General features: G+C 44.8%; 1 protein-coding gene across 1 annotated transcript; it reads right to left on the reverse strand.

The window, feature by feature from the left end:
- Positions 1-49,506: 49,506 nt before the first annotated feature.
- efnb1 (ephrin-B1) lies at positions 49,507-219,752 on the reverse strand. Its single transcript, XM_070882634.1, has 5 exons — positions 219,140-219,752; positions 119,373-119,650; positions 60,857-60,949; positions 56,668-56,799; positions 49,507-50,656 (listed from the first exon to the last, which is right to left on the reverse strand). Exons 1-5 carry the CDS (start codon positions 219,256-219,258, stop codon positions 50,271-50,273), a joined length of 1,008 nt encoding a protein of 335 aa, XP_070738735.1. The 5' UTR covers positions 219,259-219,752; the 3' UTR covers positions 49,507-50,270.
- Between the last annotated feature and the right edge of the window lie 68,606 nt (positions 219,753-288,358).

The following is a 288,358-nucleotide window of genomic DNA, read 5'->3' on the forward strand; positions in this document are numbered from 1 at the left end:
ACATCAGAAAATTCCAAGGAGCAAAAGTGCAGATCCATCTAATTCCGGGAGCGCGACCCATCCATCACAAGGCGAGAGCAGTACCGTACATGATGAGAGAAAGGGTAGAGATTGAACTAGACCGGCTGCAACGAGAGGGCACCATTTCCCTGATTGAGTTCAACGAGTGGGCCAGTCCTATCGTCCCAGTCCTCAAGGGAGACGGCACCGTCAGAATCTGTGGCAATTACAAAGTAACTATCAATTGTTTCTCCCTGCAGGATCAATACCCACTACCAAAGGCCGATGACCTCTTTGCAACGCTGGCGGGAGGAAAGACGTTCACGAAGCTGGATCTGACTCCAGCCTACATGACACATAACTGGAGGAATCATCGAAGGCCCTCACCTGCATCAACACGCACAAAGGTCTTTTTGTTTATAACAGATGCCCGTTTGAAATCCGATCGGCAGCGGCGATATTCCAGAGAAACATGGAAAGTTTACTGAAGTCGGTCCCGCACACCGTGGTCTTCCAGGACGACATCTTGGTCACAGGTCGGAACATAGTCGAGCATCTGCAGAACCTGGAGGAGGTTCTTAGTCGACTTAACTGCATGGGGTTCAGCTTAAAACGCTGGAAGTGCATTTTCCTGGCACCTGAAGTCGAGTTCCTGGGAAGGAGGATAGCGGCGGACGGCATTAGGCCCACCAGCGCGAAGACGGAGGCAATCAAGAATGCACCGAAGCCACAGAACGTGACTGAGCTGCGGTTGTTTCTGGGACTCCTGAATTACTTTGGTAACTCCTTACTGGGTCTCAGCATACAGTTAGAACCACTCCATGTCTTACTACGAAAAGGGGACGAATGGGTTTGGGGCCAAAGCCAAGAAAATGCCTTTGTAAAAGCGAGAAAATTGTTATGCTCAAACAAATTGCTTGTGTTGTATGATCCATGTAAGCGTTTGGTGCTAGCATGTGATGCGTCGTCATATGGCGTCAGGTGTGTATTGCACCAAGCTAATGATTTCGGGAAACTGCAACCGGTTGCTTATGCATCTAGGAGTCTGTCTAAGGCTGAGAGAGCCTACAGCATGATTGAAAAAGAAGCGTTAGTGTGTGTCTATGGGGTAAAGAAAATGCATCAATACCTGTTTGGGCTAAAATTCGAATTGGAAACTGATCATAAGCCACTTATATCACTGTTTTCCGAGAGTAAAGCAATAAATACCAATGCATCAGCCCTCATCCAGAGATGGGCGCTCACGTTGTCCGCATACAACTACGCCAGCCGCCACAGGCCAGGCACAGAAAACTGCGCCGATGCTCTCAGTAGGCTGCCATTGCCCACCATGTGGGTGGAAAAGGCGCAGCCCGTAGATCTAGCCATGGTTATGGAAGCATTTGAGAGTGAGTAATCACCTGTCATTGCCTGGCAGATCAAAACCTGGACAAGCCAGGACCCCTTATTATCTCTAGTCAAAAGCTGTGTGCTTCACAGGAGCTGGTCCAGTGTCCCAGTGGAAATGCAGGAAGAGATAAAGCCATTCCAGCGGCACAAAGATGAAATGTCTATACAGGCAGACTGCCTTCTGTGGGGCAATTGAGTAGTGGTCCCCAAGAAGGGCAGAGACACCTTCATCAATGACCTCCACAGTGCTCACCCAGGCATTGTAATGATGAAAGCGATAGCCAGATCCCACGTGTGGTGGTCCGGTATCGGTGCGGACTTAGAGTCCTGCGTTCACAGATGTAATACATGCTCGCAGTTAAGCAATGTACCCAGGGAGGCGCCGCTAAGTTTATGGTCTTGGCCCTCCAAACCGTGGTCTAGGGTATACTTCGACTATGCAGGCCCGTTCTTGGGTAAAATGTTCCTTGTGGTTGTAGACGCGTATTCCATGTGGATTGAATGCGAGATAATGCCGGCAAGCACGTTCACTGCCACTACTGAAAGCTTGCGGGCCATGTTTGCCACTCACGGGCTACCCGATATCCTGGTGAGCGACAACGGGCCATGTTTTACCAGTGCTGAGTTCAAAGAACTCATGACCCGTAACGGGATCAAACATGTCACATCTGCCCCGTTTAAACCAGCATCCAATGGTCAGGCAGAGAGAGCAGTGCAAACCATCAAGCAAGGTTTGAAGAGAGTAACTGAAGGCTCACTGCAGGCTCACCTATCCCAAGTCCTGCTTAGCTACTGCACGAGACCTCACTCACTCACTGGGATCGCACCTGCTGAACTGCTCATGAAAAGAGCACTTAAGACAAGGCTCTCGTTAGTTCACCCTGATTTACATGAACAGGTAGAGAGCAGGCGGCTTCAACAAAGTGCATACCATGAAAGCGCAAATGTGTCACGCGAGATTGAAATCAATGATCCTGTATTTGTACTAAATTATGGACAAGGTCCCAAGTGGCTTCCCGGCACTGTCATGGCCAAAGAGGGGAGCAGGGTATTTCAGGTCAAACTTTCAAATGGACTCATTCACCGGAAACACTTGGACCAAATCAAACTCAGATTCACGGACTATCCTGAGCAACCCACCTTGGATCCTACCTGTATTGTATGTAGGCACCTTTAGTAATGACTCCATGAGGCAGGGTATGGTGCTTAAACTCTGCAGACTTGCAGTTCTTTATTAGCAACTCCTGAGTGCCAACAACAAGCTGTGTTCTCCTTTTTATACTGGGTTACCTGCCGTGTGCAGGCAACCCCTGGATCTCCAGCAACAGCACCCTCTGGTGTACCGGTATGGTGTGTACAGTACAAGGGTACATTCAATATTGCATGACAGTGTTACAGACATCACACAGTGAACAGGCATGCCTACACAACAATACTCCCCCCTGAGCATTTTTCATATCCTAGTTGTCATGACCAGGGAAGATGATCAGTGGTGGGCTATGGGAGGTTGTGGTGAGGGTTGTGTGGTTGCCAGGTGTGACCCCTGTGCTTGAGGCTGGCCTCGTACGTTTCCCCTCCCTCACACACAAACCAGGTGGGTGTCACTGTTGTGGGATCCCTCGGGGAGGTAGCCACGGCAGCAGTGGGTGGTGTGTATACACTGTGATGTGGGTAGTTGTGGGGTGGTGGACAGGGCCACAAGACTGGGTGGGCTCCTTGTCCACCACTGGGGATGAGGGTCAGGTCATCCCAGGGTTTGCCAGGGAAGCTGGAGGGTATTGGTCGCATTCTTCTGGTATTGGCCCTGGTGGCCAGGAGCTGTAGGGCTGGTCTGGTGCAGGTTGCCGTTGGTGGTGGCTGGGCTGCCCATTGACCACTGTCCCTGTAGTGGGTCTGCTCCCACTGCATGTGTGTGTGTCCTGCAAGGAGCATCACATTCATTCCAAAGGTCCAGGCTACATGGTCAGTTGGCCTGCTGGACCTGGGGGTCTCCCACGGGGGGATTCCATTGGCATTAGCATGGTCCCTGTAGGACCCAATGTCCTTTGGCAGTGTCCTACCGGTATACATGACACCTTGGCTCTGATCACACATAGTCGAGCCTGCATTATACATTCTAGCACGTGCATCACTTTTGGGTGTCCTGGTTTCAACAGACATGGTTACATTAGGCATTTCACAATCTCTATCATTATTGTTAAGCATAATAAACTTGTTCTTAACCTTACTGACACCTGCTCATTAGTCACATTAGTTAAACCAGCATCACAATTCATGGTTACATTGCATACATATTCATACTTGCACCCTTTAATTGCATCTTTAGCTTTAAAGTCCATGTACTCAAATAGTTGGAACTTCTCCTTTAAATTTTTTTTGTTACCGGTCTCCTTTAAGGGAGCTTTCAAATCCGATTGGCCGCTCGATGTCACATGATGCTCCTCCATGTTGACTCGCATTTTGAATGCAGGTCTGCTGCTCACCAAGCAGCAGCCATTTTGTGGTGCTCCTTTCTTCCACGTTCTTGTGGTGCTGCAGCCATTTTGTGGTCTTGTTGCAGGCAGGCTGTGGTAGTGGTGGTCTTTTCTTCCACATGCTTGTGGTGCTGCAATCATTCTGTGGTCTTGCTGTAGGCAGGCTGTGGTGGTCTTTTCTTCCACAGCACCACTTCGCCTGATGTGGACCTGGTTCATCCAATTTCTGCCCAGCAGCGTGGGACCGTCGCCGGCTACAATCCACAGGGGATGTTTGTGCAACACACCGCCCTGGGAGACCTGGACGTCTACACTGCCAACAATTTGGATTTTACCTTTGGTGTAGGTGAGCAGCTTTGCGTGGACAGGAGACAGTTTTGGTCGAGTGGCAGGATTCATCCAAATTTTTTCAAAGGTCTTTGGGCTCATCACAGACTGGCTCGCCCCTATGTTGATCTCCATGGAGACTGGGACCCTGTCGATGTCCACTTCCATCATCCACGGAGAACTTCCGGTGGAGCAGGTAAAGATTCCATACTCCTCTCCCAGGGTTAGAGCAGCTACATCTTCATCTGTGTCGGAGCCCCGGTGATTAGCCAACTCGTCAGAGACACAGTGAGTACAGCCTTTTCTGCACATTCTCTGAAGGTGCCCTTTTTCTTTGCAGCCTTTGCATGCATAGTCTTTGTAGCGGCACTGGTGGGCCCTGTGGTTTCCTCCACAGCGCCAGCACGGGGCCATCCGGTTTGCCCCATGTGGCGGACTCAGGATTGCGGGACTCGGGGCAGCATTTCTGCCTTTAGAAGTATCTATGCAGTGCACTGCTCTCGCCAGTTTAGAGTCCTGGGTCAGTATTCGCCTGGAGTCGCTGGCCGAAACCATGTAGGCTTGGCTCACTTGAATTGCTTTCTGCAGGGTGACCGTGATGTCAGCCGAGAGCAATTTGTGTAGGAGGCCTTCGTGGCCGATTCCGATGACAAATATGTCCCTTAGTGCTTCATTAAGGTGGTCGCCAAACTCTCACGGTGCAGCTAGTCTTCTTAAATGTGCAGCATACTTGGCAATTTCTTGGCCCTCAGGTTGCCGGTAAGTGTAGAACCGGTGCCTGGCTGTGAGGATGTTTTCTTTCGGTTTTAGTTGTTCCTGTATGATTGTTACAAGTTCCTCATAGCTCTTGGTGGTTGTCTTTTCTGGGGCTAGTAAGTCCCTGACGAGACCGTAGATGGTGGGCCCACAACTGCTAAGTAGGATGGCCCTGCGTTTGTTCGTTAGTGTGGCCGGTGTATGTCCCCGTCCAGGTAATTGGCTATAAAGAAGTGTTCCAATCTTTCCACAAAAACGTCCCAATCCTCCCCCTCTGTAAATTGTTGAAAGTTGCTGAGGTTAGACATGTTAAGTGTGTAGTTTGTGATCCCGTATTCCCATCGCCAGTTGTAGTGTATGTAGGCACCTTTAGTCATGACTCCACAAGGCAGGGTATGGTGCTTTAACTGTGCAGACTTGCAGTCCTTTATTAGCAACTCGAGTGCCAACAACAAGCTGTGTGTTCCTTTTTATGCTGGGTTACCTGCCGTGTGCAGGCAAGCCCTGGATCTCCAGCAACAGCACCCTCTAGTGTACCGGTAAGGTGTGTACAGTACAAGGGTACATTCAATGTTGCATGACAGTGTTACAGACATCACACAGTAAACAGGCATGCATACACAACACTACCTTTTTTGATCCCCCAACATACACACCAGTTGCAACCGGCACCACAGTTGACCACGAAGCAGAACCCATCATCCACAGCAGCCCAGCAGGGCCCAACACACCAGGCAGCCCAGCAAGGACCAACAACATCAGCTTTCACACTGAGATGATCAACCAGGGCAAGAAGTTGCCCCAGATCGACTCACATTGTAAATAGTTTCACTATCGACTTTGGTGGGGAGTGTTGTTATGTATGTATACTTGTATTTACTCTATACAGCCACCAGAGGGCTCATCCCCTGGAGTCCCAAGGGATCCCATAATCCCTTGGGAACACAGGTATTTAAGGAGGCTTCACAGGTTGGAGAGGCACTCTGGAATAAAAGACCAAGGTCACACTTCACTTTACTTTGAGCTCACAGTGTTCAGTCTGAATCTTTCTCCATACACAACATTAGGCCCCTGCGAACCTGGGTATTAAACCTGCTGACTGCAATGGCAGTTTATAAAAGTGTATGTCAGTCAGCCATGCTGGGGCTGCTGATTCAAGTTCACGGCAAATCTGAGTAAATGTACAGGCTAAAATTTTTATTTATTTTCTTTTTGTTCTCTCATGCTTTTTAAGTCCAATTCTTTTGTCACTGTCTCTCAACCACTTGGGCCATATTTTCCTCAGTTCAAAAATTGGGAAAAACTCTCCTTTTGGGGGATAATTTGCCAGGTACCTAAAACATGCAGAAGGTGCAGTTTTGAAAGGAGGGATGTGAGAAGGAGGATTACACATGAGGGAGGATACCATCATCTTCTATGGTTTCAGCCCTGCCATTGGCCACAGCCTCAGCAATGGCCGCTCCAATGATGGCAAGCACTGACTCCTCCATGGGGGTAAGGACATGCAGCTGTGCCTGTCCCCGCCAATTAGGTCCTGCTGCCTGCAGTTGTGCGTCACCTCGTCCTGCAGGAAAGAGGGAAGTGTGTCAGTGAGTGCGGTTCAATGTGTTTGGGTAATGTGGCTGTCATAGTTGAATAACTAGCAGTGTGTGCAGGCTGTGAGATGTGGGTGTGAGGCTTGCAGCAGTGCACCGCGTGAGGGTGAGGTTAATCAATGAATGTTAGGTAGCAGGCTTGATAGAGATTGCTGGTAGGTGAGTGATGGGGGTGTCGTGCATTGAACAGCTGCTGAAGGTCGAAGTGCAGTTAGTGGGATATGGCATTTGAAGATACACTCACTGACCTTGACCACTTGTGTGAGGGCATTGAACCTTTTGAGGCACTACACCCAAGTCCTCAAGGCTTGACCCCTGGCATTGACCGCCACGGCTATCTGCTACCATTGCCTTCTGAAAGTTTGTCTGGAGAGCCTCCTGTGGACCCAGGGCATCTCTCCTCTTCTCCATCTCCTCCACCAAGGGCTCCAGTACAGCGTTGGAAGATCTTAGAGCCCGCTCTCTCTCCCCTGTTGTTCCATTATTCACTCTTTCCCAGGTCAGAATGTTTTCCACAATGACTTCCAGTACCTGCTCCAGATGCAGCTGGCTTTAAGTAATGCAGGCTAGCTTTATCTGATGCTAGCTTATCACAGTATTGGCCCCCTGCTGAGATGTGTAGCCACTCAACAGCACGGTTAACACTGGCAGCATGAAGTTGGCGTGCTGCCTGCATCGAAAGCAACTGGGCACGGGCTAATTGCGCAGCGCAATCCTCGCACCCGTTTGAGGGCTACTGAATTTAGCTCCCATTTTGTTTTAAAACACACCACTTAAACATTGCTCAACCTCAAATTCCTTTCCCAAACTGTGGCAATAGCATGATTCAGCAGGAAGTGGAAATCTTTTCAGCTCAGGGACAGGTTTAGGAAGATCCCTGGAGAACACCAAGTTGGATTTTAGCTAATTTTATGATTGGTGACGAAATTGCTCCGTGCCCGGATTGGAGGCAGTAACCTTCCAGGGCCGGGAACTTTAAGCGCCCGGCATGGAAGTCCCGCCCCCGCTGAATTAGGCTTTGCGTCCCTCAAAGGAAGTAGAGCGCAATCTCCGGCACTCCACATCCTTTTTTAGGGCGGGTCCCAGGGCGCTACTGGGGCAAAAGGTTCAGTGCTACGCGGATGCTCTGAGTAGCGCTGATGCGCTTCAATGCCCCTCCCCTTCGATTAAAAGGGGAGGGCCGCTGCACACTCTGCACGGCCTCGGATAGCCTCCACTGGGCCACCCAGGGCAGAGTGTGACCGGGCCTGCAGCTCGGCAATCAAGACGGAGTGTCGGGCTACATGGCTGAGCCAACCCGAGAGTTGGAAAGCAAAAAAAAGATGGCATCCTGGGGCTCTGGCGCCCTCCCCTTTAATCACTGCAGTAGCACCCTGCTGTCACTTTTAGCTAATAGGTAATTCAGCCTGGAATGGGGACTGCACCTGGGACCTTTCCAGTTTCTCTAGCTCAAATGTTTATTACGTTAATGAGCTGAGTCATTAGGAGAGACCTTGGTTAACTTTGTTGACCACCTTCGTAACCTTGAAAACTTCAACTCCAACCTGCTTTTACACCATTTATTCAACATCATTGATCTTTGCAAAGCTCATTTTATATTCTATTTGCTGCCTTAACTTTGTATTCCATCCACAAAGTTGGATTTCTAGAGTACCCCTTTATCTGATGAGAGATTCACGCCACAGGCGTCTTTCACTTTAAGGACTTCTCTGACCCTCTGGTTCAGTCAGCTTTTGGGTCTGTTCACTAGGTGACTCCCTAGGGTTAATCTTAGAAGTAAGTAAAAGCTTTGTAGGTAATGAGCAGATTTGGGAGTATTATCACACTGTATGCGCATTGTAAATGAAATGTGACTTTTTGCTGGATGCAAGAGCTGAAAGGCCATGATGATAACCTACACAACAACAGTCACTGCACTCTAGCTAAATAATTTATTCTGAAATTTTTCTGGCATTACCTAGATATATATATATATATATATATGCAAGATTGCTTCCTCTATTCCATTTTACAAAGATGGCTGACATTTGTGTCAATGACAGCTCCTGATATAAACAAGCTCCCAACTCTACAACTTTATGGTTTTCTGTTTGCAATTTTGCATGTCAAAAGACCATTGCCCCATCATTCTACCTTGTGCTGGTAAACCAAGCTGCACAATGATGACATTTTTAAGATACAAATCTCATTATGTCATTGTTAAAAAAACCTTTCTTTAAGTTTATTGGAATGTTCAAACGTCTTTAAGGAAAATCTAGTTTGTGGTGCAATTGGTGAGCCATTCACAACACAGCAACTTTCCCAGACAACTGCAGAAACCCGAGTTTTGGAGCTAACTGTTCTATTCTCGGCCTATGCTGAATTAACTGACTAGACAGGAGATTTGTGAAGAATTGACAATTATTATGAGAGAGACACTGGGGAGGTAGCAGTAGATTGAAAACAGGAATAGTGACCAAATTGAAAACAGGGCAATAAATCAGACATGGTCAACTTTAGAGCCATTAGTTTTACTTCAATCCTGTCTAAAATAATGAAATTGATTATCAGGTGTAAACTTGAAGACTATCTGTACAATAGTAACTTAGTGAACAGCAGTCATCTTATTTTTGTTAGGTAAGGGTATCAAAGGATATAGATCAAAGATGGGTGAATAAAGTTGAGGTACAAATGTGCCATGAACTAATTGAATGGTGGAGCAGGCTCGAGGGGCTGGATATTCCTATTGATTCAGAAGGGGAAGATCTTGCCTGACTCCTTTACTTCTTCGAGGAAGTGACATCCCAAGTGAACTGTGGTAAGCCAGACAACATGTTGTACCTATACATCTAGAAAGCATTTGACAAAGTTCCATGTGAAAGGTTATTAGTTAAGCTTACAGCTGTGGGGATTCATGGTAAATCTTGGGTATGGTTAAGAAATTGACAGGCGTAGAATTACATGTGGAGCGAGGGGGAATACTGATGGGACTGCCTCAGGGCTTGATGTTGGGATCACTACTGTTTTTAATTTACATCAATAACTTGGACTCAGAAACTCAATGCAAATTGGTTAAATTTGCAAATTATATTAAACTAGAAGGGTTAGTGGAATCACAGGAGGTAAATCAGAACTTACTGAATATGTAAGTGGGCAAATCAATGGCAAATGAGATTTAATATAGGCTGCACATAGGATAGAAAAAATGGGCAACATACATACTCCATGAATGGTGTTGAAATAGCTCAAGATGAAGTTGAAAGAATGCTAGGAGCCTTAGTGGACTCAAAGCTTACATTCAACCAAAATAGAGTAGTAATCAGCAAGGTCAATAGCATGTCGAACTACATAGCCAAAACTGTAGAATACAAGTCAGAGAAAGTCATGATCAAACTGTACAGTGCTCTGGTCAGACAATATCTTGAGTACTGTGTCCAGTTCTGGTCACTGAGAATCATTTTAGACATTCAACTGTTGGATGCAGAGCAGAGAAGAACCATAAGACTGATTCATAATATTAGAGTCTGAACGTTGTGTTTGCCAGCCTTAAAATATGGTGCCCTTATAGAGGTATAAGACTGGAAAAGGAAATTGTAAGGTAGGACAAGGAGCCAAACAAAATATCAATCGAGTAAAAGCCAAACAGAATATCTTCACACAAATAATCAATACAAAGGGCCCAAGTTTCCACATGATTCGCGCCTGATTTTTTAGGAGCAACTGGTGGAGAACGGACTATTTTAGAAAATCGCAATTCTCCACATTTTTTTTTCTGCAGTTCTAGTCAGGTAGAACAGTTCTAGTTTAGAACAGAATTTTTTCTTCAAAAGGAGGCGTGTCCGGCCACTGATGCCTGATTTGAAAGTTTCCACAGTGAAAATGTACTCCAAACTAAAGTAGAATGGAGCCAGTGAAGATTTTTGTAGAACTGAAAAAACCTGTTCTACACATTAAAAAATCAGGTGCAGGTTACAAATTAGGCGTCCAGAACGAGGTGGGGGGGGGGGGAGGGAACTCATTAAATTCTACAATCAATCCTTATTTATACTTCTACAAATATTACACAAATAAATCCAACCTGAATAAACATTTATAAGCCAAGAAAAGATTAAATAAACCATCTTCCTACCTGTGTGAAAGTGCTTCAGCCAGGGAGAATTCTGCAGCCGTTCGTGCCGCTGAGGGGGAGAGAGAGGGAGGGAGGGAGGGAGGGAGAGAGAGAGAGGGAGGGGGATGGAGAGAGAGAGAGAGAGAGAGAGAGAGAGAGAGAGAGAGAGGGAGGGGGGAGGGAGAGAGAGAGAGAGGGAGGGGGGAGGGAGAGAGAGAGGGAGGGGGGAGGGAGAGAGAGAGAGAGAGGGAGGGGGATGGAGAGAGAGAGAGAGAGAGAGAGGGGGGATGGAGAGAGAGAGAGAGAGAGAGAGAGAGGGAGGGAGAGGGGGAGGGAGAGAGAGAGAGAGAGAGGGGGGATGGAGAGAGAGAGAGAGAGAGAGAGAGGGAGGGAGAGGGGGGGAGGGAGAGAGAGGGAAGGGGGAGGGGACGTCAGGTTGGGGCGGGGGGGGGGGGGGAGTGGGTGTCGGGTCCAGGGGTGGGGGGAGCAGGTGTCTGGTCGGGAGTGGGGGGGTCTCGGGGCGGGGCGGCGGGGGGGGGGGGGCGTGAGTGTCGGGTCTCGGGGCGGGGTGGGAGCGGGTGTCGGGTCTCGGGTTGGGGCGGGGGGGGGGGCAAGTGTCGGGTCTGGTCGGGCGGGGAGCAGGAGCTGGCCGTGGGAGGAGCCTCATTCACGCAGCCCCAGTGAGGCCATTGGGCCAGGGCTAGGGGCTGCGTGCTTCGGGCCCCTCCCACACAGTTCGGCGCCTGGAGCTACTGCACTTGCGTGCCGACTGTAGCGCGCATGTGCAGAGGTCCCAGCCGGGACCTGGCTCCGCCCCCCCATAGCTCGTGCTGGCTGCGCCGAGGGCCACAGGACCTGTAAGTAGGTGGAGAATACCGAGGATTTTTTTTAGGCGTCGTTTTAGGCGCGAGAAACGGGCGCCCAGCTCGGAGGGGCGCCCGTTTTTTTTCTTGTGGAAACTTGGGCCCAAAGAGTGGACTGCCTGGATACAGTATTGGACGTAAAAACCCTGGTATTATGTAAAAAAAAACTAATTGGAAATGCTCCAATGGGTGGATTTTAGTCATTCTGGATGGATGAGCTGGGGGAAAAAAATCTTTTAAATACAGGTGTCCCACAAGAATCGATTTTGGGATCGTTGCTCGTTACTATTTTTATTAATGATCTGGATGTAGGTGTTGGGGGCACAATCTGCAAATTTGCAGATGATACTAAGATCTGTGTGAGTATTAGGACTGTAGATGAGGTTTGTCTGCCTCAGGCAGATCTTAACGTGTTGGGGTTGTGAAATATTTCCTTACAACATCACTAAGAAGCATACTACACAAGATGGCTCTATTACAGAAACTGTCATGACATGACTTTGCCACATGATCCTTTATTATTTACATCAGTAGTGGCAGTACATCAGTAATCCACTAGGGGGAGCTGTATTACACTTCCCCCTTCTTATTGAAGAATTAATCATAACAAATAATCATTATACATAACTTGCATGGTTATACACAACAAAAGATATGAACTTATTTTGCCATATTTACAAATTAAACTTAACCACTGTTTTTCTGATTCGAAGAGGATACCTTAAGCTCTCGAACAGAACTTTCCAAACTTGGCATCAAACTTAGACTCATTCTAGGATGGCCCCGAGTAGAATTTTTCTCCTCGGGCAACCCTTGATCTACATTTTGTCTCTCTACAACTTCAGACTGTTTGTCTGCCTGACTCGGACTCAGAATTAAATTCTGACATTCTCTTGGATTTGTTTCTGGTACATCTGATGTAGGATTTGCTACTGGTACTCTACTTGTAACAAGACTTTCTGACTCATCAGAAATAATTGAACCATTCCAACTTTCAACTCCTTCCACACCTGTAGGTAAAATACCAATGTGAACAAACCTAACCTTTCCATGATCAAACATCTTGACCAAATATGTGCGAGGGTCACATATCTTCACTATTCTTCCTGGTTACTACTTTAACCATTTATGGTGATGATTCTTCACTCTCGCCTTCTGATTCAATTTTACACCTCTCTCTTACGCTACCTCTGTCATAATTCTCTTTGTCTTAATTGTTTCTCTTCTGCTGACTATGCCAAATTTGACTTTTATAACGAGAACCTGGTACGTGGCTGTCATTTGAGAAATAACTCTGCTGGTGTTCTACCAGTAGTTGTATGAGGAGTATTACAATATGGAATTAGAAAATTTGCCAATTTGTGGTACAATGACAACTGTCGTTTCTTTGGATTTGGATCCAACATTTGCTTGATTAGGGCATGTTTTACAATTTGTACTGTGTGCTCTGCTGCACCATTTGAAGCAGGGTGGTACGGTAGAACTTTGGTATGTTTCTGCTTGTGAACTGTGAAAATTCTGCTGAACAAAATTGTGGTTCATTATCAGACACAATTTTTTCTGGGAGGCCAAATGAAGAAAACAAGCTTTGCAAATTGTCTAGTGTTTTACTTGTTATTTTCCACATCGCAAACACCTCTACCCACTTTGAATGACTATCAATCACAGTGAACAATTGTTGTCTTTGTAGCTCAGCAAAATCTATATGTAATCTTTGCCACACCCTGGGAGGCCATTTCCATGGTTGTAATAGTACTGATGGTGGTTTCTTGCTCACCAACTGACCTGTTGTACAATGACTAATGATGTACTCTATATCTTTATCTAAACATGGCCACCATAAGTAACTGCATGCAAAACTTTTGGTCAAGCACACTCTCAGGTGCTGGTCATGAAGATCTCCTAACAATTTGGACCTGAACTTATTTGGGATTACTACTCTTGCACCCCACATGATACAATCTTTATCCACTGATAATTCATTCCTACGAATGAAGTATGGATGAATTCTTTCTCTGATACCTGGTTTGGCCAGCCATTTGCTGTGTAATCATACACCTTTGACATAACTGGGTCATGTTTGGTTGCTCTACCAATCTGTTCAGCTGTGGCTGGCAGCTCATCAATGAATGAGAAATAGAACATTTCTTCTACCTTAGAGATAATGTTTTCAGTTTCTAGTCTTTTGAGTTCTTGCTCAACTTTCTCCTTGAGTGCATATGGTACGGGACGTGGCTTGCAGTAAACTGGTCTAGCATTCTTCTGCACTCTGACACTCGCCTTGAAGCATGGATCGGATTGCCTGTTTCGCAGAACACCTTCAGATATTACTTGATGATGCAATCTTTCGATGCCAATTTCATTTCCACCCGAAAATCTCATTCAAATCCAGTTTCAGTGATCGCAGTCTTGTAGCTAATGTGATATATTTCACTATGACGTCACTAAGAAGCACACTACAAAAGATGGTTAAGACAGAAATTATCATGTGACCTTGCCACATGATCCTTTATTATTTACATTCATAGTTGCAGTACATCAGTAGTCCACTAGGTGGAGCAGTAGTCTACTAGGAGGGAGCTCTATTACAGGGATATTGGGCTCTCGACTGGCAAATGATGCATAACTTACATGTGCAATGTTATGCATGTGGACGGGGCAAAAGCTCAACATTCATACATCCTTCAGGGAAAAGCGTGAAAGAACGTAAGAACATAAGAAATAGGGGCAGGAGTAGGCCATTTGGCCCCTCGAACCTGCTCCGCCATTCAATAAGATCATGGCTGATCTGGTCATGGGCTCAGCTCCACTTCCCTGCCCGCTCCCCATAACCCTTTACTCCCTTATCGCTCAAAAACCTGTCTATCTCCGCCTTAAATATATTCAATGACCCAGCCTCCACAGCTCTCTGGGGCAGAGAATTTCATAGATTAACAACCCTCAGAGAAGAAATTTCTCCTCATCTCAGTTTTAAATGGGCGGCCCCTTATTCGAAGACTAGGTCCCCTAGTTTTAGTTTCCCCTATGAATGGAAATATCCTCTCTGCATCCACCTGGTCAGGTCCCCTCATTATCTTATGTTTCAATAATCTCATTCTTTTGAACTCCAATGTGTATAGGCCCAACCTACTCAACCTGTCCTCATAAGTCAACCCCCTCATCTCCAGAATCAACCTAGTGAATCTTCTCTGAACAGCTTCCAATGCAAGTATATCTTTCCTTAAATATGGAAACCAAAACTGTATGCAGTACTCCAGGTGTGGCCTCACCAATAACCTTGCAGCAAGACTTCTCTGCTTTTATACTCTATCCCCCTTGCAATAAAGGCCAACATTCCCTTTGTCTTCCTGATTACTTGCTGTACCTGCATACTAACTTTGCGTTTCATGCACAAGGACACCCAGGTTCCTCTGTACTGCAGAACTTTACAATTTTTATCCATTTAAATAGTAATTTGCTTTTCTATTGCTTCTGCCAAAGTGGATAACCTCATATTTTCCCACATTATACTCCATCTGCCAAATTTTTGTCCACTTAATTAGCCTGTTTATATCTCTTTGCAGATTGTTTGTGTCCTCCTCACAATTTGCTTTCCCACCCATCTTTGTATCATCATCAGCAAACTTGCCTACATTACACTCGATCCCTTCATCCAAGTCATTAATATAGATTGTAAATAGTTGAGGACCCAACACTGATCCCTGCGGCATCCCACTAGTCACTGTTTGTCAATCGGAAAATGACCCATTTATCCCAACTCTCTGTTTTCTGTTAGTTAGCCAATCCTCTATCCATGCTAATATATTATCCCCAACCCCGTGAGCTTTTATCTTGTGCAGTAACCTTTTATGTGGCACCTTATCGAATGCCTTCTGGAAATCCAAATACACCACATCCACTGGTTTTCCCTTATCCACCTTGCTCGTTACATCCTCAAAAAATTCCAGAAAATGTGTCAAACATGACTTCCCTTTCATAAAACCATGCTGACTCTGCTTGATTGAATCATGCTTTTCCTAATGTCCCGCTACTGCTTCTTTAATAATGGACTCCTGCATTTTCCCAACGACAGATGTTAGGCTAACTGGTCTATAGTTTCCTGCTTTTTGTCTACCTCCTTTTTTAAAGAAGGTGGAGATAGAAAGAGATTTTGGCATTCTAGTGCATATATCTTTAAAGGTACATGAGCAACGGTGTGAAGCGATAGATAGAGCAAATAGGGTGTTGGGGTGTATCTATAGGACATTGCGTACAAGACGAGGGGTACTATTTTGTCCTTGTACAAGACCTTGGTCAGGCCCACTTGAAACACGGTGTCCAGTTTTGGCCTCTTCACATGGTGGATGATATTGAGGCCTTGGAAAGGCTGTAGAGGATAGCAACTAGACTAATTCCTAGTTTAAAGCATCTTATCAAGTTATCAAGATAGGCTAAAAGAGTTGGGACTCTACATTTTAGAGAAGCATAGACTTAGAGGTGATCTGATTGAGGTTTATAATATAATGAAGAGAATAGATTGTGTTCCAGTTGATAGTTTGTTAGGCTGAACCAAGGATCACAAATCTAATTTATAGAAAGTCAGATCTAGGTTGTACATCAGGAGGTGGTTATATCCCAGAGAATAGTGGACCTCTGGAACAGGCTGATTCACTAAAGTCCTTCAAGCGAGAGCTGGACCTGTTTTTGGCTTGGATGGGGATCATCTCTTACAGAAGATAGGTACTGCAGGGAATTCAGAGCCAGTGATCTCCTGGACTAGTTTCGATCACTTAGAAGGGTCGGAAAGGAATGTCCTGGATTTTTCCCCCCAAATTGGCCTGGGGTTATTTATTAATCTGTTTTTTGCCGCTCCCAGGAGATCACATGGTGGATAATATATATACAATGTATGTTGGGGAACATCTTCGTGAACACTATTTCTGGATACTGGATTTCCTTGAAAGCCATTGCAAGATAATCATTTTCAGAAGAGTGATGGATTCTCATATCTCATCCCTTTCACTGGAGAAATTAATCTGCTCAATTTTCTTATTTCAGAGCCCCCCCCCAATATCAATCAGTCTATTGCCTGAGATGACCAGTTGTGAGTTTCAAATTAAGCCACACAATAGAACTGATATCACTACATCATCGACGTCATGTACTCACTCACCTCAATGGCACTGTGGTTGATGCCAAAACTACACCTCACACTGAGACTGAATCAAGGTATCCTGTTATTTCCAATGGCAACACAAACTACCCCTCAGGTGGTCTATCTAACAACATAAGTCATAATGTTGTGATTTTTGGTGTTCATCAAGGTGAATAATATTATTGCTGAGTATGAAACATTTTGAGAACTCACTATTCCATCAGACATAGAAACATAGAAAATAGGTGCAGGAGTAGGCCATTCGGCCCTTCGAGCCTGCACCACCATTCAATAAGATCATGGCTGATCATGCAACTTCGGTACCCCACTCCTGCCTTTTCTCCATATCCCCGATCCCTTTAGCCGTAAAGGCCACATCAAACTTCCTTTTGAATATATCCAACGAACTGGGCTCAACAACTTTCTGTGGTAGAGAATTCCACAGGTTCACCACTCTCTGGGTGAAAAAGTTTCTCCTCATCTCGGTCCTATATGGCTTACCCCTTATCCTTAGATTGTGACCCCTGGTCTGGATTTCCCCAACATCGGGAACATTCTTCCTGCATCTAACCTGTCCAATCCTGTTAGAATTTTAAATGCTTCTATAAGATCCCCTCTCATTTTTCTAAATTCCAGTGAATATAAGCCTAGTCGACCCAGTCTTTCTTCATGTGTCAGTCCTGCCATCCCGGGAATCAGTCTGGTGAACCTTCGCTGTACTTCCTCAATAGCAAAAATGTCCTTCCTCAGATTAGGAGACCAAAACTGCATACAATACTCAAGGTGTGGTCTCACCAAGGCCCTGTACAACTGCAGCAAGACCTCCCTGCTCCTATACTCAAATCCTCTCACTATGAAGGCCAACATGCCATTTGCTTTCTTTACAACCTGCTGTACCTGCATGCCTACTTTCAATGACTGATGTACCATGACACCCAGGTCTCGTTGCACCTCCCCTTTTACTAATCTGCCACCATTCAGATAATAATCTGCCTTCCTGTTTTTGCCACCAAAGTGGATAACCTCACACTTATCCACATTATACTTCATTTGCCAGGCATTTCCCCACTCACCTAACCTGTCCAAGTCACCCAGCTTATTGCCATCTGCAAACTTGGAGATATTACATTCAATTCCTTCGTCTAAATCATTAACATATATTGTAAATAGTTTGGGTCACAGCACTGAACCTTGCGGTACCCCACTTGTCACTGCCTGCCATTCTGAAAAGGACCCTTTTATTTCCACTTTTTGCTTCCTGTCTGTCAACCAGTTCTCTATCCACGTCAGTACATTATTCCCAATCCGATGTGCTCTAATTTTGCACATTTATCTCTTGTGTGGGACCATGTCAAAAGCCTTTTGAAAGTCCAAATGCACCACATCCACTGGTTCTCCCTTATCCACTCTACTAGTTACATCCTCAAAAAATTCTAGAAGATTTGTCAAGCATGATTTCCCTTTCATAAATCCATGCTGATTTGGACCGATCCTGTCACTGCTTTCCAAATGCGCTGCTATTACATCTTTAATAATTGATTCCAGCACTTTCCCCACTACCGATGTCAGGCTAACCGGTCTATAATTCCCCATTTTCTCTCTCCCTCCTTTTTTAAAAAGTGGTGTTACATTAGCTACCCTCCAATCCATAGGAACTGATCCAGAGTTCATAGAATGTTGGAAAATGATCACCAATGCATCTACTATTTCTAGGGCCACTTCCTTAAGTACTCTGGGATGCAGACTATCAGGCCCTGGGGATTTATCAGCCTTCAATCCCATCAATTTCCCGAACACTATTTCCTGACTAATAAGAATTTCCCTCAGTTCCTCCTTCTCGTTAGACCCTCGGTCCCCTAGTATTTTCGGGAGGTTATTCGTGTCTTCCTTAGTGAAGACAGAACCAAAGTATTTTTTCAATTGGTCTGCCATTTCTTTGTTCCCCATTATGAATTCACCTGATTCTGACTGTAAGGGACCTACATTAGTCTTCACTAATGTTTTTCTCTTCACATATCTATGGAAGCTTTTGCAGTCAGTTTTTATGTTCCCTGCAAGCTTACTCTCATACTCTATTTTCCCCCTCCTTTTTAAATCCTTAGTCCTCCTCTGCTAATTCTAAATTTCTCCCAGTCCTCAGGTTTGCTGCTTTTTCTGGCCAATTTATATGCCTCTTCCTTGGATTTAACATTATCCCTAATTTCCCTTGTTAGCCACGGTTGAGCCACCTTCCCCATTTTATTTTTACACCAGACAGGGATGTACAATTGTTGTAGTTCATCCATGTGATCTTTAAGTGTCTGCCATTGCCTATCTACTGTCAACCCTTTAAATATCATTCGCCAGGCTATCCTAGCCAATTCATGTCTTATACCATCAAAGTTACCTTTCTTTAAGTTCAGCACCCTAGTCTCTGTATTAACTGTGTCACTCTCCATCTTAATGAAGAATTCTACCATATTATGGTCACTCTTCCCCAAGGTGTTTTGCACTCCTATCCACTGAGATTTGGGTGGGGACTTCCTAAGTGTATACATTATTGTCAGGATCGGAGCCCAGGTCCCAGAAACAAAAGAACAAAACTCCCATGGGCAGCACAGCGTGAGGCCCAGGCTATTTTAACTCCCGGACCTCATTTAAGCATTGCAGCACTGTCTCCCAGCTGAAACTGGCAGGACTGATATCAGGGACAGCGGGTAAGAGTGGAAAATCGGCAACAGAACCGTAGGACGCCGGGGACGCGAAACAGCTGTCCTTGGCATAACCTCAGCTTTTTTGTCAGCCAATGCCAGCGTGCAGAGGGAGAGGCAAGGCTGGTGCTGGGTAGGTGCAAAGGCTCCTTGCGGGGATTATGGGTGCACTCCCGGCCCACTAAGAGTTCTCAAAAAAGTCAGTTTATAAAACTTACCGTGGCCTCTTCTGGACAGTTGGCGCCTCCCGCCATGGTTCCGCTGGTGGATGCCACACGGTTTGTACCTCTCCCTGGCTCGATGTGACAAATCATATTGTGGCACCAATGATGTCGTCGAGCTGTGACTTTTTAAATTTGAAGTAGGCCTCTGCCTGCCTGTAGCGAGAGACTGGACCGATTTGAAAGTTGGCAAAGCTAAAATGCCGCCGATGGAAATGGAGCAACCTCAACTCGGCCTAATCTTAACCCCCGCCCCATTCTCACTGGGCAAGGGGGGCTAAAATCAAGGCTCTAAAGTCTGATGTATTAGGCCAATTAATCTCATTAAATTTTTTCCTTTTTGTGTGTACATAACATTTGGTAAAACCATCCAACCCAACCTAAAAATTGTTGAAATTAAGTGAGATTGCATAATTTCAGAAACTCCTCTCAGGATCTGGTTTTCAGCATCCGGCAGCTACAATATAATTCTAAATCAAAAGAGCCGAGCACTTACTGCACCTTGCAGACCTTAGCCATCATCCAATGCCTTTTATAGTTACATCAAAGTGAATCAGCTCCTTCAGATTTCCTCTTTATCACTTTCTCCCGAGCAGACATTAAGAATCAGGCAATATTTTAACACATGAAAAATCACGCCTTTTTCTCAATCGGCAACCTCCACACTCCAGCCCACATCCAGCTCTCGCACACTGACATAATTGTTTCCATATCAGGCAACTGCAGAGAATGCTTTGTGAAGCCCTCACAGTCTGGAAGAAACACTAACCACCTTTCACACTTTAAAAAAAAAAATTGTCACAGCATAGTAAAAAATAAATACATTTGAGCCAGAAGTGAGTAAGTTATTCCAAAGAACAACCTATTTGAAGCGATCAAGAATTGAGATTATTTTCTTTCTGTTTTTTTCGAGGTGAGCTAGCTGTCTGACACACACACATGATATCCATTACTCTGCTGCAGTTATTACAGGGTTCAGGTGCTGCCTGGTTGCTGGATTGCTACAATACTCACATTGTAGTAAGTGCGTACAGATACTCATAAAAATACAGAGAGAGGATCTCCAGGGTTTTGAATGCAATAATACACACTTAAGGGTTTATAGGTAATAAAAAAAAAGTCATTATGGACTCAAGAAGATGAATTTCCTTTTTCTGTCAGTTGTCTTGGCTTGTGTTTCAAATGAAACATCAAATTAGCACACTACCTTTCCAAAGCTGTCAGCTATCAAAGTGTTTTAAAGATTTTATTAACTCTTGAAAACTTTATATAATTTTAAAGCTATTTTTACTCTCCTCTCTTGCCTATATATGGTACCACATTCAAACAGCCATTCTTTAGTGCGAGCTAGACAGTGAGTGCTGGCAGGATATTGGATCATGGGAGCATCACATTCAAGTCTGATCCTGTCTTCACCTGAACTCCATACATGTGTACTTTCCAGTAGGGGTCTCATTGGTTCTCAATCAGGAATGGAAATCCTGGCTGATGTTTCCCTCCTCTCTAGCTCCGGGACTCTTGGTGAGCATGCTGATCCGCAGTTGAGATGGTAAGTTAACAGGCAAGTGACTGGTTCCTGAGCCTTAACAATGAAACCTGCCCAAACGTTCTCCCCTTCCTATAGCACAGCACATGACACCCCCACATGAATGAGATCAGTGTCTCTGCATGTGAGGATCCCAGGCATGGACCCCACTCTCTCTCTGTTCATGAGTCAGCACAGTTATGCTCCTATGAACTGTACACCCAACCATCAGGCTCAGAGCATTTTTTAATTTTCTTTCTAAATTGGCATTGTATTGAGTTGAATTGCCAGCTAATCTTGAGCAGAACACAGTCGCTCTGCCACAGACTATACATTTCATACTGTACAAGTCCCTGTGCAAGGAGCTCTGATCACAGCCACACCATCAGGTAGAGAGGCAGCCAAGCAGAATACAGAACGAGAAGAGCACCTTCCTTTCTAGGCAGGCACAATGGGGCCAAGTTTCAGCCTGAGTTGCTCCTGTTTTTTTGGAGCAACTGGTTTAGAATGGAGTATCTTAGAAATTGCAATTCTCGGCATTTAGTTTGCTCCAGTTCTAGTCAGTTAGAAGAGTTTCAGTTTGGAACAGATTTTTTTTTCCAAAAGGGGGCGTGTCTGGCTACTTACATCCGTTTTGAAAGTTTAGACAGTGAAAATTTACTCCAAACTAACTTAGAATGGAGTAAGTGTAGATTTTTGTACGCTCAGAAAAACCTTGCCTACACTTAGAAAATCAGGCGTAGATTACAAATCAGGCGTAGGGAATGGGGGTGGGGGGGGGTTTAAAAGGGAAGTTTACAAACATTAACCACTTCAGTTTTACAAATAAAGAGCTATCATCAATAATAACTGATAAATATATCAATAAATCAACCAATAAATCAATCAAAAACAATTAATAAAAAAATTTAAATCAATAAAACAAAACATTTTCTACTTACTGACTGCAGCACCGGGAGCCCTCCAACAGTGTGCTGGGACAATTCCCCCCCCCCCCCCAGTGTGTCTCTGTCAGTGTCTCTATCTCTCTGTCTGTCTGTGTGTGGGGGGGGAACGCGAGTCGGGGGGTGGGGGGGGTGGAGCAGGAGTCGGGTCGGGAGGAAGCAGGAGCTGGGCGTGGGAGGTGCTGTCTTATCCACGCAGCCCCAGTGAGGCCATTCGACCAGGGCTAGGGGCTGCGTGCTTCGGGCCCCTCCCACAGAGTTTTGGGCGCCTGGAGCTACTGCACATGTGTGCCCACTGTAGCGCGCATGCGCAGAGGTCCCGGCACTGTTTTCAGCGCAGGGACCTGGCTCTGCCTCCCACAGCTCGTGCTGCGCTGCACCCGGCTCCAGAGGACCTGCAGGGAGCCGGAGAATTGGTAAGTATTTTTTAGGCGCACTTTGTGGCGCGAAAAACGGGCGTCCAGGTCGGGGCTGCGCCGTTATAGGCGCGGCCCGAAACTTGGGCCCATTCTCTCTCTCTTGCCGCCCCGACCAAACAGGATTATTGCGGGGAGAGCTGTTGCCCACATGCCCTCTCACTCAACCAGCGACTGATAAATGGCACACAGTGGGAGAATGAAGTTTCCTGGAAAAAAAATTTGGTTTTAAATAGTTTAGCACTTTGTGCTTATTTTTGGAGCGGGGCTTTTGACCTGTTTTACATCAGTCATGTTTAAAATATAGCATGAGGGCCACTTGCGGCCTATCTTCTTTTCACCTGTGACCCTCAAGAAAGATACTGTTTCACGAGTCTCTGAGCCTCCATTTGCTGTCTCTCTGTCTGACTGTGAAGTGGTAACTGGAATTTAGTGTTGTTCACTCGCTTCTTTCTCCAAGAAAAAGTTTAATGTGATTGGTTCTCGTAATTTTTGCGGAGTGGTGCCTGGCCTCAAAGAGCCTATTAGAATGAATGAAATCAGAAGCTCACCGCATAGTGAATCACAAATGCAGGAAGATTGCACAGTCGTGAGAATAGATTTTAAGCACGATATTGCTCGAGACAAAGACTGAAGAAGTAACAGCCATGTACATTAAATTTTCTCGGACATATTTTGTGTAGAACTTTCAACTTGATCTCTTACCAGCACAAGGCCACAATGGAAGTGTTTCCCCCCAATTCCCCAGCCACTGCCCATCAGTGAAGTAGCTCAACCCAGCTTGTACTAAAGTTGAACATTGTAGAGACACTAATTATTACATGTCCATCAAAAATGAACATTGCTATGTGCTGCCAGTCGACAGCTTTGAACTCCCCCATAAGCTGCTATGTGTTAGGAGCTACCAGGCAAAAGCTGCAAAGAATTGTTGCATAAGGCCACTGATACGTCCTTACTATACAGTACAAATGTACACGAGGCCCATGCTTAAAAGGTCAGTCTGTGACCTGTCCTTTATTTCATAGCACTCAAGTGATGGAAGTGGGTGGAGCTTTTATATCTAAAGGTCTAGGTTAGGAGTGTCTCCCACAAGTTCACCACCTAGTGGTCAGTGTTCTCACAGTGTACAACTTAGGTCAGATTATACATGGGTTACAATGCTGGTTGAATACATGACATCACCTCCCCCACCAAAGTCTTATTGGGAATCACAGGTTGAGTCTCTCTGGTGGTTTACGCACCCTTGAAGAGCGCCTGAGTTGGGGCTCCGGTTGTTGGGCGCTGGCCTGAGTGTCTGCTGTTTGCGGTGCCTCAGGCCTGTCCGGACTGCCCACAGTGACTGGGCTCTCCTCCCTTTGGTACCTGTGTTCGGTTACCTGTGGTGGAGTGAACTCTACATCGTGTTCTTCCTCTGCTTCTTCTATGGGGTTGCTGAACCTCCTTTTTGTTTGATCCACATCTTTGCAGCAAATTTGTCCACTGGTAAGTTTAACTACCAGAATCCTATTTCCCTCTTTGGCAACCACAGTGCCTGCAAGCCATTTGGGCCCTGCAGCGTGGTTGAGAACAAAAACAGGGTAATTTACATCAATACATCGCGCCCTCGCATTCCTGTCATGGTAGTCATATTGTGACTGGCGCCTGCTCTCAACAATTTCTTTCATGGTGGGGTGTATAAGGGATAACCGGGTTTTGAGCGTCCTTTTCATTAGCAGCTCTGCGGGTGGAATCCCTGTGAGCGAGTGTGATCGGGATCTGTAGGCCAACAGAAGGCGTGATAAGCGGCATTGTAGGGAACCCCCTTGGATTCTGAGCATCCCCTGTTTGATTATCTGCACTGCTCGTTCTGCCTGGCCGTTTGAGGCCGGCTTGAACGGTGCCGTTCTAACATGGTTAATTCCATTGCCTGCCATGAAGTCCTGGAATTCAGTGCTTGTGAAGCACGGGCCATTGACTCTGACCAAGATGTCCGGTAGACCGTGGGCGGCGAACTTGCCCGTAGACCTTCTACCGTGGCAGAGGATGTGCTTGAATTTAAAATGTCACACTCGATCCATTTGGAGTAGGCGTCTACTACAACCAAAAACATTTTCCCCACGAAAGGACCTGCATAGTCCACATGGATGCGTGACCAAGGCTTGGCGGGCCATGGCCAGGGGCTAAGAGGGGCTTCCCTGGGCACACGTGTTGCACCTGCGAACACAAAGTTCCAGGTCTGCATCTATCCCTGGCCACTAAACGTGTGACCTGGCAATTGCTTTCATCATGACAATGCCCAGGTGCTCATTGTGGAGTTCTCTGATGAACACCTCTCTGCCCATCTGGGGCATGACTACGCGGTTTCCCCACAGTAGGCAATCGGCCTGAATCGAGAGTTCATCCTTGCGCCTGTGAAATGGTTTAAATTTCTCAGGGCATGCCCTGTACGTGGCTGCCCAGTCCCCATTCAGGACACATTTCTTGACTGGAGACAATAGCGGGTCTCTATTTGTCCAGACTTGAATCTGACGGGCCGTCACGGGTGAGCCTTCGCTTCTGAAAGCTTCAACAGCCATGACCATCTCAGCAGCATGCTCGGTAGCCCCCTCAGTGGTGGCTAGTGGGAGCCTGTTGAGTGCATCGGCGCAGTTTTCGGTGCCCGGTCTGTGCCGAATTGTGTAGTCATAGGCGGCTAACGTGAGTGCCCACCTCTGTATGCGGGCCGATGCGTTTGCATTTATGGCCTTGTTGTCGGCCAAAAGGGACATTAGTGGTTTGTGATCTGTCTCCAGCTCAAATTTCCTGCCAAACAGGTACTGGTGCATTTTCTTTACCGCATATACACCTGCGAGCGCCTCCTTTTCTACCATCCCGTAGCCCCTTTCTGCCTGGGACAGACTTCTGGAGGCATAAGCTACCGGCTGTAACTGACCCTTTGCATTGACATGCTGCAACACACACCCAACACCATAGGACGACGCATCGCACATTAACACAAATGTCTTACATGGGTCATATAGCGTTAACAGATTGTTGGAACATAACAAACTGCGTGCTCTATTAAAAGCCCTTTCCTGGCTGTCCCCCCAAACCCATTCGCGACCTTTGCGTAGGAGCACATGTGGCGGCTCGAGCAGCGTGCTCACTGGGAAGAAAGTTACCAAAATACTTCAGGAGCCCCAGGAATGAACACAGCTCCGTCGTGTTACGGGGTCTGGGTGCTCTCTGGATCGCTTCAGTCTTGGACGCAGTAGGGCTGATCCCGTCTGCTGCTACCCTCATCCCCAGGAATTCTACCTCTGGAGCTAGGAAGACGCACTTCACCTTTTTCAGTCGCAGCCCTACCCGGTCCAGTCTGCGTAGCACCTCCTCCAGGTTGTGGAGGTGTTCTTCAGTATCGTAACCTGTGATGAGGATGTCGTCCTGAAAAACCATCGTCCCTGGAATCGACTTGAGGCGGCTTTCCATATTTCGTTGGAAGATCACGGCGGCCGAGCAAATCCCGAACGGACATCTGTTGTACTCAAACAACCCCTTGTGTGTCGTGATGGTGGTCAGCTTCTTCGACTCACTCGCCAGCTCCTGGGTCATGTAAGCTGAGGTCAGATCCAATTTTGAAAATAGTTTGCCACCAGATAGTGTCGCAATGAGATCCTCCGCTCTTGGTAGCGGGTACTGGTCTTGGAGTGACAACCGATTGATGATGGCCTTGTAATCGCCACATATCCTGACCGACCCATCCACCTTGAGCACCGGCACAATCGGGCTCGCCCAGTCACTGAATTCGACTGGCGAGATGATGCCTTCCCTCAGCAGGCGGTCCAATTCGCCTTCTATCTTTTGCCGCATCACGTACGGCACTGTTCTGGCCTTGTGGTGTACTGGCCTTGCGTCCGGGTTTATGTGAATCACTACCTTGGCCCCCATGAAAGTGCCAATGCTGGGTTGAAATAATGAGTCAAATTTGTCCAGGATCTGTGAGCATGATATTCGCTCCACGGAGGAAATTGCATCGACATCGCCCCATTTCCAGTTCATGACAGCAAGCCAACTCCTTCCCAGTAATGCGGGACCATCCCCTGTGACAATCCAGAGTGGCAGTCTGTTCCCCGAATCTTTGTGGGTCACGACTACCGTGGCGCTGCCTAGCACCGGAATGATCTGCTTTGTGTAAGTCCGTAGCTGTGCGTCAATCGGCGATAATTTTGGCCTCCTGGCCTTGGACGCCCACAAGTTTTCGAACTGTTTGATACCCTTCAGGGACTGGCCCCCGTGTCTAGCTCCATTGATACTGGGATGCCATTGAGGAGCACTTTCATCATTATCGGTGGCGTCCTGGTGTATGAACTGTATACATGCTCCACATGAACTCGCTGAATTTCAGCTTCTAGCGATTTCCCCCAGCGTTCATTTCTGCAATTTCTGCAGATATTTTGCTCACCTCTGAAAACTCCGGCTGTGTGTGTGCCTCCACGCCTCCAGCATGAGCTGCTGTTTGAAACAAAAGGTCCCTTGCCAGTCGATCATCCCTGACTGCCCCTGTTATTGCCCTTGAGTGCGCCATTAACAGGTGTTGATGGCCCCATTACTGGCCGCATTGTCCCTTGCAATGGCGTGAATCGCCGTTCAGCTTGCCATTGTCTCTGTCGAACTCCCCCTCTGGGTTCGACTACATGTTGGGGCATGCCCGATTGCCCTTGTCTGCCTGGAGAACTGTGTGCTGCTTTAACAATGTTGAATCTCTGTCCCAACCATTCCTTAACACAGTACCTCTCGTATGTTCTGCTGGTGGCCATGCTTGCGTTGTTTAAATCCCAGTTTCTTGTCGCCATTGATACGTCCTTACTATACAGTATAAATGCACACGAGGCCCATGCTTGAGAGGTCAGTCTGTGACCTGTCCTTTATTTCATCGCGCTCAAGTGATGGAAGTGGGTGGAGCTTCCCCTTTTATATCTGAAGGTCTAGGTTAGGAGTGTCTCCCACAAGTTCACCACCTAGTGGTCAGTGTTCTCACAGTGTACAACTTGGGTCAGATTATACATGGGTTACAATGCTGGTTGAATACATGACAGCCACACTGCTGACCGCAGTAAGAAGAAGCCTATGAACAAATGCCAGGCAATTTCTTACTCGGAGCAAGGGGGAGAAAAACTCAAGATGAAAAATCAGCACAACTCACACCCCTGGAGCTCCTGACAGCTGGCTATTGGGGGACAAGAGCACGATTCCAGACTGACATCAAACCAGGTAATTTACCAACAAAATCTAGAACATTAAGGGGCAGAAATTGCACACCACCTGAAACTTGAAGAGTCCTGACTGCCCCAATGCACGGGGGCAGCCAAACCGGAGAAATTTAGCACTTTGTGCTTTTTTTTTGGAGTGGGGTGGAAGTGGTCTCATCATTGGGGCGGAAGTGGGGGCAGGGTGGATTAGCCGACGCTGTCAGTCATCAGTGCCGCGTTGATGACAAGCACTGACATGTCACAACGTCCCTGCCCATCAGTTAAGAACTCTGCAGTCACTTTAGTGGCAAACACTGGGCCAGCAAGGAGGGTTTCGGCTGGGCCAGCAGCCGGACACCCTTGAAGGTGTGCCAGGCTGCCTGTTGGCAGCCCGGCCGAACCCGCGGCCATAATTTCCGGCCCGACCTGGCAGTCGGTTGACAAAAAAACACATGGAGTCGCCGGCAGCGTCACCTCCCCTTTAAGGGCGGCCGCAAAAGCTGTTGGGGGCACCGACCAGCTGGGCTGCTCCCACGGGGCAATTCCAGGAAAGTGGCAATTTCCCACGGGGCAATTTCTGCAAGGGGTTGCCGCCGGTCAGTAAGGGGTCGGCGCATGCACGCTGCAGTGAGAAAACAGGGGGAATGGACCTCGACAATGCTCCAAACCTGAGGAAGGGCAATTTTTAAAAATGGCGGCCCCTTTTCACAGAGACTCAGCTGCCATTCCGCACCGACTCACGGCCATCGCTTTCAGGCACGCACGGACCTTATAGCAAGGGGCAGTTTCGGCGCCTAAGTATAAAGTGCAACAAATCTTAATATGCAAGCCATGAGGTCCACACAATATTTGCGGGTACTAGTAGAATGATCATTGAAACCATCTGTGCTATAACACTAAAGAAGATCTAGTTTGCAATTTTGGTCTCTTTACCTAAGGAAGGATATACCTGTCATAGAGGGAATGCAACAAAGGTTCACCAGATTGATTCCTGGGACAAGAGGGCTGTCCAATGAGAGGAGATCGAGTAGAATGGGCCTATACTCTCTGAAGAACGAGAAAAATAAGAGGTGATCTAATTGAAACATAAAATTCTTAATGGGCTTGACAAGGTAAATGCTGAGAGGATGAACCTAAGAACATAAGAACATACGAATTAGGAACAGGAGTAGGCCATCTAGCCCCTCAATCCTGCTCCACCATTCAATAAGATCATGGCTGATCTGGCCGTGGACTCAACTCCACTTACCCGCCCACTCCCCGTAAATCTTAATTCCCTTATTGGTTAAAAATCTATCTATCTGTGACGTGAATACATTCAATGAGCTAGCCTCAACTGCTTCCTTGGGCAGAGAATTCCACAGATTCACAACCCTCTGGGAGAAGAAATTCCTTCTCAACTCGGTTTTAAATTGGCTCCCCCGTATTTTGAGGCTGTGCCCCCTAGTTCTAGCCTTCCCTACCAGAGGAAACAACCTCTCTGCCTCTATCTTGTCTATCACTTTCATGATTTTAAATGTTTCTATAAGATCACCCCTCATCCTTCTGAACTCCAACGAGTAAAGACCCAGTCTACTCAATCTATCATCATAAGGTAACCCCCTCATCTCCGGAATCAGCCTAGTGAATTGTCTCTGTACCCCTCCAAAGCCAGTATATCCTTCCTTAAGTAAGGTGACCAAAACTGCGCACAGTACGCCAGGTGCGGCCTTACCAATACCCTATACAGTTGCAGCAGGACCTCCCTGCTTTTGTACTCCATCCCTCTCGCAATGAAGGCCAACATTCCATTCGCCTTCCTGATTACCTGCTGCATCTGCAAACTAACTTTTTGGGATTCATGCACAAAGACCCCCAAGGTCCCTCTGCACCTCAGCATGTTGTAATTTCTCCCCATTCAAATAATATTCCCTTTTACTGTTTTTTTTCCCCCAAGGTGGATGACCTCACACTTTCCGACATTGTATTCCATCTGCCAAACCTTAGCCCATTCGCTTAACCTATCCAAATCTCTTTGCAGCCTCTCTGTGTCCTCTACACAACCCGCTTTCCCACTAATCTTTGTGTCATCTGCAAATTTTGTTGCACTACACTCTGTCCCCTCTTCCAGGTCATCTATGTATATTGTAAACAGTTGTGGTCCCAGCACCGATCCCTGTGGCACACCACTAACCACCGATTTCCAACCTGAAAAGGACCCATTTATCCCGACTCTCTGCTTTCTGTTAGCCAGCCAATTCTCTATCCATGCTAATACATTTCCTCTGACTCCACGTACCTCTATCTTCTGCAGTAACCTTTTGTGTGGCACCTTATCGAATGCCTTTTGGAAATCTAAATACACCACATCCATCGGTACACCTCTATCTACCATGCTCGTTATATCCTCAAAGAATTCCAGTAAATTAGTTAAACATGATTTCCCCTTCATGAATCCATGCTGCGTCTGCTTGATTGCACTATTCCTATCTAGATGTCCCACTATTTCTTCCTTAATGATAGTTTCAAGCATTTTCCCCACTACAGATGTTAAACTAACCGGCCTATAGTTACCTGCCTTTTGTCTGCCCCCTTTTTTAAACAGAGGCGTTACATTAGCTGCTTTCCAATCTGCTGGTACCTCCCCAGAGTCCAGAGAATTTTGGTCGATTATAACGAATGCATCTGCTATAACTTCCGCCATCTCTTTTAATACCCTGGGATGCATTTCATCAGGACCAGGGGACTTGTCTACCTTGAGTCCCATTAGCCTGTCCAGCACTACCCTCCTAGTGATAGTGATTGTCTCAAGGTCCTCCCTTCCCACATTCCCGTGACGAGCAATTTTTGGCATGGTTTTTGTGTCTTCCACTGTGAAGACCGAAGCAAAATAATTGTTGAAGGTCTCAGCCATTTCCACATTTCCCATTATTAAATCCCCCTTCTCATCTTCTAAGGGACCAACATTTACTTTAGTCACTCTTTTCCGTTTTATATATCTGTAAAAGCTTTTACTATCTGTTTTTATGTTTTGCGCAAGTTTACCTTCGAAATCTATCTTTCCTTTCTTTATTGCTTTTATAGTCATTCTTTGCTGTTGTTTAAAATTTTCCCAATCCTCTAGGTTCCCACTAACCTTGGCCACCTTATACGCATTGGTCTTTGATTTGATACTCTCCTTTATTTCCTTGGTTATCCATGGCTGGTTATCCCTTCTCTTACCACCCTTCTTTTTCACTGGAACATATTTTTGTTGCGCACTATGAAAGAGTTGCGCACTATGTTTCCCCTGGCTGGAGAAACTAGAACGAGGGATCACATTCTCAAAATAAGGGGTCGGCCATTTAGGTCTGAGATGAGAAGAAATTTTGTAACTCCGAGGGTTGTGAATCTTTGCAATTCTCTACCTCAGAGGGCTGTGGATGCTCAGTCAATGAGTATATTCAAAACTGAGATCAATAGATTTTTAGGTCCTAAGGGGAATCAAGAGATATGGAGATTGGGTGGGAAAGTGTTGAGGTCGAAGATCAGCCATGATCTTATTGAATGGCAGTGCAGGCTCGATGGACCATATAGCCTACTCTTACTCCCATTTGTTATGTTCTTATCTTCTTAAGGATACAACATAATTTCCATGGAGTAACAGTATGCGTTTACAGAACACTAGTTTGCACATTTGGAGCACTGTGCACAGTTCTGTTCATCATACTATAATGGGATTTCTTGGCTTTACAGAGGATACCAACTAAACTTATACCAGGGATTGAACATCTGAGCTGCAGGGAGACATAATGAAAGCTGGGAATGTTCACACTAGAAATGAAAGCTTAAGATAGTAAGGTGAATAGATAAATTGATGTCTAATAAATTATTTGATATAACCACAAACTCTATAACCAAAGGCATAGACTCAAGATCAGAAGAGGAAAATTGAACAGATAGTTTAGATTTAACTAGTTCATGCAGAAACTGGTAAATCTATCCAGAGACACAGCGGAGGCATTTAATGTCAACAAATTCAAGAGAAAGTTGGATAATATTTTGCAATAGATGTGATTGAGGGCCATCAGAGGCAGAATATGGTATTTTTGAACTATGGAAGCAACCTAAAGCTGAAATTTATTTTCCAATCTGTATTTAATAATGGGAAACAAGAAATTGGCAGAGATTTTGAACAAATATTTTGTATCTGTCTTCACGATCAAAGACACTAAAAGCATCCCAATAATAGTAAAAATCAGGGGGCAAAAAGGGAGGGAGGAAATTAAAACAATTATCATCAAGAGAGAAAAAGTACTCGGCAAACTAATGGGACTAAAGACGGACAAGTCCCCTGGACCTGATGGCCTGCATCTTGGGGTCTTAAAAGAAGTGGCTGCAGAGATAGTGGATGCATTGGTTGTAATCTTCCAAAATTTTCTAGATTCTGGAAAGGTCCCAGTGGATTGGAAAACTGCAAATGTAACGCCCCTATTCAAGTCAGGAGGGAGACAGAAAGTAGGAAACAATAGGCCAGTTAGCCTAACATCGGTCATTGGGAAAATGCTGGAATCCATTATTAAGCAGGACATTTAGAAAATCATAATACAATGAAGCAGAGTCAAGATGGTTTTATGAAAGGGAAATAGTGTTGGACAAATTTATTAGAGTTCTTTGAAGATGTAATGAGCAGGGTGGATAAAGGGGAACCAGTAGCTGTGGGGGAGGAAATTGCCCTTTCTATAAGAGCTGTGACCGCCTCAGAGACAGCCACGGGTCGGTAAGGACTCTCCGGTCGGTCGGCCTGGAGGGGCTGTCATTTTGAAAATTGACCTCCTTTATTTTTGGAGTGGTGTATGGGACCGTCTTGGCTGTCTTCCCGCCCCAGCGGCGACTCCCTTTCCGCCCTGCGTGGGAAATTGCTCCATGGGAGTGGATCGGCTGCCGGTCGGTGCCACCGACGGCTTTCACCGGCGGGAAGCTTCTTGTGGCTGGGCGGCATGTCCATCCATAAAGAGAAGGTGCACTGCCGCGACCACCATTTTATTTTCATCGTCAGCCGACTGCCAGGTTGACGCGACAATGGGGGTCACAGGTTCGGCCGGGCCTCCAACAGGAAGCCCGGCACCCCCTCTTTGGTACCAGGCGGCTGGTCCGGCCGAATCCCTCCCTGGTGGCCCGGTGTTTGCCATTAAAGTGGCTGCAGAGTTCGCAGTGGCCTTCCCCTTTAACTGAAAGGGAGGGACGTTGTGATGCGTCAGCGCAACGCAGCACACGTCCGCGTCACACTGATGTCATCAGCAACGAGCGACGGTCATTCCGACCCGCCTGCACTTCCACCCCGCTGACGACCCCACATCTGCCCCACTTCAAAATAAAAACCAATGAGCTGAATTTTCTCCAGTTTGTCTGCCCCATGCATTGGAGCAGACAGAACACTTTTTAAAAAAAAACAGAAGGTGTGCCTCGCAGTGCATTTAGATTTCCAAAAGGTATTTGATAAGTTGCCACATAAAAGTTAAAAGGTTACTACACAAGATATTGGGGGTTGGGGGTAATATATTAGCATGGATAGAGGATTGGCTAACTAACAGAAACAGAGAGTCGGGATAAATGGGTTATTTTCAGGTTGGCAACTGTAACTAGTGGGGTGCCACAGGGATCAGTGCTGGGGCCTCAACTATTTACAATCTATATTAATGTCTTGGATGAAGGGACTGAGTGTATTGCAGCCAAATTTGCTGATGATACAAAGATTGGTGGGAAAGCAAGTTGTGAGGAGGACAAGTTGAGAGTTGGGGTAGTCAAGTCTAGAGGTAACAAAGGCATGAATGAGGGTTTCAGCAGCAGAAGAGCTGAGGCAGGGGTGGAGGCGGGCAATGTTACGGAGGTGGAAAAAGGCGATTTTAGTTATGCCACGGTTATGTGGCTGGAAACTCATTTCAGGGTCAAATATGACACCTAGGTTGCAAACAGTCTTGTTAACCCTCAGATTGATGCTTGGGAGAGGGATGCAGTCAGTGGTTAGTGATCACAATTTGTGGTGGGGACCAAAGATAATGCCTTCAGTCTACCCAATATTTAATTGGAGAAAATTTATGCTCATCCAGTACTGGATGTAGGACAAGCAATCTGACAACTTAGATACCAAGCAGGGGTCGAGAGAAGTGGTGGAGAGGTAGATCTGGGTGTCATCAGCGTACATGTGGAAACTAACTCCGTGTTTTCAGATGATATCGCCAAGAGGCAGCATATAGATGAGAAATAGGAGGGGGCCAAGGACAGATGCTTGGGGGACACCAGAGGTAACGATGCAAGAGTGGGAAGAGAAGCCATTGCAAGTGATTCTCTGGCGATGATTAGATAGAGAAGAGTGGAAACAGGTGAGTGCAGTTCCACCTAGCTGGACGATGAGCAAGAGGCGTCGGAGGAGGATGGAGTGGTCAACTGTGTCAAAGGCTGCAGACAGGTCCAGAAGGATGATGAGGGATAATTTACCTTTTTCACACTCACAAAATATAAGTTAAGTAAGTGGGCAAAAATTTTGCAGATGGAGTATAATGTGAGAAAATGAGAGATTATCCACTTTGGTAGGAAGAATAGAAAAGCAAAATATTATTTAAATGGAGAGAGACTATAGAATGCTGTGGTACAGAGGGATCTGGGTGCCCTCGTACATGAAACACAAAAAGTTAGTATGCAGGTACAGCAAGTAATTAGGAAGGCAAATGGAATGTTGGCCTTTATTACAAGGGGGGTAGAGTATAAAAGTAGGGAAATCTTGCTACAGCTGTACAGGGCATTGGTGAGACCACACCTAGAGTACTGCGTACAGTTTTGGTCTCCTTATTTGAGGGGGGATACACTTGCATTGGCAGTTCAGAGAAGTTTCACTCGGTTGATTTCTGGGATGAAGGGGTTGTCTTATGAGGAAAGGTTGAGCACGTTTGGCCTGTACTCATTGGAGTTTAGAAGAATGAGAGGCGATCTTATTGAAACATCCAAGATTCTGAGGGGACTTGACAGGGTAGATGCTGAGAGGATCTAGGGGGCATAGTTTCAGAATAAGGTAGTCGCCCATTTAAGACGGAGATGAGGAAGAAATTTTTCTCTCGGAGGGTTGTGAATCTTTTGAATTCTTTACCCCAGAGGGCTGTGTAGGCTGAGTCATTGAATGTATTCAAGGCTGAGATAGACAGATCCTTGAACTGTAGGGGAGTCAAGGATTATGGGGAACAGGCAGGAAAGTGTAGTTGAGGCCAAGATCAAATCAGTCATGATCGTATTGAATGGTGGAGCAGGCTCGAGGGGCCGCATGGCCTACTCCTGCTCCTATTTCTTATGTTCTTAAATACCTGTGATTCTGCTGGAGCACATATTACCAAATTGTGCAATCCCATCCTGTGATTTTCTGTATATTAGGTTACAATAGATGGAAAATCATTGGTTAGGATTGCAGAAGCAGAAGTTTTATCCAATATTCTTTTTATTCTTTCTAATTTCCTCCCCTTGTCTTCTGAAGAGACATTCGCAGCATGCAAGTATCTCTCCACGTGGCTATTTTTCATTTCTGAGCTTTGACAGTGAATGTTGGCAGGCTGCTTGATCCCGGAGGCCATCACAGTGAAGCCCAATCCCATTCTCACCCAATGTCTACATAGAAGACTTTTTAAGCAGGGGAACTGGATTGGGAGAGAGCACACTGGCAACATTTCCTTTTCCTAACCCAATGGTACTGAGAGCAATTGTAGCTTGTTCCTGTTGCACCAGTTGAGGTCAGTTAACTTTGTACAGACGGTTAAATCTGGGGTCTTCCTGGTTTGTTTGAGTCACCACCACACCAGGCAGTAGAGTTACCCACTGTGCCAGGTCTGCCTGAGCCAATCAGTACCCAGCTTGTTATGTGTCAAGTCCCCCTAGCCCACGCAGCACAGGTCTTTGAGCCATTTGTCAATCCACTTTTTCTACTATTCATCAAATTCTCAGTGACCATCTTGAATAGAAATATCAGACACAGATGCAAAGGAATATACTTAAATACATTTACATATACACACACATTCACTGGTACATACAGGGAAGCAGGCAGACACCACATATGCACTCATTTACACAGTCAATTGCGGCTACCTTCATTCTCCAACACATTCGTCCCAACAGCTCACTTGTCTCCAGTTATAAATGTTGCCTCACCTGTGACATGTCTTCAGATGCAGCCCCTCCAGCTATCGATGTGAGGTTGCAGTTTGTCATTTTTCAAGAGTGTTTCTTTTAAATGTAAGAATGTTTCTGCCTGTGTGAGCACCACACCTAGAGCTAATAATCTGTTATAATACATTACATCAGAGAGTCTAGGAGCACTAAGGGGCAAACAAGCTCCCGTCATTTCCCACAACACTTGTCTTGCTTTTTTTCAAGCAGTTTGTCAGTTCTTGCAATAATGATTAAATCACTGAAGTTTTTAATTTCCACATATTTGAGCTATCTACATCATCTCTGTTTCTATCTCAAAGTGTTAGTTGCTGCAATTTTTGAATACCTGTGTGACATTCCTGTTTATTCAACAATGTATGATTATCCACTGTAACAAAGATGAGAGGAAAAGCAATGTGTGAAAAGGACACAAAAAACCTGCAAAAAGACATAGACTGGCTAAGTGAGTGGGCAAAAATTTGGCAGATGGCATATAATGTGGGAAAGTGTGAGGTTATGCACAGTGGCAGAGAAAAAAAAATCGAAGAGCAAGTTATTATTTAAATGGAGAAAAATTGCAAAGTACAATGGGACCTGGGGGTCTTAGTGCATGAAACACAAAAGGTTAGTATGCAGGTACAGCAAGTGATCAGGAAGGCCAATGGAATCTTAGTCTTTATTGCAAAAGGGGGTGGAGTATAAAAGCAGGGAAGTTGCTACAGTTATACAGGGTATTTGGTGAGGCCACACCTGGAATAATGCGTACAGTTTTGGTTTCCATATTTAAGAAAGGATATACTTGCTTTGAAGGCAGTTCAGAGAAGGTTCACTAGGTTGATTCCGGAGATAAGGGGGTTGACTTATGAGGAAAGGTTGAGAAGTTTGGGACTCTACTCATTGGAATTCAGAAGAATGAGATGTGATCTTATCGAAACATATAAGATTATGAGGGGGCTTGACATGGTGGATGCAGAGAGGATATTTCCACTGGTGGGGAAGAACTAGAACTAGGGGGCATAATCTTTAGAATAAGGGGCCACCCATTTAAAACTGAGATGAGGAGGAATTTCTTCTCGAGGGTTGTAAATATGTGGAATTCGCTGCCTCAGAGAGCTGTGGCAGCTGGGTCATTGAATAAATTTAAGACAGAAATAGACAGTTTCTTAAACGATAAGAGAATAAGGGGTTACGGGAATCGAGCGGGGAAGTGGACCCGAGTCCATGATCGGATCAGCTATGATCGTATTGAATGGCAGAGTAGGCTCGAGGAGCTGTATGGCCTACTCCTGCTCCTATTTCTTATGTTCTTATGTAAGTTCCTGTTTATTTAGCTAGTCAGCATTATCCACTACATAAGAGGACAAGTTCTGTTTATTCAGTAGGGTACGGTTATTTACTGTGTAACTGCGTAAGTTCCTGTTCATTCAGCAAGGTATGTGCTGTGTAACTATACGGATATTTATTCAGCAAAGTAAAAGTTATTCACTTTATTACTTACAAAGTTGTGTATTCAGCAATGCAAGGGTTACTCACTAGGTGACTGGACCGAGTTGCTGTTTATTCAGCAAGGTAAGGGTTATTCACTGTGATTGCTGTTTTCAATAAGTTTTAATTGAGAGTTACCAACAATTAATTGAAAAGTAGATGGAAAATTTCTGTTTTATGCTGCTTCTGGCAAGGCTCCAGTACCTCTTATTGCTGAGTTCCCAATCTCAGCTATGCAGTTCCGAGGAAAGACCGAGAGCAGGCTCTGCACTTCTCTAAGGGGAGGGGAGAAATCTAATATTGGAATCTCATTTCTGGATAGCTTCCAGCAGTCATTTTAGTCGATCATATGTCTGGAAGAGGTTACCTGTGTGCAGTCTCAGCATTGACAGAATGCTAGTCTTCAAATTTGAAATGTCAAAACAAAAACTGTCCCCTGCTGAAAAATTCTTGCTTTCTTCCTCGTGACATATTGGCTGTGTCTCTCTTGCTCTCCAAACATAGAAACATAGAAAATAGGTGCAGGAGTAGGCCATTCGGCCCTTCGAGCCTGCACCGCCATTCAATAAGATCATGGCTGATCATTCCTTCAGTACCCCTTTCCTGCTTTCTCTCCATACCCCTTGATCCCCTTGGCCGTAAGGGCCATATCTAACTCCCTCTTAAATATATCCAATGAACTGGCAAAGTGATTTTCTTTTCAGTTTTGACTAATTCACTTATTGATGGCCTGGCTAAAATCGCACAACTGCTGATTTGCAATGAAAGGGAATAATAATGAGAAGTATCCTGCTGCAGCTTTCAGATCAATCAATATTATTAATATTTTATGAAACAGAAAAACTGCTCAAACCCTCAATAATAATTAAACTGATTACATCAGCAGCTGTCTTGCTTCTAGAATCAATCCTGTATATATCAAGCATTCCCAGGTCTGGTATATCAGGAGTTAGATAGTGAGTAAAGCTCTCTCTATACTGTCCCATCAAGCAACCCCAACTTAGGTACAACATGGGTTAGATAAAGTTGTGTGCTAGCTTTGAGAATTATATTGTATCATGGCATAAATTATCTCCAACCCTCAATGGATAACTGGGAATGTAGAGGATCAGTCTGACCTGGAACAAAGGCTCCAACAAGACCATAACATTACCATATGTGTTTGTTTAAAGTTCTGATATTGTGATTCATACAAGGATAAGTACAGAGGCGATCAAACGCTGTGTGGGACATGATGGCCACTAAACTGCTTGGACCATTGAAATATTTTGCTAAGGAAAACAGCCAGTTAATCTTATATCCTATATATATGTTTAGAGAGATATACTGGAGCTTTAAAAATTTATCTTTGGGAATAGGAAGAAAGTTTCAGAACTTTCGCTCAGGAGATTAAATGGGATTGAGTATTATCATTATAGGCAGTCCCTCGGAGTCAAGGAAGACTTGCTTCCACTCTCAACAAGGTCCAATAGCAGAACCACAGTCTCTGTCACAAGTGGGGCAGATAATTGTTGAGGGAAGGGGTGGGTGGAACTGGTTTACCATATGCTCTTTCCGTTGCTCGATTTCTGCACGCTATCGGCGATGAGACTCGTGGTGCTCAGAGCCCTCCCGGATGCCCTTCCTCCACTTTATCAGGGAGGCTTTGAGGGTGTCCTTGTAACGTTTCCACTGCTCACCTTTGGCTCGTTTGCTGTGAATGAGTTCAGAGTCGAGCACTTGCTTTGGGAGTCTCGTGTCTGGCATGCGAACTATGTGGCCTGCACAGCGGAGCTGATCCAAGTGTGGTCAGTACTTCAATGCTGGGGATGTTGGCCTGGGCGAGGACGCTAATGTTGGTACATTTGTCCTCCCTAGGGATTTGTAGGATCTTGCGGATATGTATATATAGTCCATGAGAGCGTAAATTGTAAATTGTACATGGTATGTGGAAGTAGAAGATTTGTTAGGAGGAATCCCATCAAATGCAGAAGTAGTCTGTCACATGCCTTGGATTAGGATTCCATCACCTCAAACCATCCAACCAGTAACACCTTGGCAAGTAGCCCACTTAATAGTTCATTCAGCACAGAGTCCTCCACCAACTTGATCCTGCCACACAGCACTGCCCCCCAGTCATCAAGATCCACGGTGCAGCCCTGGACAACATTCCATATCTCAGGAGCCTATTATCAGCAAGGCAGATATTGACGACATGGTTCAACACCGCCTCCAGTGCGCCAGCGCAGCCTTTGGCTGCCTGAGGAAGAGTGTGTTCGAAGATCAGGCCCTCAAATCTGGCACCAAGCTTATGGTCTACAGGGCTGTAGTGATACCAGCCCTCCTGTATGGCTCAGAGACGTGGACCATATACAGTAGACACCTCAAATCGCTGAAGAAATACCACCAGCATTGTCTCCGCAGGATCCTGCAAATCCTCTGGGAGGACAGACGCACAAAGTTAGTGTCCTCGATCAGGCCAACATCCTCAGCATCGAAGCATTGACCACACTCGACCAGTTCCGTTGAGCGGGCCACATTGTTTGCATGCCGGACACAAGACTCCCAAAGCAAGCACTCTACTTTGAATTCCTACATGGCAAGCGAGCCCCAGGTGGGCAGAGGAAACGTTTCAAGGACACCCTCAAAGCCTCCTTGATAAAATACAACATCCCCACCGACACCTGGGAGTCCCTGGCCAAAGACCGCCCTAAGTGGAGGAAGAGCATCCGGGAGGGCACTGAGCATCTCAAGTCTCGTCGCCGAGAGCATGCAGAAAACAAGCAGAAGTGTGCGGCAAACCAGACTCCCCACCCACTCTTTCCTTCAAAGATTGTCTGTCCCACCTGTGACAGAGACTGTAATTCCCATATTGGACTGTTCAGTCACCTAAGAACTCACTTTTAGAGTGGAAGCAAGTCCACTTGCTTCGAGGGGCTGCCTATGATGATGAATTCAATACTCAAGCACAAACCACAAGAATGCTCTATAACAGCTGATATTCTATTCTATATCAGAAATGTGGCATTCTCTGCAGGAGTCATTTAGTAGTGGATTGAGTATAATTCAACATGTGGATAAATGCTATCGGATACAGAGCAGCAAGGCAAAATAATACTGGATCGTTGACTATGACAGTGTCCTGCGTTCCTACAAGATGGATACCTTTACTTTTGAGAAATCAGATGAAGGTCCCAGGAATTTTAGTGCAGAACAGATGTGTTCAGCAGTGATGTCTTCCACAGTCAAATACCCTGCTGTCACTCACTGTCGATATTGGCTACTTGGGTGAGGAACAAAGGCTGCTGTAAATTCCTGGAACCCTAGCAAGAGACAGCGCCTTCATGAGACTACGGGAATGCATGGCAACAGACCCATCCAGCGTATATTATATATAAATGAACATAAGTTTCACATATACAGACTAGATGCAAGAGAAAAATGGTCCTTTGAAGAAACTGAGGTTTGCTAAAGTACAGCAAGCAGAGTGCGAAGTCTGAAGTTTAGATCACAGCATGAATCTTACTTGAAAGCAAGGTATGAAATCAAGTCCAAAGACTTGAATTTATATAGCACCTTATCACATCAAACACATCTCAACACACTTCACTTAAAATGAATTTGTTTGAAATGTAGTAATTTATGTAGACAAACACAGCAAGGTGCCACATAGAGGAATTCAATGTATAACGAATTCATCTATTTTGGGTGGCGTTGGTGAAAGGAATACTAGTCGCCAGGATATCCCTGCTCTTCTTCAAATAGTGCATGGGACCGTTAGCATCTAAAAAATCTGAAGCTCCAGACTATTTCCAGGAGTGTTACTTGAACCCACAACCTTCTGACTCAAGGGCAAGGGTGCTACCACCTGAGTTATGGCCAACAAACAGTGCGGAGCCCATCTATCAATAAAAACAGGCTGATTCAAATTGCGTCCACGCAGTTAAAAGTGAAAGAACGTCAGTTCTGAAATGCTGTAAGATAAAGACCTCCTGTGGATTAAATGGGAAAATATACACCTTTCAGTCAAAATTCAATACAATATTTTATTAATATTTAAAACATAAAAGCATTGAGGTTCAGACTCAGAAGCAGGGTGAAGTGTGGCTGATTGATAGGAGATTGGTGTTTGGAGTTTTCTTAAACAATATCACAAGTTCACTGTAACATTATCCCCTGCTTCATGTGTGTATGCGTCTCTCTCTATATGTATCTCTCTTTGTTTTGACCTAAGCAGCACTGATAAAAAATTCCTCTAGTTTCCATGTATAGTGACAGTGTAAATATGTTCATGAAGATTTGCTTTTGGATATTACAATGTTGCTACACAAACAATCTCTTACCCCCTTATATTTAATAAAAAACAATAATTAGCACATGGTAATCCTCCCCTTGCCCATCCACAACTCAACCCCATCTCTACTCCTCAGCATCCTACCTTGATATATTTCCACTGGCTTGTCTATAGGCTAGACTTTCTAAAAAAAAGTCACAGCTCAGTGCACATGGACACTGCAGGAAGTCAGTGCAATGCAGAGACATTACATCAATGGGAGTGGTGGGAGTGATTTGGACTCCAGAAGGTATAGTGCTGAACTTTGCAAATTGATACCAAATTGGGGAGTATAGCAAACAACATGGAGGACTGCACCAAAAATACAGGAGGACATAAACAGGCTTGCAGAGTGGGTGGAGAAATGGCAAATGAAATTCCATATAGCGAAGTGTGAGATGGTTCATTTTGGTAGGCGGAATAAGGAAGACACTTATTCTTTGGAACATCAAACTAAATAGGGTAGGGGAACAAAAAGTTCTGGGAATATAAAACTTGCTAAAAAATAACAGTGCAATTTGATAATCCCCACTGGCAGGAGGGTTGGTAACCAGAGGACACACATTTAAGGTAATTGCCAAAAGAACCGGACGGAAGATGAGTTTTTGTTAACACAGCGAATGGTTATGATCTGGAATTTTTTTAATATCTTTTTATTTAGTCATTCACGGGATGTGGACATCGCTGGCAAGGTCAGCATTTATTGCCCATCCCTAATTGCCCTCGAAAAGGTGGCGATGAGCCGCCTTCTTGAACCGCTGTTGTCCGTTCGAGGGAATTCCAGGATTTTGATCCAGCGATGATGAAGGAGCAGCGATATATTTCCAAGTCAGGATGGTGTGTGACTCGGGAGGGGAATTTGGAGGTGGTGGTGTTGCCTTTGTCCTTCGAGGTGGTAGAGGTCACGGGTTTGGGAGACGCTATTGAAGAAGCCTTTGAGAGTTGCAGCAGTGCACCTTGCAGATGGTACACACTGCAGCCACGTTGCACGTTGGTGGAGGGAGTGAATGTTTAAGGTGGTGAATGGGTGCCAATCAAGCGGGCTGCTTTGTTATGCACTGCCTGAAAAGCAAACATTTGCAGGGCTCTGGGAATAGAGCAGAGGAGTTAGACTAATTGGATAGGCACCTTGGGCAAAATGGCCTCCTTCTGTACTGTATAGCTCTATTCTATTATAATGCCATAAAGAGGGGAAACACAGTAGTGTCGTTCATTTTTAGAGGAACAGCAGGAAGGTAAAGTTAAATTTATACAGAACCTTGGTTAGACCACACTTGGAGTATCGTGCACAGTTCTGGTTTCCGGTTTCCGTAGTACAAAAAGGATATTGAAGCACTGGAGAAAATGCAGAAAAGATTTACAAGGATGTTACTAGACTTGAGAGGATGCAGCTATCAGGAAAGGTCGAGCAGTCTGGAACTCATTTCTCTGGAAAAGAGATGTATTTAAAATCATGAAGGGGTTTGATAGGGTGGACATGGAGCAACTAGTTCCACTTGTGGGTGAGCCCAGAACAAGGAGGCATAAATACGAGATAGTCACTAACAGACCAAGTAAAAAAAATGTAGAGGAAAAGCTTTACCAAGAGTGGAGAGACTGTGGAATTCGCTGCCACATGAAATGTTTGAGCAAATAGCAATAACACATTCAAGAGCAGGCTTGATGCATACATGAGGGTAAAGGAAATAGAGGGATAAGAGGGCAGCATGGTTGAGGTTATTAAGAATTGGAGGCAGCTCGTTTGGAATATAAACACCGCCGTAGATCCTGTGGTAAAGTTTAACAATTTTGACTGTATTGATGTAGAAGCCCCCACAAGTCAAAAAGCATTCCTGCCCACCACTCCCAACAAAAAAATAAAATAAATAGGGCAATGACATAATCCATCACAGGCCTGAAATTCAAAGAGTTGGAGGATTACTTGGCTCCTAACATCACAAGTCCATTAATTTAATTAGTCAGCAGCTGTGGCTCTCTGGTTGTAGGAACTTAGCCAGGAGTGGCCTGGGGGTATGATATACTACAAATCAGTGCACAGAAAGGGCCAGCAATGTTCATCAACCCCCATCCCCAAGTGACCCAAGAAAAAAAATTACTTCCAGGTAGAAACTTAACAAGCTGAAATAAAATACCCATGGAATAACTTGAGGGTGTAAACAGAGAATAGAGGAAAGTGAAATACAGGTTGGAATCAAATCAAGGGGTTCAGGTGGTTTATACATAGAATAACTGATACCCTGAAGTGAGTTACAGAGTGAACTGATGGAAGGGCTTGGATGTTTTTTTATGTAGAATAACAGATACTCAATGATTTACAGTGTAACATCTGATCAAGGTGCTCTGATGGTATATACACAGAAAAAAGGCTACACAGGAATGATTTACAGGCTGGAATCTAAGGTTTGGGTGATGTAATGAACTATTGTTTTATCATCATTATCCAAAGCAGCAAGACATTTGAAGCTGCTTTGAGAGATTCATGGACAGGAATGCATTATTTTATGTAATATAGGTTTCATTTCATTGAAAGGATTAAACTTCAGTTTGTGCTGATGGTTGGGGCAATTATCCAGACTCTTCACATGACTAATGAATAGCAATGCTAACAGAAAGATATTTATGTCCATGATACTTTCAAAAGGGTGCATTTTCCTAGATTGATTTCATCACAGTGTACCAAAATCAGTACGCCCATACATTGAACCAACTGCAAACTCTCATTCACTTGTCTTGCCAAAACCTTCTCCTATTCATCTCTCACATCATGAATCTGTCCATTTCATTCAGTATCACTATTATGATTCAATATGAACAACTCTCAACTAATCACAATGTGCTAATTTACTTCATCTCTCTTATACTTTTTAAACTTGATGATGTTCTACACTATAGGCTTTGGCCCTTCATCAATATTTCTTAAAGAAATCCATGCCGAAGACTCTGGACAAATGTTTAGACTTATCTCCCCTCTTCTCCATGGATATGCACTGTCACCATCATGAGTTGGAGTATATAACTTAAATGGAGCACCTTGTATCCTTCTATTGTGTGTGGCTGGGGGGTGGGGAGAGAGGGGGCCCCAATAAGATGGTTACAAAGTCTAAATATATGGAACAAAGTTGCTCTCTTGATGGGTAGTGGGTAAATGTGCCACCCAATGTGGTAGAGATCAAGGTCCAATTACTGGTCTGTGTTGAGTTAGTTGATCATAGCCAGTAAGCGTGCTACAACTGGTCTGAGAGCTTGGAAGAAGAAAAAACAACAGCCATGATTCCCACTCTGCATTGTTATCCAGCGACTCTTTCTAGAAACTTCAGCTGCAATACTCTTCACATTTGAATAGCTGACTGACAGTCACAAGTGAAGAATACGTACTTGGACCAAGTGCTGGAAGGCTGTCGATGCCTTAGCCAGAGGTAGCTACTTTAGGAGAGGAGAAAATTGGGCAAAAAAATATATTAATCTGGCTAGCAGAGCAGAGGTTTTAATTCTTTTTAACTATGATGCCATTTTTTGCCTGTTCCATCTCATTGCTGAATGGCCTGAACAGTCTTACCATGATTGTTGGCATCTGATGGCAAGATCTATTTTAAACTTGCAGTTGATTCTGCACTGCCCGAGTCTACCCTTCAAGAGCAGAACACACAGCTTTGTGGCTCCTGACTGACTGAATGAGACACCTCAGTGGTGTCAGTGGGAGGAAGCATCACATGAGCACTTCATCTCATGCACTATCCGAACAGATTAACTTAATGCACTGAGTGCAGGCAGCATTTGGGTTTTAGTAAACCTGCCTTATTACCACTGAGCATTTAAAGACACAAGAGCACCTTTTGGCTCCTGCTGTGTCTGTCTAGTTTCTGCTGTTGATGATCCTATTCAAACACTCATTTGTGAAGGACCATTGCCCAAATTTCAGGACTTCAGAAAGGTTGGAAGGAGTAGACAACAAAATAAATAAAATTATAATTTGTGACACTAAACTTGGGTTTTAAGAGCCTGAAAATTGGGGAAGGAAGGAAAGACAGAAGGAGGTAAGGAGTTCCAGTTTTTAAGTCCTAGGAAAGAATCAATGAGAGTAGAAGGTGGTGTAATGAGTTTTCACTTCAATAGATTGAACAAAGAGGAGGAAGAGCATATAGGAGGAATAATATACTTGCATCTATAGGATCAATTGTAACACTTAAAGGGGTGACTTGCAATCCTCAAACCTCCTCCAACCCAACTCAAAACTGAACATTAGCAGCTTGTGGATTTTGCACTGGTCGAATCACATAATCGCTTTTAGGATCAACTTCAGCAAGATCAAATCATGTGACAAAAGCATCTGTTTTTACAGTGAATTCCTGATCTCAGCTCGATTGCCATAAATGCTAATTGGAAAGTAAGTGATATCCCCCCCAGGATGGAGAGTCGGGGTGGGGGGGGGGGCAATAGCTGAATTCAACTCATCAGTGATTCACCCATCTATTCCCCAGTGACTTGCTACACAGCCTGGGCGTGGAACACCAAACCATGGTCTCTTACCTGCACAAGAGCTTATAGTTGGTGGAACAGGGCGGGCGGGGGGGGGGGGGGGGGGAGAAAAGAGTTCAAATGTGATCTGACCAAAGCATGAGATTGTTCACACACTGGTAACAACAGATAACTCAAACACAATTAAGGGATGATACAACCTGATCCAGTGGAACAGATTGTGAATTTGTAAAGATAATTCCCACTTATTTCGCTTTAGATGTCAGGTGTGTAAAATGGGTGGTAGCAGATTTTCAATGGAAAGGAAAATTGGACAGGGTGTTCTAATGCATATTTTACTCCCTATTGAAGTTTAAAGTTCTGCCCATAGTACGTATCTGTAAATGTTTGAGTCTTTGCTGGGTGTTGAGAATATTTGAGAGGAGGTATCAATTTTCTGAGTGGGTATTGGTGGAGGAGAAACAATAACCATCTACTAGTGAGTATTACAAGGATTCCCCCCATGTATATATGTCTACAGTGCCCATCTGTATGTGCGTGTAGTATGTAATGGTGCATATCTATGTCCATCTACTGTTCATATCTGTGTGTATGTCAGTGTGCAACTGTATCTCTGTCCACGGTACATACTTGTATGTGTATCTACAGTGTGCATCTATAGGTGTCCATGCAGTGCGTATCTGTATGTGTGCTGACAGGTATGTATAACTCTACACAATATCTTTGTCTGGTTGTGTATGGCAATGCTGTGTATCTGTGCGTACATGCAGTAGGTCCTTTGTAAGGAAGGGGTGTTTTATTAGTTTTGTTTTTGATCTACTGAATCTTTGTCATTTAGCGAATCAAAACCTATCACCAGCCTTGGAAACAAATGGACCCATCAGCATCTAATCACATCAGGACAGGAAGCAGAGTGGTGTGGAAATCCTTTCAAACCTGTTACTAATCAAGATTTCTCCAAATAAGCTTTTATCTGAAACTGATTCAATCAAAGAGCAGACAGTATCCATTCCAATGCCTGTATTCTGGCTACATTTCAAAACCCAACTCAGACACCATCTCCATAAATTAAATGTGATTGAAATGTGCACATATTACAGTTTTAAAGATTATTCTTATTTTTGTTGCACTTTGTAAATACTTTTGAAAAGGACCTATTTACTCATGCCTCTCCAATGGAGAGATTCTCGGTCTATTTTCAGCCCACTACATAAAATGCAGACTTTGCTGCTTGAGTATGATTTTGAGAGCGAGGTACTCGCTGGAATGCTTTACCAAGTATAGTAATTGAAATAGTTATCTCATTGGCAATGCGTCCAGGTACCCTCACTGTCCCCGAGCCAAATTCTGTGGCTTCTTTTCTTTCTTTATTCTCACACAGCACCGTCTCCTTCACAGTATGTGTAGATAGAAGGTTTGCTATATCTTCAGTGAAGGGAAAAGGGGAGAGAAAATGTTTGCACTCTCTGTTATTGACCCTTTATCATCCAGTAAGGCTTTCTTTCCCCGTCATCATCTTTAATGCCTTTCAGATTTTGATCTAGACTGGATATCCCAATGCTGCGGTTGTACACAGTCACTACTGTTATGTACACTGTCATTTCAATGATCCTGCTTGTTCAATTTTCTTATGTTGATTGGATGTTATTTTGTTACTGCAAGTTTGTTCTGTTGGATACTGTCAACCATCTCAAATAAACAAGCATGAAAAAGATTAAAACTGCCAAGTGCTGCAGATTAGAAATGAACACAGAAAATGTTAGAAATGCACTACAGGTAGGTCTGCATCGGCAGGAGAAAAGATGGACTGTTTTACCTAGAGACCCTCTGTCAGACACCCAATATCCTCCCTTGATGATACCACATTAGACATCCGCTATTGATAGATTGAGGTAAGAAGTTACTGGTGAGAAAAGAGGACACAAGCATTTGCAGAGATTCTTTTACCAACTGGGAGATCAGCAGGAATTCAAAACATCAATATAAATCGCAATCAAACCAACCTTGACAGCCGGGTGAACGGAGGGGAATGAATTAACTGGTTTACACCAGCTTGAAAGCACTACTCAGGAAAGGACATGTTTTCATTGATGTATTGAAAAGCTTTGTAGACACAGTGTTCTTTTCTTATGATAAAACCCAGGTATAAGGACCAAGGTCCATTGTACAGGTTGAAAAGATTGAAAGATGCCGTGTTAAATAAAATAATGATTAGGTTGACACCAAGCTTAGGCTTAAAGTCTATTGGATGAAGGGACAACTGACAGGCAGTAAGTTCGACTAATTACAGTTCCTCAAAACAATGAATGGGAGATGCTGCGAAGGGTCTTGATTTGATCACAGTCAGGATGCAGGGAGGAGGAAGTGTGTGTAGGACTTGACATGTGAAGCTTAGGAGGAACAAAAGGAGAATCAGAGGAGCACTGATCATAGTTATATCAGTAAAGAGAGAGCGACAACAAAGGTTGCAACAGAGAGAGATGTTTGATGGACCAGGTGATGTTTTATTTATTTTTCTATATGACATTAAGCTCCCTCAATCGATGGGGGAATAGAAAGAAGAATTTCAAAATGTGAAATTCAACAGCCAACAGTGATTAAGCAGTGGCCCACCAGAAAGTTATTTCAGTGAATAACCCAAGGGTTCTCAGCAGTCTCCCACTGCAGCTGCTTAAGCTCTTGCTAGAAGGTGCACACCTTCAAATACTCATGTCCACTGGACTAAAATGAAGGGGGGAAAAAAAACTCCCATTCTGAATGAATCTTGCATAACATCAGGACTGATGATGTTCCCTCCACCCCATGAACTTGAGGCATTTCATATCGTCTTAAATAATGAAAATCCTCATCTATCTACAACATGTTCGGAAGGCAATGAAGAACACACGCTCACAAACTAGTTTGTAAAGATCAACTCCTGCCCTCTGCAAGCTATTTTAGCGTCAGAAGCCCATTCCTACCTGGATAGTCTGCCAGCACATCTGGATCCTACGCCAATGTACTGCATCATGGCCCTGCAACTATACCTGGGAGAGAGAAAAAAACACTGGTTCTCCCCCTCAAAATTGCCCTGCCATCTCTCTGCTTTATACCATTTGAAACAGAAAGCAACATTACATCTTTGTTTTTCTTTTGTATTCTCTTGGACTGAATGGCAGAGTCTGGGCTAGCTGGCCACCTTCAACAAATTCTGCATTCCTGTAAGTTATCGTTCCTTGCATACCTCACCAGGCAAGCCCAGGCCAATCGAGACAAACCCCCAACAACATAGGTACAAATCATAGGCTGGACATTAACTAGGCTAACCTTAAAAAGACCAACTAGCAATCAATTGTGCTCCAATTGCCAAAGACCATCTGAGCATTTTTTGCTAAACTTTGCTGTATTTCTTGTCAAAATATTTTCAAAAGGAGTTAGGGTGAGGTGGAGGCTGGATTTGTATATAAACTAAGGATAGATTGATAAGTATGTTTATAATTTACATAGATCACATTACAACAAAAACTTATCTTTTAATCAAAGATCGAGAAACGAGAAAGAGGGCGTGTAGCTGAAATGATCAGGCAAAGTAAATGTAAAATGTCCTTTCTCCCCCACACCCCCAGAGTTTTTGCGTTGCAAGTCTCATCACCTGAGCAGTTGGAATTCAGAAAGGTTTGAAGCAGCTCCAAAGTCCCCGTGCTACAGAGAACCAACTGCTTCATAATCCTCAGTCTTTTTAATTGTCTGTTTGGAGGCGTCCCTAGTTTAGCATTTAAACTGTGGCTTCTCCTCATAACTCAAACATAGAGGCTTTCATCATCATCTTTCTTTTCAAATCTTTCTTGCGTTTGGAAAATAGAAGATAGAAGAGGGAGAGGGAGGGATGAGTTGTGTGTTCCTCCCTCTTTCAAGCCTTTTACATACTGAAGGAATGGCTGTATGAAAAAAAAAAAAGAAAAGGCTGTAGATAGACCCTGGCCCATTAGGAACAACAATTCTTTAGCCTCCTTAACATCTTCCATTTTTCTTTTTTTTTCTTTTTTCTCTTTTTTTCTTTTAAAACACAAGTCTGCTGAACTTAATACTGAAACCTTCTTTGCTGGCCACCATCATTGTTTTATCTATACTCTCCCAAAGACACTTTGTATATGGGGAGTCTGTACATGTCAGGAGAAGATTTAGATATCATTAAGTAGGCCAGGCGACACTCAGAATTCTCTCACTTTTTCATCGCTGTCAAACCTTGTAGTAGATGTTTGCAGGGCTCTGTGGAGGCATCTCTTGAACAATATACACTGGATGGCCATAGTCACCGCTAACTTTTTCATAATGAGGACAGTAGTTGTTATCATTAGTCCTCAGCGGGATTATGATGTCACTGGGTTCCGAGCCACTATTTCCACTACACTTTGGGCTGGCCAGTGTGTTGAGAGAAAGGACTGCTGACCTCTGCTGGGAACTCTTCCTGTGTCGCTTTCTAAACTTTATTAAGAGGACCACGAGGAAGATGATGATGAGGATAAAGATGATGCAGCCTGCTCCAATCGCAGCGAAGAGTGCCATTTTGGAGCCAAAGATTCCTTCGCTGTTGTTCAGCTTGTCTTTAATCTGACTATCAGTAGCTGTGGAAAGAGAAGAGGGAAAAGAGTGAGCTTTCAGATTCAGAGCAATCTTTCATTTCAACTCGAGATTATATTAGACTAATTAACATATCTATATAAAAAAAAATTGCCAAACTGCCCATTTGGTTTCGACCTCTTAAGGGAGGGGGTGATGGCATAAATGTCAAGGATATAGGGTTGTTGACCCCTGCTCACTACTGAATCATTTTGGCAAGGAGCCGGCTCTGTGCTCTCCAGATATTTTTCTTTGCTTCCGGAGTTTCCTGCACAAACTATGCACGCAGGTGGTCGGTCTTGCAGATGAGCATGGGTTGATCATGCTCTGCGTCAGAGCACAGTGCGGGGAATTGTGTTGTCTTCGCTAGCACCATGTGAAACTACAGGACACTAGAAGACCCAACATTACAACGCCTGTGACTTTCTGTCCCTTGCTATGGGAGTGTGGCTGGCTTGCACCTGACTCAAGGCTCCAGGATAGGACTCAGATTGAAAACTGAGCAAGTGGAGGGGGCGGGTGAAAGATAGAATGGTCATGTCTCCTCATACCTTACCATATGTGGACAATATAGTGGTGCTCTAACATGGTTCTAACCCACCACCTTTGATGAACATTTTTGATCCAGCTGAATTTATTACATCTAGTAACACATCACATATTAATAGAAGCCCATTATGAAATAGAAAACCTAAAATCAATAAGACTTGCATTCTTTTTTCCCCCCTCGGTGAGGAGTAATTCTAAATTAGTTCAGCATAATGCACGAGACAGTGGGGGGGTGAGAGAGAGAGAGAGAGAGAGAGAGAGAGAGAGAGAGAGAAATAACAACACACTGACAATGCTGATGATGAAGCTCTTTTCGTTAATTAATATCACTTGTCTCTGGAAAATTTCCCGTTTAGATTCTGTTATTACCATCGACTTGTTTAATGTCAAGTGAACAGGGTGCTGCTGAATCAATACCTGGAACAATCAGTTGGTAAGGTAGCTTTCAATCGGCTGCACTCTTTCTTCCAAATCAGATCCCAAGAGATATAACTCCTGCCAAGATGGGAACTAGTCTGCCTCAATCCATATGTGACATTATTATCGCACAACAGGTCGTTTCCTTTGCTTTGAAGGCGAGTAAAATGGATCAATCCCAAGTTTAATTCAACCCTGCCTTGTAAATGGTTTATTAAGAGAGTCTCAGATCAGCTTCGATGTGCTGAGCGAAGTCATCTCAGCCTGGGTGGCAGTTGGAGTTCTACACATGGTCTCAATGCTCTCAGGTAAAGGACAGGAAAAACAACCCCAAATCAACCAGGGTTTCAGTTACTGGTCACTATCAAACCCCTGATGAAAAGCACGTGTAGGTGGTCTTTGGGTGAGGTGAGAATCAGGCTCGGCTGTGAAGCTCCCACACGACATTTGAATAACCTGCTGATACTCATTATCTAGGTTCACACACCAAGTACAGCCATGTGGATAAAACCATCTGAAGTGATTTACTGAGCAATGATGGCAAAGATCTGGAGGATGCCCACCATACATTGATCAGCACAGCCTAATATATAACACTGTCGTTCACCTTACTGGTGGCTGAGCCATCAGTCACTTCAGAGCAGACTTTCTACTGCCTGAACGTGAAGAATTGCCTGGGAGCCCAGAATGAAAAATCATGCAGGGAGGATTGTGTGCCCCTAAGATACCCTCCCTGATTTTCATTCCATTGAAATTAACAGAAGGAATATCTGGCAGGTTCTGTAAGGCCCATTTTAGCAGTGCGAACTTCCCACCAAATTTCTTTTTCTGCACTCGGTCTATGCTATGCTTATTGCCCAGGTGGTGAAGATGAAAATTTAGATGGCACTCCCTTCCTAAACCTTTCTGCCTCTCTACTTCCTAAAAACTTTTTCTAAACCCATCTTTTTGACCAAGCTTTCAGTTATAATGGGGAACAAAGAAATGGCAGACCAATTGAACAAATACTTTGGTTCTGTCTTCACTAAGGAAGACACAAATAACCTTCCGAAAATACTAGGGGACCGAGGGTCGAGCGAGAAGGAGGAACTGAAGGAAATCCTTATTAGTCAGGAAATTGTGTTAGGGAAATTGATGGGATTGAAGGCCGATAAATCTCCAGGGCCTGATAGTCTGCATCCCAGAGTACTTAAGGAAGTGGCCCTACAAATAGTGGATGCATTGGTGATCATTTTCCAACAGTCTATAGATTCTAGATCAGTTCCTATGGATTGGAGGGTAGCTAATGTAACCCCACTTTTTAAAAAAAGGAGGGAAAGAAAAAACAAGGAATTATAGACCAGTTAGCCTGACATCGGTAGTGGGGAAAATGTTGGAATCAATTATTAAAGATGTAATAGCAGCGCATTTGGAAAGCAGTGACTGGATCGGTCCAAATCAGCATGGATTTATGAAAGGGAAATCATGCTTGACAAATCTTCGAGAATGTTTTGAGGATGTAACTGGTAGAGTGGACAAGGGAGAACCAGTGGATGTGGTGTATTTTGACTTTCAACAGGCTTTTGACAAGGTCCCACACAAGAGATTAGTGTGCAAAATTAAGGCACATGGTATTGGAGGTAATGTATTGACGCGGAGAGAGAACTGGTTGGCAGACAGGAAGCAAAGAGTAGGAATAAACGGGTCCTTTTCAGAATGGCAGGCAGTGACTAGTGGGGTACCACAAGGTTCAGTGCTGGGACACCAGCTATTTACAATATACATTAATGATTTAGACAAAGCAGTTGAATGTAATATCTCCAAGTTTGCAGATGACACTAAGCTGGGTGGCAGTGTGAGCTGTGAGGAAGATGCTAAGAGGCTACAGGGTGATTTGGACAGGTCAGGTGAGTGGGAAAATGCATGGCAGATGCAGTATAATGTAGATAAATGTGAGGTTATCCACTTTGGTGGCAAAAACAGGAAGGGGCAGATTATCTGAATGATGATGGGGGCAGATTATCTGAATGGTGACGGATTAGGAAAAGGGGAGGTGCAATGAGACCTGGGTGTCATGGTACATCAGTCATTGAAAGTTGGCATGCAGGCACAGCAGGCAATGAAGGCGGCAAATGGCATGTTGGCCTTCATAGCGAGAGGAGTTGTATATAGGAGCAGGGAGGTCTTACTAAAGTTATACAGGGCCTTGGTGAGGCCACACCTCGAGTATTGTGGACAGTTTTGGTCTCCTAATCTGAGGAAGGACATTCTTGCTATTGAGGGAGTGCAGCGAAGGTTCATCAGACTGATTCCTGGGATGGCAGAACTGACATATGAAGAAAGACTGGATTGACTAGGCTTATATTCACTGGAATTTAGAAGAATGAGGGACCTCATAGAAACATATAAAATTCTGATGGGATTGGACATGTTAGATGCAGGAAGAATGTTCCCGATGTTGGGGAAGTCCAGAACCAGAGGTCACAGTCTAAGGATAAGGGGTAAGCCATTTAGGGACTGAGATGAGGAAAAACTTGTTCACTCAGAGAATTGTGAACCTGTGGAATTCTCTACCACAGAAAGTTGTTGAGACCAGTTCGTTAGATATATTCAAAAGGGAGTTAGATGTGGCCTTTACGGGGAGCGGGTGGGTAAGTGGAGCTGAGTCCACAGCCAGATCAGCCATGATCTTATTGAATGGCGGAGCAGGCTCGAGGGGCTAGATGGCCTACTCCTGTTCCTAATTCTTATGTTCTTATGTTCTAAAGGGATCAAGGGGTATGGAAAGAAAGCAGGAATGGGGTACTGAAGTTGCATGATCAGCCATGATCATGTTGAATGGTGGTGCAGGCTCGAAGGGCCAAATGGCCTACTCCTGCACCTATTTTCTATGTTTCTATGTGACCTCTCCAAACCTTCATACTGGCTCAACAACCATTTTTTCAATGTTTTTTCTTTGGGACATTTTTCAGTATTAAAGCCACGTTTAAGATGCAAGTTTTTTTTGTTGTCTCTGTACTGAAGTGTCATCAGGCTGTTTTAAAAAAAAAAAATAGATATTTTCCTTTCTTCCTATCTGAACCTTTCTAATCCAAGTGTCAGCTTGGCTCTGTGATAGTACTCACCATCATCATCACAGGCAGTCCTCGAAGTCGAGGATGACTTGCTTCCACTCGGTGAGTTCTCAGGTGACTGAGGAGTCCAATGTGGGACCTCCAGTCTCTGTCACAGGTGGGGCAGACAGTGGTTGAAGGAAAGGGTGGGTGGGGAGCCTGGGTTGCCGCACGCTCCTTCCACTGTCTACTCTTGCTTTCTGCATGCTCTTGGCGACGAGACTCGAGGTGCTCAGCGCCGTCCTGGATGCTCTTCCTCCACTTTGGCCGGTCTTGGGCCAGGGATTCCCAGGAGTCGGTGGGGATGTTGCACTTTATCAAGGAGGTTTTGAGGGTGTCCTTGAAGCATTTCTTCTGTCCGCCTGGGACTCGCTTGCCGCGTCGAAGCTCCGTGTAGCGCGCTTGCTTTGGGAGTCTTGCGTCGGGATAGCGGATGATGTGGCTCGTCCCACGGAGCTGATTGAGCGTGGTCAATGCTGGGAATGTTGGGGAGTCTGTCCTGCCAATGGATCTGCAGGATCTTGCGGAGGCTGTGATTGAACTGTGATGGTACCGTCACTTACAAGACAGGTTGAAACTCCAGTCAAGGATTTGATATAATCTAAACTGACATCAGTGAAGTACTGAGGGATTACTACACTGTGTCAGAGATGTCGTCTTTTGGATGAGATGCTAAACTGAGGCTCCATCTGCCAGTTCAGATGGATAAAAAAGATTCTCTGGCATTATTTGAAGTAGTACAGGAAATTTTCCCTATGTCCTGGCCAACATTCATCCCACAACCACCACCAACAAAACGTTAACTGATCATTCATCTCATTTGCTGTTTGTGAGACTTTGCTGTGCAAAATGGCTATGTAACAACACTTGAAAGTAATTTATTCGCTGTGAACCTCTTTGGAACATCCTGAGGATATGAAAGCTGCCATACGAAAGGTGATTTTTCTTTGTTGTTTCACTCTACACCTCATCATCTCTTACTTTTTTCAACCGTGGTAATGTCCTTGGTTGTACCTGGCATTATAAATATGAGAGTAAACGGAGAAATGTGTATACTGAAAAATAAAAGGCTTGGTGGACACATTATTGAATTTTTTTTTTTTACAGTTTTAAGGGGTATAGATAAACTAAACCAGAATTAATTGCTTGACAATCACAAATTGTATAACCAGGGGCACAGGCTCAAGTTCAGAAGAGGAAAGGTGAATAGACAGTTTAGATTTAACTGCTTCATGCAGAGGCTGATGAATATGTGCAACAGACTATCTTCCCATAGCCTAATTCCACTCTCCTCCTCACCACAGGCAATCCATGGGACCGTGACAGACTCTGTTCCGATTCGGTCAATATGGAAGGGAACGGACCCAGCTAAGACCACCAATGGATACACAAACCCTTCAGAGAACATCCCTCTAACATCCCAACAAGCGCTTCCAGCTCAGGTTAGTCATAGAGTAAAAACTCCCTCTGCTTTACCTCAACAGCAAACCACTGCCCCAACTTCAGAAGAGCACACCAGACATCCTGTGTTCACTCAGTGAAATTAAAACTTAGCCTTTACTTGTGCTGAAATAGGGCTAATTTTCTACCCTGAGCCAATAAGAAACTGGATTATGAATGCCCAGGTTCATTTAACGTAGAATCTACCAAGCCAGCAAAGGAGACTTTAGGGACAATTTTCTTAATTCATGCTAACTTCACCCACTGGAAACGCATACCAAAAATGTGGATGTGTGCTCCAGGCAATTCTCGGACCATTTAAATGAAAGGCTTTCTTCCAGAAGCATGAAGTCAGAAAATGACTCCTTTTTATTCCATAGTCTGGGTTGGATATAAACCTAGGATCCAGAAGTAAAAGTCCAATCTATTTACCACCCCTCTTCCCACTCATCTTAAAATCTTTACTCTCAAGAAGCAGAATTATGGAAAGACATCCTAGCAAGTTCTCTCTTCCTCACCTGTATTCCCAGATTTATCTTCTGAGGATGGGTCTTTCCAGATGGAGATAACGCTCTTCACTGTGTTGTCCTGACCTTTACCTGGTGCTCTTGTCGGAATCCTTTCTTTCAGCGGTGGTCTTGTATTTGGATCTGGATGGAAGGGAGATGGAAATTACTGACTGCACCAGCTCTTTGATACTCCAGTGTCTGGATCAGTGTAGAGTTGCTGGTTAACATCAAGGTGTCAAACGTAAAGGCTATGAGGTAGCAGCACATAGCTTCAGTGCTGAGTTGCAGAGCAAGAGGTTGGGGGTGAGCAATGAGCTTTTGATCCTGGCAATGCCATCACAGGGGGAAAGGGTGGGAAATTTAGAAGGAATGTCTGCTGATACTCGCTGGGCAACATAAGAACATAAGAATTAGGAACAGGAGTAGGCCATCTAGCCCCTCGAGCCTGCTCCGCCATTCAACAAGATCATGGCTGATCTGGCCGTGGACTCAGCTCCACTTACCCTTAATTCCCTTATTGATTAAAAATCTATCTATCTGTGACTTGAATACATTCAAAGAGCTAGCCTCAACGGCTTCCTTGGGCAGAGAATTCCACAGATTCACAACCCTCTGGGAGAAGAAATTCCTTCTCAACTCGGTTTTAAATTGGCTCCCCCGTATTTTGAGGCTGTGCCCCCTAGTTCTAGTCTCCCCGACCAGTGGAAACAACCTCTCTGCCTCTATCTTGTCTATCCCTTTCATTATTTTAAATGTTTCTATCAGGTCACCCCTCATCCTTCTGAACTCCAACAAGTAAAGACCCAGTCTACTCAATCTATCATCATAAGGTAACCCCCTCAACTCGTGTTCACACCTTTTTAATTGGTCAAGACATTGCCTGGTTGCATGAAGGAGTGGGAGTGGGGCAAGGACACAGTCAAAAGCAAAAAGGTGATGTAAAACCAAAAATTTGGGGATTTGGTGATGCGCTAGCCTTTCATCATGGGGGCCTGGGTTCCAAACAAGTCCAGACCACAGGGATGTATTAGTACTTTATAAACCGTGTTATCTAGAACAGGTAACCAGACCAGCAGACTCTAAAATGACAGCATACTCTAGTCAGAACAACATAATCTCCATGAACCCAACCTATTTTCCAGTTCCATGAACCTCTCTCAGATTCTCACATTCTCTACCTACCTTCCACAGTAAGTAGACTGGCTGACATTCCTGCTGAGAGGTCTGAGCCATTTTGAAGGCTGGACTGCAATTTAATTTCACAGGCAGCTCGCTGGTCAAGGGATGCGGAATTCCAGAGGGTCCAACGCTGAGCAGAGCAGAGCAGAGCAGAGCAGAACTTCTATCTTCAAGGGTGGGCGGGGAGGTAATCATATGGGAACAGGCCTGAAGTCGGCTAGAAATTGTTTGCAGGACATGAGGAGGAACATGAATGCCCTCAACATCAAAGTAGCGTTTGACAGAGTACAACACCAAGGAGAACTAACAAAACTGGTGTCAATGGGAAATCCAGAGACTGGAGTCATCCCTGATCCAAAATAAGATGGATTGGCTGTCAGAGTCCAATTTATGTTCCAATCATCACAGTCCCAAGACCCCAGTGCAAGAATTCCTCAGTATGATGTCCTTGACCTAACCATCTTCAGCTGCTTCATCAATGACTTTCTCTCCATCATAAGGTGAGGTGTGGGCTGTTCACTGATGACTCTACAATGTTCATCTCCATTCACAACTCCTCCAATAATGAAGAATCCCATGCTAGCCTACAACTTTCAGGACAACATCCAGCTCGCCCTGACCAGTGGTAGGCAACAGTCAAACCACACAAGTGCCAGATAATAACCATCTCTAATAAAGATTAACTACTTACATCTGACTTTCAATGGCTTGACCATCACCGAGTCCCCTACCACCAACAGTCTAGGGGTAACAATTCACCAGAGACTTAACTGGACCGGCAATATTAACACCATGACTACAAAAGTGGGGCAGAGTTAGGGTACTTTATGACGACTGGCTCACCTTCTGACCCTTCAAAATCTCTACCATCTACACGGCTCAAATCAGGAATTTGATTGAATATTCACTACTCAGCTGGATTGGTGCAGCTGCGACAACACAAAAAGCTCAACTCCATCCAGCACAAAGCAGTATGCTTGACTGGCTTGTCTTTCACTGAACTCAATATCCACCCACATTGCTACCATCAAAGTGTGGTTGCCCTATCTATTATCTACAGGGTACACTGCAGCAGCTCACCAGGCTGACTTCGACAGCATTTCTTAACCATGTGACATCTACCACTGAGGATAACAGCAGCAATATCACAGGAACATCGTCGTCTGCAAGTCACAGACCATCTGATCTGGATATATACAACCTCTTTTATCATTGCTGGGTCAAAGGTTCAGGATTTCCCTACCCAACACCATTGTGGTGGAACCATCAGCACAAGGACTGCAGCAGTTTAAGCAGGCCAAACACCACCTTCCGAGAGTCACTAGGGATGGACAATAAATGCAGCCTTGCCACAAGAACAAATATAAAAAAATTAACATTACTGGGTAGGGCAACAGGGGCAGTTCTGTGCTTTGGTAGCACTGGGGAATGGGTATGGACTCTGGCAGTACTAGAAGGGTGTCCCCAAGTCTGGCAGTACTGCAATGGGGCTGTTCTGATTTGGAAGCACAGGTCAACCCTTTGATCTGGCATCACGATGAGGAAAACCTGGGAATTGGCAGAATGGTCAAGGTGAAATATGTAGTTTGGTTCACTGGTAGGTTTCTTGCATCTGTTAACAATGAGGGTAGGAGAGGGCATTGCAACTATAGTAGCATTATTTTGTAACTTTCTCAAAAATTACTGTAAACATTACTTTTCTGTTTTGTGATTGGTTCCTGGAAGTGTATCTCTGTCTGTGCGTGTTCTCTCTCTGAAACTAGAATGTATTCAGGTGATAATCAAATAACAATTAGAGCCCTTCTTATTTGCTTTCAAAATTCATCTTTTAATTTAACCCCAACTCAAATTAGGAAGGAGGTAGAGGAAAGAAATACACATTGAGCCAGGGTCACGGTGGGTATGCTACACTTAGCTTCCATGCCCTTGGGTTGATGAAGGGAAAAAGAAAATCAGCTAGGGTTTCTGCTCCTGTAATTGATATTCAGTAATCCATGTTGGAAAGTGCATGGCGATTTGGGCGAGGTGCTGGACAGGGGCTAATACCCATAGAACTGCACCCCAGCAAGAGGCTGTGCCTTCAGAGAGGTGAAGACCAGATGTTTTTAAAATTTATTCTCTAAAAGCACCGAGCGGCCACTGAACTCTGACTTTGGATTGCATTCTCATTTGATTTGCTTTTTAAGCTGAATGTCATCAAAATGTCACTTTCGGTGTCAATGTGAATACTGGCATATCAGAGTTACCGACTGAAATCATACAAAGTCCTTTCTGGGTCTGGCACAATGCAGGAGAGATTAAGCTGGGTATGTGGCAGGCAGTGTAAAATCAGTCAGTTTAGATTCAGTCTAAATGGCATTTTAAAAGTTATAGACAGGCACAGATATATACGCAGATAGATATATGGATACATTCACAGCCATGGATAGGCAGAGACGCAAAGAGAAATATAGATACACAGATGAGCAAGACAGGTGCACAAGCAGATAGGCAGAAATGTCTGCACAGCAACACATATTCTGATAAATGGACTGTTGGACAAAGAGTCAGCCACACCTAGTTAGGTAGACAAAGACAGTCAGACACACAGTCAAATACACACAGATATATATAGGATCTCAGAAATTAGGTGTGTGCATGTACACGTGTGCAAGACTATTGCAACACTAAAGCATTGATCCAACAATGCTTCTGCATAGGATAACATTGAGTTTTTGGCAATCCTAAGTTTCTTCACAGAATAAAACTCAATGCTCAGCTTCAGGACTCTACCCTGAACGTTTTGTAGGATGGATCTCAGGCATCCCCCTTTGTTTAACGATCATGCCCTAGTACACTAACTTCAGTTCAGAGAGGCATTCCCCAGCACACCAAAGGCAAAAACAATACTGCAGTTTGGTACCTCAGAGCTGCGAGCGGACTTGCTGTAGTTTGAACAGATCATGTTGCTGGCAGCTGTGATTATAGTTATACATTTCAGGAACATACCATGGGGTTAGGACAGTGATGCACTGTTTACCTTGTCCGACTTTCATAACTATCTTCATGGATCGCGTTTTGCACACTCCCCCATTTCGGTTCTCGAAGCCTTCGTATGACCCATTGGAAGTAGCTGGAAGGAAGAGCTCAACATTATTATCCCATTCAGCGATTAGGTACATATCAAGACTGACAGATACACGAGATAAGAAAGAATCACATTTAAAGTGCTTTTCATATAATGAATGACTATTAAATGTTGTTATGTATGAAAACAGCCTTCCTGTGCCAGCAACTTTCTGCAAATAGCAATGAGACAAATGACCAGTTTGATCCATTTTTTGGTGATATTCGTTGAGGAAAGCAATATTAAACAGACCTTCTTCAGAAAAAAAATAGCAAATAGGGGAAGGGCACCCTAGGGACCATGGTTCACTCATCTTACCCACTTGTCCACTCATTCATCATTGCTATACTGAAAACATATCAACACTACAGTCGAAGATGCGACTTCTAAAGTCTTTGATGTCTTATTGACCAGAATCCATTAAATACATTTACTTTATAGTCACCAATAATTAACCACAAACAAGCTTATGTATTGATATTTTCTGTCAGTTACTGCTAACTGGATTTCTGCCAAAACCCAAGCTTGGCATCACCTAACCACTATTTCTTGGTTTGCCATGGCTTCCACCTTACTGTTTTCAACATTGCTGGTGTCCTGCACTGTGGACTTTGGCTGTTACCTGGGTTTCTTAATATGAAGTTTATTTTGCTCAATTCAGGAGCAATCACTTTGCCACCACGATTTCTCACGTAGTAAGTTATTGTTCCCAGCTGCAGGTGACTGCATTGTGTCGCGAACCTGAGCAACTAGAATATGGCAAGGAGGGGTCTTGTCCCTTTCCACTGCAGGGGAAGACAAGGGGGAAATTGGGTAAATAAAGCAAAAATGGTAAAGTTGCTGCGAGAGAGGCACGCGAGAAGAGAGTGCAATAATGAGAGCGCGCATGTGCACAAACAGGAGGAAAATGCTGCTGAAGTTATTAACCTGCATCATTGCCATCGGTTATTATTACACTCTGCGCTAAATACGTAAAGGTATTTGGAGCTTGGTCCAGGAGAAGTTGAAGGCCTTTGTATCTGTCATTATGTAAATTTTATAAGTGGTGTCCAGACAAAAATATCTTCAGGTGTTGGCGACAGACAAGTCCAGCAGTTTTTTTTTTAAACTGGCAAGTTGGGACTCTCCAAGTGATCAAGTGCGAAGAAGCAACGACAGTCAAAGGAGGAAAGATATATATTTTGTCATGAAAAACTGATTTTTGGGGGATTTTTTAAAGGTTTTTTAGATCCATTTGAACTGTTAAATCTGTTTTGACTGACATTTCTCCTGTTTAATATGGACTAAAAAATTCCCCCTCCCCCACCACCTTTTAGAAAAAGGATACTTTTCTGTAAAAATTACTTTGTTAAACTGTTAAGCCAGTGCATAATGAGTAGTATAGTTGGTTAATCAGACATTGCATATATGTTTGATACAAGTAATTGTGTGTGTGTGTGTGTGTGTGTGTGTGTGTGTGTGTGTGTGTGTGTGGGGAGTAAATATACTCCATTGATTGGTTGGTTTGAATCAGTTGCTTGGATTACAATTTTAATCGTTGCTGTAGGAGTGACTTAAGTGCCACTTCACACAAATGGAGATTGTTAAAATTGTTCAATCTGTGTGTAAAATTAAGACTGATAAAGATATTTCATCTGAGTTTGCTGTAGTTGTGGTGATGGATAGGGCAGGAAGACGAGCTGGGAGGGTTTGGATCACAATCCTACGCCCTAGCCAGAATGTCAGCCTGTGGCATCAGGATCTGATTGCTCTAGAAGGGGAAATTAAATCAGTGACAGGAGTTCGGGGGAAGCTCTATAATGGGTGCCCGATGCGCAGATAAACCCAATTTGATACGATGTACCAGACACGCTTGGTCTGATAGACGGCAGTTGTTCAGAAGCACCAATTGTCACCGGTAGTCAGATATTAATACAGCAAAGGATAAGAAGCTTGCTATGTTTAACAACAATGGGACACAGTCACCAAGTGGCTAGCTGAATAAGATGTCATCATATAGGGAGAAAGTGGGGAGGAGCAGCACCTGGATAACTTCACAAACAACATTATCTGGAAAGGGAACCTGGTTAGTGGTTCGCAGAAAGCCTTGGGAGAAATTCTCCAAATTATTGAGACAGGCATTCTTATGCACTAGCACGGATAATGGTATTATACAGGAAATCCTAGCTGGAAAGCAACAGCCCGAGGGCACATTACCCACATTTGAGTGCTTCATGGTAGCACAGTTCAAAAGCTTGTCCACACCCCATGCTAACATATCAAATCTCAGTAATTCAGGAAAGGTTTACCATGAAATCCCAAACTGCACTGGGGTCTATGGCTTTGACAATCATACTAGAGCTGGTATTATAAGCCCACAGAGTGTAATGCAGATTTGGGATGCCTGACATGGAAACGTTCTGAGAAATGTCAATATCTCTGGCAAGGAGCAGACAGCTGAAATGTTTTGGCTGTGGTGTAGCCAATTGCACATTCCATTTCTGCCTACATTGCAACTTAACTCCTCAGAAATAACTTTCCTCAGGAGGAGGATGAATGATAGCCAGGGAAGCCACCAACTCAAAAGTCCAATGGCTTGCATCAGGTGTTTCTCAGTGAGAGGACCAACACAAAATCATTACCGATTTACAAAGGGGGAGAAAAAAAAAATCAAATTAATTTGCCACCCTCAAAGAAAAAGATAACTTGACAAACTGGGGTCTGTGAATGATTATCCATGTTAAAAATAAACAGTTTGCAGCTCCACATGAAAAATAAACTATATTCTCTGTGATGAAGGTAGAATTTGTCAACGATATTCAAGGGTAGCAACAAATTCTATAAATACCTGACCTGCAGTCTGGTTGCTAATACAAAGTTTGAATATCAGTGAGAAAAGTTCACTCAGAATTGTCTACTTATTGGGAATCAGTGTTTTTCCTACTGGGCCCCAATTTGAGGTTTTGGTATTAAATTGGTTCATTTGTTTGACAGAATCATTATGTAGGTATCCGATGTGTTATTTACTGATGGGATGTCAGAAATTGGGGCGGAGGGAAATGCAACACTCGAGGGACTGGATTGTGGGTAGATGAAATCGTGTCTCTTCCCACCCAGGAACATAAGAACATAAGAAACAGGAACAGGAGTAGGCCATCTAGCCCCTCGAGCCTGCTCTGCCATTCAACAAGATCATGGCTGATCTGGCCGTGGACTCAGCTCCACTTACCCGCCTGCTCCCCGTAACCCTTAATTCCCTTATTGGTTAAAAATCTATCTATCGGTGATTTGAATACATTCAATGAGCTAGCCTCAACTGCTTCCTTGGGCAGAGAATTCCACAGATTCACAACCCTCTGGGAGAAGAAATTCCTTCTCAACTCGGTTTTAAATTGGCTCCCCCGTATTTTGAGACTGTGTCCCCTAGTTCTAGTAGGAAGAAGTTGGGTATACGAGACAAAATCCACAAGATTCTACGGAATAGGGAAAGAGACAAGAGCCAAAGTGCTGCTGCAGTTGCTGACTTATAACATTATTACGGTTTATTATTAAATACACTGTTCTATATACATAACTATGTTTGCAGATTTGTCTGAAAGTTGAAAATCCTGTTATCCTTTGCTTACATGGGTCTTCATAAACTACCAACTTTATTCTTAAACTACAAGAGGCAGAACATCTTTCAATCATGTAATGTTTGGTACTCAGAAGAACAGAGAGTTTATCCACTTTAAATAATTCTTTCATTTCTCGTGTCCTTAATTGACAGGCTCCTTTATATACCCTGTGCACCTCAACCTATTAGCTTAATCTCTGAAGCACCTACTTGGCTGAAAAAAGTCAAATGATTAGACCATGCAGCTCTCAAAATTGAAGCTTCCACTTAGCAAAGGAGACACACAGGCATAACGTTGTCAGAATTTAAATTCTACATAGAAAAAAGGCCCAACAAAAAAATAATCAAAATGACTATAAAATGAGAGCTAATGTTCGTTGGCTACCAAAGTGGAATCTGCTTACATTCCTCCTGCTGAAGCACAGTAACATTGTTTTGCTGGCTGCCTATTCAGGACTGGTTATGCATTCAGCATTCATTATCATTTCTGGAAGGATTCCAAGCTGACTGAGGCCTCAGGAATATCTTGCTTTCTGGGGTGGATTCAAATGTAATGCTGGTTTGAATTATGGATCAGTTTGATGTGCCCAGGCTTGATGAAGACTACATTTGGTTATTTTATACACACTCTGCCAAAACTATTTCCACTTCAACTATCAAACTGGCAGAAGATCACAAATAATGTGCGGCTTTGTAGCTTTCTCATCAGCACACAGAAGATCCTACGTCCAAATCGCCTACTTTGAAATTTGTCCAACGGTCAAAACTCATCACAATGCCTCCTGCTCGAACTCATTCATTCCAATAACCCCCAATAAGTAGCACACCTTAACCTCCCTCAGTATTTTACTTTCTCCAATAATTGATGGGCTTTTTTTAATCCAAGCGTTTGCACCTCCAAACGTGCGTGTATAAAGTGAGTAGCTGACTGTATCGACCACAAAGGTGTCAGATTCAATCACCAATCTAGGCGGAGTTAGTAATCTAGATGCAATATAATGCAGCTAGGCCAGGTACAAGATGGTGCACCTAGCCCGTGGACAAGACATTCAGCGGGTATGATATTATACTCTGCACCTATGCAATCAGTACAGTCAAGATTCCTTTGCATGGAAATTGAAAACCAGGGCCACCCCAGCAGAAACAAATCATTGCCGAGTAGTTTTGATCTTCAGCTTATTAACTCAGTAATGCCAACAGACTCAAAATCAGTTTCCAAGGAACCATGAAGCTCAGCTGACGATTAAAAATTACAGTACATTAAGCTTCCGTTTAGCCAGGAGTTCAACATCACTTTAACAAAATAATCAGTTGACATAAATAACTAAGACACATCTGAAAACTTTCAAGCTGCAGATCAACCTGGCAAAAATATAGGTTCTGAACATCTTGTTAAAAAGCATTTGTGGTAGCATGTGTCACGATGAGTTTTTTGTTCCAGGAGATGTGTCTCCTGAGAGACAGCAGAAAGCTCCTCTTTTTTTTTTGCAATTTTATATGGCTTGTAGTCCTTCAGAGCAGACCTTAGGGAAATGGTGCCTTCAGCTTGTATCAGGTACAGAGGAGAGTTGTCAACTTAGTGTATCAATGATTAACAGAGCACACAGTATAGAGCTACAGAGTGTCAGCACAGCTAGTAACACTTAAGTGGAGAACAGGATAAATGGCCATCCATAATTTTTTGTTGAAAATGGAAGAAAATTGGTAGCTAGATCGCTATTATTTGGAGCGCAAATAATGTTTTAGGCTGCTGGATAGATCCTTAATGGCCATTTATTGTGTGACAGGGTGAAGAGCAGAAAGTTCCTTGTATGGGGTTGATCTCATGCCACTGAAGACACATTACTCAGAGATACCAGGCTGCAGTGCAGTGTGGGATTTGCAACTACATCTGAAAGAAGAGCTCGCGAGAAGACACACACATTGCCAATGTTATTCTTGCTGGTGCAACATGGCTGGTAGGCCTGCCATAAAGGTATTCATACGTTTTAAAACAAGCTTTAAGGAAGCTTTGATGGAAAATACTAATTGTTACTATGGAAACCAGGCTTGGTTGAGATTCTGAATAAAGCAGGCATTATGCCTGAAGGAAAAGGAATTAGAAAAATTTGGTTGGTGTAGCCTACCTAAAGAGAGGCAACAAGTCTCCACCTTATGCATCTCTTAATCAAAATAATTGGCTGATGGCTGAGGGTAAATGCACACTGGCTTGACATCATACAACAAATGTAATAGGCTTTGGCAGTTCCCTCTCCGTTTCTTGAACTAACTCCGCCCCAACCCACAGATTGAATTATTCATGTTATTCATGCTACAAGTGTTATGAATAGAATGATTGGTGGCAGCATCATGTGAGATGTCGCCAGTCATTAGGTCGTCCACAATGACCTAAAGTGTCATCACTCATTGAGCTTTCCACTCGGCCTCCTCACAGACATTTATCACAGCTCAGCAATGGCCTTGACAGGTGATCTCCAGGAAATAGAAGCTTCTCAGAGAGAATTAAATGTTGGGCATGATGAGTCTGCAGCACTACGAACTATTTCATTCAAATTGCCTGAACAGATTCAATTCCTTGTCTTGCCAATCTTGGTTTAAGGAGTATTTTTTTGGCCCTAGGTTTATTTTTCTGTTTTTTTTGCCTATCCTAGGAGATGACATGGCTACTGGGGGTTAGAAAGTATCTAGTCATGATGCCTGGACCAGTCGGTCTTTTCCTGCCCATCATTTTCATATGACCCTGCTCTTGATCACTATTCAGTGATTCTAGTTGGAAAGTAAATCTGAGAACCTTTACTAGACTCAACTATTCTAATGCTCTGCTAGCTGACCACCCACCCTGCACCCTCCGTAAACTCTATTACCCATATCCTAACTTGCAAAAAGTCCTGTTCACCCATCACCCCTGTGCTCACCTACATTGGCTCCCAGTCCAGCAACATCTCGATTTTAAAATTCTCATTCTGGTTTTCAAAGCCCTTCACGGCCTTGCTCCTCCCTATCTTTAACTTTCTCCAGCCCTATAACCCTCCGAGATCTCTGCGCTCCTGCAATTCTGATCTCCTGCCCATCGCCGAATTTAATTGCTGCACCATTGGTGGCCATGCCTTCAGCTGCCTAGGCCTGAAGATCTGGAATTCCTTCCATAAACCTCTTCACATCTCTACCTCCTTCTATTCCTTTGAGACACTCATTAAAATCTACTTCGTTGACTAAGCTTTTTGTCATCTATCCCAATATCTCCTTACGTGGCTCAGTGTTAAATGTTGTTTGATAATGCTCCTGTGAAGCACCATGGAATGTTTTACTGCATTAAAGGCGCTATATAGATACAAGCTGTTGTTGTTATACAAGGATAGGATAATGTGTGATAATGCCCTGATCAAATAGTTTGCCAATAATCACAGACTAGGCTCACACACAAGGAATGGCCGCTTGGACCCAATAAAACTTTACCCCAAAAGAGACACTAGCTTCGGGGGGGGGGGGGGGCAACAAATTGGGGTGGGATGAAGGCTGAGGGAATGAATAAAGTGATTCCCAAAATACAAACCCTGGAATCTCATGTAATAAAAACAGAATTTGAAATATTCGTCACTACAAACGAATGTTTTGATTATTGGGAACTGGATCATCTTTACATTATAAACAAGGCATCTTGGTTTTGTGTTTTTCATAGAAAATAGATAGGACCACAGAATAGGATCCTCAGAGCACTGGCAAAAATCCCAGAATCCCACGCAATAAAAATGGAATTGGTCTTATTTAGTCAATGTAAACCAGTGGCCCTGACCCATACCATTTTGAGGCAACAATTTCAGTTTAAACAAAATAATTTCAGATTTGTATTTGTTCACTGGCTTGCACTCAGCATTGTTGAGCTAGTAAACAAATTAGTTTAACATTCCAGCTCATAGGGTGTAGACAGCAGTGTGCTTAAATTTATCATCTGTGAGCCTGTTGGTACTCGTGCTGCAAGAGCTCCTTTGTGTTTCTTTCATTCCCCCTCCCTTTCAGCAGTCGACAGAGCTGCTTCTGCGGCCTCCAGTGTTCTCTCTGAGCATGTGCCAAGTAATATTCAATGTGAACTTTTGATTGGGAGGGGTTAATAGTTAAGGGGAAAAATTATTCAACTGAGCCAACACACTAAATGCATGGTAGCTGTACAGGTAGCGAGGCGAGACCTCTCGTGCTGCATTTAGATTTAGAGCTGTAAACAAATCCTAGGTGCAAGGTGTTCAGCTGCGAGCTGTTTCCGGAGGTGTCAACTCACACCAGAAACATTACCAGAGTGAAAAGCTACAAGCTGCATCTGTCACATTGGCCACCAGGGATTGCCAAATAGCATTAACCTGGTCTTCTTTCTGCTATGATCCTGTGCTTTTCTCCTTCTCTCTTTACAATCTCGCTAGATATGGGACTTGCACATTTCCTCTTGAGTTCTATTGCTGCAGAGCAAAATGTTCACTACGAATGCAGGGCGGGTCCAAATCTCTGAAGTGCACCCTTTGGGCTTAATTTTCCCCAAAGTTGTTTTTTGGCGTACTTTTTTGGCCCCCTTTTTTTGGGGATCAACTACGCCAAAAAAAAAAATCATCCAGGTTTCCCTGTTTGAATTATTGATTTTGGCGCCACCTAGCCTGTCCTTTAGCTTTGGGGGTGGAGCCTAAAATCTACGCCAAAAAGATTGGGTTGTCAGGGTAACCAGGGACACACTGCGGGCTGAGGCTGGAAAGTGACACAAACAAAAGCCAGCTCACAGCAACCTGCACAAGCACCTTACACATTGCAGCAACTTACCACCATTACATTATTAGTGTTTATGACAAAAGTCTATGCCCCCCTCCCTCCCCGGTGCTGGTGCTGGTACCTGCTTCTATCCATGGCCAAAGGTCCTCCCAGTGCAAGTACCTGCTACTGTCCCAGGCCGAAGGGCCTCCCGGTGCCGATACCCTCTACTATCCCAGGCCGAAGGGCCTCCCAATGCTGGTACCCGCTACTATCCCAGGCCGAAAGGATTTCCCCCCCCCCTCCCCCTCCCGGTACCCGCTGCTAACTCTGGCCGTAAGGCTTCCCTCCCCTGCCGATGCCGGTATCCGCTGCTAACTCTGGCCGAAAAGTCCCCGCCCCTCTCCCCCACCTGCTGCTGTTTTGCGGGCCCTTGAAGTGCATCTGCTGCACTGATTTCCTTACCTGCGCAGATTTTCTTAACTGCCCAGAAGGTTTTTCCCCCACGGAGGTCACAAACACTGTCCTATGAAAAATTGGAGTAAATCGGAGCTGACCAAACTGGCACAGGTGGCAGGTTAGCAGGTTATGTCCCCAATGAGGTTTTAAAAAAAACACTAAAAAAATTGTAACTAACTGAGTTGCGCTGGCGCACAATCTTTAGGGAAACTTGGATATTTTAAATTTAGGCCAAAAATACGGTGCAAGTAACTGGGGAAAATTGAACCCTTTGTCTTGTCTTTCCCCTGTCTTGCTGGAACATAAGTGGCAGGAACTCCAGGCACAGCTTATGAACATGCGAGATCGCAATCTGAGGCAGGAGAGCACGAGATTGAATCTCATGGACAGTTGAAAGTATAGTAATGGTCAATCTCTAGTTGAAATCTTGGTACTGTGATATCTTGCACATTTACATTGGGAGTCTAGTCCCACAGCATGAGCAGCAACAGATAACCAAGAAACGCCTGAAATCTGCTAATTTGTTTTTTCATTTCTGGATACCAGATCATTCCTGATGTTTGGGCTCTGTACATTTTCCCCTGTGTGAAAATCACATAGGAATGCCAGAAATAGTGGAGATTAGTATTAAAGAGATGGCCATTTAGAGTGCTGCTCTGGCACTTTTGCATTTGAAAACCCAACAAGCCCATCCCTTTTTCTCCCCCCAAAATTAAAACTTGGCTTCTCGTGATATCCTTTAAATCTTTTCTCTATCCAGAAACAGTTAGAATGGTGTATTTTACCCATATATATCAATGGCCTTCCCTGGCAACATATTTCACAATGGAATTACTTCGTGGGTGTAAAAGGCCCTGCCTTATTTTCCTACTTTTCAACCATCTCATTTTTAATTTATCCACTGATATTTCAAATCTACAGCATAATGAGCAATTGCCTATTAACTTGTAAATTCACTTCCAAATCTTGAAAATTTCTGTTCAGACACCTCAAAGGGTCTATTTTTCAACAGGAACAAGCTCAAGCTCTTTCATCTTTCCCAAAAACTGAAATTCCTGATACCTGAAATCATTCTAGTTCGGTCAAGAACAGCCAAAATGGGAACTTTCAACTCGCACATAGTTTAATCTCTCTTGGTGTGAACAAAACCAGCCAATGTTGAACAAAAGCACTGGGGTGGTCATGCTTTATGATGCTGAGCAATATGGAGCAGGTAATATCAGTAGGCTATTTTACTGTGGACATCATGACTACAAGTGATCCTGTCCTCACCCGACACATGCAACTACCAGCAAACATAGAAATTAGGTACACGAGCAGGCCATTCGGCCCTTCGAGCCTGCACCACCATTCAATAAGATCATGGCTGATCATTCAACCAGTACCCCTTTCCAGCTTTCTCTCCATACCCCTTGATCGTTTTGGCCGTAAGGGCCATACCAAACTCCCTTTTGAATATATCTAATGAACTGGCCTCAACAACTTTCTGCGTTAGAGAATTCCACAGATTCATAATTCTCTGAGTGAAAAAGTTTCTCCTCATCTCGGTCCTAAATGGCTTACCCATTATTCTTAGACTGTGACCCCTGGTTCTTGAACTCCCCAGCAACGGGAACATTCTTCCTGCCTCTAACCTGTCCAGTCCCATCAGAATTTTATATGTTTCTATGAGATCCCCTCTCATTCTTCTAAACTCCAGTGGATACAAGCCCAGTTGATCCAAGTCTCTCCGCATATTTCAGTCCTGCCATCCCGGGAATCAATCTGGTGAACCTTCGCTGTACTCCCTCAATAGCAAGAACATCCTTCCTCAGATTAGGAGACCAAAACTGAACACAATATTCCACGTGTGGCCTCACCAAGGCTCTGTACAATTGCAGTAAGACCTCCTTGCTCCTATACTCAAATCCTCTAGCTATGAAGGCCAACATGCCATTTGCCTTCTTCACCGCCTGCTGTACCTGCATGCCAAACTTCAATGACTGATGTGCCATGATACCCAGGTCTCATTGCACCTCCCCTTTTCCTAATCTGTCACCATTCAGATAATATTCTGTCTTCCTGTTTTTGCCACCAAAGTGGATAACCTCACATTTATCCACATTATACTGCATCTGCCATGCATTTGCCCACTCACCTAACCTGTCCAAGTCACCCTGCAGCCTTTTAGCATCCTCCTCACAGCTCACACTGCCACCCAGTTTAGTGTCATCTGCAAACTTGGAGATATTACATTCAAGTCCTTCATCTAAATCATTGATGTATATTGTAAATAGCTGGGGTCCCAGCACTGAACCCTGTGGCACCCCACTGGTCACTGCCTGCCATTCTGAAAAGGACCCGTTTATTCCAACTCTCTGCTTCCTGTCTGCTAACCAGTTCTCTATCCACATCAATACATTACCCCCAATGCCATGTGCTTTAATTTTGCACTCTTAATCTCTTGTGTGGGATCTTGTCAAAAGCCATTTGAAAGTCCAAATACACCACATCCACTGATTCTTCCTTGTCCACTCTACTAGTTACATCCTCAAAAAATACTAGAAGATTTGTCAAGCATGATTTCCCTTTCATAAATCCATGCTGTCTTAGACCGATCCTGTCACTGCTTTCCAAATGCGCTGCTATTTCATCTTTAATAATTGATTCCAACATTTTCCCCACCATCGATGTCAGGCTAAGTGGTCTATAATTCCCCATTTTCTCTCTCCCTCCTTTTTTAAAAAGTGGTGTTACATTAGCTACCCTCCAGTCCATAGGAACTGATCCAGAGTCAATAGAATGTTGGAAAATGATCACCAATGCATCCATTATTTCTAGGGCCACTTTCTTAAGTACTCTGGGATGCAGACTATCAGGCCCTTGCGATTTATCGGCCTTCAATCCCATCAATTTCCCTAACACAATTTCCTGACTAATAAGGATTTCCTTCAGTTCCTCCTTTTCGCTAGACCCTCGAACCCCTAGTATTTCCGGAAGGTTATTTGTGTCTTCCTTAGTGAAGACAGATCCAAAGCAAGGATTATTGCAGCCAATTTGTTCACCAGAATACCGAGACTAATTATAGTCCCCCGACTGCAGCCCCGACTGAAATCATCGCAGTCAGCAGAGTCTGGGGGTGAAACTTGTAAGCCTCGTAGTCTATATAGGTTGAGTTATACACTGTTCAGTGCATTTATTTCATCAGCTACAAATGAACTGTCTCTCTGACTTTGATAGCAACAAAGGGAGAACAAGGTGCAGAGCTCTTTTCTAATAGCCTTGGTAAACTGCATTTCTGTGTACCTTACAGGGAGAGGGTGGGATGAAGAGAAAGAAATCAGTGCTGCACAATGATGCACTCTTTGATACCTCTCAATCTACTCATAGTAAAGAAAGAAATAAGTTCCATTTATTTGTCGTCTTTCACCTCCTGGGGAAGTGTAGATTTTCATATCACATAATGTGTTTGCCACAGACTACTTGCTATCAGCTCTGGGGTCAGTGGTTGAGCAGAGCCTGGATGCTGAGCTTCTGAGGCCTGTGTCTATGCAGAGACTGCCGATTGGTGCTACGACTCCCCACTGTTAATATTTGAAGTGTAATGTATCCCGATCGGAGATGATTGCATTTGCTTTAGTTGGGGCCGGGGGGGGGGCGGGCACTTTGCCAAAATTTGCTGCATTTGCCAATAGTTAAATCTGCCAACTCAAATTGTCAGTTACTGCAGCTCCCTGGAATGTGAATCTTTTAATTTTAAAGTGTTTGTTGAGTGTGGTTGAAACAGGCACATCTATCAGTGACACCAGGTCTGACTGCACATGTGCAGTGCAGTGCAGTCTTGCATTCAGTCCAATATTTGATGGAAGTCAGAACCTGTGAGAAGTTCTTAAGGTTTCTTCGATTTGAGCACAGAAAGTGAACTCTTTAAACTGCAGTATTCCAGTAGAAAGGTGTATATTAATTGGTAATTAACTCTCTTCCAGATTCAAAGCGTCTGTACAAATGCACCCTGGCACTAACTAATCAATTAATGTACACTTTCTCCTTCATTGCTGCCTAAGAACACACACGCTTTTCAAACCCTCAGGGTTCTTTACAGGCCAGACAAAGCCAGCACGACTTCCAATCTGGCCTTTAAGAGTCTATTTGATCTCATAAGCCAGAGGGAAGATGAAAATCTGACAGTACTCTCGCTGCTGTGCTCGAAGGATTTCTCGAGCTCCTGCAGGGGTTTAAACAGGATGTCAAGTTACTGCTATTAACCATGATACTCTGAGGGTCAGTTAGAACATACAGCAAGAAGTTCATGTACATTTTTGTCCCAGATTTTCTCCCCTCCTCTTCTGAAGATGTCGGGGACAATTGCCGTCTGCTTACCACCCGGCATGAATGTAGTAGTAGGCAGGTTATTATGTATTTTTTTTAAACTACCAACAACTTACTGCCTGACTTGATTTTCAAATGGGAAACAGAATAGATGCCCATCGCTTCCGTCTGAAGCATGCGGAGCCATATTAAAATATTTAAATCAGTGTCCTATGTTGTCTTTCGGTCCCTGATGCAATTTTGGTCTTCCATTGGATGGAGTAGTGGAACTGAGAATCATGCGGCCAAATCATGGTCCCTGAATGGGACCGCACGCCACTCGGTAAAATGTTCCTCACCAGTTTTGCCAATGACTTTTGTGGGGCCAAGAGAAGCTACACCATCCTCTACTTCCCACCAGGCCCCCAGGAGGAGCCGCCAGATTTCCCGTCCACCCTGATCGGCAAGCAGTCTGTCGGCCGCGTTCCCCGCTGGCAGCTCATCAATATTATTTTAATGAAGCTCGATCATGAAAATGGCCAAGGCCTCCAGCGAGCTTCATCAGTCAGGCAGTATGATCCGTGCACCAAGTGAAGCCAAAAATGATCGTTGGCCCCATCAACTCACAACATCCACTTCAGATGCTGAAAGTCAATGGAAAGGAAAATTGGGCGGGGCGTACAACAGGTGGCCAATCCATGGTCATCCACTTTGCACCCTTGCAGAAGTTGAATTTTACCCCCATGCGAGTGGCTGTCAGGATCTGTATTGATTCAACAGCACCCCCCTCCCCACACACACACACACAGGTCAAATAATCTTCCCACATTTACACATGAAGACTGACCATTTGGGTGATCTATTATAGAGCCAACAGAACTGTAACCCAGCTTAACATGGCACCTTACGGAAAGGAGAATAAATTTGATGAAAGAAAAGTAAAACTTATACCATTTTTACTTTTCGTATTTTCAGCCATAACTGGAACCACCCTGGCAAATTCCAACTGTGATGTTGCCCAGCAACATATTCAACAGTGAAGCACAGAACCAGTACCAGCAGCAAGAACCAACTGCAAAAATCTTAAATGGTTGCCATTCCAAATCCCTCAAATCTTTTCAGCATGATTTTAAAGCTGTGGTTGAACATCTTTAGCAGCTGTTGAGTACTGAATGAGTTTTGAAATAGACATATCACAAGAAAGAAAATATTAACCTGGGTTCTAATCTCCTATTGATGCAACAGGAAGGATCTGATGTAAGGTTGCGATACCCAAGTGATTCATAAACCAATTCCCTCCCACGTTTTCACATATAATGTGCTTCGTGTCTGTGAAAGATTAAGGCTTGATTTCCTGAATAAACATTGCCAAATTTGCTTCTGCAGGCTCACCCCAAACCCACCTCTTTCCTCAGATTCACTTCCAACTCAGTCTGAACCATGCTCCTCCGCCTTTATCAAGTCAAGCCCCGTTTGCTCACTCAGCTTCACCCCAAATACAGCCAGATCTTTCCCCTTGTCCATTCAGATTTGGCAGGTAGTCTCGAGCACTATCATTGTAGCAAAGGGCTGACTCCATGGCACTCTGGCCCGATAGGGATAGCGCCATTTAATCAAGGTGCCAATTTCTGTGAGACACTGAAGAGGAGGCTCAATGCTTGAATGGAAATGTTCCCCCTTCGCCAATCCCCCAATGCAACACCTAATCCCACCTCCCTGCGCTCCCCCCAAACCTGTATAGAAAAAATGAAAGTAAATTGTAGCCATCGCCAGAAAACCAAAAAAGTAATTATGTGAACTGACGAACTGATGACACAGCTGCCATGTATGCAAGGGGTTGTCTGGGCAGAGGTGGTTTTGTTTAGTTCTGGTAACTCAGGCCTATAAAACACATTACGCAGTCTGTCTGCAATTTTAGAGCCCCGAATCAGCAATTATTTTTCCAGTGTTTATTGTAAATGGGGGATTAGGCGGACGTTACCAGTTATTGAAAACAGGACCCTTCCTGACCTGTTTGCCTAAACAGAAAGAACACAATGAACCCACTACAAAGGAAAGTATGTAAAACGCACTGGGTGTTAGGCAGTGTGGAAACTGAGCGCTGACAGATGTTTTCAATGCGTCCTGCATCTCATACAAAATTAAAAATATGTAACATATACAGTACAATATACTAGAGAAATACAGCTGTTGTCAAGTTTTGTAGCCAAGGTCCATTTGCTTAAAACCAGTAACTTGGTGAACTGGGGTACAAAGGACTGACTAACATCATCCTAGCTAATAATAATGTGCCCTGGAAACTAATCCAAAGGAACACAGAGATAGAAACACACAGACAGAGAGATGGGTTCTAGAGGGCCACGCAGTCAGTTGGGGAGGGGGAGGGGGGCATGGATTGGGAGGCAAGAGCAGGGAAGGCTTAAACTTTCCTTCTGGAGCCCGGAGAACCACTTCTCCCTGGCCCCACAAAGAATGTCAAAAACTTACCCCCTTTTGGCCACTTCTGGTTCCGGCTACTTTTTTTGCTAGGCTGGTCTGGCAAAAAAGCCATAATGGCTGCTCCATGCAGTTGTAATGTCTGTAAGCTTGTAATCTTTGTAGCGCCACACTGTGGATGTGGACGTATTGTGTACTGCAACTGCAGAGTTAATAATAAACAGAACCAGGCAGATTCCGGAGGCTTCTGAGAGAGAGCTGCCTGCCATGTAGGAAGCTGTGTGTGCTGCGCTCTGTGAATGTATCACCTTTGGCGATGAGATGGAATTTTTTGGATGATTTAAAGCTTAAGTTTTGTTGGGGAAGGATTCAGCCAGCCGACAGAGAGACTTTGGAAGCTTCAGTCTTTGGGAAAAAAGCTACAAAATCGGAGGTAAAATACAGCACACAGTATGAACAGCTAGAGATTAAAATGGCAGGTGTAATCAGATATTTGGGGAAATATAGACACGACCGGGAACGTTTGAAAGCGTATGTGGATCGGCTAGGAATGTATTTCACTGCAAATAACATAATTGAAGTTCCAGACAATGCAGTCCAGAACTGGGCTGTGTTGGAACGTAAGAAAGCGATCTTCTTATCGGAGGCGGGTCTGGCATTGTATGAAACCCTTGTAAATCTGCTTGTGCCTGATGAGCCAAAGGACACGACGCTTAAAGAGATTTTAACGAAGCTGGAGCAGCACTATAACCCCAAACCGTTAGAAACTGCTGAAAGCTATCGTTTTGGGATTCTGAATCAAAAGGCTGATGTCGGTATCAGTGATTACATCGCAGCATTAAAAAAAAGCTATCGATGCACTGTAATTTTGGAAACTTTCAAAACCGAGCATTACGGGATCGTTTTGTTTGTGGGGTGAAAAATTATGCGATCAGAAGAAAGTTACTGACGACGGATGACTTGACTCTTGAGATTGCTTGTCAGACAGCGAGGTCTATGGGCACGACCGAACAATATTCCCGAGAATTAAATAATGATTACGGTTGTCTGTCAGCCGAGGTAAATCACCTGCAGGCTCAAAGTGAAAGACGGTGTGAGCCCAAAGTCTCAGAAACTGAAAATTCTAAGAGCGTCGAAGTTGTGCTATAGGTGCCTGGGACAACACATTGCTCAAAGTTGTCCATACGTGAAGGCAGAGTGTTTCTTCTGCAGAAAGACTGGGCATCTTGCGAAGGCATGCCGACTGAAGGGTAAACCAGCTTTTAAAGCTATGAGTCCAGTGTTCAAAACTATGAGTAGAAATCCCAAGAGACTACATAAGCATGGAAGAACAACAACAGGACGAGGAGATGTTAGAATTACACGTTATCAGGAGCACGAGGTTAACAGACAGCGAAACGGAAAGCATCAAAATCCACATAGATGTTGTGGGATTCAAGAGACCAATGGAAACTGACACTGGTGCATCCGTGAGTGTAGTACCGGAGTTGCTGTACCTCGACAAATTGTGTGATTTCCAACTGGAGAAATCCAAGATAGAGCTGCGAGGCTACTTGGGAGAGAAAATTCCTGTGGTAGGTCATATCACCATACTGGTGAAATATAAAGATCAATTTCAGAACTTGCCTCTAATAGTAGTGAAGGGAGACAAGTCTGCCTTACTAGGAAGAAATTGGTTGAGCTCACTGAAGCTGGATTGGAATAAGATTTTCTGTGTGGAAGTGAGATTTTCATCAATGGATGAGGTTATCAAGAAGTATCCGAAGGTGTTCTGCGAAACGGGCAGTCCGATCCAAGGCTTCAAGGCGAGTGTCAGGGTACAGAAGGACGCTAGATCGGTTTGCTACAAGCCACGTTCTGTACCATATGCATTCAAGGAGAAAGTTGAGCAAGAACTCAAAAGACTAGAGATTGAGAACATTATTTGTAAGATAGATCGATGTAATTGGGCTACACCCATTGTTGTTGTCCGATGGTAAGGTAAGATTGTGTGGTGATTATAAAGTAACCGTAAACCAGGTTCTAGAGGGTAATGTCCCCAATACATTGCCAAATATAGAAAATTTGCTCACAACACTGACAGGTGGTCAGATCTTCTCAAAACTGAATCTTACGAATGCCTACTTACAGCTTGAACTAGATGAGTCGTCCAAGTCATGTTTGACTATAAATACTCATCTAGGCCTATATCAATTTAATAGGCTACCATTTGGAGTATTTTCCGCCCCTGCCATATTCCAAGGGGTGATGAACCAGATTTTGCAAGGTATTGAAGGGGTAGTATGTTATTTGGATGACATACTAATTTCAGCACCAAATAGGCAAATTCATAATAAGATATTGAATGAAGTCCTCAAACGGCTAGAGAAGTACAGAGTACGAGTGTCTGCTCGTAAGTGTGAGTTATTTCAAAACTCAGTGGAGTACTTAGGGTACAGAGTAGACAAAGATGGTTTACATCCAACCAAGGAAAAACTGGATGCAATCAGAAATGCACCCACTCCCAGGAATGTCACTGAACTTCGTTCATTCTTGGGTCTTTTGAACTATTATGGGAAGTTCCTACCAAATTTGGCTACAGTATTACATCCACTGAATGAACTTTTGAAAAAACAGGTCCATTGGAAGTGGTCAAAAGAATGCGATACAGCATTCAAGGAGTGTAAAAGCAAATTGGTAGAGAGCACCATGTTAGTTCACTATGACATATCTAAGGAGATTAAGCTAGCATGTGATGCCTCTCCGTATGGAGTTGGGGCAGTGATCTCTCATGTATCACGTAGTGGGGAGGAGACACAAATTGCTTTTGCTTCACGCATTCTCAGTGCCAGTGAGAGTAATTATGTGCAAATTGAAAGGGAAGCTTTGGCATTAATTTTTGGGGTCAAGAAGTTTCACAAATACTTGTATGGTCGTAAGTTTACCATCGTTACGGACCATAAGCCCCTAACAGCAATCCTCCATCCAAAGTCCCCAGTTCCAACATTAGCTGCAGCCCGAATGCAGAGATGGGCTTTGATTTTGTCAGCATATACATATGATATTGAATACAGACGATCAGCTGATCACTGTAATGCTGATGCAATGTCTAGGTTGCCTTCCCCATCACAAGTTACACCCGATAGGGAAGAAGTGTTTTATTTTTCATACATTGATGAACTGCCAGTCACAGCTGAAGAGATTGGTAGAGCAACCAAATGTGACCCAGTGATGTCAAAGGTGTATGAGTATATTGCAAATAGATGGCCAAACCAGGTAACAGACAAAGATACACAATTCATTCCTGCGAATGAAGAATGGATATCAGTCGATAAAGATTGTATAATGTGGGGTGCAAGAGTGGTTAAACCAAATAAATTCAGGTCCAATTTATTCGGAGACCTCCATGACCAGCAGCTGGGAATGTGCTTGACCAAGAGTTTTGCACACAGTTATTTATGGTGGCCAGATCTTGATAAAGATATAGAGTACATCGTGAGTCAACGTACGACATGTCAATCGGTAAGCAAGCAACCACCACCAGTACCATTACAGCCATGGAAATGGCCTCCCAGGGTGTGACAAAGACTACATATTGATTTTGCTGAGTTAGAAGGACCACAATTGTTCATTGTGATTGCTAGCCATTCGAAGTGGGTCGAGGTATTTCCAATGTGGAAAATAACAAGTAAAACATTGGACTTTTTACAAAAATTATTTTCTTCATTTGGCCTCCCTGAAGAAATTATTTCGGATAATGGACCACAATTTCGTTCAGAAGAATTTGCACAATTTACGAGCAAAAATGGTGTGAAACATACCAAGGTTCCACCATACCATCCTGCTTCGAATGGTGCAGCAGAGCACACTGTACAAATTGTAAAACGTGCCCTCATAAAACAAATGTTAGATCCAAATCCAAGAAAACGACAGTTGTCATTGAATCACAAATTGGCTAATTTTTTGATTACATATCGAAATACTCCTCATACAACTACTGGTAGAACACCAGCAGAGTTGTTTCTCAAACGACAGCCACGAACCAGATTCTCGTTGTTAAAGCCAAATTTGGCACAGTCTGTAGAAGAGACAGAGTTAAGACAGAAAGAGAATCATGATCGAGGTAGAGTGAAAGAGAGAAGTGTGAAATTAAACCAGAAGGTGAGAGTGAAGAACCATCACCATAAATGGTTAAAGTGGTTACCAGGAAGAGTGGTGAAGATATGTGGCCCTCGCACATATTTGGTAAAGATGTTTGATAATGGACAGGTTAGGTTTGTTCATATTGATCATATTTTACCTACAGACATGGAAGGAGTTGAAGGTGGGAATGATTCAATTATTTCTGACTCATCTGATAGTTTTGGTACAGCAGTAGCAAATCCTAAATCCAATGTACTGGAAACAAATCCAGGAATCAGAATGAAAGTCTGAGTCCGAGTCGGGAAAACAAAGAGCCTGAAATTAGAGTGAATTCAAATGAAAATCAAGGAAATTCCATGGAGGAAAATGTTCCTCAGGATGAGCCTTGAATGAGTGTGAAATCGACACCATGTTTGGAAGGTTCTGTTTGAGAGCAAAGGTAACCTCTTCGAAACAGAAAACAAATGGTAAATTTAAATTTGTAAATATGGAAAAAAATAAGTTTATATCCTGTGTTATGTATAAATATGGAAGTTATGTATGATGTTTGTTATAATAACTTCTTCATTAAGAAGGGAGAAGTGTAATGTCTGTAAGCTTGTAATGTTTGTAGCTCTACACTGTGGATGTGGACGTATTGTGTACTGCAACTGCAGAGTTAATAAAATAAACAGAACCAGGCTGATTCCGGAGGCTTCTGAAAGAGAGCTGCCTGCCATGTAGGAAGCTGTGTGCTGTGCTCTGTGAATATATCACAGCAGGTCTCAGGTTAAAATATCAGGCAGGCCTGGATGATGTTACCAGATATATTAAAAGAATACCCTACGGGTTTCTGGCCGGTGTCAAACTATTGCCCCAGATAAAACCGCCCTTTCCACTCCAAAATCCTTGAACATGTTGTCACTTCCCAAATCCTTGCTCATATTTCCTGCAGCTCTATGTTTGAATCACACCAATCAGGTTTCCGTCCCTGCCACAGCACTGTAACAGCCTTTAAATAAAATCACAAATGAAATCCTCTAACTGTGGTACACTATTTATCTTCAGCCTTCTCGACTTCAGCCTATGAAACAGTCGGCACACCATCCTCCTTCAACGCCTCTCCTCCAATATCCAGCTGGGTGGGACTGCCCTCGCCTAGTTTCACTCTTACCTATCCAGTTGTAGCTAGAGAATCTCCTCCAATAGCTTCTTTTCCTGCCCCAAATCATTACTTCTCAAGTCACCCAGGGATCTATCCTTGGCCCCCTCCTATTTCTCATCTACATACTGCCCCTCGGCATCATCTGAAGACACGACATCAGGTTCTAGATGTATGCTGATGAACCCAGCTTCACCTCACCACCATGCAAATCGACCTCTCCACTGCCTCTGTGTTGTCAGATTTCTTGTCAGATTTCTTGTCAGATTTCTTGTCCGACATCCAGTCCTGGATGAGCTGCAATTGCCTCCAATTAAATATTGGGAAGACTGAAGCCAATGTATTCGTCCCCAACCACAAACTCAGTTCCATCCTCTTCGCTGGCCACTGTCTCTGCCCCTGAATCAGCCTATCTGTTGCTGAAACCCTCATCCTTGCATTTCTTACCTCCAGACTCGACTAGTCCAATATTCTCCTTGCCGGCCTCCTGGCTTCCACTCTCAATGAACTTTCAAAGCTCTACTGCCCACAGCCTAAAACCCGCCAGATCCCATTCACCCATCAGCTTGCTGACCTGCGTTGTCTACCAACACCTTGAATTAAAAATTGACATCCCCGTGTTCATTGTCTCGACTGTCCCCATGTACAACCTTCCAAGAACTGTGCCTTCCTCTAAAGTTGGCTTCTCATACATCCCCCACCACTGGTAGTAGTGCCTTCAGCTTTCTAGGCCCTAAGCCCTGGAATTCCCTCCCTAAAGCTGTCATTTTTTAAGATTCACCTTAAAACTTACCTCTTCGACCAAGCTTTTAATCACCCCTCCCAATAGCTCCTTCTTTGGCTTGGTGTCAATTTTTGTCTATAACACTCCTGTGAAGCACATTTTCTTATACAAAGGAGTTATACAAATGAAAGTTGTTAGTATTGAAAAATCCACAGAATTTGTTCAACCCATATGGGGTGTATCCTCATTCTGTAGGAATACACCATGTACCCAAAGCAAGAAACTTAAGCAGAGATTTAAGATCTTCAACTGTGAAGCATACATCTGCTGAAGTTTAATCAACTTAGACTGTGCATTTTACAAGTAATAGAGGACTGTCAAGCTTACTGCTGCTTTTCCAGAAGACTTCCTTGCCAGTTGGAGCATTGATTTTTATGATTATGTCAAGAAGAGTGGGAAGAAGTCGACCCCTTAGTGCCAGGTTTATCCCTGCAGATTCCAGTAATGAGCCAGTGATTAACAGTGTCCCAGAGTTCTGAGAACCTGCCCAGTTCAGTTAGCAGATTACGGAGTCTATCACAGGAGGTTGACTCTCTGCCAACATTCCATTGTTAGGCATGTTACCCTGGAGCTAACTTGACCCCCAACAGACCCCTACTCCTCCCTCCCATGGAGGGCAGTCACAAAGTTGTTCATTCAATGACTGACAAGCAGGAGCTTGAGCAGGTACCAGGAACTCCTGCATGATGAGGAGCACAATTCACTATAAAACCTGTTGGTGCATTGTCGCCAGCCTCCTGACACAAATAATGCCCCATGAAATGCTGATCCTATGAGTAAGAGATGCAACGTATCAGCTACTTGTCTCTGCAACCAATCATGAGAGGTCTTGATCCTTGAATAAAAGAACATGTCATCATACCCAGTCTCCAGTGAACAACTTCGAGCAGCTGACATTCCAAGTATTAGTTTCCTCATCAGTTCTATGATGGACCAATGTAGAGTATCTTGCAACATACCAGCCATGTTGACATTTCGGATGTTCAAGCCTAATGTCACGTACCAAAGAAACATCCATGCTGTTTGCTCCTCCAGAGTGATCAGCAACAGGTTAGTGCAGATCGAAGTCTTTCTTCACAACAACGGTTACCATTTCCTCTTTTTGCTTCAAATCCAACCTATCGCTGGCTTCTGGCTCTTGCACATGAAAGCACTTCCATTGCATGCCTGGGAGTTCTGTACCACATATCTCCTGCTCCCCCAAGCTCTCCTGCTCCCCCAAGCTCTCCTGCTCCGGTACTACTTCATTGGACTTGTGCTGTCATGGAAGGAAGACAAAGATAGATGTGCGGGACATGAGGGAGTTGGAGAGAGATGGTGTTACAGTGATGCATGTTGAGTACATCAGAGAGTACTACAGTGCAGGGTATATAAAGTGAGGGGTATTGGGTGCATCAGATAGTATCACAATTAGGATGGTCAGTACACAAATAGGTGCACTATGGGGTATGTCAAAACAGCAAATGGTATACACCAGAAGGTTCTATGGTGAGGCATATGGGGTATGTCAGGAAATGTTAGTAAGGAGTTTTTGCACCAGTACAATGTCTGTAATATACTAGATATTGGGCTTTCTGCAGCCTGTTCTTGTGTTGATCATGTGTTGACCCATCACCCGTTGTGCTCGCTGACCTACATTGGCTTCCGTTTAAGCAATACCTCGATTTTTAAAATTCTCATCCTTATTTTCAAATCCCTCCCTATCTCAATCTCTCCCCCCAACCCCGAGATGCCTGCGCTTCTATAATTCTGTTCTCTTGAACATCCTTGACTATAATCGCTCAACCATTGGTGGCCGTGCCTTCTGTTGCCTAGGCCCCAAGCTCTGGAACTCCCTGCCTAAACCTCCCTGCCTCTCTTTCCTCCTTCAAGACACTCCTTAAAACCGAAGGAGCATTTCATAATACTCCTGTGAAGCACCTTGGGATGTTTCAATACATTAAAGGCACTATATAAATAGAAGTTGTTGTTGATATTAAATGGGTTCCACGTGCCCAAAGAGTTAGATCACATCATTCAAGCTCTCACTTTTAAAGTCAAAATCTTAATTCTACATAACTACAGAAGATACACAAATAAATCAGTCATGCAGTGCAGACAAAAGGATATCATTTGAGGTGAAAGATCCTTTCACTGTAATGTTAAGGGCAGTTCGAATGGCCTCTTTAAGGAACGGGGGGAGGAAAAAGAGAGAAAAGCTTACTCGAAATGACACGCTACTGTAGAAATAGTTTCTGTGTCAGTTGTTAGCAGTACAATGAATTGGATCTGACAGTTGTAGGAGACAGAAAGGGCATTTCAATCTATTGTGCTGCCCGCTGACCATTGAGGTTCTGCTCTCATCAGATCACAGACGGCAGCCAAATTAAGCCAAAGCAGTTTGTGTTGAGGATTGTAGTCAGGAGGATTAGCCCTCGACTCAGCCTGGGAAATAATATTAAAGGGCGACCTTTAGAAATCTTTCGAGACAGCTGCACCATGGGAGACAGGAGCCAAAAACCCAGAGTATTAAAAGCAGATCGTGCCATGCAGGGACTACTTTATACGTGTAGAAATAATAGCGTGAAATGAGTTCCAATGCTAGCAGACTTAACATTTCTACAACATTCAAAGACATACCTATACACCAGCTTTCCCTTACCCCATCTTTCTTAAATCCTTTAATGTTTGCCCACCAGGAGCAAATTATTTTCCTGTAAGACCTAATCTTTTACCTTTGAAAATGGATTAAAGTAAATCCCTGGTCCAACCGCCTACTTTTATAATTCTATCATTGATTGGCTCTCTTTATTAAACCCTTGTGCTCAAAGGGTACACAATATAGAACCTGCCTTTGCAATATGACAAAATAATATCTCCCAGCCCAACCATCCCATCTTCACCTCTCTCACTCGATGACATCACAGTTATGGCTGGAGAATGGCTGAGATTCGAGCTGTGGCATTGTCAGGGGGAAGGTCCAGAGTGACATGATGGAGCTCAGTGTGTGGAATCGCAGCCCAAGGCCCCACATCCAATCATGACACTGTGCAGCATTCTTCACAATTGCCCTCACCCTAGACATTGGTTCGAATTTTGTCCCTAGCAATGCTGGCATTTCTTTCTGCTTTGAAATCTTCTGAATGTTATGATATCAATAAAGATCCTGTTACTTGTTGGAATTTCAATAATTTTACTTTTGAGACTAACGTCACCTCTCAGTTTCAAATGTTAACTTAATTTAAATAAACCCCTCCATTTACAGTTTTATCTAGCCCCAGTAGGGGAACGGAACAATTCCCATTAAAAGACCAGTGAACTCCACTTCTGACTCTCCTGCCCTTAGTGAAGAGACCAAACATGAGTAGTCAGAGAACAACAAACCTTCTGAACGGCAAACATTCTTAACTACAGTTGCCACCTGCTGTTGAGAGAATGTACCTCTCCCACGAGGTAGCTTGTGTGTCAGCCATGGCTCACTGGTAGCACTCTTGCCTTGGGAGTCACAAGGTTGTGACTTCAAATCCCACCAGAGAGACTTAAGCACATATTCCGGGCTGGCAGTTCAGTACAGCACTGAGGGAATGCTCCACTGTGGTAGGTGCTGTCTTTCGCACGAGACGTTAAATCGAGGCCTTGTCTGCCCCCTCAGGTGGATGCAAAAGCTTCCATGTCACTATTCGAAAAAAAGCAGAGTTCTCCTGGTGTCCTGGCCAATATTTATCCCTCAAGGAACATCACTAAAACAGATTATCTGGTCATTTATCACATTGCTCTTTGTGGGACCTTGCTGTGCACAAATTGGCTGCCATGTTTCCTACATTACAACACTTCAAAAGTATTTAATTGGCTGTCAAGTACATTTGGTTGCGAAATGGTGCTGTATAAATGAAAGTTTTTCTTTCATGTCAAAATATGTCAATAAACTGAACCAGCAGTCAAATCCTTTGCTAGAAGGTACATGTGTCCCTTTATAAAGCAAGATAAGCACCTATTACCAAGATGAAAATTGTACTGGAGCAAGACAGGGATTGAATCACAGTTTGAGTGCTTTGCTGCTGGTAAGAGTGCATTGAAAACCTTAATAACTGATGTCTACACATCATGAGATGTTTATGCAAGTGGAAAAAATTTAATGTCGGTTTTATAAAAGCAGACATTTAGGGGTGGAAATTCATTTAGATCGGTTTCTGGGCACAGAATAGGTGGTGCGCGCCAGATTCCAGAGGTTCACACGAAATTGGGCCTCAGACCTCATTTTAATAATTGGGCGAGCTGCCGCCTCCCATTGCACATTCAGATTGCCTTTCCCCAGCAACAACCATCGGTCAAGTCCTGACGCAGGGGGAAGGAACGAAGAAAATATGGGCGAGGGGGGTGGGGGGGGGGGGGGAAAAGAGCACGAGCCAGAATTAGTCTGGTCAAGCTAGTAACCCCACTCCTGCTCTCCCTGATTCCACAGGGAAGGAAGTAAAATAAAACTTGCCCTGCCATTTCTTTGGTCTTCCTCGGGTGTGGCTTTAAGGGCTGCTGGTTAGGCCGACGTAGAACTGGAGAAGCGGTGCATGGTCCGCCTACTTTTTTCACAGACACTTTGCAGCAAGGTCCCGAAACAGGTCCCTTCTTTTTATATTTAAATTGATCCAACCTCATTTTCAGGCGATGTCCAGGGATGCCCAAAAACTGAAGGCCAGTATGGCAGCAGACAAGCCGCCAGCACAAGGTGGGTGTGGGGCCCCGAATCCAAAATTGATACACATTATGCCCGTTTTACACCCAGCCAATGGGTAAAACCCAGACCAGTTTCGAACCCTTAGTGTCTTACGTTTTAGACATTTCTGGTTCTATGGTTAAATTATTACCTCTACACAAGGGTCAGGGTATTTGTGGCGCTTGCTGGTGAGGTTACCTCCTTTGTGGATGGATGTGTGTTATAAAAATACGACAAACATTTTATCTAGATTGCAGCTCTAAAACCATAGTCCACCATATGGAAATGGGGTGTTAGTAGACTCGTGGGGGCAAGTTTCAGAGCAGATCAGATATAAATGGAAGTGTAAATCAGGTGGGTTCTATAACAGATGGGTGATCTGCTCTATTAGTTTACTGCTTAGGCAGTAATAATTCCCCAGGGATTTAACATGTCCAATCATACTCGAGCAACAACGAAATAAAGAAATGGAATTCTGCACGACATAGCTAAAACAGTGGAGCACAAGTCAGGGGAATTCATGCTTAAACTGTTCAGTCTCTGGCCAGACCACAGCTTGAGTTACGGCCCGTTAGATACAAGGGAGACATTCAAACTCTGGAGTTGGCACAGAGAAGAACCAGGAGACTGATCGCTAATATCCGAGGACCCCCGGGCATAAATTCAACGATGGCAGAGTAAAAAACAGACAGAAGCAAATTGGCTGTCTGTTATACACTGCCAGATTTTCCTTCGACTTAAATCCCAGCCAATTTTCCTTTCCTTTTAACAGTCAGCCGATATGTTGCCCCCCCCCCACCCGCAACTCTTCTCCGCCCACCCCCTCACCCCCCCGCAACTCCTCTCCGCCCACCCCCTCACAACTCCTCTCCGCCCACCCCCTCACAACTCCTCTCCGCCCACCCCCTCACCCCCCACGGCAACTACTCTCCCCCCACCCCCCCCCGCAACTCCTCTTCCCCCCGCCCCCTCTGCAACTCCACTCCCCCCCTCTGCAACTCCACTCCCTCCACCCCCTCTGCAACTCCTCTCCCTCCTCTCCCCCCCAATTCTTCTCCCCCCCACTTTCGCAACGCCTCTCCACACCCCTCGACGCAACTCCTCCCCCCCCTCTGCAACTCCTCTCTTCCCCTCCCCCCACTCCTCCCCGCTCTGCAACTTCTCTCCCCCCCCACTCCTCGCCCCCTCCCCCCCTCTGCAACTCCTCTCCCCCTCCCCCCTCCCCCCCCTGCAACTCCTCTCCCTCTCCCCTCCTCTGCAACTCCTCTCCCCCTCCCCTCCTCTGCAACTCCTCTCCCCCTCCCCTCCTCTGCAACTCCTCTCCCCCTCCCCTCCTCTGCAACTCCTCTCCCCCTCCCCTCCTCTGCAACTCCTCTCCCCCTCCCCCCCTCTCTGCAACTCCTCTCCCCCTCCCCCCCTCTCTGCAACTCCACTCCCCCTCCCCGCAACTCCTCTCCCCCTCCCCCCCTCTCTGCAACTCCTCTCCCCCTCCCCCCCTCTCTGCAACTCCTCTCCCCCTCCCCGCAACTCCTCTCCCCCTCCCCCCCTCTCTGCAACTCCACTCCCCCTCCCCCCCTCTCTGCAACTCCACTCCCCCTCCCCCCCTCTCTGCAACTCCTCTCCTCCTCCCCCCCTCTCTGCAACTCCACTCCCCCTCCCCCCCTCTCTGCAACTCCTCTCCCCCTCCCCGCAACTCCTCTCCCCCTCCCCCCCTCTCTGCAACTCCACTCCCCCTCCCCCCCTCTCTGCAACTCCACTCCCCCTCCCCCCCTCTCTGCAACTCCTCTCCCCCTCCCCCCCTCTCTGCAAGTCCTCTCCCCCTCCCCGCAACTCCTCTCCCCCTCCCCCCCTCTCTGCAACTCCACTCCCCCTCCCCCCCTCTCTGCAACTCCACTCCCCCTCCCCCCCTCTCTGCAACTCCACTCCCCCTCCCCCCCTCTCTGCAACTCCTCTCCCCCTCCCCCCCTCTCTGCAACTCCACTCCCCCTCCCCCCCTCTCCCCCCCTCTCTGCAACTCCTCTCCCCCTCCCCGCAACTCCTCTCCCCCTCCCCCCCCCTCTGCAACTCCTCTCCCCCTCCCCCCCCCTCTGCAACTCCTCTCCCCCTCTCCCACCCCCCTGCAACTCCTCTCCCCCTCCCCCCCCTCTGCAACTCCTCTCCCCCTCCCCCCCACCTCTGCAACTCCTCTCCCCCTCCCCCCCCCTCTGCAACTCCTCTCCCCCTCCCTTCTGCAACTCCTCTCCCCCTCCCCCCCACCTCTGCAACTCCTCTCCCCCTCCCCCCCACCTCTGCAACTCCTCTCCCCCTCCCTTCTGCAACTCCTCTCCCCCTCCCTTCTGCAACTCCTCTCCCCCTCCCCCCCACCTCTGCAACTCCTCTCCCCCTCCCTTCTGCAACTCCTCTCCCCCTCCCTTCTGCAACTCCTCTCCCCCTCCCCCCCACCTCTGCAACTCCTCTCCCCCTCCCCTCTGCAACTCCTCTCCCCTCCCCCCCTCCCCCCCCCTCTGCAACTCCTCTCCCACCCCCCTGCAACTCCTCTCCCCCTCCCACCCCCCTGCAACTCCTCTCCCCCTCTCCCCTCCCCCCTGCAACTCCTCTCCCCCTCTCCCCTCCCCCCCTGCAACTCCTCTCCCCCTCTCCCCTCCCCCCCTGCAATTCCTCTCCCCCTCTCCCCTCCCCCCCTGCAACTCCTCTCCCCCTCTCCCCTCCCCCCCTGCAACTCCTCTCCCCCTCTCCCCTCCCCCCCTGCAACTCCTCTCCCCCTCTCCCCTCCCCCCCTGCAACTCCTCTCCCCCTCTCCCCTCCCCCCCTGCAACTCCTCTCCCCCTCTCCCCTCCCCCTCTGCAACTCCTCTCCCGCTCCCCCCCCCTCTGCAACTCCTCTGTCCCTCCCCCTCTCCGCAACTCCTCTCCCCCTCCCTGATGAGGAAAGGTCATGTTGTCTAAACTATGACTTGACTGAATTAGACTGAGAACATGAGCCCTGATTATAACCCTATCCCAATGAAGAGTGTGTATTGGGGGTTTACAATATCAGCAGGCCATGCTGGACTGCCCCAACCAGCACCTTATTAACAGGCTCATTTCAGGTAACGTGTGAAGCCCTCATTGAGATTCAAAATTGGGGGTTGGGACTGGTAGTCAACTGTTTCTGATACTGCTCCTGTCGAGATGTCCATCCTGTCCTTGAATATATTCAAACATATTTTTAACCGTCTTTCCTTCCTCCTCCAATCTACAGGATTTTAAACTCCAATATTGGCATCACCTAACCTCTATTTCTTTATTAAACGCATCGTCTCTACTGTATTTTCAACCCTGGATTTGTCCTACAATATGATCTGTGACTTTTTAAATATATAAATGTAAATTGTAATTTTTTTTCTATTTGTCTATTTTCTCCCATGTTCTCATTTAATGGATGACTGGGGCAAGGAGGAGAGCGCAGATCTTTGCTGAGTTCGAAAGTTGTGCATTTATGTTCCACTGAAGAATGTGAGTGCACAATGTCTTCCGATGCTCTAGTGCAGTTCTGAAATAGTCTTGCATTGTCAAAGATGCTGTCCTTTAGATGAGAGGGCCACATTCATTATTGTGTGGTGCTGGCAGAGAACTTCACCTGAAGCTCAGGAATTGAAATCGATGGACAGAAATTGTGGGCAGCACTCTGCCCCTGGTTTCCTGAAGTTTGTGGCCATCTGGCAAGGCTCTCCAATATTACTGCACATTTGTAAAATCAGCATCGAGATTTAATCAAAGGCTTCAGCTAGTTTAGGTGATTCAGGTAAACCTGGCACAGTTTGAAGAAGAACAAGGAGCTCTCTTGGTGTCCTGGCTCACACCGCTCCCTCAACCAACATCAACAAGATAAAGTAACTAGTGGTTCATCACATCCTTATTTGTGGAATCTTGCTATGAGCACAATGACTGTTGTGTTTTCCCATGACAGCAAGCTCTGCACTTTGAAATAGTTCACTGAAGTACTTTGAGATGCTTAAGAGACAAGATAAGACACTACATAAATGCAAGTCTTTATTTCTCTTTAACACATCTTCATAGCCAAACTGCACCCTATAAGATGATAAGAAATAGACCTTCTCTCCCAACCAGAGAACAGTGCATGGAGCCAAGGAGAGTTTAATGGAAATGGGAGGTGAAACTTCTTTTTTCAAAAGATTGGGGGAGGGGGATAGTTTTCTTGAACATAAAAGGGTGAGAAGTGGTTAATAAGTCATCTTTCTCTGAATAGAGCAGCCTCACAGAGAGAAATGGTAAGCTTAGAAATGTTGGTGTGTGAGACAATCTGCTGCAACTACAGGGCACCCACTGGGATTAAAGACAGCAAAAACTAGTTTTGGCCTAATTTCAGTCACTGAGCTTTTCTAGTATTTAAGATTTCTCAAAGGTTTAGTGAGCTACAGGACAGTGTAACAAAAACATACTGAAATCATCTGTTTTTTTTCAGAGGAATCACTGCAATAATGTTAAGTTGAAGGTAAAAGAGGTATTGGATACACATTGGGAACCAAACATTTTTTTTCCATAATATTGCCTGGTTATAGGAAAGGAACTGTGCCCAAAATCCTCAGCAATTTCTTAAATAGAAAGAGAGAAAAAATGAGACACACTTGATGATTTCATTCTAGAGAGTTAAGCAAATTAATGGAAGACCCCCATGACCTCAGCCAAATATCAACCAATTATCCGTTTTACAAGTCCAATAATGTGCTTGAACCCCAACTCCAGAAGAGCATGGCTTGTGCGCTAGTGCACTTCCCATATCAGCCATCCTCTCATCTCACTCGGTCAGGTTGCTAATTTAGTACAGTAATGGGGATTACTTTATTGCAGTAGGTTAGACACTGGCTGTTCACTTCTGGGTTGGGTTGAAATGCAGCCTCAAATGATGGAATTGAAGACACCTCTCGCTGCTAGCTGTAACAGCCCTGCATGAAATGGTTTTGAAGAGTCTTAACCCAGTTTCCGGTAGGCCTATGCCCATGGTACAAACGTGACCCAACTTCAGATGGATGTAAAGTCCTAGTAATGACATCTGTGTAACTTGATGTAGTGACGAGCATTACCATCTCAAAATAAACAATGGTAAGTAGATGCTCATTCTCTAGGACCAAGCCAGTTGACCAGTAAAGTGACAGTGAAACAGAGGGCGGTGGCGACAGCAGGAACACTGGGTGAACTGTCAAAGTCACATCTGTTTCCAGGCACTTGAATTAATCTAAACATCTTACAGTTATGTGGAAAATCAAAACAAGACTTGCCACAGCAACCATAAAAGACACCAGCATGTACATGACTCATGCATGTCTGGCTGTAAATATCCCACCTCAGCTGTCTGGGAAGAAACATTCCCAAACTTGCTGCTCTATATACCTTAAGTAAAAATGCTGTGAATTAACTTTTCCTAAATAAAGCGATTTCTCCCCCGCCAGAGATGAACTTATTCTCTGCTCGTGATGTTTCCCAAGTTCAGGGAGAAGTTGTACATGTCATGGAGCCCTGGGAGCAAGTCCAACCAAGTCAAGGTACAGTGAGCTGAGATACTGACCATCTTATAACAATAGCCAAGTCCATTTGAAGCGGAAATAGGACAGCCATCCATTATCTCAATCCCAGCCCATTTTTATAATTACTAAAATTCTGACAAAGGGTGGAAGCCCGCATCTCTATGTATGTAAATGAGATGTAGTGATGACATGCATCCTATTTACTGTCATTTCTACCACATTTTGTTCAGCAGTAATCATGTCCATTTTATATTGGCAGTCAGGATTGGTAGGCAATGAGAGAAAAGCAGGTTAGTATAAAAAACTCCATTTCCCCACCTGACTTCAGAACTATTTTTAATTCCACGGCTACTTTAGCATAAGTTTTTTTGCCATTCACTCTCACCCTATAGAGAGGGTACATACAATGGGCTAGACTTTCCATTATCATTGCTATCACCCAAAAATGGGCTATATTTCCGGCATTAGTGGTTGTTTTACTTTTCATGATCACCAGAATATCGCCATTTTAAAAACTGCTAGTTTTGCCATTTTAATTTGGGCGATAGCCGTAGTGATGTGAAATGGGCGATAGTGATGTATTCAGTTGTGCAAGGCCGGTGTCCACAGCAATGGACGTTCTGCGCATTGTTTTTTTTTTTCAGGCAATTAACTTTTCCCGCGATTCAGAAGGTCAGGGGTCATCTGTGCATGCTCAGAAGACAAAGGGAGGGAGAGACAGACCGCATTGTGTCTTTGGAGCTGAGCACGAAGATTGTGTCAATGCTAGCAAAAAGAAAAAACGGATACTTAATCCTTTTTAAAAAAAAAAAAATGGAGATGGATTACGAGGAGTCGGGAGTGAGTGATGTTGGTGAGGTGGCAGATGTAGGTGAGGAAGCGATTGATTTGGCGGAGGTTGGAGGGAGGAGAGCTAAACGCTTTTCAGATGAGGCAAACACAGCCCTTGTCCACAAGGTGGAGACTCGGTGGGGCTAATTAACCCGGGGTGGTCGTGGGAAACCCTCCCCGCCCCGCCCCCACATATACCAAAGACTCTGGGCGGAGATCGCCAAAGTTGTTTCATCAGTGGCTCACTATGTTGAGAGCCAAACCAGTGCCGCAAGCGCCGGAACGACCTGGTTGGATCTGCAAGAGTAAGTATTAAATTATTAATTTATAATTGTAATGATGCACTGACTCATTATTTAAAATGTAAATCTGCCGGATTGTAATTAAGCTGGGTAATCGTGGTGTCACGCATTACTTCCTAACCACGATCTTATTAAATTTATTCTCTGAATTTAGATATAACCATGCATCAATTGCATACAACGCGTATTAGCATATAACGTCAATGATGAATAGCATGAGCGATGACTAATTGTGGATTATAATATCTGTGTGTTCTGTAACAGTATCTGGTAATATCTGTAATAGTACCTAGGCAATTAGCTTATGCCATGCGCTTGTCACCTTTGCAGAGGAAGATATCTAAGAATCGTGCCAAGTGCAGGTGGACAGGAGGAGGGTCTGCTGACCTATATCAATTAACCGACCTAGAGGAGCAGGCCTTAGCACTTGTCGGTGCTCATAATCGTTCAGCCACCCAAGGTGGTGCTGATCCCGTTGTTGCGCCACGTGAGTAATGTGTAAACTATTGGTAATTTAAAGTAATTTAATGTCATTTGAGGATAATATATGAATTATGTAATGTTATGTAATTAATGATGGGATCATGAAATCTCATTGCAATGCCATGCAGCTTCTGTGCTCTCACGTTAATTATATGTGATGTCTGTCGGTAATATTTATTGCAGCTCCGCGTACATCTGCCTGTCCAGCGCAAGCATTCTCATATCACCCTGGCCTCCCCTTTTCTCTTCTACTAGCCTCAATTATGTTTTCTAGCTCCTCAGACACAACGCAGGAACGTGGAGGCCTCTGGGGCGTCACCTCTTCTGGTACAGGTCGTGCTGACCACAGAAGAGACAACTGAGGAGGATGATGAGCCTCAGTCATGCTGTCAGTGCAGGTTGAGGCCTCGACTCAAGAGTCTAATGTACCTGCAGCCAGGTCCTCAACAACTAATGAAGTAGCGGGGCCAAGCGTCTTGCAGTAGGGCACTCAGTGGTCCAACACCTACACCGACCCCGGGAGGTTGGTTCGGCGAAGTAAGCATGCGCAACAACAGGTGGATGTCAACCTGGACATGGTTTCACTGTCGAGGGCAAGCGTCAGCATTGGGCGAGAGCTCCTCCAGGCGATAGGTGGATTGACCGGTAACAGTGCTGTGCACACTGCGCGTATTTCGGAGGACATGGCACAGATGGTTACGGCAATGCGGAGAATGGCCGATTCAGTCGATGCCATGTGGCAGACAGTGGTCTCGGGATACGGCACTGCACCCCCAAGGTGCCGTACCACCTATGTCGACAGATGCAAGTCAGGAGGAAGCAGGTGCTTCTGACTTGGAAGATGTTTCTTTGGAAACGTCTTCTCCAGCTTCCCAAGATGTGACTCTGCCACCGTCACCACCTCCCACAGCACTCAAGGTCCCCTGCTGTAAGACGGCTTGGTGTTAATGCGGATAGAAGGGAGAGTATAAGTGGGAAAGGGAGGTGCGGGGTGGGGGTAGAGGCATAGGGAAGCATGGCCGTAGGTAGGGGGGGCCCTTATTCTTATTTTTGTTATTAAATTGTTGACTGTTGGAGGGGTTGTTGTTGTTGTTGGAGTTATTAAACATTTTGTTGACTGTTGGGGGGCGGGGGGGGGGGGTGTGTATGTATGTTTGTTTATTATTTAATGTATTTTGTTTTTTCACTTGTATAGTTTGTTCAAAAACTTTTTTTTTTTAAGTATTAAATTATTAAAGATTTTTTATTTAACTTACAATTGTTGTGCAGTGTCTTCTAATAACAGAAAGGTTAAACATCAATACAAGGGTTGCAAACAATGGTCAGGCCAGGCAAGGATGAAACATAACGCAATGCAACTATAACTGTCACCAACGTAACTTTACGCAAAGCGTTCATTTATGAGCTGCTGACGCAACAGTCTTGCAGCTCTGCATAACTCCCATGGGGCTTTTCCTGTGGTGTAGAGTGGAGTGGGGACATGGATTCATCGCCAGGCTGGTTGTCCTCCTAGAGGTCCTCGTCCTCTTCCAGCTCCTCTTCCGCCTTTCCTCTCTCCTGAGGTGGACCGGCAGTCCCATCTAGCAATTCTTGTCCCCTCTTGATAGTTAAGTTATGCAACATGCAGCACACTACATTGAACTCAGCGACTGCTCAGGGTGGTATTGTAGGTCACCTCCAGAGTAGTCCAGGCATCTCCAATTGTCTTTGATGATATTGCGTGTGGCTATATGGCTTTCGTTGTAGCGCTTCTCGGCTTCTGTCTGAGTCTTCACAGGGGTGTCATGAGCCAGCTGGCAAGGCTAAATCCTTTATCCCCCAGCATCCAACTGTGACCTTGTGGCTGACTCTTACAGGTCAGAGACAGTGCTCTCACGCAAGATGTGTGCATCATGAATGCTACCTGGAAAATTTGAATTTACTGTCATCGTTATTTGCTTGTGGTCAACAACATTCAGGAGTGAAACCCCTTTCAGTTACGGTAAACCTCTGCATCCTCTAAAGGTGCTCGCAGGGCAATGTGGGCACAGTCCATTGCACCCTGCACCTTGGGGAAGTTTGCTATTCTCGAGAACCCCAAAGCCCTTTCATTCTGTGCCTCCGTGGTCATAGGGAAGTTTATAAAGTCCATCAGTCACCTGTTGAATGCAGCAAAGTGTGGCATGCTGAGAGATACTGCAAATGTCGCCAACTGAGGCCTGAAGGAGCCCGATGCATAGAAAGAAAGTACCGCAGTAACCTTAACCTCAACGGGCACTGATGGTGCTGGTTGGCTGCAGATCTCCCTTAATTACCTGGCATATCTCACTGATGACCTCCTTTTGGAAGCGCAGCCTCCTAACACACGTTATCGGACAAGTCCAGGTATGATCGCTTATCCCTATAAATGCGTTGGATGCAAGGTCTCCTCCTTCTCAGCAGCCTGCCACCTCTTTGATTAAAGAGCAATATGTGCCCAATGAACCTTCTCCCATCTCTAGTCTGCAGCATGTGAGTAGTCATCAATACTGGCTGAGAAATTACAGGCCCCATTACTATAAATGCCCTAATCTGACTTCAAAATTATTAAATTGTCCTCTACAAACACAATTTAAACTCAAAATTCTCCACAATGTGATAAGATGATTGTCAAGATTTTAAAACACCCTTAAAATCACTCATAAATGACTTCAATGCTCCCATCAACTTTAAGCAGCATTTTATTAAAAGTCCTCAGAGTTAAAAAATGGCGTCCATACTGCTGGGTTAAGGTCAGGTAAGTGCTTTCCTTGAGCGTCTTTGTGGGTGAGCGATCATTTGGGCGAAATGCCGACAGTAGCACTCGGTGATAATCTGGGCGGCAGTTTCCATTATAAACAGTCTTCTGGACGGTACACAAGTGATGACGTCAGATTTTATTTTTAAAAATATGGGCGGGTGGTTTCAACTCATTCCTAGTGGTAATTGTATGCCAAAAGTTCTGCTGGCGATATATGGGTGATCATCGGGCGTTAGTTTCCATTCATAATCAAATATGGGCGGTAAACAAAATCTCGGCGGTTATATGCCGAAAATCTAGCTCAATGAGTTTGATCATTGGAAAGTCCAGTCTACTATTAAAACAGGAAGAGGAGAAGCCACTAAATTAGGGCCAGGATGCACAGGAGACACGTCACCCATCCACTGGCTCCACCACACCACAGGACAGAAGCCGAGGTACTCCTAACCTGCACATGTTTGAGCAGAGATTATGGGGGACAACTCTTAACTGGCTTTTTCCATCAAGTACAGAACCTTCCCTGCTCCCATTCTTTCCACCAGATGAAAGCAACTTTCAAACCTTGCAAAGAACAATGTCTACCCACAGCTAGGATTTTGTGCAACTATAATTTTTAAGTGAAACTCTTGCATTGTGTGTGAGTCTCGTGCTTCATATCACAGAGCCTCCCCTTGGTGCTCTGTACAAGTCTGAGCTCTTAAATCTAATCTTATGGTACTTCTAAGTGCTACCTAAAAGGCAGGAAGCTTGGAGGTGGCTGGTTGTTGGGTTCATAAACAAGCCGCTTGGGATGGCCCTCATTTATGGCAGTTAAGTCCCAATATGGAGCTGCTGCTTGTAGGACTGCATGATCCTGCACCTTTTCAGCCACATGCAGGCATTGCAAGAGATTTGCTGGAAGACCCATATATGCTGTGATGGAAGAGATAGCAGCATTATCTGTGCCACTAGTACTGTGCACTGCCTCTGCCTCTGTAGAAAAGCAGATCTAATCGTACAAATGAGGCTACTGGTACAAATTGGGTAACCCACCCAATCACTTGGAGGCTGCAAAAAGCAACCTTCTTCAATCTAGCATCTGAGAGCTCAATGGCAACATTCGGAGCAGTCTTGGAGGAAGTCCTTAGTGAATCCATTGTGGGGCTTTCGCTGCACATCTGCCTAGACTTCCACATACTCCTGGTTAGACTGGAGTGCTCCAAAGCCATCCATCATGCTATCACGCATGGGGACTCCTTCAATTGCTCTGCCATCAACAGCTGATGCAGTTATCAAGTGCTTGCTCATTAGTTTGATGCTCGACAAGCATATTTCTTTCAAAATCAGGATCTACAAGATCTAGATTTCTAGCCTCTTCAGCTGACAGATGATGTCTCCTGACCTTCTGGTCAGTAACATCTTCCACCTTGTCTTGCCCACCCCCCACCCCCCAGCTCATTGCTTATACTGTGTGTTTCAGCAGTGTACTCCTCACTTCTTTACTCCTCCAGTTGATGTCTGAGTGATTGTGCTGGAGAGGGAATGAGTCAACGTGCATGGACTGTGCAGCAGGCAGGCCAAGATGCAGGTGACCCAGGTTGTTGTTTTCCCTTTGGGTCCTTGGTTTCATCTGGAGGAAGAGAGATTAGAATGGGGTTGCTGAGGAGCAGAGGTCACGTCACTTTCCGTGGCTGTGACCCTGAGGGTTTCACGTTATTGCCTGTTGATGAAGTGTAAAAGGATGCGAAAGAAGAGAAGCAGAATGTCATGACAAACTACAGCTGGCACCTTCCACACTACTTGCCCACGAGTGGCTTCCTTCCCCATGAGCTCCAATGCTTCCTCTACATCGGGGGAAGAGATGGTGGCGGTTTGGCATGAACCATCTGTTGCCAATATCTCTCTACTGTTATGAGCTTTCTTATTTAAAAGGATTTAAAAAAATAAATAAAAATGATCTCTGGTTTCCCTAAGCTACAGGCATACACGCATGTCGACATATGTCCCATATTGATGGTAATGATATGTGCATGAACCAAGCTGGGCTAAAATCAGGTAAAGATGCGAGTGAAGGAACACTTGCAGGTTAAAGCTGGGGGTGTAAAGGGCACCACACTACATTGTGGGCAGTTATGGTGAGCTATTTATGATCTTTAATACAGTGAGGGAAGGAGAGAGAGGTTTGCAGACATGCCTTGTTCAATGCATTGTTGAAAGGTGTGGTTAGCTCCGTTTACCTTGCCAAACCTGGTAAAGTCATTAAAGTTTTGCCAGCAGTGAGTTGTCATGCGTGGAGTCACTGAGTTGCCCTGGCCACCTGATGCCATTGCTGCTGTGCTGATCCTCTTGTCAGACAGTGTTGCTATGTGCCAAAGAGAGCTTCTTCCTCCTAATTTCATGGAAGAAACGCTTCCATACCCTCGTCATTGAAGCCAGAGGCTCTCATTCTCTTGAAGGTTAAAAGGACATTACTAGACTGGAAAACTTTCAACACTGGTAGAAATTCAGATTTTGATGTGTTGCCACTTCTAGCTGTTGCAGGCCTTTAAATTCTGTTATAACACATGAAGTTTGCAATGCCCCAAAAAGCAAGCTCCCAATGCAGGGCATTACTGCTGCCAGGGGCTCACCATCATTTTACACACCGGGCTAGCCGGAGAAACTTCAGTCGGGCCAGCCCACGTTTTAGTTGGTGGGTGCAAGTCATGTTCCGCCATTTTTCCACTCGGGCTTTAATCGGAGCAGACAATCTAGGCTGAACAGCACAGTCTCACACGGGAAGAACGTCTAATTTGGTGAGGTTACAGAGGCCGCATATGGGTCAGCTGGAGTGGAGTAAGAGAAAACGAAAGTTGAAATTTTTGGCTGTGCAGCAGAAAAAGACAACAATCCAGGCTCAGCATTAAATGCTCGGCATCATTGTTATCTGAAAAGTCCATTAAGGATTCAAGCAACGTAGTTCTTGGGTGCTCCTAATAAGAGCCACCACACTGGAAACTGTTGATTAACAGACAGAAGGGCAGAGTTTATGAAAATCAGTCAAGGCTAATGATGCAGACGCTCCTCAGAACCAGCGCCACACAGCTTCTCCTCATTTATTCTCTTCACTCAGCTCATGCCTCTAATATAAAACAGATGAGATGGCTTGCCTCACACCATTTCTGCCACAGAAGTGCAGGGACACATTTCTGAAATAAGAGCTCCCCGACTGCAATCAGCATGCTTCTGGCAACATCCTGTGCCAGCTAAGTTTGAGAAAGAGGGAGACTCGGATAATAAATCTGCTGGTGTGCACTCAGGGGAAAAAAACTGCTCGTCTGATATTTTTGCTTTGTGTTCCACTAAAAATCTTTTTCCCATATTACTTGGCAGCAAGGCGCAAGATAGGAGTGGCATCATAGTTCAGCGAGACTAGATACAAGAATGCAGCATCTCAGTGAGTAAATGCACTGTCGGCTGTGGAAATGAGCACGTATGTGGACTTTGTGATATCCAGTATGATTGAATAATCTGCCAACACTCACTGCTTAGGCTCATACATGAAGTACGGCCAATTGAGTGAGGTAGTGAAGGGTAGCCAGCAGCTGTGGAATTGCATCTCAGCAAGAGTCAGCACTTTCAGGAGAGGAAGGCAGAAACGACTTACAGCAATAAATGAAGATGTCCAAAGGGGCAGCTGCATTCATGAAAATCATGCATAACTGTTTTTTCTTTCTTACAGTGCGTACGGCAGAGTCAGTTGAGGTCTGGCCAAGTGTAGATGTTACATCGTTTAGCAATGAATCCGAACCCTGTTCAGACTGACATGACACGATCCAATTCTAATCCAACACTAACAGAACATGGTTCAACTCAAAGTTAAACACGGACGGGGCAGGATTGTTCTCCTGGTATATTTTGAATTCAATATCCAGCTCTCATTTCATGCCAAGAGATTACAGCCTAACTCAAAGCTGATGCCAAAGACACAACTATGAAGCTCCCCAATTGTTGCCCTGACTGGATCAGCTGAATCAGCACAGGCAAACTTGTCCTGTCCTGGTCTATTTGACTCAGCTACTCACTGGATTAATCCACAGAAACATTTTCCCTTTTCATGGAATTACTCGTTCTTGATTTTCTTAATAGTGATATTTTCACATCTGTTTACTGTTTTGAGGTTGTAAAAATGTTCAAAATATAACACTAATTGCAAAAGATTAGGCATCTGAAAGTAAACAGAATATTAAAGAACTATTTTGCAAAAGTGACATATGGAGCCTGTTACTGTGTAGAACCAATGATGCAACCAGTACAAATGGGTTTTTAGAAGAAAGGTTTGAGGATTATAGTGGGGTTGAGACTTGAGATCAGCAAAAAGGGTGGGATTGGTGAGCTAAGTTGCCTTTTCCTATTCCTAAATGTTTCTGTATTTCCAAACACAAAACACATTGAACACCACGGTGGCCAGGTTTTTTTTTTACTGTGTTAATGATGGGCATGGTTTCAAAAGGCAATTCTTTTTGCCCAATTTAAATATGACCAAACTTTTCAAGATACTGAAGTATTTCTCTCCTGGCAAAACATCTTATTTTCAACATCATTTTGCCCTGATTGGTATCACTATAAACTTACCAGCAAGTGTCACTTAGGAGCAATTGGACGTGCATTTGCATTTATATAGCGCCTTTTATGACCACCAGACGTCTCGAAGCGCTTTACAGCCAATGAAGTACTTTTGGAGTGCAGTCATTGTTATAATGTGAGAAATGCAGCAGCCAAACTGCACACAGCAAGCTCCCACAAATAGCAATGTGATAATGACCAGATCGTCTGTTTTTGTTCTGCTGATTGAGGGATAAATATTGGCCAGGTCCCCGTTGATAACTCACCTGCTCTTCTTCGAAATAGTGCCATGGGATCTTTTACTTCCACCTGAGAGAGCAAACGTTTAACGTCTCATCCGAAAGATGGCACCTCTGACAGTGCAGCACTCCCTCAGCACTGCACTGGAGAGTCAGCCTAGATTTCTGTGCTCAAGTCCCTGGAGTGGGACTTGAACCCACAACCTTCTGACTCAGAGGCGAGTGTGCTACCCACTTAGGAGTAAAAACTCTGGCCGATGTTCCACCTCCTCTCTAGCCCCATGCACTGAGGCCCCAACAGCTGCTCTGGCCAAAAGTGGCCATCACCACATGGATCAGAGATTGAATCTGGGGGACTTTCCTGGACTCTGTGGTTCAGTACCATACCAGGCAGTGCAGTTACTCATTCCCCATAGAAAGTGCCTTTGTTTCTATATCTAGAACTTTAGCATTGTGTTAATAAGTTGTCTGAATCTGTCTCTGGTAGCTCACAACCTCATTAAAAACCCTTGATTAATTGCTGCGTTGCAGCACACTCACACTTAACTATGATTCTCAGTGTCCTATGTACATCTGAAGTCCTCTTTCCTATATACTGAAGAATGAGGACAGTGATGCGTTGCCAAATAGTCTTGTAAATATGACAAGGAGCTAATGGAGCTGGAAGTGGCAGCTGAAATCCACCTTGAAGAAATGCATTTCCTATCAGGTAATCACACAAACAGAATAGACGTACATTGGGAGCAGCATTGTGACTAGGATTTCATTAAGTGTAGTGGTGGGTGTGTGAAATCTTCGTCTGTCAACTAGGAAAAATATCTAGCATTATAAATAAGAGATTTGCCCTTCTAAACCTGGATTATGCTGAACAGAGTACTTTTCACTAATGTTAGTGTGAAAGTAGTGGTTACAGATCAATCATAGGTGGTATAGGGGAGTAGTCATTTATGATTAATTAATGTTATCATGCAAGAATAGTATTGCATAATTTAAAAAAGTATATATTGACTGGGTTTTTTTCCTGCCATGTATTGGTACTGATACACGAAGTCTGGTGAAGTAGTGGAGAAAGAGGACAAGATATGTTCAGGCAATCCCACCTTTCTGGCTTGAAATAGAGAGTGCAACAGTGGGATACAGCAGTTGGAGTGGGGAGGACCTTTTAAATACAAAAAGGGCCATTAGCATTCAAAGTCGGTCCAGATTCCAACTTCACTAAGAGATATGAATCAGATGTCAATGACCTATACAGACATGGCAGAGTCTGACATTTAGACTGTTTTCAACAAAGTGTTTTTGATGTACAGGAGAAGAAAATGTCAACCTGCACTCTCATCTCTGCTGGATACTCTGCTGCTAATTTCCAACAGCATGACAGACGAGATCAGAGTATGGTGCGAATTAACTGGTGTTCTATTATCAGCAGGTGCGAGTCGTACTGGGAGCCATTGTTTTACTGACTCGAACAAGGCCAGATTGAAGAAGTTAATCTATCTCCGAGCACAGAATGAGAAAGGAGCCCTGGACCAACCAAGCCCACCCTTCCACAAAGCATGTACAATCTGCCCACCATGGGTTTGACCCACCATTCTTCAGAGTGAAAGATCTACATAAATACTCACCCATAATTAAAAGGTAATTGAGCAAAACTCTGGAATATCCGACAACCAATACACCTCCACTATTCAACCCTGATCAGCTGCTCGCCAATAGCCAACATCGTCTCTCTTCCCAGGCCACACATCACTGCAGTGACAGAATACTTTGTTTGGTAGAAACTCAAGTCACAGCAAGGCAATTTTTCACAAAAAGGTGGCAATATATCTTCTTGCAGAAGCTTGTGACTCAATGGCAGTCAAGTTTATCGAAGGTCACAGGCTGAATGCATTACTTTTAGCATTGGGTTGAAAAATATTGCCCCATTTAACAGTTCAAATAGGGTACATTTGCATGCAAATGTATAATGTACTTGGTTTAAAGACCGAAATAGGAATTTACAGCAAATGAGTTGTGTAATGTGTTCTGATATCAGGCACACTGGAATAAATAGCAGCATCTAATTTTTCATCGTTCATACAAATCACAAATACGAGGGAACCAGCAGCTTTCATTGGACAGATCATTGCTGACAATAAGAAACCAAAACCTAGCAGGACGTATGGAAGGCAGCAAGCAACACAAAGCAGAGGGTAGGAGCAGGGAGAGAAAGGGGAGAAGAATGTTTGGCACAACATGTTTATTGAGGACACATTACATCACACCAGAAAATAACCGGATATGTCTTGCAGTTGTGGCACATGAGGGAGCATTCAACTAAGCAATTAATGCCTTTTTGATGAAAAGAAAGTAGATGGTCAGCACCAGTCAGTACTCGGGATGGGCATCTTATTGCAAATGTACTTTGTTTTTTGCAAATCTGTAACTTTGTAATGCAAATTTGCAAGTCAGGAACTTTACCTTTATAAAATCAAGTAGCTGAGCTCGAGTTACCTTGCAGGGGGCAGTGCTGACTGGGTCCTTTCTAATTGGCTTCAGATTGTGTCAGTCAGGGCAAGACCCCGCCTTGAATCACAGGATGATGTTTGAGACACCATTTCACTTATGCCATGGCAACTTTAAACTACACCTCCCACAGCTGTAGCGTCCTCAAAACCTGCCCCAACACAAGGCATGTTTCCTCATATAAATACATTTTCTCCTATAAGTGCACATTTGCCAATGGCATTGACTACTGGGTAAATGTTGCGATTTATGCCCCACCCCACCACTGCTGCTCACTGCAGGTTGGGCGAGTTCCATTGGTTAGTGTTTGTAGATTATCGTTTCATCTTGCATTATTTAAAAATAAAAAAACTCAAACTGTTTTGAGATTCCAAAATATACTGTCTGAAAATCAGTTAGTCACAAAATACTATTTTGTTCAAGACTTTCATCGGAGAGGGTTGTTCAAAATATTAACGTCTCGATTAGAGTCCATGTAAAATTCTGTGCCACTTGCATTATGGACTGCTGAAACCAATCATGCAAATTTGCCAAGTATCTCCAAAAAGAAGTTATAAGAATATTAAAATTAGTAATGTACCAATGGCCTTGTGTACGAAAGCTTGTTATAATTGATTTAATCTGCAAATATACATGAAGCTTCCGTCTTCTGTTTTAATGGTCTGTTGCACTCTTATCCCTGCTCTGCAATCCTTTAGTGGCTGGCTTTAGTCTCTGCATAGAGCTGACTCGAAGGGAGGTAACAGAAAGGCAAGGGGGAAATAGAAAAAGTGGATAGAGGAAGAGAACGAGATAGCGAGCGAGAGAGGAGACCAGAAACAGAGTGTAAACTAGAGAAAGAAGGGGTATCCAGAGGCACTCTATTATAGAAAATAACAAGTTGCATTTATAAAGTATAGTTTTGCTTCAAAGCTTCACGATTTTACTCACACCCCTGATCTCAGCTGGAGCAGCAGGTGAGGTGATACAAGAGGTCATTAGTTAGGAAAGAAGTTTAAAAAAAGCCAGTGTTCCTGCTCCTGATCACTGTCCAGTAATCTGCTGGGTACTGCATTTGTCTGCACAATGCACGAGGATGGATCAGGCTCAGTTGTGGTATCCCCAAGAAGTCAAATAATTGACACTTACTTTCCAGATTCAAACATGAAGGATGGGCCCTCGGTGCCTTGGCCAAGCAACCATTCTTAATAAGGGGCCAATTTTCCGCACGGCCGACTTTTGGCGCAGTTGTAGAGATACATCTGCTTTTTTAATGGCCGACTGCACCAAAAAATAATTTCGAGTTTCGACGGCGTAACCTTTCATTTTGTAGCGGCGCAGACTGTCCTTGAGCTCTGTGGGTGGAACTTAAGGGTCTGCGCTGAAAAACTGAGGTTGCCAGGGTAACGAGGGACACACTGAAGGGCTGAGCCTGCAAAGTGAAACATACAAAGATACAGCAAGACAGATGCAGGTACATATTACCAGTGTCAAGATCTCTTCACTTCGGTTTATTGGAAGATTTTAGTGATAAAATATCATACTCTGCAATATTTATTTCTTTAATTTTCGATGAAACAGGCCTAATAAAATGAAAGTAATTCCATACAAAATCACACATTAGGTTACTGCTTTTTTGCCACTGCTATCCCAGGCCGAAAGGCCCCCCCCCCCCCCAGTGCTGTCTTCTTCTCTGTTGTCTTCTCTGTGCCAAGGTTCTCTACTTTGCGACGATTTTCTTAAGTGCAGGTAAAGTTTTCAGAATGGTGCACTGTGCCGTTTTTGAAAAAAATCCTACTTGGCCAAACTCGTTTAAAATGGCCAGAAATGGTGCAGCCGGCATCCCCAGTGACATCAGATAATCAACCGTAAGCATTTCAGGATGGTGCAGAAACGTTGGCGAAACTTGCAGATTTTAGTCTGCTCCAAAAAAAAAAACGGCGCAGAATGGTGGCGAAAATTCAGCCCGCTATACTTGAATCTAGGCAGACTGTTTAACTGTGGAGAGCATCACAGCCATGCCTAATCCTGCACAACAATAAATTGGATTTATAAAGCATCTTTAATGTAGTAAAATGTCCCAAAGCACTGCACACAAGCATTTTCAAACAAAATTTGGCAGAGCCACAGAAGTAGATATGAGGACAGATGACCAAAAGCTTGGTCAAAGAGGTTAGGTTTTAAGGAGCATCTTAAAAGGAGGAGAGGTAGAGGGGTTTAGGAAGGGAATTCCAGAGCTTAGGGCCTAGGTTGCCAATAGTGAAGCAATTAAAATCGGGAATGCACTCACCTGACGTTAACATACACAGAAACACACACATACACATATTCACTTTTGCACTTGGCGGCACAGGATAGTAGAGGCTGAGCATCCGAAATCCGGAGTTCTAAAATTCGGAATGTTCCGGAATCCGGACACCAGGCCGATCCATGGTGGGGGTCATCTGGAAGCTGGACTTCCCCCACCTCGACGGCCCGACTCAGCCTGCCCCGACCTCGCCCGGCCAGACCTCGCTCCGGCCCTCGGTGGCCCAACCCGGCCTTGGCGGCTCAACCTCACCGCGACTTTGCCCGCACCCAGCCCTCGGCAGCCCGACGGCCTGACCTCGTCCCGGCCATACCTCGCTCCGGCCCTCGGCGGCCCGACTCAGCCCTCGGCAGCCCGACCTCGCCCTGGCCCTTGGTGGCCCGACCTCCGGCCCGACTTCCCCGGCCCTCGGCTCCCGCCCTTTCTCCCCCCCGCTGGCCCCGGCTTCCCCTCTTCCCCCCCCCCCCCCCCGCTCACCTCGGCTGCCAGACCCCATCTACCTCGACCCAGGCAAAGACGTTCCAAACTCCGGAAATACCCGGAATCCAGAACGGCCTCGGTCGTGAGGTTTCCGGATTTCGGACGCTCAATCTGGCTGACATTTTCCCTCCCTAATCCACGAGCACTGGTAAGAGTTGTCGCGCCCCAAATGTTGCCCTGGCTAAAGTGAGCTATCAGAGTACAGACCAGGAAATGAACCTGGTACCTGCTTGGCATGTGTGGCTCAGTACCACACTTGCCAGGGAGGTACCTGCGTCTATCACCTGGTTTTAATGAACTTGCCTCCCCATTTAAAAACACAGTGCAGGGTGCTGCTTTAAATGTTGCAACAGCATTCCCAGATACACTCTCAAACTACTGGCTTAGAATCCAGGCAATTGAAACACCGCTCATTGGCAATCCTCCAAATCCCCACTGGCATTCCGGAACAGTTACCTCGGCTCTGCTTTTGCTCCATTAACAATTTTATTTTGTTCCCTCCTGTTCCACAGTGGGTCAAAGATTTCAGACAAGAGCACTTCTTTAATCTAATGATCTTGGCAGCATTAAGCCTCTGTGACCTCTGCAATTCTGCTGCAGTTCGAATTAACAGCATTGGTCCAAACAAGCAGCTGCGAAATCAGCTGTGACTCAAAACCCAGTTTACTTTTCTCAGTGACTAGAATTGGAAAGTGTGTGTTAAACTTATTTAACATATTGTACTCATAGAAACATAGAAAATAGGTGCAGGAGTAGGCCATTCGGCCCTTCGAGCCTGCACCGCTTTTCAATGAGTTCATGGCTGAACATGCAACTTCAGTAACCTTTTTATATCTTTTTCAAAATGTTGATCTGTTCACGCTCCAACCAATCAGTAATGTCACGTGCACCACACTACAGGGAGGGAATCAAATCAAATCACATGTTCAAGGCTTCCTGGGAGGTTGAGGGAAATTGCCATCTGCAGAAAGATTAAAAGGAGGCATTAACCTGCTAGTCCCAATGGCTCAGTTGGTCGATGCACTGCTTGGTGTGGTACTAAGCCACAGAAGCCGGGAAGGTCCCAGATTCAGTGCCAGGTTTGGGCTGAATCAGCTGATCTCAGCCGAGGCAGAAATGGGGCACCACAATTGATCTCAGTGGTCGTGGGCTAAAGAGGGGAGGAAAGTAAATCAGCCAAGGTTCAAGGTTCAAGGCCCTGACCATTCCTGCATGTGTGGGCATCGGGTAATAATATCCAGCCAACACTCATTGGCTAGACTCACACATGAAGAATGATAAATTGAAGGCGGCACTGAAGGGTGGCTCGTATGATGGAGCTGTACCCCAGCAAGGAGTCGGAGCGTTCAGGAGAGGGGTGGTGGAAAATAAGGGAGATATAAAAGTAACGATCATCATACTGAAAAACAAATGCAACATTTCCAAATACATTAAATCCAGTTATATAGTCACTACCCTTCATCTCCCAAGGCCTCTAATTTCTCAATTGCCTTCTGCTAGTTTCTTGGAGCTGTTATTTTTCTCCTTGCCCTTCACTATTGTGCTTTATCGTTGCCCTTCAGTTTTGCTCTTGTATTCTCCCCATTTATGTGTTTTCTCCCTCCCAGTCTTTCAGGCCTCTGCACTGTGCAGGTAAGCTCTCACTGCCACCAGTGTCTGTGGTGTTTCACAGTCTCCACTCTGCGCAGGGGGAGATCAGCAGGTGGGTTTTGAAAACAATGAATGTATGGTGTCAAACACAATCAGTGTTCCAACAAAATCACTGTGGACTTCAGCGAGACAGTGCACCCATGATGACAGAATCCTCTTCACACGATAGTTTATATAGTAACAGTGCTGCTGTGTTAAAGGAATGCTCTGGGTGAGGTGTTTGAACAGCTGCATCCTCCTATTTTCAATGTGCCTCCCCTTCCATTCTTCTTAGATCAACGGGTCTCAACACTGGAGAAACGCTTAGGCAGTGCAGTGGGGGATGGAAGCACTTGGGAATTCACCCTCCACTTGTTTTTTTTTTATATCCATTAAAGCTCTGACACTGACCATGGAATTCTAGTTAATGATTTAAGCTGATGCAATGCCTCAGTAAAGGTTTCTAAAGCCAGAGTCCAATTAGAAGAGGCAGAAGAATAGATATCACTGTTGCTCAATGGTTGCCTTACAATAAACTGTCGCTGCTATCAACTGACCAGACAGCCCCTTCACAAATTCTGGCGGTTTGAAGTGTGGCACAGAAACCATCTTGCGTGTGTGTGCGCGCGCGCGCGTGCAGGCGTGATTATTAACGTTTTCACAGGAAGGCCTGTAGGTGTTTACTATATAACTTCAGCTGGAATATACAGGCAGGCCACCATGAACCAGGTACAAAAGTTGGCTTCAAGACCAGGTGTGGTACTGAATCATACAGATCAGGAATCCCAGATCCTAACTATAACTGGCTTCAGAACCCCTGTGGTACAGCCGCTGCAGGAAGAGAGTGTTTGAAGATCAGGCCCTCAAATCTAGCACCAAGCTTATGGTCCACAGTGCTGCAGTGATACCCACCCTCCTGTATGGCTCAGACACGTGGACCATGTACAGTAGACACCTCAAAGCATTGGAGAAATACCACCAACCGTGTCTCCGCAAGATCCTGTAAATCCCCTGGGAGGACAAACGCACCGTTAGTGTCCTCGATCAGGCCAACATCCCCAGCATCGAAGCACTGACCACACTCGACCAGCTCCGTTAGGCGGGCCACATTGTTCACATACCTGTCAAGACTCTACTCTGAACTCCTACATGGAAAGCAAGCCTCAGGTGGGCAGAGGAAATGTTTCAAGGACACCCTCAAAAAGCCTCCTTGATAAAGTGCAACATCCCCACCGGCACCTGGGAATTCCAGGCCCAAGACCGTCCTAAATGGAGGAAGAGCATCCGGGAGGGCGCTGAGCACCTCGAGTCTCGTCGCCAAGAGCATGTAGAAAGCAAGCGCAGGCAGCGGAAGGAGCCTGCGGCAAACCAGACTCCCCACCCACCCTTTCCTTCAACGACTGTCTGTCCCACCTGTGACAGAGATTGTAATTCCCGTATTGGACTGTTCAGTCAATTAAGAACTCACTGAGAGTGGAAGCAAGTCTTCCTCGATTTCGAGGGACTGCCTATGATGATGGTAGAGGGGAAAAAATATCAACCAGCTTTCCTGTTCCTGCTCGTTGTCTGAAGCACTTTACTGGAAAGTATGCATATGTGGACATGATCAGACCTGGCTGCAGCAGTGAGGGATATCCTCTCGTACCTTGCCTAACTGGTCATTTTTCATGTTCAAAAGGGACGGTGGAATATTTGATCACTGGAAGTATCAGTCTAGGAACTAATCAGATCCCAAACTCTAATGATCTAATTTTCAGATTCCTGAGCATGTCTCGTACTACACTGCAAGACAATTACTCCTCTTAGAGTGTCTGTACTCTGCTTAACACAGGGCTACAGATTTGAGTAAAATGAACAGAAAGATAGCATTGTCCACTCAGTAAAAACACAGCCCACATTGGAGAAAACAGAAGAAAGCATCCCACATACCACACCTCACTAGTCTCCGCCCATCTCCTTTTGCTTCCAGTAATCATACTGAAGTCCCAGTGCTTTTCATGTGACATAAAATCTTTCTGAATGAGGACAAACTGTTGTGGCTCGTGCTGAACTGCTTTAAAAGCTTGTCCTACATCTTGGAAGATTAATATCAGATGTTTCTGTTGTAACCCAGCACAGTGTTCTGCACCCAAGAGCATGAAAAGATCTTCTAGTGAGAGGTCAGCAGGCACTGAATGAAAAAGAAAAGGGAGCAAAGCAGGGGTTTAAAAGAGACAGCTCTTCCCTCAGGATTAAACCCTGACCTGCATTCTCTTGACCTGTCACTAAAGCCTAGCCTCGGATAAAACATGTTCTAAATGGGTTTTGGCATATAGAGAGGAGTCTAGAATGGAACTAAAACGGCTCAAGAATCAAGGCTGTCTCCACAGACGAGTGGCCCATAACAGGCACCTGGCTAGTGGGATGTGGGGAGGGGGGACTTGGTGCTTTGTGACAGTTTTGATGTTTTCTTTTGTATATTTGCAAATTTATTGCGCCTACGGCCACCCGCACCGGTCGTCTGAGATTAATCCTTCACTATCCTTCTACCAGGAATTGTGTTTCCTCCCAGTGGTGTTCATAACTCTCTTAGCTTAACTAATTCTTAACACCCAAAAGCAGAGGAAATTACATTTTCAGAAAAGCCAAATTCACTAAAGTAGCAATGAAGAGGTTCCAGGGAAACCAAAAGGTGGCTGTATTATTAAAGAAAACCAAGGAGTTCTCCTGATGAGCTGACCAACATCGAAACAGGAATTTCCATCAGTATTTCTATGATTTTACATTGCTAAAGAAAATTACAATTAAAAATGACATTTGCCATCTCTGGAAAGTTTTCCTGGTTCCCGTTTCCATGAAATCCTCTGCATTGCTATGTTTGTGAATTCAATTTGCTAATAGATGGACGACTCGCTCACAGAAATATTGTTTTTGCAGATTAATTTTGAATTTACCCCCTTCAAACATAGGCCGCCATGTCCTCTGATTCTACTGTCCTGGACAAGGTGAAATAGCTCATCAGTGTCTACATTATTCCCCTTGGAATCCTAAAAACAGCAACGATCTATGTTATCTAGTCCTTTTAGAATCCTAAAAGCAGCAATCATATCACCTCTCAAACTTTTTTAGACAAGTCGTTTATCCTACCCACAGTGGTCAAGGAATATGGTATTTTCCACCCTTTAGGATAATGGGAGAATGAGTATTCTATGTTTCTTTCCAGTGACTGTGATTCAGGGATAATTGTCATACCTGGGCTATGCTAAACCATACACAGTGCAAAGACACAAGTTTTTCCTCATAATAGACTCGATCAGTCGGTGAAAACTCCAGCCTACCTGTAAACATGAGAAAGGCTTCAGGAAAAGACCAAACTGTAACATCTCCTTCAACCAACTCAAAAAAAAGAATTGCTTTACTGGTCATACACCGCGGTTCGTGTAGTGTGCAGTTTGCCTACACAATAGTCACTGCATTTCAAGATTCATTTTATGTGCAACATTACGAGACATTTCCAAGAAATCTGAGGTGTTGCTATGTAAATGCAACATTTTCTTTCTCTAGACTCCCTCGAAGAAACTCCAGGCAAAGGACTAACAGCCCGCATCCACAACAGGTAATGTGATGTCATGTGACAAGTCAATCCACAAGGTGATTTCATGGAGTTGATTATTATACATGTATTTGCACATCCAGCTCTCCCACCTCACTCTTCGCACCTCCTTCCACTTTCCGTGTGTACAAAAATAATAGCTTCTTTACCTTGTTAAAAGTTTTCGGAATTTGGTGTTGATGAATTTCATTTTCTGCTTTGACACAGGAAGACGATTAAACACAAACCATGCTGGGCACTTGAGTTCATTTATGTTAGCCTTGAAGCACACAAAGTGATTGAAGACAGATCGAGTCTGTTAGCTATGATAGGCAGCTGTCAATGCTAATCACCTTGGTGCTCTTGAGCTAAAACAAAACCAATTGCAGAAAATCAATTTAGGAGCTATGGGGGGGGGGGGCAGGAAAGAGGAGAGAGAGGAGGGATGGGGGAGGAGAGAGGAATAAGGGGATAAGAGGGATGGGGGCGGGGAAAGAGGAGGGTGTGTCATGGTCTGACCAGTCTTTATCTGTTGTCCTAAGATGGTAAGAAAAATATCCACTAAAAAACTGAATTCCTGTTTTCTATAAGCTTCAAAAAACCAGAATGGATGGTAACTCATAAAATTGTGAATAGACAACACCAAACTTGGATTTGAAAAGGCTATAGATTGCAGGAGGAAGGAAAGAGGATTATAGTTTGAGGTCCTGGGAAAGCTTTGAGCTGTAACTCTGTATCCCGGGCTCTGCATCCACAATACTAGAATGATCCACTTCAGTTACAGTAGGGAATTAGTAACAAGAGAACGGAGTGACAAGCTCAGTGAGTATTCAGATGGGCAGCACCATTAACACAATCACAGGCATTCCCAACATGTCACAGCCTCCAGGCAATGAAAGAAATGTTCTATGTGACGCTGTCCCTCAGTCCAATTGGTCTTGTTTTAATAATTGGTTGTTCAGACCAATTATTTCATAATATTGTTCACACAGGAACCATAGGAACAGGCAGTGGGGTAGAAGAGGATAAGTGTGCGCAAGCTGACAAGGCCCAATTCCTCCACAGTCATTTCACTCTCCGATTACAGCTTACTGACTCCAACAGTAACAAGGCCTGTCATTCACTTAGTGGACACAGTCTGCCAGGAAGAAAGCTTTTTGGGCATGAAACTAGAATTAACTTCTTCAGACGCCACCTACCCTTTCTAGTAATTAAAATCTTTCTTTCTCTTTGTTGAACCTTTGAAGAAAACCAATCAGTTATTAGCAGTCCACAGTCGCTCTTCAGATGGTTTAAATTCAGTCTCATGTGTGCGTAAGGTGACTCTTTCCACTCGATTTTTTCAGTAATGCCTCATTTTTCAGAAGGAATTCAATTGTTGTTAAAGGAGGGGGGTGGGTGTGGAGGGAATGAAACAAGAATTTCTTATTGCGAGGTGAAAATAGATCATAATACACAAGAAAACCCAGTCCCCTCCACCCCTGCCCCAATCGCTTGGCAGTGGCGGGGAGCAGGATAGAATATGAAACTGTACAGTGTTCTGGTCAGACCACAAACTGAAGTACTATGATCTGTTTTGGACACAAGGAAGACATCCAATCATTGGAAGCCAAGCAAAGAACCACAAGGCTGACCCCTAGTGCTAGGGATTTGAATTATGAGGAGAGACTGGAGAAACTTGGCCTTTTCCACCTTGAAACGAGGTATTTGAAGGGTGATCTTACAGCAGTGCACAACATACTGGCCGGAATACTGCGTAGCTCCCCGTTTGGAGGCGGTAACATCCATGAGGCGGGAGTTCCTGCGCCAGGCGCGGAAGTCCTGGCCCGCTCGTGAAAGTGGGGTTACCGCCCCCGAGAGGAAGTGAGGTGCAAACAAACATGCTCCATTTCCTCTCTGGAACACAAAGGGGCCGGAAGCAAGAGGGAGCGGGGTGTGGGGCGCAGCTCTGCACACTGGGGAGCATAGTGCTTGCATGTAGAAGGGGCCCTCCCCTTCATTAAAGGGGAGGACCAAGCTGCAGACTCCGCGGAGCCCTACGTGGACCACAGGGGAGCGGCGAACCGTGCCATCAGCCCGGCACTCAAGCGGAGTGCTGGGCTGCCAGATCGCGGCACAGACGCCGCGTTCAAGGAAGCAACGGGCCGCGACAGTTAAGTCGGCCGATTTTTTATTTACGTGCACGGCACCTCCCCTTTAACACGTTCCTTGAAGCTGTCGCTGGCATCGCCCGGGGCGCTACTGGTAACCGTCACACCGCTAAACTCCTGCGGAATTTAGCAGGACTCGTTAGCGGCGCCGCACACGGGCAAAAGGTTGTTTGCGCCCCGGGTGCTAACAGGTGGTGCAAACGACCTCAATTTCTCCCCTATACTGTACTGTGTACATATGCAATATAACGTGGGGAAATGTGAGGTTATTCACTTTGGTAGGAAGAATACAAAAACAAAATATTTTTTTAAATGGTGAGAAGCTAATAAATGTTGAAGTTCAGAGAGATTTAGGTGTCCTTGTTAAAGAAATACAGAAAGTTAGCATGCAGGTACAGCAAGCAATCAGGAAGGCAAATGGTATGCTGGCCATTCTTACTAGAGGGCTAGAGTACAAGAGTAAGGAAGTCTTGCTACAACTGTGCAGGGCTTTGATGAGATCACGCCTGGAGTACTGCACAGTTTTGGTCTCCTTTTCTGAGGAAGGCCATACATGCCTTAGAGGCAGTGCAACGAAGGTTCACTAGATTGATCCCTGCAATGAGATGGTTGTCCCATGAGGAGAGATTGAGTAGACCGGGCCTAGACTCGCTGGAGTTTAGATGAATGAGAGGTGCTCTCATTGAAACATAAAAGATTCGGAGGGGGATCAATTGGGTAGATGTTCAGAGGTTGTTTCCCCTGGCTGGAGTGTCTAGAACTAGGGGGCATAGTCTCAGGATAAGGGGTCAGCCATTTAAGACTGAGATGAGGAAGAATTTCTTCGCTCAGAAGCTTGTGAATCTTCGCAATTTTCCATCTGAAAGGGCTGTGGATGCTGAGTCGTCAAGTATTTTCAAGGATGAGATGGATAGATTTTTGGACTCTAGGGGGAATCAAGAGATATGAGGATCGGGGGGGGGGGGGGGGGGGAAAGTGGAGTTGAGGTCGATGATGATCATGATCTTTCTGAATGGCAGAGCAGGGTTGAAGGGTCAGATGGTCTACCCCTCCTCCTAATTCTAATGTTCTTATAATAAATGATATGGAAAAGGTAAATCCAAACAATTACTTTAAACTAAACTGTGAACATAGAAAAGGGCCACAAGTTTAAAATACTAAAAAGCAAATTTAGGACAGATTGATCAACAAAAGGAAAGCACACCAAATTTAGTATTCAAGGTGAAAACCTCGAATCATTTAAGAAACTATTAGATGTTGCAATGAGTGAACTTTAGAGACATTCGAGATGGATCAGCTAAGATGAGCTGAATGGCCTTCCTTATCTGTAATTAGCTTGCGATCTTAAGTGTAAGAATTCAGTTATTTGATCCAATAAATTATCCAATCAAATAATTGTAACCAATAAATCTGGTTGCATAATTGGATGTTTTAAATAAAAAGGGTTGATTCTGCAGTGTCAGGTTAAAGGGAGAGTGCTCATTTGAAAAGCTTTTTTCAAAAACCTCTTTAGGGTTTTATTTCCTCTGTGCATTATTTCAATGCATTATTAATACCCACCCATTAAATTCCCGTTTCTACTACTGTAACCCAGTCATTAACTCGCTTATTTAAAAAATATATACATTTTTTAAACATAGAAATTAAATGCCATTAGTTATAATTTACATCAAAAAGCCCTCCAGTAATGATGCAGTCAATTCTGGTTAACCCCACGGCAACCCCACCCCTCCTCCATCCACCACTGCAAAACGAACAATTGTCCCATTTTGGACGTTCAATGTCGTCAAAACACAGTTTATTCACAAGGTCTGGGAGCTTTTTAAATGCATATATTTCATGCAGGAAATTCAAAAACATAAAAAGCTACTTGCAAATATTTAAACCACTTAAAAAAACATTTAAATAAGTGTTGTCAAACTGAAAGGTTGTCAATTATTGAGTTAACTTCAGCTACAACTCTCAATTTATTTGCATCTCAATGTGCAATTAAAAGAACTTTATTTTACTAGAGAGAGGCCTGTTTATAAAGTACACCCCCACACTTCCTCCTGGATATAACAAACCACAAAAAAAGAATCTACTAAGGTGCAGCTGGATGTCAACTGAATGTGCTCAGGAGTACTTCATTTGTACTCGACTTAATATTTACAATTGGCTTTCCTGCCCTTACCTTACAACTCTCTGTGCCATGCAACACATCAAGACGACAAGCAGTACAACCAACCACTAAAGTCCTACCTTGCTCGGTCAATCACTTTGGGTTAGGTACAGTGCTGTTACATGTAACATAAAGCTCCCTCCACGCTGCCCCATCTCCAACATACATTATTGCACCTTTGATATTTCCATCCCGACCTGGATGCCCGTTTTTTTGCGCCCGAAAGTGCGTCAAAAAAATACCTTCAGATTCTCCGGCTCCCTGCAGGTCCTTTGGAGCTTGGCGCGGCGCGCACAGAGTTGCAGGGGGCAGAGCAAGAGAGTCGCGACGATTCTAGAAGTGGTGGGGGGGCGGGGCCAATTTAAATGAGACAACGTTGTGCCGGCAGCCTTGCGCGTGCGCGTTGGAGCGCGCGCGCCCGCGCAGTAGCGCATAAACATTGGCACTTGGCCATTTTTAAAGGGACTTGAAGAAAAGTGTTGATTTGAAGACTGCTTGCTTGCTGTGTCTTCGGCTGCCGTCCAGCCACTGCCGCCATCCCTATCCCCTGGCCGAATGGCCTCAGCCTCCTTCGCAGCTCGAAGGCTGCTTGCTGTGTCTTCGGCTGCCGTCGAGCCACTGACACGGAAGGAAGGGCTGCCTGAAGCACCGCAGCTCGAAGGCTGCTGCTGCTTCCCACAGGTAGGAATATTCAATATTTTGTCTTTGCTTTGTTTATAATTTTTTTTCAGGATGGCTCTTTATTTGTATAAGTAAAACTGTTAAATGCTTGTAGAATTTAATTAATTCCCTTCCCCCCCTCGTTCCCTACGCCTGATTTGTAACCTACGCCTGATTTCTAAAGTGTAGATAAGGTTTTTCTGAGCGTACAAAAATTTTCACTTACTCCATTCTAAGTTAGTTTGGAGTAAGTTTTCACTGCCTAAACTTTCAAAACAGGCGTAAGTGGCCGGACACGCCCCCTTTTGAAAAGAAAATTCTGTTCCAAAGTGAAACTGTTCTAACTGACTAGAACTGGAGCAAACTAAATGCTGAGAATTGCAATTTCTAAGATACTCCATTCTAAAACGAGTTGCTCCAAAACAACAGGAGCATCTCAGGCCAAAACTTTACCCCAGTGAAACTACCCAAACTTTTTTTTTTTTTTTTAAAACTGTTGGACCTTACAACCAACAGACCATAGAAACATTCATGCTATTAGTCTGGCTGCATTTGAATCCACAGTAGCATCTAACACAGGATGCCACCCAGTCATAGTGAACAAAAATGATTTGAAAGATCACCCATGAGTGGAACTTAACAGAAATCATTAAATTACCTCTAACTGGTATGTACACAGTAAAAAGGTCAAATGAAGCAATCCCTCGCACCCCTGAGGAGTTCATCAGCACATTTCAGATGGAACAAAGATTAAGAAAAGGTTCGGGGATCATCATAGGCAGTCCCTCGAAATCGAAGACGACTTGCTTCCATTCTAAAAGTGAGTTTGCAACTGACCGTTTAGTCCAATATGGGAATTACAGTCTCTGTCACAGGTGGGGCAGACGGTGGTTGAAGGAAAGGTTGGGTGGAGTGTCTGGTCTGCATTTGGTTTCTGCATGCTCTCGGCGACGAGACTCTAGGTGCTCAGCGCCCTCCCGGATGCTCTTCCTCCATTTAGGGCGGTCTTGGGCCAGGGACTCCCAGGTGCCAGTGGGGTTGTTGCACTTTATTAAGCGGCAAATGTTTCCTCTCCCCACCTGGGGCTCGCTTGCCCTGTAGGAGTTCAGAGTAGAGCGCTTGCTTTGGGAGTCTCGTGTCGGGCATGCGGACGACGTGGCCTGCCCAACGGAGCTGGTCAAGTGTGGTCAGTGCTTCGATGCTAGGGATGTTGGCCTGATCGAGAACACTGATGTTGGTGTGTCTATCCTCCCAGTGGATTTCCAGGATCTTGCGGAGGCAGTGCTGGTGGTACTTCTCCAATGCTCAGGAGGTGTCTACTGTACACGGTCCATGTCTCTGAGCCATACAGGAGGGCAGGCATCACCACTGCCCTGTAGAGCACAAGCTCATGGCTTGGGTATCAGCGTGCACTTGATCTAACCTTTCCCCCCTGTCAAGTGAGCCAGACCTGACTCACTCCTCTAATTACAGAAAACCAGACCTAATTCAATCCCTCTGACCCAGACCTAATGTGCTCCCCAATCACACAGACCCAAACTTGGCCCACCCCCATATTATACAGACCCAGACCTGACTCACTCCCATAATTACACTCATCTGGACCCGACACTTCCGCCGATTGATTCTGGAATAAAGAGGGTGTCATGTCATTGTGTATTACAGATGCTCTTTCACTCATGGAAAAGCATCTCCCCAAGTGATGTGACTGAAATCAAGAGCTCCCCATGTGGGAAATCATAAGCACAGACCTTAGTTCTCTGTAGGGTGCAGTGTGTTCAGAGTAATTCTGAGAATGTCTCTTGAGTAAGGCATCGGTTGGGGTTGTGACCCTCAACAAAAAGTTACTTGGGTCTTTTGGATCAAGATTCGCTAATCACAGAGTGTTTATTTCATGTAGCATGTATACATTGGTCTGTCAAACTGGTAATGACCTAGTTTGTTCAAGATTTCATTGTCAGCAATCCCACATTATAACAATCTAAACAGATACAAATCACAGTGCCCCAGCCCCATAGGTACTCACAGATGATGAAGTAATCCTGGTTCCTTTTGAACTCTAGCCCCATGTAGTTGGGGCTAAACTCCTGGAATTTGATGGTGAATTTTATTTCCTTGTCGGGTTTGTTACACGCAACAAGCAAGTGGGGGTTGATGACAGTGCTGCATGTCTCCGCCTGCCTCTCAGTCACCAGGTACAGCTTGTAATATTCATACTGATCTTGATTGTTCACTTTCGGACAGATTATATCCAGCTTGTCACCGATCTCTGGGTACAACACCAGGCCTTTCCCAGCTTGGAACCTTTTAAAAAAAAGGATTGAGAGAAGATATAAGTTTGGAGTTTTAATGGATCAGAGCTTCCACTCCTCACCCTTGACCAACAGGATCCTTTGAAACCCAGCAACTGCAGTGTCTATCACTGCACTACAATAACTGCCTGATAATGACCCTGAAATACAAATTATGGAATAGAAATCGGTATCAGCCACTTTGAGGTGGTGACACCGCTGAGGTGCTACTTTTAGCGCCACGTGATGTCTACCGCCTCAAAGTGGGATATTCAGTTGTATCGCCCCAAGAGGAGAGTGGAACGCTAAGGGAAGTGTTGCACAATCCTCTTCAGGCGCTAACAGAGTGATAGCGCAGGAGGCCTACTCAATTTTTGGCGCTAGGATGCCTGCATCCTAGCACCGAAAGATGAAAAAGGAAATCCTGTTGAAAAATTCAATAAACCTCACCCACACTTCCCCATTACTGCAACAAATAAATAAAAGTTGAAAAAAAGTGAAATTTCAGCATTGCCTTGCACTCCGGACGATATTTGCCTCAGGATCGTCGCTGGACCAACTGTTTTCCCTGCCGGTCCCAGCGCCAAGCACTACTGCAGACAAAAGACTGAATTTTGCAAATGCAGAGCCACAGGGGCATTGCACACTCAGTGACATCACCGAGTGGGCGGCGCTAGCGAGTGCAGCGCAAACTGTCAACACTGAAATTCGCGGCAGGCGCGGACAGCTCAGCGCTTGGGCGGGAGGCCATTCGCACTAACCAATCAAATTTCTAGCCCAATATGTTTAAATGTATGGGGAAGAGCACAGGTATTCTCTTCCCTCATGATTTTCTCCCATTGTCTTCCTGGGGTACAGGGTACGTCAAATCTGATCCTGTCCTCATTCAATCTCCACACATGAACACTTTACAAAAGAATAGTGATTAGTCGCACGAAACCAGTCAGAGTTTCCTCTCCCTAGTCCAGGGGCATTGAGGCCAACTGTAGTACAGCTCTGGCCGAGATCATTTAATTCAGTAGAGACTAGGATCAAAGTATGGACATTCCTGGTGTCTAGAGCTCAATACCACTAGTTACTGTATTTACCCATTGAGGCCACTTAAAATACAAGGTTTGATTAACACTTCCTCCACTTTACTGTACAACAATGCGACATTTCGATTACCAGTTAAATTAAGCCAAAATATCTGACGAAAAGCCATCGATCCGAAACGTTAACTTTGTTTCTCTCTCCATAGATGCTGCCTGACCTGCTGAGTCTTTCTTGCATTTTTTGTTTTTATTTCAGATTTCCAGCATCTGCAGTATTTTGCTTTCTTAAGCCAAAATATCACTCTCAGTCAATCACCTGGAGTGAACTGAAAACTCCACCATAAAGCTCTGGCCATCGGGGAATAGTTGCATCAAATGCAATGCCAGCCACAGTGCAAACATTCTATACACCATTCAAAGGTTTTTTTTTATAAAAAGAAAAGCTAGCTGGCTCCCTTGATGTTTCTACAGTTAGCCAACCACCAAGAAGATCGCCGGTTTGATTCATGATCTGCGGCGAGGTCGTTAATCTCATCGGGAGTAACAGCCGGTCTGTTACAATTAGCCCCATGTATTTGGGACTAAATTCCTGGAATTTGATGGTGAATCTTATTTCCTTGTTGGGTTTGTTCCACATAAAGAGGGGGTTACAATTAGCCTGGAAAGTACATATGTATGAAAACTAGGTGAGGGGCAAGGTCAGGCTTGCCTGTGCTGTGAGGTCTCCCACAACTGACTCTGTCCAGGTTCACACATGAATGAAGGTCACTTGAGCAAAGAACTAAAAAGTGCCCAGTACTTTCAGGAGAGAATGAAAACTGGAGTAAATAAAAGAGCTAGATTGGATTGGACTAAATATATTGTGCTGAATTCTGTTCCAGTGTGGACACGTCACAAGTTCTGATCATCCCATTGACTCCACTACAACCACAAAGGAATGGAACAGCAGCTGGCTGGATTACATCCCAACTATCTCATATCCCTGCTGCTCTACATGACTGGATGCAATGCTTAATGTTCTGATGTTTCTTGGATTAAGGTTTTACAGAGACAGATGGCTATCACAAGCATTTCACTCTCATTCCCCACACAAGCCCCAATGTACTTTAATTATCATTTATAGAGAGTCGGCCATCATTTTTTTTTTTAAATGACCAGATAAGCAAGCATTTTTTTTTAATGTCCCCCTAGTTCACAATTAAGCACTTGAATGGGTCAGATATGTGTGTTTTTCTTAGTCTGCTGGTAAGCACTTGAGGTTAAACAAACCATCTGGTAAACTCGTAACTTGATTCCTTATGAGAACATTGTGGTAACCCTATCACCCTTTGCAGAGCCCAAACGTGACCAAAGGAATCTTATGAAATGCAGAGATCCCACTTGCGCAAAACTGTCTTTGTCTAATGTTTTGTTGTATTATACAATATATAACTAATGATAAATATATATACATACACATATATATATATATATATAAATAATATATAAAAAGAGAGAAGTATATATAGAGCTGTATATACACACACACATATACACATAATGCGGTTTCATATATATTTTATGTATATTGTAAGTATATGGAGCCCACTCCTTTAAAGAAAATCCAAAACCAGGATGCCAACTTTTGAAATGTAGTAGCCGACCTCGTATTGCTGGGACTACCAGGCTACTGTAAACACATCCTACACGTTCCATTTTGAATCCATATTAGAGTAGCCTATTGGAGCTGCTGTGGGGTCTAAATCGGAGGCTGGCATGGACCATGGAGCAGGATTAAAGCAGGTCAGATGAAGGTGAAAATATGTGCCTAGTGAATCTGATCTCTAGTCCACCAGAAAGAACTTGCATTTATATAGCACCTTTCCTGACCTCGGGACCAAACCAGTCTATAGTGAATGAATACTCCTGACTTCCCAATCTGTCCACTTTCTCTGTGGACTGCTGGTATCAGAAAGAATCCAGGTGTATAGACTTGGTTGAGGGCTGGGAGTAGAGCAGTGGCTCGGAATTGGTCCTCACATTCCACGTGTTCAAAGTGTTCACACAACGGTTGACTACCATCATACTCCGTAGCATTTCAGCCTTTTAAAAGATGAGTGGACATCAATAGCCCTGTATCATCTGACAAGATGAAAGTGCAGTTGGTTAAGGAACAATCTAGAATTTAGTAGCAGTCAAGCAAAAGCATCCATGCAAATGAGCACAGGTGTGTGAATTCCACAAAACTCTAAAATAATCATTTTTGGCTACTCAACTTTTATCCCCCTCCAATGTCTCCCTCGTCTCTCAGAAAGGTGGGAACTCACACTGGCCTGTGTTTCCACGGGTGCTGGCTGCTCTCTGATAACTTGCCCAAGTGATATTTGTCAGGAGTCTCCTCAGCCTAACAATAATCATCATCAGGCTTTTTACCCCGGAATGAAACACACAACTGAGGCCAATCTTATCCTCACCTAATAGGTTCATACCAGTCACCTTTCCAATGGGCAATCCAGATTCTCCACCCGGAATAATTTCCACCTCTCCACCACATTGCAGCACAATGAGTTAACTCGGCACAGTGTGGGCCTGAAGCTGAGAGCTTGAAGATCAGTATGATGGAGTACCACAACAAGGAGCACATTTAGCCTGTTCAGCTGTAACATCTTTACAACCAACCAGTTTAATTTACCAAACGTACGCTGCCCAATATCAGACATGACGCAGACATTTATACGAAGGAAAGGTCTGCTCGCTTATTTTATGCTTAGGCAGCAAGAAAAGTCACCAGCACCAGTAGAGTAATCCAAGTACAGTGCTGTTTATATATCCTTTAAATGCAACCTAATAAAGTATGACCGAGTCAAACTGACTGTTTAGTCTCTTTCTTTACTTGTCTCACCATGCACAAGTGCAGATCAGCAAAATCTTAATGACTCCTATTCTTGATTTTTCTCAATATGCCTACATTTTTTTTCCCTGCAGTAAGTTCCATGCAAGGGGGAAAGAGAGAAAAGAACATGGTCCTCAGAACTTCACAACTCTGAAGTGCTTTCAGATGTTTTTCGAAGTTAAATGCGCGATAAGACTGTACATTGTTGCTGTTGTCCCAGAGGGACCTTTCCTCTATCTGATTCACTTGCTCGGTGACAGTATCTCTCTCTCTCTCACTTTCCTCTTCCCCCTTTGCTACATCCATGAGGAAGTGAATGAAAACAGAGCCATGCCTGAACAGAGCAGCTGTGACTGACTGATGTGTCTAATGTCATCAGAAACCATCCGGAAGCATCTGAATGCATAAATCATCATCATCTTCACAGGCGGTCCCTCGAACGAGGCTGACTTGCTTCCACAAGAGTTCACAGAGGTTTCAATGAAGGACCCGTGTTCCAGTCCTGAACTCCAATTGAAGGATGGAAGATGCTTGTGCGTGGATTTTTTTTTTTTTTTTTAACGTGTGGTGACCGTTGCACATCAGCCACCTCACGGGCTTGACAGAGCTAGGTCTTTATCCGGTGGCAAGGGTTAACCAGGACGACTGTAGACCTGCTCTGCTGCATGGACATAGTGCGCGCACACATCGCAGTGTGGGCAGGCACGTGCTGTCCCTGGGCCTCGTACCCTCATTCGCCGCATCTCTGCCACGATCACCTGCCACACCTCTGCACCAAACATTCGCCAAACCTCCGTCATGACTACCCATCAAATCTCAGCCAAGTATGCATAAAAGTTAAGTGCTGGTATCACCTTCATAGCTACAGACAAGGCAGTGTCCTTGTGGGAAGAGGCTACAAGTCAGGTTCCAACAGTTGGCATATCTCAGTCACGGTGTCGGGGAAGAAATACAGCCTTCTCAGACACTGCCAAATAAAAAGTTTGGATAGGTTGTTTGTGGTCAGTAGATCCTATAGCACAGATACTTGCAAGTATGCATTCTCTTGGCTTCTATCCTTTCCTATTCCATATCCTCATTATCTTCTTCCTCAAAGCACAGGAACAGTGAAAACCACAGAAGGGAATCCCATTATTTCACTATTCACAGCTCCCTTTAAATGCTCAGCAAGTTTCACAAAACACCAATAAATCTATAGAAACTCCAGATTTGTAGTGGAATTGATTTCCTAGCCAAAAGAGTGCTGCAGAATCACAATCTCACCTTCCCACCTCTGGGGCACTATAGAGGATCCCACAAACCAGCCTCCCTGGTACTCTTCTTGACACATACAAAATCACAAGGTAATTGCAGATGAGTGACAACATTCAGCCAATCTCAGCTCCCCCATCCAGTCCCCCATTGCAGCATCCAATTCGTTCTTAAATAATTCTGGGCTTTTTGTCTCCTCTGCTCTAATGCATTACACATGTTGATTATTCTTTTTTTGAAGAAAAACTTCATGGTATCAGTCCTGAATGTACCTTTTACTAATTTAAACCTATGATCCACTTTCACGGGTTAAATTAAGTTTCCAGAATTGCCTCTTTCGTACAATTTGCAGTCTTGTATACCTCTATAAATTACCTTTCAGGTGTCTCCTTTCAAGGCTGAAGAACCCAAGGTTCTTTAGTCTTTCCTCATAACTGGTATTTAAGACTGAGATCAGCCTTATAGTTTTTTTCTACATTGCCTCCAGTGCTCCAATGTCTGCCTTATCTCAGTGACCAGAACTGGATGCAGCACTCAAGGTGCAGGCTGACTAGAGCACAGTTTGACCATGATGTCCTCTGACTGGTCTATTCTCTTGGGCTAGATAAATTATATAAAATGAATTTAAAAAAAACACATTAAAAAGACACTAAAATTATGTTAAGTTTGATCAGAAATCTTTTAAATTGTTTGACTTTTAAAAAGAGGTCCCGAGGATATATTTTCCCTAATTTCATAAATCTGATCTTTACTTTTTTGTAAAATTAATTATAGAAAATATGCAGTCTCCTTTATCCACTGGTAAGAGCCCGATGCAAAATGAATATCCGAGACATAGTTCAGTTCCTATTGAGCATTGGTGCACAGTGCAAAACTGTCTCAAACTGGACACTACACTCCAAGGCCACAAGATAACAACAAAGTTGCATTTGTATAGCACCTGTAACAGAGAAAACAGACCAAGGCCCTTCACTGAGGTATAAGGAAAAAATGAAAGCCAAGCCAAAGAAGGAGGTATTAGAAGGGGTGATGATCAAATAAGTGCTTTTTAAGGAGGGACTTAATGGAGGAGAGGGAGGTGGGGAGGCAGAGGGGTTTAGGTAGGGAATGGTACTGTTGTCAAAGGTGATGTGAAGGGGATACAAAAGAGGCCAGAGTCGGAGGAATGGCGAGTTCGGGAGGGAGGGGAGAATGGTTTTAAGGCTGGAAATTACAAAAATAAGAAAGGGCAAGGTTGTGGAAGGGATTTAAACACAGATGAGAATTTTAAATTTTTAGGCATTAGAGGACTGGGAGTCAATGCAGATTAGCAAAGGCAAGGGTGATGGATGAGTGGGATTAGCTTGCAAATAGAAAAAATATCAAACTGGTGCAATAGTGTGCACTACTGATGCAAAAGGGTGTGCTTGAGGTTGGGACTGAAGCACACGGTTAATGCAAAACAGAGGGAGTTTCACTCTGCCTCTACCCCATGCTATACCTGACCTGGAATTACTTAATGTGGACACTAGGTGCCTGAAATGGAAAGTGGTCCATTTCCAAAACATAACTCCCCTCACTAGGATAAATACAAAATTCACGTACAAAAACAAAGGCGTTTTGATAGTGTGACAGCTTCTTTAAAACTGAGTTTTAACACATCTAATGGATTCCTCCCCAAGGGCAGAAAACAGACAGCATGCAAGTAAAGGAGGTTGTACAGACAAAACACAGACAGTGTACAGTACAGCAAATACATCATGGTAGTCTTAAGCCAATCGAGCTTTCTGCAGTGCATAACCAGCTCATCATCTTTACCAACATCCAGTCTCATGTAGAATTTACCAATATCTCGCAAAGATTCTAGGTACCTTTCCCCTGCAGAGGAGAAGAATCCCTTTCTGGGCTTTTAAAATGAGTTTAAAATGGACAGACGTTACAGCCTGCGGGGGATAAAAGGGGATGCATTCATGGAGACCCACCCCCTAGTGTTTGGACTCATAGGAAAGGGAATTCAAAATGGACCTAAATTACAGAAGCTTGAGATCCCCTAAACATCTATGGGAAGGAGCATATCAATTTTAAGATTCTACAACATTTTGGCTGCGAAAAGGAGTTACCAAATACAGGAGGTGGGGCCAACCTCTGAAGCAAATTCGTGTATTAAGGATCCCAGGCTATTCACCCCCTAAGAGATAATCGAATTACCCAATCAAGCACAATGGAAATCATGGTCAGGAAACTGGACAATCCTAAAACAATGCAAAACCAGTGATAGCACATTCTCACACCCTAATAGAGTTACTGCTGACAAAGGAGACATTTGAAAATCAATGGACAGAACAGTTTAAACAGAGCCCAAGAGATTTGATGGGAGATAATGGAGCCTTTTTTTGGGATATATCTATCCCCCAGTTTTACAAGCAGAAACTAGCAGAACACAGACTGGAACTCGCACAGAACACAGACTGGAACTCGCACAGAACACAGACTGGAACTCGCACAGAACACAGACTGGAACTCGCACAGACTCGAACGAGGACACAGACTGGAACACAGACACAGGCACTAGCAGCCTGCTTCCTCTACAGTGAAGAAATGGAATAGTGAAGGAAACTACCAGAACTGATCAGGAACTGACAGAGCACGAGGCCCACGAAACGGAAGGTTGTCAGCAACCAAATTGACAACCACTCTACAATCTACTTCTGAATGACCCAACGGGGGAGAAATTACCAAAAGGGACCAACTAAAACTATTCCTAACCAAAGAAAGTGGGTACTTACCCCATACATCCAAAACGCAACTTAGCGCATCAACGGACGCACCCCAACCGAAGACTACGCAGTCCGAAGTCCTCTCCTCTGTCCGGGGTGCGGCTCGCCTAGAAGGCCAAGTGCAGCGAACCCCGAAACCACAATTTACCGGCAACTGTCAAAAAGGGATTGGTGAGCATAGCCCCTGAACCCCCAGAGCTATAACTTAGTCAGTCAGGGGAATTGGGAGGGGGAGGCTGGGATAACTTGTGTAAATGTATCTGCATTCTCCTCTTTACCCCATTTAGAGTTTAAGCTGTATTCTTTTCCCCACAGGCTGTAATTTGACAATTTATTCAATGTGTTGTACCCCTCTGTGTATTGGTCTGTGTGTGTTATTGAAGGTGTGCCTTTTACTTCTTTTTAAACACAATAAAGCCATACCTGCTTCCTACCTTGAAACCGATTGTCTGTCCAAGTCTGTCACAGTCCCTTCATAATTCCAGTGTTTAGAACCAAGGGTGTGGGAACGATTCTGAACCGCTCATATAAGGTCAGAAAGGAAAGCTGACCCCCTGAAAACCACCCCTTACACTCAACATGGCTCTCAGTTTTCATCATCAGTCGCACTCCACCCACATACTATACAGCCTCTGCCAACTTATGCAGGAGCCAACAGGTTTTTGTTTATACAGACATACAGGCAGATTTGTGTGTGAACCTTCCTTAACTGGTCCACATCAGCCTCCTGCCGCCATCCTCCCCTGTTTACATTCCCATCCAGCACCATTCTCTGTCAGATGCCAGTCAAAGGTAAAGAGAGTCAAATCCAGCAGCTCTTCACAAGACCCACAGAAAAAGTAAGTTTCCACTGCTGCCAGAACAAGGTGAGTATGCCTTTATGGCAAGAGAACTACTGTATGTGATTGGCTACTGCAGCTTTATACAGTAAAAGCAGCCAAACACATGTGTATATACACACACACACACTGGATCTACACTGTCTCCATGCCATTGACTGCAGACACAGAGTGCGCTCACTGTTGACACTACTCAAATGAAAGTGACCTATCTTCGGAGACTGGATTACATCAGAGAGTCAGTATCTCATGGGCTGTTGTTGATCCTCCAGATAAAATTGACAAGTGGAACTAGATCCCCTTCCTTTTATCATTGGGAATCGCAAATCAACAGTGAGGTTTAGGAGTTGCAGCTAGAAGGAAAAGTATAGAGCAACACATGGAAGCTGTGGACCTCTGAATATGGTTCTCATAAGACCACTTTATAGAACTTAACTCAGTTTGATCACATAATAAGTTCTCGGAATTGGAAATCTGAAGGTATTGTACAGTATAATGTAGCTGGTACGAAGCAAGATTGATCCTAGGGCTATATTTATGCAAATGATGTGCTCTGGTTACATCAAAATTTTCCACCATCATCTCCTGTCTCTGCATTGATATTATCTCCATCGCCCGCCTGCTTTTTAAAATAGCCTCACTAGAATTACTATCTCTCAGAAAGTATGGTCTGCAGCTTAGTCCAATCAGTAATTTCTATAGGTTGTAATGAGAGAAAAGGGAAAGATGGGGAAATAAGGGGACAGAAGAAAAAAGAGGGGGGGGGGGAAAGAGAGAGAGAGAGGAGAGAAAGAAAGAGGGAGGGAAAGGGAAAGGGAAAGAAGGAGGGAGAGAAAGTGAGGGAGAGAGAAAGCAGGAGGGAAAGAAAGAAAGAGAGAAAGAGAAAGAGAGAAAGGGAGAAAGGGAGAGAGAGAGAATGTTCTTGTGAAAAGAGAGAGACAAGGAAAAACAAGTTGAAGAGAGAGCAAGCAATTCCCCAGGAGGCTCAACAGGAATTTAATGTCACTTCAATTATATCAAAATCTATTTATATCCATTCCTCTCTGTGGGCATGTGCTTGTGCCCTGTAGCATTAATAACGCAGTGTATGTGCCTCGGGAGGCAAAGAGGAATTTCAGCGGCACAAAGCATCGGATCCATCATTTTGATTCTGACCACAGGGGACTGAGCCTTTGTCCTACCTATACAGGGCAGCAGTGTGCTTTAGCCATTGTTGGTCCTCATGGACATTCCCCTGACATTGAGGTCAATCTACATCCCGAATGAAAAAGTGTCAGTATAAGTTTGTAGTAACTGGCCATGTACAATATCGGGAAAGAAACAAAAGGTTTATATTTGTATAATTCCTTATCATAGCCACAGAAAGTCCCCAAATGCTTCATAGCCAAATAAATTACTTATTGAAGTGCTGTCACCAAATACAGCAGCCAAAAATGCACACAGCAAGATCTCGCAAGCAGCAATGAGATAAATGACCAGTTAATCTGTTTTTGGTTGGGCAATATAGCCAAGACACCATGGAACCTCCTGCTCTGATTTTACATGGGATTTATTATGTCAACCTGAACAGATGAAACAGCCAGGTGGAGCCTCATTTTAAACACTCATTCAAAAGACAACTGCTCCAATAATGCAGCACTCCTTCCATACTACAATTAAGTCTCTGCCTTGATTATGTGCTTAAGTCCTCAATTAACCTATATCCTGTGTGCTACCAACTTCTAAGAGGGAACTGGCTGAATTATGGAAGCATTTTCATTGGATGATATGAATGGGTCATTATTGTCTCTTGCAGATACCACATGACACAGCACAATTGTCTCATGATGGCCCAAAACGAAGTGAGGGAGAGGAGAGAGAGAAAGTCAGGCAGAAAGAGAGAAGGAGAAACAAGGAAAGAAAGAAGTAAATCAGAGAGTAAGAGAGAAAAATGAGCGAGAGAGAGAGCGCAACAGTAAGAGAAACAAAGAGAAAGACACAAATAAAGAGAAAAATAACTTGTATATATATAGCACCTTTAATGTAGTAAAAGATCGCAAGGTACTTCACAGAGGTACAAGGTGAAAGAATGGATGCCAAACAAAAGACGATATTGGAAGGGGTGACTAAGAACTTGGTCAAATAGATGGGTTTTTAAGATGGGTCAAAGGAGAAGAGGGATATAGCGAGACAATTCCAGAGTGTGGAGCCCAGGCCATAAGTGGTGGAGCAAAGGAAGATGGCAATGCAAAGAGGCCAGAGACAGAGGAACAGAGAGTTTAAGGGGTAGGGGATTGCAGCATGGAGATAGGGAAGGCCGAGGCCATGGAGCGGCTTAAACACTAGAATGAGAATTTTAAAGTTGAGGAATTGGGGACCAATAGCTAATGCACATCAATGAGGACAAGAGTGATGGGCAAACAGGATTTGGTGTGGGATATGACATACGCAGCAGAGTTCTGAATGAGCTGCAGTTTATGGAGGGTGAAGGATGGCTGGCTGATCAGGGGAGATAGAGCTGGGCGGCGGCGGCATCAGCATCTATATGCAAGTCTGTGGATGATGTCACCAAGAGACAGCATGTAGATGTGGAAGAGGAGGGTGCCAAAGACTGATCCCTATTTGAATTCTGGAAGCAACAGTGTGGTGGCACAAAGAGAAGCCATTGCTGGAGATGATCAGGCTCTGATTAGATAGGTAATAGTGGAACCAAGCGATGACAGTCCCAGTAAGCTGGACAACGGAGGAAAGGCATTGGAGGAGGATGCTCTGGTTGACTGTCTCAAAGGCTGCACTGAGGTCAAGAAGGACGAGGAAAGATATTGCACCACAGTGTATGTTATTTGTGACTTTGCTTAGGACCATTTCAGTGCTATGGCAGGGATGGAAACCTGATTAGAGAGATTGAAACATGGAATTGCAGAAAAGATGGGGATATTTATCCTCAGCCTCCTGATAAGGACACTTGTCCCTCAAATAGTTAATTAACAAGCCTTCCTGTTCCCAACCAAATATTTATCCAAGAGTTAAGTGGCCAAACCTTCGACTACATTTACTAGGTGTTACTTGCACATATACAATATTCTGTATATGGGGTAGAATTAAAATGTAAGTTAGCGAGATGGATAGATGCAGGTTTTATTCAGCCGATATTTATGTGAGTTAATGGCACCTTACTCTCTCTCTCTCTCTCTCATTGCACAATGCATCTTCTGCGGGAAAATAAATGTAAAGGCACACTTGCACACACATGCATACACCTACACATTGCACCTGAAATGTAATTTATATTATGGAACTGTTTTCCCACTTCTGAATTCAGTCCACAGAGCAAATTCAGAGACCAGCAATATTGCTGAACAATGGTGTGTGTATAATTGGCACAAAGTCATAATCCCAAGCTCTATGGAGCTGCTCTGATGTCAGGTGAAGATATGTTCAGGGAAAGATTTATACGCGTCAACAGTGCTGAAACTACATAGTTGACTTGTACAGGTGGTTGCAGACAGAATAACATGCCGACTCCAAGAAGGAAGCATTTACCTGTCCTGTTGCCGGTACTGTATGGAGTGGTCTAACCAGATCACACCTCAAATATTGTGAACAGTTCTGATCACCGTGACTCAAGGGAATAATTTAAGCACCAGAAGCAGTGCAAAGAAGAGCGACATGGCCAATCCCAAGCATCAGACAACTGAGTTATATGAAAAACTGGAGAAACTTCCGTATATCAGCTTTGAAAGGGCAACTGAGAGTTGACGTCATACAGGTATAATAATGGTAAACAGTATAAAGGAAAAGGTAAATTTGGAACAAAACTACAAACTAAACCAGAACAAAAGATCAAAATCAAGAAGTCTTTTACACAGCAGTTGAATGACAGTTAGAATGGGATTGTGTGTAGTACGAGAGTCAAAAAACTTTGATCTTTAGAGAAACATTTGGGATGCTGCGATAGGGGGAACTTGAAGTTCTTTCTGGTGAGACCAAATTTTAGAATTTAGACCACAGAAGGAATCCACTTGGCCCACACTTCTGCATTAGGTACAATTAGTGATATTTGATGTAAAAGAAAATACAAATTTGTTTAGTCTCAAAATTTTATATATTTTGTCTTTTTTTCCCCAATATAAAAACCCATAACCTAAACAAATGACAGATACAAAAAGCTGCTCCACATATCGCATGCAGAGATCAATTTATTTATGCTAGTATGGTAAAGGGAGGGTAAAAAATGTCCACAGTGGGGGGAAAAATGGGACTATTTCTTTTCCAGTCAATAAAAGACACTCATGTCACCATCTCTGGATGGAACTCTTGAAAACTTCTTTCTGAATCCACTCACCCCCAACACTCGTCCCCCTTTACAACAGCCTAATTTGCAACCTCACGGTGAGCAATGGCATACTGCTATTTTCTTTCAGAGTTTTGAACCTGTCCTCTTCCTTTCTTGAAGACACCAACATTTGCTGCAGAAGAATTGCATAGGAAGCAATCACCTTTCTACTTTGCCCAGGTGGCTACGCTTCATCGGTGAGCACAGATAGTGAGTATTAGCAGGTTAGTCGACAGCCTACCCTGATTCAGTCCTCATCTGTTTTCCAGAAGAAGTCACTCGATAGTGATCAGCAGCAGGACCATTAGATTACCACTTCAATTCCAGGTCTCAAACTCCATTAGGTACAAATGTGCTCAAATTTTAGACGTCTCTTGTGGAAAAAATATTTGGCAAAATTTTTCTGCGATGGAAAAAGAGCCACATTAGCTGTCTGCCATCTTCAGCACAACAGAATGACATAATTGAAGATGTGTATTTCAATGCCATATTTATGTCATCAAGTGGAAAAAGAATTGCCAGATATGCTTTCATGAAGTCAGAACTCCTTTAATAACCCTCTACATTGCTCCTCTCCCAACTCTCAAACTTCCTTTGCCAGATGCCCTTCTTTGGAACTGCATCTCCGCTCTATCTCTCCCAGCTTTATCAGAACTGTTGTCACACGCTTCGTGTAGTGGAAAAGACAACAAGCAGCACTGCTTAGTACCAACATAAATATTAATGAGATACACAAGACATGAATATTAATGAGACGCACATGATCATGAATATGTATTAGCTTTAACGGCTGCAACAAATACAGTCTGACAGAGGACAACCTGGTTTATTTTTACATAAAAAAAAATGTTTTCGTCTTTGTGATGGGAGTCAGTCTTCTGCTTCCTCCTTGTTTCTGCGTAACTCTTTGATTGTTCTTTAATCTTCATTTTTGGAGAGGTGGGCATAGTGTATAAATTCTTTTATAACACTGAAATAGAACATTTATTGAATAACCTTTAAACCAGAATGAATTACAGAAAAAAGAAGCGACTGCCTAGAGAATTAAAATCTGTCGAGCAGCAAAATGGCTTAGGCATCATAACACACGAGTCTCTAAAGGTGTGCGATTGGTGCGGAGAGGCTATTGCTAAGACAAATACAGTACTAGGATGTATAGATAGGACAATTCAGCATAAAATGTAAACTATAGTGTTCTTGTACAAGACCCTGGTTAGGCCTCATCTGGGATACTGGGGCGGGGGAGGGGGGGAATTGGTTTTGGGTGGAGGTGCAAAAATGGGCAATAAGCGAATCAGCAGCCCTTTTAAATCCCACCCGATTTTCTTTCATGGAAAAGAAAAAAAGCAGGCGGATTACAAAATGGGCTGCTGATTCGCTATTGGCCATTTTGCATTACCATCCAAAACCAATTTCATCCCCATTATGTCCAGTTTTGGTTCCTTGACATGCCAGGTGCTATGAAGGCCCTGGAAAAGGTACAAAGGGGCGTTAATAGAATGATCTGTAGCCTAAAAGTCTTTAGTTAGGCTAAGAGAGCTGGTGTTTTTTTTTACTCGAGGAAAAAGGTAGACTTTCGGGAGATTTAATTGAAGTATTTAAAATGTCGAAGGGACTATACTGTGTCTCTGTGAATGTGACTTTTGAGATGGATTGGTGAGGGAAAACAAGGTCAGGTCAACAAGCTATGCAAGCAAAGACTAGGTTAGACATCAGGAAATGTTTTGCTTTATGCGGAGGGTTGTCTGGAACAAATTTTAGGCTGGGGTGGCGAGGCTAACAGTTCAAAAAGGAACTGGGAAAGTTCTTCGCTGTGGCCAATATCACTGCCTACAGAAGGTAGGCAGGACTTGAGTTGGAACCTCGTAATCTCCTGGAACCTTTTTTGACCGCCTCAACAGATCAGAGAAGAACTTCGCAGATATTTTTTCCCCCCCCAGAGTGATTAATGATGCGATCCAGCTGCATCTGGTTTTGGTCATCTGACATCACTTCCAGATTGGGCTCTCCCTAGGTTTAAAAAAAAAAATGCACTCTCAATGGGAGGGAACACTGGGAGTCATGGTGCGCCATGAATATTTGGGACAGGCTCAATGGACCAGTCAGTCTTTTTGTATTTTCATATGTTTGCAATGGCTGCATAGACACTCAGCTTTCCCCCCTTATCGCTCCCTCCCACTCTCCAGGGATTACCTAGATCAGACAAGCCAGACCAAACTCATTCCATGCAGAAGCCCTACAGCTATAGGAGACTTTCATCCATAAGGTAGGCTGGGATGAAAGAGATACTTTAACACATTTGACCTCATCCTTCCAGAATACCAAACCTACCATCTTTCCACTACAGTATCTAGCTTGAAAAAAAAATGAATTCCCTGCTCTGAAATCGACTACAGTAACCATTTCCAGCTGTTCATTACCCACTGTATAGAAAAAACACTTTCTGGCATTAGTCCTAAATCGATCCTTCACAATCCTGAGCCCTAGTGTCCTGTTACCCTGGCATATCTGAAAATGTTGTTCTGAGTTCACTTACTCTTTCCAGTCAAGTAAATTGTGTTCCACAAAAACATCAATCACAGATGGATTAGAATGCCAGCCCCTCAGGTAAGTCTCTTCACAATTTGTTCAAAAAACCTGGAAACCTTTGAGGTAAAGTAGCAGACTTGTATTCTGCATTCCTCACAGTAGGATGCTTGGCTCAGAGCAAGTTATTTGAAACAATCTGGAGTCCAGTGATACACAGATGGACTGGGTCATTCGAAGAGTGCACCACTTCAGACATTTGCTGAAATCCCAAGAGTTCATTATGTGCCATTCTACAAACTGACAAATTTAAATCGGACGGGCTGTATGCTTGTGCTTCACAGTAAGCCTGTGTCAGTTGAGCACTCTTCTTTCAAGCATGATTTAGAGAAAAAGAATTAAATAAATCATTTGCATTTTTTTCTTAAGACATTTCTGTCCTTCAAAGCTAGCCGCTTGTTCGTAATGCACCTGCCGCTTCTCGTTTCTCCTTCTTCCCCATTCCCTTCCCCCACCACCATTTGAAGTATTTTTTTTTAAATGACCTTTGCTCGTAAAACACGCTCTCTGAAGAGTGGTTTGAAGTTACGGATTTGCTGCCTCACTGTCAGCTGGGAGCCCACACTTTTAAGGTGAAATTCTGCAAATTGCTCCGTGGAACTGGGAAGGGAGAGGGCAAGTAGATTGGGAATGGAATTAAACTGCACAAAATGAAAAATCCAGTGACTTTCTGTGATTCATCATTAACACTTTCAACCTTTATGAAAGCTTTTCCAAATGCTTGATTGATAAATCAGTTTTAGTGCTTTTGTTGAATTTCAAGTGTAGTCACAGTTAAGGAGTTCTTTCACATCACACAACACTGCCAGAGTCAAGAATAAGGCATTGTTTTAAATTTCTCCCCTCAAGACACGAACTCGGGTACAGTTGTACAAGCACCACCAGGTATCTCTCGCAATGTTCAATTTTCATATCCAAACCTAGACAGTGGGTGCTGGCAGGATATTTGATCATGAGAGGCACTGTGGGACTTTGCAACGCTCAAATTGGCTGTTGTGTTTGCCTATATTACAACAGTGACTCTATATTTCAAAAGCACTTGATTGGCTGTGATGCACTGGACAGCCTGCGGGCAGGAAACGTGTTGTATAAATAAAAGTTACTTTTTTCTTTCTTCCACAGCCAAGCCCAATCATGCACTCATCTAATGTCCGTACATGCACTCCTTCCAGCAGGAGTTAACATAGTGATCGGGAACAGGAACCCTGACTGATTTCCCCCCCCTTGCTAAATCAGTGGTCCTGAGGCAACTGTAGCAACCCTACTGCTGATGTTTGGGATGGAGGTAGAGACATAGTGACTGTTTTTTTGGGGCTGGGAAGAGCTTTTACCAGGCCCCACAAAACCAAAGAGGAACCTACCTTTAGGATCCTCTCTGGCTGGGCTGGGCCGGGCCACCAGCCGATTCTGGCTGTAGTGTGTGCGAACCACGCTCTGCCCAGCTCAGTCCAAAAATGGAAATCAGGCTTCGAAGTACGTCTTGGACCCTGATTAGCATTTTCAGTGAGCCTATCGGCTAACTCGGGGTAGTGCCTGCCGCCCAGCGATAGGTCTGGAGGAACAAAGCAGTAACCACAGTAATGGTGGCAACAGGGCAGCAGGCCATTTGCCCACCATTTTTGGAGTGCAACCGCCCGGTTTCCACCAAGCTTGAATTTCACCCACTTGAGGGTCTTCCCTAGTGCATGCAAATTTTTTTTTTTTATAAAGTACAGTAGAAACCTTCAACAGAAATTTAAATGAGGTATCCAAGCTCTATGGGGAAATGTAATTCAAAAACACATGAAAATGCAGCTTTAGGAACATCTGCCTTACACGAGAACTGTCCCAGTCCCCGCTCGCCTTGAAAGTCACAATTCACTTCCCAATGCAACACCAAACCCAGGAGACACTAAATCTGAGAGGGAGGCACAAACCAGTAGATAAAAAGTAAATGCAAGACTCCCTGAAGGGCTGGCTGGGAAAATGCATTAGTCAAGTATGGTCCTGATCCATTCCAGCTTAAATTTTTGGTCCATGCTGACTTAGCCGATTTCACCTGGCGATATTTAGGGCATTACAATTGTGCTTGGCACTTTCGGGGTAAGCAAGAGGAGTGTAAAAAAAACTGTCATGGTTTCCATTCCTGATTACAGTCCAGTGATCCTTGCTGGAAAGCTTGCATGTGAACATCCAGTAGAACGGAATTGGGTTCAGTTGTGGTGTCCGGCCAATGATCGAATAGCCTATAAATGCTCACGGTTCAGTCTCCCAAATGAAACCTGGCTAATTAGGTGAGGTGTAGAGGATTGCTGGCACCCACCGACTGTGCCCCATCAAGAGTCAGTACAGGGGTGTAAGTTTGACTTTAGCGATAAGGTAAAACGCACTTGTCCACCTGTTACGCACCTCTCCTGATTTTCGTTTGGATTGACTTCAATAGAAATGGAAATTGGGAGCAGTGTGTTTAATAGGTGGCCAAGCCAATATTTTAGAATGTACACTATCGTTTAAAGTCAAAATTACCCCCAGTATCTTCAGAAGTGAAGCGAGGAGAAAACATTGTGAAAGGAAAAGTTATGGGATACAGGGAGAGGGAAAAGGAAAAAAAAAAACCCACTAACAAGCAGGACTGGAAGCTGTAGCAATCCACACCTGGACTAGATACAATAGGCATTACATCAACTTACAATGTAAAAAGAAAAGTAAATGCATAAACTTAACGCAATGGCAATTTTGTGTCAGTGATTGCATCTCGCCACCTGAACAAGATAAGTTTCTCATAAGGTTTCACCTACAGAACCCGGCCCCTTTAACAATCCTATTTGTACTATATTGACAGGGATGGTTACCGTAATAAATAGATATTGATAAAAAAAAATGAAGTCAGGCCTGCCTTCAATATATGCTTCACAGCTTAAAGAATCCTACATCAGGATATTCATAAACAAGATAGAAGAAGCAAGAATCTGAGAGCCAAGCAGCTTGCATGGTGTAATGGTGGAGAGGCCAGATACTGTGCAATAAGTACAGTAACTGCAAGAAATCACAACCCGATTTAGGCTGCATTAAAAAGTATTGCTTGCCGACACAGCGACTTCAAAGAGAGCCAGGATATTTGCCACACTGCTGGAGAAACAGATGCAAGAAGAAGCTGTCCTTCACAGAGGGAGCCAGGGGATGCTTTGACCCCACAGTCAGACAGGGCAGATGTTGATAAGCAGGTGATAGGTTACTCTCCCGCAATCAGGCTCACACTGGGACCACAGGCCCGCTTCATAACAGATGCGATCACTCTGAGGAGAGGATGGGCGGGCAGGCAGGCTAATCGAACACATTCTCACACATCAACAGGTGTTCATGGATTCTGCCCTCCCCCTCATTTAATTTCATAAATAGCGCGCAGCCAACTGTTTTTATTTGGTTACAATGAGCATATTAGACACATAAACCCTGATTTCCTCGCCCCCCCCCCATCCCACCCGCCGTGTAACATTAACCATTACTCTCCCAATGGTTCAGTTGGTAAGTGTTCAGAAACGGTGACGTCTTGAGACATATTGACCAGCAAGGTCCCATGTTCATTCCTTGGTCTATGCTGCATTAGCTGATGTCAAGAAAGGGATGGTAACTCTGATATCACCAAGTAGCCATTCTTCATGCGCAAGCATAGACGGTGTCACCTACTATTTTAGACTGTAGGAAGCACCACAGCCAAGTTCAATCCTGTCCCCATCCAATATCCACACGTGCTCTTTTCAGTAAAAGTCACTTTACGGTGATCAAGAGCAGGAACCCTGGTTGATTCTTCCCTTCCACAGCTCACACACACTAACTACGGTTAACTGTAACACCTTAAGATCAAGAGGCCCCCCGGATCAAATTTGAAACCTTCCTATTCTGCAGCGTTCAATACCACACCAGACAGTGATTATATTCACTGAGCCCATGGAGGAGCTTATATCGAGGGTTTTTTTTTTTAACCTCTCAAAAATTATCAGATGCAATCGATGATGTTAATAACAAAGCTGTTGATTCCTGCACTCAAATGTCTTGCAAGACTTTACAATGCAGCTGCCAATGCATCTTTAAAAACCACAAGAGCTGCACATTAACCCCAAGCATCACGCACCATTAACTCAGATGACTGTGAAGGTATATAACGAAATTAGATGAGAGAGCAACCATTTTCTCGGCATCTGAAACTTGCTAATTCAATTTTGGGTGTTAATTAGAACAGCCAGGTGCTGTGTCCTCTTGTTTTGGACTGTGTAGGCACTGGGTAAAGGGAGCGAGGCCTCCATCTCAGTTGCTGAAGGTTAAGGGCATCATTAATAATGTCCAGGAAAAGAGAAGGAACTCTGTTTCTATTGTGCTTTCCTCTTCACTAAGTCAGCCTCTAACACACTTTAAGCCTTGGGCCTTGCATTCAGGCCTATTCAGAACTCAAGCCAGACAAGGCCTCATTCTCCCCTCCAATTGGATTTACATGATTTCACCACTGAGGCATAAACAGCATATTCAGGTTACCATAGAAACCTCAGCTTTCGCCTTCTCCGCGTAACAAAGTTTTTTTTCTTGGCCGCATTGTGTCTGTTTAAATCAACTAAGTCCACGATAGCATTTGCTGTGAATGCATCTGGTGTACGGTCTCTTAACAAAATTATCACTCATTAAAAGTCCTTCGATCTCCTCTTCTATTCAGCTATGCAGACAAGCAGAATTGTAAATCTCCCCATGAATACCTCCAGACCCTCCTCAGTATGGCAGCTAATTTATTTATAGCTTCATCTTCCTGTCAAGTCCTCTCTGTTTCTTGCGGGCACTGTGTGTACCTACTGATGCTGCACTGCGGGCAGTACCAGCGACAATACTGCACACCCACCAAACCAGAAATACTATGGCCATTCTGTACATCTCTTCTATACGTTAAAAGAAATAATGGAGATTAGTTGTGAGAAGTGTAATGTGAGATTGGGCAGGGGGGTGGGGTACAGTTTCACAGCAGTCAGTGCAGAACTGCTGTTGTTCTGAATTTATGTAAAGGACACAAAGAAACTGAAACTAACATCAGATTTATAAATGATGACACAAAAATAGCGAGATCAGAAGAGGCAAAGGATGGAGCTAAAGGTTTACAAAATGGTTATGGAAGGCACATACAAGACCAATGAAACTGCACATTAACTATGAAGTATTATACACTGATCAAAAATTTACCAATATGTTTACAATAAATATGATATAAGCAGCACGGGGGGTAGTAATAGTCCATACAATGTGGCAAAGCAATTAAAAGACCAAGTCAAATGATAAGATATATAGCCACATTGGTATCGGTTGTGCTCATGTTTTACAATACACTGGTCAGGCCACACTTCGAATACGGTATTCGGTTTTGGTCACCATGCTACAAAAATAAAATGCAGGGGGAAGGATACAAAGAGCAATGGGACCAATTCCAATTGTGAAGGAACGAGGACAAGGAATGATTTAAGAAGCGTGAGCTTTTATAGTCTGAAAGGAGGGCAGGAAAGGTGGAACCTCACTGAAATAGCAAATAAAGTTGTTGACATTAATGTGGTACTACAGTTCTGACGAAGGGTCATCGACCCAAAACATTAAATCTGCTTTCTCTCCACAGATGCTGCCTGACCTACTGAGATTTCCAGCATTTTCTATTTTTACTACAGTCTATGTTGATTTTCGCAGACACTAATGAATTTCATTCGGTCAATCTGACTTTGTCGAACTTTGTGGACTCCATCATGATTTTGAACATGTAAAGGCCATTCAGCCTACCTAGCTTATGTTGCTCAGTCCGTTTAGGTCCAATGTTTCATCTCCCAAATGGTGCAGGGCTACAGGGCAACTAAAACGGCATGGATTTGGGAACAGAAAGAGACACTCCGTCAGCATCATAAAAGCACTAGTCCCATCTCGATTAATGGTAACCAGATGAGCAGGAGGTGTGTGTTCAAGTGGTGGCTATTTGCCAAAGATCTTGTAAAGTTTAAAATGGAGTAAAAACACTTCCACGTTTGACAAAAAAGGAAAAGCTGGTGTAAAATGGCAGAAAATAAAACTAAGGAAAGATACTGTTGCCAAAATAAATCTTCAATATAGAAACTAGAGCTAGTCAGGACCCAGCTACACATCCTGTGTGTTCTCCGACAGTATGTTCTGGCCACAAGCACCAGCGCAGATGTAAGCCAGAAACCCAGAAACTGGCAAGCAATTAGTGACCAGCTTCCAACTTCAAATCTTTCCCAGACGCTCAAATATCTTCCAGGATGGCAGCAGTGTGACAGAAACAGAATGTGTTAGTCAGGATCTCCTTTGACTCTAATGGTTTTTCCTCACTTGAGGACTGTAACGGCTGCAGTAATTGCCCAGGTTGAGCTCTCTGCCTGCAGGTAAGTACTTTTGCACAATGATTCCCAGATGCGATGACTCTGCATTGTGTTGAATTAAGTGCGGAAAGTCAAGAGGCCTTTTTACTTTCTGTTTTACTAAAGGCAGCCTTGATCTGGGGATTTCTACTGTTACAGTACAGACACACACACAAAGAAAATTTCCATTTTCCAAATCAGAGTGGACCCAAGTGTTCAGTTACCCCCCCTGGCAAACGTCTGAGAAAAGCAATGGGGGAATTCTTCTGCTGTCTGAAATTCTTCCTTTCGCCCTCAGCAACCACTCCCCATAGGTTATACCCGAAAAGGAAGCTCCCAGCATTTCTGCGCATGCCAAAGTCAGGTCCTTCTTTCAAACCTATGCAAGGCATTTTCCTGTCATGCAAACTTCCATGCAAGTGAGAGATTAGGAGCTGTGGAGCAGCAAAGAAATTGAGGTGTCCATGTACACAAATCACTAAAAGCTAGCGCACAGTAAGTGAGGAAATTATGCAAGCTCTGCATTTAGTTTAGTTAGGTCCACTGGGCCACCAAGGAGGGTTTCTGCTGGGCTAGCAATCCAGTACCCAAGAGCGGGTGCCGGGCTGCCTGTTGGTGGCCCGGCCGAACCCGTGGCTACCACTGAAGGGCCGACCTTGGAGTTGGCCAACAATTAAAAGAAAATGGAGGCGGCGGCAGTGCGCCGTCCCCTTTAAGGGCGAATGCGCCGCCCAGACACGCACAGCTTCCTGCGGGGGAAAGCTGTCAGTGGCACCGACTGATGGCGGCACCGCTCCCGCGGGTCTATTTCCCTCGGCGGGGGGGGGAGTGGAAAGGGGGTCTGCACGTGTCCGACAGGCGGCAACACGGGCGGTAATGGCCATTAAAGAGGGGGGCAATTTCAGCCCCATAATCTTGGTTTGCATTCCCTCGAGTTTAGAACAACTCCCTCAGCCCCAAAACTGCAGAACAGTGCCACCAAAGGTACTGCAGCCTCAGCTGGGCAGTGAGGTAACATACTGCACAACTCTTCCTTCTCTCTTCCTTGCACACCCTGGGCACACTCTTCATCCTCTTTAAGCAACACTTACACAATCAACCCTTCACACGGCAAGTGGTACCCAACAAGACATTTTGTACTCTGGCTACCCGGTTCTCTAACCGTAATTACCTCTATGCACAACCCTAAAATTCCTTTGGAAAAAAAGTTTGAAACTGGAAAAAGTTAGTGATACAACATGTTTTAAGCAAGTACAGAGGCAGGGAACGTGGCGGAAGGGGAGGAAAGATCAAAGGGAAGGTGTGTGACAGGGGTGGAAGGCAGGAGAGATTGCCTTGTACTATCATAACTTTTGTCATTCAATATTTCATGCCTTCCACCCTCCCCCTTTTCCTGTCCCTACACTTGCTTAAAACCTGTTGCATCTCTGCCTTTTTCCAGTTCTGACGAATGTCATCGACCTGAAACGTTAGCTGTTTCTCTCGCCACGGATGCTGACTGACCTGCTGAGCATTTCCAGCATTTTCTGGTTTTATTTCACCTTTTCTATGCCAGCTGACACACATCAAATTGCTAGCCTTAACCTCATTCACTACCTTCCTGCAAGACAGATTGGCACACAATGCCTACCACACACAGGCTATTTGGAGCAGTATCTCACCATTAACCCATCACCCTAGGTTACTGACTAGGTCATACACGATCACCCTAACATCCCTGTGAAGCACCACGCAGCCACAACCTTCCACGTTCCTTTCGTGCACCACAGCAATGGGCAGCACAGAGGAGGAGGATGATAGTGGTGAAAAAGGGGATGAGACCCGAGCCACCCAGGAGTTGTAGCTGCCTGACATTGTGGAATGTGGGATGCAACAACACGAAGGAGCAACCTAACATGAGACAAATATCAGCTCAATCTGATAGGCCTTTTGTAGCGCATGAGCAACCAACCACCAGCCTCTATTCTAGCCCTCTGATGCCACCTAGAAAAAGCTCTAGATTAGATGCTCATTGGGAATACCCAGAGAAGCCCTCGAGGATGGATACTGGCGGTGGGTTAGAAAACCTTCCAGTGGCCTGACCCAGTGAGAAGCGATCCACACAGTGCAGGTGGCTGTACTCAGAATAGCAAGACAACAACGCATTAAAAATTTCTCCCTACATGCAACAATCTGTATTTAAATCTCTCCCGCCTCTTCTGTTTCAGGAACTCTTCACTTTTGCCTTGAACAGCTGATCCTGACTGCTGCTGCGCTTGACTAAACTGTGTCCAACTTACTCCGCAGCAGCAGCGGTCAAACTAGAGGAAACGAGGAGGTCCCTCACTTTAATTTAGTTAAACGAGAACAGTGGCGATTCAGTCAGCTGATCGCGGACAAGCTACAGAAGCGCAAGGAAACTCAAGGGAAGCTATTTAATCCACCTGATTTTCCACGCAGAAAAAGTTTACTATGCCATTAGAGCATGGTAACTACACTGGAAACCGTAGGGGGATTTGCCTTGTAGAGTTTAGCCATTCTACTAGCACAGAGCACTGGTAAACTTCCCACTGCTTATCCAGTCAGTACCATCATATCGTTAGGGCATTGCTTTGCTGGGTTATGTGAAGTCAAGTGGGAACAATCCCAGATCCCAGTGACAAGTCTATCCTTCCACATCCCATTAATTAGTCAGGCTGAATGACAATCACTATCAGTACGATGAATTTGCCGCGCTCACAGAGGGTTGGCTGCATTCCGTGGGCAGTTTTCGTTGGAACCGAATAGATTAATAGTTGATTTGATAAGGATATTTAAATGATGGGATGGGACAAACAAAATAGAAAGAAACAAACTGGGCTGGATATTAACTCGGAGGCAGGGAAGGAGTGGGAGGGCTGGTTTGAGGTTGGCAAACCCGGATGAATAGGTTTCTCTCAGATCCGACCAAATTTAACAGCAGAACCTGATTATCACTTTTTGTCTCTGTTTCCAGGCTGCAGCCAGCCAGACTGAGTGGCTGGCCATCAGGCAGGTAGGCCTGAGGCCCCAGGGAGTCAGGAAGCGGAGAGGAGGGAGGGAGGGATCGGAGGCTTGGGTGGTGGCTGGGGGGAGGCGGTGAGAGAGGGAGAGATTGAGAGAGAGAGTTCGAGAGAGAGAGAGATCGAGAGAGATCGAGAGAGAGAGATCGAGAGAGAGATCGAGAGAGAGATCGAGAGATCGAGATCGAGAGATCGAGATCGAGAGATCGAGATCGAGAGATCGAGATCGAGAGATCGAGAGAGAGAGATCGAGAGAGAGAGATCGAGAGAGAGAGATCGAGAGAGAGAGATCGAGAGAGAGAGATCGAGAGAGAGAGATCAAGAGAGAGAGAGAGAGATCGAGAGAGAGAGAGATCGAGAGAGAGAGAGATCGAGAGAGAGAGATCGGAAGGGTTGGTGGTGGAGTGGGTGGTGTCCGATTGCGGGGGTGGTGAAGCAGGTAAATGGAAAGGCACTCTTGATGTAAATGAGAGAGATTTAGGACAGAGCAGAGGAATTTTTTTTCACACATTGGGCTATGAGGCTGTGCACGACCAGAGTTGACGATTGAAGTAAAAATCACATCAACATTTAAAATAGGTTGGATAGGTGGTGGAAGAAAAAAGAATATGGGAACAGGATAGGCACATGGGATTAGGCTACTGCTTGTGTGGAGGATAAACAACATAGATTGCTTCAGCCAAACAATCTGTTTACATGTGTCAGCCATGGCTCACTGGTAGCACTCTTGCCTCCGAGTCAGAAAGTTGTGGGTTCAATTCCCACTCCAGAGACTTGAGCACAAAATCTAGGCCGACACTCCAGTGCAATACAGAGGGAGTGCTGCACTGTCAGATGTGCCATCTTTCAGGTGGTACATCAAACTGAGGCCGTGTCTGCCCTCTCAGGTGGATATAACTATTACTTAGAAGGGCAGGGGAATTATCTGATCATTATCACATTACTGTTTGCGAGACCTTACTGTGCACAAACTGGCTGCCACATTTCCTACATTACAACAGTGACTACACTTCAAAAGTACTTCATTAGATGTATACTGCTTTGGGATGTCCTGAGGTTGTGAAAGGTGCTATATAAACGCAAGTCTTTCTTTCTTTAATACTATGTACAATGTCAATGCCAAACAATATCTCGAGCACAAAGAGACCCCACTTACCTCCCCACTGCCAAAGAAGGATAGTGTTCCAGCAATGATGAAGCTCCTCACAAGCAGCACAGCGAGCCACACAATTCACCATAATATCACTCAGATTAAGCTACAGCAAAGTCATGAAAGGATTTGAAGACTGGGATGCAGGATCCCAAGTCAAAGACAGGGATCTGAACTGCACTCGTGATGAAATAATTATGGATTGTCACGGACAATCTCAGGAGACAAAGTCAAGGATTCTGAATGCAGCTGGCACAGGGAACGTCGCTGGCTGCCAGTGAAATATCAGAAAATCGCAAGTGCACTGCCAATGATATTCTGGTTTGCTATGATGGCAGGCAAGGTTTTACCACTGCCATCGTCTACTCAGAAAATAGACCTCAGGGCGTTCTTGTGACAGGCAGAGGTCATAGTTTTAAGGTCGCCTTCTATGTGCAATATTTGAAGGAGGCATGGGAAGTGAGAATTTGTTTTAAAACACAGATATATCATTCAAATACTCATTCATAACTATTTGATTGTGGACTCCTGTAAATCTTTACACTTAGCCTGCCCATTCTCCAGCCTGAAAGAGCACACTGTGAAAAAGAGCTGGCATGAGAGGGGGAGGGGAAATGCAAAAATAAAAATACCACAAAGCCTCCAAGCGCAAAAAAAGTTAATCGGAGCTTGAAACAAAAGCACGTGACTTGGCATTGCTTTCTTGGGTCTAGTAGGCCTCCCTGTACAGAGGTACAATAGAGCGGCAGGAAGCTCTGCCAGCCCTGGCAACCAGCTCAGCAAACCAGTCTTCAGCTGTCAACATTCAGATTGCTTTCAATGGGCCTCATGCTGTCAGTGTAGCAGGGCCAGCTCAAAGCCCATTTTGTGAGGTGAGCGGAGCCTCTGAAAACCTATATAGCTTGACTTGCACAAAGCTTCATGAGAGAGATTGTATTATGGGATTTCCCCCCTTTTAAACCTTCTTATTTCCCTTTTCCATTCTTCACTGACTGAAGCATATTCTTTCAATTATTTATTTAAATTTACATTACTTAACATTTCTAATGAGTATAGCATAAATGTATTGTTTTTCTATTCACTCGGTGGTATTCAGGGCCTGTTCATGATGTCCTCTATATTCCTAGGAACCTTATCCTTAAACACTCTAGCTGCTCGAATGACTACACGTACTGCCAAGTGTGATACTGAACCACACTCGACATTCAACAGGGCCAAAATTGCCCTCCGCTCCATTTGGGACGGATAATTCGAGTTAAATGGCAAATTACCGCCAGTACAGATGGGGCGGGAAATAGAGGGAAATTGGGCACTTTTGACTGCAAAAATGAACGGGGCGATGTTGAGGGCGGCAGAGGGGCGGAATGGAGTCGGAAGCTGGTCGGAAGGCGAGCAGTGCCATCAGCGCCATGCTGAGCACGTCAGTACGACGCGGGCGTAACGCATTGCAATGTGTTGCAATGTCCTTCCCCTTCACTTAGAGGGATGCTGCGAGACCTAGCGGGGCTTCCTTGGTGCCCATTGGGCCACCTTGAGTACAGTGCCTAGTTCTGGTCACAAGGAAGGCTTCACATGCTTTGACAGTGCAAAGAGCCGCAAAGCTGGTCCCTAGCGTTATGCAGGAAGACTGGAAAAACTTGGGCTTTGCATCCTTGAAAGGGGATGCCTGTGAGGTGATCTTAAAGGTTTATAGATAGTCAATGGCATGGAAAAAGTAAATCCAGGAAATTACATTAAATTAAATTGTGGGCGTAGATTAAAAGGTGGAAACTCAGGTAGAAACTAGTAAAAGGCAATCTTAACACTGATATCATGAAATTTAATGCGTGGAATAGACTTCCAAATAGAGTAGTGGAGATGAAAACCATGGAATCATTTAAGAAATAATTGGATGCTGCAATGGGTAGGGTGGACATGATTCAGGATTGGTTCAGACTCGATTAATCAAATGCTCTCCTGCCCAGCCTTCCACTTGCCAGCCTCGGTAAACTTGAGCTCATCCAAAACTCAGCTTCCCACGTCATAACTTGCACCAAATCCTGTTCACCCATCACCCAGTGTTCGCCGACCGACATTGGTTCCCGATCCGGCAATGGCTCTATCTTAAAATTCGCATCCTTGTGTTCAAATCCCTTCATGGTCTGATCCCTCCCTAGCTCTGTAACCTCCTCCAGCCCTACAACCCTCAGAGATCTCCATGATCCTCCAATTTCGATCTCCTCCATGCACCCCTGATTTTCATCGCTCCATGATTGGCGGCCAGGCCTTCAGCTGCATACACCCCAAGCTCTGAAATTCCGTCCCTAAACCTCTCCACTTCTCTACCTCTCACGCCTCCTTTGAGTTGATCCTTAAAACCTACCTGTTTGATCAAGCTTTTGGTCACCTGTCCCAATATCTCTAACTGGTTCGGTGTCAAATTTTGTCTGATATCACTCCAGTGAAGCGCCTTGGGACATTCTTTACATTAAAGGCGCTATATATATATACACAAGTTGTTGATGAACTAAAATCACCCGAATGGCCTTACTCATCAGGAATTAGCTTGTGATCCCATGATCTTGCCATAAGCTATCAATTCTCACTATCTAGACCATAAAACATCTATCGAGACTTATTTCAGCCAGAGTCAGTACCTGCAGGAGTGGAGGGCAGGAAACTGCGAAACATTTTGTTAATTCATTCTTCTCCTCACTGGCCAGTCATTTGCAAGCTGGTCCTCTTTCAGCGACCACAGATGTTCACTCTCACTCGTACCAGATGGTCCAGTAAGAGACACATCAAGTGGAGCCAGATTTTTCCTTGCCCTTTGTCCTTCCTGTCTGTCCACATTCCAACAAAACCTTTCTTTCACGTTGCATTAAATGACAAGCTCGCACCCCAGTGGTGAAATTCACTCCTTGGGAATTAATCTTCTGATTTTCTGGTTGGGAGCAAATGCTCAGCCACTTAGCCTTCATGATCACAAATCAGAGCCCACGAATGCCCTAAAGCAATTCAGGCCCACCGTGAAACCTAGATTCCACACTTGTCAGGACACCAGGGGTTCCAACACCTCACTCTAGAAATCCTCTTCTTATTCTGGAGAGAAATCCATAATTCTGCCTCTGGGAAGTGGCTCGGGTTGAGTGGATATCTATTCACACAACTCCTGCCCACCCCACTATACCCTCAGGAGATTCTTCCAACAGCTACTGAAATCATGGGGGATGTGGGAAATTACTTTGTATATCAAAAATAACCCCATCATCCCTGTAGAGTTTTGAATCAAACTAGAGCCGATAAGTGTGGATTCTAATTGGCATTCACAATAAGCATTTGGTGCATAAATTGCTAATGTGGTTAGTCTGCCACTGATGATTCATAAACCAGCCACAACTTAGTGTACATTCTTATCTTAAATCTGATAATCAAAGGCCAGTTTCTCACCAGGCTGCCAGACTTTTGTCCTCATGTATTTCAGACTAAACATCCCTCCCCCCCATGCTTTAGTTCAATTTCCCCGAGTGAGAATCTGACATGAGGCATCAACACCCCACATCTTTGGTCTTGTGCAACCTTCGATTACATCAAAGAGGGGGGGGGAGGGGGAGGAACCGAGCATGCGAGAAAAGGAAAGGAGAGATAGTAAAATGGAGCAGAGAAGAGAGAAAAATGGAGAGAGATCCTTAAATCATTAAATGAAAAATATGAAACTCCCAGTTACAATACAGTTGTGTAATTTTCTCATGAAAAGTATTGCTCCTCAGGAAAAACAGCAGAACAAGTGAGGTGATCCATCCTGCACTAAATCTCTTCAGCAGATTAATCGTGTTACAGGGTTTACAATGTTTGTTTTGCAACAATAAACGCTAATGAGGTGGAGAATTCTTCACTGTGTAATACTGTGAGACATCCAGTGAGACCGGTTATATTATTCCCCCATGTAGTCTGCACAGCCAGAAATGTTACACATGGCACTCACAAGTTTAGCCAAACTGAGAGGTCTTATTGAAGGGGTCCCCAAGTCCCCAGTGTCCTATAAAGTAAAGGAAAAGAGACAAGTAATACAACATGTATGAATGCTGATATACTCGTCTAACATGTGGTGATAAATACCAACTTACACTTGCAAAGTGCCTTTAAGTTAACAAAACCTCCCAAGACACCTCACGAGGGAATTGGACATCAAGCAAGAATTAAAAGAGTCAGCATAGATGACTGAAGGTTTGGTTCAAGTAGTAGCCTGGGAGCAGGCATTTGAAGCTAGGAAGAAATATAGTAAAATGGAGTGTTTTATGAAGAGAATTTCAGAGTACAGCACTGGGAGATTTGAAGGATCTGCCATTGACAGCAGAGCAAAGGGGTCAGTAGACCAGGTTGGAAGAGCAGAGGGTTTGAACTATGGTAGAGGACCAGAGAAAGGAAACGATTGACATGAAATGATGGATGTTCAGCGGACAAGGCCAATACTTCAATATGCCCTTGTGTCAATATTAGGTGATGAAAGCATCAGGCTCAAGGATCAGGCAAATGTAATGCCCCATTTAAAAAAGGAGGCAGACAAAAAGCAGGAAACTATAGGCCAGTTAGCCCAACATCAGACGTTGTGAAAATGCTGCAGGCCATAATTAAGGAAGCAGTAGCAGGATATTTGGAAAAGCATAATTCAGTCAAGCAGAGTCAGCATGGTTTTATGAAAGGGAAATCATGTTTGACAAATTTGCTGGAGTTCTTTGAGGATGTAACGAACAGGTTGGATAAGGGGGAGCCAGTGGATGTGGTGTATTTGGATTTCCAGAAGGCATTCGATAAGGTGCCACATAAAATGCTACTGCACAAAATAAAGTTCACAGGGTTGGGGGTAATATATTAGTTAGTCAATCCTCTATCCATGCTAACAAAAAACAGGGAGTCGGGATAAATGGGTCATTTTCCGCTTGGCAAACTTTAACTAGTGGGGTGCCACAGGGATCAGTGCTGGGGCTTCACCTATTTACAATCTATAGTAATGACTTGGATGAAGGGACAGAGTGTAATGTAGCCAAGTTTGCTGATGATACAAAGATGGGTAGGAAAGCAAGTTGTGAGGAGGACACAACAAATCTGCAAAGGGATATAGACAGGCTAAGTGAGTGGGCAAAAATTTGGCAGATGGAGTATAATGTGGGAAAGTGTGAAATTATCCACTTTAGCAGAAAAAATAAAAAAGCAAATGATTATTTAAATGGAGAAAAATTACAAAATTCTGCAGTACAGAGGGACCTGGGAGTCCTTGTGCACAAGTTAGTATGGAGGTACAGCAAGTAATTAGCAAGGCAAATGGAATGTTGGCCTTTATTGCAAGGGGGATGGAGTATAAAAGAAGGGATGTCCTGCTACAACTGTACAGGGTATTGGTGAGGCCACACCTAGAGTACTGCATACAGTTTTGGTCTCCTTATTTGAGGGGGGATATACTTGCATTGGAGGCAGTTCAGACAAGGTTCACGAGATTGATTCCTGAGATGAAAGGGTTGACTTATGAAGAAAGGTTGAGCAGGTGGGGCCTGTACTCATTGGAGTTCAGAAGATTGAGGGGTGATCTTATTGAAACATATAAGATAATGAGGGGACTCGACAAGGTAGATGCAGAGAGGATGTTTCCATTCATGGGGGTGTCTAGAACTAGGGAGCATAGTTTCAGAATAAGGGGCCGCCCATTTAAAACTGAGATGAGGAGGAATTTCTTCTCTCAAAGGATTGTAAACCTGTATAACACTCTGCCCCAGAGAGCTGCGGATGCTGGGTCATTGAATATATTTAAGGTGGAGCAGGCTCGAAGGGCCAAATGACCTACTCCTGCTCCTATTTCTTATGTTCAACATGAGGCCCCATGGTAGAATAGCTGGCCAACATTTTCCTTTTAGCAACACACAAAGAGGTGCACTTATGCGAGGTACTAGAGGGTGCTCAATACACATGAAAGTGTAGCCAGAAAGAGTCAAGCGCCTTCAGAAGAGGGGGTAAAAAATGGCAACGTGATGGTGGAGGAAAGAGAATACCACACTTTGGAGAATAGCTTCAGGCAGCAAGATGTCTCAAAGGCCAATGATTTTGATAAACCTTGTCAACGTCACTCTCTGGGCCTGCGATCTCATCAGAACTATGCAATACTGCCTGATAATGGGCTATTGACTGCAGGACCTTCCCTCTCCTTGGCTAAGACAGCAGCCAACTGTTCCTACTACTTTTACAATGACGTTTTGTAGATATTTGGTCGATGCGTATTGGGACAGCGTGGTGCTAGAGTGACACACTACTGATTTTATTTAAATGACCCTCCCCCCACCCCACCACAGACATTCAGAAAGTAACACTCCATTTTCTTTTTGGGGTGGGTGGAGGGGGGGGTGAAGAGGGAATTTGATTCAGGCCATCTTGTTTTATATTGTCACAAGATGATTTGAAATGACCACATTGCACTTCCAATCGCTTGCACAGGCTTAAAGCAGCATCACCACCCATGTAGAGGCATCCTTCCCATTTGTTTAAAGACCTTTAGTGGTCAGGAAATGTCACTACACTTCAAAAATACCAGGGTCACCTGTAAAGGAGGCAATGCTGATGAAAATAACTTGCGCCTCTTCAGAACACACTTCATTCCCCACTACTCGTTCTTCAATGTTTTAGAAAAGAATCCCATTGTTTTCTGGTGCAACCAGCTATGATCTTTATAATCACGGAAACAGAGACTCAGAAGTGGGAGGTTAGTCTGCTGACCTCATTATGCTGTGGCTCCTGCACCAAACACCAGCTCGCAATTACTGATTTTCACTGAGGGAAGTTAAAAGGGAACAATTTCAAATTATATCACGCCAGGAGGGCAAGACTTCTCCCCATAAAAGGAGTTGCCTTTTCTAACCAATCCAAATTAAAAAAAAACAATTACTGCCGCCCCCCCCCTCCCCCTCCAGCACTAATTTTTGAATTAATTGTAATGTTGAAAGGAAAGCTTCTCATAATGGCTTCTAATCTGTCATGTTGATAAGGAGAAGGTTGGGCTGTTAATGTAACAGAATCGACATTCAGGGCCAACGTTACAATCTTTGTTCAACAGAACAGAAACAGACAGCAAATATTTGTCTTGGGTGCAGAGTAGGAAAGAATGCAGAGAGGAACTGGGCCTTTCTCTTTCTATTACCACCAGACAAATGACAATCCCTCAAGTGCTTTGCGTGCGAGGGTGGGGTGGGGGTGTGGTGAGGGGGAAGCATGGCTCCTGATTCAATGGCAACAGTCCGTTACAGTGGTGCAGAAGCTGCCAGAATAACAGTTTAGCAAACGTGGGTTGAGTTGATTACCCAGTTGGTTTGTATAGTTCTGCCCATTGGACAATCTTTCTCCCTTCTCTCCTGATGATGCCCTTCAGTACCGCACCCAAGTAGCCATTTTCCATGGGGTAGTGAACCTCACAGAGTGCGCACACTTGGGTCATCTTGGTCAAGCCCAATCCAATCCCCTCCCAAAGCCCACACACAAACTTTCCCACAGGATAATGATCAGAAGCAGGAACCAAGGCTGGGTACTCACCACTGGCCGAGGGCACTGAGACCAAATGCCGGCCCCAGCTAAGATCAGCTGGCTCAGAAGATTCAAGGAATCAATCTTCAGGATTTGCTATTCCCCAAGTCTCAATACCACAGCAGGTTGTGCCTTTACCCACTAGGTCAATGGGGAGGTTCCTTTTCATTCAGGGAAGGATTATGGGAAAAGATGTGGCTGGGTGATGTCTAACTCACTCTGACACTGTTGGCACAAAGTGGGTGCTGGAAAATGCCTTTACATGTTCAATTCTAGACTGTTAGCCTTGCTAACTATGACAGAAAAAGGGGGGGGGGGGAAAGGAGCCAGACACTAAGGAAGAGGGGGAGGGGAAGAGAGGATAGGAAGTAACAACATAATTAGGTTGAATGACATGCAAGCATTCATAGGATCAATCTGTTATACACCTGCGAACATACAAATTAAGAAAAAGAGCACAAAAAAAGCAAGAAAAGACCAAGCCTGCCCCATTCAATGATGCAACTACACCACCCCTAATCACGAGAGAGACAAAAAAACCTGTGCAATTCAGGAAAAGTTTTGGGGAATTTTTTCTCCGACTCTCCAAGCAAATCAAACAAGCTCCAGGAAACCATGATAACCCATAACTCCTCATACTCACAACTGACTAGCAACCTGCTCCCTCTAACGGAGAATAAATAAGAACATAAGAAATAGGAGAAATAGGCCATATGCCCCCTCGAGCCTGCTCCATCATTCAATAAGATCATGGCTGATCTGATCATTGACTCAGCTCCACTTCCCTGCCCGCTCCCCATAACCCTTTATCGTTTAAGAAACTGTCTATATCTGTCTTAAATTTATTTAATGTCCTAGCTTCCACAGCTCTGAGGCAGCAAATTCCACAGATTCACAACCCTCAAGAAATTTCTCCTCATCTCAGTTCTAAATGGGCGGCCCCTTATTCTAAGATCATGCCCTCTAGTTCTAGTCTCCCCCACCAGTGGAAACATCGTCTCTGCATCCACCTTGTCAAGCCCCCTCATAATCTGATACGTTTCAATAAAATCAACTCTCATTCTTCTGAATTCCAATGAGTAGAGGCTCAACCTACTCAATCTTTCCTCATAAGTCAACCCCCTCATCCCCGGAATCAACCCAGTGAACCTTCTCTGAACTGCCTCCAAAGCAAGCATATCCTTTCGTAAATATGGAAGCCAAAACTGCACGCAGTATTCCAGGTGTGGCCTCACCAATACCCTGTACAGCTGTAACAAGACTTCCCTGCTTTTATACCCCAACCTTTTGCAATAAAGGCCAATACTCCATTGGCCTTCCTGATCACTTGCTGTACCTGCATACTATCTTTCTGTATTTCATGCACAAGTACCCCCAGATCCCGCTGTACTGCAGCATTTTGCAATCTTTCTCCATTTAAATAACAACTTGCTCTTTGATTTTTTTTCTGCCAAAGTGCATGACCTCACACTTTCCAACATTATACTCCATTTGCCAAATTTTTGCCCACTTAGCCTGTATGTTCTTTTGCAGCTTTTTTGTGTCCTCCTCACACATTGCTTTTCCTCCCATCTTTGTATCGTCAGCAAACTTGGCGACATTACACTCAGTCCTTTCTTCCACGTCGTTAATATAGATTGTAAATAGTTGGTGTCCCAGCACTGATCCCTGTGGCACCCCACTGGTTACTAATTGCCAACCAGAGAATGAACCATTTATCCTGACTCTGTTTTCTGTTTGTTAGCCAATCTTCTACCCATGCTAATATATTAACAGGATCGACCTCCAAAATCTGGAGTTCCGGAATCCAGAATGTTCCGGAATCCGGACACGGGGCCGATCCGTGGCGGGGTCGTCTGGAAACCGGAAAATGTTCCGATATCCGGACTCCCCCTGCCTCGGCGAACCGACTTTGCTCCGGGCTCCCCTCCTCCCCTTTACCTCAGCTGCCCGACCCCACCTACCTCGGGCCAGACAAGGAACTCCTCCACAATGGCGGGGCCCCGCCCAATCAGGTCCTCGGCGGCGGGGCCCACCCGAACACTTCCTCAGCAGCTTGGCCCTGCCAGACGACCTCATCGACGGGACCGGCAATCCAAACAGCTCCTCGGCGAGCCCCCCCACCCACCCCTTTCTAACGTTCTGAAATCCGGAAATACCCAAACCTGGGCTCGGGTGTTTCTGGATTCGTGACGTCAGAAAGACGTTCCGAAGTCCGGAAAAACACGAAAACCGGCTCGGCCTCGGTCCCAACCCCATGAACTTTTATCTTGTGCAGTAACCTTTTGTGTGGCACCTTGTCAAATGCCTTCTGGAAGTCCAAATACACCACATCCACTGGTTCCCCTTTATCCACCCTGTTCGTTACATCCTCAAAGAATTCCAGCAAATTTGTCAAACATGTTCCCTTCTCTCAGGAACTGGTCAAGTTCCTTTATAAAAAAGGACAACGACTCCATACATGACTTGTTAGTTTATTCCAAAGTGTAGCGACTCTCCATGAAAGGAAACAATTCCTTATATCTAACCTTGTATCTATAAGAATTTTATAGGCCTGGCCTCTAGTCCTGCCAAACCTATCCATTTCAAATAAGCTGTAATCGGACTGAGTCCAAATCCTTCATCATTTTAAAAACCTTACTCATATTCCCTCTAAGTCTGCATTTTTCCAAAGTAAATCTTTGGAAAAATGCCTTGGAAAATTTGGCTTGGAATCGATCCTCATAACTAAGAGCCTGAATTTTAAACTGTCAACGGGTTTCCCGCCCACCCATGATAGAAGGACATCCAGCCAATTTTAACAGCCGGGCCTCATTTACATCTTAGTGGAAGTGCCCACCCCACATCCAGGCTGGAAATCAACGGGAAGCAATGGAAAATCGTACGACTCGGAGGCCGACAACAGGTAACTGCTGGGTTGTCTCGCGGGGGTCCGCCGATCGGGGGTGCGCACAGATCACTGCAGGGGAGGACCAAGCTTTCCTTGTGAAACCTGGAGGAGTACGGACATCAGCACCAACACAGCAAATGGCCTACTCTCATGTCACTGGCTCAGTAACGCATCTTCATATGATCTGCTGCTAGTGGCTAATTCTATTCATTTACTTCTAGAAATTACATAGTATATACAGCATGGAAACAGGCCATTTGGCTCAACACACACTAAATCCTGCTCAATATAGCAACATCCTTCAAGCAGCATCAATGTAAATTAGATGGATGCAGCACCAGCCATTTCACAGATTGAGCACCCATGATGGGACACAAATGGTGATGCATCAGAAATTCATTTCTAGGCTAACAAAAAAGGATCCCACATCTGCCAGACCAGTGAAAGAGGCTTTGAAGTCAAACACTGAAAGGCATCAGGCTCTCTTCCTTCCAGTGAGCAGGAGATGTTGGTGCTTGACCTTGATACCGTCACGCACAAATCCTAACTGCAAAAACTTAATATCTCTTTTAATCATTGGTTTCCGGAGTCTTGGAGATAGCCATCTCTAGAAGGGCTATCTCAGAGCCCAAGCCACAAGCCACAACCCTCTTCGGAGTGTGGCCACACAGACTGAGCTGCACTGCTAGCAGCCATGCTAACTACTTCAATCTGTGGACGCAAGAGTTCAATTCAAAGTTTACAAAAGGAAGACCGTGCACGCTTCAATTCCGGAGGATAAGATGTCATGGCCGAAGATATTGTACATTAATTGGAGTATTCACAGAATTCACCAAAACAACTCAACTTTAGAAGTTTGACTGCAAGTACTCCTGGATACCCCAAATTATGTTTTACCTTCTAATCTTCTCCCATTCTCTCCTAAAGATACTGACTCTTAATAGAGTCACAGGTAATATTACCGCCTTAACCCAGCAGCCATTTTTTATGTGCGGAAAGAACCAGCAGGCACTTGATTAGGACAGTATCAAAACCGAACCCTTTCGGGTCCTCTCTTCCATCCATACTTGGCAGTAGGGACATTGTCGAGTGAGCAGTACTTGTAGTTATTTGTTTCACCTTTCCCTAATCCAGAACCATTGAAACCAGTTGTAGGACACTACTTGTTGTCCCAGCTGAAATAAGTTGACTTAATACAAACCAGGGATGGAACCATAGACCTTTCTGGTCTATATGACTTGATATGCCATCAGGGAATCCATTTCCCAAATCAGACATCAAGAGGCTCCACAAACATTTTTTAAACTTTGTTGCTCATCCACCCTCTAACAGATAGAATGTGCTGAGAAACACTTGCACAGGGTGCATTTATTAATATTTGCTTTTTGTTGTATATATAACTGTTTAAAACACAACGATAAATCAGTGAAGCAATCATGTCACATCTCCTCTCCATTTGCATCACTGAAAACAGTCTATTGGAGCACCATTCCCCTTTAAGGCCATCCAGCCACGAATAATATTCCAATACAACACACAACTTACATTCTCTTCAACTTCCACAAAGATCTCTTTAGCTATCATTTTTCTGTTTCACTACATGATGACTTTCTAATTTCAACAGATCATCTACATATTTATGACTATTGCTATCTAAAATAATTAATTTCCTGGCTTACTTTTCTGGTGATTTTACAAACTGTAACTCACTCATATTTAAAAAAGGGACAGCTAATTTTGTCACTAGGTTTTCAATAATGTATACTGGAGAGAAGTGAAATTTTCAGTGTCTACTTGAACTGTGAAGAACAGCCAGCAGTATAATTATAGATCTGTCCTTCAAGACTTGGATTGTGACTGCGGAAAGTGTTTGGAGCTGTGCAACACCAGGGTGCAGTACTAATGGTTACAATTCTGTCACTGGTTGTGGCGGAAAGAATCTAAAACGACAAATTAAGAGAAATAGCACCTCTCAACATGAAAACATTTTGAAGATTTAACTGCAATTTGTCAGTGCATGAGTAGCATATGGGAACTTCCCACTCTGCATGGCTCAGTACTACACTATCAGGTGCATTTACCCACCGAGTCAGAGACTGGTCATTCCTCTTTAGAAAAGATTTGGGAGATCATAGATCAGTAAAAATGCACTGTCCCTTTAAGGATTTTTATTATTAAAAAAACGATATGCACATTCTGGTTAACTTCACTGAAGATACAGATTGCGGCCTCTCAGGTTACCGTTGCTGCAGCACAGTGGAATCCAGCAGCCATGTAATATCATTGGTTAATACATTTTCAGTCAGATTAAGTTAAAATATCTTGTTAGAAAAGCAGTGCAGTGTCCCTGTGATCGGTTGCCAGCGGCCTATTTAAAACTTAAGCCGATCCAGTTCAGATTGGGCGTTGCTACATTGAAATTAGAGTCCGTGGATTAAGGGTATTTTTGGCATTGGAATGATATGTTTGCACTTAACTGCTCCCTTCCCATTCCTAAATTCCCCCTCTCACTACAGCTTCCTTGTAATCCTGAATTCATGTTGGAGGTTTGCCCGTTAACCCAGCTGGACTAGATTTTGTGGTTTAAAATAAAAAGAGAAATTTTCTCTCAATTCCTGAGTCTGCTCCCACCCAGGTATCATATCCATTCAGGAGCTACCAGATGCCCTGTTCTGAGGCCTTAGCCAATGCTGTTTTGAGGATGAGTGCTGAGCAAGCGAGGTAACTGGAGCAAAGGAAGTGTTCCTTATGAATTGATTGCGTTTATTTATTTACTTGGTCTCTATTGGGGGAAATGAAGAGAGCAACTGAAAATTTATAGGGGAAACTAAAACTAGGGGCACCGTCTCAGAATAAGGGCACATCCATTTAAAACTGAGACGAGGAAGAATTTCTTCTCTCAGATGGTTGTAAATCTATGGAATTCTCTGCCCCAGAGAGCTGTGGAGGTTGGGTCATTGAATATATTTAAGGCGGGGATACAGATTTTTGAGCGATACGGGAATAAAGGGTTATGGGGAGCGGGCAGGGAAGTGCAGCTGAGTCCATGATCAGATCAACCATGATATTAAATGGTGGAGCAGGCTCGAGAGTCAGGTGGCCTACTCCTGCTCCTATTTCTTATGTTCAGATTGGCAGGAGTGGGGGGGGGGGGGGGAAGGGAAAGAGAAACTCCTATGATTGACCTCAGTGTCTCCAAATTGGGGTGGGGGGGGTTGCAGGACAGGGAAATACAGCAGGATTTGCACACCTCATCACTAACCAGGGACCTCTCCCTGAAACTGCACATGTGGGTGTTGGCCGAGGACAGGGTAAGGATCAGGCCTAGCTGTGATACCTTCAGAGTTGAATAGACAGTTGTCATTGCTCGTCACAGATGAGGAATGTCCATTTTTCTGAGGGACTGGGGGGGCTGTCCACACCTTGGGAGCTGCACCACCACAAATGCCAGCACCTCCCCATTTGGTTCAAAAGCAAAATCCGAGCTGGAATGTAAAACGTGGCTCAGCAAGTTTAAGTGTAGACTCAGTCCACCAAAAAAAACACAAAGTGGGCATGTTGGAACATGCAGAGTTAGGCCAAGCAAGGGTTAACATAGCCTGGACTCCAGGCACAAAAAACAATCACAGATAATTAGCAGGTGTGCTGAGCAACTGCTGCTCGACCCAAAGAACAAACTTCTCAAAACAAGATATCAAATTTTAATTTCCCGCTGCTCCTTGCTTGCTGTGAACATTGACAGCACAGGAGTTTGAAAGACCCAGCCAGACACCAAGAAGTCTTTACACAGTCATGGAATGTGGCGATCACTTTCCTGGAATTAAAACCTGCAATTTATTCTGAGGCGGGCTCGATAATAGGGTAAATACACCATTGCAGTTTGACCTGCCTTTCAATAGACAAGGAGGGTTGTTGTGACCAAGTCTCTCAAGTACCTCAAGCAGAGATTCAGCTTTAGCTCATCCAGAATTCAGTTAAGGGCCCGGGGCTGGAAGCTCTTGAATCCCACCAGGAGTGAAGTTTATTGACAAGAGATTTATACAAAATATGATTCCTTTTGTGCCGAAACATTTTCGCATTATTTGCATCAGGCAGTAATTCACTGATCTATGGCACAGTCATCAGTCAAGAAAGTATTCACTGGACTCCCAGGGGCCAAGATTGAGCCCCGCCCAAAGCGGGGCACATTTACCGACCGTTTAAGTTTTTTTCCGCTCCAATCTACGAGGCGGAATGTCCGGTGAAATTCAGCACTTGGAAAAAAAATTTTTCCTGCCGGCCAAACCCGTGGGCATCATTGTCAGCCCGACCTGGCCATTGGCCGACAAATAAAATAACATGGCGTCCGCAGTAGTGCGCCCTCCCCTTTAAGGGTAGACGCGTTGCCCAGGCACACAGCTTCCCGCCGGGGAAAGCGGTCAGTAGTACCGACCAACGGCAGCACCGCTCCCGCAGGGCAATTTCCCATACGGGGCTGAAAGGGGGTGGGGGGGGGGGTTGCCACCAGTCTTTCGGGGGTTGGGTGCGTGCTCGAAGGGAGGTTGGAGCAGTAGTGATTACCGTTGGAAAACCCAGGTAGGGCAATTTCAAAAAAGGTCTTTACTCTGCGCCGACTGCGCGGAGAGTCATTACCCACCCGTGGCTGCCTCGGAGGATTGGTGAAACTGGGGATTTGAAATGAGGGGGATAACGCCAAATACTTTTAGGAAATTCTCCTCAAAACTAATGGAGAAGGGAGGCAAAGAGTGAGAGCAAGACCACGAGGAACAAAGACAGAGAATACAAGACAGAAAGAGGGAAGGGAAAGACGGAGGCACAGAGAAGCAGAAAGAGGAGTATAAAAATACAGGTAGGAGGAAGGGAGCAGATGGGTGTACGAGAAGTGGGAAGAGACACAGAAGAGCCATAAAGGTGAGGGGGGGGAAGAGAGATATAGATAGGAAGAAAGGGATAGATGGAGGGAGATTGGTGTAGAGAGAAAGCTAGAGAAAAAGAGGGGATGGGCAGAGTAAAGAGGTGAGGAAAAAGGGGAAAATCCTGCTTCCAATTTTTAAGAAAGCCTTGATCTACAAGACTGGTCAACAATAAATGTCATTAGGCTCACATGACACAACACACACAAAGCCCAGTTTAACACCATCCTATCGTAGGCCCCCTAGCCAGGTTAGAACAAGATATTAAACACAAACCTGAGTTAATAACTGGAATCATCAGTTTACAGGTTATATTAGTGCTGCAAGGTTTTACTGGGACCACTGCAGCCAGACCAGAAGAGTACAATACTGTTACTGGCATATAAATAACAACACTGATTAAAATGGAACACCATAAATCTCAGTTCATTTGGCTCTATTAATAGAGGCATCATGTCATCTCTGTAGGGAACAATGTTCCAACACATTCTCAATAATTCAAGCCAGATACGGACAGTTTGTTGAAAGGAAATGGCGAGTTAAATTTACACCATCTTGTCCCTGTCCATGAGGTTCAGGTGCGTAATGTTCCTTTCCCACTTCCCCATTGGTGGCTCAGGGGTTACATATAGACAGAGTGTGGTACTGAGCAATATAAACCAGAAAGTTCCAGGTTCAGTTCCCGGTCTGTACGGAGTTAGCTAACTCCAGTCATTATCGCAGTAGGGACACTGCAATTGGTCTAATTACTTCTGGTCTGGAGAGGACAGGACCAGGATCACCCACGATGCTCTCCATGATTCAATAGTGTCCTAATACTCACCATCAGGTCTCACAAATGAAAAATTCCCACTTGGGGGAGGTACCAGAGAGCAATGTATTGGTGTTCATCCTTTCTAACAAGAATCACGTCGTCAGGCGAGGAAGAAAACTGAGAGAGGGAGGGGGAACCACTCTTTTATTAAGACAAATCTGTTAGTAGCACCTCCTTCTTCAGAAATCATTTATAAACAGATTGCATAGAGGATGGGGATACCAAGACACATTTGTATCAATGAGGTGAGGGAGTTGTATAGAGATTGTAAAGGGATTTGGCAACATTGATACAGGAACATTGTTTGATATGGTGAAGACACTACTAACAGACAAATTAAAAATGTGAAGAAGTTAGGAGTAAGAAGTCAGACAGAAGGCTTTAACTCAGGTGAATTCATCTAGCAGAATAGTTATGCCAAAGCAGCTGGCAACGAGCTTAGGATACATTCCCCCAGAACACTGCCATCTGCTGTACAGGCTGAGCAATCATCTGCATCTCGAGATGAACATAGCACCAGTAACAGAGTTAGGATACAAGGAGCCAGGCAACAATGCTCTCTTATCTATCATTTTTATAAAGTATTTACGGCACAGAAACAGGCCATTTGGCCCAAGTTCTTGCTGGTGCTTATGCTACACACGAGCTTCCTCCCACCCCTCTTTATCTAACCCCATCAACATATCTTTCTATTCCTTTCTCCCTCGTGTATTAACCTCGCTTCCCCTCGAGTGCATCCAATAATTGAGCTATTCGCCTGACTACTCCTTGTAGTAGCAAGTTCCACATTCTCACCACTCCGAGTAAAGAAAACACATTGCTGAGTGTTGGCTTTCACCCAAGTTACTCGCCAGCAGTAATCATGTCACCCCAATATCAATTTCTAACTGGTCAGTTCATGAGTGGCCTAGTTGTTGTGTGATTGGCTGAGCTTTGGACCAACACTTGTAAAGATAGGACACAAAGGTGATGCTTCAATTTATACAGTAATGGCAGCTAGCTCCCTCCCAGCCCCCAGCAGTGAGACTTGCTTCAACAACTTCAGAAGTTGGTGCAACTTAGTCTAGTCCTAACATTCTGCAACCAAATTGGTGTCACCAATAGCACCACTCTGCAGATTCCAACTCCATTGACAGCCCTAGCTAAATACACTGCCCAACCATGACCGCTCACTCCACTCAACCCCTTCATGAAGTGCTCTTATCATACTTTGTTTAACATTTGATCTGGCGGATAGATATCCGGTCGGATGGAAGAAATTCAACTAAGGCGGGACAATGCAATAGGAGGATTACCAGTGGTAAAGACAGTCACAGGTATCATGCTTGTGTATGAAGCACCAGTGATCATGGCAGAATCCTCGGAACCTCCTGGAATTATGTAGTGTGTGAAATCTAAAACCCAACAACGAGGAGGTAGAATGAAGGCTCCAAGAAGTTTTGATCGTAATAGATCTCATTATATCCCAAGGTGTGAAACTGGATTCAGACAAGGTCAGAGCTGTTTTGGAGATTCCCAGGTCATGAACGTCACAGGAATCCAGGAGGTCCACTGAGCTCGTTACTTATCTCATTAAATTGTTGCTAAAGCTCAGCGATGTGTGGGAGCCACGGAGAAAACTAGCACTTGGCACACAATGGCGTCAGTATTCACTGAGGTACAGCAATCTGTAGGAGGAGCACATCCTGCGAACAGACTCATCAAACACATCTTGGAGCAGCACTTGTGTAGAGTGGGCTGCTGGCTACATATAGAAGTCGCAAACTTACTGAGACTTGGCATGTTCAGATTGAAAACGAGCTTCCAGCAGCTGTACTTGAATTTGAGAGCATTCGCCAAAACACTTATTGTAGACCAGTGACTGTACATCGAGAGAGCGTAAAGCCTTGCAAGTTATAATGGAAAAAGCACTTAAATAGTCCAAAAGGCTAGAGGCAAACAATGAATAAGCATGCAACATTCCTTTATGCTGTGGTGTTCTCTAGAAGTACATAAGAAATAGGAGCAGGAGTAGGCCATTTGACCCCTTGAGCCTGCTCCATCATTCAATGAGATCATGGCTGATCTTCTACCTCAACTCCACTTTCCTGCACTATCCCCATACCTCTTGATTTCCTTAATATCCAAAAATCTATTGATCTCTGTCTTGAATATACTCAATGACTGAGCATATGCAGCCCTCTGGGGTAGAGAATTCTAACGATTCTCCTCATCTCACTCCTAAATGGCCGACCCCTATTCTGAGACTCCCCAACCAGGGGAAACATCCTCCCTGCATCTACCCTGTCAAGCCCTATAAGAATGTTGTACGTTTCAATGAGAACATCTCTCATTCTTCTAAACTCTCGAGAATATAGGCCTAGTCTACTCAATCTCGTCGGACAATCCTCCCCATCCCAGGAATCAATCTGGTGAACCTTTGTTACTTTCTCTCTATGGCAAGTATATCCTTCCTTAGGTAAGGAGGCCAAAACTGTACACAATACTCCAGGTGTGGTCTCACCAGGGCCCTATACAATTGCAGTAAGATGTCTTTACTCTTGTACTCAAATCCTCTTGTAATTGTTTGCTGTACCTGCATGTTAACTTTCAGTGATTTATGTACAAGGACACCCAGGTTCCTCCGAACACCAACATTTCCCAATCTCTCACCATTTAAAAAATACTCTGCTTTTCTAATTTTCCTACCAAAGTGGAAAACTTCACATTTTTCCACATTATATTCCATTTGCCAAGGAGTACAGTCCAATCTCTCCTTAATGATGTTGAATGAGAGATTAAATGGAAACGGAGAGCATAAATGGTTTGAAGAGGGAATTAGTGCGTTTCTGGAGAGACGAGTGATTGCAGCATATTTTGTGAAGTAGATAAGTGCTGGAGTTGATGTATAAAAGCAGATAGGATTGTTTAGCCTTTTCCTGTTCCTAAAAATGATTTGGCCTCAAATAAAACTTCAAGTCTAACTATCTGGTTGAGAAATAGTACAGACAATATATACAGTCTAACTGAAATTCCCCCTTGAGTTTGCACACCACATAACTGCCATAAAGCTGCAGTATCTCTTCTTCCTCTGCCTGCATGATAACAATTCAATTGCGACTACCACAAAAGTAACACAATGACACCAAATGTGCCTGCAGGTTTGCAGGGTCCATTTTTCTTTCTTTGTTTCTAAATTAGGAGGTTGCAGATCCAGAAACTGCAGTGTAGAGTGCATAGCTCTCCTGGATTTCACCCAGGCAGATTTGAAATTGGCACTGCTCAAATGCTGTTCAATGTGGGAGGCAAGCACCTAGTTAGGTCTCACTTTCACACAAGACTGAATTGCAATCCAGAGAAGTTGAGGCAGTGGGGAGCTGCAGTATAATGCTGAAATTACTTATCAAATTAGCAGTTTTCCAGTCAACTCAATTCGAATTTAACTCTTGATTGACTCCATCCTCACTCTCCTAATTTTTTTAAGGATTCGGTCTGCAGCATTGCCATTATTTACCATGTCCAAAAGTGGGCATGGGTCAGATCGAGGCTGGAGTTGCATCAGGTGTAGCTCAGTTGGTACCACTATCATCTTTGAGTCAGAAGGTTGTGGGTTCAAGTCCCACTCCAGACACTTAAGCACAAAAAAAAATCTAAGCTGACACTCCAGTGTAGTAATGAGGGAGTGCTGCACTGTCAGAGGTGCCATTTTTTGGATGAGATGTTAAACTAAAGCCTTGTCTGCTCTCAGGTGGATGTACACAATCCGCTGGCATTATTTTGAAGAAGAGCAGGGGAGTTATCCCAATGTCTTGGCCAATATTTATCCCTCAATGAATATCTCGAAAAACAGATTATCTGGTCATCATCACCTTGCTGTTTGTGGGAGCTTGCTGTGTGCAAATTGGCTGCCGCGTTTACAACATTACAACAGTGACTATGCTTCAAAATTGGCTGTAAAGTGTTTTGGGACATCCTGAGGTCATGAAAGATGCTGTATAAATGCATGTCTTTCTTTCTCATAGCAGTTTTTTTCCCCTCACAAAATGAAAGTTAACAAAATGAATGCCCAATGTCTCTACATAACACCTCAATCTTTTTTTCTAAATAAATGCAGACGGCGTGTTCAGTTTACATTTGAGAAAATTCCAAATATTCAGAAAACCAAGCTGCCAGTTTCAACGCAGACAGGGGACACCCATCCACCACATCCCAAGAACTCGTGCCCAAATCTATCCGCTTTTCCCTTTAGAGAACAGAACATTCCAGAAGGCCACAGATAGTTATTCATCCAGGAAGTGAACTTGCAATAAAGCCAAGGTACCAGTCAATCAATGTCACCCTTTACACCCAGTCACGTTGCCCTGGCCATGCAATGATGGCACCGCCATTAACACAGCAGATGTCAATGCAGCAATGATTGATAGGCCACCCACTGTTTACAAACATTTTGCAGGAGCAAATCATTAAAAAAGTATTACTTTTGTTTCAAATATGTAAACACAGAGGGGAGTTAAATATGTGATTTATGTTGTTTATTTTTATAGTAGGGCGCTGTATAATGGGTGCAATGCGAACAGTGAACTGGTAAAAGCCCTAGGTTTCTGTTACCAGAACACACTGACTCTTTTGTTTGCTGCACTCCAGATGTGTTTCTTCCTTATTTCCCCCATTTTGGGAATGGTCCAGCACAAACACTGCGTCTAAAGGAGGCTGGAGGCTGAAAACATGGATTTTTTTTTAAAAAAGGGAACGAGAAACAGATATGGGAAGAAAGAATCAGAGAGGATGTTTGAGCGAGAGCAAACAAACAAAGGGTAGAGGCACAAGACAACTGAATGAGAGCTGGGACAATTAAAGGGGGATGGGGAGAGAATGGGAGACAGAGGGAGTGAGAGTGAGGGATATGAAAGCAGAAAGAATGGGAGGGAGGGAGATAACAGAAGAGATGGTGAGTGAGGAGAGAGGCACAGAGAGAACAAGAAGCAGAGAGGAGGCGAGAGAAAGAGGAAGGGCAGAGAAACAGGAAAGGAGGTGGGACATGCCCAAAGTGGGCGAGATGGTCAGAGAAAGAGGCATGTAAAGAGGGGGAGAAAGAGAGAGCGAGCGAGTAAGAGACCCACAGACAGGAGGAGAGCACAAGAGAGACAGCAGTAGGCAAACGGAAACAGAAACAGAGAGGGAGAGGCAGAGACAGGGAGTGAGATCGGCAAAGAGATTGAGAAGAGATGCAAAGAGAAGTAGAGAGGGTGAAAATAGAGACACAGAGGCAATGGGTGTCTACATATCTGTGTGTGAGAGAGCAAGAATAATTAATTTCAGATCTAAAAATCCAGGCAATTAATGAATTCAATTACATCTCATTCTTTTTTTCCCCTCTTCTGAATATTCAGACTCTTGCTGGAGTACATTAGCCTTCCTCTATCACTACATCTAAGTTGTCATTTATTCTTCATGTGTAAGCCTAGATGTTGAATATTGGCAGGCTATTTGACAATGGCATTAGATTCAATCCTGATCCTGTCCTCATCCGGTAACCATACAGGTCATATTCTAACACAAGTCACTCGATAGCAATCAGTATGGGAACACTGGCTGGCATTTCCCCTCTCTCTGACCCAGGGCATGGAGACCAATTGTAGTGTCCTTACTGATGCACTGTATGAGATCATAGACTCAAATCAAACCTTTCTGGCCTCTCAATTAGTAACTCCACTGCTTTTTGTGGCACCGAGATTAACCTTTAAAAGCGAGGGCTACTTAAAGATATATTTATTTTAATTCTAATCTGTTAATCATCTTGATGGCTCAGTTGGTAAAGAAACCAATCTGGTGTGATACTGAACTGCATGGTAGGCCTCACCCTCAGTCCCTGGTCTGCACTAAATTGACCTCAGCAAGCCAGGGCTAAATGGTGGGGGAAATAGGAAAATTAGCTCGGGTTCGGGCCCTGTTCATTATCCAGTGACCTGCGCGAGAAAACGCAACTTGGACAAGATAGCTGGCAGCTGGCGTTGGTGCCAATCATGGGACTGTACCCAAGAATAAGTCCATGACTTCAGGAAAGGAGGAGAGAAAATTTAGGGAAAGAGATGAAACTGGAAGGAGATGGAGCACTAGTTCAGCAAGTCCCGTCACGCTATCAGTCACTCACTCTGTCTAATAGCAAGGGAAGAGCTCAGCTCTGGATGTTGCACCTTCTATAGCCACGGTAACTGATGGGGTAACATCCACTTAGAAACAGGATTACACTGCGTAAACATGTACTGAGTGGGTGCACATCGTGGATTAGAGTTTTCTAAACTTTACCTTATTCTGGTTTCCTTAGCAGAAGAGTTTCTCATTTCGGCAGGGGAGTGGGGGGGGGGGGGGGGTGGGGGGACAACAGGAGGAAGCTCGGAGGAACAGTTAAAGCCCCAGCATACACACCAAGTTCTGACTGCTCTGGATCGCACTCAATGAAGTTCAATAAATTTAAAATAAAAAGGAAAGAAGGAAGAATTTCGGACCCAGTAACAAAATCAATTCTTTCTTTTTTGAAGTTCCTTCTTTTGAAGATGGCTACAAAAGCTGGCTTGGAATCGATCTGTTTAATTGTGCAGAGAATGGTGATCATCCAGGCCCTTTCAGATTGTGAAATCGCTGAGATACACTGTCAATCATCAGCATAATCGATTAGAATCGGTCCAGGCGGTTTACAGAGGGGTTGTCCCTGTAGCATAGCAACGTGCAGTTAGAGCAGCAGGAATGGGACACTGGGACAGGGCAATGGTAGGTATTCCAGAAGAACACCCGAGGAAAGAACAATCCTGGATTCAAGCCCAAGAGCCCGAAACCTCCAATTCAGAATCCTGGGCTGGATTTAAAACAGACTTTAAACTAGCAAAAGCAGAGTTCTATTGTGTTGAAATACACTCCAACTTATTCTTTCCCAGATCCTCAAAACTGTTGAAGACTTTAACCCCATCAATTTTTCCTTCCTTCTACAACTGACCAAATTTTAAAACCAAGTCCTGACATCACCTTAACCCAGCGGGCCTTGGCCCTTCACTTGGGTTTTTCCAAAAGACTTGGATTTATTATAGCCCCTTTCACGTCCACCGGATGTCCCAAAGTGCTTTTTGCAGTGTAGTCACTGATGTAATGTTGGAAGCCCAGCAGCCAATTTGCACACAGCAAGCTCCCACAAACAGCAATGTGATAATGACCAGATAATCTATTATATAGATGTTGATTGAGATAAATATTGGCCAGGGCACCAGGTATAACTCCCCTACTCTTCTTCGAAATAGTGCCATGGGATCTTTTATGTCCACCGAGAGAACAGGCAGCACCTCGGTTGAAAGTTTTATCCGAAAGACGACACTTCCGACAGTGCAGCACTCCCTCAGTACTGAATTGGAGTGATGGCCTAGATTTTTGTGCTCAGGTCTCTGGAGTGGGACTCGAACCCACAACCTTCTGACTCAGAGGCGAGGGTGCCATCAACTGAGCCTTGGCAATAAAACAAACTTAACATGCAGCAGGCGGCTTTTTACTGGCACTGGATAATCGCTCTGCCGGACCCCTAATTGGTGCCAACGGGTGAAGTGTGAACCATAGATTTTCAACTGAGGGTCCCCTCGGATCCCAGCGAGCCATGAGCTCACCAGATTTTTGTCTATTCATCAAATTTCTGTATTTTTCTAAACCTGTCGAGTTATGCGCTTATTACTATACAGCAGCAGAATAATGCAACACATTTTCCGCAGTGATAGTGCATTTTCCTTTAAGTAGCAGAAACTATCTTTAAGATACAACATGGGATCCCCAAGAGCATGCCAATATTTTCAGAGGATCCCTCATATGGCAAAGTTTGAAAACCACCGCTGTAATCTCCAATGAGTCAGAACCATAGAAATTTACAGCGCGGTAGGAGACCATTCGATTCATCATGTTCGTGCCGACCGACAAAGAGCAATCCAGCCTAATCCCACTTTCCAGCTCTTGGTCCGTAGCCTTGTAGGTTATGGAACTTCAAGTGCATATTAGAAGCAGCATAACTTGCTATCAGATGGAGAGGTTGTGATAGTGCTTCACTTTCTGTCCCTCTCATAAAAATGAGAGAAAATATACTCCCAGTGAGGTTTCTCTCAGAAGCAAGTTGATGTAAGGCAAGGGTTATTTGAAATGATAATGTTCCAAGGATGCTAGTTAATGGCACACTTGTGGGATCCCAGCAACAAGGCTAGACACAGCCTCCTGCAGACTTTTTCTTCATTTTTCTCCTCCTTCCCTCCACACAAGGACCGAGGAGGAGTCAGATATATGGACTCCATCTTAACTGACTGAAGAACCACATTGGCAGGAAGGGAACAGTGAACATTCCACTTCCCCCAGCCCCTCCCCATTCCCCACTGAAAGATAATGCGTGGTACAGGAGAACTGATATGAAAGGCAAATAAAAAATGCCTTAAAAGTAGTTTGAACACAAACCACAGCTGTAGGATGCTGCCAGTTACCCACTGAATGAAACATGACCTGACTGAAGCCTCCTCCCCCCGCACCCTCACAGAGACTTGGCAGCTAAAGCATTTTTATTTTTAAAGTCACAGTGAGTGTTGGCCATTAAGAGCTAAAAAGATTTCAAGCAGTACTTCTTTGTCAAGAAGCACTGACAGAGCATGAAACACACATTTTCTTTCTTGTTTCCTTCCCGCCGCCCCCCCCACCCACCGACCCCCATCTTTTGCTGAAGGGGCTGACTCTTGCTGGGGTACCATAGCTCAGGGACTTGCAGTCCTCCAGAACTCACACAAGTGCTGAGCCTTCACATGTGAATCTAGACAGGGGAATGTCACAACCGAGTCCAATTCTGTATTCACCCAACATCCTTGCACACAAACCTTGTAACGTGAGTGAGTTCCTGGATACGGTCTGTGGAACCATATCCCAAGCTGGTCAGAGAGGAACAAATTGGAGGGAGAAAAAACATTCAGAGGAGGAGGGGGGGGGGGGGGGTTCTAACCCTCAAAGAGCACACAACATGAGGCAATGTCTTATTGCAATGTCAACGTGAGCTCTTGTATCACAAGTCACCATGACAACAGCTTCTGGAATGAAAAAAGTAATTTTTGCAGTCGATAGTTACTTTTTATTTCTGCTGCACCCAACAAGTGTACTTTCCTTTGACACACTCCTATGTCCCAGCTTCTGACCCAGTCCTGTTAACACATCACTAAGTATTTTGTTCTCCCTTATAAATGTGAACTTTCAACCTTGGACTCTGCACTTAATTTCTGATTAATGTTCAGTTTGATAAATGCTTGACTACGCAAGAAACGCCCAAGGAGCAAGCTTGCAAAGTTGCCGTAGCAACACATAGTGAAATTAATGATCTTATAGAAACGAGAGTGGAGGGCTGTATTCACTCCCACCAAACTCTTCAAAGAAGGAATCAAGTCTAATTGAAATCCTGGAGAAACCGGCTTTGTTGCAACCAATCACTACCTCAGGCTTAGGCGGTTTTCATTCCCAGTTACATTTTATTAGAGAAGTTTGCTACAGACCTGCATTTGAAGTCTGAAGTGGGGAAGAGGTTTAGAACTGCAACAAGGTCTCTAAAAGTGAGAGGCGATTAATGCAATACACAACTCAATGCAAGAGTTGTTAACTCTTCAACCACACCTCCATGTTTATACACCATGAACACACAAGAGCATTTGCAGCTGGATCTCAACATTCTGCATCAAACCAGCATACCAACAAACAGTATCACTGGTGAAAAGAAAGGCTTGAACTTATATAACGCCTCATCACTTCTGTCAGAAACAGCTCGAACAGCTTTATATACAATTAACCACTTTCAAATGCAGCAATTGTTATCATGTAGAAAAATTCAGTGGTCATTTTTCTCTCAGCGAGATCCTACAAACAGCAATGAGATGAGTGACTAGTTAATCTGTTTTGAAGTGTTGGTTGAAGTAGGAATGCTGCCCAGAACACCAGGAGAACTTCCATACTTTGACTAGCACAAGACCGTTAACATTCACCTAAACTATTACATCTCATCTGACAATGCAGCGCTCCATCAGCACTTCATTGGACTGATGGCCTAGAATGGGGTGTCTAAGCTGCAGTCTGTGGGCCCATGCAAGCCTTCTGTCCTCAAAGTTCAGGCAACTCCATTCCGTCTACACTTGTATTTCTGATCCTGTTTGGTCTGTGAATTTTGTGGGCCTGTACACTTGGAAAAGAGATTTATTTTAGCACTGTTGTCTCATTAGTGGATCAATCCTAGATCAGAAAATCAAGATATGTTACTACAGTATCAGCAAGACACTGATGAGAAAAAAAAGGAGAGAGAGAGAGAGAGAGAGCGAGCGAGATAAACAGGCAAGCGGGAGAAAGGAAGTGAGAGACATGCGAGCGAGAGAAAAACAGGTGAAATAGGTGGGCATGGGAGAGAGGTTTGCAAGGGTGTTAGAGAGGAATAAACGTGCAAGAGAAATGATGCACATGAGATAATATACATGAGAAAATATGTGCATGAGAATAGGCAAGACAGTGTAAAAGACAATACAGTACAGAAGGGAACACATGCACAACAAAGAAAAAAGATATGCGAGGGAGAGAGAGAGAGAGGGAGAGCGAGACAACATGCGAGAGAGAGAGAGAGAGAGAGAGAGAGAAAATGTGCAAGTGAGAAAATGTACGCAAGAACAGGTGAGACAAAGAGAGAGAAAGTGAGACTTGGTACTCAGGAAGCCTGTAAACATCATGGAACAAAATGAGTTATAAAACGAATTATAAAATGAATTGAACACCCGAGTGCTTTGAAAGGAAATGTGTTTCATACTGTAAAACCTGAGCAACCACTTATCAAGCTGAAATCCAATCCGTTAATGTAACAGTGATTAGCGTGCGTTACATACACTTATCCACGCAGCAGTGCAACAGTGCAGCAGAGCAGCAGCTCCTCCGATTGATAAAAGGTTTTTGAGAGCCAGACAATTGAATAACTGTCAACCCCTTCAGGCCCAGAGCAGCTGAGAAGTTACAGACAGGAAAAGGTTTACTCTGTCTCCATGAATCTCCTTTACGAGGAGAGCAGAGAATTACTTAGAGGGAAGTGGGCAAATCAGGCTGATTTTCTCGGAGGCTGATCTACTTGCTTGATCCGGGCACAGAAATGTGTTTCCTATAATATCCCCAATTTTCTCCCCTCCTCTTCTCTCCTGAAGACAGACTCAGGGTTTTTTGACGGGTGACTAGAGATCCTAAGTACTTCAGAGTGGCCGCTCTAGACTTTTTCTTAAAACACTTTGGGGATCGGGAAATATTCAAACCGAGCTTGCCCTCGGGAAACTAAATGAGTGGGTAGTGTTGATGATAACAGTGACTGTACATGGGGTATGGAAGGAGTGAACGATGGATTAATGATCTTTTCTTGTTCCATCTGTTGTTATGAGATTCCTGCTCTTAAAAAGCTAAACAAAGGGTCTTCCTCTACCCCTTCAGTTTCTTTCAATGGTGCGCAAATGCTGACACCAAGAGGCACATGGGGAAGCTGGATAAGCAGGAGGGTGAAAGGTACAGAAGGATAGGTTGATGGGCTTGGTTGAAGAGGGGTGGGAGGAAGCTCATGTGGAGCATCAACACCGTTGGGCCAAATGGCCTGTTCCTGCGCTGTAAATACCTTGTAAACTTACCAGCCTAGGGCAGCATATTGCTTCCAATCTTGCCACCCTGCCTGCGGCAGTGTGTTCTGCACATCTCTGGGCAATACAGGCAAGACACTTAATAGCACAAGGAAAGATATGTTGATGCTGGCCTACTGTCTCAGTGAATAAATGGTCCACAAGGTGTGGTACTGAGCCTTAACAACCAGAAAGGTCTCAATTCCATTTATGGTCTGTGCTGGGTTTGCCAGTGATGCCTGCTAGAAATGTGTGGTAATTGCAGGAACAATGGGGGAAGACCGGATTCGGTCAGCTAGAATGCCCCCTGCCCGCCCACCGCACGACTGAATAGCCTGTCAACGTTCATTGCCTCGGCTTATGCATGAAAACAAGATTAACCTGGGTGAGTTATCAGAGAGCTAATCACTACTCCAGCAAGAGTGGTTTCAGGGGAAGAGAACATTGAAAGAAAGGATGCATGAGAAACTATAAAACAAAATCAAACTGGCCTGACATTTACTTACCAGCAACGCTGCACAGCACATGCCAAGTCACTACAAGATCGTTTTTAAAAAAAAATTTCATTAAATGTCTCATCACTCACTGCTCCCAGCCAACCACAGATTGCAGAGCACACTATATAAAACATCACTCGCAGGGGAAGACAGCTAATGGGCTCTAAACGGTTTCTAATTATTTAGAGGGTCTCAACTAAAGTAGTAAAATACGGGAACAAGGATTTCAAGAAAGGCAGGGATATAGTGTACTGCCTATACTCTTTCTGGGCAAATTTTGTACAGTGCTCTGATGAACCATTAGGAAGCTTAATAATTCAGAGTCCCAGAGACACTCAGATCACAAAATGAGAGACATGCGTGAAAAGCAGCTGCGATTCTACTCTCTCTCCAATTCTGTCGCTCTTTCTTTCCTGCAGGCATTGACACTTGTTGGGTTGCAGTTTCACAGGCCCCAGACATCGTGCACCTGATACTTCACCCAAGTGGCTATCCCTCATGCCTATACTTAAACCGGAGTATCGGCAGACTATTTCATCACAAAAAGCATCACAACCTCGGCCATTATCCACACCTGCACATTTCATAGCAGGGGGTCAATAAATACTAACTGGAATTAGGAACCCTGGTAGATTTTCATCTCCATACAACATGTCCAAATGTAGGATCTTCATCACCGCCTCAATTGACATCAGCGAACACAGATTATACTCATTTCATTATACAAGACACAGTTTCCTCTGTGTGATGCAGTTGTTGGTAGACTTTGAGTTACTGTGATTCACAGAGGTGTGTTTTGTTTTATCCCTTCTACTATCATTGTTTCTCGGATCTTTGTTTTCTTGTTCGTCCTTAGCTACAAATACAACATCACAGACTCCTCGTCCCCTCTATCCTCACTGTGTTAAACACGAGACTCATCACAGTCTCATATCCTAACTCATTCCCTCTCAGGATCTCAAGCTGCACAGCTCCCTATTTTCCTTCCTCTTTAATTTCCCACTTGACCATCATTTCATGAGTTACCTACACTTTTCAACCTTGCTTGAGCCCTGCACTACAGGCTGTGGCCCTCTATCCAAGGTTTCGCAATAAAAAAAAAATGTCCCATCACAGGAATTACAATGAATGGAGTTAGATGTCATGGGCATCGCAGCTGGGCTTCAGGTTTTCACAATATCCTTGCATTTGTCCTTCCATCCCCAAAAGTGTCCTGTGATCGCACATTGATTCAGTGTCCTCTCCAACTGAAGTTGTCCACCACAGGAAATAGAGATGTGTTAGAAAGAGAATCTTGGAAGATCGAGGTGACACGGGCATGCATCAGGGTTAGGTCAATAAACATGTTGGATTGTGGCAGGTGCACGTCACAGTACATTACTGACAGGGAGGGGGTACTTGAAAGATTAGGGCAGGGAGGCTTTGGACATTTATTGGAGATTCACCGGTAGTGCCACTTTACTGGAAACTTCTCTTTGTAGCTTATGATCGGATGTTTATGAATGTATGCTGGGCAGCACACACTTCGTGGAGAGCTGCAACCTACTCCAAACTCTCAAGAACTTTAGCCAGGCCACCAGTTAGACACTGTCCAGTGTCCACAAGTCGTCAAATCAGCATCAAACCAGGCAAACAAAACAATATTAGGATTCTTGTGGGAAACTATGGCAAAGACAACGAGCAACAAAGGAGGGAATTCAGAGCTGAAACCCGAGCCACTGTGCCCTGTAGCAACAATCTCTCCTCAACAGTCTTTCATGCCTCCCTTGAAAGCCAGAACAAAGGACAGACTACACACTTCGTCCCATGCTTTAATGCTTTTTTTTTTAAGAAACATTACTTCCTTTGAGGCAACATGTGCCTCCCCCAATCGCTGTTTCCGTTCTTTACAATAGCTCCAATGGTCTGCACCTTACTGACAAAAGCATGGCCCCCAGCTCAATCTTCTGGCATGGTTGTAAAAGGCCATGTTTCTGAGCAACAGCAAAAAATACCCCAAAGTCCAACAGTTTTGTACCTACTTTCCCTTTCATTTCTCACCCCCCCCATCCACCTCAAAGTTATTCAGCACTGGGGAACTATCCTTCATCTTGGGGTTTGGAACTAGGGCGTCAGCTAGAATTAAGGATACAGTTCCCTCTCTTCCACTTCTGTCTCAGTGATATTTGATGTTTAGCTCACATAGGTAAGATCCAGTTAGGAATAGATTTTATGATGACATCCAATCAGTTGAATACCCAATAATCCCAGGGTCACACAAAGAATGGCCACTGGGAAAGTTGTCAGATGGTACCTGCACTTTCAGGTGAATGGAGGTGGTGAAAACGGCAGGGTAAATATCTGAAGGGATGGTAAAGTGAGGGTAGGATAGGATAGGATAGGAGTTTATGTCTAGCGTGAGGGCTTTCCTTTTCCATTCCTGGGGTGAAATAACAAAAAAAACACGTTTTCGATAATTCACCCAAGTGCACAAATGGCAAAATGGTCAGGCAGTTTTGGAATAAGAAAAACAGTATTAGAAGCATAGGAACAGGAGTAAGCCATTTAGCCCCTCAAGCTTGTTTTGCCATTTAATGAGATCATGGCTGATCTGTGACCTAACTCCATATACCCGCCTTTGACCACATATCCCTTAATACCTTTGGTTAAACAGAAAGCTATCAATCTCAGATTTAAAATGAACAATTTACAATTGACGCATCATCTCACCAACCCTGCTTCTTGCACAGTCCATGTATGTTTACCTCAACCATGCACTCTCTTTCCTCACCATATTTCAACACCTAGTTTTTGAAGTTTTACTTTAAAAGCAGTGCATTCAAGCTTCCCCTTAAATGTCTCAATGCTGCCTGCTTCAACCACTGCACGCGACAGCGAGATGTGCATCCTCACCGCCCTCAAACTGATCTCACTGCTGCATCTCACCCAATGCCGCTGCTTCAATTTGGTACTGGGCTCCAAGCCACAGGCAGGAATTTTTGATTTACCAAAAACACTGAAGCACCACGAGTTGCAGCCGTGACTGGAAACAAGATGATCAAGGAATGAAGTAGCAATGATTTCCTGGGCAGATCCCCTGGTGCAGCAAATCAGCTGTTGGATCACATATTTGCTGACTTCCCACCAGAGCTGATAAAAGCCCTACAGGTTTGCATACAGTGCACATGCCTGGCCAGTCTTGCACGTATCTCTATCCGCAGGGGGAAGATTCTCCTAATCTCTAACTCGAGGCTTGTGAATGTTTCTTCTTGAATATTTGAGTTATGTTCCTGCTGCCAGTCTTAGGAAATATGAAGGCAATATTGCTATGGCAGTGTCAAAAGGCACTTTTACAGCAATGAGTGCTGTCAGCTGCTCTCCCAAGTGTAAATGGCCCCACCTGCAGAAAACCAACATCATCCTCATGGGTCCATTAATATGTGGCTCTATAAACTGCTATTGGAGTAAGGCAAGTTAAACACACAGAGCTCGGCCAGGGCGTCGGCACAGATCTGGCAATTAGGTCTGGGTATTTTCACTCTGTAGGCCTCTGGAGCCCGTCAGGTGATGTCATAAAGTAAAGGGAGCATCAACACACAGAAGTCACTCTCCTGAGACAGAAAGGAGAAAAGTAAATAAAGTTTAAGTGCCTTACAACTCAGCTGGTAAATTGCCTCCAGGGACAGGGGCAAGAGAGAACTGAGATCACTCCAATCAGCAGGTGTGCATATGTTTTGGTTCAAACAGAGAAAATAAAGAGATAAAATAGGTTGCAGAATGTTTAGGTAGTGATAGTTGAACAACATTCACGAATGGAGACACACCACCAGCCTCAGTCAAGGCTCCCTCCCAGCTCCACTTCCACTCTCCCACCAGGCTGCCGAGAGCACAAGAACACTGCTCTTGGCATTTTATGTCACCCACCTTCTCCACCATGCACTGCTGCATGCATGCTCTCAATCTCTCTTCAGCACTGACTCACATTATTTCAGTGCTGTCCTGGTCCTCTGTTCCAGATCATCTTTTGTCTCATGCGATTTTTGAACAAAAATAATTACTTTCTTTATTTCAGGTAGCAAGGACCATAAGTTTAAACACGTCCAACATGATCCCACCACCAACCAGCTCTTCTCCTCTCTCCGCTTTCCAAAGGTGGTTCTGTCGAAGGTTTACACCTGAAGCATTAACTCACCTGTTCTCTCTGCAGATGCTGACTAACTTCCAGCATTTTCTGTTTTTGTTTCAGAATAAAGAGCATGAAAGAGTCAATCACCGCATCAGTCTATTCTGGTGTGTAGTGCTGCAGCACAGATCCATCATCTCGGTTTCTTTCAATGTGAACTAAACCGATTTAAATTCCTGGAGGCACAGAACATTTCCCAATTTCAGCATCAGTGTCAACGTTAAGAACTCACAAATGGATTATCCCAATGGTTTAATGGGCAAATGTGTCAGCCAGTGTCATATTCAGCTATTAAGATCGGGCGAGTCCCGGGTTGAACTATTGGTCTGGAATGAGTTAGCTCTAGAGTGGCAGGTGGGTGCTGCAATTAGCCTCAGTGCCCTGAGCCTTTGGTGGGCAGTGAAAGGGGTGGGGAAGAGGACAGGGGAAATTACTCAGAGTATTTACTCATGATCTCCAATGCTCGCTCTGGAAAGTGCGTGTGTGTGGGATCAATGAGTGAGGACAGAATCAGGCTCAGCTGAGACACTCTCGACAGTTGAATATTCTGACTCACTGTTCAGGAAGAGCCACGGAGAAAATTGGATTTGATGTCATTTTTATTAAAATGTTATTTTATATATATGTAATATCGCCTTGACTCTTTTAGTTATGAGCTTTGCAAATGCTTACACTGTAACCTAAAACATGCACAAGTTTGGCATCCATTGATTCTGGTAATTCAGCAAAGAGCATCCCAATCTGGATGTAGCAGTTTGCAAGCATGATGCAGACTCCAACGGAGACATGCTAATCAAGATGTCCAGAAGTCAAATATACTTGTTTTTTTGCTGCTTTGGTTGAAACTCTGCAAAAGAATGTTTCTAGCAAAGTATCACTCAGCCAGTCCCAGCTGCATGGGATCAGAGGCCCTGACACCTCACAAGGTCACATCTCAGAGACTCACTGATCAGCGCAATGTTTTGTGTCCACTGGGAATGCTGGTTGTAGGGTAGATTCCAGAAGGGGTCGCAGACCCTGATCTGACATTTCAGAATAACAGCTGCCTCTCTGATGTGTGTCAGACATGACCCGAGGTAGTCGCCCATGGTTTAGTTCCTCTACTTATTTTCATTCCCATTTCCCTCACTCCATCATGGCTTTCTTCAGCTGGAGATGATTCAGGTGTTATTGGTCAATTGTCATTGGTGGGGTGGTGGGGCAGTAGTCCCTGGATCCGAAGCCCTGTCTGTTCTCCAGATATCCAGTTCTACGATCCTCCTGATAATGATCTGGAGCAGCCCTTTAGAGAGCAATGATCACATATAGGCCAATCATCCGGACAACTACATCATCATCAACAGCATGCTTTTTTATAGCACATTTAGCATAACAAAACTTCCCAAGTGCTTCACACACAATAAAAATGGACAGCAAGCCAAAGAAGAAGCTATGAGATGGGATGGTCTAAAGTTTTGATAAAGAGGTGGGTTTTTAAGAAGAGTCCTGAAGGAGGAGAGGGAAATGGAATGGTGAAGGAGCTTAGGGAGGGAGTTCTAGTGCCTGGTGACTGATAGCAATGGTGGGGTAAAGAGGGAGGGAGATTTTTTTTTTTTTAAATATTCATTTCAGGATGTGGGCATTGCTGGCACGGCCAGCATTTATTGCCCACCCCTAATTGCCCTCGAGAAGGTAGTGGTGAGCCGCCTTCTTCAACCGCTGCAGCCCTTGTGGTGGAAGTACTCCTACAGTGCTGTTAGGAAGAGAGTTCTAGGATTTCGATCCAGCAACGGCAATATATTTCCGAGTCAGGATGGTATGTAACTTGGAGGGGAACTTATAGGTGATGATGCTCCCATGCGCCTGCTGCCCTTGTTCTTCTAGGTGATAGAGGTCGCGGTTTTAGGAGGTGCTGAAGAAGCCATGGCGAGTTGCTGCAGTGCAACTTATAGATGGTACACACTGCAGCCATGGTGTGCTGGTGGTGGAGGGAGTGAATGTCTAAGGTGGTGGATGGGGTGCCAATCAAGCAGGCTGCTTTGTCCTGGCTGATGTAGAGCTTCTTGAGTGTTGTTGGAGCTGCACTAATCCAGAGAAGTGGCAAGTATTCCATCACATTCCTGACTTTTGTCTTGTAGATGGTGGAAAGGATTTGGGGAGTCAGGAGGTGAGACACTCGCCGCAGAATATCCAGCCTCTGACCCACTCTTGTTGCCACAATATTTATGTGGCTGGTCCAGTTAAGTTTCTGGTCAATGGTGAACCCCAGGATGTTGATGGTGGGGGATCCGATGCTAGTAAATATCAAGGTTAAATATCAAGGGGAGGTGGTTAGACTCTCAGTTGTTGGAGATAGTCATTGCCTGGCACTTGTGTGGAGCGAATGTTATTTGCCACTTATCAGCCAAAGCCTGATGTCATCCAGGACTTGCTGCATGCGGGTATGGACTGCTTCATTATCTGAGGAGTTGCGAATGGCGCTGAACACTGCAGTCATCAGCAAACATCTTCACTTCTGACCTTATGATGGAGGGAAGGTCATTGATGAAGTAGCAGAAGATGGTTGGGCCGAGGACACTGCCCTGAGGAATGCCTACAGTGATGTCCTGGGGCTGGGATGACTGACCTCCAACCACCATAACCATCTTCCTTTGTACTAGGTATGACTCCAGCCAGTGGAGAGTTCCGCCCCCGCACCCCCCCCCGATTTCCATTGACTTCAATTTTACTAGGGCTCCTTGATGCCACACTCAGTCAAATGCTGCCTTGATGTCAAGGGCAGTCACTCTCACCTCACCTCTGGAATTCAGCACTTTTGTCCATGTTTGGACCAAGGCTGTAATGAGGTCTGGATTCGAGTGGTCCTGGCGGAACCCAAACTGAGCATCGGTGAGCAGGTTATTGGTGAGTAAGTGTCGCTTGATAGCACTGTCGACAACACCTTCCATCACTTTGCTAATGATTGAGAGTAGACTGATGGGGCGGTAATTGGCCAGATTGGATTTGTCCTGCTTTTTGTGGACAGGACATACCTGGGCAGTTTTCCACATTGTCGGGTAGATGCCAGTGTGGTAGCTGTACTGGAACAGCTTGGCTAGAGGCGCAGCTAGTTCTGGGGCACAAGTCTTCAGCACGACAGCTGGGATATTTTTGGGGCACGTAACCTTTGCTGTATCCAATGCATTCAGCCGTTTCTTGATATCACGTGGAGTGAATCGAATTGGCTGAAGAATGACTTCTGTAATGGTGGGGATCTCAGGAGGATGCAGATATGGATCAGCCAGTTGGTAGTTCTGGCTGAAAATGGTTGCAAATGCTTCAGCCTTGTCCTTTGCACTTGCGTGATGGAGGATTCTGGGACATTGGCTATAAAGTATGACTCTGTGAGTATGACTATGTCAGGCTTAATAGTCTATGAGACAGCTCTCCCAATTTTGGCGCAAGTTCCCAGATATAAGTGAGGAGGACGTTGCAGGGTCGACTGGGCTGGGTGTGCTGTTGTCGTGTCCAAAGCCGGTGCTGAGGTCGATGCCGGGTGATCCGTCTGATTTTATTATTATTATTATTGGTTTTTATAGCAGGTTGTTACACCTGAGTGGCTTGCTAGGCCATTTCAGAGGGCAGTTAAGAGTCAACCATATTGCTGTGGGCCTGGAGTCACACATAGGCCAGACTAGGTAAGGACAGCAGATTTCCTTCCCTAAAGAACATTAGAGAAGCAGATGGGTTTTTACGACAATCTGGTAGTTTCATGGTATGCATGAGAGTCAGAGGAATAGATCCGAGATGAACGTCTCCCTGCCCTTTTTTGGTAGCACTACGCAGTTACCCCACAACAGGCAGTCTGCCTGAATGGACAGCTCGTGCTTTCGCCACTGGAACGGCTTGATTGACTCTTGCATTTCAACGGGGATGCTGGCCCAGCTCCCATGCTGTACACAGTTTTTTTTTTACTAGGGACAGCAGAGGATCTTGGCTGGGCTAAGTCCTAATCTGGCGGGCCGTGACAGGTGACTCATCATTTTCAAACGCTTCCATGACCATCAACAAGTCTGCGGGCTGCGCCACCATCAACAAGTTTGCAGGCTGCGCCATTTCCATCCCTGTGGTGGGCAATGGAAGCCGACTGAGAGCATCCGCACAGTTCTCAGTGCCTGGCCTGGGGCGGATGGTATAGTTATACGCTGATAGCGCGAGTGCCCACCTTTGTATGTGGGCTGAGGCATTAGTACTTATCCCCTTGTTTTCAGCAAACAGGGATGTGAGGGGCTTGTGATTAGTTTCCAGCTCAAATTTTAGGCCAAACAGGTACTGATGTATTTTCTTTACCCCGAACACACACGCTAATGCCTCTTTCTCAATCATGCTATAGGCCCTCTCAGTCTTAGACAAGCTCCTGGAAGCATAGGCGACAGGTTGCAACTTCCCCGCAACGTTAGCTTGTTGTAATACACACCCGACTCCATATGACGACGCCTCACATGCTAGCATAAGTCTTTTACACAGGTTATACAATACAAGCAGCTTCTTGGAGCATAAAATGTTTCTGGCTTTCTCAAAAGCAATTACTTGTTTTTTTCCCCACAACCAGTTCTCACCTTTGCGCAATAACACATGTAGGGGCTCTAACAGGGTGCTTAACCCCTGTAGGAAGTTACTAAAATAGTTGGGGAGTCCCAGAAACGACTGCAGCTCCGTGACATTGTGTGGCCTGGGTGCGTTCCTGATAGCCTCTGTCTTGGCGTCTGTGGGCCAAATGCCGTCCGCCACGATCTTTCTCCCCAAAAACTCCACTTCTGTTGCCATGAAGATGCATTTCGACCTCTTCAGCCGCAGCCCTATGCGATCCAGTCGCTGGAGGACCTCCTCCAGGTTTTGTAGGTGCTCAACGGTGTCCCGACCCATGACCAATATGTCATCCTGAAAGACCACCGTGTGTGGTACCGACTTGAGTAGGCTCTCCATGTTTCTCAGGAAGATCTCTGCAGCCGACCAAATTCCAATTGGGCATCTGTTGTAGATGAACAGTCCCTTGTGCGTGTTGATGCAGGTGAGGCCCTTCGAAGACTCCTCCAGCTCCTGCGTCATGTAGGCCGAAGTCAGGTCGAGCTTGTAGAACATCTTGCCTCCTGCCAGCATCGCAAATAGGTCGTCTGCCTTAGGTAGCGGGTATTGGTCCTATAGCGAGAAACGATTAATAGTTACTTTATAATCGCCGCAAATCCTGACCGTGCCATCACTTTTGAGTACTGGAACAATCGGGCTGGCCCACTCGCTGAATTCCACTGGGGAGATGATGCCCCTCGCGTTGCAGCCTGTCCAGCTCGATTTCCACTCTCTCCCTCATCATGTGAGGTACCCCTCGCGCCTTGTGGTGAATGGGTCGTGCCTCTGGGACCAAGTGGATCCGCAACTTCACCCCGGAAAAGTTTCCAATGCCTGGCTCAAAAAGGAAAGGAAATTTGTTAAGAACCTGCGTACCTCATCGACATGTGATAGCGCTGGAATGTCATCCCAGTTCCAGCGGATTTTGCCCAGCCAGTTCATTACAAGCAGTGTGGGGCCATCGCCCGGGACAATCCAGAGTGGCAGTTCGTGCACCGTGCCCTCGTAGGTGACCTTGACCATGGCGCTGCCCAGGAGAGTGATAAGCTCCTTGGTGTACATTCTCAGTTTTGTGTGGATGGGGCTCAGGGCTGGTCTGAATGCCTTGTTACACCACAGTCCCTCAAACATCTTTTTACTCATGATGGATTGGCTAGCGCCAGTGTCCAGTTCCATGGCTACGGGTAAGCCATTCAATTTTACGTTTAGCATTATAGGTGGACATTGTGTCAAAAATGTGTGCACCCAGTGTACTTCAGCATCTGTCTCCTCTGAGGCTCGAATTGCTTTGATCCACCATGGACCGATCTTCCTCTGCCACGTAGTGGTTAGCAGGTTTTGCAGAACTTGCAGTTCGTTTGCAAGCTCGTTGGAGGTGCCCCATTGTTCCACAGCTCTTGCAAACATACCCTTTGAAGTGGCATGAATAGGCTGAATGGAAGCCTCCACAACGCCAACAAGGTGTAAATTGCCTTCCATTTATCCTTTGTTGGGGACTCCGAGTCATTTGGGTCACCTGAGGCCTGCTGGCAGTTGCAAACTCGTGGGTTCTGCCCTGTACTTATCTGCTCGCAAACACAGTTCCAGTTAATTTATGAACATTGCTAGCACTTGTGTGCTGAGAGATTAGTTTGATGTTATCACTGGTGGACATAAACGCCTGTGCTATCGCAATGGCCTTACTGAGGGTCGGTGTCTCTACAGTCAAATGTTTTCGTAGGATGGTCTCGTGGCCAATGCCCAGTACAAAAAAGTCTCTGAGCATTTGCTCCAGGTAGCCATCAAACTCACATTGTCCTGCAAGTCGCTTTAGCTCGGCAACGTAGCTCGCCACTTCCTGACCTTCAGATCGCTGGCACATGTAGAACCGATACTTCGCCATCAGCACGCTCTCCCTCGGGTTAAGATGCTCCCAAACCAGTGTACACAGCTCCTCATATGACTTATCTGTGGGTTTCACCGGAGCCAGAAGATTTTTCATGATGCTGTAGATCAGTGCCCCGCAGACTGTGAGGAGGACCGCTCTCCTTTTTGCAGCGCTTCCTTTTCCGTCCAGCTCATTGGCTACAAAGTACTGGTCTAGCCGTTCGACATAGGCTTCCCATTCCTCACCCTCTGAGACCTTCTCCAGGATGCCCACAGTTTGCTGCACCTTTGCGTTGGATTCGTATTCTCGTCGCCAGTTATTGTGTTCCTAACATAGATGAGGCTGCACACAGGGAGGTTAAAGTAACAGTGACCTCAGTCTTTAACAAGACACTCCAGAGTGAGGAGCAGGCCTTAGGGACCGGCTTAAATACAGTGCTCCCAAGGGATGCTGGGATCCCTTGGGACTTCAGGGGATGAGCTCCCTGGTGGCGGAACATGGGAGTGCATGCTTTACAGATACACAACATTTCCCATACCTCGGGAGCCTCTTATCAACAAAAGCAGACATCATTGCGGAGGTTCAACATCACCTCCAGTGCACCAGTGCAGCCTTCGGCTGCCTGAGGAAAAGTGTGTTCGAAGACCAGGCCCTCAAATCTATGATTAAATAGGTAACAGTAAAACCACATATCACAGAAGAGGCTTGGGAAGAAAGATGACATAGTCGACCGTGTCAAATGCTGCAGAGGTCATGGAGGATGAAGAGAGATAATCCATCAGTCACTGAGAATGTCATTCGTGACTTTGGTTATGGTTATTTCAGTGCTGTGGCAGGAGGAGAAACCCGATTGGTGAGATTTCAACATGGAGTTGAGAGAACGATGGGTATAGATTTTGGAGGCAATAACATATTCAACTAATTTGGAAAAGGAAAGGGAGATTGGAGATGAGACATTTGTTTGAATGGACAGAGGAGGTCAGGGGTTGTTGCTTTTGAGGAGTGGGGTAATGAAAAGAGGGGGTCGATACCCGAGAAAGAAGCCATTTGCAAAGTCAGCTTGCATGGGGCCAGATAGGAGTTGTCAGTAGATTTTTAAATTCAGATTTCCAGATTCTGCAATTATCCACTTTTTGTTCAAACCCCCCCAATGGGAAAACTGCAAAAGCCACAAACAGAAGTAGAAACAATGGATTGCCAAATTGATCATCATTAATTATTTTTATCACATTAATGCACTATGTGGCTCTGGAAACTTGTTAAAACAATGTCATAAAAATGGCAGACAGTTCTATTTCAAATGGACACTTATAAAACAGGCAGTATTTCTCATCTTCACCCAAGCACAGAAAGAGAGTCAGAAAAGACATCTAAAAATGCTTTTCTGTTGTGCCAAGACCCATTCTCAAAATATGCATATGACACTGCTGGGCTACAACTAGATAGATAGTAAACTTTCCAGGCTTCACCAAGACCACCGATTGGGTCTTCCTTGTTGCCGCCCTGAGCGAATATGGCAAGTTTACTTAACGAGGTGCAGCTGGCTGCATGAAGTATGCATCCGGAGTTTAAACCACTCGCACGGATTTTAGTGCAACATAAAAGCAGCATTAAAAATGTTACAATACTACCAAGCTACAAATTCCAAGAAAATACATAGAATATATAGAGAATCTTATGATTTTAAACAGGACGAAGCCTCGAGTCGGTCACGGAACACCTCGCTACTGCTGCTGGCCCAGTCTCAGAAAAGTCAGAAAACAAAATGCTGCGCCAAGTTACAGTCACAGCCAAAACATCACAGACTTAAATGAAATTCCATTGTAGCTACAGATCTGTCAGATGTCTGTATATTCTCTAATGACAAAATGTCAATATAACCTAATTCACCATTAGTGTCAGCATCCTCCTGGGGTTCACATGCATTAGAAAAATATATTGTCGGGTTTCCAAAGTGTGAGCAGCAGTATCAGATACTCATGCAGATCCTGCTCCTAAAAACTTCAATGGGTCTTAAACATCCCAAAAGAAATACATTAGAGTGGGGTCAATGGAATCACCAGGCTTATTTCATGTAGTGGTATAATTTAAAAAAAATAAATCACACCATTTGCTACTTGTGTGACACCTTTCATACATCATCTGAAACTGCTCCAACTACTAGTGAAAGTGGTGTAACCATCAATTCTTCACCCTCATGCCATATAGCTCAAAATGTTCTCTTTAAACACAAATATAGTTTCGAAGGAGGAAACTGATAATTGTACCACTGAGTGCTTCTCGCAGTTCAAGTGAACACAGTGTAAAAATTTCACACAAACCGCTGCACTTTACTGAAATCCCAGTGACAGTACTGCAACTGTAAATCAGCTTCCAGCAAAGGTGACCCACGTGCCTCATGTACTTCCCTCTCTCATCAATACATGTGAAGAGTTAACATGGAACTGATCCATGATGTAATATGCCATTTCTTTAACCCTCTCCCTCCCCACCACATGATAGAGCCTCCCTCTATAGTCGTCAAAAAGAAGCACCACATTGTTAAGGAATGCACTCTCCTGTCTTCAATTCATTCAGGAGTACATAAAAACTGTGCTGAGCATAAAAACAGCACAAAGGAATCTCACCACAATTGACCCTAACACAGAATTATTACTGTCCTGGGTAAAGTATAGAAACAGACATTTCCTACATTGGCCATGGCCCAACAATCTGTCCCTGGTAGCATACATCATGATGGTCTCTTTCTGCAGCAACCCTATAATAATCACAGTAATTGGCTTCCTTTTTCTAAGTATCTAATCAGTGCACACACTCATAAATGAATGCTTGAGCCAAGTCCTTTTGTTTCCTCTGGCTTGTATGTGCATGTGTGGGTGGGTTGGGGGTGGGAGGGGCAGTACAGGGACCCTCCTTCAGGCAACATTGCAACTTGGGTTGCTAGTGTCCTTCAGGATTGCAAAACAAATCACTTCAGGACCCTGTCAATTCCCAAGTCTTGTGTTGTTTTATTTAGGAACTCCTGGATAAAACACCATCCATCCTGACCGGAACTCACTCAATTCTTCCCTGGTGTGGCAGAGGCATCTTCTTCCCTACAAATCTCCCCACCGCATGGCTCAGTGTAGAAATGCACTATCCAACAATAACAATATACATTTCTGTCGAGGTATATTAGAGCACTTTACAGGTTAAATAGATGCTGGGGGGAAAGAGAAATTGGGAGAGAGTTGAAACAGGGCAAAAACATAGTTGAAGAGGAAGGTCTTAAGAAGGCACATAGATATGCTGAGGGAGAGTTCCAGTAGATGGGTGCAAAATGGGTGAAGGAACAGCCACATGGTCAAGAGAGAAAAAAACAAGTGATGGAGTGGAGACACTGCACTGGGACATAGGATTGAAGGTGATCAGGGAGGTGGCAAGGGACAAGGCTATAAAGAGATCTGAAGGTGAGGACAAAAATCTTAGTCAATTCTCAGATATGAGACACCACTGGAACTCAGCAGGAGCAGGGACGATGAGGATACAGGCCTTAGCACAGGTGACTACATGGACTGTGGCATTCTAGGTAACATATATAAATAGTAGAAGCTGGGAGCCCAGCAACAAGAACATGGGAGAAGTCAGCCACCAGCTAATAAAAAGCACGGATTAGAGTTTTAGAAGCAGACAGGGAGAGATAGCAGCAGAAGTGGACAATGTCGCAGAGGTGAAAGAAAGCAGTCTTGATTGATGGATTGGTTATGCGGGAGGAAACCGAGGTTGTGGTCAAGCAATACGCCAAAGATTTAACACCTCTGGACAGCTGGGTAGAACGGGAAGGCCTCATGTTCATTGATGTTTGCAGGAGCCGAAGATAACTTCAATTTTGCCAACATTCAGCTGCATGAAGTTTTGTTTCATTCAAGCCTTAATGTTGAAAACAGCATGGCAACAGCTATGGAGTCAGTGGGGGAGGTTGCAAAGATGAGCCAAGTGAATTCAGCACACATGTGACAGCTACACACAGTGAGTAGATCAATCTATCATTCAGTGCGAGGCTGAGCCAGATACATCAGAAGGTCAGAGGATCAATCCCTGAACTGTGCTGAATTAGCTGATCTCAGCCAAAGCAGCAGTTTGGACACCACAATTGGTTTCACACCCTTCCTCTAGTGAATGGGATATACCATTAAGCCACAGCTTCCTCTCCTTATCACAATCCAGTGATCCCTGTTGGAAAGTGATTGTGGGGATATTGGTTGAGGACTCGGCTAGGATACTCTCCAAGGTCAAGTGTCCTGCATTCACCATTTGGAAGACACATGAAGAACAGCCACTTGGGCAAGGTACTGGAAAGTGGCTAAAACACATGGGGACCGAAATTGCCCCCTCCTTAAGGTCCATTATCGCCTCTAAGTGGCGGTAATGGGGCGGTACAGTCTTTCCAACCGGTGGCAGACAAATGAGCCGACCCCATCAGAAATTGCCCCGGGCCGGAAGCGGTGCAAACAGCTTTTCACCCCTCCAGTGTTGCCGCCCTGTCAGGCACGCATCGAACCCTTTGCACCCTGTGAGGGGAATTACGCCGCAGGAGCAGAGCCGCCTCCGCCAGCTTTTCCCGGCAGGAAGCTACCAGTGGCTGGGCGGTGTGTACGCTCTGAAAGGAGAGGGCACGCCGCCGCGGCCGCCATTTTATTTTAATTGTCGGCTGACTCTGTAGTCGACGCGACAATGGCAGCTGCGGGTTCGGCTGGGCCGCCAACAAGCAGCCCAGCATCCCCTCTTGGGTGCCGGACCGCTGTCCCGGCCAAAGCCCTCCCCGATAGCCCAGTGGGTGCCACTAAAGTGGCTGCAGAGCTCGCAGCGGCCCTCCCCTTTAACTGTGCTCAGCGCAGCGCTGATGACACCGCCCGCCTTCCGCCCCGCTCCTGACCCACTTGCGCCCGAAACACGGCCCCAACTGAAACTCAAACAAAAAGAGGGCAAAATCCCCCATATCATTTATTTCAAAAGGTGCATCCCGTTTGGAGTGGAGGGCAATTTTGGCCCCATAGAATCTAATCCGTAGCATGGGTCAGGAAACAATGGGAGAAAACTGGACTTTTATGGTATTAAAGGCTCCATCTTACCAGCAGAATAATACATTGTGCATTACATGGTATAATGCTTGTGCCCTTATAAAAATAAGGCAGCATCTAGCTCACTGTGAGGATAGATCACAACGCATTGTTACTCATCAATTTGTTGGTGTAAACAACATCACCAAGAACCGCAAGATTGAATAAGCAGACAGTTAGTACAAAAAGAGGGGGGGCGGGTGACGGGGGCCACAGAATCTGTTGCAACAGGTAGTAATCTCGGCAACGTGCTATTTTTAACATTTAAAATAAGCTTAAAAAACACAAGATTTCATCTTGTACATCAAGCAGAACATACACAGTGACCTGACATCTAAGAATTTTTTTTCCTTATTGAATTTAATACTTAACAGAACAGAATTGAATTCTAGTGGTATCATCGCATTTAGAACTCCTATTATTACAAAGGTTTCTCTATTGATGTCACAGGACAGTGATGGAATGATTGCCAAGTCACGAGGATCGCTAATGTGATTTGAGGGTTTCTGTATTAGAAAGACAGACAGGCATCATAGGCTTGACTTTGTCCTTCGTGTAATTGTGCACATCAAGGGCCTGACTTTGTCCAGCGGTTCTGGAAGGTCTGGTCCCTTAAGACAATAATGTCCTTTAACAGAAAGTTGCACTGCTGGCAGAAAGCGGTCAATTGTGGAAGAAGAAGTAGTTTGAACAGAGGCTGCAGCATTAAGAATGCGACCCGTGTGGAATTAATCAAGGAAGTGAGAAACTATTGCATGGAGTGACATTAAGGCCTGCAACACGGCCACAATTTTACCATCAGCTAATTTTCTTCCCTTATCCTTCTTTTCTTGAAGGTGCCAATTCTTCCAGGAGTACACTTCTTCAGACATGGGCAAAGCATCGGAAAGTGGCCAAAGGGTCCATTCTTCATTCTTCAGCGCGTGAGTGAGGAAGAAAAATCAGCCAGGGCTCCAGACCCTGATCGCTAACCAGTTCTTCCGACCGGAAAGTGAGTATTGGGAAAGGATTCAATTAGGCTTGGTAATGCTGGCTCCCGGGGTCAAATATCCTCCCTAACCTCTCAATCCAGACTCACACATGAAGAATGGCCAGGTTTTAGAGAATACCTGCGACACTAAGAATTCAAACCCAACAAGAGTCAGCACCTTCAGGAGAGGAGGAGGAGGAAATTTGTGATGTGGTGGGCCCTGCGGGGTGGTGAAGATGATTTCCTGCTTCAATCAAAGTTGAAGTGAACACTCCCTGCTGTTCTTTCCTCACCTGGTACAATATTTAAAGCATATGTTTTCAGTGGAGATAAAGGAACGATTGTTCTACCTGGGAGCAATTCTCCTTCAAAACAAAACACAATGAACAGAGCCTTTCTAATAAAGATTTGGTTTTAAATGTTTTGCAGATCAAAGGAAGACAAGCAGCACATTTGGCAACTGGATCTCAACTCAGTGACTCATACCCGAGACTGTTTTCTTGACAATCCTATATCAAGGGCACCGAGGTGAATTGTAACATGCCAAGTGCTGTGCTGGTCAAAATCAGCTAACAGCACAAACCTGTGCTAAACCTCATCAGCTATAGGGATTCACCAATTGCTTCCTTGGCCACTCCTCACCCCTCAGACAGCCCCCCCCCCCTCCCCCTCAATGGCTTTGCAGATAAAGATGAATTATTCTACAGTCAGAACCACAGAGCTGCTGCCAAATTTTAAAGCCATATCTGGCTGTTCAATGCTACAGCTGTAACAACTTTTATTTCTCTCTCTCTGTTTTTAGGCCATTTTGGGGCCTTCACCCCAGCCCCGTGAACTCATCCTGTTCCCTCCGTGTATGGGGGTTTAATTGAAGGAACATGTTACTGGGTGTAATTCACATAATAATCAAAGAAACATCAAAGTGGTGCTGGCAGACTGCCTCAAAACTGACTCAAATGTCTAAGAAATTTCAAAAGGTGGATTTTATCTCTACGTGTGGGCGTTTGAGGACTGGGGGAAAGGAGGGAGAGAAAGATCATTCTATAGGCTACACTAAAGAACCTCTCTGAGATCTCTTCCTGCATTGCTCTCATCAGCACAGGAGAGACGAACCAGTGCTCGGAATGTTTATGACTGCGCTCAATATCGGTAACCGATCACTCCCAGACAGATCACAATCTTCTACCAACACCAGTCAACTTCTGATAAGAGCTTCTGTTGATGAAAAGATGCTCCAGGGGACTCGATAATGAACCAACTTCTCCCACCTTTTCCACTGATGACCATCTTTATAAACTGCAACTGTTGCAGTAATCGCGATCAAAGTTTTATTTACACAGTGATATCACTGCAGTTCTCAATCTGTTCTGTTTTAATCACTAAACCATTTGTAGCTCAAAAAACTTTTTTTCCCCCCTTTTGCTGAAAAATTGAGGGTACAATTCCATTTGCTTTTCTCTCCTTACGCCCCAGGGCCTCGTCCTGCTCCCAAATCTGCCATAGTCCTCTGGCAGAAGATACCTTCATTCCATTAGTGAAGGGTGAATTCAGACCTGGGACCCAGACTGAAAGTGTCCAAGCACACTACACCACCTAGTTTCTTTTACTTTAAAATACAGATTTGTCACGTGCATTTCTCATTTCGACTCTTGCTGCCGTACAATTCTACTTTTGTTGCAGCCCTCTGGAACCTTGCTCAAATAGTCAATGTTCATTCCCAGCTGGTGAGATTTAACATAGCTCAGTACCACACATCCAGTGCATATACTTACCAAACTATTGGAAGAACGATCGGTTTCCCTTTTGTGAAACTCTAGGGTAATGATCTTAGATACAGTAAATCTGCGAGGCACTATAGGCCCTGAATGAAAACAGTGCTCAACACACAATTGTAAGTCACCCACAAGAGCATGAAAAGGATATCAATGGGGAGGTTTGATGCAGCCAAGAACACCGTGTGGTTATTCAGGCTCATATACAGACTCCCTTCAGACGATATTCATCAGACCATGGGTGCAATATTAACTAAACCCGTCCAGTAGGAAGCTGATGGGATCAGGTCATGTGTCACTTTACACCGGCCCGATTTCATTCTCCACTGACTCCAATGGAGAGTAAAATCAGGTGGGTATAAAGAAGGTGGCTGACCCAATCCAGTCAGTTCTCTGCGGGGTCAGTTAGGTTAAAATCGCCCCACATATCTCTTTAGTCCTTGATGAATCTGGAATATATCCAATTATTCTTTGTAACCAAATCTGTATTCAGTGCAGTAGATGGGGGAAAATTTATACCAAACGAGTCTGCAGGCAATGTGCTGGGTGTTGCTGAGTCGCAAGAAACGAGTGGAATGTGAAAAGCCTGAAGAATGCGGAGTTTAGCATCAGCAGGAGTTCAGCCTTGGAGGTGCAGTTGGTCTATAATTATATTTAAGATGTTAAACCAGTACACTGTTGTGTTTGATTTAATTAAACTATTACAAGAAAATAACTTGGTTTGGTATGGAGCCTGTGATTTGCAATGTCTGCTTGATGTCGATGGTCCTGGATGCTGTGCGTGTCTTGAATTACCCCATGCGTAGCAAGTCGCCCAACTGCTTGTGATCAAGCTCCAAGTTTCTGAACTTGAAGAGCAGCTGGTGTCACTCCATTGCATATGGGATACACATTCCAGAGAGAGTGAGTTAGTGGGTAATAATAAAGGGGTAATAATAAATTTGTACAAGGCAACATTTATGCCACAGTTGGGAGTAAAATGTTTAGTTTTAGGTGCTCCATTATAGAAAGGCATTAGAGACTGTACAGCAAAGATTAACCAGGATGATAGTGATGAGACACAATAGTTACAAGACGACTTGAGATACTAGAACCTTTTCAGGAGAACTTTTTTAGCCAGTACATAGCAAGTCCAACAAAAGAGGGGAGCAGTTCTGGATTTAGTTTTAGGGAATGAAACTGGGCAGGCGGAAGGAGTATCAGTGGTAGTGATCAGAATTCAATTAGTTTTAGCACAGTTATGGATAAGGACAAAGATGAAACAGGAGTAAAGGTTCTAAATTGTGGGGGGGGGGAAAAGGCCAATTTTACTAGGTTGAGAAATGATTTAGCAAAGGTGGACTGGCAACAGCTACTTGAAGGTAAATCAGCATCAGAGCATTCAAGAGGGAGATACAAGGGGTTCAGGGTAAACATGTTTCCACAAAGAAAAAGGGTAGAACTGCTAAATTTAGAGTCCTCTAGGTGACGAGGTGCATACAGGGTAAGATGAGGCAAAAAAGAAAGCTTATATCAGACATGGAGAGCTCAATATTGGAGAAAGTCTAGAAGAGGGGTAAAGTTAAAAAGGAAATTAGGAAAGCAAAGAGAGGGCATGAAAAAATACTGGCAATTAGAATCAAAGAAAACCCAAAGATGTTTTATAATTACATAAAGAGCAAAAGGATAACTAAGGAAAGAGTAGGACCTATTAGGGACCTAAATGGTAACCTATGTGTGGAGACGGAGGATGTGGGTAAGGTACTTAACGAATACTTTGTGGCTCTCTTCATTAAAGAGGGGAACGATGCAGACATTGAAGTTAAGGAGGAAGCGAGTGAAGCGAGAGGATCTGACCATCATTTTCCAATCCTCCCTGGCTATAGGAGTGGTGCCAGAGGATTGGAGAACTGCTGACATTGTACCGTTTTTTAAAAAAAGGAGGGAGGGATAAACCGAGTAATTACAGGCCAGTTCGTCTAAACTCGGTGGTGGGCGAATTATTGGAATCAATTCTGAGGGAGAGTATAAACCTTCATTTAGAAAGACACAGATTAATCAAGGTCAGTCAGCACGGATTTGTTAAGGGAATGCCGTGTCTGCCTAACTTGACTGAATTTTTTGGGAGGTAACAAGGAGGGTCGATGAGGGCAGTGCGGTTGATGTAGTCTACATGGATTTTAGCAAGGCTTTTGAAAAGGTCCCACACTGCAGGCTGATCAAAAAAGCAAAGGCCCATGGGATCCAAAGGCAAATTGGATCCAAAATTGGCTCAGTGGCAGGAAGTAAAGGGTAATGGTTGAGCAGTGTTTTTGTGACCGGAAGGCTGCTTCAAGTGGGGTTCTGCAGGGCTTAGTCGTAGCTCCTCCGCTTTTTGTGGTATACATCAATGATTTAGACTTCAATATATGAGGATGTTGCCAGGACTGGAAAATTTTAGTTATGAGGGAACCAATAAGGGAATTAAGGATTACGGGGAGCGGGTGGGTAAGTGGAGCTGAGTCCACGGCCAGATCAGCTATGATCTTGTTGAATGGCGGAGCAGGCTAGAGGGGCTAGATGGCCTACTCCTGTTCCTAATTCTTATGTTCTTATGTTCTATGAGGAAAGACTGGATAGGCTGGGGGGTTGTTTTCTTTGGAACAGAGGAGGCTGATGGGTGATTTAATTGAAGTGTATAAAATTGAGGGGCCAAGATAGGATGGATAGGAAGGACCTGTTTCCCTTAGCAGTGGGTTAATAACCAGGGAGCATAGATTTAAAGTAGAAGGATTAGAGGGGAGATGTGAAAAATACATTTCACCCAGAGGGTGGTGGGGGTCTGGAACTCACTGCTTGAAACAGGGTAGTGGAGGCAAAACCCCCATCGCGTTTTAAAAGTACTTGGATGTGCACTTAAAGAGCTGTGACCTACAGGGCTATGGACCTAGTGCTGAAAGGTGGGATTAGGTTGGGTAGTTCTTTTTCAGCCGGCATCGTCACAATGGGCCGAATGGCCTCCTTCTGTCTCATATTGTTCTATGATTCTATGATTCTCTGGAACTATTTCCATTGGAGCCAGAGGTTCTAAAAGTTATGAAGAGTTTGTATCAGGGGAATTCTATTTTTCTGGCATGGGTGCCAATGATGAGGGGGTCATCAATTTAAAACTACCAGAGAGAGTGAGCAGTGAGGTTAGGAGGAATTTCTTTAGAGTTGTTAGAGCATGGAATGTTTTGCCAGAGAGTGGCTGAGGCAGAGAAAAATAGCGCAGATCAAAAGAGAGACTTAAATTTATATAGCGCCTTTCACAGCCACTGGACATCCCAAAGTGCTTTACAGCCAATGAAGTACTTTTTGAAGTGTAGTCACTGTTGTAATGTAGGAAACCCGGCAGCCAATTTGCGCACAGAAAACTCCCACAAACAGCGATGTGATAATGACCAGATAATCTGCTTTAGTGATGTTGGTTGAGGGATAAACATTGACCAGCACACCAGGGACAACTCCCCTGCTCGTCTTTGAAATAGTGCCATGGGATCTCTTACATCTACATGAGGGGGCAGATGGGGCCTCAGTTTAATGTCTCATCCGAGACAGTGCAGCACTCCCTCGGTACTAAGTGGAGCGTCGACCTAGATTATACACTCAAGTCTCTGGAGTGGGGCTTGAACCCACAACCTTCTGACTCAGAGGAGAGAAGTTAAAGAATGCCAGCATGAAGAAAAGCATGTCTCCATAAAGTGGGGGCAGAGAGGAGATGGAGAAGAGTGCTTTTGTCACTGTGACAACTGTAAAACAGTTTAACAACTAGATTCAGCCACAAGAATTACCACTTCATAGCCACAATAGCAATTTCTTGGCAAGCAATCAAGGCCACCTTGCATTTTTTGCTACAATCAACCACGGTACAAGTGATAGAATCATGGCTATATTTGTAGCTCAAGTTATGACAAACCTATGCTGTGCTTTCAATGCAATTGCATGTTGTAAGCCTAAACTTGGACCTCTTTTGAGCTATCAGCTTTTTATAAGGCTGGCTGGCAGTTTTTGCTACTTTTCTGAGTTGGCGTGTTTCATGTTCCTAAGCTTGACCCAGTTTCTCTTCTCTTGATTCAGCAGAAAGAATTTCTCCCCCCGCCCCCCCACCCCGCCTCACCACCTCCACTGCTTTCCCACCTCACCCATTGGATCTCTTTGCACTCATTTATTGCTCATTCTTTATTGTTTGCACTATGCTGTCACCCTGTTGCCGTGCAGGTCACCCTAGCTCAATAACAAAAACTCAAATGGTTCAAACTTTATTGAATCTATGTAACCTCTACTCAATCATCCAGACAGGAGATAACCACATTACACTGCAGGACGACACCACTGGCAGTCAGCGAGTGCCCTGCAGCACAACAGATCCATTCAACCCCCACCCTCTCCAGAACCATACATTCCACTTACACTGTGGAATGGCCTCCGCTGAATGCAGTTGAACAATGTGGATAGATGCTCCTAATGCATCTTATTCATATTACAGGCCAGAAACAGCAATAGCTGAAACAACTACACACATGATCGCAAACATACAACTGAACACAGGCACATAAGAGAAATAAGAAAGGGCCACCCAACCCGACAAGCCTGATCATATATAGTCCTCCAGATCAACCAGCAGGACAAAATGGTCGCTAGTGGAGTTCAGCAGCCTCTCTGGAAGCAAGGAGCATAACACCCAACAAGGAGCAAAGATGTGTGCATCCCATCATGTATAACCCTGCGCAGGATTGTCATGGTGTCCCCAGGAAATAAAGATTAATCTCCTGTTCTGTGCTGCAAGCAAGAACATTTATAAGAGACATCAAAAAAAGTTTTTTTCCCTCCCCCATTTTCTTTAAACACTTTTCTTTATTAGTTATAAAAATATTGGAGGGGGGGGGGGGAGGAGGGGGTCGGTTTTACAGGTGAGGCAGTTGGCGACACGAGGTCATGTGATGAAACCTCCAGGAATCAGAGTTAGAAACCCTACCCCCATTCCATCCAAAGATCTCGAGAAATTCTTAACTCCCATGTGGATCAAACAGATGTAATAACATAACCCTCAATTCACTTTGTTCTGATAGGTTTGCGACTTTTATATTTCTTGCCATGGACAATATCAATGTTAATATTGAGAGGTCAGGACAGGTCAGCAATACACGAGCTGCATTATTGATTTGAACAGGTTGGCTTTGAGATCAACCAGAACAAAATGGCCGCTCGTGGAGTTTAGCAGCCTCTCTGGAAGCAAGGAGTTTAACACGCAACAAGGAACAAAAAGATGTGTGCATCCCATCATTTATAGCATAGTGCTACCCCCAGGTTTGCATGATGCTGTCCCCAAATGTCACAATGAATTACAAACAGGATAATGATCAACTCTGTAGGATCAGAGTGCAGTAGAAATAAAATGTGAAATTCAAATCAAATATCAACTAGGATAGAAGAGTGGGATTGAGAATAGGTCCACATTAAGATGATGACTGAGAAAGAGAGAACGTTACCCCGGGGGAGGGGGGGGTGTAAGAGTATTTCTAAAACAGAATGAAAAATAGAAAAATAAGGAGATTCCAACTTGTACTGTCAGACAAAAGATAGGAACAGACAGCAGTTAAAGGAGAATGAATGGAGAAAAACAGATGAAAGTTTTGGTGTACATTTTCCAACTTGAATTCAAAGAATATAAAATTATATTTAATTGCATGAAAACCAATCTCACAAGGAACAGTATAAAAAAGCCCTGACACATGGCGTCATGAATAATAACTATTAATAATTTGAAACTGGTCTGTTGGTGCTGCACCGTCTCTATGCTGTCGCTTCCACAGGAGATGACAGTAAATGTAATTATCTTGCTTGTTAATGCTGTCCCCAATAGGGTTGAAGAAGCCCGTCTCTTCCATGTCTTATGGCAACATATTCTAGAAAACCCATTGCAGCTGCATCCCCCTCGACCTCCATCCAATCCTTCACACCGAACCACATCAATCTTTCAAAGACAATTGCAGGAATTTTTACTTTTATAAAATAAAACCCTCTCCGGCTTCCATCACACAAACCACATTAACCCCTTCATGCTAGAATCCACACTCAAATAGCTCATTTCGCTCTCCGACAGGATCTAAAATTCCAGAAGGGACAGCAGTTATACACAAAATAAATTAATCCCTGTGGTATTCTGAGGGAATCTGCATTTTTCTATTCCGACAATTCAGCTCATATAATCCAGCCTCATCTATTCACATTGTGGTCTCTGGATCAGCAATAATTACTGGGGATTTGGCTCCAAACCACATGGAGGCCTTTTTTATCTTTTGGCCACAACTAGAGAACCTTCATTTTCAGAGAAGACATTAGAACTACCAGGGGTCCTGTTGGGAAGCAGTCCATGCAAACAGCAGGCAGTTTAACTCCTAATCTTTCACATTTGGCAGAGTGTTGTTTCGCAGGTCAAGAGCTGGGATTTTTTTTCTCCCCCATCTCCCCTGAACCTTGTACACATGGAGCCCTTTGAGTGTGATGAATCGGCAGGGCTATGCAGAAAGTCTCATTGGTTCTTTCCACTCACTGCCCTGAATATTCTTGATTTCCAAAATCAATTCTGGACAGATCCCACGTGGGTTTCCACTCAGAACTGAAAGACAGGAATCAAGTGGAGAAAAAAAAAAACCCATACAATTCTTGTATTGCCCAGGAAACTCTTGCAAGTGCGCACATGTCCACGTGCACAAACATTTATACACAAACGTATGCATACACGCATATATACAATAATCCATATAACTCCACTGGAACACCTAGATGAAAACTGGTTGATGCTACATTTTCGTGAGGTCTTTGCTAATATTACACAATAGGCCTGTGGCAATGCAATTGGCCAGGCCTCCCTCCATTGGCTGCAGTTATATATTGTAAAAACATTTCAGTTGCTTCAGGATAGCAAAAGCATCACAATTGGATCCTTTCTTTTTTTGTTTTCAAATTCAATTGTTTGTGGTAATTGAGCCTTAAAAGTATCAATGAACATAGATAGGTTTGCAGTGCTTTTCTGCACCACTATAAAGCTACTATTTACTAGTCTGACACTTTATAGTAGAATGTTGTAAATCAATTCCAGTTCCATGATTTCCCTAGTTCAAGCATATTTCTAAATTACTTTGAACAACAGCAGATATTCAATATTCAGAGAGTCAAATATTAACCAAAAAGACTGAATACTGCACATCCCAGAGAACGGGATTCAGTAGGGAGGGGAGTAAAGCTGGAATTAGAAAGCAAAAATAAAGAAAGTGAGTTTGAAGGAGAGAGGAAACAAGCTGGAAAAAAGGGTAAAAAACCAAATTTAAAGGCTCTTTGTCCAAATGCACATAGCATTTGTAACAAAATAGATGAGTTGACGGCACAAATAGATACAAATGGGTATGATCTGATAGCCATTACAGAGACGTGGTTGCAAGGTGAGTAGGACTGGGAATTAAATATTCAGGGGTACTTGACAATCTGGAAGGACAGACAGAAAGAAAAAGGAGGAGTCACTGCAATAGTGAGCAATGATGTTGGCTCAAATGATCAGGATGTTGAGTGGAGTTTGGGTGGAGATAAGGAATAATAAGGGGAAAAAGTCACTGGTGGGCGTAGTCTATGGGCCCCTAACAGTAGCAACTTTGTTGGTCGGAGTATAAACCAAGAAATAGTAGGGCTTGTAAAACGGGAACAGCAATAATCATGGGTGATTTTAACCTCCACATTGATTGGACAAATCAAATTGGTCAGGGTAGCCTTGAGGAAGAGTTCATAGTGTGTATAAAGGACAGGTTCCTTGAGCAGTATGTAATGGAACCAACCAGGGGGCAGGCTATCTTAGATCCGGTCCTGTGTAATGAGACAGGATTATAAACAGGATTAGTAAAGGATTCCCTTGGAATAGCATGGTTGAATTTCAAATTCAGATGGAGGGTGAAAAAGTTGGATCTCTAACCAGCGTACTAAGCTTAAATAAAAGGAGATGACAAAGGTATGAGGGCAGAGTTGGCTAAAGTGAACTGGGAAAATAGATTAAAGTGTAAGACGGTTGATGAACAGCGGCATACATTTAAGGAGATATTTCACAACTCTCAAGAAAAATATATTCCAGTGAGGAGGAAAGGGTATAAAAGATGGATAGAGGATTGGCTAACTAACAGAAAAGAGAGAGTCGGGATAAATGGTTCATTCTCTGGTTGGCAACCAGTAACTAGTGGGGTGCTGCAGAGATCAGTGCTGGGACCTCTTAAAGACAGAGATAGCTAGTTTCTTAAGCGATAAGGGAATAAGGGATTATGGGAAGTGGACCTGAGTCCATGATCAGACCAGCCATGATCATATTAAATGGCAGAGCAAGCTCAATGGGCCATGTGGCCTACTCCTGCTCCTATTTCTTATGTTCTTATGTAACTGGAGAGCTAAGGCTGTCAGCCACCAAGTTATCATCATCATCATAGGCAGTCCCTCGAAATGAGGATGACTTGCTTGCACGCCAAAAAAGGATGAGTTTACAGGTGTTTCAATGAAGGACCTAATATTCCAGATCCCAAACGACACGTTGAAGGGTGGAAGATGCCTGTGCGTGGATTTTTTTTAACGTGTGGTGGCCATTGCATACCAGCCACCACATGGACTTGACAGAGCTTGGTCTTGGTCCAGTGGCAAAGATTAACCAGGATGACTGGAGACCTGCTCGGTTGTTGCTGCTGTTTAACCCTTTATTTCCAGCTTTTCCCAACCAGCAGGTCTTCACTTTTGACCACGGTTACAATCAATTGTCCAACATTGCACTTCAACCCATTCCGGTCCTTTTTGCTTTATTTGCTGAGAAGCACTGATCATCTTAGGGGAGATGCCAGATTATCTACAGCTGTTCCAAGAACACAGGTACAAAGCCTAACAGAAGATCCCAGATTTGAGTTTGTGCTGCATTAGCTGATTTCAGGTATAATGGCCAAAAGGGTGCTTTGTATGTTAAAGTACCACACATACAGTACATTTATCCACTGACCCATTATATGGGGGAGACTCAAGAAAGCTGGATTTCAAAGTTCAAAACAGGTTATTCTACTGTCAAAACTTTTATTTAAGTCAGCATTAATTTATGGATAAAAGCAACAATTCAGAGATAAGCTGGTTTTGGATTATCAGTGGCTGCAGCAATCAGTCCTAGAAGGATTTATCTGTATGTAGTTGTCGGATTTGTCCCCTGTTAGTTACTATTAATTTTACCATGATCCAATTACAACTAGAATCAGAGGTTCCTGTATCTCAGTCAAATTGAACAATGTTGGAAATAATTCCCTATGTCAGATTGCCAAATTCGTCGCAAACTCAGGGCACTTTCATGTTCTAAACCCAAGCCCACTGAGTTAAATTTAAATCCATGTCACTGTGAACTCAGCAAAATTCCATGTCATATACCATTACAAACCATCAACTGAGTAGAAAATAGAGATAACTGGCTCCCTCCCCTCTCCGGAATAGAACAATTTGCCATGATGATGAAGAGGTCCAGCTAGTGATCCTGTCAAGTACCACAGACATTTGTCACCACTGGTGCAGGCAATCCTGAGTGAGACTCCGTTCTGCTGGTCCACTCTAGTGCCATGTTGTGCATTTTAATGATCAAAAACAGATTACATTTTTAAACTTATGATGCCTTTGAGAATTATCACCTGATGTCCATAGATCAGAACTGCAGTGCACAGCTATATTCATTAGTCTAATACCTGGGAGTGCTTGATGAGGCATTGTAGACAAAGCTTTCCTCTGCATCTAACCATGCTGAACAGAACCGGATGCTGATACTGGATGCATTGTAAATCCGAACCTTGACAAGCAGACAACTGAGTAAAAGACACTATGATAAATATATATTTTACAGCCACTACCATATTTAAATAAATGGTAGTTCAAACAAAAGTTACTTGGCTATAAAAAGGTTTTTTTTATTTCTCTTTAGCTTGATGTGAGCTAATAGAAGAGAGAGCCAGTATTAGAGGACTGAAATAAAAAGCAGCTTCAAAAGGAAAATTGGTGGAAAATTTGCCCCAAAGCATCAAGTAACAACATTTACAGTCACTTTGAAAAACTGCTTTCATATGAAACTGCACAGCCACTAAAGCAATGAAGTACAGGGTAAACATGTCCTGCAGGAGGGCCTCCTCGCATCGAGTTCTGCCAAGCAGCTGGCTGTCAAATGTTCACAGACTGCAGATTTATTCATTCACAAATTTGACTGATCAATAACTAATACATTTTGAAAAATATGAATAAATAAAGAACGACCTGACTCGCTGGACAGCTCAGTGGGCAGATGCACTGTCTGTTGTAGTTAGTCTCACAAATCAGGTTTAGTTCCTAGTTTGTGGTGAATTAGCTGCTGTCACAGCCAGGGCAACAGGTTAGGCAGTACATTTGGTCTCCGTGCCCCTGGTGTAAGGAGGAGGGGGAAAACAATAACACAGGCAGACTTTTCACCCTGATCACAATGCAATGACTTCTGGTGGGAAGTGCGCAACTTTAGACGTCGGGAAGGAACAGGATGAGGCTCGACTGTGACGCAATTCATGGTCAACTATCCTACCAACACTCAACAGTCTGAGCTCACAGGTGAATGACCAGTGGGTGAGGGGCAGGAAGGTAGTCAGCAGCTGTGGAACCCTATCCCAGTAAAAAGTTAATACCTTCAGAATTACTGGGGAGAAAACTGAAGAAAAGAAAGTTAAAAAGAAAACTTATACAGGTTGAACCTCCCTTATCCAGGATTCCCTGATCCGGTACCACCCCTCGTTCGGAACCATTCCAGGCGCACAACGCGGCCGGTCAAAATCCTCAAAAAATATGAAAAAAAAACTTGCCCACTTACACTTACAGAACCACAATAAATTTACCCAAAATCCTCGAAGAATATCAATGTAAAATAAATTTACCCAACTTTGGAGCCAAAGCCTCGGGGCCCACCGACACTTTCGGGGTCGCTGGGCCCATTTGGGGTCACCGGCCTCCTACCCCTCCCCAACTCCCGACTGCGGCAGCGGCGAATCAGTACCGGCTTCCCTCCCTCACCGACTCCCCGCCCACACCCTCACCCACTGCCTCCTGGGCACGGCAAAAAAGCGGGACCTCCTCTTATCCGGAAATATCCCTCATTCGGAACAGGCCAGATCCCGGATAAGGGAGGTTCAATGTGTAACTGGATTTCAAAATGCTTAAGAACATAAGAAATAGGAGCAGGAGCAGGCCATCTGGCCCCTCGAGCCTGCTCTGCCATTCAATAAGATCATGACTGATCTGATCTTGGCATCAACCACACTTCCCTGCCCTCTCCCCATAACCCTCGACTCCCTTATCTTTCAAAAATTTGTCTATCTTCCAACAGTTTCTTTACCATGGCTGATTCCCTTGGTTGTCAGAAGACAGTGAGGTAGCTGACACTCTCCGCTATTAATTACAGTAATCCAACCATGCTGGATAGGATTCTGATATTTAAAAAAAAACACATGGCAAGAAAGAGCAGGCCTGTCACTGACCTGTTGGCCACCATCTTACTGAATTATCAAAAACAGCCCCTGATAACTAGCTCATGAAAAGGATTACTCAAGAATGTCCACAGAATGCTATACAAACTACTAGAAAAATATAATTACACAATGAACACTGTGATTAGCTCCTTAATCCTTACCCTGCTGAATAAACAGCAACTCCATCCAGCTAAACGGTGAGTAACCCATATGCTGCTGAATAAACAGCAAATCAGTACAATTGCAGCGAGTAACCCTTATCCTGCTGATCCACTCCCTCCAGTTAGTGAATAATCCTTACCATTCTGAATAAATGGCAACTCTGTCTAGGTTTTCAGTGAACCCCTCTCCTCACTGAAGCAGCAATTGTATACAGTGAGTGAGTTACCCTTTCCCTGTTGAACAATTCCATTCAGTTACATAATGAATAACCCTTACCACACTGAACAGCAACTCTGTTCAGTCACACAGTGAGCAAACTTTTCCCTGCTGAAGCAGGAACTCCATCTACATGGAGTGAGTAACCCTTTCCATGCTGGACAACTCTGTTTAGTTACACAGTGAGTAACCCTTACCCTGCTGAATAAACAGGAATGCTATACAATAATAAATCCTAGGAGATTAAAAAAATTACTCCTATGAGATTACCTCTCATCTAATTTTCTTGTATTAATTCCAAAAGACAGCAGGTGGTGGACTGTGCCTGTCATTTTTGAAATGCCTTCTATATCAGAATGGTGAATAGTGAGCTAGCAATTGCATCCTCAACTTTAATAATGATGATCTGAATAGCTATGAGCAGAAAAGGCTGCAACCCAAACACACCCCCAGTTTAAATATTTATAAGAGATGGCTCAGTGATTAAACATATCACTTACTGTGTTACTGAGTAATAGGGACCAGAAGGGCCCAGGTTTGATTTTCAATCTGCACTGAATTAGATAATCTGGACCAGGGCAGTGGTTGGGATGGTACGATCAACCTCAGACCTCCTGAACTAGAGAGACAACAAAGTTAAAATCAATTGAGGCTCCTGCTGCTAACCACCATCCAGTGACTCATCCTGGATGTCAAGTGAGAACAGGAATGGGCTCATGTGGTACCTGCCTCCCCTGTGTCCTGTAGCAAAACAGTACTGTTTAGGCTCACACATGAAATGTGGTCACCTCGGCAAAATAGCATAGTGGCCATGGAACCCAGCCAAACCCCAGCAAAAGTCAACACCTCCAGGAAAAGAGGGGGAGGCAATTAGCGAGGGGTAGAACAGATTCCCCTCAGTGATTTTAACAAAATCATTATGGAGGGGAAAAAACCTTGACAGAAATCACTAGTCAGTGGTGGGAATTCACTTGTCGTATGCTGCAGAGAAAAATCTATTCTCTGATTCTGTGAAGTCTTGCATCACATATCACTGTTTTTATCTTCAAAGCAACATAACCCAATGACATCAAAAGGAACCAGCCTGCAACAAGGGATTATAAACAGAAAAACTATTTATAGCTGAAAAATGCATCAAATAATACCAGACGCAGGTCAGTAAATTTAAACAATCAACCAGACATGAGGGCAATGGGCCGGGGAGGGGGGGTTCAGATAACGTTGTCTATGATGTCCCACAAACCCCTCAACTGGATTTGAGCACTGTACTACAGATCCAGGTAGCACACAGTGACATAAAACCCAAGATCACTGCAATTCAAAAAAAAAACAGTTTGTAATTCATCAATGTCCACCATGATCCCAACTATTAGCCTAAAGAAACCAAGTGACTAAAATCAAAATACAAGTCCCACAAACAGTGAATGTGTGTAGCACGGTCATCACCAGGATTTGGGTAAAGTATACTTGGGCTGTCTGGTGACAGCATTTGAGCTGTGTAATACTGGGCTGAAGCAGAAACACAAGCACTAAGGTGGCCTTGGAGGGGGGGGGGGGTGGGAAGAAGAGAATAAGGGCAGCATGTTCTCCCGGTTTTTAAAAAAATATATAAACAGGGGCTCTTCTCCTGCTCCAAAAGACAGAATAGACCTGTAGACTCACCTCAACTCTTCGTAAGTGATTGTGCTTCGGATGTGAAATACTGCAGCTTAGAGTTCTGTCACTGGTGACAATAGGAGCAATTTGAGGTAGCGATTGAAAAGCATCACAAAACATTTTAGCACAGTGATTTAAGAGCAATTCTCCCTTACAACATGTTTGCTATCAATATGCTAAAGACACCTATGGGAACACTTGTACTTGTACACATGTTGGGTTGCACATCATGATGGTAAACCATGCAAGCTTTCCATTTCTTGAACCCATTGCTGCATCACTGTCATATTACATACCGTCCATGATGGAAAAACAAAGTGAAATCCGATATAAATGGCTTGCTCCTTCCATTTATTTTTTCCTCAATTTCCCCCCCTTGACTCCTGATTCTTGCTGGGATCTATATCATGTGTGAGCCAGACACGAATGTCAACAGACTATTCCACCAAGGGTTGCAACACAGTTAAACCCAACCATAAACTCACCCAACATCCACACATATGCACTTTTCATCAACATTTGCTGGAACTGAATCAGGAACCCTGGCTAATTTTGTAATGATACAGTCTGAGCATTTAGATATTCCCTTACTACAGTGAGTGTTTTGTTTTGTGTACACCATTCAAGCCCAATCTCATTAAAACTACAAGTTATCCCTCAAAGGAGGGCATCAGTAATAAAATAAATAGATGGTTCATACAACATAAAATTGCCAGATAACTTTCAATTAATGATGATTAAATTGAGATTAATGATACTCAAATGCCGTTTTTTGCTCACTTGTTTAGCAAAGCTACTTTAGTAACTTTTACATCAATTCATACATGTACTTTAGGGACATTTCCTTGACAAGTAGTATCTAATAATATAACCGTTAGGCAACCTGTATGAAGCAGACAGCTTTAGCCAGAAGATGAGTTTGCAAGTAATACTGTATATTATGCTAAATAATACTGTATATTATGTTGTTTTAAATCTTAATAAAGTTATTCCCTTTTCATTCAGTCTCAGATACAAAGAACCCTAAAACAAGCTCAAAATAAATGTACTGGCTTTTCGCTTCCATCACCCAGAAGCAATGAGGCCAATTGAAGCCACACCAATGAAACAAACAAGCTAAACAGCAGAGCAAGAATTGAAGCTGGGATAAATGGCACTAATTGTTTTACAGTGCAATTTACTTTTAATGTAATAATAGGAGAACTTATCACAGTCTCTTTGTGGTCAGCTGCACATAACCACGTTCCACAATCCAAACAGAACTCCAAGCCCAATACAAGGTTCCAAATATAGCCTTTCACTCCCACTGTAGAGAGCGCCTCCTAATCCAAGCACAATATTTAAATACAAACTCATGAGGCAAACTAAAGCAATCTGCTCTAATTATCCAACAATTAATACTAGGCACCATGAAATATAGCTCATCCTCAGCCAAGCTTCACCTGGAGACCAGAGCACACTTTGCAACTCTAATCACTTTTATGCTAAATTTGTTATGTTTTTTTTTTGCTGTGGTGTTTGTTCAGGCAAAGCTGCTGCGTGAACAGTTAAATAGGGCTGTGGGACAAAGATTTGCTAAGTGTGCTTTTTATCTGTTCTGTATTAGGAACCCTGATTCAAGCAAGCATTTCTTGGCAAACATACTTAGTGTATCGGAGATCAGAATAACAGAAATCTACAGGATATCACAGGGTGTGGTGTGTTTTTCTTACATTTATGATTAAATATAAACTACTGATTCTTTTGGATCGCACGTCTTTATTTTTATGGGTTTTAACTGCAGAAAATGTGCAAAAAAAATCAAACTTATTTTAAATTGATTTTTTTTAAATGTAATTATCGTAACAGAACAACTGTGGAGATGTTCAATTGGACACTTTAAAAAAAAAACATTTCCAATCCTCTCCTGAAGCCACCAACTATTGCTGCTGTAGTTTCAAAAGCACCGCACATCCTCCAGAAACTCCCCCAAATGTGCATACATTTGTGCCCAGACCAAGTGTTTTGTTTGGCTATTCAAACCTGGGAGCAGCACAACCAAGCCCAATTCTGTCACACAACATCTAAATATAGGCTTTCCAGCAGAAAGTCTGGCTGATGTTTCCCTTTCCTATCCCAGTGTGTGGAGGACAATTGTAACATTCCTAGTGCCATTGCACCCTGCCTCAGATGAGCTAACTCAGTACAGATTGGGCATGCAACCTGGTACCTTCCTGATCTGGACAGCTCCGATGGTGCATTTAACCACTGAGCCATCGGAAGCATGGACAATCTTTACTGGAAAACATTTCGCCAAATCCCTAGACACAAATTCACATTGAAACACCTCAATGTCCCATAAACAAACTGGATACACACTCCTATCCTTTTCCCCCTCGTCCCAAGCACACATGTCCACAGAATCTCTGTATTGCTGAAGCTCTTTGGATTGAATTGTGGTAGTGCAGCATCGCTGGAGTGAAAATAAAGAACACACTGGAATGTGTTCCCTAACCCTAAACCCCACATTTAGTCATAGCTTCACATCTCCTGCATGAATCTATGCATGTGAAAGGGGTGGGGATGCAAAAAGGAGACTAATGAGGAATTTATAAACGTTGTACAGTTGTATCTTTAATTAAATGGGACGTTCTCGAAATAACCAAGTTTTTTCTTGCATCTTTTTTTGGTGTCTGTTACTTTGATCATCTGAGAAATTAGAGAGAGGGTTAATCCCCAACAGAGAGCTGAGATCTGATCATCTTTACTATTTTGTTCCTTTGGCCATCCAATCTTTCAATTTGAATGAAGCACAATCATCATCTGATGGGACTTAAATCAAGGGCCTAGCTGATAGCTCAGATGGACTTTCAAAACCCTGGGGTAATGGATTGGGCGTAATAGTATGTTCACAGACTGATTTAAAACAAAGCCAATGTAAAAACAGTTAAAGGAGAGAGGGCTTTTCTGAGAGTTCCAGCTAACATTCCTCGCTTATCCAACAGCGCCAAAAAAAACACAGATTAATTAATTCATCTCATTGTTGTTTGCTGGTCCATCATGACGGAGTATTTGCTTGCATAACAGTCATTATAATTCATTGCATTTAAAAAAAGAAATGGAGAATATCTGCATGTCAAGCTGCTGTACACATTGAAATATTATTTATTTGATCTGCTCAATCCCAAATGTCTGTTCACTCATTTTCGGATTACAGCTTTTAAATGCCACTTAAAGTTATGGATTGTTACTAAAATTATATTTCTATTCATTAGGCTGTGCTGTGTTTAAAAATCAAGTCTCACTTGTCAGCACACTTGTCAAAACTCAAAAAAAACAATGTTAACATTTTCTTCAACTTGTTACTGATTTGGTCCTTTTTCCTCCAATTTTCTCCATCCTCTCCTGAAGGCATTATTGGCCCCTAACTGCACTGCACTTCCAAAGGTGCCAGCCGTCATCTGTTATATTGTGCAAGTGGCTCAGACAATGCGTCAGCAGGATATCCAACTAGAGGAGCCATCAATGCCAAGCCTATTCCTGCCTCACGCAAAAACAGACGCAAACGTTCCAGGAGTTCCTGAATAGCAAACAAGAACGGCTTTCCCCGCTCCCTGGCCAGAGAGGCGGAGGCCAATTGCTGCAGCTTTACCCACCACCAGGGGATCAGCTAATTTAGCACAGACAGGGGATGGAGCCCAAATTTTTCCTGGTCCAATCTGGCCCAGATACTTACTGCATAAAATTGTTGACCCATCAGGAAGATCACATGAATATTTTTGTTTGGGCACTATGACTGCTAATAACATTATCCATGAGAATGCAGGAAGACAATGCTGTTGGACTTGTGGGGGACAAAAGATGGAATAGCAGAGGAGAAATTACCATACAAGAGATGGCAGGCTTGCTGTATATTATATAGTTTAACTAAAACATGAGTGATTTAAATATATAGTAATCAGTGAGAATCAATCAGGAGGAGAGGTGCCCCTTTGTTTGATATTCAACAATATAAAAATGTTTCTTTTAAAGAGTTAAACTGTTACTGTGATTTTACACCTTCAATCGGAGAATCTGACTGACCCTGGCACCAAAAGTGATTCTTCATTTAAAACCCTTTGGGTGAAATGTAATCTGGGTCCTGAACAGCTCATACCAAATTCAATATCAACAATCTGCAGATTAAAGGAGCCTTGCACTTCAATTTTGGCTGAACTCAAATGTTTTAAATTTAAAATGATGTTTAACTAGACAGGAGTTCATCAATAATAGATTTTTCTTTCAGAATAAAGAGTAAGTGATATTATGAAGAAATTCTTGAGGCCAGTTAGTTTAAGATAATAATGTGTGAATTTTTCTTGTTTTTTTTTGTTTGCATCTCGGGTCATAACTTTTGGTGCTTGTAGTCTACTTGCATCTAGTCTAGCGACAGTGTTTATACCATATCTCTTAACTGCCCCATTTTATAGGACATCCTGACATTAAGCAGCACCACAGCAAAATGTAACAAGACTGCCAAACCTGTTGATTTGTTCAAAAACAAAAAAACTGCAGATGCTTGAATCTGAAATAAAAACAGAAAATGCTGGAAATCTCAGCGGGTCAGGCAGCATCTGTGAAGAGAAGCAGAGTTAATGTTTCAGGTCGATGACCCTTTGTCAGAACTGGCGAATGTTCGAAATTAACAATTTCTTCAGGAGCACTGAAAGGGGGAGGGGAGGAAAGAAAAAAGGTAAGGTCTGTGATAGGGTGGAAGGCAGAAGAGATTTGAGACACAGAAGGTATGATGGGCCGAGTTGAGATGCTAATAGCAGAAGTTATAAAAAGATTAGTTCAGATAGGGTGTGAATGGCAGGATAATTATCAGCTGTAATGAGAAACAAAGTGAAAAAGTACATCAGAGCAAAATATGGGAAGAGGTTAAGGTCGGAATTGTTGAACTCTATGTTGAGTCCAAAAGGCTGTAAAGTGCCTAAACTAAAGATGAGACATTGTTCCTCGAGTTTGCGTTGAGCTTCATTGGAACAGTGCAAGAGTCCGAGGATAGAGGGATTGGAGTGGAGAATTAAAGTGACAGGCAACTGGAAGCTCGGGGTCACGCTTACGGACTGAACGGAGGTATTCCGCAAAGCAGTCACCCAATCTGCGTTTGGTCTCCCCAATGTAGAGACCACCTCCTGATTTGTTGATTGTCCAGAAACTGCACTGCATTTTCCTCCCCAAATTTCACTCTTTCAACATGTTGTCTCCTAAATGAAATCTCTGGCACTGCTAAAGTACAGCACCCCTTGAATCTAGTCTGGGTGAATTGTTATTTTACAGTATCTGCTCAATAGGACCTCAGCTCTTAAACAGTATATGCTCCAGTATCTCCTGAATGTGACTCCAGCTTTGTTATGGTACAGTTCTGTTCGAGACATTGTCTGTGACTGTGACCATGCTGTATTACCCTCCTTGTCTCACTCAACCTCGGTGCAGCCTTCGATACAGTGGCCCAAACCATTCTCCTCCAGCATCTCTCCTTTTTTGTCTAACTCAGTGGGACAGCCCTTTCTATCCATCTACCTGCACACTCCCAGCAATGGTTTCTCTTCCTGCCCAGTCACTCCAGATTTCCCAAGGATCTTTCCTTGGCCCCTCCTCTTCCTCATCTAAATACTGGCCTTCACCATTATAATCTGCAGGCACAGGATCAGCTTGCACTTGTATGTTGGTATGCAGGAGACTGGTCACGAAAGTAATAGTCCATGGGATCCAGGGCAAAATGGCAAGTTGGATCCAAAACTGGCTCAGAGGCAGGAAGCAAAGGGTAATGGTTGGAGTGTTTTTGTGACTGGAAGGCTGTATCTAGTGAGGTTCTGCAGGGCTGAGTCCCTTGCTTTTTGTGGTACATATCAATGACTTGGACTTAAATGTTGGGGGTATGATTAAGAAGTTTGCAGACAACACTAAAGTAGGCTGTGTGGTTGATAATGAAGAAGAAAGCTGAAGACTGCAGGAAGTTATCAATGTATGGTTAGATGGGCAGAACAGTGGCAAATGGAATTCAATCTGGATAAGTGTGAGGTAATGCATGTGGGGAGGTCTAACAAGGCAAGGTAATATACATTAAATGATACTACACTGAAAAGTGTAGTAGGAACAAAGGGACCTTGGAGTGCAGGTCCATAGATCCTTGAAGGTAGCAAGCAGGCCAGGTAGATAAGGTGGTTAAGGCGGCATTTGGAATACTTGCCTTTATTAGTCGAGGCATGGAATACAAGAGCAAGGAGGTTATGCTTCAACTGTATAAAACACTGGTTAGGCTGCAGCTGAAGTACTGTGTGCATTTCTGGTCACCACATTATAGGAAAGATGTGATTGCACTGGAAAGGGTGCAGAGGAGATTTACAAGAATGAGGAAAGATTGGAAATGTTGGTCTGATTTCTTTGGAACAGAGGAGGCTAAGGGGAATCCTGATTGAGGTGTATAAAATTATGAGGGGCCTGCATAGAGTGGATAGGAAGGACCGGTTTCCCTTGGCAGAGGGGTCAACAACGAGAGGGTATAGAGTTAAAGTCATTGGGGGAGATTTAGAGAATGTTGGGGGTCTGGAACTCACTGCCTGAAAGGGTGGTAGAGGCATAAAACCTTACCAAATTTTTTAAATACTTGAATGTACAACTTTATGGGCCCAAGTTTCCACATGATTTGCGCCTGATTTTTAGGAGCAACTGGTGGAGAACGGACTATCTTAGAAATCGCAATTCTCCACATTTTTTTTTCTGCAGTTCTCGTCAGGTAGAACAATTCTACTTTGGAACAGAATTTTTTCTTCAAAAGGAGGCGTGTCCGGCCACTGATGCCTGATTTCAAAGTTTCCACAGTGAAAACATACTCCAAACTAAAGTAGAATGGAGCAAGTGAAGATTTTTGTAGAACTGAAAAAAACCTGTTCTACACATTAACAAAATCAGGCGCAGGTTACAAATTAGGCGTCCAGAACGAGGTGGGGGGGAGGGGGGGGGCGGAAGGGAACTCATTAAATTCTGCAATAAATCCTTATTTATACTTCTACAAATATTATACAAATAAATCCAACCTGAATAAACATTTATAAGCAAAGAAAAGATTAAATAAACCATCTTCCTACCTGTGTGAAAGTGCTTTAGCCAGGGAGAATTCTGCAGCCGTTCGTTGCCGCTGAGCGGGAGGGGGGGGGGGGGGGGGGGGGAGGAGAAAGCGGTTTGTTGTTGTGGAGGGAAGGGAGGGGAAGGAGACAGCGGTTTGTTGCCGCGGAGGGGAGGGAGGGGAAGAAGAGGGCGGTTTGTTGTTGTGGAGGGGAGGGAGGGGAAGGAGACAGCGGTTTGTTGCCGCGGAGGGGAGGGAGGGGAAGGAGAGAGCCGTTTGTTGCCGTGGAGGGTGGGGAGGGGAAGGAGACAATGAGAAGGGTAGCCTCAGTGCTGATGTGCTGATGGCAATGTGCTTTTATTAAAAAATGTTAAAAAATTAAACAGCTACAAAGAACTACAAAAATGGCCGAGTGCCAATGTTTTTTTTCCCACACTGAGCATGCGTGAACGCTCCAACGCGCACGCGCAGCGTTGCCGGCAGGAAAAAAACTAATTTAAATAGTACCCGCCCCCTCCCACTTACAAAATCGGCGCGAGTGTAGGCTCCGCCCCCCTGGGCGCCACGCCAAACAGACAAGGAGCTGCAAAGCGCTCAAGAATAGCGCGGTTTTTTTTCTGGCGCCGTTTTAGGCGCGAAAAACGGGCGCCCAGCTCGAAGGGGCGCCCGTTTTTTATCCTGTGGAAACTTGGGCCCAAAGTGTCATAACCTACAGGGCTACGGACCAAGAGCTGGAAAGTGGGATTAGGCTGGATATATCTTTGTCGACCAACGTGGAGACGATGGGCCAAATGGCCTCCTTCTGTGCTACGAGTTTCTATGATTCTATAATTCTATGCTGATAACACCCAGCTCTACCTCTTCAAAACCTTTATTAACGCCACACCACCTCCGTGGTTTCAGACTGCCTGTCCAATATCAAGTCATGCACGAGTCACCGCTTCCCCATCTTATCAGGAAGACTGAAATCATTGGCTACAAGATCCATACACTTGCCACAGATTCCATTGCCCCCTCAGGCCACTCAGATTGAAAAAAACAGTATGAAACGTTGGTGGCCCATTCAACCTGGAGTTGAGCTTCAATCTCCATATCCTATCCATCATAAACACTGTATATAATCATTTATGCATAAATGCCCTTCTCTACCCCAACTAAGCCCCTCTGCTGATGAAATACTTGTTCAAACTTTTGTCAGCTCTAGACTTAATTATTCCAGTGCCTCCCATCCTTCACAAGCTACAACTGCATTGAAACCCAAAGTGCCCATATCTCCCAAAAAAAGTCATGTGCACTCATCAGCACCAACCAAGCCCCCCACCCTCATTGATTTGCACAGACTCTGTCCCCCAAAGCATCACATTTAAACATCTTCAAATCTCTCCACAGCCTTGCCCACCCTACCTCTACAACCCACCTGCCCTCCCCTCAGCCCTCTCCCCTCTCACCGTGACCTTTTAAGTGTTCTCCCCTCCCTTCCCACACCATTGGTAGGAGAGCCTTCTGCCACTTTTGATCCACTCGATCCCTAAACCCCTTCACCTCAGCACTTCTCTCTCTTCCTTTAAAGCCTTCTCAAAACTCATCCTTTTGACCAGGCTTTCAGTTGCCTCTTCTAACTCTTTTATAATGACAATTGTCATCAACGAGTTGACAAGTGCCTGCTTTTTAAAGGGGCACAAACAATAAACTGTAAATGATAAGTAAATTAAAGGAAACTTAACAAAATAATTTAAAATACAGTTCCTAGTGTCCACGATGCACTCCAGTCCCTCCAGTGCCCACCAGTCACAGAAGGCCACAAGCAATCGGTACACACCGCGTGCTCCATCTCCAGGGACACCCAGGCACAGATATAGCCGTGGAAGAGAGATAGGCAATCGGGTGGAATGACTCCCTTCACCGCCCGCTGCCTAGATCTGTGGATGGCCACCTTGGCCAGGCCTAGGAGCAGTCCCACAAGGAGGTCCTCCGATTTGCCCGCTCTCGTCCCCAACGGATGGCCAAAGACCAGGAGCGTGGGACTGAAGTGCAGCCAAAACTTGAGGAGCAGCCCCTTCAAAAACTGGAAGAGTGGCTACAACCTCTCACACACTGTAAATGCAAAACATGGACTCGTCCAGCCCGCAGAAATTACAGGCTACCCGCGGCCACGCATCAATCGGGAGGTCCCACGCAGGCCAGTCACCAGCTGCTGCCACTGGAAGATACCGCAACGGCCACAGAGCAAATTTAACGGGACAGCTCACTTAAACCGCAAATTTGAGGGAACATTACCTGGGACTGGGAGTCTGTGAATTGGTGTAAAAACTTATTGGACGGGACTACTCCATGCCAGATCCCCAATGGCCAGTTGCCTCTTCTAATCTCTCCCTGTATGGCTCAGATTCTGATTCCATTGGTCACGTGCCATGAGATTTTGTTTTGCAATGAAGCTGCCATGTAACTACGTTTTTTTGTATCACAGGAATGTGGACCCAGCTCGACTATGGTGCACTATCTGCTGAAGTTGTAAAGTGAAGCATTTGGATTTCACCAATTTGAGTGAATGGGGTGGGTATCTGTAAATAAGTTTATGTAAAAATCAGATGAAACCGAAGCAAAGCAACCATTTGAATGTAGATGTCAAAAGACACTGATGAATTTGCAACAGCAAGGTCACATTAAAAGGTCTATTACATTAAAGGATCTATTACATTAAAGGAATGCAAACAACAGTAGACATGTAGATCTCCCGCCATTGGCTGCAGAGAACCAATGGCATTGTAGACTCTCAAATCTGGCTCTACAAATCTACCATCAGCTTAAATATCTCCGGTTCAAAAACACACAGATCAACTCCCATGCATCTGCACTCCTCTACAAATCATGCCGTCGTACTTAACGATCATAACGCAGCAGGTCCATAAGATTGCCAGCCACAAGCAATATAAATGGAAGAGAGTGACACACCGAGGACATGCAACCCAGAGCAGAACAAATAAAATGGAAGGTTAAAAGCACCTTTAGTGCTTGGGATACCGGTCCTGTTTGGTTCAGTTGTATAAGTTCCATCAGCTATCAGTGGAGAGAACCTGGATACTGCACCACCTTGTTTCTCAAGCTTAACTCATCTGTTCAGATTTCACCCTGGGGGGGGCGGAGAGGGGAGAGAAAGAAGTGGAGGGATGGGACAGACAGACAGTGGGGTGGCATCAGGGAAACACAACATGTTCCAACCTTTGGGTAGTTGTATCACGCCACCTGCTGGAGAGATTAGCGATGTATTCAGACACCAAGTCTGGAGGGAGGGAAAGGCAGAGGGATGGGAAAGAAAGTCTCCTCCACTCTCAAGCCATTGCCAGCAGACATTCGTGCAAATCGCAAGGGTTAAAGGAAATTAATTAAAGGAAGAGTATGGAGTTTCAAACACTATGTAAATAGATGGCATGAATGCAGTGAGAGAAAGAGAGACTGAGCAGGAGGGAAGGTGAGCAAGACAGATTGGTCTCCAATGACTGCTTGAAGTGTTTTATTAACAGATACAACTCCATCTACTTATGCTGGATACATCTTTTACAAGCTTTTGGATGAATGATAAACTGTCAGTAGTATCTGATCAAGGATCTGGCTATATTTACCTTCGACCTCTTTCTCTCTGAAAAAGCATTCAGAGTCCTTGTTTCTCAGGCTGAGGGGTTAATCAGTAATTGTTTCATTCAGTTATCCCCACTCCTGCCCTGTCCTATGTCCAAGTCAATGTCATTCCTGCAATGAAATGGGGAAATACATCCATGGAACAGTTGCTTCACTGAAATTAGAATGCAGGTGTGAAGGCTGTTTAATCCTCTCCTTCCCCCAACATTAAATGAATCTGAAATAATCAGGGCAGATGATTTGTTATTGCTCAAAAATCAACTCAAAAACTGTCAATTTCACAGTGTCCTGGGACTACTTAAATGAAAAGCTGCAGCACTCAGGCAGCAAACTGCACTACACATGGTAAGTGTAGACATTCACAAGTTTTTAAATGGGATGTCACGCCATGCAAAATCACTTGTCCTACTTCTAGTCTCATTTTGAGATTACCTGCATTTTGGAATAAGCATAACAAGATAAAGTATAATAAACTATAGTAGTCTACACCAACTAACGATGACAAACCATCAGTACTGATTTTATAGCATCATATTCCAGTAAAATATGCACCATACCAAGAAATGCATGCACTATATTTCATATCGTATTAATGTGCCTCCGAATGCACTGAATTCCACTGTATTACAAATGACACTGTACTGCACATTGCATTGTTTTATACTATGATGAATGCATTGTACTGTATATTAAATTGCATACACTGTGCTCTTGAATTACAAGGCTATATTCGGAATGCTTGGTGCTTTCAAAGTTCTACAGGGTGACTAGCCCATTCCTTTTAGCCTCTCACAGTTACAATACCCGTGTATGTATCGACACCTCCCCATCCCACTGGCACCTTTTCATGCATTACTCTTTCCCGAGTCTGCGGAGGACCGGTAATTAATACAGTAATACCCAAAGTACCGCTGCAAAGAGTATCCAGTAAGAAAGCGCAACATTTCAACCCAAGCGGTAGATCTGTCATGCGGCGGAAAAAAATTAAACACACCCGAGTCCGCGGGAAATCGGGGAGTTTCAGCATTGTTGCGTTTCTTTGTGAAACTGATTAGAACAAACAAAACCTGGTCAATTTCAAATCAGCTTCAAGGTCTACAACAAATTCCGTTTTTTTTTTAAAAGTCTCAATTATTTTCGCACGAATTCAGATATTTGCCGAGATCATTTCTCTCTTTTTTCCATCTTTCCCTCGTTATTGGGTTTTCCTGAAACACGGAGACTTTCCTGATACCATGAATTATTAACTATTCCACGAGGCTTTTTTTTTTGTTTGTTGAAGTAGCCGCTCGGCTAAGTTTTGGAAAGTTTCCTCATGAGCACGTCTCCGAAACCCAACCAAAACTGGGTTGGTGGGAAAGGAACAAGCACGCATTAGGTTTGCAACAAAATAATAGGTGGTCGGAACTAACACCAAACTGCGCACTTGGATTACCATCACAAAATACTAGAATTAATAAATACAAACTGGCTAAACTCGGAATGGGGGTGAGCCTGGGGGGGCAGCAGCTCGCCGCCGATTGGCGATCTGACCCCTCCCCCCCCCCCGATACACACACGATTCGTGACTTTATTCAATATGATGAATCTACCTCGCATTGGCAACCTTAAATGAAACAAAAGCATCGCTGGGACCAAGGTTACAACTGCAATTTTATATACAAAATTGCAATCATATGTACAATGCGTTCTGTGCACAAATGGCAGATAATTTATTTGTAGTTTAAAAGATAAATAAAGCCCCCTTCCCACCACCACCCCTCAATTAATTATTCTGCATTGTCCCTTCACCTCCCAACGCCTTTGAGAGACACGGCAACGAGCTGAGTGAAGGTGAGGTTCTCCGAAAGGGGGGTGGAGAAATAACTGCTCGCTCCCCGCCCCCGCGGAACAAAGAGCGAGATCCACTTGGGGGCTCACATTAAACTGCAACTTCACACGACACGGGAGAGGGGCAACCTTTCAATGACGCTGTGCGGAGCGGACTCGGCGGCCAAGAATCGGGTCTACCCTCCCCAGAGTAACGTGCGATAGCGATTCTACGATGCAGTTTGTATTTTCCTTGAAGTTACAGAATTGCAATGCGCTCCTGAAGTATCAACAGCCTGGCGCCCGGCACCTGGGAGCCGCCTCCATTCACAAAAAATAAAACCAGAAACTGCTTCAAATTACAAGCGGAGGCACCCAGCAACCGCACTCGGGCTCCGCTCCATCTACCTCTCTCATGGAATTTAATTAAAACAAACTTACTTTGTGTTGTGGGAATGCCAGGCGATAGGGTCCAAACTCTTCGCTAATGGCAGAGCACTCCGGCACAGTGCGAATATAACTCCCCAGTAATATTTCCACAGCAAGTCCCATTTAGCCATTCTCCAGGCTGAGGCAAGACAAGTCAGAAGGGGATCTCTGTGAAATTAGCGGATCTCAGGAATGACTGGCTCGCCCTCTCAATACTGTGTGTCTGACTTGTATCCTTTATTTGTACCTCCAGAGATATAACCCTCTCTCTGAAACGTATCCTTTTTCTGTCTCTCTGGGTTAAGGCAGGAATGTATCCTTATCCACAGGAATGTATCCCTCTCTCAGGGTTGTATTTTTTTTCCGGGTTGTATCTTTCGCTCCCGCCTGTGACGGCTGCACACTCTTCTCCGTCTCTCAACTCCTTTGGTTGCCGTCAGCTGGACCGTGCTCTCACTACTATCCCCCTGTGGAGATGCCTCTCTGGGAGGGCAGTCCTCCAACGCTTCAGATCGATGTTGGCTGCAGGTTGTCCATGTGCGACCTGGAGGGTTTTATTTTGTTGTTTGGTTCCTCCTGCTCACTGACTCGCCGCGACTCCGCTTAGCTCCCGGTACATCGAGTTGTTACTCGCTCACTGGTGGACTAACCTGCGTTACCTCACTGCCCCGCCTCTCAGGCACGCTGCAGACACCACTAAGCCTCCTACCAATCACAAACGCCCTGAGTCCCACTCAGCCAATCACACAAAACCCGAAAGGGGTCCTCACACAGGGCTCTGAAAGCCAGATTTAACACTGCCCCAATCGACAGTAAACTTTCAAACAGAAGATGCTGCACAGCTTATTAATAATTATATTATATTGGCATTGTTATATTAATCATCAACATCTAATAATCCGTCTGAGAGCAAGTTATAATCGATGTTTAATTGCATCGAAATTACTTTTATTGAAATGTAATTTTAAAATGTTTCAACAAGTTTTGTTAAATATTCTTTCCCAGTGTTGCCTTTCCTACAAATGCATATACATTATTTAAAGTTTAAGGTGCATTTTTACAGATTGAGAAATTACCAAATTTCAGCAGAAAAGAATAACTTCTATGTATTTGTATGTTTATTTGTGAATCGTTTGATGTTTCAAATCTTGCTTAGATAGATGGTCAGATGTTGAGAGAGACAGAGAAAGAGAGGGAGAGATCCGCATCGTTAGCCTCTGGATCTGAGAGTTCCGGACTACCAGAAGCTCAGAGCAAGCTCAACGAACCATCACTGAAAGAGGACGAAATAGAGTTAAATGGGGACCCAATAAAACAAAAGCTAATAGAAAATGGAGAGCTTGGTCACGGCTGATTGACACATAGTTCAACCCAGTGATATGTTACAGTCCAATTAAGCACATAAGGGAGCGAGTTCAGTTATTCGAACCACGAAAGGCTGATTTTTTTCTAAATGATTGAACACACTTTGTAAAAGAAATAATTAGAATAAATAAACCCAATTCGAGTCTGTGTTTGTAATCTAACACTAACAGGGAGAAGCTAGTACTGTAACAGGGAGGTGATATGAATTCATTTGGAGCATTATTGTTGTAAACTTTGTGGTAAGATGGAACCGAAAAAATGTTATAAATCACACAAGGCTCAGCTGTTAAAAGAGTAGTATAGCCGGGCCTGACAGACCAGTAGGTCCCTGGTTCAAGTCGTACTTTGCGCTGAGTTCGATGATTGATGGGGCAGTGAAAGCGATACCACAACTGGGCTGTGAAGAGCCATGGAGAGGAAGGGGAGCACATGAGTAAAAACCGTACCTAGAATATTTACTGAAATGGAATAAATCCATCAGAAGGTGTAAGACCAAAAGAGATCGAGCCCAACCTCAAACAGCAGGCATGGGAGACATAACTGCACCATGGAATGGGTTAACACACCAGGCTGTTGTTTACCATCTCGTACTTTGCTCAAGTGACCATTCTTGGTACGGGAGCTTGGAAAGAGAGTGCCAAAAGGTGATTAAACCTTAGACGATCTCATAGACATGTTCGATGCTCTATCGATCAACATACACACACACACACACACATGCACACACACATATGCACACACCATGCACATAGAAAGAAAGACTTGGATTTATAAAGCGCCTTTCACAACCACCGGACGTCTCAAAGAGCTTTACAGCCATTGAAGTACTTTGGGAGTGTAGTCACTGTTCTAATGTAGGAAACGCGGCAGCTAATTTGCCACAAGCAAGCTCCCACAAACAGCCATGTGATAACGACCAGATAATCTGTGATAATGACCACATGCACATACACACACATATACACACACACACATACACACATATATACAGAGCAGTTTCCAGTAGATAGTAATCAGGAGATTACTTGTCTCCTTCCAATGTGAGGACACTATGGCTAATTGTACTGTCCCTAACACTAGCCTATTTGAGAGTTGCTAACGTAGACTGGGGAATTAGCCTTCCAATCCGTATAGCTGAATAGTGCACTGCGTTTATATTTACTCTGTAGATTTCGCTTTCTGACTCTATCTCTCTACATGCGTTTGTGTGTTCTCTTTCTTTGTCTCTCACACATGCAAATGAAGTTTCCCCTTTCTGAACAAACATTTTTCACTGTTATCCGTTATTTGATGACTCCCACCCCTCTCATGGAGTGACTGCAGTGGTATAGCTTCTGATGCTGTGCACAAAGTCATTAGAGTTCCATTGTTTCGGAGAGCAAGTCACTGTTCGTGAGCTTATTAATCAAACTAAGCTTCCTTCTGGCTCCCTTGGCAGTGGAAATGTAAATCCAGGATTCTATTCAGGATCTGTTTCACGTAAACTTTTACTTTTGTTTTTGCTTTCCTCTCTGCTTTTTTGCCTCCGGCGGGAGTTGGCATTCTCAGGGTGGGGAAGGATGGTGCATAAGGTTGCAATTGGCCCAGAAATTCCGGCCTCTGCGGAGTGTCTGCGGACCCGGGAAGGCATCGCAAAAGCCGGGTTTCAGCTCACAATATCTGGTGGATAGAGTGAGTTGGGGCTGGTGGTCTTTTCTTTCTGTTTGTAGAACAAGCAGCATTAATTCGGTGACCGTTTTAAAGTTCTACTTTGTAGGAGAAAGAGAAGACCGAGATAAAGGGTTCTAAAGTTTTACAATCTTGGGAACACTTGAAAACAATATGGGACACTCTTTTAATTTAACACAAAGATAATGCAGAAATGAGGAAGAGCATAAAGAGTCCCGGAGAGAAGGCAAATCGGACCTAAACCTTCACAAAACGCTAATCAGCGTTAGAAATTACAAAATAAAAGGCAGATATTTTAAAGTGACGATTTTATAACGGCAATATGTATCTGAAGGAAGATTTAGTCAAACTCATTTACTGCTCGCTTCTGTTTGCATATAATAATTAAAAACTTATTTGACTATATAACAATTTGCATTTCGAGGCCACTCTTCACATTTAGAACGACATCTTGAAACACTTTACAGGGCAGCGGGAAAATGTGAACACCGTGCAGGAAAAGAAAAGAAACAAAAAGGTGGGAGTATATAGCATAGTCAAATAAAACAGTTTTAGAAGGCTTTTCAAAGCAGGGAGTGGGTTGGGAAGGTGGAAGATTTTAAGAAGAGAGTTCAGGGTCAGGGAGACAGTGAGAAAGAACAACCCCCGACGGTGGAGCAGAGGGAATAAGGAGCAATACTGAGAATATTGGATATATATTTGTACACCTCTATATTACTAATGCTAGGGCTATGTATAGCTATTTATAGTATGAGTATTAACACTGCGATCACTAGATCTGTTTAATAAGAACATAAGAAATAGGAGCAGGAGTAGGCTATTTGGCCCCTCGAGCCTGCTCTGCCATTCAATAAGATCATGGGTGATCTGATCATGGACTCAGCTCCACATCCCTGCCCGCTCCCCATAACCCTTTATTCCTTTATCGCTCAAAATTCTGTCTATCTCCGCCTTAAATATTTGAATGTCCCAGCCTCCACAGCTCTCTGAGGCAGAGAATTCCACAGATTTACAACCATCTGAGATGAGGAAATTCCTCCTCATCTCAGTTTTAAATGAATGGCCCCTTATTCTGAGATTATGTCCCATAGTTTTAGTTTTCCCTATGAGTGGAAATATCATAGAAACATAGAGACATAGAAAATAGGTGCAGGAGTAGGCCATTCGGCCCTTCTAGCCTGCACCACCATTCAATGAGTTCATGGCTGAACATTCAACTTCAGTACCCCATTTCTGCTTTCTCGCCATACCCCTTGATCCCCCTAGTAGTAAGGACCTCATCTAATTCCTTTTTGAATATATTTAGTGAATTGGCCTCAACAACTTTCTGTGGTAGAGAATTCCACAGGTTCACTACTCTCTGAGAGAAGAAGTTCCTCCGCATCTCGGTCCTAAATGGCTTACCCCTTATCCTTAGACTGTGACCTCTGGTTCTGGACTTCCCCAACATTGGGAACATTCTTCCTGCATCTAACCTGTCTAACCCCGTCAGAATTTTAAATGTTTCTATGAGGTCCCCTCTCATTCTTCTGAACTCCAGTGAATACAAGCCCAGTTGATCCAGTCTTTCTTGATAGGTCAGTCCCACCATCCCGGGAATCAGTCTGGTGAACCTTCGCTGCACTCCCTCAATAGCAAGAATGTCCTTCCTCAGGTTAGGAGACCAAAACTGTACACAATACTCCAGGTGTGGCCTCACCAATGCCCTGTACAACTGTAGCAACACCTCCCTGCCCCTGTACTCAAATCCCCTTGCTATGAAGGCCAACATGCCATTTGCTTTCTTAACCGCCTGCTGCACCTGCATGCCAACCTTCAATGACTGATGTACCATGACACCCAGGTCTCTTTGCACCTCCCCTTTTCCTAATCTGTCACCATTCAGATAATAGTCTGTCTCTCTGTTTTTACCACCAAAGTGGATAACCTCACATTTATCCACATTATACTTCATCTGCCATGCATTTGCCCACTCACCTAACCTATCCAAGTCGCTCTGCAACCTCACAGCATCCTCCTCGCAGCTCACACTGCCACCCAACTTAGTGTCATTTGCAAATTTGGAGATACTACATTTAATCCCCTCATCTAAATCATTAATGTACAGTGTAAACAGCTGGGGCCCCAGCACAGAACCTTGCGGTACCCCACTAGTCACTGCCTGCCATTCTGAAAAGTCCCCATTTACTCCTACTCTTTGCTTCCTGTCTGACAACCAGTTCTCAATCCTCTCTGCATCTACCTTGTCGAGCCCCCTCATTATCTTATATGTTTCGAAGATCACCTCTCATTCTTCTCAACTCCAGTGTGTATAGTTCCAACCTACTCAACCTATCTTCATAAGTCAACCCCCTCATCTCCAGAACCAACCTAGTGAACCTTCTCTGAACAGCCTGCAATGCAAGTATATCCTTCCTTAAATAGGGAGACCAAAACTGTATGCAGTACTCTAGGTGTGGCCTCACCATTCCACTGTACAATTGTAGCAGGACTTCACTGCTTTTATACTCCAGCCCCCTTGCAATAAAGACCAACATTACATTTGCCTTCCTGATTACGTGCTGTACCTGCACATTAACTTTTTGTGTTTCATGCACAAGGACCCCCAGGTCTCTCTCTACTACAGCACTTTGAAATTTTTCTCCATTTAAATAGTAATTTCCTTTTCTATTTTTTTCTGCCAAAGTGGATAACCTCACATGTTCCCACATTATACTCCATCTGCCAAATTGTTGTCCACTCACTTAGCCTGTCTATATCCTTTTGCAGATTTTTTTGTGTCCTCCTTACAATTTGCTTTCCCACCAATTTTTGTATCATCAACAAACTTGGCTACATTACACTTGGTCCCTTCATCCAAGTCATTAATATAGATTGTAAATAGTTGAGGACCCAGCACCAATCCCTGCGGCACCCCACTAGTCACTGTTTGCCAACCGGAAAATGACCCACTTATCCCAACTCTCTGTTTTCTGTTAGTTAGCTAATCCTATATCCATGCTAATATATTACCCCCCAACCCTGTGAGCTTTTATCTTGTGCAGTAACCTTTTATGTGGCACCTTATCGAATGCCTTCTGGAAATCCAAATACACCACATCCCCTGCTTTCCCCTTATCCACCCTGCTTATTACATCCTCAAAGAATTCAAGCAAATTTGTCAAACATGATTTCCCTTTCATAAAACCACGCTGACTCTGCTTGATTGAATTATGCTTTTCCAAATGTCCCGCTGCTGCTTCCTTAATAATGGACTCCAGCATTTTCCCAACGACAGATGTACAGTTAACTGGTCTATAGTTTCCTGCTTTTTGTCTGCCTCCTTTTTTTAAATAGAGGCTTTACATTTCCAGTTTTCCAATCCGTTGGGACCGCCCCAGAATCCATGGAATTTTGGTAGATTACAATCAATGCATTCACTTTCTCTGCAGCCACTTTTTTTAAGACCCTCGGATGTAAGCCATCAGGTCCAGGGGACTTGTCTGCATTTTTCCCATTATTTTACCTAGTACTACATCATTAGTGATAGTGATTGTATTAAGTTCCTCCCTCCCTTTAGCCCCTTGATTATCCACTAGTGGGATGTTTTTAGTGTCTTCTACCATGAAGACCAATACAAAATATTTGTCCAACGTCTCTGCCATTGCCCTGTTCCCCATTATTAATTCCCCATTCTCATCCTCTAGGGGACCAACATTTACTTTAGCTACTCTTTTCCTTTTAATGTCCCTGTAGAAACTCTTACTATCTGTTTTTATATTTTGTGGTAGTTTACTTTCATAACCTATCTTTCCTCTCTATAATTTTTTAGATGTTCTTTGCTGGGTTTTAAAAGTTTCCCAATCCTCTGGTCTCCCACTAGTCTTGGCCACATTGTATGCCCTTGTTTTCAATTTAATGCTATTCCTTATTTCCTTAGTTAGCCACAGATGGTTATCCCTTCTCTTACTGTCCCATACTTTAATCTATTTTCCCAGTCCACTTTAGCCAACTCTGCCCTCACACTTTTGTAGTCTCCTTTATTTAAGCTTAGGGCACTGTTTTGAGAACCAACTTCCTCATCTTTCAACTGAATTAGAAATTTAATCATGTTATGTTCACTCATTCCTAGAGGATCCTTTACTATGAGATAATTTATTAATCCTGTCTCATTATACAGTACCAGATCTAAGATAGCTTGCTCCCTGGTTGGTTCCGCAACGTACTGTTCAAGGAAACTATTCTGGATACACTCTATGAACTTTACCTCAAGGCTATCCTGACCAATTTGCTTTGTCCAATCAATATGAAGGTTAAAATCGTCCATGATTATCGCCATTCCTTTATTACAAGCCTCCATTATTTCTTGATTTATACTCCGTCCAACAGTGTAGCTACTGGTTAGGGGGCCTGTAGACTTTGTCTACCAGTGACTTTTTCCCCTTATTATTCCTTATCTCCACCCAAACTGATTCAACATCTTGGTCTTCTGAGCCAACATCGTTTCTCACTAACGCACTGATCTCATCCTTTATTAACAGTGCTACTCCATCTCCTTTCCCTTTCTGTCTGTCCTTCCGAATTGTCAAATACCCCATAATATTTAGTTCCCTGTCCTGATCACCTTGCAACCACATCTCTGTAATGGCTGTCAGATCATACCCATTTGTATCTATTTGTGCCGTCAACTCATCTATTTTGCTACGAATGCCAAGTGCATTCAGATAAAGAGCTTTTAAATTAGTTTTTTTAAACCATTTTTCCTGCTTTGACCCCACTTTCTGATTCACCTTTATGTTTATACATTCTGTCCCTTCCTGGCACACTCTGGTTTTCATTTCCCCCAGTGCTACCCTGCTCTGTTGCCTTCTCCTTATTTTTTGACTTTTTAAATTTTCGCTCACCTGAATCCTCCGCCACCCACCCCACTGATTAGTTTAAAGCCCTCTCTACAGACCGAGTTATTTGATTCGCCAGGACCCTAGTCCCAGCACGGTCTAAATGGAGCCCATACAAACGGAACAGCTCCCTCTTATCCGAGTATTGGTGCCAGTGTCCTACGAACCAAAACCCATTTCTTCCACACCAGTCTTTTGAGCCACATGAAATTAGCATTCTGTGAATTCATGGCATTAAGAGAAGATGGGTTACAAAATCGTGTTGAATTGTACAAGAAAAAAATGCCCTGCTTAGGGTGGATCCCAGGGTTGCTACTCTTATTATTAGTGCTCTGGAGCAACACAAAAAAACTGGATATTTGAGCTGCTTGGTCGTTAGGGAGAGAACTTTGGGTTATGATATAATATTTGTTCAGGGATATTTGGAGAATTAAAAACATTTTCATATTGGCAGTAGATGCTCGCGTGACAAGGAACAAAGAATATGCATGAATTAGCTGAGATAATCTTATATGTGTATGTATCTATAAATGTAAAAAATAACCTCAAACAACAAATAAAATATATATTTTCAAATAACTATTTCATATTAATCTTATAATCAGAAATATTTTGCTTAAAATAAACTTATCTCTATTGTTATTTTTGGCGCTACTATTAGTAGTCTAATATTAAACAGCCCATGCAGGTTTGGTTGTGGTGCCGCGCAGAGCACTAGTGAGCGGCTATAAAGTGGATTCTCTGCTCCGGGGAGAGAATCTTTATTCCGCGGTAACCAGCGCCTCCCACCGACAGCTGTTTAATTGCACTTCCGGCCCAGCCACTTCTACCAGCAGCTTATCGATCGATGCAGCCGGTGTAGGCTGCGAGCAGGGATTAAACCAGCGTAATTCCCCGAGTAGTTTTGTCAAATCTCCACCAACAGCGGCAATTTTCTTTGGTTTATTTAGTGTTATTGCAGCATGGCCTTTTACTACTTCTATGAATATTGTAGTCTGTTTCAATTGTACTCAGATCGCAATTTGCCTGCAAATCCCATCTATGTGTTTACCTCCAATACAGTTCACCTTATTCCAGCTTTTTCTTTTAGTGTCTGTTTTTTTAAATCTTTCAGTTTTTGTTTCAAATTCTTCCAATATTACCTCTATCACTGTGTATTTCTGTTTTTTCTCTCTTTTCCTGAGTCTATTTATTTCGGTCTCCCCAATCCCGTCAATCTCATCAACCACGCTCACACAAACCTATTAAAGGCAGTCACGCTAACTCGAACCACATCAAACATACACGAATCCCATCTCACACTCACAATAATGGTAACCCACCAAACACACTCACACTGACACATCAAAGATACTCATATAAAAAGAAAACACATACCCCCAACATACACACTCACACTGACCCAACCAAGCACACGTAGGCAAACACAGCAAACCACACCAACAGTACCCCAAGCACATTCACACCCACCCCATACAACACACCCACACTGCCCCAATCGTCATCATCATAGGCAGTCCCTCGGAATCAAGGAAGACTCGCTTCCACTCTTAGAATGAGTCCTTAGGTGGCTGAACAGTCCAATGCGAGAGCCACAATCCCTGCCACAGGTTTTACAGACAGTCGTTGAGAGTAAGAGAGTGTGGGACAGGTTTGCCGCACATTCCTTCCGCAGCCTGCGCTTGTCTTCCGCATGCACTCACCGACGATTCTCGAGGCACTTAGCACCCTCCCGGATCCACCTCCTCCACCCAGGGCAGTCTTCAGCCAGGGACTCTCAGGAGTCAGTGGGGATGCTGCACTTTACCAGGGAGGCTTTGAGGGTGTGCTTGTAATGTTTCCTCTGTCCACCTTTGGCTCGTTTGCCATGAAGGAGTTCTGAGTAGAGCGCTTGTTTTGGGAGTCTCATGTCTGGCATGCAGACGACATGGTCCGCCCAGCGGAGCTGATCATGTGTTTGGTGTGGTTGGTGTGGTTTGATGTGTTAATCTATGTGTACTTGTTTGGGTCAGTGTGAGTGTGTATATTGTGGGTATGTGTTTTCTTTTTATGTGTAAGTGTCTTTGATGTGTCAGTGTGAGTGTGTTTGATGGGTTACCATTATTGTGAGTGTGAGATGGGATTTGTGTATGTTTGATGTGGTTCGAGTTAGCGTGACTGCCTTTAACACTGCCCCAAACACATTCACACTCACACTAACCCAAACACAATCACAATAACCCATCAAGCACATACACACACACTAACTCATCCAATCATATTAACCCAAACACTTTCACATCAATCCTTCAAATACACTTACATTAATCTACCAAGCACATTCACAAGGACCCCATCAAGCACACTCACAACAACACTAATGCAACAAACACACTAACATTCATACTAAATTATCAAACACTCAGACTAACCCAGTTATTGACTCGAAACTCATCAAATACACTAACCCCATTAAGTGCACTTAAAATCACACTAATCCCATCAAACACATTAACAATAACCTCATCTAACATACACTAACCCAACAAATACTCGTACACCAACACTAACCCATCAAACAAACTGACACATGAGCCCATAAATCACGCTAAATGAACCCAATCAAACATACTCACACTCCTGCCAAGTTGCGGTCTTTACCTTAGACCTGAGGAAGCTTGTCACAGTAACCCAGTCAAAAACTCCTCTTCACATTGACCCCATCAAACACATTCACATGAACTACACTCAAACACAAATCACATCAGGCCGGCCTCGGAATGCCAACAAGAGGGCGATTTTCTTTCCAGTTTTGAACTGCCAGCCATGCCATTTACAACAAGAAATGAAGCAAGTGGCAGTTTGAAATCGCAACCCATATAATTCTCCAGTTGCTTGCAATGCTCACCAGTGGATTGGTTTGATTTGTTCTGTCGTTATGGGCATCGCTGGCAAGGGTTCATTTATTGCTTTTTCCTAGTTGCCCTGAGAAGGTGGCGGTGAGCCCTTTTCTAGCAACTGTTTGTATAACTGAGCGGGATTGCTAAACCACTTCACAGTACATTAAGAGTCAAGCATGTAATGTGGGTCAGGCTTGTGAGGGGTGGCAGCTTCCCTTACTTGAAGGACAGAAGAAGCAGTTGGGCAGCTTTTTTGGGCATGGTCAATTTTATTTTCTGGTGACAGCCTGCAAATGGCCAGTATTATTAATTTAATTTCATAATTTAAGTGGAATTTGAACTCATGCATTATGGGTCATTTAATCCAGTACTATAGCCACTACACTATTGAATCGTGTGAGCTTAAGGAAAATCTATTATCTTGTTTATTGCAAATGTTAAGTGTCATGAATAGTGCATATGGATTGAGATAGGGAGTAATCATTCAAAACTGGAACTGCCAAGGGAAGGAAGCTCTCTCACTGCATAGTTTAAAATATTTCTGTTACAATGTTAGGTTTCATCTGAATTTGTGATCTGGGACTGCAAAGTGATGGTGGAAAGTTGTTTTGTTAGGATTTAGTCTCAGAGGTTGAAGTACTATGTCCAAGGGAAGCAGAAAGGAAGGAGTCTGATTGCTGTATTTTTCCAGTCTGATGAGACAGAGACTGCAGTCATGTTATAGCAAGTCAATCAATTTTACTTTATTGAGGGAGATAACTAAACATTCTCCCCTCTCTTCATTGCTGCTCCTTGCCAGCTAATTAATCCTAACTGACTATTAGAAAAAATACACATCAATAAGCATTTTTATATTTATAGCCTAAACCACAGTCCATTTGAATCCACCAGCTTCCTAAATCAGGGAAGTCTGTGTGAGAGTACACTATATAACCAGTAAGCTGAAATACAGTGACAAAGGTTTTCTGTTTGACACCTGGGCTCTTTTGAAAGTATCTAAATATTGGACAGGTAAAGGCACAGTCAGGTTCATGGTAAATGAGGCCTCCACTATTGGTGAATGGTCTGAGACAGTGAATGCGAGAAAAGTATCTGGAGTCAAACTCAAAAATGTAACCATCCTGTCCATTCTCCCCAGTAATCTTCATGTGCATAGTTTCCAAACTGGAAGACAGATATTTGTCCTTTTCGCACACCAGCCATCCAGTGATCTCTCTGGTCAGTGAGATTGATAATTTAGGACCTGAGTCTTTTGTACCACATTTTTGCAGCCGCAAAGCCAGCGGAACAATGCTCTGACCACCCTGAATTTTCTGCTTTAGCTCATTTGAATAATTATGCATAGATGCCAATGCAGTTATACCCAGTGAAAGGAACAAGCCTAATGGGGCCAGCAGAAATTCTGGTCATCAGGTTCAAATTAAAGGGATGTCCACACTTAATAGTAAGTGCTACATATGGGAACAAATATTTATTTCAGTTTTTTTATGAAGCTTTAAAATTAAATTCAGATATTTGCCAGTCTTGGCAGAGAAGAGAAGCAGGGGTGGATTTCAGGCGTAAATGAAGTCCTGGTTAGTGGGCTACTCCACATTCGTAGCCAGCCTACGAGCTTTGGCAGCATGAGTGATGGAGTTCCTGGTTAGGTGCCTCTTTGCACACATCAAGATGTACCCCTCATTCTGGGCTAAAGTGCCAACAACTGTGTTTCAGTTTGTACCAGTTAAAAAATGAAATACAATGATTGGGGAGCTTTGAAAGTGTGCCCAGCATGGAGGTAACAATGGGCTAAAATTTCAGTCCCATTTCCGCCCGGTTCTCAGTGGTATTCTTTGTTTTCGGCGGAAAACCACCCGGTGGGAATTTCTACAGAGTTCTGCCGGCGGTCTCGAAATACTGCTGGGGCCATGCACCACCGAAAGAATCGCTACCGCCCAAGTTTGGTCACAGCGGTGACCCATAGGTGAGGAGAAAAAAAGCGCCCACGAGAAACCAGAGTTGGGCAGTAGGTATGAAAATAAATTATTTTACAGCGATTAAGTGAAAAAGGGTCTGATTTTTTATTTTTTATTTTTTGGAAAAATAATTTTTGTGTTTTCTCCCCTCCTTTGGCCCAACCCACAGCCTTGGACTAAACTTTGAGTAAGTACCGCCCAATTTGCCCAATTTGCCGAGGATTGCGTTTACCACCAAGAATCCGCGTGTAAGATCCATTTTTCCCGCCGAACGGAATTTTTTCCTTTGTTTCACCAATTTTTCGCTGGCGTTAATTTAATAATCTTAGCGTTTTTTGGGCGGCAATCTGGCGGTGGCGGATTTTGTGGAATTTCTAGCCCATGTGTTCTATGCATTGAACATGTCAGGACCACATGCCAGATTTCCTCTTTAAGGATCCTTCTGTCGTGCTGAACTCTGCAAAATATATATATTTTTTTACAATCAGTTTCTCTGTGATATTGGAAACAATTGGGGGCAATTTGAACCTAACTCACCTGGTGAGAAACCCACAGGATCAGGTGGAACGCCAGTTTTACATCCCACCCAATATTACTCTCCATTGACTTAAAGGGAGAGTAAAATCAGGCAGGGTGTAAAACTAGTGTTGCACCCAATCTCTTCAGTTTTCCAATGGTTGGATTAGGTTAAAATTTCCCCCATCAATTCAGCAAAACCCAGAGAAAAATCCATACTAGATAATATTTTTGAAAAAATCCATTCAAACTCAAAAGAATCTGAGTCCCTTTAATTTTGAATTAGTCATTCAACTTACCTTTAACGTCTGATCTGAATGGGTGGTAGCAACACTGGGCAATACTTCTGTCCGCACAATGCCAAGTTCATCGCATCATCTAAAGCTTTTCATTAGCTTGATTCATGTTTCATGCTGATGAACTTTACTGCCTGAATGAGGACTGAAAAACACAGGTACACAACCCGCTCACATCATTTCAACTGGCAGGATTTTGGCGGGATGTGGTGGAGAGCCATAGCTGCTCAGTTTTCTGCTTCCCACAGGCCTGAATCCAGCCGCTGGTACCAATACAACCAATTGGAAATTGACCTTTATATTCTTAGAGAAACATTTTTTGATTTAAAATAAAAATTCTCCCTGAACGGAGATCGGTCAATTGGTTTTCTTTCATATAGTAGCATGTAAAGCATGATGCACTGTGATTGGGCTGTTTCCAAAACACGATCTAGTGTAACGATTAGTAAGACATTCACACATCATACCTGTGCCAACAAGTCTGCTCCCACAGTCTCTCCTGGGAATCGGAGTCTTCATACACACTAATCCTCTGCCAAAGTGAAGTACTTGCATCTCTGTCCATAGTTGCAGTGTGAGAATAGCCCATGCAGGCACTATACACCTCTGTTTCAGCCTGACCCTGCCTGGCATCTCTCCTTTGGTTACTCCCTCCTCTTCCTACAAAAAGCTCAGTATATAGAGATTTACACTGGGAATCCCACTGGAGGCATTACTGGCGCTGCACAGAACAATTGCCACAAAGGCTCATGAAGACCTAAAGGTTGATTCTCTGCTCCAGGCTAAATTTAAACTCTTCTGTCCAGCTGCTGGTGCAATGCTAGTCAGCTGACTAGTGTCAATTTAATGCGGCTAGCTTGTTTGAATAATTATTCTGTGCAGCTTTGGCCTTGCACAAAAGCCAACCTAATGGGAGATGTGGAAAAACTGGCCAGCAGATCAAATTTAAAGGAATATGCACACTTAATGGTAAGTAGCTGCATATTGGGGATAAATAGTGTTTCAGCCATTATAAAACTTCAAAATGTATTATAAATATTTGTCAGTCTTTGTGGATGTGGGTATATGAATGTATGTGTGTGTGAATGTATGTGTGCGTGTGTATGTGAATGTTTGTGTGTGTGAATGTATGTGTGTGTGTGAATGTTTGTGTGTGAATGTTTGCGTGTGTATGTGTGTGTGAATGTATGTGTTTGTTTGTGTGTGTGTGTGAATGTATGTGTTTGTGAATATGTGTGTGTGTGAATATATGTGTGTGTGTGTATGAATGTATGTGTGTGTGTGAATATGCGTGGGTGTGTGTATCTGTATGTATCCGTGCATGTGTGTCTTTCTCTCTATCTTGCTGATTCAATGAGCGTTTCCATTACTTTCCCTTAGAGATAGTAAAGACATAGCTGCTAAATAACATTTTCAAACAGATTTCTTTAGGTTTTTGCTTTAAATTTCAAAACAAACCATGTTCATTTTTCAGGAGATTAAAGTGACATCGCTTCTCTTTTTCAAGTACTCTTAGTAGCACAAAGCACAATTATTATGGTAATTGATTTAAAAGGTTATTCCAATTATTTGACATTTCTTATACTATCGCCGAACTGATTAAAATTGATGTTACAAAGTTCATTTCCTTCCATGGTAATTTAGCAGGAAATAGGGGTCAGGCCTGATGTCCCTGATTTACATAAATATTCATTGCTTTTTGCACAGCCAGTGTCACTCTTACCAAATCTTCTGTTTTTCTACATTTTTTGTATAAATTCTCTGCTGCTTCGACGGAAATATAAACTAGTATTTATACTTCAGGAAGTGACACAATGAACTGAACTAACAGTTGATAAATAAGAGCTCACCAACATAATCTCTTTGAAAGAGGGAGACCACCATCTGGACTCTTTTAAACAAGACATATTATCATCCTAACCCTTTAAAAAGGGGAGTCTCACCATCATAACCTATTTTAAAGAGGTAATATTGAGATCAAAATCACTTTCAAAGACGGAATCTTACCAGAAAAAGGAGGATAATAAAAGAAAGAGTAGGGCTTATTGGAGACCAAAAAGGAAGCTTGTGTGTGGAGGTGAAATATGTTTCTTAATGAATACTTTGTGTCTGTTTTCACAAAAGAGGGGGTCGATGCAGACATTGTAGTTAAGGAGGAACGGTGTGAAATATTAGATGAGATAAACATAGTGAGAGAGGAAATATTAAGTGGTTTAGCATCTTTGAAAGTAGATAAATCACATCCAGGCCCGGATGAAATGTGTTCCAGGCTGTGAAGAGAAGTATAATGTCTATCGCTCCACACTGTGGATGCCTGTGTTACTGCAGCTAGTGCTGTTTAATAAAGAGCAGGTCACCTGACCAGCAGGTTAGAAGATTCCGGAACCTGCAGCCATCTTACAGGTTGTGTGTTGTGTGTTCTCCGAAGATATGACATTTGGCGATGAGAATGAGATGTAATCGGATAATACAAAGCTGAAATTTTTGTTGGAGAAGGATTCAGCCAGCTGACAGAGAGACTTTGAGAGCTTCTCTGTTTTTGGAAACAGCTACAAATCTGAGGTAAATTACGAGCATACTTGGTTAAACTGCCAGAGTCAAAATGGCTGTCCCTATGGGAGTTATAGCGCATGTGGGGTCATTTCAATGCGACCGTGAAAGTTTCAGAGCAGATGTAGATCAGCTAGAAATGTTTTTCACTGCAAATAATATCATCAAAATTCCCGGTAATGAAGACAATTACCGGGCGGTGTTGGAATGAAAAAGAGCTATATTCTTAACTGAGGCCGGGCCCGAGTTGTATGAAACACTGATAAATTTGCTTGTGCCTGACAAGCCAAAGGATACAATGCTGAAACAGATTCTAACTAAGTTAGAACAACATTACAGCCCTGTTTCGTTAGAAATTGCTGAAAGTTATCGTTTCGGAATACGAAATCAGAAGGCCGAAGAAAATATCAGTGAGTACATTGTAGCCTTAAAAAAGCTATCTATTCACTTTAATTTCAGAGACTTTCAGAACCGAGCATTGCGAGACCGCTTTGTTTGTGGGATGAAAAATTATGCGATCAGAAGAAAGTTATTGACGACGCCTAACTTGACTTTTGATTTAGCTTGTTAGACAGCTAGGTCAATGAGCATGGCCGACCAATATTCCCAAGAATTTCAGACTAGTTTCACTCATCAGACAACCAAGATGAATCGCCTGCAGGTTCAAAGTAAAAGGCAGTGTGGCCCCAAAGTCTCAGAAACTGGAAATGGGAACAGAGCATTGACATCCTGCTATCGGTGTCTGGGACAACACATTGCTCAAAGTTGTCCATATGTGAAGGCAGAGTGTTTCTTCTGCCGGAAAACTGGGCATCTTGCGAAGGCATGCCGACTGAAGAGTAAACCAGCTTTTAAATCTATGAGTAGAAATCCCCAGAGACTACATAGCATGGAAGAACAACAACAGGAGATGTTAGAGTTAAACGTCATCAGGCGTACGAGATTAACAGACGACGATTTGAAAAGTATCATAATCCATATAGATGTTTCAGGATTCAAGACACCCATGGAAATCGACACTGGTGCATCCATGAATGTAGTACCAGAGTCGCTATACCTCGACAAATTGCGGGATTTCTAATGGAGAAAGCCAAGATAGAGCTGTGAGGCTACTCGGGAAAGAACATTCCGGTGGTAGATCGTATCACCATACCGGTGAAATACAAGGATCAAGTTCAGAACTTGCCTCTAATAGTAGTGGCAGGAGACAAGCTTGCCTCACTCGGAAGAAATTGGTTGGGATCACAGAAGCTGGATTGGAGTGAGATTTTTCATGTTGAAACGAGATTTGCGTCAAAGGATGATGTCAGTAAGAATTATCCGAAGGTGTTCTGCGAAACGGGCAGTCCGATCCAAGGCTTCAAGGTAAGTGTCAGGGTACAGAAGGACGCTAGATCGGTTTACTGCAAGCCACTTTCCACACCATATGTACTCAAGGAGAAAGTTGAGCAAGAACTCAAAAGACTAGAGACTGAGAACATTATTTCTAAGATAGATCGATGTAATTGGGCTACACCCATTGTTGTTGTACCCATGTCCGATGGTAAGGTAAGATTGTATGGTGATTATAAAGTAACCGTAAACCAGGTTTAGAGGGTAATGTCCCCAATACATTGCCAAATGTAAAAGATTTGTTCACAACTCTGACAGGGGGTCAGATTTTTTCAAAGTTGGATCTGATGAATGCCTACTTACAGCTTGAACTAGATGAGGCGATCAAGACATGCTTGACTATAACTACTCATCTAGGCCTATATCAATTTAATAGGATACAATTTGGAGTGTCTTCCGCCCCTGCCATATTCCAAAGGGTAATGAACCAGATTTTGCAAGGTATTGAAGGGGTAGTATGTTATTTAGATGACATACTAATTTCAGTACCAAATAGGCAAATTCATAATAACATATTGAATGAAGTCCTCAAACAGCTAGAGAAGCACAGAGTACGGGTGAGTTATTTCAAAACTCAGTGGAGTACTTAGGGTACAGAGTAGACAAAGATGGTTTACATCCAACCAAGACAAAACTGGATGCAATCAGAAATATACCCACTCCCAAGAATGTCACTGAACTTCGATCATTTTTGGGTCTTTTGAACTATTATGGGAAGTTACTACCAAATTTGGCTACAGTATTACATCCACTGAATGAACCATTGAAAAAACAAATGTTGGATTCAAATCCAAAGAAATGACAGTTGTCATTGGACCACAAATTGGCTAATTGTCTAATAACGTATTGTAATACTCCTCACACAACTACTGGTAGAACACCAGCAGAGTTGTTTCTCAAATGACAGTCATGAACCAGATTCTCGTTGTTAAAACCAAATTTAGCACAGTCCGTAGAAGAGACACAATTAAGACAGAAAGAGAATCATGATAGAGGTAGAGTAAAAGAGAGAAGTGTGAAATTAAATCAGAAGGTGAGTGTGAAGAAATATCACCATAAATGGGTAAAGTTGTTACCAGGAAGAGTGGTGAAGATATGTGGTCCTTGCACATATTTGGAGAAGATGTTTGGTAATGGACAGGTTAGGTTTGTTCACATTGATCATATTTTACCCACAGACATGGAGGTAGTTGAGAGTGGGAGTGATTCAATTATTTCTGACTCATCAGATAGTTTTGATACACCAGTAGCATATCCTACATCCAATGTACTGGAAACAAATCCAAGAGAAAATCAGAATTTAAGTCTGAGTCCGAGACAGGAAAACAAACAGTCTGAAGTTAGAGAGAGTTCAAATGGAAATCAAGGGCATCCCTTGGAGGAAAACTTCCCTCAGGATCAGCCTCGAATGAGTTTAAATTCAACACCATATTTGGAAGATTCTGTTCGAGAGCGAAGGTATCTTCTTCGAAACAGAAAACAAGTGGTTAAGCTAAATTTGTAAAATAAGGCCATATCCTTTGTTATTTATAACCATACAAGTTATGTATGATGATTGTCTGTTATAATAACTTCTTCATTAAGGAGGGAGAAGTGTAATGTCTGCTGCTCTACACTGTGGATGCCTGTGTTACTGCAGCTAATGCTGTTTAATAAAGAGCAGGTCACCTGACCAGGAGATTGGAAGTTTCCAGAACCTGCAGCCATCCTACAGGTTGTGTGTTGTGTGCTCTCCGAAGATATGACAAGAAGCAAGGGAAGAAATAGCGAGGCTGTGACCATCATTTTTCAATTCTCTCTGGCTACAGGCGTGGTGCTGGAGGATTGGAGGGCTGCTAAGATTGTACCATTCTTTAAAAAGGGAGAAATGGATAGACTAAGTAATTACAGGCCAGTCAGTTTACCCTCGGTGGTGGTCAAAATGTTGGAAAAAATTCTGAGGGATGGTACTTATCGTCATTTAGAAAGGCAGGGATTAATCAAGGACAGTCATCGTGGATTTGTTAAGGGAAGGTTGTGTCTGACTAACTTGATTGAATTTTTGGAGGAGTTAACAAGGAAGATTGATGAAGGTAGTACATTTGATGTAGTCTACATTATGTCTCAAATAAAGAAACGTTACTGAGTACTGTAGATGTGAGTAAGTGTGACCTTAGTTCCTTTATTCTAACTCCAGAGTGCTGGTACAGCCTGGGAGGCCTGCTTATATACAGTGCTCCCAAGGGATGCTGTAATCCCTTGGGACTCCAACATGTATGCCCTCTGGTGTTACATAGGGTTGCATGTATAACATCACTCCCTCCCAAAGTCAATAGTACACTTATTTACAGGGTGAGACAATCTGGGGCCTTTCGCTCCCTGGTCGATCATCTCGGTATAAATGCAGGTGTAGGTGAGTTGGTTGGTTCTTTGCTGGGCTGCTGTGCAGCTGGCCTTGCTGGGCTGCTGTGGATGGTGAGTTCAGCTTCGTGGTCAACCGTGAATTTGGTTGCCACTTGTGTGTGTGTCGGAGGGTCAAAGTTGGTGGTGTCTTCTTCGGGTTGCTCGTGGCTGCCTGTGAATCGCTGTTTGGTTTGGTCCAAATGCTTTCTGCAAGTTAGTCCATTTGCGAGTTTGACCTCAAACACCCTACTCCCTTCTTTGGCTATGACTGTGCCAGCAAGCCATCCATTTGGGACCATGTCCATAGTTGAGTACAAATACAGGGTCATTGACTTCAATATCGCGTTACAAATTTGCACAATCATGGTACATACTTTGTTGATGCCGCCTGTCCTCGACGTGATCATGGAGATCAGGGTGGACAAAAGAGAGCCTTGTTTTGTGCGCCCTTTTCACGAGCAGCTCGGCTGGGGGAACCCCAGTGAGCGAGTGAGGTCTGGTGCGGTAGCTGAGCAGGACTCGGGACAGGCGGGTCTGCAGGGAGCCTTCCGACGCGCATTTCAAACTTTGCTTGATGGTTTGGACTGCCCGTTCTGCCTGGCCATTAGATGCGTGCTTGAACGGGGCAGGTGTGACGTGCTTGATCCAAGTGCGGGTCATGAATTCCTTGAATTCAGCACTAGTGAAGCACGGCCCATTGTTGCTGATGAGGACATCAGGCAGACCATACGTGGCAAACATGGCTCATAGCTTTCGATGGTAGCCGTGGACGTGCTTACAGACATTATTACACACTCAATCCATTTTGAATAAGCATCCACTACAACCAAAAACAATTTTGCCTAGAAATGGGCCAGCAAAGTCAATGAGGATCCTGGACCACGGTTTGGAGGGCCATGACCACAAGCTTAGCGGTGCATCCCTGGGTGCATTACTCAGTTGAGAGCAAGTGCTGCATTGGCGCACGCAGGACTCCAAATCTGAGTAGATGCCGGGCCACCACACATGCGACCTGGCTATAGCTTTCATTATTACTATGCCTGGGTGGGTACTGTGTAGGTCGCGTATGAACGTTTCCCTGCCTTTCTTAGGCAAAACCACGCGATTAACCCACAAAAGACAGTCCACCTATGTGGACATTTCGTCTTTGCGCCGCTGGAATGGCTTGATCTCTTCATGCACCTCCACTGAGACGCTGGACCAGCTCCCATGGAGGACACAGTTTTTTACAAGAGATAGTAGAGGATCCTGGCTGGTCCAGGTCCTGGTCTGGCTGGCTGCAACGGGTGACTTTTCGCTTTCAAATGCATCCATCACCAAGAGCAAGTCTGCAGGCTGTGCCATTTCCACCCCGGTGGTGGGCAATGGTAGCCGACTGAGAATATCAGTGCAGTTCTCTGTGCCTGGACTGTGGCGGATTACATAGTTATATGCAGATAGCGTGAGTGCCCATCTTTGGATACGAGCAGAGGCATTGATATCTCTCTGAGAATAGCGATATGAGCAGCTTATGGTCAGTTTCTAACTCAAACGTAAGCCCAAACAGATACTGGTGCATTTTTTTTACCCCGTAAATGCATGACAGAGCTTCTTTTTCAATCATGCTGTAGGCCCTTTCGACCTTGGACAAACGTCTGGAAGCATAGCCAACCGGTTGTAATGTTCCCGATTCGTTTGCTTGTTGTAATACACACCCGACCCCGTACGAAGATGCATCGCAAGCTAGCACTAAACGTTTATATGGGTCATGCAGAACAAGCAGTTTGTTGGAACATAACAGATTTCTGGCTTTCTCAAAAGCAGCCTCTTGTGATTTCCCCCATACCCAGTCATCTCCCTTGCGTAGCAACACGTGTAGAGGTTCTAGCAAGGTGTTTAACCCGGGTAGGAAATTACCAAAATAATTGAGGAGTCCCAGGAACGACTGCAGCTCCGTCACGTTCTGTGGTCTCGGCGTGTTCTTGATGACCTCCGTCTTGGCGTCGGTGGGTCTGATGCTGTCTGCCGCGATTCTTCTCCCTAAGAACTCGACCTCTGGTGCCAGGAAAACACACTTCGAGCGTTTCAACCTCAGTCCCACACGATCTAGCCAACTTAGAACCCCTTCCAAGTTCTTCAAATGTTCGATGGTGTCCTGACCTGTGATCGATATGTCGCCCTGGAAAACCTCGGTGCGCGGAACTGACTTTAACAGGCTCTCCATGTTCCTTTGAACAATTGCTACGGCCGATCGAATATCAAACGGGCATCTATTGTAGATGAACAGACCTTTGTGAGTGTTGATGCAGGTGAGGTCTTTTGAAGATTCCGCCAGCTCCTGCGTCATGTAGGCCGAGGTCAGGTCCAACTTGGTGAACGTCTTCCCTCCAGCCAGCGTCGCAACTAGGTCGTCTGCCTTGGGTAGCGGGTACTAGTCCTGCAGAGAAAAATGGTTAATCGTTACTTTATAGTCCCCAGAAATTCTGACCGTGCCATCGACCTTGAGAACCAGAACAATCGGACTGGCCCACTTGTTGAACTCTTAACGGCACGATGATGCCCGCTCGTTGCAGTCTGTCCAGCTCGATCTCCACCTTCTCACGCATCGTGTATGACACCGTCCATGCCTTGTGGTGGATGGGTCATGTACCGGGAACCAAGTGGATCTGCACCTTCGCCCCAGAGAAACTCCTGATGCCTGGCTTAAATAATGATGGAAACTTGCTCAGAACCTGGGCACATGAGGCTTTGTCGACAGAGGAAAACGCTCAGATATCGTCCCAGTTCCAGCGGGTTTTTCCCAGCCAGCTTCTGCCGAACAGTGTGAGGCCATCTCCTGGTACAATCCATAGTGGGAGTTCATGCACTGCTCCATCATAGGAGACTTTTACTGCTGTGCTGCCAATTACAGGGATCAGCTCTTTAGTGTAAGTTCTCAGCTTGGTATGAATAGGGCTCAGCTTGGGCCTGTTTGCCTTGTTGCACCACAGCCTGTCGAAGGCCATTTTGCTCATGATAGACTAACTCGCACCCGTGTCCAGTTCCATGGATACTGGAATTCCATTCAGTTGGACTTTTAATATGATCGGTGGACATTTCGTGGTGAAGGTATGTATCCCGTACACTTCTGCCTCCTCGGTTTGAGTCTCTAGTTCAGTTTGATCCACCATGGATCGGTCTTCCTCTGCAACGTCGTGGTTTGCAGGGTTTGCAGCTCGTCTGCACATTTGCTGGAGGTGTCCCATTGTTCCACAGCCTTTGCACGCATAGTGTTTGAAGCCGCATTGATGGGCTCGATGATCACCTCCGCAGCGCCAACAAGGTGTCAATTACCTCGCATTAACGCTTGATGGCGGACTCTGGGTCATCTGAGTTCGTACAGCGGCAGGCGTGTACGTTCTGCCATATGCATTCCTGCCTGAAAATGACGTTACTTTGTGTACAGTACTTACCGAAACCTCTTCATGCTGTGAAATTTGTTTGGTGTTATCGCTGGTGGACATAAATGCCTGGGCTATCGTTATGGCTTTGCTCAGGTTCGGTGTTTCAACAGTCAATAGTTTGCGAAGGATAACCTCATGGCCAATGCCAAGCACAAAAAAGTCTCTTAGCATTTGCTCCAGGAATCCATCGAATTCGCAGTGTCCTGCAAGGCGCCTTAGTTCGGCGACGTAGCTCGCCACTTCCTGGCCTTCAGACCGTTGACATGTATAAAATCGATATCTTGCCATCAGAACGCTCTCCTTCAGATTTAGGTGCTCCTGGACCAGCGTACACAGTTCTTCACATGATTTGGTTGTTGGTTTCACCGGAGCAAGAAGATTCTTCATGAGGCCATATGTTGTTGCACCACAGACCAAGGATCGCCCTTCATTTGGCAGCGTTCCCGCTCTCTTCCAACTCGTTGGCCATGAAGTATTGGTCGAGTCACTCCACAAAGGCCTCCCAATTGTCCCCTTCTGAGAATTTCTCCAGGATGTCAACAGTTCTCTGCATTTTCGCGTGGTGGTTCGTTATCTCGTCGCCAGTTGTTATGTCTCAAATAACATAATGTAACTGAGTACTGTAGACGTGAGTAAGTGTGACCTTAGTTCTTTTATTCTAACTTTTATTATTAAACAGTAGTAGTGAGTTGGGGAAAGCATAAAACAAGAAATAAGGGATGTGTGCAATAAAGGTACAGCAGTTATCATGGGCGACTTTAATTTACATATAGATTGGGTTAACCAAACTGGTAGCAATGCGGTAAAGGAGTGTATTAGGGATGGTTTTCTTGATCAATATGTGGAGGAACCGACTAGAGAGCTGACCATTCTAGACTGGGTGATGTGTAATGAGAAGGGACTAATTAGCAATCTTGTTGTGCGAGGCCCCTTGGGGAAGAGTGACCATAATATGGTAGAATTCTTTATTAAGATTGAGAGTGACACGGCTAATTGAGAAACTAGGGTCCTAAACTTAAGGAAAGCTAACTTCGCTGGCATGAGGCGTGAATTGGCTAGAATAGACTGGCAAATGGTACTTAAAGGGTTGACGGTGGATAGGCAATGGCAAACATTTATAGATCACATGGATGAACTTCAACAGTTAAACATCCCTGTCTGGAGTAAAAAAACAGGGAAGATGGCTCAACTGTGGCTAACAAGGGAAATTAAGGATGGTGTTAGATCCAAGGAAGAGGCATATAAATTGGCCAGAAAAAGTAGCAAACCTGAGGACTGGGAGAAATTTAGAATTCAGCAGAGGAAGATAAAGGGTTTAATTAGGAGGGTGAAAATAGAGTATGAGAGGAAGCTTGCCGGGGACATAAAAACTGACTGCAAAAGCTTCTATAGATATGTGAAGAGAAAAAGATTGATGAAAACAAATGTAGGTCCCTTGCAGTCGGACTCAGGTGAATTAATAATGGGGAACAAAGAAATGGCAGACCAAGTGAACAAATACTTTGGATCTGTCTTCACGAAGGAAGACACAAATGACCTTCCGGATATACTAGGGGACAGAGGGTCTAGTGAGAAGGAGGAACTGAAGGATATCCTTATTAGGCGGGAAATTGTGTTGGGGAAATTGATGGGATTGAAGGACGATAAACCCCAGGGCCTGATTGTCTGCATTCCAGAGTACTTAAGGAGGTGGCCCTAGAAATAGTGGATGCATTGGTAATCATTTTCCAACAGTCTATCGATTCTGGATCAGTTCCTATGGACTGGAGGGTAGCTAATGTAACATCACTTTTTAGAAAAGGAGGGAGAGAGAAAATGGGTAATTATAGACCGGTTAGCCTGACATCGGTAGTGGAGAAAATGTTGGAATCTATTATTAAGGATGAAATAGCAGCGCATTTTGAAAGTGATGACAGGATCAGTCCAAGTTAGCATGGATTTATGAAAGGGAAATCATGCTTGACCAATCTTCTGGAATTTTTTGAGGATGTAGCTAGTAGAGTGGACAAGGGAGAACCAGTGGATGTGGTGTATTTGGACTTTCAAAAGGCCTGTGACAAGGTACCACATAAGAGATTGGTGTGCAAGATCAAGGCACATGGTATTGGGGGTAATGTACCGGCGTGGATAGAGAATTGGTTGGCAGGCAGGAAGCAGAGAGTCGGGATAAACGGGTCCTTTTCAGAATGGGAGGCAGTAACTAGTGAAGTATCGCAGGGCTCAGTGCTGGGACCCCAGCTCTTCACAATATACATTAATGATTTGGATGAAGGAATTAAGGGTAATATCTCCAAGTTTGCAGATGACACTAAACTGGGTGGCGGTGTGAGCTGTGAGGAGGATGCTAAGAGGCTGCAAGGTGATTTGGACAGGTTAGGAGAGTGGGCAAATGCATGGCAGATGCAGTATAATGTGGATAAATGTGAGGTTATCTACTTTGGTTCCAAAAACACGAAGGCAGAATATTATCTGAATGGCGGCAGATTAGGAAAAGGGGAGGTGCAATGAGACCTGTATGTCATGATTTATCAGTCATTGAAAGTTGGCATGCAGGTACAGCAGGCGGTGAAGAAGGCAAACGGCATGTTGGCCTTCATAGCTAGGGGATTTGAGTATAGGAGCAGGGAAGAATTACTGCAGTTCTACAGGGTCTTGGTGAGGCCTCACCTGGAATATTTCGTTCAGTTTTGGTCTCCTAATCTGAGGAAGGACATTCTTGCTAGTGAGGGGGTGCAGCGGAGGTTCACTAGACTGAGTCCTGGGATGGCAGGACTGACATATGAGGAGAGACTGGATTACCTGGGCCTTTATATACTGGAGTTTAGAAGGATGAGAGGGGATCTCATAGAAACGTATAAGATTCTGACAGGACGGGACAGGTTAGATGAGGGAAGAATGTTCCCGATGTTGGGGAAGTCCAGAACCAGGGGACACAGTCTTAGGATAAGGGATAGGCCATTTAGGACTGAGATGAGGAGAAACTTCTTCACTCAGAGTGTTGTTAACCTGTGGAATTCCCTGCCGCAGAGAGTCATTGATGCCAATTCATTGGATATATTCAAGAGGGAGTTAGATGTGGCTAAAGGGATCAAGGGGTATGGAGAGAAAGCGGGAAAGGGGTACTGAGGTGAATGATCACCCATGATCATATTGAATGGTGGTGCAGGCTCGAAGGGCCGAATGGCCTACTCCTGCACCTATTTTCTATGTTTCTATGTTTCTATGTTTCTAACTCCAGAGTGCTGGTACAGCTTGGGAGGCCTGCTTATATACAGTGCTCCCAAGGGATGCTGGGATCCCTTGGGACTCCAATAGGTATGCCCTCTGGTGGTGATATAATACTGGTTACATAGGGCTGCATACATAACAGTCTACATGGATTTGAGCATAGATTTTGACAAGATCTCACAGGGCAGACTGGTCAGAAGGTAAAAGTCGATGGGATCCAGGGGAAAGTGCTAAATTGCATCCAAAATTGTCTCAGTGGCAGGAAGCAAAGCGTCATGGTCGACGGGTGTTTTTGTGACTGGAAAGCAATTTCTAGTGGATTTCCGCAGGGCTCAGCATTAGGTCCCAAGCTTTATGGGGTATATCAATGATTTAGTCTTCAATGCAGGGGGCATGATTAAGAAGTTTGCAGATGATACAAAAAATTGTCATATGGTTGATAGTGAGGAAGGATGTGGTGTCTATGGATTTGCAGAAGGTATTCGATAAGATGCCACATAAGAGGTTATTGCACAAGATTAAAGCTCACAGGGTTGGGGGTAATATATTAGCATGGATAAAGTATTGACTAACTAACAGAAAACAGCTGTTAAGTAAAAGCTGCAAAGTCCTGCTACATCCGTAGAGGGTATTGGTGAGGCCACATCTGGAGTACTGCATCCAGTTTTGGTCTCCGTATTTAAGGAAGGATATACTTGCATTGGAGGCTGTTCAGAGAAGGTTCCCTAGGTTGATTCTGGAGATGAAGGGGTTGATTTATGAAGATAGGTTGAGTAGGTTGGACCTAAACACATTAGAGTTCAGAAGAATGAGAGGTGATCTTATTGAAACTTATAAGATAATGAGGGGACTCGACAAGGTGGATGCAGAGAGGATATTTCCACTCATAGGGGAAACTAAAACTAGGATACATCGTCTTAGAATAAGGGGCCACCCATTTAAGACTAAAATGAGGAGAAACTTCTTCTCTCATAGGGTTGTAAATCTATGGAATTCTCTGCCCCAGAGAGCTGTGGAGACTGGGTCATTGAATATATTTATGGCGGAGATCGACAGATTTTTGAGCTATAAGGGAGTAAAGGTCTATGGAGAGCAGGCAGGGAAGTGGAGCTGAGCCCATGATCAGATCAGCCATGATCTTATTGAATGGCGGAGCAGGCTCGAGGGGCCAAATGGCCTACTCCTATTTCTTATGTTCTTATACTCTTATGTAAGAAAGCTGTAGACTGCAGGACATCAATGGACTGGTCAGCTGGGTAGAAAAGTGGCAAATGGAATTCAATCTGGAGAAGTGTAAGGTTAGGCATTTGGGGAGGGCTGTATAAAACACCAGTCAGGCCACAGCTAGAGTACTGCGTACAGGTCTGATCACCACATTACAGGCAAGAAGTGATTGCACTGGAGAGGGTACAGAGGAGATTTACGAAGATGTTGCCAGGACTGGAGCATTTTAGCTATGAGGAAAGATTGGATAGGCTGTTTTTTTTCCCTTTGCAACTGAGGAGGCTGAGGGGAGATCTAATTGAGGTGTATAAAATTATGAGGGGCCTAGATCGAGTGGATAGGAAGGACCTATTTCTCCTAGCAGAGCGGTCAATAATCAGGGGGCAAAGATTTAAAGTAATTGGTAAAAGGATTAGAGGGGAGGTGAAGAGAACATTTTTCACTCAGAGGGTGGTGAGGGTCTGGAACTCACTGCCTGAAAGGGTTGTAGAGGCAGAAACCCTCATCACATTTAAAAAGTACTTGGATGTACACTTGAAGTGCCGTAACCTACAGAGCTACGGATCAAGAGCTGTAAAGTGGGATTACACTGCATAGCTCATTTTTGGCTGGCACAGACACAATGGGTCAAATGTCCTCCTTCTGTGTCATAAATTTCTATGGTTCTATGATGTGTTTCCCACATTACAACAGTGACTACACTCCAAAAGTACTTCATTGGCTGTAAAGCACTTTGAGATGTCCGGTGGTCGTGAAAGGCGCTATATGAATGCAAGTCTTTCTTTCTTTCTAAGATTCACGCACCTTGTAAAGAGGATAGGGCTAAAAACCTTCAAGTCTTTGATCGTGTCATAAAAGCCACTGTCCACGTGCTGGTGACCTTTGTTATTGGCCCCAAAAGATTTGCAGGGTTAGTGGGAAGTTACCTCATTTATATAATGACGACGGACGCCCATACCACTAAGGGCACATTGCAGGAACATGCCTGCTCCAGAAGAATGTGAGTCCCAATGGAGTGTGCCACATGAATACTTTAAGAATATAAGAAATAGGAGTAGGAGTGGGCCATACAGATCATCGAGTCTGCTCCAACATTCAAAAGATTATGGCTGAACTTCGACATCAACACCACTTTCCCACTCCACTTTCCCGCCCTATCCCCATATCCCTTGATTCTCTTAGTACTCAAAAATCTATTGATCTCAGTCTTGAATTGACTGAGCATTCAAGGTTAATGTAATAATTGTGGGGCACTTTAATCTTCATATAGACCGGGCAAACCAAATTGGCATAATTAGCTTGGAAGACATTGTCATGGAATGCACTGGGCTACAGAATTCCAAAGATTCACAACCCTTTTTCTCCTAATTTTAGTCCTAAATGGCTAGTTTACTCTGATATTCTATTTTCTCCCTCTTTATTAATTTCTTGGTCATCCTTTGCTGATTTTTAAAGCCCTCCCAAGCCTCGAGTTTACTACTCTTTTTGGCAGCATTGTAAGCATCTTCTTTTAATCTAATACTATCCTTAACTTATCAAGTTAGTCATGGCTGTACCACTTTTCCAATGGAGTTTTTAATTCCTGCAGGGAATGTATATTCAATGAGAATTATGAATTATTTCTTTAATATTTGCCATTGCTTATAGGAACATAGGAACAGGATTCGCCATTCAGCCCCTCGAGCCTGTTCCGCCATTCAATGAGATCAATGGTTGATCTGCAATCTAACTCCATATACCTACCTTTGGACCATGGGCTAGAACCTCCACTTTTGAGCTTATCGCCCAAAAATGGGTGTTATTTCTGGTGTTAAAAAAGGGTTTTCAGATCGCCGGCTTCTTGCCCATTCTCAAAACATCTAGTTTACATTTTTGAACATGGGCGTTACAGCGAGCGATATCAAATGGGCAGTAGCGTTAAATTTTTCTGATCTTCTGCCATAAAGTGTGGTCGTCCTTAGCAACGGCATGGCAACGCTCGATTCCCGCGATTCAGGAGGTCAAGGGTTATCACGACATGCGCAGAAGAGGAGACAGAGAGAGAGGGAGCTCAGAGGCACTGAAAGCATGTGTGGCTGTGGTGTGTGCTTGTCTGGCTGTTGTGGGAGGCACGACGGAGATTCACCAGCAGCAAAAAGCCCACTAAGCACCAAGAACATAGTTGGCACCGAGTTTTTGTTCAATAAAATAACGTAAGAGGCCCTGGAGCTGGTAGCCAGGAACACTGGTGGCAGTGGGCTCCCACTGGTCCTGGAGTGCGGCACTGCACTCCTAGGTGACGCACCTCCATTGCCAACCACACATGAGAATCAGCAGTAACATCTTACTTATCGCTCGGAGCACAGTCTCACCTCGGGACCGTCCTCTCCCGTATCCGTCCAAGCAGCGCTTCAGCCGTCACACGCCACCCCCCCCCCCCCCCCACCCCACCAATGAAGCATCGCCTGAAGACCTCCTCGGTCAAGCGGCTTGGAGTCGGGAGGGGAAGTGGAAGGGGTAGAGGTGGGGAAAAGAAGTGGGGGGGGGGGAGAGAAGGGTTGGTTTGTACAGAAATACTGATGATTTGAATGTTTTTTATTTAATAAAACCTTGCAGCACATTGGCTCAGATAGCTGCACCATTACACGCTGGTGATTCCTTACCATCAAAGGGGTATAATCACACTTCACTTCAATCAACTTAAACTTTAACTGTCACCAAGGTGATGCCACCATTGATGTATGACCTGCACACACAGCAGTGTGTCAGCCTTGTAAATAGCACCAACGATCATTCAGGCAAAGCGATCATTGATGAGCTCCTGATGTAAGGCTCTTGCAGCTATCATGTGACCATGGGCCCTTTCATGCAGTCTACAGGGGGGCGGGGGCATGGCTTCAGCATCAGCCTGATTGTCTGGCCCGATGTCAGCGTCCGCCTCCTCATCCTCCTCTTCCTCTCTCTGGTGAGGTGGACTCATCAAGCAATTCTTGTCCCGTCCTGATAGCCAAGTTGTGTAACATGGAGCACACCACCACAAATTGAGCTACCTGCTCAGGGTGGTATTGGAGCTCACCTCCTTAGTGGTCCAGGTATCTGAAGCACTGCTTCAGCATGCCAATGGTTTTCTCCAAGATATTGCGAGTTGCTCTGTGGCTTTCATTTTATCGCCTCTCGGCCTCAGTGTGGGTGTCACGCAGGGGTGCCATCAGCCAGGTGCCGAGGCCATATCCTTTATCCCTAAGTATCTAGAATTGAACTTGTGTCTCATTGTTAAACAAGTCAGATACAGTGCTCTCACGCAGGATGTGAGCATCATGGATGCTGCCCGAAAAGTGAGCTTTCACTGCCAGTAAATTTGCTGGTGGTCGACAACCAGGGCAGTGAAATCCCTTGAGGTTCCTGAAAACCTCTGCATCCTGAAAAGGTGCCCGCATCGTGATGTGCATATAGTCTATTGCTCCTTGCACCTCGGGGAAGTTTGCAATTCTGGAGAATCCTCGAGCCCTCTCACTCTGTGCCGCCCTGGTCATAGGGAAGCTGATCAAGTCCCTCCTGCGTGCGTACAGGGCTTCAGTGAGCTGTCTAATGCAGCAATGTGTGGCATGCTGAGAAAGTCCGCAAATGTCTCCAGCTGTGGCCTGAAAAGAACCTGAGGCATAGAACGACAGTGCCGCGGTGTCTTTGACCTCGACGGACAGTGCAGTTCTGATGGTGCTGGCAGGCTGCAGATCTGCCCTTATCAGCTGGCATACCTCAGTGATAATCTCTTTGTGGAAGCGCAGTCTCTGAAGGCAGGTGGTGTCGGGCAAGTCGAGGTAAGAATGCTTCTCCTTGTGCTTGCGGGGGGTTTAACGTCTGGTCCTCCTCATCTGTCTGTCACTTCGTACATTGGGCACATAATGCAGTGCAGCATTCCTTCAGTGATGTCAAGTCTGCTGCATGTATTTGGTCACCAAGAGAGGGTGAGAAAGGACAAGCCCCATTGCAGTAGCTCTCTGTTTTCCACCGATTGCTCACAAACAAGGAATGTCCCGACGAGCACACCTCTTCAATTCCAATCGGTCACAGTGTGGTCAAGATGTTTTTAGAGATGTTCACATCAACTCCAATGACCTGCAGAGTACATCCGAACTCCACCGAGATTGAAGCACAGCAGCCTTTTAAAGGACGCGACATGTGATCGAGAACATGGCGTCCATAACGCTGTTATTCATTCCGGATAGTTTCACTTTTTGTGGGCGGTTTTTTGAGCGAGTGATATTGTGGGCGAAAAGTATGTGAGGTGGTGAAATTGATGATGGGCGATCTCCATGGCCGCTAGTTTGGGTAAATATGCTTTTTAGGACAAAAAACAGTCGCCGGACGTTAATATTGAATCTCGGCATTAATTCCGTGTGGAAAGTAACGCTGGGCGATATTATGGGCGTTGAAGTCGCCCATTCTGCTGATTCCGCCCAAAAAAGTGAGCGGGTGGTAATATTTTTTCTCGGCGTTAAGCACATGGGGAAAGTAACGCTCGGCGATAAGTTTCCGAAAAATGCCCGCCAGTTTCCATTTTGTGCCAAAATGGGTTATATGTAGGGGTTATACGTCATTTCAGCGGTCAAATAGACGTTAAGTGGGCGTTAAGCAGGCAAAAAAAGTGGAGGTTCTAGCCCCATATCTCTTAATACCTTTGGTTAACAAAAAACTATCAATCTCCGATTTAAAATTAACAATTGATCGAGCATCAATTGCCATTTGCGGAGGAGAGTTCCAAACTTCTACCAGCCTTTGTGTTTAGCAGTATTTCCTAATTTAACTCCTGAAAAATCTGGCTCTAATTTTTAGACTATGCCCCCTAGTCCTAAAAACCCCAACCAGCGAAAATAGTTTCTCTCTATCTACCCTATCTGTTCCCATTAATATCTTGAAAACTTCAATCAGATCACCCCTTAATCATCTAAATTCTAGGGAATACAACCCTAATTTGTGCAATCTCCCCTTGTAGCGTACCCCTTCTACTCTGGGTATCATTCTGGTAAACCTACACTGCACTCCCTCCAAGGCCAATATATCCTCCCTAAGGTGTGGTGCCCAGACTGCTCACAGTACTCCAGGTGTGGTCCAACCAGGGTTTTAAATAGCTGCAGCATAACTTCTGCCCCCTTGTGCTCTTGTCCTCTAGATATAAAAGCCAGCATTCTATTAGCCTTTTTGATTATTTTCTGTACCTGTTCATGACATTTTAATGATCTATGTACCTGAACTCCCAAGTCTCTTTGGACATCCACTGTTTTTAGCTTTTTACCATTTAGAAAGTACACTATTTTATCATTTTAGGTCCAAAGCAGATGACCTCAGATTTGCTTACATTGAAATTAATTTGCTAGTTTTGCCCATTCAGTTAATCTAATGATATCCCTTTGTAATTTTATGCTTACCATGCTATCTAACTTTGTGTCTTTTTCAAATTTGGATATATGACTTTCTATGCCATCATTTAGGTCATTAATAAATATTATGAATAGTTGAGGCCCCCAAACAGATCACTTGAGTACCTACCCATTATCCCTATTCTCTGTCTCCTGCCACTGAGCCAATTTCCTAACCAGGTCAATAATTTGCCCTCAACTTTGTGGGCTTCTACCTTAGATAACAGTCTCTTATATGGGACATTATCAAATGCCTTCTGGAAGTCCATATAAATAATAACCATAGACATTCCCCTGTCCACTACTTTAGGCACCTCTTCAAAAAATTCAATCAGAGGCTTTGACCATCATTTTCCAGTCCCCTTTGGATATGGGCATGGTGCCAGAGGATTGAAGAACTGCTAATGTAGTACCCTTGTTTAAGAAAGGAGAAAGGGATAGGCCGAGTAATTACAGGCCTGTCAGCCTAATGTCAGTGGTGGGAAAATTATTGTAAAAAATCCTGAAAGACAGGATAAATCTGCATTTGGATAGGCAAGGATTAATTAGGGCAGTCAGTACGGATTTGTTAAGGGAAGATCGTGTTTGACTAACCAGATTGAATTTTTTGAGGAGGTAACCAAGAGGGTCGATGAGGGTAGTGCATACGATGTAGTATATATGGACTTTAGCAGGGCTTTTGATAAGGTCCCGCATGGTAGACTGGTCATGAAGGTTAAAGCCCATGGGTTCCAGGGCAAAGTGGCAAGTTGGATCCAAAATTGGTTTGGAGGTAGGAAGCAAAGGGTAATGATTGATGGATGTTTTTGTGACTGGAAGGATGTTTCCAGTGGGGTTCCGCAGGGCTCAGTTCTGGATCCCTTGCTCTTTGTGGTATATATCAATGATTTAGATTTGAATATAGGGAGTATGATTAAGAAGTTTGCAGACGACACTAAAATTGGCTGTGTGGTTGATAATGAAGAGGAAAGTCATGAGCTGCAGGAGGATATCAATCTACTGGTCAGGTGGGTACAGCAGTGGCAAATGGAATTTAATTCAGAGAAGTGTGAAGTGATGCACTTTGGGAGGGTTAATAAAGAAAGGATATATACATTAAGCGGTAGGCCACTTAATAGTGTAGATGAACAAAGGGACCTTGGAGTGCTTGTCCACAGAACTCTTTTGGGAGGAAATGAAAAACATTAAATCATGGCCCCCCGATCAGGGGGACGCACCAAACATTTACAAGGCCCTTTTTTTGTGTTTTTTTTGGGGGGTTTTTTTGTGTTTTTTTTTAAAAGTTTTTTTTTGGGCACTAAAATCGTATTTTTTCTCCAAGTGCCCCCTACAAAAGGGGAGGGGGACACTAAAAACACCGGCAATTAAAACAAATTAAACTTTAAAACATAAAATCAAATTAAAATTTGGTAGCCGGGCATGACGATGCACTCCAGTCCCTCCAGTGCCCACCTCTCGCGGAAGGTCACGAGCGTACCGGTGGACACCGCGTGCTCCATCTCCAAGGACACCCTGGCGCGGATGTACGCACGGAAGAGAGGCAGGCAGTCAGGTTCAACGACCCCCTCGACCGCCCGCTGCCTGGACCGGCTGGTGGCACCCTTGGCCGTGCCCAGGAGCAGTCCTACGAGGAGGCCCTCGGACCTACCCGCTCCCCTCCGCACAGGGTGCCCAAAGATCAGGAGTGTGGGACTGAAGTGCAGCCACAATTTCAGGAGCAGCCCCTTTAAATAATAAAACAGGGGCTGCAACCTCGTGCATTCGGTAAAAACATGGAACACGAACTCTTCCAGACCGCAGAAATTGCAGGCGGCCTGGGAGCCCGTGAACCGGCTTAAAAATGTATTGCACGGCACTGCTCCGTGCACCACCCTCCAGGCCAAGTCCCCGATAAACACTAGGAGGACTCCCGCGTAGAGTGCCCTCCATCGGGGACCCCCACCTCCTCCGGACGGCAGGATGGTACGCCATGGCGTGTCCGGACGGCAGGCGAGGATGGCAAAGTTGAGAGTGTGCAGGAGCAGCCCGTACAGGAAACCCCTCCGCGTGGAACTGAAAGGCACGGAGGGGATTTCCCCGAGGCGGCTCAAGTTGTGAGGCGCCGGCCCCCGAGGGAGGTTCCGGGGTTTGGCGCCGATGAGGAATTCCGTCCGGACGGGGGTCAGTTCGGACGGGATCTCCCCACGTGCTTGAGCCTCCTCGATGCACCTAACGGAGTCAGGGCCCAGAGCTGTTTTTAGCGACTCGATGGCATCGGCCGCGCGGCGGACGTTGGCAGAATTTAGGCGCCGCGCCAGCGTGTCTGGCACCATCCAGCCCGCTCCTCCGCCATCGAGCAGGTCCCTGACCCTGGTCACCTCACCAGCCACAGCCCTCTCGTCCGACCGCCACCTAAAACCTCGGTCGTGGAGGTACGGACTCCCGAGCAGCGGCTCCTGCAGGACGGCCGCCACTCCAGCCGGTGGAGAGCTGCGCTTGGTGGAGACTTTGTTCCAGACCCTGGTGAGTTCCTTGTAAAAGACAGACAGCTCCTGGAAGGCGGTCCTGACGCCCCCCAAGCTCACAAACAGGAGCTGCGTGTCGTAGTTGAGGCCGTGCTGCTGGCGGAAGAAACACGTCACCAGAGCATGCCACCTGGGAGGGGGCTCGACGTAAAGGTATCTCTGCAGGGTCTGAAGACGGAAAGCCGCGAGCTGGGTGCTGACGCACACCAACGACTGACCGCCCTCCCCAAGCGGGAGACTCAAGACCACGGCAGAGACCCAGTGCTTCCTGTTGTTCCAGAAGAAGTCCACCAGCTTCTTCTGTATCTTGGTGACAAACGCAGGGGGAGGGGTCAAAGTGACCAGCCGGTACCACAACATGGCGGCCACCATGTTTATGACTAGCGCTCGACCCCTGTAGGACAGCACTCGGAGCAGTCCTGTCCAGCGCCCCAGGCAAGCGGCGACCTTGGCCTCCAGCTCTTGCCAGTTCGCTGGCCAGGCTTCCTCGTCGGGGCTAAGGTAGACTCCCAGATAGAGGAGATGGGTCGTGCTCAAGGCAAAAGGCCTGAGCTCCTCCGGCAGGGAGTCCACCTGCCACTGACCCACCAGGAGTCCGGAACATTTCTCCAAGTTGATCCTGGCGGAGGATGCGGCCGAGTAAATCTCCTGGCACTCACGCATCCTCCGCAGGTCAGCGTGATCCTCTACCGCGAGGAGCACGTCATCGGCGTAAGCCGAGAGGACGACCTCCACGCCCGGCCCTTGCAGAGCCAGTCCCGTCAACCTCGTCCGCAGGAGGCGCAGGAAAGGCTCCACGCAGATGGCATATAACTGGCCGGACATGGGGCATCCCTGGCGCACCCCTCTCCCAAAGCGAAGGGGCGCCGTCAGGGACCCGTTAAACTTTATCAGACACTCCGCGGCGGCGTACAAAAGTCAGATCCGGGCGACGAAATGCGTCCCAAACCCGAAAGCGCGCAGAGTTCCGAACAGATAGTCGTGATCCACCCTGTCAAACGCCTTCTCTTGGTCGAGAGATAGGAAGGCGACCGACAGACCAGCCTCCTGGGAATGATGGATGAGGTCCCGGACCAGATGGATGTTATCGTGGATTGTCCGGCCCAGGACCGTGTAGGACTGGTCGGGGTGGATCATGTGGTCCAGCACGGCACCAAGGCGAGCAGACATCGCCCTGGCGAAGATTTTGTAGTCCGTGCTGAGGAGGGAGACCGGGCGCCAGTTCTTAAGGAGGCGGAGATCGCCCTTCTTAGGCAGCAGGACGATGACTGCCCTGCGCCAAGAGAGGGGCATCTCCCCGGTCGCCAGACTTTCCCCCAGGACCCGCGCGTAGTCGCTCCCCAGGACGTCCCAGAACGCCCTGTGGAACTCCACGGTCAGCCCGTCCAGCCCCGGGGCTTTTCCCCTCGAGAACCGGGCGAGGGCGCCGGTCAGCTCCGCCAGGCTTAGCGGAGCTTCCAGATTTTCGGCGCCCTCCGGGCTGACCTTCGGCAGGTCCTCCCACAAAACTCTACGCGCTTCCTCGCTGGACGGCTCCGGAGAGAACAGAGCCCCGTAATATTCACGGGCCCTGTTGTTGACGCCCTCCGGATCCAAGACGAGAGAGCCGTCGTCGGCCAGCAGCATCAAGAGCTGCTTACGGACACTCTGCCTTTTTTCCAGCGAGTAGAAGAAGGGGGAGCCGCGGTCCAGATCCCGCAGGAACGGGATCCACGACCTCACGAACGCGCCTCGGGACCCGACAAGCTGCAGGTCCTTCAGCGCGGCCTTCTTCGCTTCGTATACCGTCCGCAGGGCCGGGTCCTCGATGACTTGACCGAGACGGGACTCCAGTTCGAGCACCTCTTTTTCTAGGCGCCCGACCCTGGCCGCCCGCCTCTTGGTCGACCCCCTCGCGTACTCTTGACAGAAGACGCGGATGTGAGCCTTGCCCACGTCCCACCATAGCCTCAAGGAGGGGAAGCCCCCCTGCTTCCTTCTCCAGTCGGCCCAGAAACGACGGAACGAGTCCTGGAACCGCACGTCCTCCAGCAGCTGGTTGTTAAAATGCCAGTACGCGGACCCCGCCCTCGCGCGGAGCGAAATGAGCTCCGCCCACACCAGGTGGTGGTCCGAACACGGCACCGGTCGCATGGAGGCCGCCGGGACGCAGGAAACGTACGCCCGAAACACGTAAAGGCGGTCGACTCTGGACCATCCTACTCCAGGCCTCACCCAAGTAAAGGCGCTGGAGTCGGGGTGGAGATTTCGCCAGACGTCCACCAAGTTGAAGGATCCGACCAGGTCCCTCAACTTCTCCATCGCCGTCATGCTCTGCGGGGCACCGGAGCGGTCCCTCGCCTCGAGGGTGCAGTTAAAAATCCCCCCCGAGGACAATGCAGTCGCCGACGTCGACGGAGACAAGAAGAGCGGACACCTCTTCGAAGAAGCGCGTTTGCTGCGGTCCGGGCTGAGGGGCGTACACGTTTACGAGATGGAGCGGCACGTCCCCCAGGCGAACCGTGACGTGCAGCAAGCGGCCTGGCACGGGCTCCTCGACCCCCAAGATCTCCGGCTGAGAATGCGGGGCCAACAAGATGGCCACCCCACAAGAAGTGGTAGTGAGGTATTGGTCAAGGGCTCGGGCACGGGCTCAGGGCACCCCGCGCTCGCCGATGACTGGGTTGGGCTGAGCGCGGTGGTCAAACTTTCTGGCGCACTCAGGGGGCCCGCCTCGAGATGTTTCGCCTTCCTCCGCGCCTTCTTTCCGATTGGACGCTCTCCCTCCCCCCCGCCAGAGGCCGTGAAATCAAAGGTACCCGACGATGCCCATGCACCTACGGCTCCCGGCACGCGGACGCTACTAGGGGGAGGGGTGGCGGCGGCGCCAGCCTTGGCCGCCTTCGGTGGTTTGGCGGCCTTGGAGGCGGGGCAGTTCTTGCGAACGTGCCCCACCTCCCTGCAGGCATGGCACCGCACGCCGTCCGACGTCCAGAAGACGCGGTAGGCAGTCCCCTCGTGCACCACATTAAATGATCCCTCTGTTGTCTCCTCCCGCGCCAGCCGGACAAAGATCTGGCGGCGGAAGGAGAACACATGGCGCAGGCTGTTCTCCCTGAGGCCGAGCGGTATGGGGTTGATCCCTGACCTTACCTCCCCCAGTTGGTGTAGGTGAGGGAGAAAGAGCTCAGCGGGAACAAAGGGCGGGACGTTCGATAGAATGACCCTCTGCGCGGTGGCCTCGAGAGGGTCCACCGGCAGGAACGTCCCGCCCACCGTGAGCCCCTTTTCAAGGGCCAGGGACACCGCCCGCTCCGACCCCAGGAAGAATACAGCCTTCCCAGACATCTTGGAGGCTGCGACAATGGCCGAGGGGCCGACTACCCCAGCCATCGCCCGCACGCACTCCTCGATGCTCATTGTGGGGTGAGTGTAGCTCTTGACCCCGTGTTTCTTAGTAATTAGTCTGAATGGTGGCAGAGCAGCAGGAGGTGCAGGAGACCCCATGGATGTGGACGCCGCCTGCGCATAAGTCTTAGCTGGCCCTGCCACCGGCGTGGATGGAGTCGCCATCACGGGGTCCCTTTAAGGGCTACACCCACCCCAGAGTCACAGGCCTTAATGGTCTTAGATTGGCCTCGTTTGAATTTATGAGCAGAGGAGCTCTCAATGAGGCACACCTCTCCCCTAGTTGACAATTGGGGAGGGGCCTTGCTCCCTCTGCTCAGTTGTCTTAATTGTTTTTCCAATTGAGGAGGAAAGGAGCTCTCAGAGAGAGAGGGGAGAGACAGAGAGAGTGACAGAGAGAGAGGGGGTGGGTGGGGAAAGAGGGAAGCTGTGAGGGAAGGTCTCCCCTCACAGCGATGGGTGGGTGTTTTTCTGGGGCGCACTCCCTAGATGATGGAAAACAAAGCAAGGCACAGTCTTATGGGATGGTCTTCGGGTGGGAGGAGAAGATGTCTTCACCTGGGACAGCTGGAGCCACCCAGGCACACACTGCCAATGATGTTTAATAGGCTGATTAGTAAATCTTCAGCCAGGTAGCTCCAGCTATCCTAGGCTAGGCAATGGGGGAGGGGTGCTTCAGTGGTGTGTGGGGCCTAGCTGTAAGCAAGGCCCCCACACACTTCCACACACACACCCCCCGCGATGTTCTGGGCCTCGAAGAAAATCTTATTTTCTCCCCCCACCAATAAAACAATGTCTTTCGGGGAATGCACCAACACCCACCTGTAGAATGTTGTAGAATCTCCCTCCTTCCACACAGGTTGTTGCTCTTTTCCCCCTCTCTCCAACTCTTTGTAGAAGTAAATAAAGTTGTTGAATTTTTCAACTCTCCTCCTCTCCCTCTGGATCTTGAGTTGTAGTAAGCCAGCCCTCTCCTCCTCTTCCTGGGCTGTTCTCAGGGCTCACTCCAGGCCTTCCAGACAGGAGCAAAAGCAGGGAGTTCCTTCTCTCACTGCAGCTCAGCTCAAACTGAATAGGCCACGCCTCCAAAGCTCCACCATTGGTCCACAGATTCCCTGAAAGTTGCAGGCCAGGTGGATAAGGTGGTTAAGAAGGCATACGGAATGCTTGCCTTTATTGGCCAAGGCATAGCATATAAGAGCAGGGAGGTTATGCTTAAATTGTATATGCTTAAATTATATCAAGAAAGACTGGATCAACTGGGCTTGTATTCACTGGAGTTCAGAAGAATGAGAGGGGACCTCATAGAAACGTTTAAGATTCTGACGGGTTTAGACAGGTTAGATGCAGGAAGAATGTTCCCAATGTTGGGGAAGTCCAGAACCAGGGGTCACTGTCTAAGGATAAGGGGTAAGCCATTTAGGACTGAGATGAGGAGAAACTTCTTCACCCACAGAGTGGTGAACCTGTGGAATTCTCTACCACAGAAGATAGTTGAGGCCAATTCACTAAATATATTCAAAAGGGAGTTAGATGAAGTCCTTACTACTCGGGGGATCAAGGGGTATGGCGAGAAAGCAGGAAGGGGGTACTGAAGTTTCATGTTCAGCCATGAACTCATTGAATGGCAGTGCAGGCTAGAAGGGCTGAATGGCCTGCTCCTGCACCTATTTTCTATGTTTCTATGTTTCTATAAAACTTTGGTTAGGCCACAGCTGGAATATTGCGTGCAATTCTGGTCGCTGTATTATAGGAAAGACATGATTGCACTAGAGAGGGCGCAGAGGAGATTTAGTAGGATGCTGCCTGGAATAGAGAATCTCAGTTATGAGGACAGATTGGATAGACTGGGTTTGTTCTCATTGGAACAGAGGAGGTTGAGAGGAGACCTCATCAAGGTGTACAAAATATTGAGGGGCCTGGACATAATGGATAGTAAGGGACTATTTCCATTGGTGGAGGGGGCTATTATGAAGGGGCATAGTTTTAAGGTGGTTGGTGGAAGGTTTAGAGGGGATTTGAGGGGTGGGCTTCTTTACGCAGAGGGTTGTGGGGAACTGGAACTCGTTGCCTGAAAGAGTGGTGGATGCAGAAACCCTCACCACTTTTAAGAGATGGTTGGATGGGCACTTAAAGTGCAGTAACCTGCAGGGTTACGGACCTAGAGCTGGTAATTGGGATTAGACTAGATGGCCTTTTGTTGGATGGCACAGATATAATGGTAAGTACGGCAGGGAATAGAATACGGCCAGGGTGATCTCCTGAACTAGTTTCAATCGCCTGGATGGGTCGGAGAGGAATTTTCCCAGATTTTTTCTCCCTAAATTGGCCTGGGTTTTTATCTGGTTTTTACCTCTCCCAAGGGATCACATGGCTCCGGTTGGGTTGCAGTGTATTTTTTTTTAGTATAAGGGGTGTCGCAGTTGTGTGAGGCGGACTGGTTGGGCTGGGTGCTCTTTGCCTTTCTGTCATTGTTCATGGGTTTGTATGTAACCTTCAGGGCTGCTGACCAAGGGCCATGCGGCTCTTTGTCGGCCGGCGCAGACACGATGGGTCGAAATGGCCTCCTTCTGCAATGTAAGTTTCTATGTTTCTATGTTTCTAATTCCCTGGTTTCCCTCTCTCATCATAGAAACATAGAAACATAGAAAATAGGTGCAGGAGTAGGCCATCCGGCCCTTCGAGCCTGCACCACCATTCAATAAGATCATGGCTGATCATTCGTTCAGTACCCCGTTGCTGCTTTCTGTCCATACCCCTTGATCCCTTTAGCCGCAAGGGCCATATCTAACTCCCTCTTGAATATATCCAATGAACTGTCATCAACTACTCTCTACAGTAGGGAATTCCACAGGTTAACAACTCTCTGAGTGAAGAAGTTCCTCCTCATCTCAGTCCTAAATGGCTTACCCCTTATCCTAAGACTATGTCCCCTGGTTCTGGACTTCCCCAACTTCGGGAACATTCTTCCTGCATCTAATCTGTCCAGTCCCGTCAGAATTTATATGTTTCCATGAGATCCCCTCTCATCCTTCTAAACTCCAGTGAATACAGGCCCAGTCGATCCAGTCTCTCCTCATATGTCAGTCCTGCCATCCCAGGAATCAGTCTGGTGAACCTCCACTGCACCCCCTCAATAGCAAGAACGTCCTTCTTCAGATTAGGAGACCAAAACTGAATACAATATTCCAGGTGGGGCCTCACCAAGGCCCTGTACAACTGCAGTAATACTTCCCTGCTCCTATACTCAAATCCCCTTGCTATGAAGGCCAACATACCATTTGCCTTCTTCACCGCCTGCTGTACTTGCATGCCAACCTTCAATGACTGATGAATCATGACACCTCCCCTTTTCCTAATCTGCCGCCATTCAGATAATATTCTGCCTTCATGTTTTTGCCCCCAAAGTGGATAACCTCACATTTATCCACATTATACTGCATCTGCCATGTATTTGCCCACTCGCCTAACCTGTCCAAATCACCCTGCAGCCTCTTAGCATCCTCCTCACAGCTCACACCGCCACCCAGTTTAGTGTCATCTGCAAACTTGGAGATATTACACTCAATTCCATCATCTAAATCATTAATATATATTGTAAAGAGCTGGGGTCCCAGCACTGAGCCCTGCGGCACTCCACTAGTCCACTGCCTGCCATTCTGAAAAGGACCCGTTAATCTCTGCTTCCTGTCTGCCAACCAGTTCTCTATCCACGTCAGTACATTACCCCAATACCATGTGTTTTGATTTTGCACACCAATCTCTTATGTGGGACTTTGTCAAAAGCCTTTTGAAAGTCCAAATACACCACATCCACTGGTTCTCCCCTGTCTACTCTACTAGTTCATTCTTAAAAAGCAGAGTCACATAGGCAATTTTTCAATCTAAGGAGATGGTGCCTGAATCTAGAGAACATTGGAAGATTATACTTGGGGTATCTGCAATGTGCTCACCTACTTCCTTTAAAACCCTGGCATGGAAACCATCTAACCCTGGGGATTTGTCACTCTTTAGTGCAATTATTTTCTTAATTATTGTTATTTTACTTACGTTAACTTTATTGAGTCCCTGTCCCCGATTCAATATTAGTTTCTTTGGGATTTCTACTGTAAATACTAATGCAAAGTTGATAAAGGATGGAATCACTGCAATAGTAAGAAACAATATTAGCTCAAATGATAAGGGTGTTGAAACAGTTTGGGTGGAGATAAGGAACAATAAGGGGAAAAAGTCTGGTAGGCATAGTCTATAGGCCTCCTAACAGTAGCAACTCTGTTGGTCGGAGCATAAACCAGGAAATGGTGGGGGCTTGTTCAAAGGGAACAGCAATAATCATGGGTGATTTTAATTTCCATATTGATTGGACAAATCAAATTGGTCAGGGTAGCCTTGAGGAGTTCATAGAGTGCGTAAGGGACGGGTTCCTTGAGCAGTACATAACGGAACCAACTAGGGGACAGGCTATCTTAGAACTGGTCCTAAGTAATGAGACAGGATTAATAAACAATCTCCTAGTAAAGGATCCCCTCGGAATGAGTGATCATAGCATGATTGAAATTCAAATTCAGATGGAGGGTGAGAAAGTTGGATCTCTAACCAGCGTACTAAGCTTAAATAAGGAGACTATGAGGGCAGAGTTGGGTTAAAGTGGACTGGGAAAATAGATTAAAGTGTAGGACGGTTGATGAACAGTGGTGTACATTTAAGGAGATATTTCACAACTCTCAAGAAAAATATATTCCAGTGAGGAGGAAAGGGTGTAAGAGAAAAGATAGCCATCCGTAGCTAACTGAAGAAATAAAGGATGGTATCCAATTAAAAACAAGGGCATACAAAGTGGCTAAAACTAGTGGAAGGACAGAAGACTGGGAAGCTTTTAAAAGCCAGCAAAGAACAACTAAAAAAATGATTAAGAAAGGGAAGATAGACTATGAAAGTAAAGTAGCGCAAAATATAAAAACAGATAGCAAGAGTTTCTATAGGTATATAAAAAGGAAAATGGTGGCTAAAGTAAATGTTGGTCCCTTAGAGGACGAGACCGGGGAATTAGTAATGGGGAACATGGAGATAGCAGAAACTCTGAACAAATATTTTCTATCAGTCTTTACGGTAGAGGACACTAACAATATTCCAACAGTGGATAGTCTAGGGGCTATAGGGCGGGGGGAGGAACTTAACACAATCATAATCACTAAGGAGATGGTACTCAGTAAGATAATGGGATTAAAGGCAGATAAATCCCCAGGACCTCATGGCTTGCATCCTAGGGTCTTAAGAGAAGTAACGGCAGGGATTGTGGATGCATTGGTTGTAATTTACCAAAATTCCCTGGATTCTGGGGAGGTCCCAGCAGAAATGGAAAACTGCAAATGTAACGCCCCTATTTTTTTTAAAAAAGCAGACAAAAAGCAGGAATCTATAGACCAGTTAGCCTAACATCTGTGGTTGGGAAAATGTTGGAGTCCATTATTAAAGAAGCAGTAACAGGACATTTGGAAAAGCAAAATTTGGTCAGGCAGAGTCAGCATGGATTTATGAAGGGGAAGTCATGTTTGACAAATTTGCTGGAGTTCTTTGAGGATGTTCCTATTTCTTATTTTCTTATGTTCTGAAAGTAATTATTCAATATGTCTGCCATTTCCCCATTGTCATTGACAATATCACCACTTTCAGTTTTTAAGGGGCCAACATTGCTCCTGACCCCTCATTTTCCTAATGTAACTGTAAAAATTCTTCGTATTGATATCTGCAGTCATATCTTTTAAGCTATTTTCCTAATCCATCTCACACAACTAACCTCTTCTTCCTCGGTAATTGTATTTGTTTAAATTTAAGATCCTAGTTTCAGACTTAACCACATCATTCCCAAACTTAATATGAAATTCTATCATATTATGATCACTCTTCCCCAGAGGATCCTTTACTATAAGATTACTAATTAACACTGTCTTATTACACAATACTAAATATAAAATAACCTGTTTCCAGTTGGTTCCTTAAAATATTGTTCTAGATAACTGTCTCAAATGCATTCCATGAACTCGTCCTCCAAGTTAATTTTGCCAATTTGGTTTGTGCAGTCTATATGAAGATTAAAGTCCCCCACAATTATTACATTACCCTTGTTACATGCTCTTCTAATTTCCTGAATTATACTCTGCCCAACACTATGATGGCTTTGAAGGGGCCTATAAACTACTCCCACCAGTATTTTCTGCCCTTGGTTATTTTGTACCTCTATCCATACTGAATCTACGACCTGATTTTCTGGGTTAAGATCCTTTCTCCCGACTGCCTTTATCTCATGCTTTATTGTGAGTTCTGTGCCATTTGCAACTCCTCAGTTAATGGAGCAGTCCACCCCCACTTGCAGCAAAACTTGGATGACATTTAGGCACTGGGCTGATAAGTGGCAAGTAACATTCGCACAACAAAAGTGCCAGGCAATGACTATATCCAACAAGCGAGAGACTTGACATTCAATGGCATTACCATCACCGAATCCCCCACCATCTACATCCTGGGGTCACCATTGGACCAGACTGGACCAGACACATAAATACTGTGGCAACTAGAACAGGTCAGAAGCTGGGTATTCTGCAGGTGTCTCATCTCCTGACTCCCCAAAGCCTTTCCACCAACTACAAGGCACAAGTCAGGAGTGTGATGGAATACTCTCCACTTGCCTGGTTGAGTGCAGCTCCAACAACACTCAAGAAGCTCGACACCATCCAGGACAAAGCAGCCCGTTTGAATGGCAGCCCATCCATCACCTTCAACATTCACTCCCTCCATCACCAAGGCTGCGGTGCGTACCATTTACAAGATGCACTGCAGCAACTCACCAAGGCTTCTTCAGCAGCACCTCCCAAACCCGCGACCTCTACCACCTGGAATGACAAGGGCAGCAGGCGCATTGGAACACCACCACCTCCAAGTTCCCCTCCAAGTCACACACCATCCTGATATGGAAGTCGCTGTTCCTTTATCGTCGCTGGGTCAAAATCCTGGAACTCTTTCCCTAACAGCACTGTGGGAGTACCTTCACTACAAGTATTGCAGCGATTCAAGAAGGTGGCTCACCACCACCTTCTCAAGGGCAATTAGGAATGGGCAATAAATGCTGGCCTTGCCAGCAATGCCTACATCCCAGGAACGAAAAAAAAAAAAGAAAAAAAATTATAAGGGATTCTCAACCTCCTTTTCCATTTTGTCTATCTTCTAAAAGCCAAGTACCCTGGAACATTTGGTTCCCAATCTTGCTCACCCTTCAACCATTTCTCAGAAATGGCTATTAGATTAATCCTATTATGCATGAAGAAAGAGGCTGACTGGATACTGTGAGCTCAAAGTAAAGTGTGACCGTCATCTTTTATTGCAGGTCTCCAGAGTGCCTCTCCAACCTGTGAGGCCTCCTTAAGTACCTGTGCTCCCAAGGGGTTATGGGATCCCTCGGGATTCCAGGGGATAAGCCCTCTGGTGGCTGTACAGGGTATATCAAGTTTACATATATAACAACACTCCCCCCCACCCCGCTGCCGCCCAAGTCAACAGTGTAACTATTTACAAAGGTGAGTCAAACTGGGGCCCTTCTTGCCCTGGTTGATTGTCTCGGGGCAAATGCTAGTGTTGGTGAATCATCTTTTGGGACCTCGCTGGGCTGCCTTGCAGCTGGCCTTGCTGGGCTGCCTGATGTGGTGAGTCCTGCTGGGCTGCTGTGGATGATGGGTTCTGCTTTGTGGCCAACAGCGGTGCCGGTTGCCACTGGTGTGTACGTTGGGGGGGGTCAAAGAAGGTAGGGTCCAAAGTGGGTTGCTCAGGATAGTCCGTGAATCTGAGTTTGATTTGGTCCAAGCGTTTCCGGTGAATGAGTCCATTTGAAAATTTGACCCGAAACACCCTACTCCCCTCTTTGGCCACAACAGTGCCGGGAAGCCACTTGGGACCTTGTCCATAATTCAATACAAATAAGGATCAGTGATTTCAATCTCGCGTGATACATTTGCGCTATCATGGTATGTACTTTGTTGAAGCCGCCTGTTCATATAGATCAGAGTGAACTAATGAGAGCCTTGTCTTAAGTCCCCTTTTTATGAACAGTTCAGCAGGTGGGATCCCAGTGAGCGAGTGACGTCTCGTGCGGTAGCTAAGCAGGACTCGGGATAGGCGAGTCTGCAGTGAGCCTTCAGTTACCCTCTTCAAGCCCTGTTTGATGGTTTGCACTGCTCTCTCTGCCTGACCATTGGATGCTGGTTAAAACGGGGCAGATGTGACATATTTAATCCCGTTGCGGGTCATGAATTCTTTGAACTCAACACTGGTAAAACATGGCCCGTTGTCGCTCACCAGGACATCGGGTAGCCCGTGCGTGGCAAACATGGCCCGCAGGCTTTCAGTGGTGGCAGCGGATGTGCTTGCCGACATTATCTCACATTCAATCCATTTGGAGTATGCATCTACAACCACAAGGAACATTTTACCCAAGAACGGGCCTGCATAGTCGACATGGACCCTAGACCATGGTTTGGAGGGCCAAGATCATAAACTTAGTGACGCCTCCCTGGGTGCATTACTTAACTGCGATCATGTGTTACATCTGTGCACACATGACTCTAAGTCCGCATCGATACCGGGCCACCACACGTGGGATCTGGCTATCGCTTTCATCATTACGATGTCTGGGTAGGTGCTGTGGAGGTCACTGATGAAGGTGTCTCTGCCCTTCTTAGGAACCACTACCCGATTTCCCCACAGAAGGCAGTCTGCCTGTATAGACATTTCATCTTTGCACCGCTTTATCTCTTCCTGCATTTCCACTGGGACACTGGACCAGCTCCTGTGAAGCACACAGTAAGGGGTCCTGGCTTGTCCAGGTTCTAATCTGTCGGGCTGTGAAGGGTGATTGCTCACTCTCAAATGCTTCCATAACCATGACTAAATCTGTGGGCTGAGCCATTTCCACCCCCATGGTGGGCAACGGCAGCCTGCTGAGAGCATTATCGCAGTTTTCTGTGCCTGGCCTGTGGCGGATGGCGTAGTTGTATGCGGACAACGTGAGCGCCCATCTCTGGATGCGGGCTGATGCATTGGTATTTATCCCCTTACTCTCGGAAAACAGGGATATCAGTGGCTTATGGTCAGTTTCCAATTCAAATTTTAGCCCAAACAGATATTGATGCATTTTATTTACCCCATCGATACACACAACGCTTCTTTTTCAATCATTCTGTGGGCTCTCTCAGCCTTAGACAGACTCCTGGATGCATAAGCAACCGGTTGCAATTTCCCTAAATCATTAGCTTGTTGCAATTCACACCTGACGCCATATGACGACGCATCACATGCTAGTACCAAACACTTACATGGATCATACAACACAAGCAATTTGTTTGAGCATAACAATTTTCTAGCTTTTTCAAAGTTATTTTCTTGGCTTTTGCCCCATACTCATTTGTCTCCTTTATGCAGTAAGACATGCAGTGGTTCTAACAGTGTGCTGAGACCCGGTAAGAAGTTACCAAAATAGTTCAGGAATCCTAGAAACGGCCGCAGCTCTGTCACGTTCTGTGACTTTGGTGCATTCTCAATTGCCTCCGTCTTCGAATCGGTGGGCCTGATGCCGTCCGCCGTGATTCTTCTCCACAGGAACTCCACTTCAGGTGCCAGGAAAATCCACTTCAAGCGCTTTAACCTGAGCCCCACACGGTTGAGTCGAGTAAGAACTTCCTCCAGGTTCTGCAGATGCTCGCTTGTGTCCTGACCTGTAACCAAGATGTCATCCTGGAAGACCACGGTGTACGGGACCGACTTCAGTAAGCTTTCCATGTTTCTTTGGAATATCGCTGCAGCTGATCGAATTACAAATGGGCATCTGTTATAAATGAAGAGACCTTTGTGCGTGTTGATGCAGGTGAGGGCCTTCGATGATTCCTCCAGCTCCTGCATCATGTAGACCGAGGTCAAGTCCAGCTTCGTGAATGTCTTTCCTCCCGCCAGCATAGCTAAAAGGTCATCGGCGACCCATTGATCACAAGGCGAGAGTAGTACCATACATGATGAGCGAAAGGGTAGAGATTGAGCTAGACCGGCTGCAACGAGAAGGCATCACTTCATTGATCGATTGGTAGTAGGTATTGGTCCTGCAGGAAGAAACGATTGATAGTTACTTTGTAATCACCACAAATTCTGACGGTGCCGTCTCCCTTGAGGACAGGAACAATCAGATTGGCCCACTCATTGAATTCAATCAACGAAGTGATGCCTTCTCGTTGCAGCCGGCCTAGCTCAATCTCTACCCTTTCTCTCATCATGTACGGTACTACTCTCGCCTTGTGATGGATGGGTCGCGCCCCCAGAATTAGGTGGATCTGTACTTTTGCTCCTTGGAACTTCCCGATGCCTGGTTCGAACAGCGAAGGGAACTTGCTTAAGACCTGGGCACACGAAGTGTCGTCAACGGGTGATAGTGGTCAGACATTGTCCCAGTTCCAGCGTATCTTTCCCAGTCAGCTCCTGTCGAGCAGTGTGGGACCATCGCCCGGTACCACCCAGAGTGGTGGCTTGTGCACCACTCCATCGTAGGAGACTTTTACAGTAGCACTGCCGATTACGGGAATCAGTTCCTTTGTATAAGTTCTCAGTTTTGTGTGAATTGGAGTCAAGACTGGCCTTGAGGCCTTGCTTCACCACAATTTTTTGAAAGTCTTTTTGCTCATAATGGACTGGCTCGCGCCTGTGTCCAACTCCATTGACACCGTTATCCATTTAGTTCAACCTTCAGCATTATCGGGGGACACTTAGTCGTAAGTGTGTGCACCCCATATACCTCTGCCTCCTCGGTCTGAGGCTCTGGTTCATCGTGATCTGCCGTGGATCCTCTGCAACATGGGTGGTTTGCAGGATTAACAGGATTAGCAGCTTGTCTGCACATACGTTGGAGGTGTCCCATTGTTCCACAGCCCTTGCAAACGTACCCTTTGAAGCGGCATGAATAGAAACGATGATCACCCCCGCAGCGCCAAGAAGCTATTAATGGCCTTGCATTCATCACCCTTGATGGTGGACTCTGAGACATCTGCATATGTGCAGCTGCAGGTATATTGGGCCTGCCCTGTACGTTGCGATTCAAAAACAACATCACTTTGTTCACAGTACTTGTAGCAGCACTTGTGTGCTGAGAGATTTGCTTCGTATTGTCACTGGTGGCAATGAATACCTGGGCTATCGCAATGTCCTTACTCAAGGTTGGGGGGTCTCTACAGTCAAAAGTTTGCGAAGTATTGTTTCATGGCCAATGCCAAGTACGAAAAAGTCTCTGAGCATGTTCTCCAAATGTCCTTCAAATTCACAATGTCCTGCAAGGCATCTTAGCTCGGCAACGTAACTCGCCACTTTCTGGCCTTCAGACCTTTTGTAGGTGTAGAACCGGTACCCCACCATCAGAACGCTTTCCTTCAGGTTAAGATGCTACCAGACCAGTGTGCACAAATCATCATATGATCTCTCATGGGTTTCGCTGGAGCAAGCAGATTTTTCATGAGGCCATACATTTGGTGCCCCACAGACAGTGAGGAGAATCGCCCTTCGTTTGGCAGCGTTCGCTTCTCCTTCCAGCTCGTTGGCCACAAAGTATTGGTCGAGTCGCTCCACGAAGGTTTCCCAATCATCTCCCTCAGAGAATTTCTCCAGGATGCCCACTGTTATCTGCATCGTTGGGTTCATTATCTGTATCTCGTCGCCAGTTGTTATGTATGAAGAAAGAGTCTTGTATGAGCTCAAAGTAAAGTATGACTTTAGTCTTTTATTGCATGTCTCCAGAGTGCGTCTCCAACCTGTGAGGCCTCCTTAAGTACCTGTACTCCCAAGGGATTATGGGATACCTTGGGACTCCAGGGGATGAGCGCTCTGGTGGCTGTACAGGTTATATACAAGTTTACATATATAACAAACCCCATTATCTCTATTTGTGTCATTAATTCATCTATCTTCTTATGAATGCTTCTTGCATTCAGATGTAATGCCTTTCATTTTAACTTTTTACTATTTTTCCCTGATGTAGCCTTAGTCGCTATTGCCCTATTTAATTCCCTTCCTGACACAATCTGCTTGGTTTTACCCAAATCGCCACTCTGCTCTACAGCCTTGACTTTGCTCTTCAGACTTATAAATTTACTCTTATCTGAACCCGCACTCCCCCTTATTCGTTTAAAGCCCTTTCTACCGCCCCAGTTATTCGATTCGCCAGGGCACTGGTCCCAACCTGGTCTAAGTGAAGTCTGTCCCCAATGGAACAGCTCCCTCTTTCCCCAGTACTGATGCCAGTGCCCCATGAATTGAAACCCTTGCCTCCCACATCACTCTTTCAGCCACGCATTTAAACCTTTCATCTGTTTGTCCCTATGCCAATTTGTGCGTAGCTCAGGTAATAATTCAGAGATTATTACCTTTGAGGTTTTGCTTTTTAATTTGTACTCTCGCTCCTCAAACTCCCTCAGCAGAACCTCATTTCTAGTTCTACCTATGATGTTGGTTCCGATGTGGACCATAACAACTGGATCCTCCCCCTCGTTCTCCAATTTCTTGTCCAGCCACGAGGAGTCATCTTTAACCCTGGTACCAGGCAGGCAACACACTCCCGGTCGCCACTGCAGAAAATAGTATCTATCCCCTGACTACACTGTCCCCTACCACTATCACATTCCTTTTCACTTTCCCCACTTGAATGGCCCCCCGTACCACAGTGCCGTTGTCATCCTCGCTGAAGTCTTTGTTCTCTTCCACACCGGTAGCAAGTATCCTCGTACATGTTAGACAATGGCAAAGGCTGAGACTGCTCCACCACTGCATCTGCAGTCCTCTTACCTGCCTGGGTTGCAGTCACAACCTCCTGTTCCTAATGACTAACCAAATCTAAACCACTACCTAACCTGTGTCTGCCTCCTGGGTCAAATGCAGATAACTCTCCCCCTCCCTCACACATCGCAGTGTCGGCACCTCGGACTCCAGCTCAGCAACTCTGAGCTGAATTTCCTCAAGTTGGGGACACTTACTGCAGATGTGGTTGCCTGGGATCAGGCTGCTCTCCACAAACTCCCACATACTGCCGATGCGACACACCTCCTGCACTGCCATCTCTATCTAACCTTGTTTTATACATTTAATTAATTACATTTTTAACTAATTAATTCACTTGGTTGATTTCACCTCCTTCCCCCTCTGCACCAAATTCCTACTTCCTTCAAATTCTCAACTTCCCACTTTGTTTACGATGCGCTCAGTTAATATTGCAATCTGTGGTTAGACTCATTGGATCATTTATAAGTGGAAGGGGTCAAATAAGAGTTAAAGTTACCAGACCTTTGAGGGTCCAGGCCTCAATGCCTAAACTGGGCCCCACATCCATCATTGGACATCCTTTGGCCATGCCCTTCCCAAGCCGCTGACCTTGTTTAGGGCAGATGAAGGCTACGTCCCTCATTAAGCCCCACAGAAACCCCAGACAAAGGCCATTAAACTGTGCAATTAGTCCAAGGTTAACCTGTGGCCCTTCCACCACACTCCCGCAGAGTTACGGCATGAGCGCGCAAGAAGGGCCACAGCTTTTCAGCCGTGGAGTCTAACAATTGGAGTCTTTGTTAAAGAGGGAGAGTCACCACTTAGACCCCTTTTATGAAGTGGTGAGAGGCTTTACCCATGAGGCAATTTGGGGGAGCTGATCAGATAGTTTCTAATGCCTTCATTTTTCTGTGTAACCAGGCAGCGACTTCAGATCTTTAGAATTGGATCCTGTCTATAAACAGACGTGCCAAAGAAAATGAAAGGCATATTATTGGAAACGCTTTGTCTCACAGACTGATTTCCTGTCAAACTGAGAAACCGCTTTCTTAACAAACATGCTGTGGATGTGTCACTTGCTCCTTCAGGCAGTGTCACCTTATTCCCAAAACAAGGGAAATCTGCCAGCAAAAACATCAAACTCAAGACACTAAAGTACATATTTTTTTGTGGAAACCCCGTGACACCTCCCAGCAGCAGGATTTCCTGTTTTAGTGAATGTTTTTATATTGAGAATATGCTCCGTTTTGTGATCACAATCATTTCTCTGACTTTCTCTGATCTGTCTGGTGTGCAGGCAGGTAAAGGCTAGAATATTATAATTCACAGACGAAAATGGAACACATACAGCCGATGGATCTGTCTTTCCTGTAATTGTTGGCTTCGTAAGAGGGGGGCAGGGAATAAATTGTAAATTTAGTGTCTCCTCTACATTCCACTGCTCCCTCATGTGTTTCCTCTGTATCCTACTGTTGCACAATATGTGTCCTCTATATACCACTGTTCCCCAGTGTGCATTCCGTATCGTGGTGACTTTTCCGCTCCAGGCTAAGCTTAGGCTTTTCTGCCTAGCTACTGGTGCAAAGATATTCTGCATTGCAGTGAACAGACTGCCCCTCATTTTCTGTGGTCAGCTCAATTAAGTAATCAAAGGCAGCTTTAGCCTTGTGCAAGGAGCCGACCTAATGAGGATGTAGAAAATCTGGTGAGCAGGTCAAATTCAAAGGGACGTATGCTTAAGGGTAAGTGATTGCATATGGGGACAAATATTATTTCAGCCTTTATAACGGTTCCACCACTCTCTCCTTCTTTAAGATGCTGCTTAAAACCTACCTCTTTGACCAAGCATTTGGTCACCTGTCCTAATGTCTCCTTTTTTGGCTCAGTGTCAATTTTTGTCTGGTTGCGCTTCTGTGAAGCACCTTGGGACATTTTAATAAGTTAAGCTGCACATTCTATGTAATATGCAATTCTAAACTTGTAAGTAGCATTTAAAGAGACATACTAGCATAGAAACTCAGCCATGTAGCGCCTGTTTTTCAGGAACTAAATAGCCTCCTAATCCTTCAATATGGTGGGCAGGAAGCGCATGTTCATTACGAACTGGAAGTACGCTGTCGTCCATATTGGTAAAGGCCAAAAAATCAGCGTGCAATGCTCATGGCTGAAACAGGCATTGGGCCCTATGCATATAGAAATAAAGGTTTTAATGCTTATTTTGAGGCCCCCACTGCAAGATTGGTTTGCCCTGAGGACTCTTGTCATGATGAGTCCCACATATTTAACCTTTTTTCCATTGGAGTTGCTAATTGTCCCACTCCATGACTGGTGCAACGTTGTAATATTTATGATATGGTCATTATTCGAGCATGAGTATGGAAACTAACCTTTTTCACCTTGTTTCTTTGAATGTAAAAGCGATCTATATAATTTGCGATTATATGTCAACAATGGATTACACGATTGTGTCATTTAGCAGCAAATTTGGTTTATAAATAAATTGGTTTCTTGTGTACACAGTTTATTCTATTTATTTGGGAGGTCCTATAAACTCTGCAATGATATCTTGATATTACAACATAAAATTTCAGTGCAACATGTAATCTGACACCACTTAGAGGGGATTAAGTATACAAGGTAATTGCACTTTAACGAGGTGCAAATCTATTAAACACCTGTTTCTGCCCAAAATAACCGGCGTGCTGTAAATGGCAACTCTATAATTAACAATAATACTATTTGCCCCATTTAAACAATTGCCCCAGATTAGTCAATAATCATTTCACCAACGACAACTAGAATCGATAATACATGCAACTCTTTTGTAGCAAAACAAAATTGTACGTTAAATCAAGTGCCCACCGATCTGGGGGACACTCCAAACACTTTTCACGGGTTTTTTTTGTGATTTTTGTGGGGTTTTTTTGGGCAGTAAAACCATTAATTTTACAAATGCCCCCTATAAAAGGGGAGGGGGACACTAAAACCCGCAATTAAAACAAATTGAAGTTTAAAACATATAAAATCAAATTGAAATTTGTTTGCCGGGGGTGATGATGCACTCCAGTCCCTCCGGTGCCCACCTCTCACGGAAGGCCGCGAGCGTACCAGTGGACACCGCGTGCTCCATCTCTAAGAACACCCTGGCCCGGATGTACGCACGGAAGAGAGGCAGGCAGTCAGGCTGAACGACCCCCTCGACCGCCCGCTGCCTGGACCGGCTGATGGCACCCTTGGCCATGCCCAGGAGCAGTCCTACGTGGAGGCCTTCGGACCTACCCGCTCCCCTCCGCACAGGGTGCCCAAGGATCAGGAGTGTGGGACTGAAGTGCAACCAGAAATTGAGGAGCAGCCCCTTTAAATAATGAAACAGGGGCTGCAATCTCACACATTCGGTAAAAACATGGAACACGGACTCTTCCAGACCGCAGAAATTGCAGGCGGCCTGGGAGCCCGTGAACCAACTTAAAAATTTATTGCACGGGACTGCTCCGTGCACCACCCTCCAGGCCAAGTCCCCGATAAATAGTGTGAGGACTCCCGCGTAGAGTGCACTCCATCGGGGACCCCCGCCTCCTCCGGACGGCAAGATGGTGCGCCATGGCGTGTCCAGACGGCAGACGAGGATGGCAAAGTTGAGAGTGTGCAGGAGCAGCCAGTACAGGAAACCCCTCCGCGCAGAATTGAAAGGTACGGAGGGGATTTCCCCGAGGCGGCTCAAGTTGTGAGGAAGGTTTCGGGGCTTGGCGCCGATGAGGAATTCCGTCCGGATGGGGGTCAGTTCGGACGGGATCTCCCAACATGCTTGAGCCTCCTCGACGCACCTAACGGAGTCAAGGCCCAGCGCTGTTTTTAGCGACTCGATGACATCGGCCGCGCGGCGGACGTCGGCCCAGTTTAGGCGCCGCGCCAGCGTGTCTGGCGCCATCCAGCCCGCTCCTCTGCCATCGAGCAGGTCCCTGACCTTGGTCACCTCGCCAGCCACAGCCCTCTCATCCGCCTGCCATCTAAAACCGCAGTCGTGGAGGTTTACGGATTCCTGAGCAGCGGCTCCTGCAGGACAGCCGCCACTCCAGACGGTGGAGAGCTGCGCTTGGTGGTGACTTTGTTCCAGACCCTGATGAGTTCCTGGTAAAAGACAGGCAGCTCCTGGACGGCGGTCCTGACGCCGCCCCCCCCCCAGGCTCACAAACAGGAGCTGCGTGTCGTAATTGAGGCTGTACTGCTGGCGGAACTGATAATACATGCAAAGGTGATTCAGGAAAACGCATGTTGCCACTTACCTCCGATTTGCAGCCTCTCTCTCCAGCATAATCCTTGTCTTTCTCTATTTTATTGATACTACTTTGGTCAATGCTCCTCCGAACTGTGTTTCTTAATCCTATTATGCTCCAAATATGCTGCCTGTTATCCTCGTCCTCCAGATCCTTACAGTGTTCAATCAAGACTCGTCACACATTCTCTGTTTTTGACACATTCCTTTCCAGGACCCGAGAACTGTCTTACCTCGCTCAGTCTTCTCTTCTACAGTCGAATTCCTCAGCTAGGTGTCACCTAGCCACTACCTGCTTGATTTGCTGCCTTCTCTCTCCTACTCTTTTCAACCTTGGTGGTGCCCTAAATGCCATCCTTCACCCAGTTTCTCAATAATTATAAAAAAGGCAAGTGCAAATTTCACCCTTGTTATGAATGAATCTGCCTTAATGCCTCTTTTTACAGAAGCTTCTTGTTTACCTATTCTAGGTCCTACATGAGTTCCCTCCACTTGTTTAAGTTCCACTTAATACTCTTTCTGCTCGTATGTCCTGGGAAATGATATATGTGATGTAATAGTGCAGTTTTCACTGTTTGTCTTCAGATTTTTCACTGATTCTGATTTGTTTACCATATTAATATACCATTTTTAATGGCATCAGTTTGTTTGAATTAAGAAATGGCTAATTAATCACATTATGGTGTCACTTATGTTTTATGATATCAAAAGTTGCAAATACACATTTTTTTGCAGTGCTGGGACCACAGAGGTGGTGCAGAGGCTATTTGGCCTTTCCCTTTGGAGCTGGTTCAGCTGTAATGCACTGCGGGGAGGCCCTAAAGTAATGTTGTTCTGTAACTTTCACTTTTCTATCCTGCCCATTGCAGCTGACTGTGGCTGTGTCTTAAAACAGTCACTTTGTGCATTCAAAGCAGATTAACTTCCCCATCAATCATGCAATGCTAATCATTCTCTGAGCAAATGGAATTAGATATTTCCGACCTATTTAACCCAATTGAGGAGTCTTGAGAATGTAATATTGGTGTGAGGATTTGTCTTAGGAACTGTCTTTTTCATAAAATAATCCCAAAGGGGCAGGAAAAAATTGGATTGTGGCATCTCAACAAAAAAAAAATGTTTGCAAGATGAATTGCCATATTTGACATATTGACTCATCCAACAATTAGAAGAGACATAACAAAAAGAGATCATGAATCATTTTAGGTCATTGAGCAGTGAAGAGCAGCTTAGAGACAAAAATAAAAACAAATGCTGGAACTACACAGGAAGTCTGTCAGCTTCCAAAAAAAGCAAGTTAACCTTTTAGATAAAGACACTTCATCAGAAATAGAGGTTCAATTCAAATTAGATGTAAGTGGATAACATGATTGCCACTTTTGAAGTGTCTTGAAAGGAATTGACAGAAAAGCATTCTGCACAAACTCAGGATGGGAACTACAAGCTAAAAATTAATTCAGGAATAGGGTCAGCGAGCATCAGGACTAGCTTGCCACAGTTGATAAACTTTTTGCCTCTGGGTAGAAGGTTGATGGGTTCAAGCCCCACTCCAGGATTTGAACATATAGGCCGAGAATATCCGCTAGTTTTATCAGCACGATCCGGTTGAAATCGGCCGAAATCAACGCACAAGATCTCGGAGTTTTAAACGCAAGTTACGTCAAGTGTAACTCGAGTTTCCGCGATCTTTATCACTGGCTTAAAAAACAATGTGCTGGAAACCGGACTCACCCACAGAACTGGCTACGCCCTCAGCTTGAAATAATGAGGATGGCAAGTTTCTGCCAATCGCGCCTGTTCGTGGCCGTTCAGTGAGATTCTTCAAATTGAGCTAGTTGTTTTAGGTGCACAGGCACTAGTTAGTACGTTTCAAAAGCTCTTACATATTAAAAAATATTTGATTTACTAAGAAACTGAATCATGCACATCAATGAAACTGGTAAATGGTTCAGTATAGTTTTTTGTCATTTTTGTGCCCAGTTTGCAGATTGCGTCCAATGCGGAAACTCTATCTGTAAATTAGGACGACAGTACTGAGAGTGTGCTGCTGCACCTGAATCTCCTTGGGGCCTGCAGGAGGCAGAGGCAGGTAATGGTTCCATCCACCCCAACAAATGGCCTAATATTTAGAAGGAGCAGCCAGCAACCTGATACTGCACCCGCTCCTCTGTTCTCTCAGGTGGATGTAAAAGATCCCATGGCACTATTTCGAAGATGCGCAGGGGAGTTCTCCCCAGTGTCCTGAACAATATTTATCCCTCAATCAAGATCACTAAAAAATAGATTATCTGGTCATTATCACATTGCTGTTTGTGGGTGCTTGCTGTGTGCAAATTGGCTGCCGCATTTCCTGCATTGCAACAGTCGCTACATCTCAAAAAAGTATTTCATTGGCTGTAACGTGCTTTTGGACTTTAGCAGGTCACACCAGCTTCTTGCACCCGACGCCCCCCACCCCCCAATGGCTGTTGGGAGCTGCACATTGCACCTCCCTCACCTTCTAATGGGCATCCACACTAGTATGGCAATCACCTGATTTATTTAAATGAGATGACCCCGCTCTACTCATCTTACAGCAACAGAGCAGTATCAAAGAATTTTGGCTTATGTTAAATGAACATTCATCACATTTTTTGTTTGTGGGATGTTGCTCTACACAACTAACTATCTATCTTTGCTTACACAATACCTGACTGTACAGTGCTTTGAGATATTTTGAGGATGTGCTAAGGAGTTATATAAATACAATTCCTTCCTTAGAGTCAATGAGGCCAAATTTACAGACACTGAGCAGGCGCTGTTCTCAAAATGCACCGTGCTTGTCTGGACCTCAGTCCGCCCAAATGCGGTGGGCTCAGAAGGCAATCAGCCAATCCCTGGCCCAATGTCCATGAAAAGTATAGAAGAAGCTTGCCTGCAAGGCCAATGTTGCCCCTCTCCAATCAACTGATCAGAAAGGGGACAGTCACAAATCCTTAAGGATTGCTTTTTCTGGGTGCTGCACCAAGCTGCCAAACGAATGAGAAAATGAGGTGGAATGGCTGGGAATGTCCGTTCACACCTCATTTAAATGACTCTCCCTGTCTATGCCTGTTGGTTGTGCAAATAGTCCACCCACCCTCAGCGATAGTCTTGGAAATTTTGGAACAATGTCAAGCGGACAGAGACCCAGAGTCACAGAATAAGCATACCCACAAAAATATTAGTCCTTCTAGAGTAGACACCATCTAGTTCAGCAATAGATGCCTTCATTGAAGCATTCACGAAAATGGCCAATTCCTGGCTCAGAGGGGAGTGCACAGCAATGAGCTTGGCAGTGGGAAAAGAAATAAAAAATGGACAAACTCAAGGAATGTTTTTTGTTCCTACTTTCCTTTTGACTTCATCTTTCTTCCCTGCTCTCCTGAAGACATTCATGCTGGGATGTGGTACCATGGGTGCTAGCAACCTTCCAGTACCTCACCCAAAGGCTCATTTTCTATTTGTGAATATTCAAATCTGTCTGGGAGGGGTGTACAAACCCAATCCCTTCATCACCCAGTATCCTTGCATGCACACTTTCCAGCAGAAGTCAGTGGATAACAGTCACAGGCCAATGCCTGTTCCCTTCACTGGTCTATGTGCTATAGCCATTTGTAGCATATTTACTGTGGCTTCAGTTGACAATGATTCATTACGCCTGGTGCAGGAATCAAGTCTGGACCTTCCTGGTCTGTGTGGCTCAATTCCTATATTTTTATGGTCTTAACTCAAACTAAATGCAATTTTGAAAGCCAGTTTTGAATTAACTTAAAGACACACACCAACAAGGAATATATTTTCACTAGGCTTAAAAATACTGTACCTGAATCTAACAGGAAAGACTGAATATTGCTTTGGCATCTCCCTATGGGTGCCCAAACTTCTGTATCCCAGAATATGTAGTCACGTCTCATAAACATGTACCCGATCAAGCAATCCTGTATTTCAATGGAAGTGAATAGAAAGGAGTTTGGTCAATTGGAATTCTGTACAATGAGAGTGAATCCCATTCATTCCTATTGTATGGAATTCCATTGGATCAAAGTCCTTCCCTTTCATTATCATTGTGCAGAATTCAAATGGACAAAATCCTTTCCCCTTCACTCCAGTGTGCAAAATTCCTGACCTCAGCATAAAATGTATTTGAATTAACACTCTGCTCATAACGCTGAGCAGAACAGACTCTGTAACATCCTTCACCTGGAGACAGAAGACATTTTAAAAGACTAATCACTTTTGTGCAAAGTATTGATTTTTCTTAAGTGTTTTCTGTTTTGATTGAATTGCTGAAGGAGTGATTAAAGGGGAGCATTAGTGTCAGGGTAAGTACCTACAGGGAGAGTACTGACCCTTGGGTGGGTCCCACATGGTAAAGGTTTGCAATCAGTTCAATTGTTTTCCAGTTATCTGCTGCTGGAGGTTTTTTTTATGGAGCATGAAACTCTCATTTCAACAGAGTAGTCATTTTTCCCACTCTTCATTCCTTTTCCCCCCCCCTCCTCTGCTGAAGACACTGACTTACACTGGGATATAGTTCCACTCCTGATCATTGTCAAGTAATCCTTGAAGGAAAGTGTGCATACATGTGTATCAAGTGACGACAGAATTAGGGTGAGTTGTGATTGCCAACCAGCCCCGTAGTCAAATAGTCTGCTGAGACTCAGTGGCGTATTCTCTTCAGTAATCTCTCCCAAAATTGGGTGGGATAGTGGTAGAAAATGAAGAAAATGCGGGTGGTGGGGCCTTCCTACTCCTCAGTGTTCAACCTTAATTTTCCTTCCCCTGCACCTCATCATCATCATAGGCAGTCCCTCTAAAAGTGAGTTCTCAGCTGGCTGTGCAGTCCAATATGTGATTTACAGTCTCTGTAACAGGTGGGGCAGACAGTGGTTAAAGAAAAGGATGGGTGGGGAGCCTGGTTTGCCACACGCTCCTTCCGCTGCTTGTTTCTGCATGGTCTCGGCGACGAGACTCGAGGTGTTCAGCGCCCTCCTGGATGCCCTTCCTCCACTTTGGGCCGTCTTGGGCCAGGGATTCCCAGGTGCTGGTGGGGATATTACACTTTATCAAGGAGGCTTTGAGGGTGTCCTTGAAGTGTTTCCTCTGCCCACCCGGGGCTCGCTTGCTGTGTAGAAGTTCCAAGTAGAGCACTAGCTTAGGGAGTCTCGTGTCAGACATGGAGACGATGTGGCCCGTCCAACGGAGCTGGTCGAGTGTGGTCAGCACTTCGACGTTGGGGATGTTGGCCTGGGCGAGGACACTGACGTTGGTGGGTTGATCCTCCCAGTGGATTTGCAGGATCTGGCGGAGGCAGCGCTGGTGGTACTTCTCCAGCGCTTTGAGGTATCTGCTGTATATAGTCTATGGCTCTGAGCCATATAGGAGGGCAGGTATCACTACTGCCCTGTAGACCATAAGCTTGGTGCCAGATTTGAGGCCCTGGTCTTCAAAAGCTCTCTTCCTCAGGTGACCGAAGGCTGCTGCAACTGGATACGGTGTTGGACCTCATCATCAATGTCTGCTCTTGCTGATAGTAGGCTCCCGAGGTATTGCAAATGTTCCACGTTGTCCAAGGCCGAGTCCTGGATTTTGATCACCAGGGGGCAGTGCTGTGTGACAGGGTCAGGTTGGTGGAGAATCTTTGTCTTACTGATGTTTAGCGTAAGGCCCATGCTTTTGTATGCCTCAGTGAAGGTGTTGATGATGGCTTGGAATTCGGCCTCTGAATGTGCGCAGATGCAAGCGTCGTCTGAGTACTGTAATTCGATGACAGAGGAAGGGATGACCTTGGATCTAGCGTGGAGGTGACATAGGTTGAGCAGGTTCCCATTGGTTCTATAATTTAGTTCCATTCCAGCGAGGAGCTTGGTGGTAATGAGATGGAGCATTGCAGCAAGGAAGATCAAGAAGTGCGTTGGTGCGATTGACCCCGGACCGGGAATGGATTGGGTCTGTGGTGGATCCGTTGGTCAGGATCACGGCTTGCATGTCGTCGTGGAGCAGGCAGAGGATGGTGACAAACTTTTGGGGGCAGCCGAAATGGAGGAGGACGCTCCATAGTCCCTTGTGGTTGACAGTGTCAAAGGCCTTTGTGAGGTCAAAGAAGGCCATGTACAAGGGTTGGTGCTGTTCCCTGCATTTCTCTTGTCGTTGTCGCGCGGTGAAGATCATGTCCATTGTACCCCTTAGTGGACGGAATCTGCACCGTGACTCTGGGAGGAGCTCTTCAGCCACAGGGAGAAGGCGGTTGAGGAGGATTCTTGCGATGACTTCCCCAGTGGCCAACAGCAGGGAGATTGCTCTGTAGTTGCTGCAGTCGGACCGGTCCCCTTTTTTGAAGATGGTCACGATTACGGCATCCCTGAATTCTCTTGGCATGCTCTCCTCCTTCCAGATAAGAGAGATGAGGTCATGCATTCATGCCAATAGTGCTTCTCTGCCATACTTTGGTGCCTCAGCGGGGATTCCATCTGCTCCTGATGCCTTGTTCTTGAGCTGACGGATGGCCTTTTCTACCCTGCACCTACCAGGGCCACCGCTGACCTCTCCCTCGGTACACAAGTGGCGACAGCGACCGGGCCTGGGTTTCCAGTGGATTTCTCTTGTGTCTACCTGTGTTACCATTAATTCCTGGGGCCTCCATGGGGCAAATAATGCTTGGCCAGGGAAAGCAGTGGTAATGGCTCTGAAGTGGTCCTATGAAGGAAAGTTGGGCCCGATCTTCGGCTTTCGAGGTTTTTCGGTGAAAACGGTAACGATACTTGAAAATTACCATTTTTTTTAGGCCAAACTCTCGGCCTTTGGGGTCTGCGGTCGGTAAGGGAGGCGTTCCATGATTATTCACGGCGCAAAACGTAAGTTTCGGCAACTTTAGTCCAGGTTCGGTTGCGCTGCGAGAGAGACCTTGGGAGGGGGGAACAAAATTTCAAAAAACATTCCAAAAACATTTACAAGACCCTTACCTAACTAATTGCTGCAAAAAAATAAAAATAAATAAAAACGTTAACTTACCTTTTTTGCAGGTTTTCATACTTACTGCTGCTGGCAAGACTGCACCGGCAGGGTTTTACCTACCGTTGTTCTGGGTGCGGCGTACGGGTCGGGAGATTGCTGAAACTCGGACGGCAACGCAATCCACATCGTTACACATCCGGCACAGCTCTCCCCGGCAATACATCCCATCGCCACCCGCAAACAACAATCCGAGGATCTCGCCCGAGCTTTGCAACCACATTTTCGTCGCGGAGGATCAAAACGCGGCGAAAACCTGCTCGCAAACCCCTTGAAAATCCGGCCCATTATCTTGTAGCAGCTTTCTGTCTCTCGGTTCTGTCCCCAAACCTTACCTGCTATATAGCCCCAGTCTCAGGCAATGCCATCAGTGGGACAGCTGCTCGTATCTTTAAGAAACTTTTTTATGCCGTTTCCAGCTCTGCAATGCCAGTGGGATTTTGGACCGTCGCAGCAGCGGGCTGTCTCTCAGTGGTGGGAATCCTGCCGGGAGGCTGCCCTGCATCATTAATGACCCTGACCGCTTGCAGGAGAATCCCAGGCTCATTGTCTAGACTCACACATAGAGAGTGCCATTGTGATGAGGTACCAGAGGACGGCCAGTGCCTATGGAACTATTATCATCATCATAGGCAGTCCCTCGAAGCAAGGATGACTTGCTTCCACGCCAAAAAGGAATGAGCTCACAGATGTTTCAATGAAGGACCAAATATTCCAGATCCCGAGCTACATCTTGAAGGGTGGAAGACGCCTGTGCCTGGATTTTTTTAACGTGTGGTGGCCGTCGCACACCAGCCACCACACGGGCTTGACAGAGCTAGGTCTTGGTCCAGTGGCAAGGATTAACCAAGACGACTGGAGACCAGCTCTGCAGCACGGACCTCGTGCGCACACATATCGCAGTGTGGGCTGGCCCGTGCTGCCCCTAAGCCCTCGCCTCTTCTGAGCCCCAAACTCACACCTCTCCTGGGCTCTGATCATATCCCTCTACGGACTCTTGCCGCTCCTTCATCCCGGCCTCCTGCTGTACCTGCCCGCGCTGCAATCAGCGATCTGGATTTGGGTGACTTCAAATCGAGTTGCTCTCTTCTAAGCCGTCGCCCTCCTGCAGCACGCGCTGCTGCCTGCAGTGGTATGCTGCCGCATTTGCTCCCTCTAATGGCCCCGGCCTGCTGATGGTCTTGCAGGCCGGGACCATGCTGCCACAACAAATGGGCTAGTACAGCACAGTGGATCAGTTTTGCAGGTGTCAGTACTCGCCCCAACAGTGATGTTGCTTTAATAGGGTCTTGTTTAAAGAATTATGAATTATCTATAAAAATCCTGATTAAACGATAAAAGTTTTGAGGAAATTTAGAGATTTATTTCTCAGAATTTGACGGTCATCACACATAAAGGGGAATGGAATGGAGTGACTCCCCATCGCACTGAGTCCAGTTTGAGCTTATTGCTGCTGATCAGCATCCTGCTTTTCTGTGTTATCCGCCTCTCCCCACAGTACACCACCCCTCCCTCTCCTTTCCTCTCCTTGCAGTGATTAAACTTTCTATAAAAAGCCCAGTGGTTGACTGCAGTTGATGAGGCTTTGTCTCACACCAAGCCCATTATACAACATTGTTAACGTTGGTTCAGTTCCAAGCTCGCAACTTGATAAAACAACAGGGAGCCAAAATAGCAACACATGGGAAAACTGTTTAATGTTAGGGTGATATCATTAGGCACTACACAGCAGTATAGATAAGCCCATTCCTAATTTCTTTCTCTTTCCATCTCTTTCCACTACTCTTCCGTTATATCTTTCTTTCCATATCTCTCTATTTGTCTATTTGTCGCAATTCCTGTTTCTTTCTCTCTCTAACTCTCATTGTCACAATTCCTGTTTATCTCTATTTCTTTATTTCTACTTCTAGCTTTTTCTCTCTGTTCCCTTTCTCCTAAAGAGGTGAAATTGGTCTTTGTCATAAGCATCAAAAAGGTGATAGCAAATTGACAGCCCATTTGACGCCACACCCAGTTCTCTTTGCCAATGATTGTAAAATGCGCTGCCGATTCGCTATTTTACACTTTCGCCAAAGACCAACTTCGCCCCTCTATCTTTTCTCTCACTCCTTGGGGCCAAAATTGCCCCTTTCATCGAAGGTAGTTAGCGCTTCCCGGACGCAAAATAGAATTCTCAAGCCTGCGGCTTTTACGGAGGCGCTACGAGGTAGCCCAGCTCCTGCCAGGAGCGCCCCGCTCGGCTACATGTGGCGATGATGATGTCATTGCCGTGCACATCGCCCCTTTACCGCCCCGGAAGTTAAATTGCCCCGCACAACCTACCTTAGCGCCTGGCGATGACAACGACAGGTTGAGCTGTCGAGTTGCCATCGGGAACCGGATGCACCAGCGCTATTTAAAGGCGCCGTTTTGGAAAGTATTTTTTGTCGGCCATTACTTATTTTTGCTTTCCAACAATTAGGCAGAGTGGCTGGTGAACCGATAGCAGCGGTTTTTAGCTCAAATATTCTTCTGCCTCCTACTTTTTCCCCTGTATCATTCACGGCACTTTCGCCGATCAAACCATTTCTGTTGCTTCATGGCACTGGTACTCGACCACCTGCCCCGACTTCACCGTCAGCCGATGTTTCGCTGAGCACAAAGGCGCTGCCAATTCCAAAGGGAAAGGCATTGAGAGAGGGAGAGAGAAAGGCAACAATAAAGAGAGGGACCACCACAGGGAGAGACCCATCGAGAAGTCCATGGAGCACACCACTGGGAGAGGGAAAGGCAGAGGGAAAGGGAGAGGGAAAGGGACAGGCACAGACAAACACAGGCAGCGGCACAGGGAGAACCAGAGCCAGAGGAAGAAGGTGCCACAGGGCTGGCAACAGGAGGACTTACTCTACCCAGGTGTCCAGCAGCAGTTCTATTGTATCAATTTCACTGAGGAGCCATTCATGGACTCAGCTCCACTTCCCCGCCCGTTCCCCATAACCCCTTATCCCCTTATCGCTCAAGAAACTGTCTATTTCTGTCTTAAATTTATTCAATGACCCAGCTTCCACAGCTCTCCGAGGCAGCAAATTCCACAGATTTACAACCCTCTGAGAGAAGTAATTCCTCCTCATCTCAGTTTTAAATGGGCGGTCCCTTAATCTAAGATCATGCCCTCTAGTTCTAGTCTCCCCCATCAGTGGAAACATCCTCTCTGCAAACAACCTTGTCAAGCCCCCTCATAATCTTATACGTTTCGATAAGATCACCTCTCATTCTTCTGAGCTCCAATGAGTAGAGGCCCAACCTACTCAACCTTTCATTATAAGTCAACCCCCTCATCCCCGGAATCAACCTAGTGAACCTTCTCTGAACTGCCTCCAAAGCAAGTATACCCTTTCGTGAATATGGAAACCAAAACTGCATGCAGTATTCCAGGTGTGGCCTCACCATTACCTTGTATAGCTGTAGTAAGACTTCCCTGCTTTTATACTCCATCCCCTTTGCAATAAAAGTCAAGATACCATTGGCCTTCCTGATCACTTGCTGTACCTGCATACTATCCTTTTGTGTTTCATTCACAAGTACCCCCAGGTCTCGCTGTACTGCAGCACTTTGCAATCTTTCTCCATGTAAATAATAACTTGTTCTTTGATTTTTTCTGCCAAAGTGCATGACCACTTTCCAACATTATACTCCATCTGCCAAATTGTTGCCCACTCACTTAGCCTGCCTATGTCCTTTCACAGATTTTTTGTGTCCTCCTCACACATTGCTTTTCCTTCTTTCTTTGTATCGTCAGCAAACTTGGCTACGTTACACTCAGTCCCTTCTTCCAAGTCATTAATATAGATTGTAAATAGTTGGGGTCCCAGCACTGATCCCTGCGGCACCCCACTAGTTACTGGTTGCCAACCAGAGAATGAACCATTTATACCGCCTCTCTGTTTTCTGTTAGTTAGCCAATCCTCTATCCATGCTAATATATGTTGACATCTCCAACATCTCCAAGTTTGGTTTCCATTGCTCCATCTGTGAGGTCACAGATGCACTGTACAGAAGGAGGAGGGACTACATCTCCTTCCCCATGAGCAGAGAGAAGCAGCACATGCGTGCACAGGCCTTGCCAGGATAGCGGGCTTCCCCATGGTGCAGGGTGCCATTGACTGCACCCATGTCGCTTTGAGGGCACTGCATCACAATCCAGAGATCTTCTGTAACTGCAAAGGCTACCACTCACTGAGTGTACAGTTGGTGTGCGACCACACACACAGAATACAGACCGTGACTGCCTGCTATCCTGGCAGCAGCCACGATGCCTTCATCCTGCGGCAGACCGGTGTGCCAGCTCTGTTCAAGCCCCAAATGAAGCTCGCGGCTGGCTGCTCAGAGACGAGGGCTATCCGCTATCCACCTGGCTCGTGACTCCTCTCCGCAATCCCACTGCTCCTGCCCAGCACTCATACAATGAGAGCCATGCCGCCATCAGGAATATCATTGAGCAGACCATCAGAGTGCTGAAACATCGGTTCTGCTGCCTTGACCGCTCGGGAGGAATACTGCAGTCCTCGCCTGAGTGAGAGTCCCCATTTGTCATCGTGGGTTGCATGCTGCACAACCTGGCCATTATGAGGGCACAGCCATTGCCACCAGGCATAGCCGCACCACCTCAGGAGGAAGAAGAGGACCAGGAGGAGGACCAGGAGGAGGAGGAGCAAAAGCAGGAGGATGAGGAGGAGCAGGAGCAGCAACAGTTGCGATGGAGGAGGCAGTGACTCCATCGCGATCCTGCAAGGTGGATCCGCGACCGTCTCATCAGAGCTCGTTTCCACTGATTTCCATCCCATTCCCGGTTCCTGTGGACGTCCCCATCACCACATCTATTTGCCCTTCCATACCAAAGCCCCAAGACTGGAATGAGAGACAACAGCAAACATTAAACATTCCAATCAACATTTATCGAACAACAATAAAATATATAACTGTGTATTTATTTATCACCCTTGTGCATTTCCTTACAGCCCCTTTTTTATTGACCTATTCTAATACTCCACTGCAGTGTATCCCCTGTGGCTGCAGCATGGCTGCTGTGTGTCAGGACCAGAGACTACAGATGGCCTTGCAGGATGCCCTCGACCAGCTCTGGGCCTGGAAGGTCTGGCTGCAGGCTGCACCACCTCAGGCTGGGCGCCGACAGTCCGGGCTGGCTGGCAGACAGACAGCGACAAGTGCAATGGTGGAGTGGCAGTGGTGGGATCAGGATTGCTGTCATCCTGAGAGAGGGACAGCCAGGGTCCTGCTCCACTGACCAAGTGCCACTCCCCGGGGCAGCCCCTCCGCATCCCCGCCAATTTGCTGCAGCACAGATTGCTGGGCTGCTGCGACACTATGTGATTCCCGGTCGACTGTCGTGGACTCAGTGGCGATGGCAGCGGTCAGAGCTTGCGTGGCATGCAGCTGAGATGGCATGACATCACCAAGATGTTGCGTGGCATCAAGCTGAGACTGCATGAGTACAGTCTGAACTTCCATGCGAGCAACCATTGACGCTATTGCAGCACCAAAACGTTGCATTGCCTCCGCCTGTGCTGCAATGGAAGCTGCCACATCACCCATGACACGCGTTATGAGGTCTTGATCCACACGGTCTGTCTGGGAGTCCGTCGTCTGCATACTGCAATGGTGGGCCCCATGGTGTGTACAATGTTGGAGGCGGACTCCTCCATGCTCCTTACCACTTCTGACTGGCTCTAGGGCACACTTGCCATTGCATCTATCATGTGTGAATAGAAACATAGAAAAACAAAGAAAATACGTGCAGGAGTAGGCTATTCGGCCCTTCTAGCCTGCACCGCCATTCAATGAGTTCATGGCTGAACATGCAACTTCAGTACCCCATTCCTGTTTTCTCGCTATACCCCTTGATCCCCCTAGTAGTAAGGACTTCATCAAACTCCTTTTTGAATATATGCCATGCCATCGAGATCCTCATTTGAGTCCTGTGCAGCAGAACTTGCATGTAAACTCATCCTCCAGGGAGATGGCTCCTGAGCTTCTCTTTCCCCTTGACCGTGC

The sequence above is a fragment of the Pristiophorus japonicus genome, chromosome 6, assembly GCF_044704955.1.
Source record: "Pristiophorus japonicus isolate sPriJap1 chromosome 6, sPriJap1.hap1, whole genome shotgun sequence".
NCBI classification, from domain to species: Eukaryota; Metazoa; Chordata; class Chondrichthyes; family Pristiophoridae; genus Pristiophorus; species Pristiophorus japonicus.

Coding starts and splice junctions, on each gene's coding strand:
- efnb1 (XM_070882634.1), bottom strand. CDS start 219,258: ATGGCTAAATGGGACTTGCTGTGGAAATATTACTGGGGAGTTATATTC. Junction 56,800..60,856: donor AGTTATGAAAGTCGGACAAG/GTAAACAGTGCA, acceptor CCTTCCATCCAG/ATCCAAATACAAGACCACCG. Junction 50,657..56,667: donor AGATAAATCTGGGAATACAG/GTGAGGAAGAGA, acceptor CTCTTTCCACAG/CTACTGATAGTCAGATTAAA.